The sequence below is a fragment of the Xyrauchen texanus genome, chromosome 7 (assembly GCF_025860055.1).
Source record: "Xyrauchen texanus isolate HMW12.3.18 chromosome 7, RBS_HiC_50CHRs, whole genome shotgun sequence".
Lineage (NCBI taxonomy): Eukaryota > Metazoa > Chordata > Actinopteri > Cypriniformes > Catostomidae > Xyrauchen > Xyrauchen texanus.
Genome location: NC_068282.1, coordinates 19,450,101 through 19,738,458, shown reverse-complemented (window position 1 = coordinate 19,738,458; position 288,358 = coordinate 19,450,101). Strand labels below are relative to the sequence as shown.

At 38.9% G+C, this 288,358-nt stretch overlaps 4 protein-coding genes across 5 annotated transcripts; 1 reads left to right on the top strand and 3 right to left on the bottom strand.

Annotated features, from left to right (window-relative positions):
• Window positions 1-9,946: 9,946 nt before the first annotated feature.
• On the top strand, window positions 9,947-13,291 carry rgs4 (regulator of G protein signaling 4). Its single transcript, XM_052130356.1, has 5 exons — window positions 9,947-10,060; window positions 10,437-10,538; window positions 10,733-10,794; window positions 11,881-12,044; window positions 12,131-13,291. The coding sequence occupies exons 1-5, from the start codon at window positions 10,017-10,019 to the stop codon at window positions 12,377-12,379; spliced, it is 621 nt and encodes a 206-aa protein (XP_051986316.1). The 5' UTR covers window positions 9,947-10,016; the 3' UTR covers window positions 12,380-13,291.
• Window positions 13,292-18,722: 5,431 nt separating this feature from the next.
• Window positions 18,723-45,556, bottom strand: LOC127647101 (regulator of G-protein signaling 5-like). Its single transcript, XM_052131199.1, has 5 exons — window positions 45,400-45,556; window positions 44,006-44,119; window positions 39,222-39,283; window positions 27,637-27,803; window positions 18,723-21,369 (listed from the first exon to the last, which is right to left on the bottom strand). The coding sequence occupies exons 1-5, from the start codon at window positions 45,441-45,443 to the stop codon at window positions 21,208-21,210; spliced, it is 549 nt and encodes a 182-aa protein (XP_051987159.1). The 5' UTR covers window positions 45,444-45,556; the 3' UTR covers window positions 18,723-21,207.
• Window positions 45,557-73,860: 28,304 nt separating this feature from the next.
• Window positions 73,861-76,002, bottom strand: LOC127646839 (regulator of G-protein signaling 5-like). Its single transcript, XM_052130747.1, has 5 exons — window positions 75,901-76,002; window positions 75,587-75,676; window positions 75,405-75,466; window positions 74,876-75,042; window positions 73,861-74,794 (listed from the first exon to the last, which is right to left on the bottom strand). Exons 1-5 carry the CDS (start codon window positions 75,972-75,974, stop codon window positions 74,552-74,554), a joined length of 636 nt encoding a protein of 211 aa, XP_051986707.1. The 5' UTR covers window positions 75,975-76,002; the 3' UTR covers window positions 73,861-74,551.
• Window positions 76,003-94,866: 18,864 nt separating this feature from the next.
• Window positions 94,867-224,952, bottom strand: rgs8 (regulator of G protein signaling 8). Of its 2 annotated transcripts, XM_052130806.1 has the most exons (7): window positions 224,935-224,952; window positions 132,540-132,642; window positions 121,755-121,821; window positions 121,138-121,242; window positions 119,448-119,509; window positions 109,463-109,629; window positions 94,867-96,605 (listed from the first exon to the last, which is right to left on the bottom strand). In XM_052130806.1, exons 4-7 carry the CDS (start codon window positions 121,236-121,238, stop codon window positions 96,411-96,413), a joined length of 525 nt encoding a protein of 174 aa, XP_051986766.1. In that variant the 5' UTR covers window positions 121,239-121,242; window positions 121,755-121,821; window positions 132,540-132,642; window positions 224,935-224,952; the 3' UTR covers window positions 94,867-96,410. The 2 variants fall into 2 exon arrangements, with proteins under 2 accessions (XP_051986766.1, XP_051986765.1); XM_052130805.1 differs by lacking the exon at window positions 224,935-224,952 and having other exon boundaries at window positions 132,540-132,687.
• Window positions 224,953-288,358: the final 63,406 nt, after the last annotated feature.

The following is a 288,358-nucleotide window of genomic DNA, read 5'->3' as shown; positions in this document are numbered from 1 at the left end:
AAAGCCAGAACATTCTTATCCACTTATGACAAACAATGCTGTACTGCAAAGCTTCACTGACCCTTCAGTCCAGTTTGTGGATTGACAATGGAAGACTGTTATTAAGTTGTCTGGCCATGGCAGCATTTTATTGAGCTCTTTCAGTCAGATGCTGATTGAGTGTTCAGCACAGTGTTTTTCTCTCTCAGGAGCAGAGAGTTTATCTAGGCACTGATAAGACTAAGCCCCCGAATAGCACCTGTTTCTCATTCAAGAAGAAATGTGTACACAAGGCTGTGTATAAAAGCAGTGCTGATGGGCTAACTCTTGAATAACAAAAAAGGATGTGATTTAAGTATGTTTCATTGAAGGCAAGGACACAGTGTGTTGTTTTTGACTTGAAAGGTGAACTTAGAACATTTTTTCAAAAACAAAATAAAATATTCCAAGGCACTCGAATTGTGTAGAAAAAAGTTAAAAAGCCTTTATTAAATCATGGCTTTTAGCAGTAAAATTGGTGACAGATACACCTACACGTTGCGGCTTAAGCCTTCGTCAGGGTGAGTGTAACAAACAAAGTCACAGGTACATTTTAAGTAGCAGTTAATTAATCAAATAGCAAACACCTGGTCACACTATGCAAGGCAACCTGAAGGGAGAAAAGTTCAAAAAATTGAATCATGTCTCACACAATATGAAGTTAAATTAATTAAAAAAAAATAAAAAAAATATTTAGAACATTTTTTGTTTATGTTTTACTGGCTGATATGACAGTTAGCTAGCAGCATGGTTGTGCATGGTTCATGCAAAAGCAATAGTTTCTGAAATGCATTATTCCCACTCAGCCAAGATTGAGTTCTTCCACCAGCTACATTTTCTAATAACAGGAGGGTTACCCAGATGAAATAAATAGCATTCAGCTGGCAGAGGTGGGTCATAATGTACTGCATTTACTCAGTTACATTTACTTGAGTAACTTTTGAGGAAAAAATACTTTTAGATTAGGTTTAAAAGTTGGTACTTTTTACTCTCACTCAAGTAAATTTCAAATGATTTCAATTGGTGGTGTTCCTGTCGTTACATTACTAAGTTTAATTTTAATTAATGTGTAATTTATTGAAAGATAATTGAATGGGACTTTTACGATATTGTAAGTTCACATAGCTGTGCATGTTTTCACAGACTGTCACTCAAGACGAGTATATCACTGCTGCAGCATTATGCTCTTCTAACTAACTGAAACACTTTCTTCGCACTGCACAGTAAAAAAGAATAGTTTAGTTATGCAATGCCTTCATTTAACACCAAGACAAGCAGATATTTCAAGATTAAAATTGTTGGTTTACATTTCAGCATTATATATACTGTCCCTGTGGGACATCAAAATAAAGATTGTGTTCAAAATAAAGATCATGTTTAACATTCACCAACTAACAGTCACAACTATTTATATTTATCCAACACATCCTACATTTTCTTCCATTACATTCCCGTTTTCACCCATAATAATTACTAGAAATGTTTCCAAACCTCTCTTTTTAATGATAAATTCATCCAGATCTGACAAGAGCACTTAAATGGAAAGTTCACCCAAAAATGACAATTCTCTTATCATGTACTCACCGTCATGCCATCACAGATGTATATTGCTTTCATTTACTGCTGAACAAAAATGAAGATTTTTTAAGAATTTCTCAGCAAGTGATGGGTGGCAACATTTTAAAGCTAAAACAAATCACATAAGTAGGCATACAAGTGATCCATAAGACACCAGTGGTTAAATCAATATATTCAGAAGCTATATGTTAGGTGTGGATGAGAAACAGATCACTTTCACATTCTTCTTCTTGTGTTTATGGTGATTCACATTTTTTCTCTGTATATCGCCCCCTGCTGGGCTGGAAGAAGAACTTCTAGCAAAAATGATTAAACATTGATCTATGACTCACCCACACCTATCATATAACTTCTGAAGGTATGAATTTAACTACTGGAGTCTTTTTGGAGCATAAAAATTTTGGCACCCATTCACTTGCATTTTACTAACCTACTTCTTAATTTGTGTTCACAGAATTTTCATTTTTGGGTGAACTACCCCTTTAAAGTGAGCTCAGCCATAATTTTATATTCCATCATTATTTCCTTACCTTCATGTTGTTCCAAACCTGTGTGGCCTTCTGTTTTCTGTGAAACCCAAAAGATGTTAGACAGAATGTTAGGGACTGACAGTCTCAGTCACCATTCACTTTCAATATATATATATATGTATGTATATATGGGTTTGGAACAACATGATTGTGAATGATGACAGAATTTACATTAAAAATAATAATAGTAATAATTTTGTAATATATGTTAAATGTCTATTATGTAATGATATGTAAGGAGTTAATGTCCATTATGTCATTTGTGAAAGTAACGAGTTACTCACTACTTAAATACTATTTTAATTGGATACTTTCTTACTCTTACTCAAGTAATTGTTTATATTAGCACTTTTAATTCTACTTGAGTAATTTTAAGTTTTTTTAAGTAATTGTACTTTTAATTGAGGACAGTTTTTGGGTACTCTACCCACCTCTGTCAGCTGGTCATGTGAACTCAACATGGCTCTCTCCATGTAGAATAAAACAGCTTTATAAGGTTACTGATTTGACTGGAGTCTTCACTTTAATGTTGAGTGCTCATGATTTCCTACATTTATTGCAAAATTACAATTCATGTCTTTAGGATTTAAACTTTTTTAATAAAGAAAAAATTACCCATAGCCATAAAGGAAGAGAAAAGGAGATAACAGGAAAATAGTGTATTTCTCCTTGGATTAGTGTCATTGTTTTGTCAGTATAGTGTTTATCACAAGGGAAATATAATATAAGAAAATCACTTTTAACATTTTAACTAAACCTGTACAAATGTACTGCTCTTTTATATTGAAAGTGCTGCAATCCCAGCGACCACACTGACAGTATGAAAATGCGGGCCCATGTTAATCTGTCCACAAGTTTTAGCAGTGCTAGTGGGGCTGTACTAAAACAACAATCAATCGCGTCGACTTTTGCGGCCATTGCCCCATATGAAAAGCGATCAAAAAAGAGCAAGGATATAACAAGCGCAGTTTCTTACTTTATTGTGAAAGTCATGATGACACTGAGCACAGTGGAGTATGACGGGTTCAGGAAATGTATTGAAGTGCTGGACTCCAGGTATTAACTCCCAGGCAGAACACACTTTTCCCAAACTGCACTGTCTCATCTTTATAAAGAGTGCTGTGGACAGCTGGAAATTCAGGGACGTGAGATACTTTGCCACTACCACCGACCAATGGTCCAGCAGTATATCTGAGCCATAAATGAGCCTCACCATTCATTACATAGATGAGAAGTGGGCTCTTCAATGTAGATGCTTGCAGATGGCATATTTTCCAGAGAACCATACTGCCGAAATAATCTGCCAGGTTCTGGAGGATGCACTCACATCTTGGGGCCTTAGCGAGGACCGACAAGTGTGTATCACAACGGACAATGGGGCAAACATTGTCAAGGCTGTTTCACTTAAAGATTAGATTCGCCTGCAGTGTTTCGGTCACCAGCTGCATCTAGCTATTGGTAAATTAATAAACACATCTGAGAAAAGAGCCATGCCAAACTTTTTCAGTTCTAAAAATGGCACACAATGAGGATTTACAATATATCCTAATTGATTTTACAAGGCACATATTTTATCAGTGTTTGAGACTGTCACTTTTTGTGCATTATTAAGATATACTGTATATTTAAACTGGAAAATGCGCAGGCCTCCACCAAGGAGGTGGTTCACTGAGGAGAGATGGTTAACTAAGTGATGATATGTTTCAGAACATTTTGAGATGTCTTGGTAACAGACCAACAGACAGACAGATAGACAAGACATTTTCATTATCTCCTTGAAAGAGGTAATAATGATTATAATTATTATAATTGTCAAACATTTGGCTCTGCAATGATGTTTTGGAATTCAGAAGTTCATCTTGCAATCTTACTGAACACAACTTGAATTGTGGAAAAAAGAGGGACATCCCTAGTGTGTGTAGTCTAAATGTAGATTATCACTGTACTACTGAAAATGTCACAAAATTGTAATTTATTATCACAAAAGCTTTTTAACTAAATTTAATACTCATATTTGCCTAGTACATTTTTACAACATGGAAAAAGAAAAGGTAACTAGCAGCCACTCAAGAGAGCTCAAACTACCCAAGCACAAGTTGATCACAGAATCACCCACCAGGTGGGGGTCCCGCCATGCAATGAAAGCACGAGTGCTGGGGCAGAAGGCCATTGCAAAGGTTTTATCAGCTGATAAAAAAACAAGGCACTTGGCTCCCTCATGGCAAATTATTGATGTCCTGGAGTCTGTTCACAAGGCTCTAAATCCACTTGTTGATTTCACTGATGCACTTTCTGGTGAAGTATATGTGAGTGCGTCTTACCTGAAACCTGTGCTGCAGCTCTTCAATGAGAAGGTCTTGAACCAAGAAGCTGATGACTCAGAGCTCACCAAGACCATCAAGGCTAATGTCATCTGCTATCTGAATGAGAAATGAGATGACGATGCTGCCATTGATGACCTCCTGAACATGGCATTCCTAAATGACCCTAAGTTCAAGACCCAGTTCATCAAAGATGACAAGGTTGAGGCTGTAAAATCCAGAGCCATGGCTCAGATGCTAGATGAATGTCAGAGCACATCACAAGCTAGTCTTGCATTCTGATATACTGCATTGGGGGGGAGGCAGAGGAGATGCTGCAGCTACCAAGCCAAAATGCAGAAGACACAGGGCAGCTTTTTTAAGAAGTCCTATGCTGTTGCTACTTCTGGTCTTACAGACCAGCAGGGTATTGAGGCTGAACTGAACAGCTACCAGCTAGCTCCTGATTCAGACAGCGAGATCAACTCCCTGGCATAGTGGAAGATTAACTCAACATAATACCCCAGAGCAAGCCTCTTGGCAAAACTCTGCCGGAGTATTCCTGCCACCAGCTCACCCTCAGAGCATGCTTTTAGCACTGGTGTCAATATTGTGTCCTGCCACAGGGCAGCTTTAAATCCAGAAATAGTGGACAGACTTGTTTTTCTGATAAAAAAAAAAAACCTATTATGTTGTTTTAAATGAATATAAATAAATGTAAAATTAATTAATTATATATAAATATTATTTAAAAAAAAAAAATCAATATTGATCAATAAGGAAAAATATATTGTGATTATATTTTGGCCATATCGGCCAGCCCAAAGCTAGACCATTCAAAGCTTTGTATATAGAAAGCTACAAACACTCAGGAACAGGAACAGGAAGTGACATCAAGAGCAGTGTTTACACTAATATCAAATAATATCAAATCAAAAGAAACAAGAGATGCTACTCTTTACAACCAAACTAAACAAAATTCTGTCTCTCACTTTTACAGAACAAAACATACAATATATCATTTTGCAAAAATGTTGCCACTGTTAGAACATTTTCTGAATTTTTCAGAAAAATATTGAGTGCACCTTGAAAGATGTAAAAGTAGATGTGTAGGTTGTTTTGTGAGTTATTGAACCATCCAAAAAAAAAAAAAAAACACTTGTCTGATCCTACTGCACCTCTTGAGCCATGGCCTGAATCCTCAGTTTATGAATGATGAGTTTCCTGGTGAGAAATGATGCGGATGCACTAAGGCCAACATGGCACCAGCTGGAACTGATTTGCTATGCCAGTCCTTTGAGGTGAACCAATCTATTTTTTCCCATGATTTGATAGACAGAGATATAGAGTGACATTAAACACTGCCAAGTCAAGAGCGATGATCTCACCTCACAGGATTGCTTTTCATCTGAAGTCTGGTTGCTTGATCAATTTGCCAACTCTGCATCAGTTGTAGTATGAACTCAGAAGGGTTTGTGAGGTCATCTACAACATATTGAGCTTGATGGAGTCAAACTCCTTCATGTGAAATGAGTCACGATTTGGATCCTTTCCCAGACATCCTGCTATGACCGGAAACTAATTGAGTGTAAACATTGCAAACGAATAGTGTTCGATAGTTCCTCGCTTAAGGTACAAATATTTAAACACGCAGCAAGAACTAGGCAGGCGTGCAAAACCACAGATCACAGGAGAGAAAATCAATAGAGGTCATTGCTAGAGTCCAAGACAAGTTGGCTGTTTTCCTTCAATTAGCCTGTGCTACTCTAAGGTGTGAACAGTACCATCAGACAACAATTTCCAGAAATTGCACTTTATTGTAGCCTTCCTCTTGTACATCCTGTTCTAGGCAGAGATCCAGCTTTTAAACATCTACATGCGTATGCTATTGAAACACCTGAAGGTATTTAACAGATGCTATTTACCAACACGCTAATCAAAGGCAGCGGAATTCAGTCTGATTTTCTGGCAGGCAGTTCAAAGATTTGTCAAAATGTCATTTATTCTAAAGTAATACGGTTTGGAACAGTATGAGAGTTTTTTTTATTTATTTTTATAAAATAACCCTGTAATGGTCATACACTATAATACTATAATGGTAGAGGACAAGATCTAATGAGATTATTGTTTTTGTTTTGAGTGTCCGTTAACAGATTAATTTAGCCTATTTGTTTAGTCAAACTGCTAATTATAAAGTTTTAGAAGAACAAACAAAACAACATAAAAAAATCTAGTAGCAATGAAAAACATCACTGTAGGGGAAGGAAACTGCATTAAGAATGACCAATCAATAAAAAACATCAGAAATAACAGATAAATGTCAATATTGGTGCTAAAGCATTTCCGATATCTAGTTAAAGGCCTGCATGCTTTGAGTCACATCCCCACATGTAAGATCAAATGATTAATGATAAGAAGACAAGCATGGGGGAATACAAGGGGGAGGGGACTTTTCCCTTGAATATGACCTCATTTGAATTCGGTTATTACATTCTCACTATGTCCTTGTCTAAACTATTGCTCATTCATGCGTGCCTTATGTGGACAAGTTGAATGATCTGGAATTGACTGTCTGACTTCTTTAGTTTTCTGGGTATTATGTCACAGTGGCAATGGTGGTCCGGCTTTAGATCTCTCCAGGCAGCTGACCTACTGAAGCTACTGATAGGGAAGGTTCAATACTTTGCATGGATGTTTCAACAGTTTGAACTGGATAGAGAGTAAAGCACAGGCCAAAATATATTCTTAAGTGAGAAGGAAGATGAAATATGACTGAATCTTTGTACTATACATTAAAACAAATTTTGTGAATCTCAACTGGCAGATTCAGTTATTGTTGTTGCTTTTTGTTTAATGAGGAAATATGGGTTACACTGTACAATAAGGATACTATTGTTAACATTATTTAATGCATTATGTATCATGAACTAACAATGAACACTATATTTTTTACAGCATTTATATGTTAATATTTTAGAACAATTTCTACGCTCTGTAGGTCCATACTGTGCAAGTAAATGGTGACGAGAAATCCAAAAGCTCCAAAAAGGAGATATAGTCAGCAAAAAATAATCCTTAAAATCCTTTAATCAATGTCTTCTGAAGAGATCTTTTTGGGTTTGGGTTAGAACAGATCAAAATAGAACTAATTTTTCACTGTACATCTTAACGGCAGTCTTTTGAGCGATCTTTATTTCCAGCTCGATTACACTATAGCGCCATCTAAAGCTCTGCACATGCGTCTAACGCTAGGAAGTGCAATCAAGATTGAAATCAAGATCATGCCTAGAGATGGAAATTACAAGATGTAAAGTGAAATAGGAGTTGCATTTTGATCTGTTCTCACCTGAAAACAACTGGAACATCTCAGAAGACATTGATTAAACCACTGGAGTCTTATGGACTACTTTAATGCTGACTTTATCTCCTTTTTGGAGCTTTTAGAGTTCTGTCACCATTCACTTGCATTGTATGGACCTACAGAGCCGAGATATTCTCCTAAATATCGTTGTTTGTGTTCAGCAGAAGAAAGGAAGTCATAAATATCTGGGATGGCATGAGGGTTTGTAAATGGTGACGGAATAAAATTTTTGGGTGAACTATTCCATTAACATTAACCAAGATTAATGAATGCTGTAAAAGTATTGTTCATTGTTAGTCCAACAACTAATATTGTTAACTAATGTAAACAAATGGAATCTTATCCTAATGTATGCATCTTTGTTCGGTGGAGATAAATTATATTTTTTACTTATATCAAACCAATTAATTTAGACGTCACCTCATAAAACACTTTGTAAGTTAAAGTTTTTTTAATGTACATTTTCTTTGTGAGGTAGGATCATTAATGAGATATTTTTGGCACTGGCTTTAACACAGAGCTTTTATGATCTGATATGTAGTTGTTACATCACAATAATTATTTTGTATTCAATTACACCCGGCTCTGATTAGGGGTCTCTTCCTGTCTCCAGATAATTAAAAACTGTGTACTTTGTCCTTTGATTGCAGTTGAATGTTTTTTTGTTGTGTTGTTGTTGTTGTTTTTTCCCATATAGGGGATTGTGACATGAGTGAGTGTACCAGTTCAAAATAATAAGGGGGCCTTCAAGTAAAGAGAAGTAAATTTATTTAAGGCCAAAGATTTATGACTTGTTGAGAACAACATTTATTTGCCTTAAGCACTGCTATAGCTTTTCATTTGTAGCAGTTCTAATAGATTGCTTTAGGGAATTGGGGGGGGTTGGGGGCTGCAATTAAATAGAGCATAGAGACAATGGATATTTGACAGTTCTGAGAATGTTCCTGCCTTGACCTAAGGGGCAACTGGTCTAAGAGGTCAGGCTAAAGTTGATGTTCTGGGATATTTATTCAGACCACTATGGTGAATAATGGTAGCAATATTATGACATTTGCGGATGGAAATATTTACAATAGTCAAGTTATTTTTATTTGTATAGTCACAACACACATAATTGCAAAGCAGCTTTGCAGAAAAATATGCTGTAAAAGAAAATTATGCAGTAGTGTCCATAATGTCTCAAAAGTCCTCCTTGAGCAGTTCAAATGAAAACGTGACTGAAAATCATGCTTGAAAAATTATTTGTCTTTAGACCCCAGTGAGCAAGCCAAAGGCAACTGTGACAAGGAACACAAAACTCCATAAAATGTTATTTTATGGAGCAGAATAACTTCTTGGGAGAAACCAAGCTCAGCTGGGGGAGCCAGTTCCACTGGCTGTATAGCATGAATATAATCCCAAAAAGAGTTATCTATGTGTAATACAAGTAGATGTTGGTGGGCAATGTTTAACACTAAAGGATATTGATTGAACTGTAAGATTAATGATTAAGTGTCTTCAAAGTCCATTTTGACTGTGGAAGTGCACGTAGATGCAGTGTCCTTTTTATACAATATACGTACAATAAGACAACTTGCAAAAAAAAGTAATTTAATCCTAATAAACAAATATCAAATTTAGGTCTTTAAACAAGTTAATTTGTTAGTTCACTCTAAAAAAATTGTTTTAATTATGTCATAATTTTTTCATTGCTCCAAACATGTATGATTTTATTTCTTCTATGCATTTTCTGTCTCAGCAACCATGCACTTTCATGGTGTGGAAGTGGAAAAATAGAAATGAAAAAACAAGGAAATTTACCCATGTTGTTCCAAACTCATATAATTTTTTTCTCTTCAGTGGAAAAAAGATGTTTTCCAGAATGTTCAGTCACTATGCATGCACTTTCATGGTATAGAAAAAACATGCAATGAAAGTGAATGGTGACTGATGCTACCATTCTACCATTCATCTTTATTATTACACATAAATTAAGTCACACAAAAATTCCATTACATTTTTACATAAAAAAAAAGATCATCGTACATCACACTTTTTGTTTAAAACTACCTGTTGTGCATCTCCTCTGTTTCTATCTGGGCTGTAATTGGCTGGCTCCTTTATTGTGAGGGTTGGGGAAGTATAAAAGCAGAGTTGGAGGAGGAGACTGCATTGAGATTGTGAAGATCTGCTTTGTGACACTCAGACTTGTTTTCTCTTACTGTTGGATTTTTATTACGCATTAGCACAATGTGTAAAGGGCTTGCCGCCCTCCCTGCGACATGCTTGAAAAGGTATGAACTGTTCCTCATCAGATATTATTGTAGATCTACATAGTTAATTATTATCATTGGATCATTGTTCAAGATTATAGATTGTTGTACTCTGTATACCTTTGCGTTGACCTTTAGCATAAGCTGTTATGTGGGTTTGAAAACCCAAATTGGCTTAGAAAATCCAAATGTGATTATTAATAGGAAAAATATGTTTTCTTATACTTGTAGTAACTTAAGCGCAGACATTTGAGAAACGTTTTTGAGACTTATTTTAAAGTTACAATTCAGTTGGATCATAAGCTGCACTGGCTTTTGCTTCCTCTATTTTATTTCTTCCATAATTTAGTTACCAAATTCAAAAGACTAATTGAATTACATTTGTTTAATCCAACAGCGCCAAGGACATAAAGCACAAGATTGGCTTCCTGCTTCAAAAGCCAGACCCTCAAGAACAGAAGGCTTTGAAAGAGAAGACAAAGGCCACAGTGGTGAACAGGTAAAAGTGAATATAATATAATATAATACAATATAATATAATATAATACAATATAATATAATATAATATAATATAATATAATATAATATAATATAATATGAAGATAATCTTATTTATGCCTATATTTTATATATATATATGTGTTGTATATTTACATTTATTCACCATCACTATTATTCTTTCTCTGATTTTAGAATCTCGCCTGTTGAAACTGAGAAATGGAAAACATCATTCAGCAACCTGATTAAAAATGATGGTAAGTGCCCATCTTTGTTTGGTTATTAAATAAAATCAAGAGTTCTGATCCAAAAATACAAGCATGTTATCGAGTTTATGTCCCATTGCAAATAAAAATCAAAATTAAATTAAGCAATGTGTTTTCAAGTAAAAAAAATATTTAAAAAAATAACCTGTGTGTAAAGTAATAATGGAATGCTACGAAATTAATTGACTACAGATCAAATGCGACGTTTAGAGGAGGTAAAAAGTGATGCTTCGTCATGAAATTGTGTTGGTTAATGAGTTAGTAATGAACAGGCTGGTAAACCTGTGGCATACTGATGACTTATATTAAAGCCCTGAAGAAATGACCCTGGTTTAGCCATCAAAGAGCCCTTGGCCCCAGTAAAGTCTCTGTTAAACTAGACTATGCGTTGTCACATTGATGGACCGTGACTATGTTTTCTCAAGCGCTAGTGTCCGCTGGCTGCACTATGTGGCCCCTGAAGAGCCTGAGTGGTCTGTTCTGGTGGGCTATAGGGGTTATCGACCACAAGGGCAGTCCTATGAGAATCCTCCCCAGACTTAGAATCCTGACCTCTTCATTTCTTAACTTCCTTAGCATCACCAGCATCCCCTTCCTCTCAGAATAATGAATGTAGCTGAAAGATGCCAAATTAAGAAATCTTCAGACAGTTAGTGTGAAAGGCTTATAGGATTTTCTGTCAAATTAAAGCGATAGTTCACACAAAAATGGAAATTCTGCCATAATTTAATAATTTAACACATGTAAGGAAATGCTTGGCAGAATGACAGCCTCAGTTACAATCCACTTTTATTGTATGAAAAAAAATCCAATGAAAGAGAATGGTAAATGATACTAGCCAAACTAAATATTCTTACAGGGATAGTTCACCCAAAAATGAAAATTGTGTCATCATTTCTGACCCTTGGTTTTTGATTGAAAGGGGTATTTACATCTTCTTTTGTGTTCCACAAAAGAAAAGAAACATATTGAAAGGGCTTGTATTGTACACAGCTAAAATAGCCTTTTAACATAGATTCACAGAGTTACTGTATTGAGTTTCACTCATATCTAACTGCAAAACTATTTTCCTTTCAGTTGGTCGAAAGGCTTTCGCTGCCTTTTTACAGTCTGAGTTTAGTCAAGAGAACATTGAATTCTGGGAGGCTTGTGAGGATTTTAAGCAGACATCTGTGTGCAAGATGGACACGAAAGCTAGAAAGATATTTGAGCAATACGTTGAAGCTGATTCCCCGAAAGAGGTGAGAATGCTGCTTGACTGCGATATGTGAATGAGAGAACAGACCCATGTAGAAAATGTACTAATAACGTTAAACAAATCTTTCAGGTGAATTTAGATTCTGCCACCAGAGAGAACACTAGAAAGAATTTGGAAAGCTGTGATGCCTCCTGCTTTGATGAGGCTCAGAGTAAGATCTTCACCCTAATGGAAAAGGACTCATACAGGCGCTTCCTGAAATCCCAACTGTTCCTGGAACTGTCTCAACCACCAATGGACAATAAACCTTGTGGCTTAGACAAAAGAGGAAAGCAAAATATTTCTGACCACAGTCAGTGCCTGCCAAGTTATGCCTAATCTATGCTATCTCCTCCTAGATGGACAAACCATATGCTGAACTTTGCGTTATTCGACTTTCACTCATTTGACTTAGGTTTGTTAAGCTTGTTAAGGTCTAAGAGTAAAAAGGTGGAGTTTTAAGCGAGGGACAAACTAGCTACTAGCTACCACAGCAAAGTTGCAAAACCATTGTGCAGTCATTGTGATTGATTGTAAAACATTTTCCTTGTAATCAAGACCCAATCGGGCAGTACTTGTTCCACAAAGGTTATTTCCTATTTTTAGCTTTGCAGCAGTGTTATTGATGTGTGCAATTAATCGCTGCTTAAGCATGACATCATCTCCTGAAAGCGTTGTGTGCAGGCAATGTTTTTATCAAAACAAAGGTAAACTCAACACCTACTCTAATTCAATCTTGACATTTCTTTGAATTGGCTTGGGAAAACAGTATACCTGTGACGTAGTTTACAACTAAATGACTGTTACAGATGGAAAAATGCTTCTGCTGAGGATTTCTTTGAGCTATGATGAGAATAACATGAATAACATCACTGATACTAATCTAGTATATTTTCTTTACTGTAAAACTGTGTAATATTTATATTTATATATGTTTCTGTATAAGCTCTCTCACCTTTACAGGTGATGCCATTTCATATTCCTTTTTTTGTCTTCTGTTGGCCGCCCATTATTTGACAATCTATGGAATACAAATGACAAGTGAATGTTATAAATTTGCATGTGCAATGTATAACATGTCACTGACAATGATTTACATTCTGTTATGTAGTGAAACAGTAACAGACTTAACGTATGAAAAAACATATGCTCCTATTAGAATAAATGGCCAAATGTCAGTTGTTTACATATTTGTTTACTGGTGCCATATTTATTTTGTCATATTTATGAATAAAATAACCTCAAATTGAATTCAGATGGTCTCTGAAATACTTAAAGATCACACAGACAACAATGTCAAAAACACACAAATTATATACTTCTATGTACATTTTCTTCTGTCTTTTCTAGCATTTTGTGTCTAGAAATACACAGAATCCACATAATCAAATGTGATAAAAGTGTTGATGATCTATGATAAAAATGGACATAAAAAGTGTACTGAGAGTCATGGAATAATGTATAGTATATAAAAAAATGGACTTAAAAAACTCACAGGTAAAGTCTTCAAACTTAACCAGCATTCTTAGAATTTGCTTCCTCAATCATTATACAAAAATGTCACAGTAACTCTTTTCATGTAGAATTTTTTATTTATATAACAATTTACAGATTTGTGTTGTGAGTTTTACAAGGACCTATTTCAAACCAGTATTAAAAAATGTCTTGGTTGTCATCATGTGAGGAGAAACATTTCCATTATTTACAGCAGTGTCTTGAAAGGGCACAAAATAGATTATTATGTTGTTAAAAACTGCCTCAAGTCAACAACCATTTTCTCTCTAAACACATAACAGTATAATGAGCACCAATGTGACTTGAGCATGACGTAATGGAGGATTGTCAAATGTTGTAAGTGGGTGTTTAGGACATTGAGTGAAGCACAGAAATCTAAAAAACTATAAGATGGGTGTTTTTAAGTAGAATTTGTGCAAATACAATGTTTACTTGAAAACTGTGTAGCAAGACTCTTTATTTCGACTATTAAATCTATTTATTTCAGTGATGAAAAGAGGACAGTATGTTTCACTTTTTCTATTGACTGGAATGGTAACAATTTACAATATGACTGTAAATGTTAACATTAATTTAAAACTTTAGTTAGAACATTATGAACTAACATGCTATCAAAATTAATTTTGAATAACATTTTGAATTAATTTTGAATAAAAAATTAACATTAAAGAAAAATAGTTAATTGTTAGTTCATGATATCTATGATGTAACTAAAGTTAATATATACAACCTTATAAGTGTTTCAACTGCTGTAGATTAACTTTGTTTATCAAACTCAGCAAGTATCCCCTCGGTTTCAGGGTTACAGAGTGTAAAATATTCCTCTCTCTTAATTATCTACAATTAAACTACATCTTAGCAATAGAGCAAAAGATTCTCTTTTGGCAAGTTGACGTGATCTAGTACACATCCAAGCACATGCTTGTAATTAGTTGAGAAATGTTCATAATTAATGAGAAATGTACTGATTTATTACATGGTGGAGGGGGGTTAGATGATAGAGGACAGTTAATACTCTATTAGAATATGTGATTTGGAATGTTTTTATCCATTCTGTCTCTCTTATGCTCTCTTGTCTTTTTATATGAATCCTAAGAGATTTACAGCCAATCAATGTGCACAAGAGGCTGAGCTGGAGTGGGTTATTTACATGAAAACTGCTGGATGGGAACATTTAGTTCCGATCTTTTTTGTGCTTCCTTTTTGAAGTAAGAAGCAGAGAAAATCTATGTGAACAATGATGCGAAACTTCAAAGATTTGTCACAGTCAGAAGAAAACAAACTCAAATGGAGTACTGAGTCAAAATAATGACTAATAGTGAGGATTGCTATACGTCTCATGCAGAGCTGATGCTTTCCATTTAGTTAAATTCAGATTAAAGGAGAAATGCAAGTTAAACAGATAAAATATTGCTGATGAATATGAATGAAAAGGAACTGACATTGTGACAATGCAAATTGCATTTTGAAAGTGATTTTATGGGTAAACATTTTATGTTATATTAAGTCCTAACATAGGGTTTAAATGTCTTTTTTCATTTTTTCGAATGGAAAATCATCACATCGCTATCATATCACTTCTGACGACATGGATTTAACCACTGAGTTGTATGGATTACATTTATGCTGCCATTATGTGCTTTTTGGAGCTTCAAAATGTTGGTACCTATTCTCTTGAATTGTATGGACCTACAGAGCTGATATATTCTTTAAAAAAAAACTTAGTTCGTGTTCAGTAGAAGAAAGAAAGTCATACATATCTGGGATGCCTGAGGGTATGTAAATGATAAGAGAATTTAATCTTTGGGTGAACAATCCTTTTAAATGTCACATACTTTCCAACTTATTATGTGTGTCACATCTTTTCTTTGTTTTCAAAATTTTCAAAATCCTACAGCTTTGTTTATTTCCAGGTTTAAATTGGATTTTTCAATGTGGACCCTTTTGAACTATACTGTAAAAAAAACAATGAATAGCTACCAACTGTACGCAGCTGCTTTAACATCCCAAATTAAATGTGTGACTTTGCAATGCTCTTGATCTACAGAGATTGCATGCTTTTCCTTTGCAGGCAGTCACAGTGATTAGTAAATGAGTGTCTGGTGGAAGAGGACAGGATGTTTTTCCTGAATGGTTTATCTCTCTCTCTCTCTGTTCACTGTTCTGTTTCGTGGTAGAACCTTGCCGCAGGACAGCAGGCTGCTCATTATGGCCCAGCACAGGGCTTGATGTAATTACACGCTGCTCTGGCGCTTCAGGTGCTGCAGTGCCTGTTTGATCATTGTTATTGGAGTGAGCAGCTTTTGAAATGCCAGGCTACAGCACACACACACACACACACACACACACACACACACACACACACACACACACACACACACACAAATACAAATACACGCAGAGCAGATATGAACTTCCTTAAACCAAACAAGAATCAAACATTTTTATGGTTTGTATAATATCTGAAATGAAAAGACCAGCATGGCTGATCACCAGCATATGCTGTGCACGGGATACTGTCTCCATTATGTTACTTTACTACTGCAACTTGACCAGCAGTGCTTTACCATGTGCACCAATATGCTGATAACTTTCAACACAACACATTCGCACATTAGATATAAGCTTTCAGAATGCCAGTAAAGGGGTTTGAATGCAGAGCAAAATATGGGTAATGGGCAAAATTCTACAGAATGTGCTAATCGGTTCTTGCCCCATTAAAAAGAAAAAAATAACATTTAAAGGGATAGTTCTCCCCAATATTAAAATTCTCTTATCATTTACTCACCCTCATGCCATCCCAGATGTGTATGACTTCTTTCTTCTGCTGAACACTAACAAAGATTTTCCATTTGTGTGCATGCACAAATAGCAGGGAAAGTATTAACGTGTCATTACGTCATGATTAGCATCATGGTCCGCGTACGCACGCACGCACGCACACACACACACACACACACACACACACTACATCGTTCACCAGTCTTGTTAAAGCTTCATCTGAGCTGTCCTAAGACCTACATTGACACCTGGATAAGGATAAGGCTTTTTTTTTTGTTCGGACCCAGTGTGGACAGTAATCTGGCAGTTGAAGTCTGTATATATGTCTAATAAATGCATTCTTAATGCATTTCACAGCATTTATGATGCTTTATCATACACCTTATAATCAAATGTATGTTCTTATGGGCAATTGTGACCACTTTTATATCAGAACACTGTAACTTTTTAGACTTCTGCCATACTAAAAAGTATAATAATGTGTATAAGGAATTTTGAGAACCTTGAAAGATTAAATTATGTGATAAATGCATTATATATAGGCCTCATGTTACCATACTCTCTATTTAACATTACGATGAATTGAACTTGTGAAACAGTACTTTTTAAAGGAGCAGATAATAAATAAGTCTTTCCATTTGGTGTGGTTGTTTTTAGTCGCTGTAATTGAATAAGTCTCTTAGGGTTGCACAGTATTCCGGTGCTATGGTAGTATCACGATACTAAAGCGTCAAAATACTGGAAGTGCCACAGTATTTTTTAAACGGTAGTACCGTTAATACGGTAGTAATGTAAGTTAGGTTCTATGTAGTCAATATAATTTTTTGCTAAAACCATAAATTCACTGTAATAATGCTTATACACAATACAGACAGGACAGAGCAGTGTGCATAGACTTTGAAGCGAACAGCTTGATTTATCATTAACTTAATTAAATCATAGTAGCCCTTAGCGATTTAATAATCGCACAATGTCATATTGTGATTTAAAATCCGATACACATGGGATTAGATCCACTATATCATCGCACTACAGTCTGCAGCGAGAAGTACATGGAGGAATCTGCCATCGCGATGTTTACCAGGAGAGAGGTGCTGAAGCATTTGTTATAATGAAAAACAGTTTTCAATGTTACAATATCTATATTTTTATGTTACCAACATTCATATAATCAAACAATAGAATAAAAGTTTAAAGCTGTTGCCATTTGAACTGGCTGTTTTGATGTGGCAAAGGTTTTTTTGTGTTTTTTTTTACATCAAACTAAAAATGTATTAGGTTAAAGTTGGTCCATTTGAGCCTTCTCCTAGTTCATCCACCAGTTATTTTCACCACTTCTGGAGCAACAAGTGGAATGGCTAGTTTCTAAGAACCACTATATGACAAACTGTGATAAGAATTAACACACAATTGTGTGGTATGGTGATACTTAACTGGTATAATATCGTACGATATGATTAGAGTATTGTGACAACCCCAAAGTTGTCAATATGAACTTTACATTTGACTTTAGATAATATGCTGATTTCCCTTCTTGTCAGCTTTTAGTGGTATGTGCAATTATGGCTGACCTTTTCATTTTACTTTAAGAAGATATTAATTGGATGTTTGCATTTGCTGTTCAAATCAAATGAGTTACTGCATGTTGTTATTGTGTCTTTAGAGCAGTTATGAAATGTTAAGTACAACCCAAAATTGAATGAGGAACAGCTTTGTTCAAATTGTAGGTCAGCATCACCAGTGTAAAATGGAGACACCCTTTTATTTGACATTTAGGAAAAGGGTGTCTTGTGATGCAACTCTGTAATAGAAGGCCAGTACACAAGGGTCTTAACCCCCAGTCACAAGTCATATGTCTATTTCTAGAAATGAGAGTGGTAATGAATGGGAACATGTTTCCCCAAGGATTTACGCATACATTTCCTAAAAAACGTATTTGATCTTCATCTAGTTACAATAATGAATAAACACAATCTGTTTGAACTAATAACACATAAATTATTGTAATGTTATTGTACAAATTGAATACATCATTCAATCATTCACAGTGTAGGTTGGAAAAAGGATGTGAACTAGGCTAATGATTTCAACAAAAGCTTATTAGTGTCAGGAGTTGGCAAATCTGTAATCATCCAATTAATGAAATGAGATTGGAGGTGTGTGTTAGAGCTATTTTGACATATAAAAAGCACTAAAACATTTTGAGTTTGCTGTTCACATGAAGCATCTGCTGCCGTGGACTATGCATCGCAAAAAAGAGATCTAACAAGACCTACGATCAAGAATTGTTGCTTTGGATGAAGCTGGAAAGGGTTAAAAAGTTATCTCTAAGAGCTTAGATATTCATCTGTCCACAATTAGACAAATCGTCTATAAATTGAGATGATTTAGATTAAGATTCAACTTTATTGTCATTGTGCAGAGTACAGGTACAGAACCATAGAGGGAAAGCTAGAGACTCTAAGGAATAATTAGATCTGGTTGAAATCTCTGTTCATGAGTCTACTTTACAGATAACATTAAACAAGCATAGTGTCCATGGCAGGACACCACGAAGGAAGCCACTGCTTTCCATCAAAAACATTGCTGTGCAACTGAAGTTTGCCAAAGACCACCTTGACACTCCACAATGCTACTGGTTTTGTAGACTGATGAAGTTTGAATTGTTTGGGAAGAACAGGCAGCACTATATATGGCATAAAAAGGGCACAGCATACAAGCATGAAAGCATCATCCAAATGGTGTAGTATGGTGGAGGTAGCATCATGATTTGGGTTTGCTTTGCTGCTTCGGGACCCGGACTACTTGTCATTATCGAGGGAAAATGTTAATGTTTAATGAGATGTGTTCAGTAAAGACATTAAAGATGATAATTGTTTGTGTGTTTTTAGCTTAAGCACATTGTGTTTGTCTATACTTGTGACTTTGATACGGATGAGATCACATTTTATGACCAATTAATACAGAAAACCCAACGGGTTCAGATAATTTGCTTGCCAACGTATATCTTTTTCTTCATATATCTTTCTAGTCTCCACACTGATACTCAATCACCTCAAAACCATCTGATCAAGTGGCTAAATGAAAAGACAGAAGGAAACAGCTTGTGGCTCAGGAAATGTCAGGAAGCAGATGCATTATTATTTAAATTTGGCATTTTAAAGATTCAGACAACTGTTCACCTGTTCGCTTGTCAAAATGTAGTGTCATCAAGCAAATTTGACCACTTTCATGATGATTTATAACTTTTGTCATTTAGAAGAGAACAACAAAGTAAATACAAAGCTATTGAGTTAGACTTTAAAGTGTTGAAATTACCTTTGCTCAATTACTAGCCTTGCTGAACAAAGAAACAAGTTCAGGCCTTGATGTTTTTCATCAATAAGGACAATCTCTATATATTAACTTTGAACTATTCAACTTGAGGATTAAACACTCAAATAAGCTTTCTTGAATAAATGAAAATCAATTGTTGCAAACAGGCGATATGTATATATGAAAAAGAAATACATCTTCAGAACTTTAATGTGATTAGTGATTTTATATGATCTACAAATGAACTACAAACATACATGCATACAGTTTTAAGCAGATTTCTTGTAGAAGAATCTGAAAAAAAAAAACAGCAGTTACCTAATTTTTATGCAATTTTATGCTTTATGCTTAAAGCTTTACCAAATTAATAATCTAAAAACTATACAGTATGGTAATATGGTTTATAATTATTTTTATTAATAATAACAAAGTCGTTAATATGGTATACTCCTAATAAAATTGTAATAAGATCAAATTCATTCATATTCAATGAATTCAATTCTTCTTGGTCTGAATCACTTTATTGTTGGCTTGTTTTGTTGGTAAAGTTCAATCAATGATACCCATATTAGACTTATACTGACCTGCAGTGAACTAAAGTAAAAATTGCCTTTGTGGGGCATCAGTCAGGACTTTTGGAAGCACCTGCTTATCAGTGCTCATGTATAAATGAATATGAATGAACTTATTATATAGTTACACAGCAACACAATAGTATACTAAAGATAAAAACATGCAGGAGTCTTTGTGTCTGGTAAAACACATTAAATCATTAAAAATAAAATAGCAAAAGTATACTGAATATCACACTTGTGTTACATTTTGGTGTTTAATATACCTTTCACATTGTAATATCTTGCATACTTCTTAAAATATATGATTGCACTATAATAGTTGCACATGCTAAGGGCAAAGGAAGTTTTAATAATTATATAGGATGTAACAACAGTACATACTGTAGATGTAATAGTTGTATAACAATTTGCTGTAAGTTTGATCATTCTTATTTAAGACTAGTTTTAAGGACGTATTCTGCTAAAACCTTTGGTGGTTTTTGAATGTTTCTGGTTTCCAAGATCTGATTTTCAACTGGGATGGGAATGAACACTGACATTGGAATAAAAAGATACTGTGCCCAGTGCTTTATAGAGATTCCCTCCTACTTGATATTCCCATTTTAGCAACTTTTAATAGCAGTAATAATCCAACAAGTGCCTAGAGACTGCAGTGCATCTTAGCATGTCACTTGTTTTCTCTACATTGACTTAAAATGAAGCTTCCTATACTAAGTGTGTTGTTTCTCCATGTTTTCCTTTGTTTACCATTTAGGGAATTTAATATTAAAACAGAGATTTCCAAGAAACAAACGGCAATGTTTCTTTCCCATATCCCATTCCCATTAATGATTAATGACTTTAGTAAAAATAAAAGTAGTGTTTTGCATGACATGAATTTAAAAAGGTTATAATAAAGTTCATATGAGACAATTACGTGGCACTGATTTTTAACTATTTCTTGTGTTTACCACCCACCCCACTGCAGCTGGTTAAGACAGTTTACTTGATAAGTTCCTGATACTGTTCAGACCTCAGGAACCGACCAAAGGAGTCATTCTCCATCAGGGTGTAGATCCGGCTCTGAGCCAGCTCAAAAGTAGCAGGAGAAAGATCCACCAGGTTCCTCAGTGTTAAGTCTTTGGTGAAGTGGTCAATGTTTACCTGAAAACATGATATAAGAGAGAAAATAAATATGAATATGTAACTTTTCTTTCTTTCTTTCTTTCTTTCTTTCTTTCTTTCTTTCTTTCTTTCTTTCTTTCTTTCTTTCTTTCTTTCTTTCTTTCTTTCTTTCTTTCTAATTAAAAGTGTTGGATTCTGCAAACTGTTCAACAAATTTAATGAGTAAGAAACATATTATTACAGATTTGACAGTGTCTAAGAAGTCGAGGGGGGCTGTGTAGTAGTCAGTTTTCCACAATAGCTGGTGCAAGCAGCCCATATAAAGCAGAACGACAAGGCCAATTAGACAGATACAGGTACCTGTTGTCTCTGGGTAAAGGTTGCACTAGATAGTTCTAGGAAAAAAAAAAGAGCTGTGCTGTAGTCGATTCTCTTATTATAGCTTGCCAAGCAGGCTTTGACAAAGAGAGCACTAACTAAGAGAGACCAATGGGCAAAAGACAAATGTGCAAGGGCTGCATTTCCCGATAACAACCGATCTTAGCTCTTATGAGTGTTCTCTTTGTGCAAAGTAACAAACAAAACTGCACTTCACAACGACAAACTTTAAGTGCTTTTAAGTGTCCCTTTGTTAGTGCTGAAATATGACTGTATAGTGCCGCTCGTCACTGTAATCGAATTATAGCTTGATGCATAACTTTATACATTCAGTGGCAAGAAAAAGTATTTAAACCCTTTGGAATTAGCTGGTTTTCTGCATTAACTGGTCATAAAATGGGATCTTACCTTCATAAAAGACACAAGTATCGACAATGTGCAATGTGCTTAAGCTAACAACACACATACAATTATTATCTTTCATGTCTTTATTGAACACATCCCATTAAACATTCACAGTGCTGTGGAAAAGTAACTGAACCTTTGGATTTAATTCCTGATCGATCCTCGTTTGGCAGCAATAACCTCAACCAAGTCTTTCTAGTAGCTGCGGATTAGACCTGCACAATGTTCAGAAGGAATTTTTGACCATTGTTCCTTACAGAACTGCTTCAGCTCAGCCATATTCTTAGGTTGTCTGGTGTGAATGGCTCTCTTGAGGTCATTCCACAGCATCTGTATTGGGTTAAGGTCTGGGCTCAGACTGGGCCACTCAAAAAGGTGGATTTTCTTATTTTGAAGCCACTAATTTACTTTGATGTTTAGGGTCATTGTCCTGCTGTATCACCCAACTTCTGCTTAGCTTCAGCTGGCGCAAAGCCACCCTGACATTATCATGTAGGATATCTTGATAAACTTCTGAATTTTTCCCTCGATGATGGCAAGCAGTCCAGGCCCAGAAGAATCAACGCAGACCCAAAACATGATGCTCCCTCCACTGTCCTTTTCTGTTGGGATGATGTTTTCATAGCGGTATTACAGATATTACAGTTATTTTATTTGTTTTTATAAACGCATGATTTCCTGTAAAGCTGCTTTGAAACAATGTGTGTTGTGAAAAGCACTATACAAATAAAAATGACTTGACTTATTTTCATCAGTCAAAAAACATTTTGTTGTTGTTGTGGAGTATTAAGGCGGGCTTTGGCAAATGTTTGCCTCACAGCAATGTTTTTGTTGGGAAGAATATTCTGTTTAATGTTTTCAGAATAATAGACTCATGAACAGAGATGTTAACCTGTTCTAATGATTCCTTAAAGTCTTTAGCTATCACTCTAGGTTTCTTTTTTACTTCATTGAGCATTCTGCGGTTTGCCCTTTGAGTCATCTTGGCTGGATGGCCACTTATAGAGAGAGTAGCCACTGTACAAAATAATTTCCATTCATAGACAATTTGTCTTACTGTGGACAGATGAATACCTAAGCGCTTCAAGATAATTTTGTAAACCTTTCCAGCTTCCAGCAAAGCCACAATTCTTGATCTTAGGTCTAAATAATTATTTTGCAAGGCGTGACTCACATCAGCAGATGCTTCTTGTGAAGAGCAAACTCAAAACACTTTAATGCTTTTTATAAGTCTGAGTAGCTCTAACCCACACCTCTGTTTCATGAATTGGATGCCAGGTCTGCCAACTCCTGACTCTAATAAACTTTTGTTGAAATCATTAGCCTAGGGGTTCACATACCTTTTCCAACATACACTTTGAATGTTTGAATGATGCATTCAGTAAATGAAAGAACAATACAATAATTTGTGTGTTATTAGTTATTTATAACAGACTGTGTTTGTTTGCTTAATTGTAATTTACAGTAGATGAAGATCAAACCAGATTTTAAGACAAATTAATTCATAAATGCAGGTCATTCCAAAGGGTTCACATACTATAAATTAATGTAATTTACCTTGCTGGAAAATGTTTTAAATTATTGTCTTTAATAATAAAACTAATTAACTACATGGTTAAATATATAGAGGTAATTATTTTGTTATTTCCTGTGTCATTTCCGATCATTGCTGATATGATAAATTTCCTTTCATACCATGGTTTATAAATATTGGTTTATTTGCCTTATATTTGTATTTAGAAATATACAACCATGGCCAAAAGTATTGTCAGTGACATCAATTTTGTGTTTCACAAAGTTTTCTGCTGCAGTTGTTGTGGTGTTGAATCACATTGTTTCTTTGCAAAATTGCATAATTGCAAAAAGCTTCATTGGCCAAAAAAATTAACTTTATCACAAAACCAAAATTTCACAGTTTTTTGGTCCTGGCACAAAAAGACCAGCTAACATAATTTCACTAATCATATCACAGCACCTGGGAAAGTGTGAACAGTACTAGTCAGGTGAAATCACTATCATTCTGATTGGATTATAAGAGCAGACTGATTGCTATAAAAGGAGGGAAGAAGTGCTTCCAATCATTGTGTTCTTGTTCACAAAGGTTACCTCTAAAGAAAGACATGCAGCCATCATCACTTTACATCAAAATGGCCTCACATGCAAGGAAATTGCTGCAAAGAAATATTGCACCTGAAAGAATAATTTACCAGATCATCAAAAACTTCAAGTGTGTGGTTCAACTGCAGTGAAGAAGGCTTCAGGACATCCCAGAGTGTCCAGCAAGTGCCAGGACCGTCTCCTCCTGAGGAGTCAGCTACGGAATCGTGTCACCACCAGTGCAGAGCTTGCTCAATATTGGCAGCAGGTTGGTGTGAATGCATCTGCACGCACAGTGAGGCGAAGACTTTTGGACAATGGCCTGGTGTCAAGAAGGGCAGAAAAGAAGCCACTTCTCTCCAAGAAAAAGATGGAAATTCTGCAGGAAGTACAAGGATTGGACAGCAGAAGACTGGTGCAAAGATATTTTCTCTGATGTAGCCCCCTTCTGACTGTTTGGTACATCTGGAAAATCGATAGTCAGGAAAAGAAAAGGTGAACGGTACCATGAGTCCTGTGTCGTGCCAACAGTGAAGCATCCTGAGACCATCAATGTGTGGGGTTGCTTTTCATCTAAGTGAGTGGGCCCTCTCACAATTCTTTGGTGATGATCCGTGCATTTTCCAGCATGATGGAGCACCATGTCACAAGGCAAGAGTGATAATGAATTGGCTCAAAGATCATTACATTGACATTTTGGATCTGTGGCCAGGCAACTTCCCGGATCGTAATCCCATTGAGAACCTGTGGTGAATCCTCAAAAAGCGAGTGGACAAACAGAAGCCCACAAATTGTGATCAAATACGAGCACTAATAAATCAAGAATGGATCGCCATCAGTCAGGATTTGGCCCAGAAGCTGATATCCAGCATGCCAGAGTGAATCACAGAGGTTATGAAGAAAAGGGTCAACACTGTAAATATTGACTCTTTTCATATATTGAATGTTTATGCTTATCATTGTTTTCCAGTATACTATAGAAACATGTGAAAAAATTATCTACCAATACTGAAGCAGTTAAATTTGCCGAACACACAATTTATGTTACTGCCAATACTTTTGGCCACGGCTGTAGGTTTTATTGGAATACATAGACTCAAAGTATTGATCATCACTGAATGCACACAGAAAGAACTAAAAATTATGCAACAGAACACACATGCTGAGGAGATATAATTAGACTTATTAAAGTCAGTTTAAAATAGTATGGTGAGAATCAATGATCAATCCAGTGATTTAAAATATTTATGGCTACCTAGAAGGTAGATATTGTTAAATTATCAGGGTTAGATTGTGTATATTATGTAACAACTATTACATTACACATTTGATTTTCACCTCAGCACACAGCAGTATCCAAATACAAAAAGCATGCATCTTTGATGTTTTAATTCAAATTCATTTCAATAACACTTCAAGTTTATCTGTAATATCATGATCATTATTACACTATTTGCCAGTTTTTAAAACAACAAGGACAGCCCATGTGACCTTTCTATTCATACAGTAGATGATTAGAACCTGCAACATTTCAGTTAATAGAAAAAGTTTGGACATTTTGGACATTTGATATTTAAAAATTAGGGCTGTCAATCGCTTAAAATTTGCAGATTAATCGAATGAATCACATTTATAAATATTTGCAGAGAAAGCCCCCCAAATAACAAGAAATAAATATATAATGATTAAACAAATATATTTCAATAATTATAAATGTATTACCTTTGTATTATAAATATAATTCAAATAACTAAATTACATTATAGTGACAGAGAAGTACAACATTGAGAAACAATACAAAAAGTGGCTTTAGAATGCAATATATTGTTTATTTCCATATTACTGAACACAAGCCAGTCATTTGCCCATAGTCTACAGCAGGGGTGACCAACCCTGCTCCTGGAAAGCTACCTTCCTGCAGAGTTTAGATCCAACCCTAATCAAACACAGCTGAACCAGCTTATCAAGGCCTTTAGGATTACTTGAAAATGACAGGCAGGTGTGTTGGAGCTAAACTCTGCAGGAAGGTAGCTCTCCAGGAGCAGGGTTGGTCACCCCTGGTCTACAGCAATCAATTTTGCAATTGAATTCATCAATCTGTCCAAGATAGATTTATTATAAGGGCTTCTCTAAGGACGAGTCAATATACACATGCAACAGGATGGATACTTTTTGAGTGTCTCACTTTGGTTGCAACACGTCATACACACACCTTAGAAAATCATATTTCGAAATCCCTGCATTTGGAATTGCGCTCCATCCAGCTGTGTTTGAACGCAAGAACGCATCATCATCTTGTGCTGTTGCTGCTGTCAAGCAAGCCTGTGTTTGGTTTGTTGCCTATACAGCTGGAGTTTTGCTAACTGCACCCAGTTGAAACAGGTAGTATTTTAAGCTTGAACTGTTCCATGGCCATAATAAAAATATATATACAGTACATAGAGTCTGATTTATGTATCCGCCCACTGCTATTGCTCTGAATAAGTGACCTGAATAATATTGTTGTGGAAAAAGATGAGCAGTCACATTCATAAATCCTCATTTTCATTAGGTTGTTTCACTCTTTTCTCTTTAGTTACATCTCAAGTTGCTGGGGCACCAAGTGTAAATGTAACTTACACCCCTTTATGTAACCCTCTTTAAGTAATGTGGTAGACAAAATTTGGACACACAATGCAAACTTGTGCTGACTTTGAAATAGCTTTACTGAGCTGTTCCTAAAAAGTGCCTTTTGAAACTGAAATTGGTAACACTTTGAAATAATGTTGTATTAGTTCATATCAGTTAACTACATTAGTTGAACTAACAGTAAACAATACTTTTCATAGTTCTTGATAAATGGTCACTTCTATATATCTATATATCTATATATATATTTTTTCACATTAAAAGTAAGTTAACATTAGTTAATGCAATATGACCTAACACACAGTTAACACTGAATTGTAGTATTTTGATAAATTAACAGTAACCAAGATAAATAAATGCTGTGAAAAATCATTGTTAGTTCATGAATTAAATATGCATTAAATAATGATAACAAACAGAATATTATTGTAAAGTGTTAACAAAATACTTGATTTAACAAAAAATGTCTTATTTATGCAGTACAGAGGGTATTGTGGAGCGCTCTAATAACCTTTCTACATTTTATCAAGGTCAATTTATTTTAATCAAAGTTAATTTCCCTTTTATGTATATATATTAAAAAAAAACATTCTGGAATTAAATCCCTTTCAAGACTTTATATAGCATGGGCATTGGCGTATACTGTGACCTAAAGTGATATCAAACATGTTCACAGGACATGAGTAAGGGGCATGAGGAAGACTGCTTTCTCCTACCTCTGAAGCACTGTGCTTTAATCTTAAAGGGAAATCCGAGTGTGATTAGCACTATACAATAATCTTTGACAAAACAACAAACCTCTTTGGGCCCACCAGTCTGAATGAAGTCCTCATAAATCTTCTTGGCTTTAGTGGCCATTTTCAGCATGGACTTAGTCTTCTTAAAGTCCTCACAAGCCTCCCAGAACTCAATGTTTTCCTGACTGAACTCAGATCTCAGGAAGCTCTCGAAGGTGGCCAGGCCATCTATGGAACACAAAATGTGGAAAAGCCATTAGAGAGTACAGCATTGTGTGTCCTTTTTGAACTAATGTGTTGGCAAGACACTGCCAGCGGAGACTCATGTCCCACCTCTTAAAATCCTTATCCAAACATTATTGTCATGCACGCCTAGGGCACACATCCCTTAATGCAATCTCTCTCAAGCCAATGTATAACAGTATGTGGCATTCAAGTGGCACCTGATTTATCACTTTGCATTAGAAGGACAAATTATTGTAATTATTGATTATTCAATACAGATTTTTCAAAGAAATCAACTCGCAATAGTTTGTGTGAGAAGAAACTTTAACAACCAATGCAGAATGCACAATGCGGCCTCATTTAGGCTAAATTGAGTCCAAACAATGGACAAAATGGACTGGATAAATACTTCACTATAGCAATTATCTCCAGGGACAATTTTAGCATTAAAACAACTGAAATGCTCTTATATTTTAATCAAAGAACCTACTGCATTGTGTGTTTGAGTGTGTGTGTGTGTGTGTGTGTGTGTGTGTGTGTATGTACATACACAATGTAGATACATACCATACAGATTGATGAATAAGGTTAGTCTGCCAACAAATAAAATTAATAATTATACCAAAGCAAATTACTAAAATTAAACCTAACAGATTGCCTATGAAACAAATAATTGAATGGATAACAAAGGTTTGTTTTCCCAGTCATATGGAACACCATAATTAACTTTTACCAAAGCCCTCCTGTGCAAACAAACAAAGGATCTTTTAGCCATTTTGTATGTTTATGTTTGTTTATTTTCAGAATAATTTCAGTGGAGACCGAACAAGTCAGGAAATGAGTTAAAAAATTCTTATGAAAAGAGCACTTTGATACCAACAACAGCTTTATGTAAAATATGTTTTATAAATAATTTGAGACAGGGACGTTTACTCTAAAACATAATAAAACAGCTGCTAGAACTCCAATAAAACTGGCATACTGGCTTGTGGGGCGGCATAGTGGCCCTGTCGCCTCAAAGCAAGATGGTCCCTGATTCAAGTCCTTTAGCTCATCCAGGTGTGGAGTTTGCATGTTCTCCCCATGCTCCATTTTGGACAGTTCAAAGACATGCAGGTTAAGTGAATTGGACACTGTAAATTGGCCGTATGGTGTGTGTTAGCCCTGTGATGGACTGGCCATCTGGGATATGCTCCAGCCCTACCCCTAGGACTAGCAGCTATAGAAGATGTATGAATACTCATTTGTTCAGGAGATTTCAATATGATACCTTTGTATCTCATTCAAGGGTCCCTAGATATAAACTCTATAAATTAAATGAGGATAGTAAGAGAAATAGGATTAAGTGTGTGTAGAGTATTAAGGAGAAACATTCTACAAGTAACAACGGTAGTTACTTAACAAATTTTTTTCAGTAGTGTGACAGTAGATTAGCAGTTTTTTAAATAGATTTTCCAATAGTAAACCTCTTTTTATTACTAGTGGTCAAACTTGACAAAATGTATTGCATAGAGCATTCTGAACTCTGAATTCATTGTAGTAACTGGTTCAATTATTTACATTAACTGGCTCAAAAATATATTTTTCACAGATTCAAGTAGCATTTTTCATCATTTGTTATATTTTTTGTTATTTTGTATATTTCTTTGTACTTAGTGTAAATAATCTGTTTTATGCTGTCACCCTAATCGAGATTTATTAATAAAAAATATAATTGTGTATGAGCCTGAGGAAAACTTCTATCAACCCTAATAAGCACCTTATTCCACCCTCTACATCTCATCAGTTTTTTGGAGTAATGCCAACACCTCTTTAGTATTCCTCAATCAAGTTGATTTTCTGTCCAACAATGGTGAATTATCAGTATCCCATATGCGTGTACACATACATCCAAAATGATACATGCTATTTATAACTCAAGGTGCCACTGTTTTTTCTGTGATTGACTTGATTTACATTTGACATTGCTAATTGATGAAGAAATAACATGTAAGTAAACTATAGCAAGTACATCACATGAACATGATGATATGACTATTGTTATCTGGGTGCACTACTGACATGACAGTATGTAAATCTCTTTGATATTTTACAAATACATTTAAAAACACATTTTATTGTACTATTTTCTAAAATTGTACACTATCTGAGCATTTTGTAGATTCATTTGGGATAGATATACTGTTTATGCCAGGTCTCTAAAGAGAAAGACCTGAATATGTAAGTATGTGAGTGTTTGGTGAAATTTCCATGCATTTAAGGGTTCAAATTATAAAGTATTACTATTAATTTATAAAGTACATTATATGCAATGTGTACATATACATATAGTGCATTCAGAAAGTATTCAGACACCTTCATTTTTTCACATTTTGTTATGTTGAAACCTTATGCTAAAATGGTTTAAATTATAATTTGTTTCTCATATCACTCTTCACTCCATACCCCATAATGACAAAACAAAAAACATGCTTTTGATAACTTTGCAAATGTAATCAAAATTAAATATCACACTGACATAAGTATTCAGACCCTTAACTCAGTACTTAGTTGAAGCACCTTTGGCAGTGATTACACCTTTAAGTCTTTTTGGGTATGATGCGACAAGCTTTGCACACATGGATTTGAGTATTTTCAGCAAATCTTTTTTGCAGATCCTCTCAAACGCTGTCAGATAGTTGGTGGACAGCCATTTGACAGGTATTTATGCTGAAATCACTGGGGAAAGACGCACAGAGACGCAGATGAGCCGAAACTGCAAACATTCACTTTTGTTTTTAAGCAGGCACTCAGAGCTAATTCGGACAGGCATAAAACAATAATTAAAGCGATTGGAGTGTTCATTGCCAACAATATGTTTCCCTACTCCGCTGATGAAGATGTAAGATTTCCATGTATGATTAAAACACTCGAATTGCATCACAACATCCCTCGTTTCCATTTGAATATTAAAGTTCCTTCTAAAGTGATGTACAGCTTTGTAATATTGAATATATGTGCAGTAGAGTTTGAAATGCATTTTATGTTGATGCATGTAGCATACTAGTTCAAGTATTAAGTTAAAATGTTGATTTAGTAATTAGAGAAAAGTAATTTTTTTAGTTTAAGACTCTAAAAAAATTTAACCATGGTTTTACTATAGTAATATTGTAGTAACCATGACTGCTGTCACCATGGTTGTCTTTGCAGAAATCATGGCTTTGATACAATTAACCATGGTTTTACAACAGTAATACTGTAATATCCATATAGTTAATGTAAAGCGGGTTAAGGGAAAGGAGGAAGCGAGAACCGGCTTGGCAATATAAATAATATTTTAATGAAAAACTGAACCAAAAACACACAAACATAAACACAGAGCAGCTGCATGTCATTCTCTCTCTCTCTCTCTCTCTCTCGAACCGTTGTCTCTGGCCACCTTTATCCCTCACGTGCGGCCATCATGCTGATTGGGGACTGGGCGTGCAATGTTCCAGCCTGGCCCCGCCCTCCTCCGCTCTACAGTAAACATGATTATACTACATATTGTAAACATGACAGTAACCATGATTTTGTAGTTACTATGTTTTTACCATAAATACCTTAAATACCATAGTTAAACTATGGTTACTGTAAAACAATGATTTTTATTAAGGGAAAACCTGCTGAAGTGTTTGTTACCAAATAGAGTATTCTTACTTTGGATTTGGCAGTAATATTTTTTTTTCAAAACATGGCAAATACCTAACCATACCAAAACCGTGACCATAAAACCGTGATACAAACCAATCCGTGAGAAATACTGAATACTTTCTAAATGCACTGTGAGGATGAATTTGAAATAATTATTTAAAATACATTATGTAATTTTTTAAGCACAAATTTTCAAAATTGGGCCCCAGCTTGGTCGGTTGCTTGGGACCTCAGAAATCATTAACCCACCCCTGCATATTTGACATGAAATATGAGAAAAGTGATGTTTGAAGAAAACAAAGAAAAATCAAGACAAATATCACTAGTGAGTAAAACATTTGGTAACACTTTACAATAAGGTTCCATTTGTTAACATTAGTAAACAACATTAGTTAACATGAACTAACAATTAAATATACATTTACAGCATTTATTTATCTTGGTTAATGTTAATTTCAATATATAGTAATACATTTTTAAATCAAATATTGTATATGTAAATATTAGTTAATGACTATGAACTAACATCAACTAACAATTAACAATTGTATTTTTAATAATTAACAATAACAAAGATAAATAAATGCTGAAAAGAAAAATCTTGTTTATTGTTAAGTTCTGATAATGCATTAACTTCAAATGGAACCTTATTGTAAAGAGTTACCGAATATTTTTTACTGGCCTTCATTTCCAATCAAGCTGTAATTTTGCTAAATTTGATAAAAAGTGTGAATATTTTATGTGATTGTTTGTATTTAGAATACATAACATGTAACCTATGAATCCACCCTTAGTTAGACAAAGCAGTAAAAGACATTTTATTTCAAAAATGTTTCAAATCAACAAATTTGTATAGAAACACCGGACTTGAGCAATCCGACGGCAAGGTTGTCATGGGAGTGCTCGTAGGTGTGCATGGACTCTTTGAGTTTGGAGGGATGGACACCAGTTGGCGCTATCGTTTGTGGGGTTAATGCGTACATTTTTCTTTTTAGTTTTGTTTTGGGGGATGTTCGGGTTTTGATTGTTGCACTAATGTTGGAATGTGGTCTTTATAATCTAGTTTTTGACACATTATCTATTTTTTTCTTAAATTGTCTCTCTCCACGTGGAATGTGAATGGGTTGGGGCATCCCATAAAAAGAAGGAAGATTACTCTTCTTAAGTGTAAGATATATGATATAGAGTTTCTTCAAGAAACGCATCTTTTCCACAGGAAAAGTGAAAAATTTGTGAGGATATGGGTTGGGCAAATTTTCTAGTGCTGGCTTGAGTAAGAGCAGGGGAGTCATTACGCTGACAAGTAAACATCTACAATTCAAACAGATTAAACATAAATTAGAGTTATTATTGTTTTAGCTGAAATTCAGGGGCAAAGTCTTATTTTGGCTAATATTTATGGACCTGATGTTGATGATCAGGGCTTTTTTATAGATCTTGAAGGGATTAGCAAGCCACTTGCACCCCTCATGATATAATATTGGGAGGAGACTGTAATCTTTTGATGGACTCAGTCCTTGATTATAATGAAGCAAAAGTGTGCAAGTCCCCTAGAGTAACATTGATGCTTCACATTATGTGTAAAAATCTTGGTCTTACAGATATTTGGAGAATTTTGAACCCATCTGGAAGGGACAATACATTTTTTTCATCAGTCAATAAGATTTACTCTAGAAAATGTCTATATGGAGACCAACTGCTTCTCAGTATCCTCGGTGGGTGTGGCTTGGGAGTCACTTAAAGCGGTTCTTAGGGGCTGGATCATATAGTATGCCTCATTCACCAAAAAATCCAAAGCACAAGAACTCGTGGTATTGGAAGGGAATATTAAAAGTGCAGAGGCAGAGCTGAAGCGCCGAATGTCGTCTGATGGCCTCAGAGAATTGACCCAATTGAAATACAGATATAATACTATTTTGTCACGGAAGGTAGCGTTTTGGCTATTCAGGGCAAGTCCGTGGGTCCAGGTCTCTGTCGGTGCACCATTTTGAGAACACAGACCATTTTGACGCATAGAGTCTTCTCGTGGAAGGGGCTCTAGCGTGTATGATGGTGTTTATTACTCCTTCTGGCAGAGCGACGGGTAGTCGTTGATCACCCACGCATGCAGCGCCCAGCGCTCTGGGTGGGGATGCCAGATTGTGCCGCGAGCTTGAGAGAGGAGATCTGCTCTCACTGGGATGGGCCACGGCGCTGTCAGTGACAGCTGCGTAAGCTCCGGGAACCATGTCTGATTCTCCCAACGCGGGGCTATGAGGAGCATCGAGTGACGCGTTTCCCTGATCCTCTGCATTACCTGTGGCAATAGCGAGACGGGAGGGAAGGCATAAAGCGGGCGTCTGGGCCAGTCCTGGGCCAGCGCGTCCTCGCTTCGAGAAAAATATTGGGCAGTGAGAGTTCTCTTTGGACGCTAAAGAGGTCTATCTCTGCTCTGCCAAATAGGTGCCATAGCGTCTGGACTGTTTGAGCGTGCAGGGACCATTCCCCTGGGGAAATATTGTCTCTGGACAGTCTGTCCGGGCCGTCGTTCAGGTGGCCTGGCACGTCGCGTCGCCCTCAGTGAGCGCAGGTGGCACTGGGACCAACTCAGTATGCGTTTTGTCAGATGGAAGAGGTTCCTGGATCTGACACCGCCCTGACGGTTTAGGTAGGATACCACAGATCTGTTGTCCGAGCGGACCAGGGCGTGGTGACCCTGAATGACCGGGAGAAAGCGCACTGGCGAGTACTCGACCGCTATCATTTCCAGACAATTTATGTGAAGGAGCTTTTCCTGAACTGACCATAGGCGAAAACCGGAGAGCCCTCGCGGACCGCGCTCCAACCCGTGTTGGGCGCGTCTGTCGAGATGACTTTTCGGCAGATACAGCTCCCATTGTCACTCCCGCTGATACCATTCGGCCACTGTCCAGGGCTGCAGAGCTGATATGCAGGTCTGAGTCACCTTGATGGGCTGGCGGCCTGTGGCCCAAGCCCGGCGAGGCGCTGGTGTTTAGCCAATGCTGAAGCGGGCGCATGTGCAGTAAACCCAGCTGAAGTACTGCTGCGGCTGAGGCCATGTAACCTAGCACTCTCTGGAATTTCTTCAGAGGCGTGAGGCTGTTCATCTGAAAAGATACGGCTAGTCGCTGAACACGGCGTCGCGGCTGTGCAGATAAGCGAGCCGTCATTGCCACGGAGTCTAGTTCTATTCCCAGGAAGGAAATGGTCTGACTGGGCTGTAGTGAGCTCTTGGTCCAATTGACTGCAAGACCCAAACTGTTCAGATGGCTGAGGAGAACTGCTCTGTGAGACAGAAGCTCCATATGTGACTGAGCCATAATCAGCCAGTCGTCCAAATAGTTCAGAATTCGCAAACCCTGACTCCGCAGGGAGTGCGAGCGCCGCATCCATGCGCCGTGAAAGTACGAGGTGCTAAGGACAGGCCGAGCGGAAGGACGGTGTATTGATAAACCTGGCCGTCGAGGCGAATCTCAAGAATGGCCTGTGACGGGGATTTATCTGAATCTGAAAGTATGCATCTTTCAGATCGAGAGAAATAAACCAGTCCCCTGGCGCACATCGTGCGAGGAGTTTCCTGATTGTAAGCATTTTGAGCGGTCTTTTTGCAAGCACCTTGTTCAAAACCCTGAGATCTAATATGGGTCTGAGGCCGCCGTCTTTCTTGGGAACAAGAAAATAACGGCTGTAAAGCCCGACTCAGCTCAGAGAGGGTGGCACTTTTCTATGGCCCTTTTGCACAGAAGGCTTGCTATTTCTGAGCGAAGCAAGCACGCTGCTTCCGTGTTCACAGTGGTTTCGAGCCGCGCTCTGAAGCGAGGGGCGGCGATCGAACTGTAGCAAATAGCCCTGTTGTATTGTGCTTAACACCCACTTGGATATCCCTGGAATAGCTTCCCACGCTTTGAAGCGTAACGCTAGAGGGTGAATGGCCAATTCGCTCTGATTGCCGCACACAGAGCTGAACAAAACGTGTGGCGCGTTTAGTGTGTTCATGCATGATTGCTCGCAGACAGCATGAACAGGCTGTTTTGTGAGTGACTTCCGATTGGAATGAATGGGGAAAGAGTCACATCTGTTACGTGATGCGCAAGCACGGGACTTACACACAGAGGAATGGTTGCTGGCCGTGTAACAGAGCGGGCAGAGAATGGGCAGCGCGCGCATTTGTGGGCGCATTTATTGACTCTAGCGCTCGGCGGTTCAGTAACCGCTTTATGTGAGCGTGCTCTGGTGGGGACACGAGACATGCAGTGCTTGTGTGCAGAAGTGAACACTGGATTGTGGGCACATTTTCTACACATAGGGCTGGTCGGTGTGACAGAGCGGGCAGAGAATGGTAGCGCCTGCGCATTTGTGGGCGCCTTCATTGACTCTGGCCTTCGGCGGTTCAGTAACAGCTTTATGAGAGCGTGCTCTGATAGGGAGCACGGGATGTGTTATGCTTGTGTGTAGGGGCGAACACTGGGTTGTGGGCACTTTTTCTACACATAAGACATGTTTGCTCTTTACAAGATTTATTTGGGTCGCCGTGAAAGCGGCGTTTGAGTCTGAGCAAGCGGGCAGTGTCACCGGCTTGTTGGCTGCTAAATTCACCACTGTAGTAGCCTGAGAGAAGGGGACTGACAGGGGCAAAGCTTTGACGGTGGTCCGGCGCGGCGGGACTGAGCCGTCGTTTGTTCAACACAGTTAGGAAGACTTCGGCTGCTCGGGTTTCAGCGTTACCTTAGATCGAGGCCAGCGGGGGTGGCGGTCTGCGGCGGCTGTCTGGCCTTGATCGAGGCGGCCGCCCTGTCGGCGCTGAGAAGTCTGAGATTGTTGAACTGGAGCTGTGAAGAGGCTCGTGCAGGAGGCTGATCATGTGGCGGCCTGCAGAGGAGCTAAGCGACGCGGCAGGAAGAGGTTCATGGCTTGGGTGGCTTTCTGGACTTCTGAGAAGCGGTCAACAATGCCACTCACCGCGGAGCCGAAGAGACCCGGTTGGAGAGGCGGTGCGTTGAGGAACATGGAGCGCTCTGCTTCTCCCATGTCGGCTAGTGTTAGCCATAAGTGTCTCTCGGTCACAGTCAGCGAGGCCATGCACTTCCCTAGAGCTTGGGCTGCAGCTTTGGTAGCCGAAGGGCGAGGTCTGTCGCGCCGTAGATCAGTAACAGCCTCTGGGTGCCTGCCTTTCTCATCCCACTCGAAGAAGGTCTGCTTGTAGTATCTGTAAAGCGGCCATTGAGTGCAGAGCAGATGCGGCTTGGCGGCGGCGGAATAGGCGCGGCCAACATAGGCGGAAGTCGCTCTGCAGGCCTTAGGCGGGAGCACAGGCTTGGAACGCCATCTCGCGGAGGGCGGACAAAGGTGTGCTGCTACCGAGTCCTCGACCGGGGGATGGAGGAGTAGCCTCTCTCAGTGGCGCCGTCCACCCGGCCAGAGAGGTGGAGGCGTGTGAAGCGGGTCCTGGCTGAAAAAGGGCGTTCCACGACTTTGCAAGCTCCGTATGTAATTCCAGCAGGAAGGGAGCGGCCGGGCAGCGGGTGTAGAGCGGCGATGGCTTTGAAGAAAGCAGCCGTCGAGTCTGTTGGGTGCCTGCTCAGGGGCGGTGACCACTCGAGCCCGAGGCGGTCGGCGGCCTGTGTGAGGAGGCATGTTAACTCCCCGCCGACTCCAGCGCGGGTCCTGCTGGATTCCTGGGCTGAGGAGGAGGCTTGGGAGCCTGTCCACTCCTCGCTGTCGAAGCCATGATGGAACAGCGGCCCTTATCCTCCGCCTGTCATCCGAGATGGCAGCAGTCGCGGCCGCTCGGCGGCAACTCGCGGCGTCCGGGGTGGGGAGGGTGAGCGATGCTTTCGAGGGAGAGGCTCCGGCGAGGCAGTCGCTTCAACCACAGTTTCCGGCAGCCTTTGTGGCGGCGCTTCTTCCTCGCGTGGCTGAGGGTAAGGCGTGGCGGTTTCTGCTTTGACCGCTCGAGTCGAGCCCGCAGGGTCGACATCGGTAGCTCCTCGCAGAAATCGCATCCGCCCTCAGTGAGGGCGAGCTCTCGTGCCCCAGTCCCAGGCAGAGAGCGCCAGATGATGTGGCGGTCTCCTGTGCTGAGAAGGCGCGACATGAGGCGCAAGTGGAGCGAGGCATCTTGAAAAGACGCTTCGTACTCTTTTGTGAATAGTTACGTGAGAACTAGCTTGCTGAATAAAAGGATACGTCGTCGGATGGCGTAGCTTCGCAGGATGGCTGAAGGTGGCTGAGGCGGCCGGCTTCTTCTAGCGCTGTCCACGCTTGCCAGATGCCCCTCGAGCGGCGACGCGGCTTCCAGGTCAGCGATGCGGAGAGCTTCGCTGAAGAGATGAAAATCAGGGTTCCAGCCTACGAACTACGCTTATATGCACTCTAGTCACGCCCATTTTGGCGGGCTTTGATGCAGTGAGCGCGGGCGCCTCTCATTGGATCGCGGTTAGCCCAAGCTCGTCTATAGGCTGCAGCAGTTGCCACAGAGCAACCTATGAGCTCGCTAGCTAGCTCGCTCAAGGTCTGCAGCTGCCGCACTGCGTTGACAATGGATACAAAAATTAAGGATAATTTTTTGGCTTCAATATCTCAGAAAAGATGAATCTTTCCCGTAGCGTAAGCTAGCTTACGCAATACGAGAGAACCTCTCGTAAGAGAACAGACTCTCTGTGGGGGCAAGTTCCCCTCTGGCTAACATCATGAATATAATGTAAATATTACTTATGTATAGTTAAAGTCATGGTTTAAAATTATTAACTAAGTATGTGTTAAGGGTCAGTGTTTAAACATCGATTTTGTTTGAACTGTAAGATTAATGACCAATGTCTTTGAAGTCCATCTTGGATTAATTGCAGAAGTTCACATAGATGAAATTGTTCTTGTTAATTGGCTGATGAAGGCTTTTGTTGGCAATTGTTAGTCTATGCATTCCATTTCAAGATCGTAGTCCATCAATAGACCGAGGTGATGCAGGCAGAGATCAGGGATGTGAGACGCAGTTCAACCTGGCCGGTAATTTCGGTGCGGTTCGGTGTGGTCCATCTTAAATCCAAGGTTCAGACAATGGCATATGAAGTATCCCATGTCTTATGGTTGGAGTTGGCATCAGTTCATCCTCTGAAGTCCATCATAATAGACTGAAGTGATGTTTGGAAGTGATAAGGATAGGTTCATGGGCAATGGAGGAGTCAGGAGACAGCGAACAGTTAAGTGTTTATTCTAAAATTCAGCTTCACCCATGCACACAAACATAAAGAAAAATGGCTCTTGGTGGCCAACTCAAAATGGCTTTCTCTCAGAAAGGTCTGTTGCTTTGGGTCACTCTCTCTCTCTCTATCTCTCCCAAACTGCCACATTCCGAGGCACTTATTCCTCTACTTGGCTGATTAGCCTGATTCGGGGCTGGGCGTGCGTAATCAAGGCCCGGCCCCACCCTCCTCCTCGTCACAGTGTTCAAGGGTATATCGGACAGAGACATTAATTTCTTTTAACTAAACTACTCTTAGGAACATTCTCTCAAGTGTGCAGCATCTAAAGATTAATCTGACTGCTAAAACACAGGAAGTTTACATATACCAAATCAAGTGCATAAGTGTAACTTTGTAGATTTTTGTTAGGTTCCCAGCTAGCAGATATTAACAAAGTACTAAATGTGTTTTACAGATCCAACTGATAAACTAAACCTTTCAATCAGAGGTCGTTCCTGAAAGAACATTTCAGACGCAACCCATTGACCGTTAATATAAACATCATACTTACAGCTGTTGGAGAGGACCTTATCAAGGGACTCACGCCATTGAGCTGCCTCTTCAGGTGTAGGTCTAGAAAAAACAAGCAAAGTTCTTAATTTTGTTTTCTACCATATTAAGAAACCATGGCCAACAGACTGTTTCCATAAACAATCTTTGTGGTTTAATTATGCTCTATTCTGAGATTAGTGATGTCAGTGATATGGGGTAAGTTCTGGTGATGTTTTCAAGAAAAAGCAAACACTTTGGCTCAGTTTTACATTGTACATCATCCAGTAATGTAAGGAGGAACACAATACCCTAACCACTAGTTTTAACTATATTGTTTTTTATTTATTTTTTTTTTTTTTGTTGGTAAAAATGACATATTAGTTCCAGAAATATGGGCCCAGTTTCAATAAATCACTTAAGAAAACCATGAATTATAATGGTAAATGGTGGTCACACTAGGCATTGAGCATGCAAATTTTTTTCGTACAACTTAATGTGGGAGGACTTATCGTGTAAGTAAATAATAGATCACAAAAAATAATATAATATTATATAAAAAAAAAATTTGTCTACTCACTTTCCTGCAACAATACATTTTGCAGCTTTGAAATAAGTATCATTTGAATTGAGCCAAGAGGTCAGTGTGTGACGTTTCAGTCTCCTACTGGTCACCAAGCTTGAACTATGGTACACTGAGTAGAACAACATTTCTTGCGTTTCGGCTCTGCTGCATTCGGATGCGTTTGAATGGGAGTGAATGGAGCACGAAGTGTAGTGTGACTGCCCCTTAAGGCTGTATTCAAAAAGGGCTTTTTAACTTCAGGGTTTCAAGCAACTGGCTTATGCCAGCAAAACAGGGTGTTAAAGTGATCACCCAACAATTATTATTTTGTCACAATTGATCACCCTCATTTAGTTCCAAACCCATTAGACAATTCATTTTTCCATGGAACATGAAAGGCATGTTAGGTAACCTAAGTCACCATTCATTGCATATTTTTTCTAATAAAATGAAAGTAAATGGTGACTGAGGCTGTCAGTCCTAAAACATTTTGCCTAACATTCTACTGAAGAAAGTCATATGGATTTAAATAACCATGAGGTTAAGGTTAAGTTAATGTGCAAAAACGTACCAAGAAGTACCTTGGTACTACCATGGTCCTTTGGATATTTACCATGGTAAAACTACATTTCAGGACCATGGTATATACCAAAGTATCATGGCATTACCACCAATGTATCATAGTTTGGGTCCCACTTTATAATAGATGTCTGTAACTAACATTAAAATATATACGTACAATACAATGTATTTATTGTGTTACAACATGTTTTGCAAATTTCTCACTAGATTCACATTTGCTAGTACTGAGGTTGAGGTATGGGCAGGTTTAGGAGTAGGGTTAGGTTTAGGGTTAGAGTTAAGGCCAAAGTATACTTCGGGTGTGCGTGTTGCGGATCGTTTTGCACACAGTATGTGTGATGCAAATTGTGTCATCAGCACAGCCGTGCGACTTGACCGTGTGCACGTGTCATGAAAAACTAGGTTGCGTCTGCGCATGTGCTGGTCAGTGACTGTATTAAAAGAGTGTCACAAAGCAGTTGTAGTGTGAATGTGTCAAACGCGTTCCTATTCGTGATCAGAAAAGTATGCTCAGAAAGGCAACATGGTTGGTCGGGCGCGATCCAATATGGAACATGCAAAAATTAAGTATTCCTGGGCATTTAGAGGTTGTGGGTTTAGGGTAAGGTTTAGAGATAGGGATAATGGGTTTAGAGAAAGGGTTGGGGTAGGGTTTAACTATAGATGTAATTCAATTAAGGTACTTTAATTGTAAGTACAATACAACAACATGTATGTACAAAAGAATTACATTGTACCAAATGCTTAGGTAAATAATAGTTAAAGACACCTAATATAAAGTGGGTCCTATGTTTGTTTTCAATTCTTGTCTCTTCTTGTCTAATAAGACCTTTTTCAGCTTACACAAGTACTTATACATGTCTCTCAGTGTAACCCGCACAAGAAGAGACAGTCACAATGTCGAATAAAACTGCTTTTATTGGCAGAGATAGCAAAAGTACAAAAGGGCAAATCCAGAGAAGAGTAGTCAAGGGGAGCGTAAGGTCGAAGCCGGGGAATCAGAGTATGACAAGGGGCAAATCCACGGAAGAGTAGTCAAGGGGAGCGTAAGGTCGAAGCCGGGGAATCAGAATATAGTTAGATGAAACAAGCGAGTTGAAAAGACAGGGGAAGCTAGGGGAACACTAGAGCTAGCAAAGCGAAGGGGTAAACTAAACAATAACCAACAAGTGTGGAGAGAAAGGGCAGCATATATATAGGGGAAAACGAACAGTGCAGGTGAAACTAATAATCTAGTGATGGGAGCGAGTGCGGGTGAAACTAATACTCTGGTGATTGGGAGCGAGCGTGAGAGCTAGAGGGGGCGGGGTGAACTTGAGGATCAGAGTTCGTTACACTCAGCCTAACTTGATTACTGAGGTAAAGTCACAACTCTTGTGGTTACAGTCTGCAAAGTCTTGCCTTATGAACAGGCCCTTACATTTAATTTGTGTGTTCTGAATCAGCCCAAATAAAACACTAACCCATAAATGACACTTGCATAAGTTATTATGTAAGTGAAAGGGAGCTGAAGTGTTGTGTAAATGTTTTTTTTTATGGGCAATTTGGACACAATTTATGTCATAAACAATCTCTTTGCATTTTTCCATTACAGAATGTACTAACATAGCCTTCCCAATTTCTCTCTATCACCCTCACATGCTGTTCACTGTCAAACCTTTTCTTTCTCTCATATTTTGCAGAATTCATGTGTAGATGCTGGCTTCATTTTTCATCTCATGTTAATTGTGAGCTTACAGGGGTTCAGGTCTTTTGTTTTGGAGGTAATCTAAAAATGTGCTTCATGTGGTAAAATCTAAATTAAATGGTTTTATTCAATTCAAAAAATGTAGTTTGATTTGACTAAATCAACCTGAAAAATTAGGTTAAACCAATAAAAGCTAATTTTATTGGTTAGATCACATGGGAATATATCATAGAGGTAACAAATGCAGGTTACCACTTTTTTTTGTGTTGTTTGATTGAAGAAAATGTGGCGCAAATAAGTATTTGGAAACTTAAAGGGATAGTTCACCAATAAATAAATAGAGAAATACATTTATGCAAACGCAAATTACTTTCTTTATTTGTGGAACACAAAAGAAGCTGTAGGCAGAATGACAGATTCAGCCACTATCATTACATTGAAAAAGCATGAGGCAATGAAGGTGAATAGTTTTTGGGGCCAGTATAAATATTATTTCAATATATCAAGTAAATGATGACAGAACTCCCTTTTTTGGGTGAACTTCCACTTTAAGCCAGACTTAATACATTTCAAAAAGAGGTTTGTTACTGTATGTTTTACATTTTAAAGCGATAATTCAAGTGTTCCAAATCAAGAAAAAAACAGACACTTTTTGGTATCAAACTTTGTGTAAAATGTCTATAGTGAATGTGATGAACTACACCTGTGCAACATGTGTTTAAAGGTAAAGTTTACCCAAACATTTTCATTCTCTCACCATTTACTCACCCTCATGCCATCCCAGATGTGTATGACTATTTCTTTTGCAGAACACAAACGAAGATTTTTAGAAAAATATCAGCTCTGTTGGTACATACAATGTAAGTGAATAGTGATCAGCACTTTAAAGCTCCAAAAAGCACATACAGTCATTGTAAAAGTAATTAATATGACTCCAGTGGTTAAATGAATGTCTTCTATGATCTACGATTGATTTTGGTGAGAAACAGATCTATATTTAAGTCCTTTTCACTATGATACTTTACATCTGGTAGCTCTTCAATGCGTGTTCATGAGAGGACAAAGTTCACTCAGCCTCTCGCGTGACACTAGCATGTTCAAATGAAATCAAAACCAATGACCCATGAACAGCATTCTCTTGTAAATAAACTGAGCTGCACTTCCGGTTGTATTGCATCAGTTCTCGCCTAAACATACCAACATGTTTACGTCACGCAAGAACAAAGTAATTTCATAAACGCACATTGGAGAGCAACCAGAAGCAAACAATTTTTTGGAAAAGGACGTAAAAATGTATCGGTTTCTCACACAAAGCGATCATATTGCTTTAGAAAATATTAATTTAACCATTGGAGTCTTATGGGTTACTTTTACAATGACTGTCTGTGCATGGAGCTTTAAAATATTGATCACCATTCACTTGCATTGTATGGACCTACAGAGACATTCTTCTAAAAATCTTTGTTTGTGTTCAGTAGAAGAAATAAAGCCATACACATCTGGGATGGCAAGAGAGAATTTTCATTTTTGGGTGAAATTTCCCTTCAGTGTCAGGGCAGAAAGACGATGGGTGTTACTCGATGCTAAGAACACATTCTTGTTCTTGTGTCCTTTTGAAAATCAGTCTTGCCTAACTACCCTGAAAGAGCAATCTCGGAAGATATGAGGACGTAAAAAGCATCTTTGCGAGTTTTGAGATATGCTGTAATATGTCGATTCAAGGACCTCTTAACTTTTTTATTTATTTGGAGGTGGGTGATGACATCAAACAAGCAACGAGAACATAAGACCACAAAAAGAACGGACATTGCGAAACAGCCAATGTGATTTAAGTTTCAAGTTGCTCTTTGTATTTATTGACTTTTAGGCCTATGAGTATGTGAGACATGTGAGAAGACATGTGTGGATCTGAAGTAACCCTCTGCAAGGGTGAGACAGATAGGGAAAGTGAAGTGAGCCAAGAGGAACTCACTTCTGAAGCTTCTCTGGTTTCTTCTCAGGCTTTTCTTGGTAGGGGATGACAAGGTCGATGGAGTTCTCTGGCTTCTGAAGCAAAGTTCCCAATTTAGTCTTGATCTCCTTAGCCCTGAGGACAACACAAACACAAACCAATCCAGTTGTTAATACATGTTTTAAGGCACATTATTATATGAATATTATGATCATCTATAAATTAATCTCAATAAAAATGTTGTTGAGGTGAACAATTCGGACATATTTCCTACATTTACAACATACCTGCAAAGAGACTGCAGACTGTCAGCCTAGCCACATATATTATCTTCTAAGCATACATTTGTAGCTATGGAAACATTATCTTCAGCATTTATTATTCACTGACCCATCTAGTTTCCATCACTACATTAATTTCTACAGTTTGAAAGATGAGACACTAAAACAACATATTCTACTTTCCCCATAAAAATCAATGAAAGTAAAAGTGTTCAGTTGACCATTTAACTATCCTTAACTGTCTCTGTAGAGTTAAGAAATCATCTCATATCCCATTGAGCCAAAGTCAGACAAATTTGGCAATTTATTTTTGTTTGCTAAATCTTTCTGTGACACTGATAGATCAATTGACCAAAGCTTACTCAAAACAACTGAGTCAATGCACACATTTCTCAGCTAAAAAACAAAAACAAATCCTAAAATGAGAATATTTCATCACAAGCCATCTCATTCTGCAATTTTAACACTGAAGGACAAACAATCCTTTCAGAAGTTCTCTTGGCACAAAGCAAGTCAATCAACATCCAAAATTTAAAAATGGGGCCAAGAACAATAATGCACATTATGTACAATAGTGAAGCAGCCAGCAGCACAAATCTTTTGATCAGAATATGGCTCATAATGCATCAATAATTACAATACCCTACTGTAATTGCTATGCTTAAGTGATTTTGTTATGAACTGAGAGATAAACAAATCTCAGGGTCCTTCTATTTGATGGATGGTTTCAGAGACAACACTAGGCAAACTAGAGACAAAATTAGGCAACTCTGAACAGCGACTGTTAGTCTGCCAAGACTACAACAAAATGTTTATTGCAATACAATAAGTATTGTAAAAACTACAATCATGAAACAAACTCCCAAACCCAAAATGAATAAAGTTCAATTTACCCACATGCAATGATCAATACATTTTATAGATAAAGAAAAGAATAATAAAGAAATTAATATTATGATTAAACCTGTACAAAAACAAGGTAACAGTCACCTTCCCACAAATATTCAACTAACATATTTGAGTTTACAGCTGTGTCTGATTACTCACACTCGTTATCCAAAAGTTTCAAAGTTTAAAGTAATTGGCTGACAATCATGTGTAAATCATGATTCAAAGATGTTTCACAGAGTTTACCTTTCCAGACATGTCTGGGGCAGGGCAGCTAATCCCTTACACATTTTCTGAGCTGTTTAGTTTAGGTTTTCAAAGTTAGTCCACCACCACAAGTTGTTGTCTCTTCTCTCTTTTAGAATTTTTCTGCCTGCACTCGTAAGTTATATGGAGAGAGCCTGCTGGCCCAAAGCCAACAACTCTAGAGCCAATCAAGTGGAAATGGGAGAGCTCTGGAGATAATCAACAAAAGAGAGGACATTTTAAACTTGCCAAACCATAGAAACATCAGCACACAATATTTTAGATCTAGACATAGATCTAGATCTGTGTATAATAAAACACAGCAAACTGAATTATAATTTTTATAGAAATGCTGTTTTGTAAAACGAATATATACATATTTAATGCACATGTTAAATCATAGTTAACCTTCTTTAAAATTAACTTTCTTACTAAGAAAGGTTGATATCTGTATAGTATATCTATACAGACAAACATTGTTTTTTATGCACCCTAGTATCTTGAGTGTATAGAGAATGGTGGAAAAAACAATCAGTAAGCGGCAGTTCTGTTGATGAATACGCCTTGTTGATTAGAGAGGTCAACAGAGAATGGCCAGGCTGGTTTGAGCAGATAGAAAGGGTATGGTAACTCAGATAACCACTCTTGTACAGTTGTAGTAAGCAGAATAGTATCTCAGAATGCACTAAATGGTGGATGGGTTACAACAGCAGAAGACCAAGTTGGGTTCCACTTCTGTCAGCCAAGAACAGAAAACTGAGGCTACAGTGAGCCTAACATTTGTGCTCCTCAGCAGAAATCCAGATTTGTCAGACCTAACCCGTGGCTGGTGAGTGTATATTAGGGCTGTCAGTTGATTACATTTTTTAATCACATTTCTGTTTTTAATTTGTCATGCTTTATCACAAATTTGACACCATAGATACTTATTTTCCTGTCAAAATGCATATATTTCCATTTTAGGAAAGAAAACAAACAATATAACATTTTCCAAACACAGCCTTCAACACTGTAAAGACAGAATTCATCACCAATTCAAGTAACATTAAACGTTTTCCAAAGTCTAATTGGGAGGTTGACTTATTGAAAGAATTAGTCTCCATAGGTTGAGTATTCATTCATAATTTCATTCTTTTAACATTTCTATATTCATAATTTTACATTTAAAATATTAGTCTCATAACATTATTTATGCATTTGCAACTGCTGTGTAAATGCATTTATTCCTGCTCTGTGAAAATGCACTTAACTGCCACATCAGATGCATCTTCTGTGCTACCTTTGTTGTGTAAAGATGGCTTTAGTCCCCATAGTTTTAGTATTCATTGCAATGGCCATTAAATCTCTTAAACTCTCATCGTCCACAATATCAATCTGCCAGTACACTTTGAGTATAAGCGTTCCTACAGCAATCGTGATGCTGTGTTCATGATTCGCGTATAGTGTCTAAGCCAGCATCCAGCGTCGCCTTGAACTCCATGGGAAAAGCGAAGTGATAGACAAGACCTAGCATGATTCAATGGTAATTAAAATGCGCATTCCACAGGCTGAAAATCAGGGACTAAAAAGAAAATATGTTTTTCAAAAATTGACTGTGATAAACCATATGGCCTTTGCTTTCATGAAAAAATTATTGGAACTAAACCACTGGTTATCATTATTTAAAAATAAAGTTTTCACTCTGGAACAATTGTAAATCACTTTGTTCCGGATTCAATCTGCTAAAAATGTTGTTTGTTTTCAGTTTTATTTTTTGTTCCTTTAACCGTTATTAGTCCCTGCTGAAAATACTTGATTTCTATCACAAGTTTCATTTGGGCTTGTTTTGTACATCAAATAGAGAGATAAGAGCTCCTTTCTCTATAATGTTTTAACTGACAGGGAAGCGCTGTTGTGGGGTGTCCATGACTGAATTGACTCCGGGGGACACATTATAAAGGTTTCACACTCTCAACATTATTATTATTATTATTAGTTCTTTATTTGAAATGGGACCATGTGCAATTTTTAACATAATTGTATGTTAATAATTAAAATAACATAAACCGTGCCTACATACAATAAAACAATAGATTTACACCCTTTTACAGGTGAAACTCGAAAAATTAGAATATCGTGCAAAAGTTCATTAATTTCAGTAATTCAACTTAAAAGGTGAAACTAATATATTATATAGATTCATTACAAGCAAAGTAAGATATTTCAAGCCTTTATTTGATATAATTTTGATGATTATGGCTTACAGCTTATGAAAACCCCAAATTCAGAATCTCAGAAAATTAGAATATTACATGAAATCAATAAAAAAAAGGATTTTAAATACAGAAATGTCGGCCCTCTGAAAAGTATAATCATGCATATGTACTCAGTACTTGGTTTGGGCCCCTTTTGCATTAAGTACTGCCTCAATGCGGCGTGGCATGGATGCTATCAGCCTGTGGCACTGCTGAGGTGTTATGGAAGACCAAGATGCTTCAATAGCGGCCTTCAGCTCTTCTGCATTGTTTGGTCTCATGTCTCTCATCTTTCTCTTGGCAATGCCCCATAGATTCTCTATGGGGTTCAGGTCAGGCGAGTTTGCTGGCCAATCAAGCACAGTAATACCATGGTCATTGAACCAGGTTTTGGTACTTTTGGCAGTGTGGGCAGGTGCCAAGTCCTGCTGGAAAATGAAGTCAGCATCTCCATAAAGCTTGTCTGCTGAAGGAAGCATGAAGTGCTCTAAAATGTCCCGGTAGACGGCTGCGTTGACTCTGGACTTAATAAAGCACAGTGGACCAACACCAGCCGATGACATGGCTCAACACTGACAAACCAACACAGACTGTGGAAACTTCACACTGGACTTCAAGCATCTTGGATTGTGTGCCTCTCCATTCTTCGTCCAGACTCTGGGACCTTGGTTTCCAAATGAGATGCAAAATTTGCTCTCATCAGAAAAGAGGACTTTGGACCACTGAGCAACAGACCAGTTCTTTTTTTCTTTAGCCCAGGTAAGACGTTTGACATTTGAAGCCCATGTCCAGGACCCGTCTGTGTGTGGTGGCTCTTGATGCAGTAACTCCAACCTCAGTCCACTCCATGTGACGCTCCCCCACACATTTGAATGGCCTTTTCCTGACAATCCTCTCCAGGCTAAGGTCATCCCTGCTGCTTGTGCACCTTTTTCTTCCACACTTTTCCCTTCCACTTAACTTTCTATTAATGTGCTTTGATACAGCACTTTGAGAACATCCAACTTCTTGGACCTGAGTGACTTTGACAGGGCCAAATTGTTTTGTCCAGACAACTGGGTCTAAGAATCTCTGAAATGGCAATGCTTGTGGGGTGCTCCTAGTCAGCAGTGGCGAGAACCTACTGACAATGGTCTGAGGAGGAACAAACCACAAACCGGCAACAGGGAGTTGGGCATCCAAGGCTATCTCATCTGATGCACACTGACAGAAGGTCTACTGTGGCACAAGTCACCGATCATTTTAATGATGGTTATAGGAGGAATGTGTCACAACACGCAGTGGATCGCTGCATATGGGTCTGTGTAGCTGCGGACTGGTCAGAATGCCCATGATGACCCCTGTCCATGTTGAAAGTGCCTACAATGGACAAGTGAGTGTTGGAACTGGAGCAGTGGAAGAAGATCGCCTGGTCTGGTGAATCCCATTTTCTTTTACATAACGTGGATGGCTGTGTATTTGTGTGCCATTTACCTGGGGATGTGATGGCACCAGGATGCACTGTGGGAAGACGACAAGCCGGTGGAGGGAGTGTGATGCTGTTGGAAATGTTCTGCTGGGAAACCCTGGGTAAGTCCATTCATGTGGATGTCAATTTTTACACGAGCCACCTACCTAAAGATCTTTGCATCTTTGCCTAATATGCAGAAAAGGACAGCCGATTTTTCTTCCCAGTCCAGCCCTGTCTGCAACTAATGTCGTGGTGCCAGATATCACAAGACACCTTCAGGAGTCCATGCCTCAGCTGGTCGGCGCTGTTTTGGTGGCACATGGAGGACCAACAGCATATTAGGTGGATGGTCATGTTGTTTTGGCTCATCAGTCTATATGCTGCACATATACACTCACTGAATACTTTATCAGGAACACTATAGTCCTAATAAAGTTCCAGACATGGTCCTCTGCATTTGCAGCACATCTGCCTCAAGGATTGACATGTAGTGCATTTTGAGATGCTATTCTGCTCACTACAATTTTACAGAGTGGTTATCTGAGTAACCATAACCTTTCTGTGAGGTCAAACCTGTCTGGCAATGCTCTGTTGAGCTCTCTCTTATGAAAAAGGCATCTCAGTCCACAGAACTGCCGCTCACTGGATGTTTTTTGTTTTTGGTACCATTCTGATTAAACTCTAGAGTCTGTTGTGCAAGAAAATTCCAGGATATCAGCAGTTACAGAAATACTCAAACCAGCCCGTCTGGTACCAACAATCATGCAACGGTCGAAATCATGCAACGGTCGAAATCCCCATTCTGATGGTTGATGTGAGCATAAACTGAAGCTCCTAACCTGCATCATGATTGGCTGATTACACTAGTTGTTCCTAATGCTGTTTAACATCAGATCAACAGCATGCCACTGCAATCTTGTATGAAGACCCTTACTTGAAGGAACATTGCATTTAACATATATATATATATATATATATATATATATATATATATATATATATATACAGTATATAAATGTATATATATATATATATATATATATATATATATATATATATAAACAGCATTAAGAATGATTTTATGGCATAAGTTTCTTGTGTATTGATAAATTCCCAATTTCTTTAAAGTATAAAAAATGTATTCTGTGTGGAATGTTCTTGCTGAGTGCCTGATAGAAAATAATGATAACAGGCATGGCAAATTTGCATGCAGTTTTCCTTTCTGAAGACAGCTAAACAAACTTCCAATTACATGGATTTGCTAGAACATTCATTGATCAGTTAAAATAAATAAAAAAGATGCATTGAAAATAAGATTGAAAAAAGAGAAGAGAAAATCAATCCAAGTCAAACCATGTTTGATTTTTTTTTTGAGTGGAAATACAATATGAGCTGTTATCAATGTTGTTGTTTTGTAGGATCAGAGGAGCAGAACAATTGTTTAAATTCATTCTTTTTTCTCTTCAAAAGTTTTACATTTTGCATTTAAAAAAGCAACCAGACATAACATACCACCTAAATAACGATGTCTTTTTTGTTAAAATGAGAGCATGTATCACACTGTTACACTACAAATAATGGGCAATTAATACAAATTTGCTGTGAGGGGGTTTGTGCAGTAGCTTACAGCACACGTGTTCATTACAGAACTTGTGGCCTGATCATTACAGGTGTTGTCAACTCTTACTGCTGGCATTGAAATCTGAAAAATGAGAGTGTCTATTGCCAAGTTGGATATACAGCATAAGTATAGAAGGTAAATAATTTTGAACAGAGGAGCTGTCATTGGGAGCATTATTTAGATATTAAAAGGAAAACGATAATAAGATGGGATTGAAGGCATTCAAATAATAAAAAATACAAAAATGACACAATTCACTTTTAAATTACAGTAGAAGAGAGTAGTACTACCGGTCTAAATTCAGCTACAAACATTGGTAACACTTTACAATAAGGTTCCATTCATTAACATAAGTTAATGCACTAGGTATCATAAACAAACAATGAACAATATATTTTTACAGCAAATATTAATCTTTGCTAATGTTAGTTAATTAAAACACAATTGTTCATTGTTAGTTCATGTTTACAACAACCACTTTTGCCTTAAGAAAAAAAAAACAGAAATGCGTTCCGAACAGGAAGGCAAGCACTGCTCTTAAACGTGCCAGCATGAATTTCTGCTAAGCCCCATTTTCACCTTTATGGCAGGTTTTTATCTCAGTCCAAATGTTTTGTTTAGACTTTTAGCAAATGCTTTGACAAGTAATTTCCTTCAAAATCTGCCAGAAGAAGGGACATTTGATTCATTTGTATCATTGTTCAATGGACTATAATGCCCAATGTTTATATGACTACAGAAACATGGTTAAAATCAGTTTGATTACAATTTTAATACAGCCACAACCCCAATCATATATATTCACTGTACAATTGTCTAAGGAGTATACCTTAAACACCCACAAAGATATGTAAGCCATGGTACTCCAATTCTGACTGAATAAATTGTTTTAATAAAACCATTTATTGAAACTACAAAAACAACACGTTCGTTACTTCTGCAATTTTCTGACGTCAGATAGATTAATACATTTGACCAAATGAACACATCGTCCACATTTACATGTCAACAATACCTATTGGATGTTCAGAATCTTGCCACGCCCCATCAAAATGAAGTAATAAGGAGAAAGTTTGATAGATTATTATTTCAGAACACCAGAATAAGACTGAAATGTAGGAAAATATGCCAAACTGTGCCTTGTTCCTGACTGCCACTATATATATCATTTCAAAGGATCACATTATTAGAACAAAGTGACTTTTGAACCCAGTCTTAGCGCAAAAAAGCAATGTTGCTCATTTCACATATCAAGAGGGTATTACATCAAAATATTTGCACTGACCACGTTTACATGCACTTAAGAAAACAGTTAATTCCAGGGTTTTTGCAGAAAAAAACCTTCTGAAATGTCATCTAAACGAGAATGCTGATACACTTACGGCATTTATGGCATTTAACGGATTAAGGGAAAGTGGTTTATAACACCTAGGTTTCTCCTCCAGGATGCAGCTTCATGTGGCCAGGTAAAAACATAATGATGTTTTTGAAGAGTGTGCATGTGCTTGAACAGACGTGAAATGATGAAGCCCAACAACAACGCAACACAACAGAAAGAAGTCAACACATACACAACAAACTCTACCGATTCAACACATAAACTACAAACTACAAACTATACCGATATATACACACCATTGTAAAATATTGATAGTCCCTCACGTTCGCATATTCCGATCGTACATTTGGGAAATCCCAGAGTTTAACATGAGAGGGAAACCACTATTGCAGCACAGTTCCACTACAGGTTGCGAGCCGCATGTATACGGGAGTAATGAGTACACTGCTTATACAGTGCATGTAAACCGGAACGTTACTTTCTTGCAATAAACAGTTTTCTCACAATATGCTGCTTTCTGGTCTCCATGAGAACAATGTAACTGTGAATTTGGTGACAGAAAGTCGAAAGTTCTGCTGTTCAGTCAGTGTTTCAAAATTTAAACGACTGTCTTCAATGACCAGAGCTGAAAGGGATGCTTAATGTATGGGCATATGTGAGCTCCAGTTTACAGGTGAAATGTTCACTGAGTGGCACCAAAAGCGAGGCGTATTTTTAGCTGTAAATTGGATATTTTATTAACCCGACCATCTAACCCATATCCCAACCTTAAACTTCAGTGGAGTGCACACACAACCACAGAATCATGCTCACCATTGTATATGTGAATATGATTATTTCCTGCTGTACATGGGACCAGAACCTGTGAGTCTGAGGTTATTGCATCAGTAATGCCAAATGATTGCAATTGATGAAAAAATGTATGATGGGGAATGGCACTTGTTAATAATTCGTCAGAATTGGGTACATTTTCAGACCATAAACATTCAGAAGCAACATGTCAATTTCTCCGAGATCATTTTGGTTAGAAGTCATAAAGGCAAAGCATCAAAAACAGCCTGTTTAATTTTAACCAGGGATTAAAAACGAAATTATTTGCAGAACGTAACCTATAACTGTAAAAAGTGAATTTAAAATGTTCCAGAGTAAAACTGTTAATCATAAATGCTGCAAACCAATTCTATCTATTATATATTTTTTTCATGAAACTAAAGGCCTAACAGTTTATCACAATATAATTTTGGAACTACGCCACTTCATGCTGCCCGAAAAAATTAAACGTGTGCTTTGAACCTGAAGGAAACGGCTGCATCACACATTTCTTTGCCAAATTGTTCATTCTGTGAATGAAGACCTTTTTAACAACTATGTATAATTACTACATATACATGCATGGCTAATTCAGATATAAGGAAAACATAATTTCATCTTTTCCATTTGTCTCTTTCCATAATTCAGAAAGTCTTCACTGAATTATTGTTAGATATGACACATTAATACAGATTTGATAATGCTGAACTTTTCAACCGGAACGAAAAAATACATTGCTTGCTCTGAACGAATGAACCAAAATGAAAAACATTTTGCTTTTAGTCCCTGAATTTAAGGGTTAGAGAGAGGGTGGAAAAAAATGTATCACACAAAAACATTTATACCATAATAAGTGGACCTCAGGGAGAAAAATCAAATATATTAATAACATTTACAAAATGTAAAATGTGTCCCCTAAAAACAAGACTCTAACCCTAAGCTCTCCATTACAGCATTATCATGACCACATTAACAAATAGGGGGCCTAAAGTAGGTTAGTAGATATTTTACAGTCCGCATCCATTATCTTCTGTTTTATAAATCTGCCTGCTCATACTCCATGATACTATTACAAATGTACTCAGACAGGATGCTTTGAAACAAGGCCAAGTAATGAAGCCACATTTGTCACGCCGTGCAACTCTACTGAGTGTATTTGGCCAGCAGAGATCATAGGTGTTGAGTGTACTTTGAAAGCATTAGTGTTGAAAACCTTACAGTGGCAGGTGTTAGATTTTGAATGGCTCACATGAAAAGGACCAGCTCTTTCAGGCTATGTTCTAAAAAGCTGTGGGTGAGCCGCATCACTCACATAACCTCTGAAGATAAACGGAATATCAAGGTAAAATCCAGAGAAATGGAATGCAACGAGGCCTTTTGTAAAACAAAGACTGGTTTATATTCAGGATGTAAAATGGAACATGCTTAGACAGACAGCTAAAAGGATGTCACATGCAAACCATCTGCATAGTATTGCTATGCTCTTTATGGCAAGCTTCATCATCATAAAATTGACATGTTGCAGGGTACAGGCTGTGGCTGGATGCCTATGAGTTGTCTTCATGCAGTGCACCAGCAGAAGCCCATTGAAAGGAAATTAAAATAATATTCCCACAGCACCATAAATTGATTACATAAAATTGTTTATTTGCAAAAGCTTTTTCCAGGGGACCCGGGCTTAACAATGGAAGAATCCTATGCATAAATTATTTGCTTTGAATTAATCTGAGCCATTGCATAACAGTATACTGTGTGAAAAAAAAGGACAAATAATGTGGGCTTAAACCCAGTCCCCTCTTTGGAGAAACAAATGTATTACAACTGAGACAAGTTGTGTAAATTATAGAGGTCAACCTTGAAGAAATTTATTATTATAAAATGTATGTAACTATTTATAAGGTTCAATATTAGAAAATGTATTGAGACACTAGAAGTACAACACACAATTTAATTGAGTTGTGGCTGTCTGAGGAGGGTAAAAAGTGCATGGTCTATACATTTTCCTATCATATCTGATTTAAGATTTAAATGAGTAACTTCTTCAGCACCTTTGACAATATAAATGATTCAGACAGAGAATGCCTTTCTGATAATGTCCACTATGTGCAACGATGCAAGCGAAAGCCTTATTTTCATGATACATATCATTTCATGATAAAGAGATGGAAGACTAAATTGATGTTGAAGCTAATACATCATGGAAAATCCATGCTGTTTGATTTAGCACTCCTAGATCATCAAGAGATAAGGCTTATGTTTGCGCAACAATGTAACTGTGGGAAATATAAATATCTCCCCACCTATAGACCTTCCTAATCTACAATCTTTGACTAGGATTGGAAGGAAATGGGGAACAGACTGTGTACTCTGGGTACACTACATATACCATTAGGGCCACCGATAAGGGGGTACAACTGGACCTTTTGTCCCAGTCCCAGGCTTGAGGGGAGCCCGGAGTAGGGGGTGGGTGGGGGCTATTCCATATTATATAGCGCAGTGGTTCTTAACCCTGTACCTGGTTGCCCTCCAACACTACAAATTTTAGATAACTCCCTAATCAGTCACACCTGATTCAACTCATCAGCTCATTAGTGGAGACTGAAGACCTGATCTGGCTGTGTCAGAGTAGGGAGATATACTAAATATGCAATGTTGGGGGGCCTCCAGGAACAGGGTTGAGATCCACTTGTATAGCTCATCTAAAAAACGTTCAGAGGGAGATGCGGATATAAACATGGAGATGTGAAATATGCCCGGGTAGCGCACATTGATGTGACTGTCCACAAAGACCACTGAATGCATTTTGTACCGGGCCCAAGAATTCCTACCTGAAGCCCTTTATACAGTATTTCTATTTGTATAATGGGATTTGGTGATTTACTTATGACTTGTGATTATGTCAAGAGAAAAATATGTCCTATAATAATCCTACATTAGTTACAAGGCTGTCAGTTTAATTTATTGAATTAATTAAACTGAAGTTAGTAACTTTTTTATTGTTAAAATACTTTCTTCTATCCCAGCTTAATTTGCTTAGAATTTAATGTGCTTAGAGGAAGTGGATTTACTAGAGTTTTGCATTAGTTAAAATACACATTAAGGCGATGGAAACAGTTTATTCGCAAAACAATTACATGTTTTGGCCATTCATGCAAGTTGATGCATATAAATGTGTGATGCTTGATGTGACTGGCCCAATGCAAGGTCCGACCTTGGCAAAAAAAATTGTGCATACCCTTTGCATTTGGAAGTGTTTAAAACACAGCTGGTCTTTTAAATGGGTTCTCACAATCCGCCTGAACAGTCCTGCGAAGGCTGGTGGCGTTCGGCATCTAATCCATTTCAGCCTTTATTATATCACAGAACACTTATTCTGTGGGGTATCCTGGCAGCATTTAATAAAACAAGGTACAATTGATCAAATCCTGTAAATAAAACTCTCCCCGAAGCAAGGAGGTCATTCAGCTGTTCAATCAAGACAAGGCAGGCTGTCAAGATCCCGACTCTCTAGTTGAGTTTTGGTTGTGTCGGGATTCTGCCACTTCGGTTGGTCTTGTTTATAGTTTTTGTGTCTGTATCCTGACACTAGTATTGTGTGAGTGCACTTGAATTTGTGTTTTCTCATTGCCATGTGCACTCATGTCTGTACAGTCTTAACTGTAACTCCGCCCCCTCGTTTCCCTCATTAGCAGTTCATGTCCATCACCTGCCCCCCTCGGTTGCCTCTTGATTTTCCTCTTTGGCTGTGTCTCGTTTCGAAATCTGTGTCCTCCGGAGGTCACATTTGACGGCCGCATACGTCATAGAGGCTGTTTCGTTTCAGAAAAGCAACTAGGACACTCCGAATGCGACCTTCAAATGTGACCTTCTTTCACAGGAATTTGGAGGATGCATGAGGTATATATTCATGGGCACTCACAACCCAGAATTCTTTGCTCAACGGAAATGGACATCATTTGTCTAAATAAAATTACGCCAATTTGCTCGAAATATGACGTTCAAATGCAAGTAATGTTAATTCCCAAGTTGAAGTACCTCAGTAGACAGGTGCAGAGTATATAATATGTATAATTATAGTAATATATAATTAAAATAAAGTATTATAGACTAAAAGTACACCTGTATAATAATCATTAAACATTCCTTTCCAAAGGGACTTTGTTCCCCTCTCACTCGAAGAGCTCGTGCTTGTTACAGAGTGGCGTGCTGTCATAGCAACCATGTTACGTTCTGTTTCCATTTGTCCTATGCAGGCCGTCTCGTTTAAACGATACTTGTTTAAAGGAGGACATTGTATACTGCAGCATTCAAAAGATGCATCCTACCTAACACACAGCCTTTAAAACGAGACACAGCGTTTATATTGCCCTTGTGTGCTTTGTTCTGTGCGGTTTCATTCCTCTCGTCTAGTTGCTCTTCTAATCATTCTGAGTCTTGTCTGCTGGTCCTGTTTTTTGTTTCTTTACTTAGTTTTGCCCTCTTACAGGTTTTTGATTTTTCTGAGAGATTTGGCTTCACTGGGCTTTTTATGTTTTTTTTCACCCAGTGTGTTACTTTTTTCCCTAAATAAAGGATTTTTGTAATTTCCTACTGTCTGCATCTGGGTTCATTCTACAATTCGTGAATTCGAATTCGATTTTTCGACTTTTAAAATGTGCTTTAATGCTAAACATTTCAATGGAAACCCAGCTTCTGTGGCACTAAAACAATTCCTGATTGTTTTGAGTGACCTGCTTAGACCCCACCCAACAACATTACTCAACCAATGGTTTGAATTGGGGGTGGGACTATCGGACTGTTTGAACAACAGCAGACAAGGATCGTATTTGGAAAGCTGTTGAAAACTTTGTTTATTTTTGTAATTCCATTTGGTGTCACTACTGTCACAGAAAATACAAACTTCTGGGTTAGTTCACCCAAAAATTTTAATTATCTCATAATTTACTCACCCTCATAATCAGAGTTATAATAAAATATATCCTGGCTCTTCCAAGCTTTATAATCGGAATGAATGGTACCTTAGATTTTGAAGCCCAAAAAAAGCATATTTTTTTAATATAAATCTGATTATTATTATTATTATTATTAAAACTTTATTTAACCACGAAAATCCCGTTGAGATTACTAATCTCTTTTTCAAGGGAGTCCTGGCCAAGACAGCGGCACAGATCACAACAATCTAGTACATTACAAACAATTTCATAACAATTTCATAAGACTATTTAAAAACATTTACAAACCATAGATTTCATTTCCAAACTTTTGAGCAAAAGTTTAAACTGGCCTATTGAAACCAGTTCCTTTAATTTCCAGAATTTTTGTAAGTTGTTCCATGTTGTGGGGGCAGAATAGTGAAATGCCACCTTACCCGCTTCAGTGCGGACACTTGGTACAGACATTAGCAGTGAGTCTTGTGAACGTAAAGAATACAGTCCAGCTCCTTTTGGTTGAATATATTCACACAGATATGAGGGGAGCAGACGCAGAATACCCTTATAAATAAACATATATGACTGAGTCTACGATTCTCCAGTGCTGTCCAGCCCACACGTGTGTAAAGTTCACAGTGGTGTGTGCGAGGCTTACAGTTTGTGATAAACCTCAATGCGGCATGGTAAACAGAGTCCAGTGGTTTCAATACTTGGGTCGGGGCATTCATATAAATGAGGTCACCATAATCCAGAATGGGTGTAAATGTTGCAGCTACAAGTTTCTTTTTTGCATTGAAAGAAAAACATAGCCTATTTCTAAAATAAAAACCAATTTTCAGTCTCAGTTTCCTAACCAATTGTTCAACATGTCCTTTAAAACTAAGACTGTCATCAACTAAAATACCTAAATATTTAAAAGATTTAACTCTTTCAATTTCTGCCCCTTGAAGAGTGACAATTGGAGGACTTATGTGCAGATTGCTCTTTGCATTTGTGAATAACATAAACTTGCTCTTATTTGCATTTAAAGCCAGATCCAGTTGTAGAAACATATTCTGAACTTTGTTAAAAGCGTTTGGCTGAAAGAAGAAAGTCATATAATACTAGGATGGCTTGAGGGTGAGTAAATTATGGGATAATGTCAATTTTTGGGTGAACTTTTAATTTTTATTTCTGCAATTCTATTTGGTTCTATTCTAAAGGCACAGAAATGACACAATACACCTTTTCTGGTAAAAAAAAAAAAAACAACAAAAAAAACAGCCTTTACAGCTGAATTTGTTTTTTTTTTTGTCTTTTTATTTTCAATTATAATCAAGCACATTGTTGTCTGGAGCATAAACTAGATGTAATTTCTATTGCATACCTGAGATTGTACCCTCTACTTGTAAAGCTCCACTTGAAAACAATCAAGCATAACACACTATTTTTATGATGATGAAGAATGTCTTTAAAACAGTTGATTTTCAAACAGCATGTGTTTTGAATTATTCTGCATATGTCCAAATCATGTTGAATATTCCCTTTCATCAAAAAAAGTTCCCGTATCAGGTCTGATGAGCAGATCAACATGCTCCATCTCAAATATGGTTTGATGATGGCTATGTGGTCAAGTGAATGTGTTTTGAGGTAAGAACAATGGTCAGGGAATAAACACTATGAAACACTATCTGCTGTCACTATGGAAAAACCCTATGGAGGGAATGCCTTACTGTACTAAGCCATTTGTTGAAAAATACAAAAAAATGTCACTCCCTAAATAAAATATATAAAATGGTTTGTAAGTGCACAAAATGTATTAAAGATTTTAATGGTAACAATTCACAATAAGGTTTAATTCACTGACATTATTTATTGGATAAGGTATCACAAACTAACAACAAACAATATATTTCTACAGAATGTATTGATCTTTGTTAAAAAAGTTATTGTTAGTTCATTTTAGTTCAAAGTGCATTAAATATAAAACATTTTATTTAAAAATAATATTACTGTATGCTACAATTAACATTATCCATGGATAATAAATGCTGTAAAAGTATTGTTCATTTTTATTTCACGTTAACTAATGTTGTTAACTAATGTTAACAAATGGAACCTTATTTGAAAGTGTTACCATTTTACTTATACATTTAATTTGAAACTAAAGATTCCATACCTCCAATGATGACATAATAGAAATGAGAAGTGGACGTTGATGTGGAGGGTCGACTGTGAAAGCTCTAATTCACAGGAGACGGAGGCTCCAAAGCCCTAAGGAACAAGGTCAGTGGACAGAACAGCTTTTCCTTTCCACAGGGGATCAGCAGCAAGCCGTTTCCCACGCTTGGAGTGCAAAGCACTGAGGACTGCCCTTAGATATTAGTTTGATTATAACATTTGTAATAAATGAATTTTTGAAGTGTCCTGTGCTAGCATGAAGGTTTCCAGTTTAACATGACACCATAAAAAAATCAATTTACTCAGCCAGGGCTGTGTTTCCCAAAAGCATAGCAAGCTTAAAGTTGATCATAGAGACCATTGGCACCAATGTTTTCAATGATCTACTTAAGCTTACGATGCTTTTGGGAAATGCAGCCCAGAGCATTGGTGATACAGTATGTAGTCAGAATAGCGAATACTGTAGATGACTCTGAAACAGTGGCTGGATGTCATGGAGAAATATGTCATAAACAGAAGTGACATGGGATGGACAGTGCCTGGTTTGTAATGTCTTCCTGGAATAGGCTACTCATTTTATCAGCACCAAGGGAATGCACTTCTCAGAGTGTGCTCACAATGTCCTTCTGTATATTGTGCTCACAAAGGGTCATCTGAGGCTGTATCAAAAGAGTGACTCAATTCTTTTAACAAATCTAAGTGATTGCCAAGTACTTCAAGTTAATGTGTCAAAATTAAGAAACAGAAACAAGTGAAGGAAATTTTGGGGTTATCAAAAAGACATGCAAATTAGTTACTCATTAAATATGTGTGGTTTCTGATCTACAGTCGGCCTAGTTGTTGAATGTGCTAACTAACTAGCCCAGTTTCTTGACTCCATGCTTGATCGATCGTCCCAAATGCAGTAGCCAACAGACTCGTTTGATACTCCATTGTTTGAGGTATGCTGTCCTCTGCTGACACAGACATGAAAAAAACAGTTTGTCGCTCCATTCAACCTCATCAATATATTTTTGACACCATTGAAACAAGCTGCCTTAGGTCGTGTCTTCAAAAAACTACGAGCAGATATTCTATCAGGTTCATGTAGCTCAGACTTGTGTTCACTAATCAAATACACACCAATTAGAGTAATTCCTAGCCGTATCAACTCTTTTACTAGATTGCACCAACTTCAGAGAAATGTGTGCATCTAAATTATTTCCTTATAAAATACCATCGGTTTAAGATCGCCAGTTGTTGTTAAATCTGCTTACAAAATATCTTAGTTCGTTGACTGCGTGTTCGATAATGTTGCCAACGGTGTCAAACTGTTTTTCAAATTGAAATATGCCGCCCTCTGCTGACGAAGACATGGAAATGCATGGAAGTGAATGTTGTCGTCCAGTGCTATGTTATAATGTTATGGGGTGGGATTACGGTTTAGAGACACCTAGCAATTGTCTAACATGGGGCCACCTATTGCTAAAAAAATTCAAAGATAAATAAATATATATAAAATAATCTCAATATTGTTCAGGCTGTTGATGATATTCAAAACATATCTTGATATTTAATTGTTGGTTTGCTTAGAAATTATGTTAAACTAAGTGTTTTTAAATGATATGTTTTTATTAATCCTACAGCCACTGTAGCCAAATAGTTTCAAAATGTTTACTGAAATAAAACTAAAAAATTTTACTAAAAGTACAAAAGGAAGAATAGTGTTTAATTTATAATATAATAAATATCATTTGAACGCACAACTTAAAATTACAGTAATGAAAAGCAGTGTTGTAGTACTCAAGGCCGGAATATTTTCATGAAATCCTGAGCAATTTGACTCGATCTTGTCTCGGACTCGAACAAGTTTGCAGAGCTTTGCGTGCCCGGTAACATACAAATGACATATGGGTTTGTTTCATTCAGAAGTGATGATATCTGTGCCCTGTTCCCTAAACCTTGCCTTCCACTGCGAGAGTGCTGAAATGTGTAATATAACAAAACTGAACTCACTTTTCAAGTATTTTTTATGGAAAATTCTGTTTTAATGATCCTACTGCATGGTCATCGTTATTGTACTAAATTCAAAGTGCCCTGTAAAAGCATTAATTATGCCGTTTTGAGTTTTCTGACTGAGATGCATAAAAAAAAAATCTGATTTAAATTGGATTCCAAACCACATACGAATGAGGTTTGGAAGAAGCTTGTAAAAATGTAATGTGTTTTTGTCCTGTTCAGACTACAAAAACCTAAACAAAATCTGATTCTTTCTGCCTGTGTGACTGGAGCCAAAGACATTCAGCAAATGTCTTTGCAACATTTATGATTGTAAATCTGATCTTTTAAAGATGTTAAGCAGATCTTAGATGCTTTCCAGATGAAAAGATCTAATACAGACATTTCGGAGATGTATGTGTGCTAGATGGGTTTGTTGAACTCGATCTCATGATAATTCATACATAATTTACAAGTTGGCTATCTTGCACGATGTTGTTCGCATAAACTGGTACGACTTCATCACGTGCAAAATCCCGGATGTCCAAAGCAGAAGTAAGCGTGAGTTCTTAGAAGAACATACTTATTAATATTTTGCCCTTACCCAAACCCCTTATCTAAACTTAACCAATCAGTAGAGTGTTTCAACATGAAAGGAGCTGTTGTATGTGACAGAAGAAAGTAATTGTTGCGTATTAGATGGATATGGAATATATTTATGTCGTATTTACTTCACCTTCACCTGGGGCTTTTATTTTGATGGAACCATGATAGTGCACTGCAGTGTCAGTATGTATTTCACAGTTTACAATGTTCCTCATTATAAATCTGGTGATCTCCTCTATTTCTATGAGCCTGTGTTGCATTTTTAGAGATGTATAATAACTTAAAGCAGGTTCAAATGTTTGGACTTGCGCGAATGGGTGAACCTGCAGCACTTTGCCTTCACAATGCACTCAAACCGCTCTGCAGTCTCTGAAAACTGCGTATCCACGTGTGAATATAGCTCATCGGCCCTTGAGTGTTTGGCCGTCTGACTGGGGCTCCCATGACATCCGGAGTGCCATGTAATTGTGTGGTTTGTGTTGTGGTTAACACTGCTACTGCTTGATGTGGGCACTCTGAAGGCAGAATGGCATTACTGTATGAATGTACCCTTTGCAAACAGTCTTTCCCTATGTGAAAATAATTTAATAAATAATCTTAGTTTGTTTGGAACGACCCTTCCCACAGTGCCTTTCAAAGGTGCGAAAATGCCATTTTGGAAAACGCCCCTAATTCAGATATTGCCATTTTTTGTTTTGCGATGCGGTTGACAGTGTGGCTGCGGCTGACGGTGCGTTTTAGGCGGCAGCGCCGAGTGGAAGCTCGCCATTTACAGTCACAGTTATTCCCAGTGAGACTGTGTCTGGGTCTTTGGTGTCGCTCCAGTACCCGTGTTCGGCACACACCAAAACTTTTCTATTCTTGCAAGAGGATGAGGTTCTGGATACAGAGAGTGATGGTGAGACTCTAGTGACTCCAGTGTCACACTCTCACAGAGTGAGTTTGTTGATCGGATTTATTAGCTTGATGATATCAAGTTGTTTCTTAGAACGACAAAAAATAAAAGAGGTGTGCGTGTGCAGGATTATTTTCTTGACCAAAAACTATTTGTGGCTAAAACTAGAATTGCTGCTTTTTGTTTAAGGTTCCTACAAAGGTTTTTGGATGGTTCAACAGATTGCAGCTGGCATGCTGTTAGCTGCACAATTCTGCAGGTCTAATGGCAGAGGGCTCCTTTACTAATAAAGAAGTCTATCTAAATTGCCCTGAGGAGTTTTTGTTCTTAGGTGGTGATTTCAATTGCACAGAGTCTAATCTAGATAGAAATCACATTGAGCCTCACTTAGCTTCACGTTTCCGGCTCACTCATATCATTAAAAAAATATGAATTGTGTGACATTTGGAGATCTTTAAATGGTTATGATAGACAGTACACATAGGTTCACACACACGTGGTAATGTTATATCTTTAGCAAGACTGGATAGATTTGATAACTTTAACTATCATCTTAACATCTTTAAAAAGTGTTTAAGTGTACATAAAAGTAGTGCCTTGGTCGGTGAGGATTTCTTTCGGAACCCCCACCCGGGAGATTATCTTGAAGAGTGCCCCGGCAACACTACGTGCTAAGATGTTGCTCAAAGGCACTGCTTCCGGATATCGCTTCGCGTAATCCACCAGGACTGACACAAAGCGATGTCCGCGTGCCGTCCGTTCTAATGGCCCGACGAGGTCCATTCCAATTCTCTCGAAGGGAACCTCGATCAATGGAAGGGGGCGCAAAGGTGCTTTTGGGGTGGCCGGTGGGTTTACCAGCTGACATTCGCGGCACGCCACACACCACCTATATTACGCCAGTTAGCTTTTCAGACCACAGTATGGTGCACAGTCATTTAATTTAAGTTTGGTAAATCCCAAGAGTGCATACTGGCACTATAATACTAACTTGTTAAATGACCATTTTTTTTTTAAAGATTCTTTTTCTTTTTTTTGGGAAGCTCACAAAGCATTGAAGGTTACTTTTCACTCATTAAAACAGTGGTGGGATTATGGTCAAGTTCAAATAAGGCAGTTTATTCAACAGTACACTCACAATGTCACTAAAGAGTCGACTCGGCCTTTAGAGCTTTTGGAAAAAGAGATAATTGAATCTCAACAATTGGCTCAATATACTGGTGAATCTCGTCATTTGGAAGCCCGCTCTAAGAAGAAGGCTCAGTTAGCAGATCAACTGGGTTACAAGACGCAGGGGGCCCTGATCAGTTCATGCTTTCAAAATAATGATCAGATGGATGCACAGTCCAAATACATTTTCAGTATGGAAAGATAGAATGGGCAGAAAAGTTTTATTCACGCACTGCCCTCCAAAGATGGAGTGTTGCTGACAGATCCTGTTGATGTTCGAAGGAGAGCAGTTCTTTTTTACCAAGAGCTTTTTAGAAGTGAGTTTAAGGTGTTGTGTGGAAAGCGTCTTCTTTAACAATTTAACATAAGTTTCTGAGGAGGTTAATAAGGTTCTTGCAGGAGCGTTGACCCTGGGAGAGCTTTATAAGGCCCTACAGAGCATGGAGTCTGGGATGGCACCAGGAGTGGATGGCCTACCAGTTGACTTCTTTAATGCTTTTTGGTTGGAGATGGAAGCGGATGTGCTGGAGGTACTCAATGACAGCTAGTCGGAGGGCAGGTTGCCGTTGAGATGCCGAAGAGCGGTCACCACTCTTATTCCAAAAAAGGTGGACCTTACTGACAGAACTGGCATCCTGTCTCACTTATTTGTAGCGACTACAAAATGCTCTCTATGGCCATGGCTAATAGACTGGTTGGAGTGTAGGATCAGGTCATCCATTCGGACCAGACATATTGTGTCCCTGGTAGAGCTATTATTGACAATGCCTCTGTAATTTGTGATCTTTATTGTGTCTCCAAATTGCTAAATTTAGATTGTGGCATGTTATCTTTGGATCAGGAGAAGGCTTTCGACAGTGTTGAGCACCCTTATTTATGGAACACTTTAACAACTTTTGGTTTCTGTAATAAGTTTGTAGACATGATCAGAGTACTCTACAGAGATGTTGAGAGCATACTGAAATGTCTGAAATGTTGTACTCCTTGGCTATTGAGCCTTTACTTCAACAGATAAGGAAAAATGTATGTGGTTTGGGTTTACCAAGTTTTAATAACAATTTTTGTTTGTCAGCTTATGCTGATTATATTATAGCAATGATCAGTAAACATAGCGATGTGAAGACTTTGTTTAACATTGTTGAAGAATTCAGAGTACTGTCTTCTGCCAAGGTGAGTTGTAAAAAATTTATGCTTTACTCTTAGGACAATGGTCTGATGGAAAACCGTGCATTCCTGATGGGTTGTGTTGGGCTAGTGGAGGTATAAAATATTTATGAGTTTTTTTGGGAGATGAGAGTGTGCTACAGAAAAATTGTTAGGGGTGCTGGAAAAAGTCAAAGGGAGATTGGACAAATGGAGATGGTTATTACCAAATATGTCGTTCAGAGGACAAACTCACATTGTCAACAATTTAGTGGCATCCTCTTTTTGGCATAGATTGGCTTGTGTAGACCCCTCACCACTTTTCTTATCTTAAGTTCAAGCTGTTCTTGTGTTCTTCTTTTTGGACAAGTTATATTGGGTCCCACAGAGTGTTTTATACCTTCCCAAAGAAGAAGGTGGGCAAGGTTTAATTCACTTACAAAGTTTTCGTTTTAGGTTCCTAAAAAGGTTTTTGGATGGTTCAACAGATTGCAGCTGGTTTTGGCCTGGACAAATCTCTCTTTTTAATGGATTCGACTAAATTTTATTTTTAGTTTAATCGCAATCTCTTCAAAGCGTGGAGCCTTTTCCGTGGTCTTAAGACTGAGAACTCATATTCTCTCCACTGGCTTTTACAGGAGCCGTTGATTCTTGGGGCCCGTTTTGACATTACCACACACTGTAATCTACCAGGGTTCAGTACCTTACTTCGGCAATCCAATGTTTTTATTTTAGGACATTTATTGACTCTGACTGGTGGACATCAGCCAAGCATTTGGGTTTCAGATCTGTTTGCTTGTTTTTTCAGTTTCTGATCAAGCTAAAATCATGTTTCACAGCTGAAGAGGATCAACTTTTGAAAGACTTTTTACAGGGGGTTGTACTCCTGCTATTGAGGACCCCTTTCCCTGTTTAGACATTCAACCCATCCTTGATGAGTGTTCAAGTTCTTTTTTTAAATCCTGTGAATTCAATGACTTTATTTCAGTGTTTAATCCAGAAGTCAGACCTTATTGTCCTCTTTGTCTTCAAATAGAAACAGTTTTTCATGCTTTTATGTCTTGTTTCAGACTCAAGTCTTTATTTTTGGTTTTAAATATTTACGGAAAAAACGTTTTGTTTGTCAATTGTTGAATTTCTGTTTAGGGCAAGCTAAATTGGCTATGTATATTAGTTTTTTATTTATAATCCTGAGTGCAATTTATTGAGTCTTTTCTTTAAGGGTTATTGAGTATGGGTTTCCTTTATTTTTTTGTTTTCTTTTTGTACATTTAAAATACCTTCATTGTGAAAACCATACTGAGTCTTGTGTTTATAAGTGATGAGCTATGTCACTTTAAAAGATGCAGAACTTTCTGTAAAGATGTGTTTATGTTACCAGTTTTCAATAAAGTGATGATTAAAAATCAAAATCTCTCTTTCTTTCTCTCTCTCTCTCTCTCTCTCTCTCTCTCTCTCTCTCTCGTTCTCTCTCACACTCTCTCTCACTCTCTCCAGACAAATGCTCAACCATGCCCCCACCTCCACAATTCTAGTTGAACTTTTTAAAATGTATTTGTCACCTCACATTTTTAAAAGGCCTAAATGTGAATAAAATTGTTGTAAACTGAATATAAAATAAAACATACACTTTCACATGTCTATGTGTGTGTTTATAGTGTGTACTGTAAATATAGTGGCACCCTTCCCCTGTTCCGGGCTTAACCTTCAAAAAATCTGCTCACCTTAACTCTAACAAGATGGCTAATGTTCAAGATGTCTGCATGCCAGATTCTCTGTCACATAAGGTGAAAATAAAGCTACTAGATAAAAGAAATTTTTCACAACTCTAGTTTTTTTTTTTTTTTTTGAAAGAAGCCTTTTTACAGTATTTTATTCACGGAACAATCAGTTATATCCCTCAGAACATTGTTTATATTCCCATCAAAATTTTAGATGGTGCTAACTGAATAAGGTCTATAGACCAGTTGTTTTCAACTGGTTGGTCATGACGTGAATAGGACGCAGGTCTGTTTTGATAGGGTCCCAGACAACATAGGTAAACAATGGTAATTGCAAATAACAAACTGCAACTAACCATATAATTATTCATAGACTTTAAAATAAATAACTTTGGAGGACAACAAATTGTAGAAAATACGATATTTTCCTGATGCCAAAGGCTCTGTGCAAGGGTGTAGATTTGGCTTGAACATTAGGAGGGTTGCAGCGTCAAGCATTTACCAATGTTTCCTTTGATCATATATAATGTTTGTGTGTGTGTGGGGCGGGGGGGGGTACTTACTTGATTTGATTATATATTCTACATGCTCGAAAACCATCAACAAAACTGCACACGGTAAAATAAAAACTGAGGCATAAAATGTGGTTAAAATGGGTTAAAAATGGTTCTGTGTGGTGAATTATTGGCTGCTGAGAGCATGAAAACTTTGAGACATTTAGAAAACAAGAGTAAAACAATTAATAAATTTCAGTGTTTGATGTTTAAGGAAATTTTTGTTCATTTCAGAATTTATTTTCAAGTGTAATAAACAATTTTTCTACTGTGTTGGTCTCCACTTGATGTCATATCTAAAATCTGGGAATATGAAGCAAAACAAGTTAAAAACCACTTCAATAGACTACACTACCTGCTTAGAGATGTGTGCATTAGAGTAGTGTTTACTAGTTTATAACCCTAAATATTTTTTTTTCGAAGTTTTTGAACATTTAATAATACCAGCAATATTCTAATTGACCCCTGCCTTTGTCATCAAAGAGATTTTATGTCAAATGTTAAATTTATGCTGTGGAAAGCTGTCCTGTTACATAATAATCCTGTTATGTTGTGTTGTTGCTGATTGACCACTAGGAGGCAATGTTGCATAAATACTTACAGGTAATCAGTTTCAAATGCAGCATTCCCTGTATAGATACCGCCACAATCTCAATCAATGCAAGTAAAAATTTATAAATTAATGTAAAAATTAAAAACAAATCTGACTCAGTACTGTGCCAAATGTTTGTTTGTGTGAATATATGTAGTGTGTTCATGTGTAGGCTATACATAATATGATCATGAAAACATGTTGCAAAAGCTTTGTCAAGGTGGTATTTATTGTCACTTCTTGCATTTTGTGCACCAAAGTACTATTTATATGAGGCACCAGCAATGAGACCTTACTGTGTCTTGCAATAGTGTGATTGGTGCAGCACTGACATTGATGCTACTGTCTGACTCATCAAGCACACTAAAAACATGGGCCATCAAACATGACAACATTTGATTTGAGGTCTGATGCACTGTAAGTCTGTAAATAGGTCTTTAACGCTGACTCTAACTTATGACGAATAAGGTGGGAAGGTTATCAGTCTAATTAAAGAAAAAAGTGGATACTGTACAGTCATTCAGTGGCAAAGCTTACATTTGTAACTTACTGTATATTTAGCTATGTTTCCAAAAGACGAAAATGATGAAGTACAGGAAATTGGCATATGTAAATGTGTTAACCTCTTTATCAAAGTAAACAATTTCAGACAAGATTTCCTAAATATAGCAGTGGTTGGGTGAATATAAATAACCATTGCAAACCTCTAACAATGCAGTTCACACTGAGCACTTTATTAGGATCGAGGCGATAATCTGACATGCTGCGAGTGTAATCTGATGTGGCAAAAGCCACTTTGAAATAGATCAAAGAAACCCAGACAATGGACAACAGATAATTGGAAAAGAGTGTTATGGATCTTATCCCTATTGCGCTTTTGTGGGATCAGCTAGAGTGTAAGGTGCGTGAGAAGTGCAAGACAAGACAGCCACATCTCTGGCAAGTGCTACAGGAAGTGTGGGGTGAAATGTCACCTGAGTATCTGGACAAACTGACAGCTAGAATGCCAAGGATCTGCAAAGCTGTCATTGCTGCATGTGGAGGATTATTTGATGACAACTCTTTGAAGTAGTTTAAGAAGTAATAGTACATTTTCACGTTATGAGAATGACATTTGTGGGCCAGGTGACCCAGAGAAAGAGGAAATTGCTCTTTTATTGAGAATGTGGGTACCGCAGCCTAAAGGAGGTGCGGCAAAGAAAACAAACTAAACCGAGGACTGGTCTGCTTACCAGCTCCAAAGCAAACGTATCGATCTCTGGGTCGTCCGTCTCAGGAGCGTTTAGGAGCCTTCCGGGTCCTGGAGGATGTTCGAGAGACGGTGGGGGGCGTGACCTTCCTGTGGGGTGTTCAACGCTGGGGCTGAAAGCGAGCAGACGGTGTCGCCGAAGAGGCCGAATTGGGAGACAGTGCCGTTGAGGAAGCATGCCTTATCCACGTCCCGCACCTCGACCAGGTTCAGCCACAGGTGTCGTTCCTGAACCACGAGTATGGCCATCGCATGCCTGAGTGTCCGCTCTGTGACCTTCGTGGCCCCGAGGGCAAGGTTGGTCGCTGAGCGCAGTTCCTGCAACTCGTCAGGGTCAGGACTACCCAAGTGCGGATCTTTGAGTGCCTTGGCCTGGTGAACTTGCAGGAGGGCCATGGCATGCAAGGCAGAGGCGGCCTGTCCAGCGGCGCTGTAGGCTTTGGAGGTCAGTGATGTCGTCATCCTACAGGCCTGGGAGGGGAGCACCGGGGGATCCTGCCAGGTGGCGGTGTTCTCGGGACACAGGTGGATCGCAACCGCCCTATCCAACTGGGAGACCGCCGAGTACCTGTGGGCCGCTCCGCCGTTGAGGGTAGTGAGAGCGGATGAGCGAGGAGGTTGGTTGCGGGCAGTAAAAGGTGCCCTCCATGACCTCGTCAGCTCATCGTGCACCACTGGGAAGAAAGGAACCGGGGGGTGGGGGGCATGTTTGTGAGCGGCGCCCAGACCCGAGGAACCAATCATCCAGCCGTGAAGGCTGTGGGGAGGACAGAGGGTTCCAGTCCAGCCCCACACTGACGGCAGCCCGGGCGAGCATGTCGGCCATCTGGGCATCAGCCTCAGACTGGGCGTGCCGACCCGAGGGTGGTAGCCCAATCGAGTCTTCCACGTCAGACGCCGGAACACTCTTCAATGCAGTGTTGAGCTTATCATCCAGCTCGGGGAGCTCAAGGGGATACATAGACTGGCCATGAGGTGAGCCACTGTCACACTGATCCCGGGTGGATGCGTCCTGAAAAGGACATTCAACGCCGTTGTGTATTGCTCTTTTAGAGAATTTTTATTAAAATATTCTCTTTCAACGAAGCGCCCAGGGGCAAAGCTGCACTTGCTGTACAGAGAAGGAGAAAGCCGCTGATATGCGCCGTAGATCCAACAGCATACGCTCTTGCAGAGATGAAGTGAACTGTCTCGTGAATGCAGCTTGCTGATCAAACAACTGCTCGGTTCCGAAGGAAAAATCTGAATAGACAGACTAATTTCTCTTCCACACAACGTCGATGTGAGCGACAGATGGGGAAACACACTTTATTGTATTTTTAAGAACAGACAAAAGAAAAGCCGTCAATGCTCGTGTCTGATTCACTGTTCAGAGGCATGCAACGGGACCCTGTCTCGTGAAACAAGCGCATGTAAAGAGTTAGCAAGAATAAGGTAGTCTATGAGAATGCAGCAAATGATCTCCGATCATCTCGTGAGGTACTGCGAGTTTAATTCGCTGTCACACATTGTGAATGTAACTCTGCAGGCTCAGTAATATATGCAGGTATCTTTGTATTAAATAAATAAAGACGAAAGTGATTAAATCATAAGGTAATACAAGGAACGTTCACCTTGAACCTAAAATTGAGTTCTATTTTTTTTCTTTAGGCAACATACATATGACCAAAACGGAATACAAACACATTCGATACGAACACACATTTTTGGGGAACACAATAATGTTTTAGGCTTATTTATTATAATAATTATTATGATTATCTTTACATTTAAAGTTGTCTTTAGTTCTTAAGTTATATATAACTTATATAAAATATATAAGTTATATATAAGATTTTTTTAATCACGTTTTTTGTGTTTCAATAAATTAATTCAATTTTTAAATCAAAATGAATAAAGCAAAATTATTCACCAACCTTGAGGATTGACCATATAATCAGATATTGAAATTTTAAATGCGATTATCATTCAAATGTTTTATACATATCGCCTGGCCTAAAAAGGAAGTAAAATTTTTCATGAAGTAAAATTAAGTGATTTTACGGAGACCCTCACAAACACGTGTACTCAATTCCATATTGCAACATGTTACCTATTAATATTTGCATATTTGTTTGTTTTTGAGTAGACTATGGGCAATATAAACATTGTATTTTATTGAAAAACTTACTAGTAAAATAGTAAATTATTAGTTTGAGGTATGGCTCTTTCAAAACAAAAAAGCATTAACCAAAGGTGAAAAAAGGTTCCCGACCCCTGGTATATAATCTTAATAATTAAAAATGGTCAATTATGTGGTTTATTTCTGTACTGTTACCAAGATGCAAATTGATTTCCATATTTGTGTTACATGCTTGTTCATTGTAAACCCCAATAGCCTACTGATGAAACTCTCTTGCATAACATTTAGCCCTTGCCATTAATATTTTGATAATCAAAGTCATCCTATTTTAGATCAGATTTCCACTGGAGCGCTACAATAAATAACATGTATCGCCTCAACAGAAGCATCTTAACCCATAAAGGCCATAGGCTTAATGTTCCTATGGTGAGCTGTGTTGAATATATTGTATATATCTGTTAGACCATCTTCTAGCCCCCACTTAGCTAATGAAAAATTCACCCACTGTGAATGCTCTAATCTAGAATCATATTTTGTCCACAAATTGTGATTGCTTTTGTGGATTAGTACTAATATTCATGCAATTACTGTCAAAGAGATGTAACACAGTCCAGCATGTATGTGCCTAATGACATGATTTACAAATCCAAACTGTGATGTCTTGCTTATAAAATCTCATAACAGCAGCCCTCGGACAACTTGCACTGAATGACACCTATATTTCATTACATGGATAAGAAAACACAAAGAATAACTAACCTTAAGACTGCTCAAACAAAGACTTAAATGCTTGATCAAATGTATTAAATCTTTTCTAAAATCTGCATTTGATTTTCTAACCGATGTGATGAAATTTCTCATTATTGTCAGCAGAAAACATGGCTTAAAGGAATATTCCAGATTCAATACAAATTAAGCTCAATCGGTAGCATTTGTGGTATATTGTTGATTACCACAAAAAAATATTTTGACTCAAATAAAGCGTACAGTGAGGCACTTACAATGTAAGTAAATGAGGACAAATTTTGAAGGTTTAAAGGCCAAAATATGAAGCTTATAATTTTATAAAAGCACTTACATTAAGTCTTCTGTTAAAACTTATGTTATTGAGTGGTGAAGTTGTGAAATGGTTGTTTTTATGGTCGCATTATATCATCATGGCAATAAAGTTGCATAATTGGATTTGACTACACAGAAGTATAGTAAGCATTTTTATCACACTAAAATCATGTTAACACACGTATTGTTTACGTATTGTTCCTATACTTTTGAATTTTTTTTTGTATTTTAACATTCACCAATTGCCCTGTTCACTTCCATTGTAAGTGTCTCACTGTAACCCAGATTTCTTATTTTTTTTAAGAAAAGGAGGGATGAGTCGAAATTAATTTTTGTGATAATCAACATTATGCCACAAATACTTTCAATTGAGCTTAACTTGTATTGAATCTTGAATATTCCTTTAAGCTTGAGCTGACAGTATCATGTGGACAGCTTGGCAACCGGGCCCAAACTGTTGCCTTAGTGACTGTGTAAACCTACACTTCAGGCTGTTCTTTGCCTGTGGGAATTGATGGTTAAATATGAAAAACACAAGCTCAGTAAAGTCTGGTCAGTCATGTGCATAACAACCCTGTTTACCCACCTAAGTTGCCTGTGATTCTGGGATCAATGCCATACATGTTGGTTCTGTTTTCTTTATAAATCTCCATTTAGTTTGAAAAAATACAGTATGCCATTTAAATTTGTGTCTAATATGACTTATAGCTGTTTCAGCTTGGTTTCTCGCTTGACCTAGTGCAAGTCAAAAAAGACAAAAACACATTCAAAGCACATTCCTGTACAACTTTAATGTCAAGGTTTTATTCACTTCCATTTAACATTAATTTAACAACAACTTAAAAGAAATAACTGCACACCAAGTTGTAAAATTTAATAAAGTGTGGCTCATAGCATTAATGGCAGATTGTCACTAAACAAAATAAAAGTCCCATGTTACGATTTCAATACCATGTTTTTTTTTTCCATGATGGTATTATTTTAAGTACTCTGGAGTATTAAGTAAAAAAAAAAACAACCGATATTTGAATATGGTAATTATACAGTATCATGGTTTTACCATCAGATACAGTCACTGTATCATGGTACAACCACAATAGTCTATTAAAAAAGGACAAATAAATGAAATACATTAATGTATTAAATAGCCAAACACTTTTCTCCATTTCAAAACTTTACAACACAAATTGATTGTTGTCTGAAAGTATGCTTTGTACATTTGGCCCCATGCATTCTTCAGTAGAGTCCCATCTGCATCTCCTGTGTGTGTAAATGCATGTATAGATGCAATTTTCTCCATAAGCAGCTCTTCTGTTTCCTATTTGACTATTTTAAGGGGGTCTGGGGATGCAGTGATAAACTGATTCCATTATGAACTTCATAAATGACATCCATCCCTCTTTATGTCATGGGACTCGGACTGCCTCAAGCAGCGATTTTTAGGATCCAGACTGGCCCCTTACACTTCTAGCTTGATTTCCATCTTTTGTTAAACTTCTTTTTGTGGATCTGCCGTTTTTCATTTTGGTTCTTCCTTATCATGTGGTGATCTATTTGCAAAGGCCTTTTTGGTTTTCGCCTTGGTGCTCTTCACGGTGAGCTGGTTGACAAGGTTTCGGTAGACGGCCGATCGGAGGAATCGTGGGTAACAGTCTTTTTCCATTAGAATGTAGATGCGGTCCTGCGCCATATCAAAGCAGGCTGTTGTGGGGCTTGTCAAGTTGGCTTGAGTGATATCTCGAGTCTCATAGTCTATGTTGACCTGAAAGTGAACAGGATGTAAATTAAAACATAAAGAATATGTGAAATATGCAGGATGCAGTGAACTATTTCAAACTTTTACCTCTCTGGAAGCTTCACTTCCGATAAACTCATTGTATATCCTCCTTGCTTTGGATGGCAGTTTGGCTGCAGACTTTGTGCTTTTGTAATCCTCACAGGCCAGGTAGAAGGCAATGTTTTCTTCACTAAACTCAGATACCAGAAAAGCTCTGAAGGCATATAGTCCATCTGATAGAGGGAGAAAAATGGGTTTAGAGAGAAAGAATTAGTTGTGTAATGTGTCCAATCAGATTAGCACCCTACACAGATCAGACAGCAGGGTAGGCACATCTGTGCACTGTAGTCACCTTGCAATCATCTAAATTTAAACCATTGTCTCATGGATGCCCATTTATTCTGTTATTGGCTCCTTTTGCTCACAGATCATTAGTGAGGATGCTTTTTACTTGATTACATCAATCTACCACATTAATGCTCTTCAGTATCCCAGTCATTTAATATGCACACCATAGCATTCTAATCTTACTACTGTGTCATCTTTAACTACAGACAATGTGAAATATTGTGACTACTATGAACATTATACTTACGTTTGTTTGATAAGAGCTTCTCAAGCGATTGTTTCCACATCAGACATTCCTCCAATGTTAGCCTGAAAAGATGTCAGCCAGTTAGTGCAGTAAAGCATGCATGGTCTTTATCAAGCAAAGAGAAATGTTATGTTATGAAACAATGTGGTAGCCCACCCATTCAGCAATAGCTTTGGATGTACCTTGGTTTTCTGTATTTGTAGGAATAGCATAGGATGCTCCAGTCTTGCCTCTGCAGAAATCCACCAACGCATGCCTTTAATCTTTTGGCCCTGATGGTAGGAAAACATATAGTTAATACACACTACCCTTTTATTCTTATTATTGTTTGAAATGGTGACAACAGGATTTAAAATCCCACCCACTTTATGATATACAACTGTATTGGTAAACGTTCAAGCATTCAAATAATTTGAGATGCATCCATTTAAAATGACAAAATTCATGAAGAAATAAAAACATAAAACCCTGACAAATGGGAATATGAGCAACATACCTTTCCAGGCAAGTGTTTGGCAGCCCTGATATTCCTTTGCACATTGAAAAGCCAGCAGGGAGATAAATATCCATTACGCAGCGTGGTCTCTAGGAAAAAAATATCAGCAGTCTGTCTGAAGAAAGGGAACAGGGAGTTCATATAGAGCAGGAAGAAGAGCATCATCTCTCCTCTTAGCCAATCATCATCCAGTTCTCCCTCCACCACTGTGAACTGTGATGTGCGTTTATGTGAATGTGAAAAGGCAGGAGAGTTTGTTGCTGAAACAAAATTATACATTGTTGTTTAGGTGCCCCAATTCAAAGTCATTTCAGTGTTCTTTTTCCATTGCTCACACCGTGTTCTAGAAAGATTATTATTTCTAAAATGAAAAACATAAATCAAAGGATGTACATGACTTTTACGACACTGCAAAAAGTGGTAACCTACATTTGTTACAACAAGGAGCTATTTTTATCTGATCTAACCTTTTAAAATGAGTTTTGTTGGTGTAACCTAATGTATTCAGGTTGATTTAGTGATTTTAAATTATATTTTTGACTTTAATAAAACCTGTCTATTCACATTAAGTATTTTTCTGTGTATGATTTTGGTGGTCCCTGATCATGTTTCTTAAATAGATAAAACAAGAAGAGACACTGCAATGATAGTTAGCGTTAGTTAGTAAGTGTTTGTTAAATTAAAGTACTATTAGTGTGTGCTATTCAGGATATTTGTCCCTTGATTTAAGATTACAACTGGAGATTGGAGCAACTGTCCTGAATTGTGTATAACCTTCTGAGAACTGAGCGTGACTGCTATGTGCATTTTACATTTCCCTTTTGATTTGAAACTAGTAGCACCTAATAAACAAGCAAGAAAAAAAATCTAGAGCAAATAATTTTCCTAATCATTGATGTCCGCATATGTGGACAGCATGACTATGTTGTGAAATTTCAAATAATACCAAGCTATAGAAAGTCCGATTTTTTTCAAACGTTTTTTATTATGTTTCCAGGGGTGTTGGTTATTATTGTTGGTTATGGAGACGTTACAGACATTAGAGCTGATTTTCTGTAAAGCTGCATAAATAATTCTGATTCAAAGTAATGGCCAGCATCATCCAATCAATGGAAAACATTTTAAAATAAAATGGAGCATTATGAATTCTGAATCTGTATACTGATTATCATTGGCCCATGTCTGGCAGAAATAGAAAAGAGGTCCAAACATCATCTGCAGCTTGAAACTGAACATTTGGTCGGATTTTAGGAATGAATGCACTTAGCTGCATAGGAAAGCTATAGGATGTTCCCCTTCTGTCGCTCTCTCCACGTGGTGTCGGAGAAGCGACACAAGGGGTCTCTCTTGAGCGCCGATATCCACCTCTGATCTATGAAAAAAGGCCAATGAGAATTGGCAGCCAGTATTTGCATGTCCCGCCCCCGGACATACGGGTATTTCAGAAAATTTCTTCGGAGCCGATGGTCTGTCTGCAGTTTGCTGCCAGTTACACACCACTATTACGTTCCTGTTTCCTCTGACGATCTGCATGCTGTTGGATTTGACGGCGCACAACAGCGGCTTTCTCCTACTTTGCACGGCGTGCATTGTTGCCCCTGAGCGCTTCGACAGCGCAGACACACACACATACTGTGTATTAAAAGAGTTATTTCCCTTAAAAGAGTGAATTTCTCTAAAAGAGCAAAACACAGCGGCGTTGAACGTCCTTTTCAGGACGCGTCTTTTTCAAGATGCCTTTCCGCCCCTGTGTGGTTCCTGGATGCGGTAGAGTCTAACGCTCGCGGCGATAGCGGCTCGCCTCACAGCCCGGCTGTCTATCCTCCCGAGCCCGAAGCAGATGAGCTCGCCGCTGCATCGGAGAATGTGATGTCTGATGCCGAGGACTCCCCTGGACTGCCGCCTTCGGGCCAGCAGGCCCAGGCTGAGGCCGACGCTCAGATGTCTGACATGCTTTCCCGGGCCGCCGTGAGCGTGGGGTTGGATTGGAACCCTCCATCCTCCCCACAGCCTTCACGGTTGGATGACTGGTTCCTGGGGGCAGCGCGCCGTTCGCGGCCACGCATCCCCACGGTCCCGTTTTTCCCGGAGGTGCATGACGAGCTGACGTCTACGTGGAGAGCCCCGCTCTCCGCTCGTCTAGGTGCCACCCGCTCCACTCTCACCACCCTCGACGGCGGAGAGCGCCACGGATACGGGGCGATTCCCCAGGTCGATAGGGCAGTTGCGTACCATCTATGCCCCGGTAGCCCTACCTCCTGGCGTGGCCGCCCCGTACTCCCATCCAAGCCCTGTAGGACAACATCCTCGTTCAACGCGAAGGCCTACAGTGCGGCTGGATGCGCTGCCTCCGCCCTGCATGCGATGGCCCTCCCGCAAGTCCACCAGGCCAAAGCACTCAGAAACATGCACGGGGGTGGACCTGGTCCTGATGTGCTGCAGGAACTGCGCTCAGCAACCGACCTCGCCCTGAGAGCAACGAAGGCCACAGCGCAGGCACTCGGACAGGCGATGGCCACCCTAGTGGTCCAGGAACGCCATCTCTGGCTCAAACTGGTCGAGATGTGTGAGGCCGACAAGAACCGCTTCCTAGACGCACCTGTCTCCCAGATTGGCCTTTTCGGCGACACCGTCGAGGACTTCGCCCAACAGTTCTCCGTGGTGAAGAAGCAGACGGAGGCCATCTCTCACATCATGCCCCGCCGCACACCTGCCGCTACGGGCCCTGCCCCATCTGCTCGCCCCCCTGTGGCGAAGAAACCAGCTCCTGCTCCGCCCCAACCCGGGCCCAGCTCTCAGCCCCAGCGTTGAGCACCCCGCAGGCGGCGTACGCCCCCTGTCTCACGACCCCCCTCTAGGACCTGGAAGGCTCCCAAGCGTTCCTGAGACAGTCGACACAGAGCTGACTGTCCGGAGGTGGTAAGACCGCTCCGTCCCCCGGTGGAGGGCCGGGTGGAGAATCCTTTGTTTTTTCATTTGCCACACCCCCTGGCGGGGGCTGTGGTACCCACATTCTCAATAAAAGAGCTATTTCCTTTGCCTCTGGGTCACCTGGCCCGCAAATGCCATTCTCACGGCAATCTGCTTTCAGATTACGACAGTCCCGGTACACCGGACGCGGCGATCCCGCCTTCCGCCTGCCCATGACCGGTTCAGACGAGTCCAGAGGACGCCAACATCAGACCTCCTCCTCAGTCACGAACCCGCCCCCTACTGGGCGCGCAGAGCAAGGTAAGTGCTTTGAGTCTATTCTCAGCACCTCAGCCTCAGGTCGCAACGAAGCCGCCCGACGCTGCATTACCTGTTCCGCCCCGCTGCGAGGCCTCGCCGGGTACATCCAAAATACTCGTCCCTTTGGTGCCCCTAGCGCAGAGCTGGGAAGCGTGGTTTTCGCTTCCCAACGCGTCACCTTGGCTGCACCGGACCATTCGACTCGGTTACGCAATTCAGTTTGCCCGGCTCCTGCCCCCCTTCAGGGGCGTCCGCTTTTCCGCAGTACACGGCGAGTATGCCAGTTCCCTGCGCACGGAAATCGCGACCCTCTTAGCCAAGGGCGCTGTAGAGCCCGTCCCTCCAACCGAAATGAGGAAGGGTTTCTACAGCCCTTACTTCATTGTACCCAAGAAAGGCGGCGGCTTACGACCAATCCTGGACCTGCGAGTTTTCAATCGGGCCTTGTTAAAACTCCCGTTCAAAATGCTCACGCAGAGAAATATTCTGGCTGGTGTTCAGCATCTAGATTGGTTCGCAGCGGCAGACCTGAAGGACGCGTACTTCCACGTCTCAATTCTGCCGCGACACCGAGCCTTCTTACGGTTCGCATTCGACGGCCAGGCGTTTCAGTACAAAGTCCTCCCCTTCGGCCTGTCTCTGTCCCCTCGCGTCTTCACGAAGGTCGCAGAGGCGGCCCTTGCCCCGCTACGAGTAGCCGGCATCCGCATTCTCAACTACCTCGACGACTGGCTCATCCTAGCACACTCTTGAGAGTTACTATGCACACACAGAGACCAGGTGCTCCGGCACCTCAGCCGCTTGGGGCTTCAGGTCAACTGGGAAAAGAGCAAGCTCACTCCGGTTCAGAGCATCTCTTTTCTCGGGTTGGAGTTAGACTCAGTCTCAATGACAGCACGTCTCACGAGCGAGCATGCTCAGTCGGTGATGGACTGCCTCGCTTCCTTCAAGCCAGGCACAGTGGTCCCTCTAAAACTTTTCCAGAGGCTCCTGGAGCATATGGCGTCCTCCGCGGCGGTCGCGCCGCTGGGGTTGATGCATATGAGACCACTCCAGCACTGGCTCCAGACTCGAGTCCCGAGACAAGCATGGCACCACGGCACGCATCGGGTAAGGATCACCCCCGCCTGCCTCAAAACACTCCGACCCTGGACAGACCTCTGCTTTTTACGGGCAGGAGTGCCCCTGCAGCAGGTGTCCCGACGCGTTTTGGTCACAACCGACGCCTCCCAGTCCAGGTGGGGTGCCGTGTGCAGTGGGCACGCAGCAGCAGGCCATTGGAAAGGGGCCCCGCTGCGTTGGCACATCAACTGCCTGGAGTTGCTGACCGTCCTTCTTGCTCTCAGGAAGTTCCTCCCGTTAGTTCGGGACAAACACGTCCTTGTGAGATCGGACAGCACCACGGTGGTGGCGTACATAAATCGCCAAGGCGGCATACGCTCTCGCCACATGTCACAACTCGCCCGCCGTCTCCTCCTATGGAGCCAGCAGCAACTCAAGTCACTGCGTGCCACTCACATCCCCGGCAAGCTCAACGTCGTAGCGGACGCGCTATCATGACAACGCCTGCCCGGCGGGGAGTGGAGGCTTCACCCCCAGTCGGTCCAGCTGATTTTGGAACGGTTTGGCAAGGCCCAGGTAGACCTGTTTGCCTCCCAGGAAACCTCCCACTGCCCGCTCTGGTATGCCCTAACAGAGTCTCCCCTCGGGACAGACGCGCTGGCACACAGCTGGCCCTCGGGGCTGCGCAAGTACGCATTTCCCCCAGTGAGCCTTCTTGCACCGGTGCTGTGCAAGGTCAGGGAGGACGAGGAGCAAGTCACGTTAGTGGCCCCCTACTGGCCCACTCAGACTTGGTTCTCGGAACTCAGACTTCTCGCGACAGCTCCTCCCTGGCAAATTCCCCCGAGAAAGGACCTCCTCTCTCAGGGACGGGGCACACTCTGGCACCCGTGCCCAGACCTCTGGAACCTCCACGTCTGGTCCCTGGACGGGATGCGGAAGAGCTAGCTGGCTTACCGGCGACCGTTGTGAATACAATCAACCAAGCCAGAGCCCCCTCTACCAGGCACCTTTACACCCTAAAGTGGCGCTCGTTCGCAGATTGTTGTTCTTCCCGAACCGAAGACCCGCAGAGATGCGCGATCAAGTCAGTGCTCCTGTTCCTAGAGGAGGGGCTGGACAGGAGGCTGTCCCCGTCCACCCTCAAGGTGTATGTTGCCGCCATTGAGTTGCCCACCACGATCCTGTAGACGGCAAGTCTTTGGGTAAGCACGACCTGATCTTCAGGTTCCTGAGAGGCGCCCGGAGGTTGAATCCCTCCCGGCCAGGCCTAGTTCCCTCCTGGGATCTCTCGGTAGTCTTGGCAGGACTCCAGAGACCCCCCTTCGAGCCGCTTGAACCAATTGGACTCAGGGCCCTCTCTCTTAAGACGGCCCTGCTGATCGCGCTCGCCTCTATCAAGAGGGTCGGGGACCTGCAAGCGTTCTCTGTCACCTGGTTACCTGGACCACACACAGAGCACCAGACGTTCTGAGCAGCTCTTTGTCTGCTTTGGGGGACGGCAGAAAGGGAATGCCGTCTCCAAACAGAGGCTCGCCCACTGGGTTGTTGACGCCATCACACTGGCTTATCACACCCAGGCCGTGCCCCTACCCTTGCGGGTTCGAGCTCACTCAACAAGGGGTGTTGCGTCCTCGTGGGCACTGGCCAAGGGCACCTCCTTAGCAGACATCTGTAGAGCCGCGGGTTGGGCAACACCCAACACCTTCGCGAGGTTTTACAACCTCCGCGTTGAGTCGGTTGCGTCTCGTGTTTTCTCAGGTCCGAGCCCGTGAGAACTTCGGTAACACGTAGACTGACCGGCCGGGTGGATCGCTATGCCCTGCGCCCTTTTCCTGACGTCAAGGTTAAGTAGTGCGCCTTTTTTCCCAGGGCGCCCCACTCCGAGTCGGGACCCTGGTAGATTCCTCCCCAGCCCTCCGGGTCCGCGGTTCAGCGGAGGAACTCGCTGACCCAAGCCACTGCGGGTACTCTGATGGCTACCCTGTACTGGTATAGGTGCTCCACAGGTAAGGCCTCCTGCTCGGACTCCCCCTGTGTGTAATTCCACGGTTCTGTCCCCTTACGAGCGGACCCCGTGTCTCCCTTAGGCAGTTACAGCTGCCCTGGTCGCCGTGCTGTAGCAACTCCCCCCTTTCGAGGCTGGATCTACCACCGCACCATACTTTCCACACGAGTCCTAAGACGGGTGTGTGACGTGTCTACCACTTTTCCTCCCCAAGAAAAAGGGCAGGTGTGGTCTCCGCAGGGTCTGGGTAAGACCCCCTTCCCTATATGCGTGTAAGGGCCCCGGCCGTGATTGCTCTATGCGAGAAACATAGAGAGAAAAGAGGCCCAGCCAGGCTGGCCTGTTCCCATGTTGGCAAACATCGCCTTGTTCCCCTCTCAGGGTAACTAGAAGGATCCCGATGTTCGTATGGGGCATTGGGGAAGGGTACGTGCAGCCAAGTACAGATGATGCGCGGCACTGGATGAATCCCTGCCCGCCTCTGTATCGGCAGTCCACGTACACGGTTCAGCACATGGCAAGATTGGAATGGGTCCCCTAGTGTCGCTTCTCCGACACAACGTGGAGAGAGTGACAGAAGGGGAACGTTTGGTTACGTATGTAACCTCCGTTCCCCGAGGGAGGGAACGACGCGTTGTGTCTTTCCTCCGCCATGTCGCTGAACCATTTCCGGCTCCTCAGAAAAATCCTGAATGAACTCCCGTATTTGCGCCGCTTAAATACCCGTATGTCCGGGGGCAGGACATGCAAATACTGGCTGCCAACTCTCATTGGCCTTATTTCATAGATCAGAGGTGGATATCGGCGCTCAAGAGTGACCCCTAGTGTCGCTCCCTCCCTCGGGGAACGGAGGTTACATACGTAACCAAACGTTCTCTTGCTCCCTTTTTAGTGAATGACCTCCAGAGTGCTGTCTGTCTGCTCTGGTCTCAGAATAGATTGAAACCCACCTTATTTTCATCCTAACTCCATATAGAGCCTCTGAAAGCAAACATTTTCAGCTTTTGGGTGAACCCATTAATCCTCAATTTGAAAATCCACAGTGAATATAGGAATGCATTTACTAATGTTAATGAATAGAACCGTATTGTACAGTGATAACAAAATAAAATATAACAAAATGTATATTAAAATTAAGCGAAATAATCCTTGATTTGTTACGTTGGAAAGTTATTCAAAAAAACAAACATGGTTTTTCATCTTTTTCAGTGTAATAATAAACATGATGTACACATACGTGTATTGTGGGACAGTATTCCACGTATGTGTACATCATGTTTATTGTTACGCTGATGCAGAAAAACTAAATGCATTTTTTAAAGTGGCATATCAAATGAAATTAGAGACACTAATCTTTACACCAAACAGGTTTTAATGAAAAAAAAACCTTAAGAGGTTTCTTACCAGAGTCATGTTTGTTGGGTCTGTGCCTGTAGAAGGACTTCAGGGAAATCGACGGCATGCTATTGTGTAGCGTGACTCAAGTGTGTCAGAAGTTTAACTATTAAATGACAGTCTAAAATGTTGTGACCAGTATTCAATAAGTTTAAATTAATTTAAATCATGTGTTGTGTATAGCGACGCCAAAATACAATGTTCACGCATTTGAACGCTGGGTTGCACAAGGATAAACCAGATAATGTTAAAACTCAGTTTCCTTGACGAGACCTAGCTAGAACACACTGACACTTATGCATAACAAACACAATACACTGGAAATGCATTTGTTTGATAAAAAATAATTTAAATAAATAAAGCATTTGTCAAATAATAATAATGTAAATAGAATGATCACAAATGAGGTCAAATAATTGTCCAAATTTGACAGGTAACCTAGGTTTAGGTTTAGGGTTTATGTTTAGGGAGTTAGATTTTATTGATTTAAAACCTGATAGAGCGTCAGCAAAACCACAGCAAAAAAGCTCATCTGAGATGAGAAAGTGCAATTGCTGAAGCAACCAAATCATTTAGGTGTGCTTCTATGAAACTTTTGGCTTACTGTACATGTTGAATTGCAAGCTCTTCTGGACTCGTACCCCAGACCTTTGCATTGCAGGTGCAACACTCTATCAGTTGAGCTACCGTGCAACTTGATTGCACTTGAATATGCTTTTAAATGTAGTTGGTTATGTAATGAAAAATGTTAAATATACTGTATCACCTAACAAGTCATGCACTATAGTAAAATGATATTGATGTCATAAGATTGCATTGTGTGAGGAACAGGTTGAAATTTACATGTTTTGAACTGTTAATCTGCCATTTTACTCATGATTTGTTTGAAGGTGAATAAAAGTAATTGTTGAAAACAAGGTTGTTAAGGATAGTGGTGGTACCCTAAGGTGAGACTGAGCATCAGTGTCATCTAAGGTGCTTCCAACAAACCACTGATCCTTTCAATTGAACCATCTTCATTTCCTGCTCTCAGGAGGCAGCAGTGGGGCACCCACTACCATCTCTATGAAGAGACCTAGCAAAAGGATTTCAGCCTGTGGCACCCATGGTGACTTCTCTGTGGTGGTGTAATTGCCCTTATATGATTTCCTTCTGTAAGAAGGAAAAATAAGCTGTAGATGAAGACAACAACAAGGTTATTTTCCCATCCACAAGTCTTCCTCATCACTCAATAAAGGCTTTCAGGCAGTGGGGTGACATTGAATGCCTTACATCAGAGCGCAGACACACAGATCACAAGGCCAACTGCTGTGGACTTTCCCTTGTCCTTATACAACTAGTTTTTTCAGGTTTGATATCCTGAATAAATACACTGCCATGGTGGGTGACGATTCCCTCAGGGACTATGTCATTCTAGTGCATTAAACCTAATCAAATGTTCCTTATTGTGAGAACAACTGATCCTATTTTGCTGTTCAATGCAGCGAGCCATTTAACTCCGCCAGACTGACATTGTTGTATGATATATTATATTTAATTGACCCCCTTAATTATATTGTAAACTACTGTAATATATGTACAGTGGGGATGTGCCCAAAGCCGAATACCGTATTCAGAAAGGCAGAATAATGACTTTAAAGCGAATGATGGATTCATCCAAATAATATAAAAAATATGCATTTGACTGATTATCGAAGAAGCACAAGGATAAACGACATTTAAAAAAAACATATCCAGAATTACAACTAATTTATGAATCTGTACAGCCAATATTTGTACAGCGTAAACCTTATGAATGAAAACGCGTACGTTGTGACTTCAAATCAGATGGGTGCGGTCTTGTCTCCTTAACTAAGATACAACATCATATACACTTTTCACTTCTTGAAATGTCTATGTGATTTACATGTGATTCCCATGTATTCATTTATACCCTATTTGAGGGTGATATTAATATCATTTAATATTAATATCATTAGAGGGTGATATTAATATCATCAGGAATTTAAATTTCTGACCTGAAGTGACAATTTCACATCAGAGCTTGTCCATCTTAAATTGACCACATCTATATCCACATCAATGATTAAGGTAATCATCTGGTTAAGACTTTGTTCTGAAAGAAAATTCAAATGCTCCATAAAGGATTAAATGCTCAAAATATTATTCATCTATTTGGAATATTCCTGCTTATGTAAAACAAATAAACTGAAACATGCTCCGTTTCTTCTTCTTCATCATCTTTTTCTCCTAAAGATGGTGCTAAATTTGAGAATGTTAAGTGTTCTTGAGCTCTTGTAAGGCACTATATAAATGTAACATTATTATTATTGTTTAACTAAGGTGTCCTATCGTAAAAATTCCTGATATACGGGACTTTCACCTGTTTGTGGTCTATATTGATTTATTTTCATTTCTTTTAATGTTTGAATTTGTATTTAGTATTCACTGCAAAATGTGTGCTTGGCATTTCACATTTTACTTGAACCCTCATTCCTCCAGAATAATGTTGTTTCATAGACAAATAAAAATTCAGCAGATATTAAAATCAGAAATACCAGGAGAAACCACAGTTAACAACGTATTCCAATGTTAATGGCCTACAAATTCAGCTTCATCTGGTAAGAAAAAAAAAAGCATTAAAATAACAATTTAATTGAATAATCATTGTATAATAATAATTATCATCATCATCATCATCATCATCATAATAATATAATAATAATAATTATTAGACTATTATTATTAAAAGGCATAATTTATTAATAGAAACTCTAAATATAAGAGTAACACTTAAAAATGGGTGTTTCCTTTAGTTTTTGACACACTCTCGTTTTCAGCCCTGCACACACCCGGTTCTATCTGAACATATATGGCACTTTTCCACAGCACGTTACGGTTCAACTCGCCTCAGCTCTTCTTGGTTTACTTTTCTGAGCTTGCATTTCCACTGCAGTTTAGTGCCCCTCAACGTGGGTGAGATTATAGGATGATCATTATAGTTGCGCTGCCTCTACTGCCGTGATATCATCTTAAACACGAAACAAACTGACCAAAACAATAACACAACCGCTAGCTGTTAGCTACTAGCTCATTGTGCTGCATAAAGCAGTTGTTGCAAGGTGATTTACACAAGTGTAACAGTTAAATTGGCCTGGTAGTTTTAGAAGCAAGCTTCCAGTAGCTGGTCAACTAAATAAAGTGAAGCTTTCAAGCAGAGAATAGAGTTAACATAACAAAATGTACCATCCTCCATATTGGCTGAGTCCAGGGCACTCTCCCTCACATTGCTTGACGGTTTAGATAAATTGTATAATTTTGACAAATTATACTGTTATCGCTCTTGCTAACTTTAAAACTAGCGGGTTGATGTCACGTGTCGGAAATCCAGTGACACTGGTAGTGACGATTCTCCCTGACCAATCAGTGATCTGCAAGATTTTTACGTCACATTTACTCGCACCACCTGGGCTCGCTTGGAACCTCGACCGAGGTGGTACCAGGTACCAGGTACCATCCACAGTGGAAAACCCCCAAAAAGTGAGCAGAGTCGAGTTGAGTCGAGATGTACCATGCAGTGGAAAAGCCCCTACAGACAGATGCAGATAATTTTGTCATGTGAACAAATACAGATACAGATAATGGCTTCACTGCACACCACTAATATACAGTATATATAACGTTTAGGGTAGGGAGGTAGGTTTTGTTGATTTAAAACTCGCTAGAAAATTAACCTTAAAAACCTCATCTGTTTGGGAGAAAATGTATCTCTAAGCGCCACATTGGACAATTTACCTCGGAACTGCCGTGAATGAACCATATAATGTCATTTTGCAAAAATGTTGCCACAGTCATGCTATTTTCATGAGATCAGGCTTTCTAAGGGCAATTTCAGACATGTAGACTGTATGCTTTGTTCCAAAACGGGGACTAAATTGTTACAAGTTTGCCTTTTCTTCTTTGGTCGGTTTGCTTTCACAAAGCAACATTTCAAAATGGACCAAAACTATGTCAACAAAAGTCACATGTGAGCAAGCTGTCCCCTTATTGGTCACTATGTTTGCTCGCTGTACCAGGAATAAGGTCATCCATTAGACAAGTTAAAATAATATATACTTTTTTAAATTAGATTCCTGTAAAAAATGTCAACCAATAAACATTTTATGGAATTTTCAAGTGTCGCCAGTTAGAGGTTGTGCTCCAAATACAAATGATCCATCACTCGGATGGATGTGAGTTGTAAAGTTTCCGTCATGGATATTTTTATCCATCATTAGTTGCTTTTGCATTATTTCTCCATTGAAATGTGCCTGTTATCACAGATCTCTCTCTCCCTCATACACGCACAAACACACAAACAGCAGACTAAAGCCATGTAAAAAAAATAATTATTTGTCAAAAAGTTGCTAACACCATCCTACCCGTGTTCTGCTGCTAAACAATCGTTCTAAAATTACCAGATCCTATTTTAAACATGCAATTACATCTAATATAGTTGTCAAATGTTTATATCCACATTTTGATGATGAATTACAGAGAAGTGCTGATCTTCAGAAGTCTTCTCCAAAGATCCCTCAGTAATGTTCATGGTTTTTACAGGGATATTGTTTGGTTCGTTGGTCCGTTGGGTCAGTTTGCATTCTCTGCTCCAGAGTTCGTTTGCAATCAGTCCGAGACCACCTCGTTCAGACGGTCTCGGACCATTTGTTTTGGTGTGGATCCGAGTGCGATTGCCATGTTCATATATGCCTAAACAAATGGAACCAAGGAAAACCAAACGAGTTTTGAGTCATGATTGGATGTGCTGTGTTCAAAGCCATTGTAAAATAACTATAAACGCACAGATGTGACAACACATGCTTTATGCAGTATTCATGCAGCAAATTGCAATAATTATCTTTTATCAAAGTGCTATTGATGGTTTTTTAAAAAAAGTCATAAGCTACTAAAGTCTGTGAGTTTAAGGGGGCTTTCAAACTGGGCACGTTTGCTGCAGTCCGATTCCGAGTGGATTGTTCCGTCTGGTTTCACACTCACTTGATTCTATCAAACCCCTATTTGCGTTAATCTTACATAATCACAAACACGCGTGGAGAACACAACGCAACTCATCATCATTTGTTTGTTTTGGTGCCATTATGCACAGCAGAGTGAACGACAACTGTGTATATGTGCACTTCATTGCATAACTCATCAGATGTCCAGGGGAAGGCAGTTTGATGCTGCTCGCAAACATAAATATATAAATTATTAAATATTTATAACCTATAATAGTATTTACATATAGTATTTATAAGGTGTATAGATAGATAGATAGATAGATAGATAGATAGATAGATAGATAGATAGATAGATAGATAGATAGATAGATAGATAGATAGATAGATAGATAGATAGACAGTATTTATAGTGTTGATTGTACTTGTATGTCATTGTGGTGTCATTACTTTTTTGGGACTTTCAGAAATGTGTGTATCCTTGTGTGTTGTCGAAACGAATGATGTTGGCTAAAGCACAGGTTTCTTTACTTCCTGAACAAGTGTGCACCTGAGTCTGAGTTGCTTTCACATTTACGCAAATCATGCTACAGTTCCATTGCATCCGAACTCAGACCACCTCAGTGATTTCACCAGAGGTTAGGTTAAAATGGTAAAATCACTGCAAAGCATGGCCTCACATGGCTTAATTTTTAACACAATAAGAGAAAACAGGAACATGTAGAGAACTGTGTCCTAATGATAGATGGAACTGATAGCTGGTGTAAGTTTTTGTGATTGTAAGCTAATTTATAATGTGGATTAATTAAAAAGGTGAGAGAGTATTTTAGATGTTAGTTTGAGGCACAAAAAACACAAACTGTCCAACTTTCTGTTTAATTATTATATTACTTGAGATGACAAGATAAGATCATTTTTATACTGTCTTCATATACAATTATAAAGTAACTGATACATTTAAATATTACAATTTAAAAAAATATTATATGTTACACTATAGGTACATATTCAGAAAAGTGTGCACCCATTACATTTACCGGATTGGACAGCAGAAGACTGGTGCAAAGATATTTTCTCTGATGAAGCCCCCTACCGACTGTTTGGTACATCTGGGAAATCGATAGCCTGGAGAAGAAAAGGTGAACACTACCATGAGTCCTGTGTTGTGACAACAGTGAAGCATCCTGAGACCATCCATGTGTGGGGTTGCTTTTCATCTAAGCGAGTGGGCCCTCTCACAATTCTTCCCAAAAACACTGCCATGAATTAAGAATGGTATCAAAACGTCCTGAAGAGCAACTTCTCCCAATGACCCAGGATGATCCGTGGATTTAGTGATGATCCGTGGATTTTCCAGCATGATGGAGCATCATGTCACAAGGCAAGAGTGATAATGAAGTGACTCGGAGATCATGACATTGAAATTTTTTATCCGTGGCCAGGCAAATCCCGGACGTTTAATCCCATAGAGAACCTGTGGTCAATTCTCAAAAGTCGAGTGGACAAACAGAAGCCCACAAATTGTGATCAAATCCGAGCACTAATAAGTCAAGAATGGATCGCCATCAGTCAGGATTTGGCCCAGAAGCTGATATCCAGCATGCCAGAGTGAATTACAGAATTATGAAGAACAAGGGTCAACACTGTAAATATTGACTTTTTGCATATATTGAGTGTTTTTGCCAAAAAAAAGCCTTTAAAACTTATGAAACGCTTATCATTGTTTTCCAGAATACCATAAAAACATGTGAAAAAAGAATCTGCAAAATACAACATTTATGTCACTGCCAGTACTTTTGGCCATGGCTGTAAATACCACCTTTAAGAACCTTTAACAGAAGATGACTCATTTTAAGCTTGATGAACCATTTTCATAGTTTCCTGGCAATACAGAGGGAAAAAACATGAAAGGCAATGCACACACTCACAGCACAGTGCAAATCTCCTGCTCGAGGTTGCTGTCAACTCTAATGCTCATGAAGCGCAATGAATTAACCTTGAGACTGAGTGAGTGTGGACTTGTCCGGGAATACACCTACATCACCTTGTTATTGGTAAAGGCCAGATCTGTGATGATTACTGGCATTATAGTGTTGTGAAAACCCTATCATTTAGGAAACACTTAATGCACCTATTAGTACATTGTAATACTGAATCTTAAGATTATAAAGGTTATATTTGGTCATTTCATGTAATGTAGGTACATAAGAGAGATTCATGTTATTACCAGAAAATGCTAACTGTTGGTAACCCACACCTTTACAAGTTACATGCATCAAATAAGAGAACAATTTCTGGTCAAATCTTCCACAACATTTATAATGAGTTTGAGAGAAAAAAGATTTCAGATTTTACACCTAATTTAAAGACCCACTGCAACACTTATTGAAGAGCTTGTACACCTTTTTTAAAATAGCAAGCATTTAGTTTATGTCACAGTCATAAACATGATTTTCCATTTGCTATTGAAGAAGTAGGTGGATGTAGGGGGACTGTTATGTATGACCTTGTCTTGTTTTACCTTTGCCCCTTTGTTTACCATTTTGTCCCTTGTTTTACTCCTTAGTTTTCACTTTTGTCCCTTATTTAACTCCATAGTCTCCTTGTTAGCGTTCGTGTTCTCTGTCATTGTTTTCACCTGCCCTTGTTAATTTGCCTTTGGTTTCTGTTAATCACCTTGTCATCTAGTTTGTGTTCTGTTTGTTCATTGGCCCCTTTGTCCCATGTTTTTGTATTTATATCCTGGTTTTTGGTTCAATCCTTGTCTGTCGTTGAATGTTTGTGAATGTAGTTAGCCTGGTCTGTGGTCCCTGCACGAGTTCTCTGTTATTGTTTATTTCCCCATTGAGGGTTTTTCTTTGTATTTTGTTAGTAATAAAGTAAGCTGCATTTGGATCCTCAACCTTCGTCTGCCTTCATTGCCTTACATTCGTGACAGGGACCCTCTCTTGCTAGAGAGGATTTGATTGGACAAAATGAGTGAGTGCAGATTGAGTCATCAATATTTTTGGTCTTTTTTTCACAGAAGAAAAAGTCTACAAATTTTACATGTGTTTTAGATCGGCTTAACATAAATTTGGTCTCCATTTAGGACTATACTAACATAGATGACCGCAAAGCTAACAGACAGGACTAAAAAGCAAAACTTCAAATTTAAAGGAATAGTTCACCCAAATTTTTAATTTGCTTAATCACGCTCATGCCATCCCAGATGTATATGATTTTCTTTCTTCATGCGAAACACAAACAAATCTTTTTAGAAGAATTTCTTTACTCTATAGGTCCACACAATGCAAGTGAAATTTTGAAGCTCCAAAAAGCACAAAGGCAGCATAAAAGTAATCCAAATGACTCCAGTGTTTTAATCCATTCCTTCTGAAGCTATCCAATTGATGTTGGATAAGTACATACCAAAATGTAACACTTGTCTCTATAAATCTTGATATGCTTGTAAGAACTCTAAGCTCGGAGATGGAAGGGAGGAGACGGAGAGCAATGATGCAGCCAAGTAAGGCTCTTAATTTCTCTGCCTTCAGCACTCTACGTGCACTCTTCTCAGTTCAATCAGATCAGTGTAACACAAACTTCTCTGAGACTTCAGCTTTACAGTACGTGTTAACTTCAAAATAAACTTTACAGCTTCACAATAAACATTTAATAAGACACGCCAGTCACTGGTCATTCGTGTCTTTCTCTCTCTCTTTGTGGAGGTGGCGTGGCTGTTTATATGCCGCTCTCCCCTTGCTTACTAGAATTAGAGATAAGTGTTAGACATAATTTAGCTCAGGTGTAAGTGCCCTTACCTCTCTCTCTCTCTCTCCGGGCAGACACTTGACCACACCCCCGCTGCCACAGTGCTCCTTGGCGATCATGATTTCATGCTCCATTACACTTCCTAGCGCTCTGTGCATGTGTCAAGCACTAGGATGTGTAATCGAGAAATCATGATCATGCCTAGAGACTGCAATGACAATAAGTACAGTGAAGTAAAGTAAATCTGAAGTAAATCTCTTCAGAAGACAAGGATTAAATCACTGGAGTCTAATGGTTTACTTTTTTTGGAGCTTTAATGTTTTGGTTACCATTCACTTGCATTGCATGTACCCACAGAGAGGAGATATTCTTCTATAAACCTGCATTTGTGTTTTACACATCTGGGATGGCATAAGGGTGAGGAAATGAGATTAAGGAGCACCTCATTAATCTCTGCCTGCATCACCTTTGTCTATTGATGGTATATATTCTTGAAATGGAATACACAGACTATCATTTAATTGCCAACAAAAACCTTCAGCAGCCAACTAACAGAGAACAGTGCATCAATGTGAACTTCTGCAGTTAATCCAGGATGAACTTTAAAGACATTACTCATTAATCTTACAGTTCATAAATTTGTATAAACACCAGACCACAACACTTACTTTACTAATCTTAAACCAACTGCACACAAATAACTAATATTGGCATTATATTCATGTTGTTTAGCCAGAGGGGAACTGGTTCCCACAGTGAGGTTTCTCCCAATCTCCCAGGTTATTTTTCTCCATTAATCAACATCTTATGGAGTTGTGTTGCTTTCAGCTTGCTCACAGGAGTTCTAAATACAATTATTATTTAATTACTTAATTTCTATACACAAATTACAATAATATTTTATCAAACTACACAATGATCACTGTAAGACATTATCGATTTTACAGTTTTTTTTTTTTTTTTTTTTAAATGCATGATTTTCTGTAAAGCTGCTTTGAAGCGATGTGTTGTGAAAAGCACTATACAAATAAAAATGACTTGAATTTTAATTTTGGGTGCACTATTTCCTTTAAGCTTAATTTGTTCAATCCAAAATTAGAGAATAAAGGGATAGTTCACCCATTATCATTTACATACCCTCATATTGTTCCAAACCAGTATTACTGCCTTTCTTCTGTGGAATACAAAAGTGTGCATTCACTTTCATTGTATGGAAAAAAAGATACAATGAAAGTAAATGGTGACTTAGGATAACATTCTGCCAAACAAATTTGTGTTCCACAGAAGAGAGAAAATTCAAGTTTGAACAAGGTGAGAGTGAGTAAATGATGACTGAATTATCCTTTAAAGTCTTAATCAAAAAGTTATATTTAAACGGGATGATAATTCCCTCTTGCGGCAAGATCATTTTTAGCTATGTGAACAATTAAGTTCTTAGGGAAGGGGCTGTAATTAACTTGAACTTCCAGTCAAACTCCTCATATTTGCTTGGTAACAGTGTCTCCACATAGGGAGGCATGTGCCTATGTTTCGTGCTTGTGATGCCTCCAGGGAGGACTTTGCCCCAGGCCAGCAGATGTGCGCTCTCTCTTACACAGTGCTCAGGGATCACTGATCTGAAGGGGTGAAAGATCTAATCATTCCATCTGGGCTTTGGTCCCTAGAAGAAACCGATTGAGCCAAGGGATTCACATCTGTGTATAGAAGAGATTTTGCAATATTTGCAATCTGTCTTGGGACATGTGTTAACCTTTTTATTCTAGTTTATTCTATTATGCCACTTTACATTGCTATTCACCATAATCAGAAGTTATTATAATCACATGTTATCAAACAACAAAATAGGCAATATTATTTGAACTACTATGTAGCTGAATTACATATGTTCAAATTAACATTTATGCTTTGTTTAAACCCATTTAAACATATGCCAGCCCATGGAGGAAGATTCGTAAGCTGATTCTGGTTACAGCCAAGGTTTCTTCCTCATCTATTTAAACATATAGGTCATTGTTGCATTTGGCTTGCTATTTAGGTCACTTGTTATATAAGGTACTATTCTTTATAGAAAGCTGCTTTGGAACAATATTTACAGCATTCAGAAAAGCACAATACAAATAAATTGAACTGAATTTTGTCTTTGGTTCGTTTTTGCCAAGGATATATTATTTCTTCAGTTCCTACTGCTGCTTCTCTTAATCATAACGATATTTAATGTTAGGAGATTGTGAATGGAACCATCTTAATTGAACTTTTGAGCATCTTACAAATAATACAGTTTACCTCAACATTTAAATACTAATTTTGTTAACATTGCACATTTTTAAAAGTATAATAAATACACCTCTTATATTTCTCACTCTCAGTGTGTGTGTGTGTGTGTGTGTGTGTGTGTGTGTGTGTGTGTTATACCTTCAGTTTCTAAAAGGTAAACATTAAATAAATGGATGGTTGGTTAGATTAAATGGTTACTCAATATTAACTTTAATATTGAAATATTTTATGAAAGCAATGTTACACTAACAATCGCATACACGCACAAAATCATATACATAACAGCACGACTGTGAATGAAATATTGCTTAAATATCTCTCGTTACGGCAAAACAGGAGAAAAAACATTTGTATTACAGTACTGGTTAAAAAAATCACTGTGTCTGCTGGAAAGATTAGTGGCACAAATTGAGCTGGAATAATTTTTTTCCCAGCCTACTTACTGTATAAAGCTCAGCCAACATTCAAACAAGCAGCGTCTGCAACATGTACCTATTGTACATTCTATAAACATGAACCAAACAAACCAACGCAGCGTGATAGAAGTGACATGCTTTCCTTGATCTAGTATCCATGACTGTAGAACATGTTGTCGTACTACATGTCATCACACTATTTATTTCTCAGCCTACTTACTGTATGAAGTTCAGCCAACATTCAAACAAGCAGAGTCTGCAACATATACCTATTGTACATTCTGTAAATAAGAACCAAACAAACACGCTGTGATAGAAGTGACATGCTTTACTTTATCTAGTATCCATGACTGCAGAACATGTCGTCGTACACCAACAGAATATAAATGTAACTATACATTTAAATAAATTAATAAACAACAACATAAACAAATATAAATATTACATGATAACAAATTGCAACAAATTAATATATTTTCATATTTTTACCCCTTTTGGCGTTTGTGTATATAGGACTCACTTTATATTAGGTGTCCTTATCTACTATGTACTTAAGCATTTGATACAATGTACTTATGCACATACAAAGTTGTTGTATTGTACTTACATTTAAAGTACATGCAATTAATTAAATCTGTAGTTAAACTGTTTACCTTATCCCTAATCCTAAACCTAACCCTACACAAACACCAACCCATACATTAAAACTAACCCTAACCTCACCTACCCTAACCTAACCCTAAACTCACCCGTACCTCAACCTCTCTTGAGAATTTTGCACAACAACATAGCTACACAATAATGACATTGTACTGTGTGTATTTTAATATTATTACATAGTAGTTAAAGACACCTATTAAATTGGACCAAGTTTTTTTAGATGTATATTTTTAAGAGGAAATAATTAATGAGACATGCCAGCAGGTCAAGACTGCATGCAGTTACACAATAGACATGTCTTGTGTTGTGAAAAAAATCAGTGTTAATGTGTATCCAAGTTAATTTGAAGATAAGAAAAATAAATGATCATACTCTACTATTACATAAGTCCCATGTAGAGACTGCATTTACATTTACATGCTTGTCAGCATTCAGAAGAAACATTGATCATTCTATCACGATTGAAAGGGAGATAGTCTAGCCACATCTTATAAATAGAACTGGGCAAAGAGGCACAATACAGGGTAATGTTATACTTTAGAAATTAGCAAGAAACTAGTTTGTGTTTTGACAATTCTCATCAGATTACTCTGATCTAATTATTTCCTGAACACACAGCCTATATGCTATTCTGTATATTACAATTAATGTCTGTTTTATCTCAATGTCATTTCACCAGGCAAGCAAATATTTGTCTTTTATAGATGTTCACCTTTAAACAGATTTCCTCTGACATTGTATCTGTGCTCTGTTCAGCAAGTCCTGATATATCTTTGATCGTATAAACCGAGGATAGGAATCTTTCTCCATGAGGCTGTGCACTTTTGCTTGGACTTCATTGAGACTGTTGGAAGTTGGCTCCTGAAGCCTCTGTTTGGTTTCCTCTCGGGTCCTGTGGTCTATGTTAACCTGATGAACATAGGAGTTATGGGGTTATAGTTTATACAATCTTTAGAACTATATTAAAACAAGTGAATAATTCTAGTTTTGCTGTATATGCCCTTCCCTGTACAGCCACAATGAAAAAAAATTGACAATGAATAAATACTGTGGCCATCAACTCTATTCTAGATAACACAAATACATCTAGATCTCTAGTGATAATTTTTCACTCTTTGTTATCACCCCAAATACTTGGTATTTGAACCAGGAAATCAGGAATTGTTTATATGCTATATAAACAAGATATGCTATGCTTTATATGCTATGCTTATATGTGTAGCGTAGTGGAGTGTTGGTGGCGTAGTGGGCTAAAGCACATAACTGTTAATCAGAAGGTCACTGGTTCGATCCCCACAGCCACCACCGTTGTGTCCTTGAGCAATGTGTGTCCTTGTGTCCTTGACTTGTTTGTATGCTATATAAACAAGCTATGCTATATATGCTATGCTTATGTGTGTGGCGTGGTGGTGGCCTGGTGGGCTAAAGCACATAACTGTTAATCAGAAGGTCGCTGGTTCGAGCCCCACAGCCACCACCATTGTGTCCTTGAGCAAGGCACTCAACTCAAGGTTGCTCTGGGGGGATTGTCCCTGTAATGCACTGTAAGTCACTGGATAAAAGTGTCTGCAAAATGCATAAATGTAAATATGCTGATGTTAATGTACAGTAAAGGGTGCTTTGCTACTGCTCGGCAGATACAGCAATAACATAGTACACTTAACAATAATATTTATGATTGGAAAAACCTGATAATTTTACGTTACCCCATGAAGCATTTTTTTTTTTAAATTACCTGGCAAAACATTTGTAACACTGTACATCTATTCCCTCGTACAAGTGACAGGAAAAAGACAAAAGGGACAGACGAGGCTTTGCAGGCCATCAACAGCAGTGGCCCCTGCATCCGTATGGCCATACGCACTGTGCATACCATGAGCGCTCAGACTGACCTGAGAAACATTTATTCTCAGAATATTTGACTAATCATGAAATGTGTCCCTGTTCTGTTGGCTGTTTAAAAGAACTAACAATGCCCAGTTTGCAAATTATTATTCTTTTGAGTCAGTTCTTTTCAGTGAATTGGCCAAACTTGGCTTGCAAAATGGTCTGAATCGATTCGTGATTCAGTACAATAGGTTCAGAGCGCTCTCACACGGAGTCATTTGGAGTGGTTTCTCGCACAGTAAAACAGTATCGGAATCTTTACGAATACAGAGAACAAACAGCACTGCATACAGTGGAAACTTATCTACAATCAACTGAAACAAATGCTTTCTTTTTTGAGAGCTAACTTTGAGAAACTTCAGCTAGTGCTGTGTCATGTGAACAAGAGGCTGTTCAAACTGAATGTGTTTTTTGCGTCCGCTCGTGCTGATTTTAATAATTTTCCTTGTAAACATTCGCTACATGGACGTTTTGACAACTCCGTCACGTTTCACTGTTTTTAGCATGTCTCACAGGAGCGCTGCATTTTTAGACACCGTGTCAAGTTAAAAATACTTTTTTCAACTGATAAAAACATGTCTCGAGACACCTGCATTCTGCTCTATTCATTGTGGTGTGTTATGCTTTCTTAGCACGAAAACGCATCTTTCTGAATGGTTACTGGAAGAAATGCTTTAGCCAATGGTTATATGAATGCTACTTATACTGGAGAAAATAAATAAATGCTTATCTCAAAGTCACCAGAATTGAACGCTCAAGTGTGTTTTTTTTTTTTTTTAATATATATATATATATATATATATATTAGAATAAATCTCATGGGGGAGAATGATACAAGGTTTCTTAGGCAGATTTAGAGGTCTGCAACCCGACGGGTTTCAGAATAAAAAAAATAAACAGTCTTACCAAAATTGTTTCATGCTCTCACCCACAGACACGTGCGATTGGGCGTGTTAGGGGCCGTTCACACCGAACGTGTTTTTGCGTGCGTCTGTTCTTTTTCCCCATTTTTTTAAACACATGCTCAGCGAATGTCTTCGACATTTGCACTGCGACTCGCTTTTTCTTCAGCGTCTCAAGCAGGCCGGCACATTTTAAACACCATGTCAAATTAAAAAGAATAAGACAGCTGCGCTCTGTTTCTTTGCACTGCGTCTTGATAGTTTTTAGCGCAGTTGTCACAGAGTCAACATTTTAAACAAGTCAATGCTTTTCCCCCATTCTGCTCTAGTGTACTAATGGGCTGCTGTGCCTTGTTAAAACTGTGTATGTTTACTGTTTCAGTACTGTTAAGAATGTTGCCTATAAAAAAATGTTGGGCTATTTATTTTACCCAATAGCTCGGTTAAACATATTGGGTTCTGTTTGGTTATTCCTAACGTTTATTGGGTTGTGTCTATAATAACGCACCCAGTTGGGCTAAAATTGGTCTCGCGAGGACATTTAAAATTTCAACGGTCGACCAGTGCCACCGCCAACAGAAGATACAGAGGTAAGTTAATATTATCACGTTATATGAACGCTTTTCATTTTCTTTATCAACATACAATAATAGCTGATTAATTAAATAATTTCCCCTTAATTTTGGGTATGCTTACTTGGCTACCGACATAACACTTGCTAAAGCCAGCCTGTTTTAAACTGTGGCGTAGAAACTATTAATCCCCCTCTATGGAGCCAGAAATATGCCAAAACAATTTGAATTTAAATTGTGTAAATTTGAATGATAGACTTTTGATTTTGAATTATAAGTGTGATTTTTGCCAAATGTAATATTACGTTGTATTTTAAATAGGTTTGAGTTTGATTTTCTTTTTATGGCACAATTTTATAAATGTGTATTTTCAAACAGCACATTTTTGGTTCTGAATTCTTACACTGTAAATATTCAGTTGAAAAAAAAATACAGCTTCAAGTTTTCAAGATGAAGAACAAATTCAGAACACCAAATTCAATATTCTAAATTCAAACCGCAGAAATTCAGATCTACAGAAAGTGGGTCAGAGGTCAAGCTTCTGTGTTCCACAGGGAAGAGTAGGGGGTCTCGGAAAAGTCGAACAGAGCATTTTGGCCAATTACAGGTCGAGGTGCAATAATTCTCTGGCACGAGCGTGATTCAAAAGGTCACCATTCTGACCATGAAGTGGTTCTTAAATATTTGATTTATATTTTTATGGTTAGCACATTAGCACATTCTCAGCACATGAGACATTTGTCTAAGCGGTCTCTGGTATTTGTTTTAGTATAAAGTATATTTAGTATGAAAGTGATTAGTATGCGTAAGAGTAAGCATAACATGTAACTCAATAATGTAATTCTGCTTCATTCTGTGATCGGAATCCACATCAGATCCAAGTCGGATGTTATTTCAAACACTTCTTGGTGTTTGTATGTGCGTTTTGAGCTAAAGACATGAACATCACGAATGATCATTCAGATGTGTGTGATTTAGCAGGCATGATTACATTATACGATTAATTTCATGCAAATTGTAGGCTTATTGTAAGGCATTTAATAGATAATTTACACACCAAACTCCAACAAACGTTACAAACACAGGATGACTGTCATTGTCACACGGAGAGTGCACATCCCTATTGATGTTTAGTCATTATGCCATTTATTTTTAGTTTGACTGTCAGAATAATTTTAAATGGAACATTTCACGTGTTCTTGTCATAAATCTTCAAAGCTGCAAAATAAGTTTAAACAAGCAGCATAAAAATTTTCGATTTTGCGTAATGTTGATTATTGTTAATAATAACAATGTTAAAGCCTTTTTACTGTTTCATAATATTATTCATAATTTCAACGCCATTAATCCACGCGATAGAGCTAAAGCCGCGCAAGGAACCCCTCACCTTCTGTGTTTGTCTCGACACTTTAAAAAAAAAATCATATATAATATTTCATATATTTGGCCGAGGAGTGAAGAAATTAAGACGCCTCAACTTTAAGATTCATTATCCGGTGTTGCAGACATGGCAGTTTTTCATCAACTGAAAGAAAAGTATATTGTCATACATGACATGTTGTTCTGAAAGCAAAAAGAAACGAATGAAACACAATGTAGGCTGTCATCCGAGCAATCTGACCGAAGCAAAGCAGGCGCATTTACTCCCTCGATTAATCGAAAGAGAAGTGCTGCTGGCTCTTGATGCGCGAAGGGCTTGCACGCGCAGTGCGAGTCTCATCACACTTTAATAGTGTTTAGCTTCCCATTCAGCTGATGAAAACACGCTGTGTAATCATGGATTTACATCAAGATGTTGATTGGAATGCAGGTGAGGAATTTATATAAATATAGTCTTCGTTGGTGGTCTTGTTAACTTGTTACCCGTGTCAATGTATTTTAGCCCTCATGTTTGCCATTGTCCTTTCTGGAGTATTGTTAATGTAACTTTGTTGTTTTGCTAAGCCAAGCCAAGATTTACTCAAGTCATGTTTTGTTTGTGTCAAGTCTAGTTTAGTCATGTTCATGTTTATGTTTCATGTTTCTAGTTAGGGCTTTTGGATCTCACTTTTGTTTAATAAACTGCACTAGTGTTCGTCTCTCCATCGTCATAGTCTTCATCCTTGCCCGCAACCTTACACCATTGCCTACTTATTTATTACTTATTTATTTGGGATAAATAAGGAAGTAAATTGATAACACAATTGATAACACAATTGAAACAATTTACTTAATTAACAAAAATGTGTTATTTTATAACTTACTACCCAATGCATTGGGTTAAAATATCCCAACAATAGGTCGGTGCTATATCAACCCACCGTTGGGCTATGTGTTGGGTCATTTTTAACCAAAATGATTTTAGTTAGTATGCTTACATGAAATACAGCCTATTGCAACTGGACTTGCAAGGAGAAGAAATGAGATAGTAAGCGATTTTGGAGTCAGGTCAGGTTCAGGCTTAAAATCGTTTGGACCACACAGTCTCGGGTAAGGGTTGGGATTCATTTTAAGTCCCATGCAGAACTCTACGGCAGACTTCTGTGCATACCCTCAGATTAAATCCAGCAGGTGCCCATGAGTGACAATGTTGTACTTCTAGAACAAAAAGCAGTGAATAATAAAGTATCTGAAGGTCAAGCCGAACAAGAAGACAGTCTTCAGGTTTGAGGCTGGGGAAGAACTGAAGTGAGTGTAGGCGGTACTAAAGGTTGAACTCAGTGGGAGCAAAGACCTTCATAGCAGGGGTCTCAAAGTGCAGGATCTAAGAGATCCTCTCCTATTGGAGCCATAGAAAGAAAAGTTAAAACTGTCCAATCTGTTTAGTTCTCACTGTCTGCCATTTACCTTCTAGTACAATGTGTGTGTGTGTGTAGGGGAACTGGATACTTATAAAGGACTTTGTCTTACAGTGAAGCAGACCCATCTGCAGCTTATCACTAAGACAAAGGATTTGGTGGTGAATTTATGGTGCAGCAGGGAGAACCCTTGAGAGCAGTAATAATCTAGGGAGAGAATGTGATGGAGATGTGGTCTAATAAGTCTGTTTACACTGATTCTTTTTTCTTTCAGTGTGGGTTCTGGTCTGCTGAGGGAGCATAGACTATGTTTACATTTCCGAGTTTGGAAGGCAGAAGTAAACTATATCTGGCTGAACTTCTATAGCCTTGTGTGACCCCACGTACATATGCGTGGATATTGTATTTTAGCTTCGCTACATGCAACGCTTGATTTATATTCATTTAAACTGACCTAACTCAGTTCAGAAGACTCTGGGCTGTCAGAAAGTCAGTAATGTAACAAAACAACATGGGGCTGACAACAGTGGCATATGTATTTGGGGGAAACCCTGACAAAACTACATCTGGTAAGAAACCTAATTAAGTTTTTACATTATAACCTGTTTGAGCCAAAAGATTAGAGTCTTTAGTTTCATCCGATAAGCCACTTAAGAAATTTGAGCAATTTATCGTGAAACTCCACTTTGCGAATTGTTTCGATAGAAATCCTATATTTACAGTGCATTATCACATTGAGAAACAATGGGTTCATCCAAAAGCTGGAAAATGTTACTTTCAGAGGCTTTATATGGAGTTAGGATGAAAATTCTATGCATTTCAAACTGTTCTGAGACCTGTGCTGACAGACAGCACACTGGAGGTTGGGTAATTCACTAAATAGGGAGCAAGGGATCATCCTATAACTTTCCTATACAGCTAAGTGCATTCCCTCCTAAAATCCGAACAAAGTTTCAGTTTCAGGCTGCAGATGATGTTTGGACCACCAGTGATGAGGCCCTCAAGTGTCACATTGACAATATTAAGTCTTGTGGTTTGGTTTCTGACCATCAACTGAACATTTATTTTACCTCTGACAATGGGATAGCCATAACTACTTCTAAGGTTATCAATAACATTAAATGATAATATAAATAATTCAAATTCTATATTCTGTGAATTAGATTGAAGTTGTTTGAAAAAAATGGTTAAGTTTACTTAAAGATATTGAGCTATTTTAACAAGCTAAATTGATTTAAGTCAACATTGTTTTCTGTTTAACCTCTTCAACTTTGGAGCATTTTTGGGCTGCCGCTATGGGCTGAAATATGTGCCACCAGAAACTGAATTTGAACCATTATATTTGAATTTGAATGGCTAAACTTGAATAATTGCATTGAAAAACTGAATTTGAATCACATCATTTGAAATTGTATTGTTTAATTAAAATTGAATTTATTCAAAAACTGAATCTGAATTGTATCATTTGAAATTGAATTTATTCGTTTGGAACTGAAGTCCAATAAAATTTGATCCTCACTGAAAATTAAACTCTCTATATATCTTCACATTCACTTCTCACAATTCAGATTCAGTTCTCAAATTCAATTTCAAGTTACTGAGACAGACATCCGGGTAGTTGGAGGATGAAGGAAGAGCAATCGAGCGCAGATCGATAGATAGCGTTCATTGGCGCACAGGACTCCTCTTGGGCCAATCAGCACCAATGTTTTGGAGCACAGTACGTTACCGCCATGAAACTATGGAATTACGATTGTGTCAATAATAATGAATGTAACTTTATAAAACTGAATGTAACTTTTTCAGAAACTATCAAAAATATCCCATTACAAAAGAAGAAAAACACAATTCAAATGAAAAAAAAAAATGAACTCAGTCGCACAAATTTATCAGGCTCTTCAAATATGCTTCATTTTTTGTTAATGTTTTTCAAAGATTCGTTTTCGCAAATCGTGGATTCTGAATACATTGCCACAGATTTCGCTTACGCTTCGCAGTTTTTCGTTTGCTGTTTTGAGACAAACCTCTCGTGGGGGTGGGCTTAACAGTGATCTACTCTGATTGGATGGTGAGCTTTTGATGGACAGGTGCTCTCTGACCCGGATGTACAGACGTCACTCAGTGGCGCGCATATTGGAAAGCTCTCGCGGTGATTTGTAGTTATGCAATACGTCGTGCTTTGTTGTATTACTTACTAACAATATGTAAATAATATTTGACCTATAATTATATAATTTAATATTATATGAGACCTTCGATAGTCTAATAATCGTCTTCGATCAGTCTGTAAAGATGAGCTTTCAGGAGAGACATGGAGCGGCATCATCTTCCTCTTATTTATTTAAAAAAAAAATATATATATATATATATGTTTTTTAATGCAAAGAACAGGAACATACAAAAGAGAAAGCATACGTACATCACATAATATCAACCAAAACAATAAAGAAGACAAAAATAAATAGAAAAAATTATAATAATTAAAAAAAAAAAAGATAATAATAATAATAATGTATATAACAATAAAAGAAGAGGTAGGGCATTACATCACACAAAAATGTTCACATGAAGAGATCAAATGCAGTGCAGATTCTAACAGTCCTTATGACTTTCTTATTAGTAGATACTGAAATCAAATTTAGATAATTTTCTATTTCTTTTAAGAAGACAGAGAAGATAGGTTTACAGTTTAAAAATTTGCATTTGTGAATATAGAATTTGCTTAAGAAAATAATTAAATTAATAACAAAACAGACATTTTCGTTTGTGGGGTCTGAATCAAAATACCCAAATATAATGTTTCTCATATGTATTGAGAAGCCTGGCAAAATCTTACACTTGATAAAAACATCAATTTCATTCCAGAGCTTCTGAGTGTAATGACACGACCAAAATAAATGAACCACTGTTTCATCAGAATTCACACAAAAAGAGCATGTTAGCTCAATGTCAGATTTAAATCTTTGTATAAATTTCTTAACAGGATAGAACCTGTGTATCAACTTAAAGGAAATTTCTTTCACTTTATTTGTGAGAATGAATTTCTGCTGTAAAGACCAGATTTTTTCCAATTAAGGTTACCAAACAAATTATTCCAAAAGGAAATAACAGGTGGAACAGAAATCAAATCCTTAAGAAATAAAGATCTTATAGTTTTTAGCTTTCGACTCTGAAAAACAGATTTGACCAACAGAAGTATCACAAGGTTTAGGAAAGGATGCAGTAGATACTGGTGTGAAGTAATTACGGTTTTTAAAATGCATACATAAACCAGAGGGAATAGCACCCATTACTGTAGCAAATTCTTTTGGGGTTACTGGTATTTGGTATTCAGAAAGAAATTCTGAATATCTGAATAAAAGACCTTGCTTATTAAACAAATGCTCCACTCCTCCTCCTCTTGTCCTTCAAGGCAGCTTGAAGTAAGTTCGTGTTACTGAAGTAACCAATAACATCGATACAATTTTCTAATTTTACAGAAAACACTCTAAATTTCAACACAGTGGTGGAATATTGCATATATTTTATTATATTTATTCACAATGTTTTGATAAACACATATAAAATATCATAATTTTATATATTTTTTAATAATTTTTTTATTGTCATTCACAAGTTTGCAATGCACTGATGTCATGTCATGATGTTATGTAGTTTGATTGTTTGCTCTTTTGCACAGTTATTATATTCAAGGACGTGTCAATGTAGACAGTGCAGATATCAAACTGGTCTTCATTCTACAGCAAGGCAGAAATCTTGGTGCAGATGCTGCATCTGTACATAACAACCTTGAAATTCTTAACCAGTCGCTCGGGAATACCAGCACAAGGCAGGGTCAGCAGCAGTCCGTTCAGCAGTCGGGGCAGAGTCAAACAGTGGACCAAGATATGGCCAGGTTTCAGTTTTGCAGTCATGACAATGACAAAACAGCAACATTTTATTTAGCATGCATTTACAATACAACAATAAATTTGAAAAATAAAGCCAGAACTGTTGCACACTGTAACGTTACATGAATAAAAGTTTTATCGATGTTATTGGTTACTTCAGTAACACGAACTTACTTCAAGCTGCCTTGAAGGACAAGAGGCGGAAGATGATGCCGCTCCGTGTCTCTCCTGAGAGCTCATCTTTATAGACTGATCGAAGACGATTATTAGACGATCGAAGGTCTCATATAATATTAAATTATATAATTATAGGTCAAATATTATTTACATATTGTTAGTAAGTAATACAACAAAGCACGACGTATTGCATAACTACAAATCACCGCGAGAGCTTTCTAATATGCGCGCCACTGAGTGACGTCTGTACATCCGGGTCAGAGAGCACCTGTCCATCAAAAGCTCACTATCCAATCAGAGTAGATCACTGTTAAGCCCACCCCCACGAGAGGTTTGTCTCAAAACAGCAAACGAAAAACTGCGAAGCGTAAGCGAAATCTGTGGCAATGTATTCAGAATCCACGATTTGCGAAAACGAATCTTTGAAAAACATTAACAAAAAATGAAGCATATTTGAAGAGCCTGTTAAATTCGTGCGACTGAGTTCATTTTCTACTCCCAAGAGGAGTCCTGTGCGCCAATGAACGCTATCTATCGATCTGCGCTCGATTGCTCTTCCTTCATCCTCCAACTACCCGGATGTCTGTCTCAGTAACTTGAAATTGAATTTGAGAACTGAATCTGAATTGTGAGAAGTGAATGTGAAGATATATAGAGAGTTTAATTTTCAGTGAGGATCAAATTTTATTGGACTTCAGTTCCAAACGAATAAATTCAATTTCAAATGATACAATTCAGATTCAGTTTTTGAATAAATTCAATTTTAATTAAACAATACAATTTCAAATGATGTGATTCAAATTCAGTTTTTCAATGCAATTATTCAAGTTTAGCCATTCAAATTCAAATATAATGGTTCAAATTCAGTTTCTGGTGGCACATATTTCAGCCCATATGCCGCCTGCAATTTTTCATACTTTGATTTAAATGCTCAACATTTACACATACTGAGGACTAATTGCCAGAAATTGGTCTAATTTGTTCAGAGTGCATTTTAGCCCTCGCAAATGTGCTCGTCCATAGACAGTCAGTAAAATTTTTAGTACATGTACCACCCCCATTATTTCATTGAATAGCTCGGCCTCTAAGTGGACTATAAGCTCAATCTATGTGTCAGTAGAAAGCTAAGATCCTCCTCTTTGTGATAATGTATAACATTTTACCATCAATAGTTGATTTTTTGTGCTTTTCCTGCGAGACTACATATTTTGTTCTGGGCATCTAAGGTATAATATTTGATTATTCACAAGCAAGCTCACAGACAAGTAAACAATGGCTAATTGTTTACAGAACTGCCTAAGGTAGAAGCAGATGTAAAGATTTACATTACACTTACATCAGCAGTGACTGGTGCATAAAAGAGACAATTGCATTTGATGTCTTAAAAATATCACATTTCACTTATCGATTCTTTAGAAAATCTTTTAAACTGTTATTAGGGCAACAAAATAAACTGTACAGAGCTTTCATTTATATTTTGATTTGTCTATTTAAGTGCTATTTTAAATACTTTTATATTCAGATGTATATTTCTACAACGTTATTTACAACACTAATATTTTAAGTCTTTATTTTGTTATTTTAAGTAACATAAATGCAGAAATCATGGTTATTTATGAAAATGTCAGATTCTAAGCTTTCAAATGATACCACATATATGGGGGGACTTAAACATTGTTTCTCGCGATATAGTATCCCATTTTCCTCTTAAGTTGACAACTTTAAGGCAGCATGAAAACGTACTTTTGTAAAGTTAAAAAAAAAAAAAACCTGTTTGAAACTTGATCACATCTGTGCTGACTAGTTTTTATTAATTTTTATTTGTTTTAACTAATGTCAGGGTAATTTAATAAAAATGTAATTGTATACATTTACATTTATAATAACAAAATTGAAGAAAAAAAAATTATGGTGGAAATGTGTCATCAGATTCTACAAAGTCATTACAAACTCAGGAAATTATCTCATCTTGGAGCTAATGGCAGAGAAGAAGATGATGGTAAACTGGAGTCCAATAAAACATCCTCACTTTTGATGGTTTCAGAGAAAGTTCAGTGGACAATTTACTTTTACACTGTAATCTAAAAAACACAAATGTGGATATCATATCAAAACCTAGGAATAAACATTTTAGGATTTAGTTTAGTTTTAGGATTTGAAAAAGTAAAAAAACATTCAATATGAACATTTGTGACATTGACAATTTAACTCATGTTGAACAAATCTTTGGAGTCCAAGCTAGCTCAAGTGAATGCATTCTTTAAAGGGGTCATGACATGAGAAACCAAATTTGCCTTGATCTTTTGGTATATAAGAGGTCTTTGTATCATTAAAACGTCCTGCAAGTTTAATATTTTAAGACGTCCTCCCCATTCTAAACGAATCATTTATTTAATCAAGCTCAAAATACAGCTCGTTCTGGATTCATGGTTAGAAGTGACGTGACGGTTAGAAGTGACGTACCAGCGTTTGCATATGACCGCCTTCAGCACAAGATAACTACGCTTTAAGCGCAAGACAACTACGCTCATTTCAGTATCGCCGTGCGCCTCACAAGTGTTCAGTCGATGGACAGCGAGCTCTGACAGAGACTACTTGTGCACAGGAAAATTACGATGCCACACAGATGTGCTGTTCCTGGCTGTGGTCAAACAAAACCTCTGAATAAGCTGCCGAAAGATCCAGACGTCAGGGAAAAGTGGATGCAGTTTATTTTTTGCGGACGTCCCAGTCACGGCAGTGTTAACTTAAGCGTTTGTTCTGTACATTTTAAGGATGACTGTTTTGAGAACAAATCTCAATATGATGCTGGCTTTGCCAGAAAACTGTTGCTCAAAGATAAGTCCGTGCCGACTATTCTGGGAACAACGACGACGCAAACTGTAAGTAATCTATTTTAAACTTTAAACTACTTTTTAAAGCGCAATTTCATTCATTATGAATAATCACAGTGTTTTTACTTAGTTTACTTGCATATTGTTCTGGCTGGGGGCGTCAATAATTGATACATAGGCACTAGTTAGCCAATCATAACAGTGGGCGTTAACACTGAAGTCTTAAATGGAAAACGCCCCCAAAACAGACTGTTTGAATCAGAGGATGAGAAACAGGGTGGGAAAAGGTCATAAATCACTAGATTTTAAAAGTTTTTCTTAAAAAAATATATATTAATACTATAATTGCACCTAAGGGAACATAATAATACAATAAAAAAACCCATGTCATGACCCCTTTAAGCCAAAAACTTTTGAAATTCATATTTTACATATAAGCCTAGAAATTCCTTTTCATTTAATCTTTTCAATCAAATTGCAGATAATATAATTTTTTATGATTAACAATGGAGCATACGAATGCATTAGATTAGATAAATGTAAAATACAAGCATTTTCACATGTAGTTTTACCCGTTTGGACCCCACTGTTTGTATAAATGTAAATGTACCTCAAGTACACTTCTACACATTGGTTTGGTGAACCAAACAACAATCCTCCTAAGCAATGACAGAAGTACTGAAGGTTCAGGTGTACTTGGAATGTTTTATAAATGGAGTCAACATACCTCTTTGGGTGCATGAATGTCAATAAATTCCTTGCAGATCTTGCTGGCTTTTGACATCATCTTAGCTGGGGATTTAATCTTTTTATAGTCCTCACAAGCCAGCCAGAACTCTATGTTTTCATCACTAAACTCTGTTTTGAGGAAGGTTCTGAAGGCTGCCAACCCATCTATGAATTAAAGATAAATAAGATTATCTATAAACACCTGACCATATTAAACCTAATACAATTTTGTCTAATATGACACAAGCCACGCTGGCCACAGGAAATGCTTCCCTAGGACACCAAACTAGCTGCTTTTATTAATCAATGACATACAAAACATTAGGGGGGTAAGTATTGCAGTGAAATGTCAAAAGGGTTGTTATTTCTCTCACCCCACTTTCCTTTTCTTAGGAGTGTTTGTTCAGTAATGGCAGCATGTGGATCGTTAATTTTTTGCCATCATCTGGATAAGAGAAACATCACTTTTCTGACATGAAAACACTTTACACTGACACTTTTCTGAATTCAAATGTTGTAATCAAAAGCAGATTTGCTATATTTGTCTTGAGCCTATCTGTGACACTGTGAAATCCCCTTTTGACACATTCATGATTTTAAAAGGATAGTTCACGCAAAAACAAATAACAGTTCTGTCATCATTTAATCACCTTTGTTTTGTTCCAAACTTGTATGAATTAGTTTCTTCTGTGGATTGCAAAAGGAGATGTTATTCACAATGTTAGCCTGTTAACATCAGTCTGCATCTTTTCTTTTCTACACAATGACAGTGAGTGGAGGCTGTCAGTCCCTAACATTCTGCTTATTCTTCCAGATATCTCCTTTTGTGTTCCACAGAAGAAAGAAAAATGGGTTTGGAACAACATTGGTTTGGAGGGTGAGTAAATGACTTTGAGTGAATTATTCCTATAAGATCATCTTATGGTCTTTTGTGCCAATAAGCTGTAAGGCACATATACTACATCCTTTCTGTGTGAGTGTGGCGCTCACTTGGATACAATTAAAGTCCATACAAATAGCAGGGAGGGTCAATGAGACAATAGTGGTTCTCTGGAAATACAATGAAAGGACAATCAAGAGGCACAATGTCCTTGTCCATTCTCCTTTAGTGTGGCCAGTATTGCAAAAGTTAATTTCAGCCATATGTATCCTGCAGCTTAATGGACACAGGAAGTGATTTATATCTTCTTTAATGACTTTAGCAGGGTTTGGTGTATGAACACAAGGTTTTACACAACATACAATGGCAATGTTCAGCAGTGCATGATTTGATGCACAGCATTTACCAATGTTACTGTATAGTTGGTGAAATATAGACATAATATCCATCTATATTTCTCATTATATTATGATTTCATTTCAATTTTGTGATTCACATATTAAAAAATGAAGGGTCGAAACATAATGAAACATAATTTCTGATTGGATTACCAAATCATAGCCAACATCAGCCTCGCAACACTAGCAGTTTCAGGGTGGAGCATTGGTATGCTATTTTCACATTAGAATTGTATTAGATTGCAACATAAAACATATTTTAAACACATAGTCCAAGCTTTTTTTATCATCAACCCCTTTGGATATTTTTTAACATGATTATTCAAGTGTTTTATTTTTAGATTACATTAGATTAAACTTTATTCATTGTGCAAAATACCAGTACAGAGCCAATGAAATATAGTACACACATTATTAGTCACATTATCAGTCATTTATCAGTCACACATTAATGTTAACCCTTTAAGCTTGATCGGCTGCCAAGAAAAAAATAATTATCAAAATCTTACATGTAATAACTACATTCTTGACCAACACAAAATTGTTATAATTTTATTACTTAGAGGTGGAGTTAATATCATTTTTAAGTTAGTTTTTTATTTCTGTTTTACTGTATCAATTTGTTATTCCAAATTAGTTTTAGTTTTCATTCGTTTTCAGTTTTTCTGTTAGTTTTAGTTTAGTTTTGGTTTTCTCAGTCTCAGTTTTGTTAGTTTTTATTTTAGTTTTAGTATTTTTTATGGCTGCCAAAGCTGAACATTTACTGGCATCATTTAAAAAGTCTAACATAATTACATTTCTCAGGGCAGTCTTGTGTTACCACTTTCTAGTTGTATTGTCATGTTTAATTTTGGTTGTAAATGTTGCAATTTTTATAATACAGAGTGAATATGGGTAAAGTGAAAAAGGACATTTAAACTTGATCTCCATGGGCAGGATAATGTTTTGTCACCATGATAAAGTTTTCCCAAACAACAACAACAGTAGCTACTCTCTGCAGCAAAGAGTACTTCTTCATTCTATAACAATTGGCCAAATCATAAACAAATTGAAAAATTATTTATACAGGTAATAAAGGGACCATAAGAAGGACATAAGCAAAAGCAACAGTGGACGTAACAACAATGTTTTGGACTCGGACACAAACCAGCCTGCTAACTAACCGGGGCGTTGAATTCAGCAGTTATGCTCGTGATAAACAATTAATCGCTGATGTCTTCTGCAGCTGATCTCATTAAGTTGTTATATTGGCCAAATTTTTTAGCTTTTCTTTGACTATTGTCAGCTTATTTTGTGGATTTTTTTGTTCTATAAGGGGATTTTTTGACCAGCTACTTGCTAAATTTGGAAGATCACGACTATCTGTTAAGTAAAATAGTGGGATTCTCAATCAATAATATTATATGCTGGCAAAAATCCAAATACAACCATCTGCTACACCAATGTTAATAATAATTCCACTGTAATAGTTTACAGAACTTAGCAAGTAAAGCCAAGTTAAACCTGTCGTCTTTAGTCTAAATCTTGTCTCTGAAAATCTTGTTGAGCAATGTAATAATGATGGATTGTATTAATCTGTATGTTTAAATATGTCCTCAGAATAAGAGCAAAAGCTGTATACAAACATGGCACTGTGACACACCATGTTTGTTTATGTTTGATGTAGTCACGTGAAACTACTAAGTAGACAGTAACCCGTTATGTCACTGTTCTACTCTAATGTCAGTGGAAAAGCATGGCCGGTTTACGAAAGGCTCCAGATTACCCTGGCCGTGAACCAGCGGAGCACAGGCCTGGCACGAGAACCATCGCAATTTCGGTGGAAAGAAGATATGAATTAAACCACATATGGACTACTTGTATGCTGCCTTTATGTTCTTTTTGGAGCTTCAAAGATTTTGATCCTATTGAATTGTATTGTATGGACCTACAGAGCAGAGATATTCTTCTATTATCTTTGTTTGTGACTAGCAGAAGAAAGAAGGTCATACTCATTTGGGATGGCACAAGAGTGAGTAAATGATGTAGTTTGTTTTTCGGGGGGGGGGGGGGTCTTTAAAAAGCTAAACCTTTTTAACTTTTTTAGGTTTTGAATTGATGATTTTACATTGTGATATATAGTAGAGCTAATTTCATGACCACCAATGGGAAAAGCAATGGTAAAGAAAATGACAAGAAAATTTGAGGTGTATTGATTATAAATATTATGATTTATGATTTACAAGTGTTTTAGGCTATAAAAAATTAATTACAAATACTTTGTAGATATTTTTTAAAGATTTATTTTTCCTCTTTCCCACTTTATTGCTTAAAAAGTCTGGGATTTGGTAAAAAGAGGGTCTTCAGAGGGTCCACTTCCCAATATTAAGCATTTCTACATTTTTACTTTTGACTAAAGTAGAAGACGTTCTAAGCTTTCTTCAAAGATATAATGTTAGGTTAAGTGTGTTTGATCACAATTAAAGTGTCAGAAAATTTTTCAAAAGTGTCGATCCCTGGTTGTCTGCCCCGTGTTTTCCGTGTCACCATCACCATGTTTCCCGGTCTTCATCACTATGTCATTGTTCGCACCTGTTTGTCATTTGTATCATCTTGTGTCTGTGCATTTAAACCCTGCTGTTCCTCCATTACCCTGTCGTTCGTTGTCTCAACTGTTGTGATGTCGCTGATGTTCCCACTGTTTTGATGTTAGCTCCCATGCCTGTCTTCCCGTGTTCATTCCAGCCGTGTATTCCCAGTTCCAGTGTTCCTCCAGTGTTTTCGTGTTCTAGTTTCGTTTTACCCATCGTGGTTATTTCCTTTGTTCCTGTCTGTTTATTCTCACCCTTGTTTAATAAAACCGCACTTAGATCCAAACTCCTTGTCTGCCTCCTCCTGCTCTCCATAACAGAACGAACGACCCACACATGGATCTAGTGGTTCTACAAGCGAACTGAACACCGGCGACGCACGGCTGGACGCTCCGCGAATTCGTGGAGGAGACTCTGCTGGTCTGCGGTTCGCCGTTCACGGTGGCCGTCGTCGAGGAGGACCCCGTTGCTACTCCCACAGTGGTAACTCTCCATTCGCCCATGGTTCGTCCCTTCACGCCTGCCTTGGTCAAAGAGCCAGTGCTGCCAGCTTCATCCGCCCGGAGGAGGAGGAGAACAAAGGCTTCCGCTCCCCAGTTCACGCCTGCCATGGTCAGCGAGACAGCCCCTACTGACAGCACCTGCAGCCCCTACAGCCCCTACCGCCAGAGCCAGCGCCTGTAGCCTCGACCGTCCCAGAGCCAGCGCCTGTAGCCTCGACCGTCCCAGAGCCAGCGCCTGTAGCCTCGACCGTCCCAGAGCCAGCGCCTGTAGCCTCGACCGTCCCAGAGCCAGCGCCTGTAGCCTCGACCGTCCCAGAGCCAGCGCCTGTAGCCTCGACCGTCCCAGAGCCAGCGCCTGTAGCCTCGACCGTCCCAGAGCCAGCGCCTGTAGCCTCGACCGTCCCAGAGCCAGCGCCTGTAGCCTCGACCGTCCCAGAACCAGCGCCTGTAGCCTCGACCGTCCCAGAGCCACCGCATCTAGAGCCTCCCAGGGCTCCGCCTCCCGAGCCTCCTACGGCTCCGCCTCCCGAGCCTCCTAGGGCTCCGCCTCCAGAGCCTTCCAGGCCTCCGCCTCCTGAGCCAACTGTTGTGATGTCGCTGATGTTCCCACTGTTTTGATGTTAGCTCCCATGCCTCTCTTCCCGTGTTCATTCCAGCCGTGGATTCCCAGTTCCAGTGTTCCTCCAGTGTTTTCGTGTTCTAGTTTCGTTTTACCCATCGTGGTTATTTCCTTTGTTCCTGTCTGTTTATTCTCACCCTTGTTTAATAAAACCGCACGTAGATCCAAACTCCTTGTCTGCCTCCTCCTGGTCTCCATAACACCCACTTTGACATTATTCACCAACAGTTTTGGGGAGTTACGGAATGCATGTAACTGGATTACGTATTTAAAATACAAAATATATAGTAACTGTATTCCACTACAGTTACAATTGTAATCATTGGTAATTAGAATACAGTTACATTAAAAAAGCATTTTGATTACTGAAGAGATTACTTAGCATTACTTAGCATTTTATTGACATTTGTTTAATTTAATATTTAGTCCTTTCAGATGGAAAATATCGATCCAAAGAGCATTTGAACAGCGGTGAAACACTTTCTTATGATGTGTTACATTCATACAAGCAGACAGAGAAATACATTTGAAGTAAGTTTGGAGCACAAGAAATAAAAATAAATCTGTGTAAATTGTCAGCTTTACGCTAAGCCAAAATGCTGTTTCTAGCCATTTTACATGCACATGTTACCAGGCACGATCATAATTGTTTTATCAAGAAAATTCATGTTGGATCATAATTTCTTTTTTTCTAATAAGACCTTTGATATTAAGGCAAAAACCGTCTTGATAATAATTTTTTTTTTTTTATGTTCATTTAAAAATATCTAAATCCATTAAACAAGATCAATTTGATAAATATTGTTTTAGAAACAACACTGCATAAGATATTTAGGTTTTTCAGAGAATGTATTTTTAACATGTGTATTTTGTCTCATTGTACTGGCAGAATTTTTAGTCAAAACAAATAAAAAAAAACTAAAATCTACCAGTACTGAAGAAGTAATCCAAAGTATTTAGAATACGTTACTGACATTGAGTAATCAATCAAAATTAAATTACAAATGACATTTTACAGCATGTATTCTGTAATCTGTAGTGGAATATATTTCAAAAGTAACCATCCCAACCATGCACCCTTATACATCAAAAACTAATACTAAAATTGATTTCAGTTAGTTTTGGAGTTATGAAAATTTATTTTGTTTTAGTTTCAGTTTTCCTTAACTATAAAAACATTGCTTAAAGCTATACTTTACAATGCATGGAGGCATTATGACCAAAACTTAACAAGTTCTTTGAAATTTGCAGATAAATCAGAATTGTTCAATTTTTATAATAATTTTTCATGGTAAAAATATAAAAAAAAATATCAAATAGTCAAGTGCCATGTCGTTGGAAATCTCTCAAAGATTAGAATACAATCAGCCTGTTTGTTCTACTCACAGACAAAAATATATTGAGTTATAGCTAAGTACATGTCTATGACATACAGTACGTTACATGTAAAAATGTGTTACTTTAAATTAAATGTGACGTGAAAATGCAATTGCTGAAGGAACCATGTCATTTTGTGGTGCTTCTATGATATTTTGTCTCACGTGTCGTCTTGCATGTTATTCAAGACTCACTGCTTTACATCGCAAGCACAACGCTCTTTCAGTTGGACAATCAGTAATTTTTTTTATCACAATAGTCATGCAATATAATAAGTGTTTAGATGTCATATGAAAGCATTGTGTGAGGATTAGGGTGAAAAGAAAGTGTTTATGAACTGGTAATCTGCTGTTTTACTCATGATTTATGTGAAAGGGAATCAGGTGATCCGATCATATATGGACAGGTCTAATCAGGGTCTAAACCACTTTGTGATGGATTCACAAAAAACATATGAATGTGGTCAAAATCACAAGAGACCAGATCACATTTGAGGTGTAAACGCTAATCTGTCCTGTATGCATCTCGGCAGCAGTGACTCACCGCCCCTCACCTGTCAATCAACTGCTGTGCTAAAACATGAGTTTAAACTGATCAGAATATATACAAAATCGGATACATACACAATCAGAAGAGTTTGATGGATCTTTAGTGTGTCTGATATCAACACAGATGACAAGCATGAACACCTGAGGCTCCTTTATTTCAAGTAATCTACTAAAATAACAGATAATTCTGCTTGGCATATTGCATTTGTGCTTTGATTAAATTTCAACCGTATCTGAGAGAAACAGCGTGCCATTTTGTTTCGATTTCTATGTCTTTTCAGATTTAGTAACATACTGATATAGTGATTGATGTCGTCATGAAAGAGACCCTCCCCTAAAAATCAGAAAACAAGTGGTCACAGGAGAGTGACATTTAAGTGACCAGGTGTAAACAGAGACGTGTCTCACCTGACCACATGTGATTGGATCACCCTCATAATACCATCATAATACCAGGTGGAAATGTGGCTTAAAAGTCATTGTTGATGTAGAATTATTTTATTTTACCAGGAAACATATAAAAGGTCACTTATACGTATATAATTTTGCAAAAAATGTAGGTCACTAATTATTTTTTTTTTCTTCCCAATTTGAAATGCCCAATTGTGTGCTCTAAATCCTCATGGTGACGTAGTGACTCGCCTCAATCCGGGTAGCGGAGGTCGAATCTCAGTTGCCTCTGCGACAGTCAATCCGCGCATCTTATCACGTGGCTTGTTGAGCGCGTTATCGTGGAGACATAGCACGTGTGGAGGCTTTATGCTATTCTCCGCGGTTTGTTCCAATCCCCAAATTACTGTACGAATTAGTAATAGTAATGCAATCACCAATAAACCATATATGTATGAGTTTCATTTCCGAGCACTACTTTGACAGATTTCTTCAGTGTGAACTTCATCTTCTGCTCACAGCACAGACAGACGCTATTTGTGGTGCGTCTGGGGTGTCAGTGCTGTGAGATTCAGGAAAAGACACACACACTCTTCTAATTGATGCTTGAATTAAGCCTGAAGAAATAAAGCATGTCATTTTGTGAGCAATCGACAGGAGTAGTCGCAGCCAAATGCGTGACTCACGGGGGAAATGGCATCCTTCACATTACTGTAATACAGAGAGCCTCTTACATAAGTTGCTGGTGAACCATATCATGGCTAAAGCAAATCTCTGTTGAAATGTTCTTGACAGACTACCCGAGAACAAAAGTTGTGCGTGATTTTATCAGCTTGGGGACAATATGTCCCATGATGTTGTACTAATCAATACAAAGATTTGAGTAGCCTGGGCGGTGTACAATACCGGTCAAAAGTTATAAAACCCTTATTCATTCTTAATTATAATAATTTTATTGTATTTTTTTTTCACTTTTTAGAATTATATTAGCAATAGTAAGTCATTAAAAACTATGGAATAACATAAATGGAACTATGGGAATAATGTTGTGACTAAACAAAATCTGTTATATTTTAGCATCTTCAAAGTGGTCACCCTTTGCCTAGAATTTGCAGACATGTACTCTTGACATTTTCTCAACCAATTTCTTGAGGTATCACCCGGGGATGCTTTTTAAACAGTATTGAAGGAGTTCCCATCTATGTTGGGCATTTATTGGTTCCTTTTCTTTATTATTTGGTCCAAGTCATCAATTTCAAAAACTTTAATATTTACATATCATTTGTTTAAATGTTTTTTTTAGCTTTATAATGAAATAAATTCATATGGTGGCACAATTATATTTCTGTCTTCAAAACTAATTTCAGACAGTTAAGCATACACCTTCAGATGAAAAGAATTTGAAGATCATGAGAAACATTTCAGTCAAGTGTTTTAAAACTTTTGACTGAAGTGTACATTATTAGATGTTCAGCTATATGGTAAAATGTCAATGTGTCCAACATAATATGAGAGTGTCTGACCACCGAATGCCCTTCAAATCGGCTTAATATACTGAAAAATGGACATGAATGATAATTCTCACTAAAGAAATGTGGAATTAACAAATGAGAATCCATCAATATTTCTCTAAATGTTCACACTGTTGGGTTAAATTTCCCATTGGATTGTAGATTTAAGATATAGACTATAATACACTGTAAAAATTTCCGTAATTTTAACGGTAAAATACTGTAAAAATGCTACAGTAAAAAAACTTTAAATGGTTATTTACCTTAAAATATATCGTAAAAAATATATTTTTAATAATACATTTCACAAGAAAATATATGTAATGTTATGGTAAAATGTAAAAATTGTTTTTTATAATTAACAGTAGAAATATATATGTTTAAACAGAGTACATGTACTTTTCATGTTAAATTATTGTTCTTCTTATTTTGAATATCAGTTATATACTTTGGGGTGTTCTGTGTTATATTTGATGTGGTTTAGTTAATGTTTATGTGTTACCCTGGTGGAGTTTGTGTTTGTGTGAATGACACTATGTACACTGTCTCTACATGTTCATTGGTCATTGCTCCTGGAAAGGCCACTATTGCTGAATTTGAGTGGAATTTTCTGCAGTTACTACAGTGAATATCAAGACATTATAAAGTAGCCTACATATAAAAGCAGATTTTTATACTTCCAGAATGCTAGTGTATCAAGTTAATAATATAAATGGCAACGAACTGTAAAATAGACAAGGATCAAAATTACATCCCGTAAGGCCTGAATAATTGTCACCTTTTTATTATTATTTTTTTTTTTTATAGTGTAAAATTGCTATTGTAAAAAAGAAGACACATAATGAAGACTGAACTATTAAAGTTTTAGACCTTTCTATACTCTCAGATCGAACTAAACTTTACCTTAACCAATATCTCGTATTATAGATTATAGCTCTTTAAAAAAAAAAATAATAACTTATTTTGTGTATCCTAAGGACCTGTTGTGTACCTTGTGAACTTTTCCTCTGGGAACAAAAATTTACCTGCACAGAACAATTTAACTATACAGTGTAATTTATATATAGTTTGTCAAAATTAAATAAAGATTTGATGGTTATATCATATTGTAAATTTGCAAAACAAGCAAACAAACCCCCTAATTTAAATGCAGATCCAAAGACTTTATAATATCTAATGTGACTTACATTTATTGGACAGTAGAGCATCAAAGGAATCTGCCCATCTGGTCACTTCATCAGTGGATAGCCTGGGACAATCAAAAGTACTGATCAGGTACAGTTATAAGACAGCTAATCAGTTGTTCCCTATCGTCACTCACTCGATGTTCTGTCGATGTTGTAACTCTAGGGGTCGCCCTTGGGGGCCCCAAACACCTCTGATCTTTGAGAAAAGGCCAATGGGAATTGGCAAGTGGAATGTACATGCCGCTCCCCCAGATATACAGGTATAAAAGGTGCTGGCTCGCAACCACTCATTCTGATTTTTTCTTCGGAGACCAGCGGTTGTGTTTCAGCGAGCTGAATTCCTCCACCGATCCATTCACCTCTGCAAAGCTGTTGGATTTACAGCGCATTTCAGTGGCTTCTCCCCGTCTTGCACCGGTGGAGTGCAGAAAATGCCCCTGGGTGCTTCAGCAGTCTAAAAGAGTGTATTGTTCCTCTAAAAGAGTATATATTCTCCCTCTAAAAGAGTATACTTCCTTCTGAAAGAGTGGCACTCATGGAGAGTGTCTTTTTAAAGATGCCTTTCCGTTTATGTATAATTCCCGGGTGCGGTCGTTACCTCTCTGCTTCCGATGCACATGATCGCTGCCTCACATACTTGGGCACTGCCCATGTGGGGACAGTGGTCATGGACGGGTCATGTTCTCACTGCGAGAGCATGACTATGGCAATGTTGCGGTCGTGGAGGGAAAGCCTTCCCAGCGTTTCCCCACTGTGGCCCTTATACCTACGGGGGTATATCGGTTAGCACTGGGGCCGATTTGGGGATTCCAATGGGAGCCGCTCTGCCAGGTAACCTCCCACAGACCTCCCATTCCCCAGCATGCTCATTTGCCCCGTTTGAGTTCTGCATCATCGATGGGAGCTCACGGTTTAAATCGGGGCTCGCGAAGCGGATGCGCTCTCGATTGCTGCATCGGAGAGTGGACTGGTTCAGTCTGATGCCAAGGACTCAATGGGTCTCCCACCTTCGTGTGCAATCACCCAGTCTCAGGCCAACACAGAGATGATGGCCATGCTTGCCCGGGCGGCTGTGTGCGTCTGACTGGAGTGGAACCCTCTTCAACGCCCTGAACCCTCGTGGGATGATGTTTGGTTCCTGAGCCCGGAGGCCCCTCTGCCCCTGGTCGCCGTGTTGTAGAGCACCTCCCCCCCTGAGAAGGACCTACCACGGGGACTTCTCCACATGAGACACTGCCGAAAAGACTCGGTAAGACCATGTGACGTATTTCCACACAATTTAATTTTTTTTTGTATAGGGGCCCCTAGTGTCACTACATCGACACAACTTCGAGTGAGAACAGATAGTACAGGAACGTCCTGGTCACTTTCGTAACCTCCATGTCCCTCCTGCCACAACACTGAACTACCCGCTGAAATGGCCAGAACCTTGTCTCGGCTCCTGAATGAGTGGTTGTGAGCCAGCTCCTTTATACCTGTATGTCCATGGGCATGGCATGCAAATTCCACTCTGCAATTCCCACTGGCCTTTTCTCAAAGATCAGAGGTGTTTGGGGCTCCCAAGGGCGACTCCTAGTGTCACTACAATGACACAACGTCTCGTTCCCTCCAACAGGGAATGGAGGTTCCCAAAGTAACTAGGACATTTTCCTTTCTGTTAGTGGAACCAAAATATTGATAATTTACATACTTTAAGTATCTTGTGGACCTCTCTTGAGCAGGAGGCTGGAATTCTGAAAAATCGCTGCATGAGTCAGATTTGTTAGACAGGCACCCAAGTCTAGTTTTCATGGCCCTGAATGCATGGGAAAAACAAAGAAAAATAAGACAAAAGCAAGCTTAAATAACAACTATGTATTCAGTGTATTCATAATAAATGCAATGGTTTGTTTTTATAACATTGCAAAATATGACAATAATAACAGCTCAAGTGTGCATAATATCCTGTCTGATTACATTATAGTAATGCTCACAGACATTATCATGAACCTGCATTATACAGCACACTATTGCAATGCTCAATAATTATCTGGAAATGTGGATTCACAATATTGTAAAAATGAATATTACTCCCAAATGTGAATCATTAAAATGCAACAGTGCACCTGGCCCTCACATAATTAATTATCATGAATTCTGCCTGTTCATTTACATCATAGAAGAATTAATAAGGACTGAGTGGCTATGCCCATAGAGTGAGCGAGAGAGAGTAAAAGATAGATTGAGAGAGAGAAAGAGAGAAAGGGGGAGAGACAGAGAGAGATGCACAAATATTAACTATTACATAAACTATTAGTGAATACTTACTGATTAAAATACAATTTCTTCTAGTCTATTGATGAGTGGGGATGAGTGAGCTCCGGGGTGGATTTGCCTGTGAAAATGATCGAGATTTATACATTTACACAACACCTAAGTGGGCATATTTGGTTAATAACTATTCCCATGGCTCTCAAATATACTAGCATGCCAGATGCCACCTTTTCCCTAGATGTGATACAAACATTTGGATCAACATGAGACCCAAATTAATTTGCATTTGTTATTGCACCTGCAGTTCAAGCTACGTTTAATCCCACAGTTCCATTATTTCAAATGTCTGTCTTTTCATTTATTTTATGATAAATGAGATCTGATCCAGCAAACTAGATTCAACCTATTACTTTTTTACATTTAGTTACTTTATTTGGGAACACTGCATGAAACTGTCCCTTTCTTCCTTTTATGATGGATCATAAATTGCTCTATAGAAACTAATAGGCGTGAGTAATTAATCTCAACGTATATAAAAACATATGAATAGGACCTTGTGATATTTCATGCTTTGCTGGGAAATATCAGAAAACCAGTGCCATGGCCACCAGGGATACTAGAGGAAGTATATTCCAATATAATCCTTCAAGGAATAAAGATCTTGCTCAATAAATATCAGCTTTGCATTTCATGGTCATATTACTCTTCATTGGTGTGTTGTGGTATTTCTCTAGATACGGAACATTTACTTATTAGAGTTTGAAATCTGATACTAGATCTGCGAGCTAAAAGATCTCAATCACTAATTATGGTGACATTTTTTATTTTAATTTAATTTTACGTTATTAACTATTTGCATTTGATACCTTCTTTCATGTATGTTTACTATTAATGGAGGTCATCATAGGACGATTTATAAAGAATGGTGCCTAAATTAGTATGACTAAACTGCGTGTCAAATTAAATCTGACAAATTATTGAAATTACAGTAACAGTACCACCTTTTTCTTTATCAGCCCTGTTCCCTTTACAAAAAGCTTCACTAAGATGCTGCGCTGCTAAGCGCTACGGGGAACAACTCTAGCTGTGAACCGAGCTGAAATAGTGTGTGTAACACGTCAATGAACATTGACTGGAATTTATAGCCTCGGCTGATGTAATCATTAGATGCACCTGCGGCCAGGCTATAAATGGATACGTCACCAGGTGTCGTCAGAAACTCTTTTTTTCAGAGCGATTCTGTTTCTGTGTGTTTCACAATCTCTGTCAAAACTTTCTTTCCTCTGTTAGGAGTTAGAATCAGTTAGGCAGTGTGCAGTGAACATTGTTCTCTTTTCTCTTCTGTTTAGAAAATATTTTATATATATATATATATATATATATATATATATATATATATATATATTTCTAAAAAAAGAAAGAAAATGACTGAAAGCCGCAAACGGTGCGTGTTCCCCTCTTCTTGCTCTATAGCTGAAGAGGACACACATCAGTTTTTGCTCTGTTTGTTTTGGGGTAAGAGCACGCTGCTCTCGCGTTGCAGCAGGGCGGGTGCGAGCACTGCGATTTGCTTTAACAGGCAGAGTGCTTCGTGCTCGCCTCGCTTGCTTCCGGGAGTCAGCACTCCTGAAAAAGAAAAAAATAAAGATCGTTCGTGGGGCTCTTGCATGGATTTGTCTGAGGAGCAAGAGACGGGTTGATCCCTTTCTCTCGCTCTCTCCCCAAACCCAGCTGGTCCTTCACATGATCTCGAAGCGCGTTCCGACGCTTCTTCGGATCATGAGGAGGATCGCGATTTTCTTCCCGCCTCCGAGCTTTCCGTCCGCGATAAAAAAAAATCTACGGAGGAATTGCTCTGTTGTTACTCAAGCGGTTGCCAGATTGGACTGGCCACGTGAAAAAGAGACACCAAACCCTCCAAATTAGGGGATAGATTTTATCTTCCAGTCTAAGAAAGGGAACGCCTCATGAGTCCCTTCCCTTCTTTGATAACCTCCATGAAGAGCTTTTTCGCTCATGGAGGAACCCCTAAAAAAATTAAAAAAATAAAATAAAAATAATAAATAAATATATATATTTTCTTCCAGTGTTCACATACCATCGACGTCATTATATTCGACCATCGTGGGTGCTGAGGCACGGGGGTATTCAGTGATGCCGCTCGGCATCCTCACTTAAGAAGCCCTCTCTCCCCTCAAAGCCTTGTAGGACAACCTCCACTTTAGTGGGAAGGGCTTATCAAGCAGCAGGTCAGGCTGGTGCTGCTCTGCGCACTATGCTGTTTTACAGGCGTACCAGAATGACCTCCCGGACGACCTGAGTGTTGGTTCTGCGCTTGACGAGCAAGCCTCAGACCCGCCTCACTCCTGTCTGAACGGAGGCTCAAAAGCAAAGCGTGGCGAGTCGTGCTCCTCCCAGGGATTGGGGACAGTCTTGCCGACCTCGCCAGCCCCCGAAGCAAGACCTCAGGACTATAAATTCTAGTAAGAGAAAACCCTGACGGTCTTGCGCCTAGATTAGGGGGTAGCTCCCCTCGGGACGGGGCGCGTGCTTCACTTCACCCCTCCCGGTACCCCCTCGAAGCCCCTCCATTCCCGCCACCTCTTGGTGTTTCGGGTTGCAGAGGCTTCCGTCAAAATTGGGTGTTTTCGCTGTTCCTGAATTTTATTCAGGACGCGAAACACTCGACAACCCCTCAACAGGAAGTGTTAAAATATAATACCCATCTCAGAGATCCTGGCAGCGTGGAAACTTCTGCCGGATATATTCTTTTCTGTGGGTCTTATATAAGGGCGTCAGGATTTAATTCACTCGCCGCTTTTCCGTGTTTCAACGGCGTGTTCTCACTACCGTGAACCGGATTTCTTTTTATGTAAAAACAAAAAAAAAACTCAATCTCCTGGTTAAAGGGGCCATGGTATGTGTACCCCTTCCAGAGAGAGAGTTAGGTTATTACACTGAATACTTCCCGTTTCCCATGGAGGGTGAGGGGTGGCGTCTGGCTTAGATCTTAAAGCTTGAACTACCCGTGGGTGTTCAAGTCCAAGATGATGCCTGTCAAGACGGTCGTGTCTCAAGCCCTACAACTCGTTTGGCTGGTCACCATCGATCTTATGACGCACTTCTATACTTCATTTAGAAGTTCTGCCACAACATGGAAAGTTCCTGAGGTTCACTTCCGGGGCGAAGTCTTCCAGGGTCAGGTTCTTTCACTCAGCCTAGCCCTTTTTACCCACACATTCACAATGTATGATGTAGCGCTGGCTCCTTGCGACTCCGGGGCATCTGCATTCTGAATTATGTAGACGACTGGCTGATCCTAGCGCAGTTCCAGGAACTGGCATTTCATCGTCTTAGCTCATCTGTTTCTCTGGGGTTGAGGCTCAACGCCAAGAAAAGTGTCCTCTCTCCCACTCAGAACACTGTCTATCGGGGCATCTTATGGAGTTCAATCACAATGCGGGCACAACTGTCTCCCGCTAGGATTGAGTCCATTCAGATCACCCTGAGCAAAGTCAGGCTAGGTCAAGGTTGCACTGTTATCAGTATCAACGATTTCCAGGTCTCAGGGCGAACGCGTCCACGGTGATCCCTCTGGACCTTCTGCTCATGAGACTGTTTTTGTTGTGGCCAAAAGCCAGGGGATTTCTTCCAAGGGCCAAAACCCCTAGGCTAAAAAGGGTTACGCGCCTCAGGCTTCGTTCCCTTTCTATGTGGTTCAGACCCCGGTTTTCTGCCTTGGGTCCCACTCTAGGTGCGTCTTGTTGTCGCAGACTGCTAACGACAGACGCCTCCCTGACGGGTGGGGTAGCGGCCTTAAGTGGTCGTCCAGCTTAAGGGGATAGGAGGGTCGTCAGCTCGGTTGTCACAGTCACTGTCTCGGGTTGATGGCTGTATTTCTGGCCCTGAAATACCTCCTCCTGAGGCTGCCATGTCTTGGTGCGGGTGGACAATACAGTGGTAGCCTCTTACATAAATCATCAAGGAGACCCACGTTCTTGTCAGCTGTATTTCTGACACGTCGGATTCTCCTTAGGGCCCAGGGTAAGCTCCTGTCACTCAGGTCAGTTATATCCCTGGATGCCCGTATACGGGAGCAGATTTACAGTCCAGACAGAAAATACCAATGGGGGAGTTAAGAACTCCACCCTAAGGTAGTAGCTGCCCAGAGTTCACCAGCAAGGTTTTTTGCCTCTTACTGATAGCACTGCGCTGGCCGAACAGGGCTTGGTTCTCGGAGCTAATCTCTTCCCTCGACGGCTCGCCTTGGGCGATTCCGAACAGGAAGGATCTTCTATCTCAGGCACAGGGCAATATTTCATCCCTGCCCCTAATTGTGGAATCTTTCATGTTTGGCCCCTAAGGGTACCAACTGAGGGACACAGGGCTTTCTCCTGAGGTTATCGAGACCTTTTTAAATGCCGGGCTTTTTCCACTTGGAACAAGTTTGGGTGAGATCTTGGGGCAGAAGAGGACCTCTTCGCCTCTATGAATAGCGCAATGTCTCCTCTACTTCTCCCTGAAATCACCCAGCCCCCTTGGGTCTGGACGTTAAGACACATACATGACCCAGAATGCGTCTGTATGTATTTCTTTCCCCGGTTTCTCTGCTCCCGGGAGTCTTGGCGATGTTCACCAGCAAGGGTCTTGCCTCCTATTAATGGCGCTGCGCTGGCCGAACAGGATATGTTTCTCGGAGCTAATTCCTCTCCTCGACGGCTCACCTTGGGCGATTCCGAACAGGGAGGACCTTCTCATCCTTGGCCCGAATTGTGAAACCTTTCATGTCTGGCCCCTAAGGGTACCAAATGAGGTTCACAGGGTTTTCTCTTGAGATTATCGAGACCATTTCAAGTGCTAGGGCTCCCTCCACTTGGAACTGATCTGGGTAGATTTTACAGGGCAGAAGAGGACCTCTTCGCCTCTGTTGATAGCGCAATGTCTCCTCTACTTCTCGGGAGGGGCTGATCGTAGTAACGCATACATAGCACAAATGCGCCTGCATGCATTTCCTTCTACTAAAGTTCTTATTACAGAACCAGCTTACTGCCAGTTTGCTTCAGTTCTGGATTTTCTGTAGAAAGAACTGTCAGCGGGCACTTGCCTCGTCACTGCCAGGTTCTATGTGGCCACTGCGGTTTGCCACGGCTTGGTGGGCGGGGTGCCCTCAAAGAGGCTCTTATGCCCTTGAGTCGACATCTCAAGCTCATGTCTGGACAAGTTTGTGATGCGGCAGGCTGGTCCTCTCCGCTCACATTCATCAGTTTTTATGACAAGTTTGTTGCGATAGGGTTCTCTTCGCACTCATTCATCGAACTTTATGGGTTAGATGCTTTGCTACTCCGGACTCTTATGGCCTTGAGTCGACATCTCAGCCCATGCCTAAACAAGTTTGTGTTGCGGCAGGTTGTCCTGTCCGCACACATTCATTGGACTTTTTTAGTTTGGATGTTCTGCACTCCGGGCTCTTATGCCCTTGAGTCGACATCTCAGCTCATGCCTGAACAAGTTTGTGATGCGGGCGGCTGGTCCTCTCCGCTCACATTCATCAGTTTTTATGACAAGTTTGTGTTGCGATAGGGTTCTCTTTGCACACATTCATCAAACTTTATGGGTTAGACACCACCACTACTCCATTGTCTCTTTAGGAGAGAGAAAGAGAGATCTTGTGACACACTTCACACGAGAAGCTTCACTGCTGCATTGAAAACCAAACTGGTTTTCGCTTGAATGCCCCATCTCGCGTACTGTGTGCTGCGTAACTACTGTTGATCTCATGCAAAGAGCTCTAAAGCTGGTGTGCAGACTTATAAACGCACACAGAGAATAACTGTCAGTGAACATTTTTAGTAAACAATACATTCGATTTTGGTTTGTTTCGCACTAATCCTTACGTATGCTTTCATAACAATCATGAGTCTCATGGAATAATTTATTAGACTTCTGAATTATATTTTTGCATTCTTTTGAAGCTTGAAGAGGTGGTCACCATAAACTGCCAATGTATGACATCACTGAGAACAACATTGTTTCACAATATCTCCCTTTGTGTTAAGAAAAAGAAAAAGTCATATAGGTTATGACAGCACAGGGTTGAGTAAACAATGGCTGCATTTTTATTTTTGGGTGAACTATCCCTTTAAGATTAGCTTTTCACTGTTTACCTTTTAAACGGGTCAAAATGACCCAAAAATAACAGGAGTGTAAAGAGACAACCAAAACAATTTATATCCTCACAAGATGGGAATATTTTTGTGGTGCACTGGATGCTTGAGGCTGATACTTCATTCCCTTGCACTGGGTTGAGAACACGTGCCATGCTATTTATAAAATCCCCTGCAAATCTAGTCAGGGAGAAGCCAGTTCATTTTAAATGCAGCCATGCAGCACAAATGGAGCTACAGGGAGTCTACTAAATAAAAGATACTTTGATGTCTCATCCTTATAAAATCCTCATGAGATTCCACCCAAAATAAAAAAACATGGCAACATGCTCTTTCCCTTTTTCCTGAGAGTTTAGCAATCACATTTTTTGGGATGTGTTTTTGATGCAGGGTTTCGGTTTTCTTAGCCTTTCTTAGTTTTCTTAGAGTAATTTCGCAGTCAAATAGAAACATATTATAGATATATCGGGTGTCCCAATACTGAATTTCAGTATGTTTAGCATGGCTATAATCTGGTAGAAATGCAGTGTATGGCAGTAATGCCAACTACAGCTTAATTTATGTGAAATAATCTTTCACATGTGTGATTTGATAGTAAATTCTGAAAAATATAGAAAAGTAATTTCAACTGGGTTTTTGTAGGTTTAAACATGACTAATTACCACTGAAGGTCCCAAGGTTCTCAAAACAGTAAGCAAAATATCAAGTTCACATTAAGAACTTCAGTATAGTTTAAAATGGGAGATTAGGAGGCTGCTAGAAATTCAGTGGCAGGGTAGCATTGCATACAGTGAATACAATGAATATAATGTACATTGAAATAACTAAAAAAATTGTTTTAAAAGGTTTTACAAATGTAAAAAAAATAAAACTCATAATGATTCAAAACGTTTTGTGGTAATCAATGACAAATCAGTGGTGTGAAAACCACCACATTAATTTTGAGGGTTCCCTCACAGATAAGTGATCTCATGAAAGTTACCCCGCACCATCCTGCTTAGTGGAACATGTGAAGGTCCCTGAAGAATCACTGTGTGATGGAGCTCAGTGAGATGGTAGATTTCCTTCACTACCCACTATCAGTGTGCTATGACATCTGATCTTCTACCTGCTCTCTGGCTATTTCTGAATTCAAGACTATTTTTTCTTTGCTTGTCCATGTTGAAAAGTGATGCTTTTACCAATCTTGAATTAGATTTGCTTTCTGTGTTCAGGAATGGGCGAGGTAAATGGGTGTTTCTTTAAATATGGGCACTACAATGTTCCAGAGGTGTATTTTTATTATTTAAAAAAAAAAAACAATTCTAATTATAATAAAAAAACTTTAATTTAAACGTTCTTTCTTTTGTATTTGATGTATACATTAAACATATTCAAATAAATCATAAAATATGAATTATTACATTTTCTTTATGCAATTGTATTATACTGTCCCAGATGTTGCATCATTTCCAACACTTTGGCCACTAATAAAGTTTCATCAAGTTAGTATATTTGGTTACCAAGAAAGCTAAATTGTCAGTGAAGAACATGCTAAAGATTAAATATTAGACATGTGATGTGTGTGATGATATTATCAAACAAAATACATAATTTGACATGTGGTGGAAATTACATTTGTTGGTTCAGAACAAGGGGTGTTTAGGAAAAATTGCAGAAATCTCTTGTGATGCATGTACTGTTTATTCACTGTTGGGCATTGTTAGTAGACAAATAGAAAATAACAGAATGACTATGTCCACTAAGTTGACTGCCACACAGTGTGGCTATTGGCACTCCAGTATTCTGGTGGAAACACAGAAATTGAAGACAAATAGCATATCTTATATCACTGCAGTGGCATGGAGTGTAACAGTAGTGTGGATGTGCTTTCGTGCGTACTATTCAGGTTTGATTTCACATTTTGTAGAACTTTTTCCCATCCCGTTTCCACTCTTAATATTTCTCTACTACTAAATGTAATAATAAATACAAATAAATATAATGGTTGAATTCCTCACATTGATTTGGTCATGGTTCGGGAGTTGAAAGAAAAGGTTTTATATAGGTCAAATTAACCTTGGTTTTACTATAGTAATAAGGTAGTAACCAGGCAGAAGCCATAGATGTAATTCAACTAGCCATGGTGTTACTACAGTAATATGTTTTTAATAAAGTAACCATGTTTAATTTCATGGATACTATGATTTTATAAAAAAAAATAAAAATTAATTGTTACAATTTTTTATTTTTTTTAATGGAAGGTTAGGGATAGGGGTTGGGGTTGGTGTAAGGTGTCGGTAGGACTCTTAATAAACAAAATAAACACACTACAGTGATGCCCCAAAAATATATGTTAGTATTTAATAAGTGATGCAAATAGTATTTGCCACTGTTTGCACCAGGTTGCAAATAGAATCTATCACTATTTGCTATTAGTGCAAAAAAAAATGCTTTTTGTTGCTATTCACATTTTGTGTGAATAGCCATATGCCACTAAATAATGTAACGAGAGTGGAAAAGTATGTTTTAGTACACACATGGCCAAAAGTGCAAATAGTTATTAAAGAAACTGATAGAGCTTTAGATTGTAAATATTTTACCAGCAAAGCTCTCAATGAATGTTTAAAGACAAAATATTGCTCTCTATGTTCTAGAAAGAGAGTCTCCAAGGGGTTTGTGAGTGTATGTGAGTGCTGTTTCAGCCCCTGGTTTAGCAAGGTGCCCCAGAGACACTGCCTTCATTTACAGTACACCCTATTTCACACTCTGCCATAACAGTTGCAGGGTAACGGCAGGCTGCAGCCCATCTGCGTTACTTTTTCCATCTATTCTTGTCAGCATCCTTTCTCTAAGTTCCTTACATATTTAACATGATGGCTGTCTCCTCAAATCACATTCTGCCCAACAAAACAGTAAAGTTCAGGTCAGTGTTACTTTATTTAGAGATCCTCTTGCAGCAAGTCCTGTTTCACATTGCAATGGTCCTACTGCAATTGTGGTAGTAACAGTTAGCATTAGCAATGGTTGCAAGACCCTGGCCTGGCATGCTTATTCTCAAATGCTCTGTCAAATTTGATTAAGCTCACACTTTCTTTGCTAACAGGCCCAGTACAAGAATGCAGTAGTTCAAGGGAAAAACAGTTTAATTGCACAAGGGAAACAATTTATAATCATTTCTGTCATTAACAAACATTATGTAATGCTTAAATCAGTAGTAAAATCAAACCAAGATGCATTTAATTTAAAGACAAAATAACACAATTTGCATGCATAATATTTAAACAAAAGAAGATTTTTATGCTGTAGATGATAAAACGATATACTGATTAGTGTTAAGATAAAGCAGTGTATTTGGGCACTTTCTGGATTTGGTTGTCCACCTTTGTGAAAAATGTCCATAGAGCAAAAATTGTTAATACAAGAGAAATTTTGTTCTGAGAAATGGATTGGCATCATTTCTACATCTTTGATGTTCATTAACTAATCAAGCAATAAGGAATGAGATGCCATGCTATATTGTTAATATAGTCACGGTTGAAGGGTGATGTTAGGAATGACCCAAAGTATCTCATGCCTTATTGCTTAATTAAAATGGTCACCACATAATAATATATTAAGGACATACATTTTCTTAAAAACAAGAATAATTGTCAGCTATGGGTGCTGCAGAGTGATACAAATAAAAGCTGTCAGAGTTGTGCTTTGTCATGAATAAAGCATGGCTGTTGACCAATCAGCATCCAGGACCAGAACTGTCCCTTTAAAATAATATTTTAAGCTTTATACAATTAAATAGTATTTGTTAATGCTATTGATTAATATTATTATAAATATGAAATATTTTTTTTATAAGAATGCTCCCATTGGAATGATTACATTGCACCAAACATAACATTTTGGGTCTCTTATGTTTTTTTCATATTAATTGTATTTGTTTTTAAATTAATTTTAACCATTTTCCCCATGCTGTACCATTATCCACCAATTTCTTGATTATAATGTATGTGATGGACTGCAGTAAAAGGGAGAATGCTTTTGTTGAGTATGTACAGCAAAATAAAAAATATCTCCAGTGTGTCTCAAAAAGAGCTGTGGGTGGTGAGTGTGGGTGTTTCAAAGTCTCTCCTCATCTCTGTCACTTCCCCTCGCTGACATTTACAAACCTACAAAGCCCTCACAGCTACTGCTAAAGAGATGGATTAACTGTCCAATCCTTTGTATGAACACAAACAGTTTTCATTGTACATGAGAGAAAATAAAAATATCCATTTTGGTTACAAATCCATTGAGCTTGGATCTGTATACAGATATTTTGCATAGAGGATAATATTTGTATACGGTATATTACTCAGTGTTCTGCATTTTTGTTTTCCCTTTTTAGAATCAAGAGCCAGTTTCAATCCATTATGGAAAAACAGATTAACAATAAGGACAAAATGCACAAAGAACAACAATGGCAACATCATAAAACAACAAATCATCAAAAACATATTCCTTGATGATTTTTCCTAAATCAAAATCACATAAATGATCTGTTTTCTCAGTTATACCCACTTCACTACATACGATAAGACATGACAGGAGGACAGATGGTAAGAGCCACACACAATCACAAATATGCTAGAGACACAAAGCCAGTGTGGGCAGAAACTTATGCAACAATTGATGAGGCATATGCATATAGAGTCTTTACCTTTTCACTGCACTGCTGTTGAAGATGACAGCTCTTTGATTTGGACTGGAGAAGCTGCTTTATCCAACAGGGTTAGCTTAGCTGTGTTCTTGTGTAGAGATATCTACTGTTGCCCACATGTAGCAATCATCACACAGCGTGTTCATCGGTGTGAAAGGGTGAGGGAGCAAGGAACAGAGAGAGAGAGAGAGAGAGAGGAGGAAGAGATGAGAGGGAGAAAAATAGGCAGGCTTTGTCAACACACTGGTCTCTCTGGAGATGCAAAAGGGCATTAGTATGCCATTTTACTTTGTTCTGTTTGGGGTTTTCAGTGCCATGTTTTGATCAACAGTCTCACACTGTTGATGTATAATTCTGAATGCTTGTGATGGACTAGTGTGTCATTTGAGGACTAGTTTGCTGGTTTTGACCGAGGTAATGGGTTCCTTTGAGGAGAGAGACAGAGAGACTAAATCAAGCCAGCGTAGGCATCAAAGTCTTCCATTCATCCGGCATGCTCTCCCTCGCATTCTCCCTCGCAGTGGTAAATCCTTGCTGGGTTTCAGAAAAGGAACATGCTGGCCTCATTTGAAATCTCTTATCTAAGAATGGGCTGCAGACTGGCAGCTTGAGAATGCACCCTTCTCGACTCTCCACTGGAGGCATATTATATCCTCAAAATAGTAGCGTATTCTCTTAGACACAAATATGAACAACCGCATGTGAATCATCAAGGCACAGCAGCCATGCCACAAGAATTTGAGGCTGCAGTCAAACTGTTGTATTTACAGCCATCATTAAGGCTTTTTCATGAAACAAATTGTGATTGGCTTATGTTTATAGATACAAATCCCTAAATTCTGCCACTAGTCATTGTTTTAAAGGAATAGTTCATCCAAAGTTAACCCCTTTCTTCTGTGGAACACAAAAATAACTGTTTATAGTATAATGTCCAGGCTGCTCTTTTCCATTCAATGAAAGTGAATGGTGACTGTTTCAAGGAAAGATTTTCAGTACATTCAAATTCACATTTCAGTTTGTTCCTAAAACAAAGCTGTCACATGGTCTCAAAAGAGAAGGCATTTTCACACCTGCCACTTTTTTTTTTTTTTTTTTTTTGTGGAACCTGGTGCATTTCTCCCTTAAGACACAGTCACACACACCTTTGCACAGCGAAATTCCATGGGCGAAGATGACATGGGCGGAAATTGAGTGTGTGTGAACCAGAAAAAATATAATTGTCAAGAAGCCTCTTTTTAATGCTGCACTATATACTCCGTGAGACTTAATCTCACCGTTAAAATTATATACTTGTTCATTGCACTTATTTAGTGTAGCTGCGTACGAAGTACAGCCCACACAGAGGCCACCGCCAAACCAAGCAACTTTCCATTGGTCAACGTGGCTAAATTCAGCTGTCAAAGTGTACCAATCTTGAACTCCACGTGAACTCCGCAAGGGGAAATTCTCCGCCACCGGAAGTCCATCGTGCGAAATCCATGATCTCGCGGATTCCCTTTGCCTTGCAAAGGTATGTGTGACTACGCCTTTTGTTTGGTTTGTTTAGACAATTAGAATAGGCATATATGAGTGTGATAGGAAATCGATGATTTAGTCTTGGTCCGATATCAGACGAACTCTGGAGCTGTTCGCTTGTGTTGAGAATGCAATCCGACCCAACAGACCAACAAACCAACCAAAGTGGCAGCACGGTTGTGGATTGTGATGTACATCTAAAGGCATCAACTTATAAGACCTTGTGAAAACCTGAAATAAATTAATGAAATAGTAGCATATCAAGAGTCTAGTGAGGTATTAGATCCTTTGTACCGTGTGGTCGATTCTGCTTGCTAGAAAAGTATTAATTTTCAGGTTTTACAGACTTTAGGATTTTGCGCAACATTGTGCATTGTTACGGAACTGACTTATTCACAAAGCGAGTTACGCATAGCGCGCAACTTGGTCAAGTTTAGCTGTGCATTCGATTTATTGTGTGTGCAGATGTAAGTAGTAATATAATATTTATTTTGTTGATATAGCTGATTAATTTCATATATAGTATATCATTATAGTTTGTAATAAATGTGATTAACCCACTAAGCAGTACTTCAGTTTATCAGTGTTCAGCTCTTTCATCTCCTGCAGCTCAGACAGGACAATCCTTAAAGACAAAATATTATGACTGGATCATTTGTTTCATTCAAATAATAATTAACTAAAATATTGTTAGTGCATTGGTAATATCTTGCAGTGTTAGTTATATCTCTGTATATTTTCATCAACAATATGTTTTAAGTAGAATTGTCTAATTATCCTCATGATATTTTTTTTTCCATTTCATCTTTGTTAACCAAATCAAAAACACCTAATTCATTTTTGTCAGTAATTTAATTTACGAACAGTACATGTGTACTAAACTTGTATTCAGTGCAGCTGTAAACATCATAATTCCAATGAGATCCTCTAAAAAATTTGACACTGTTTTTTTTCCTGTCGAAAAAAATTCTAAACATTTGACAACTGAAAAGCTTTCAGCCAAAGTAGGACTGAACCACCAATTATTGTCCATTTGTTTACGGATATTTTTTTCAAATTCTGAGTCCTCCAGTTTAGCTATGTTAATAGATTTTGAAATTTGTTAAATATTTTCAGCCACATAAGTCATATAAGATCAACAATCTGGTTCCGAAAGTAAAAATCCCATTAATTTATCCCATAGACAAATAGATTTTCAACAATAACATAAACCTTTAAAGACAGACCTACCGCGAGCAACAAAGTTTTTCACTGATGGTATATGCTTCCATTGAAGCCACCCGTCTTCATTATTTAAACTTTATTTACTCTACATTACCCATGATACAGCAGAGAAAGATCCACCAATCAGAAAATTGCGGCCTATAAAACCTGTGAAAAGTGCCTCGGAGGGACTGCCCACTCTCATGACACACTATGAATGACGTAACCATGTTGGTCTCCCTTCACCCTTTACCCTTTCATATGTGACGATTAATAACTGGGCCCCGCAGAGTAGCGTCACACATACGTGTTTCTGCAACAGCCAGTTACGTTAGAATCTAAACTGGCTTTCATGCTGACACGTCAAGCGTCTGCTATTTATATTCGCTCAAACAGTTGCTGATATAGTCTTTTAAACCACAGAATAAGTTTACTTTATATACATATATCCAACTCGTCACCAAAGAACCACAATAAAAAGTTTACAGATCTTATATGCATAGTATCTTGACTGCGCTGCCATTTGTTTACTTAAATAGCAGTTGTCATTCATCAAACAAACCAACACATTCTCACCCCAACTCGTCACATATGGATGCTTGGGCAGTTTCGTCGCTTATTGACGCGCTGGGTATACCTTTGGCGTCATTTTTCGACGTGCAGGGTAGTCCGATAGACTTCTATATATCTCTGAACCGGAGCGTGTAGCGTTGAAATGTCACGTCTTGGGTAAGCTTGGGTAAGCTAATGGGTCGAGAGTCGAAACTGCAATAAATAAAAATAAAAAGGAATAGGCTACAATGGCCCTCCAACTGTTTTTTGATGTTTAAAAACCCGGACACGTTGTAAAATGACGCCATTCTATATATCTCTGAACCGGAGCGTGTAGCGTTGAAATTTCACGTCTTGGGTAAGCTCACGCCGCGAATGGGTCGAGAGTCGAGACCGCAATAAATAAAAATAAAAAGGAATAGGCTACAGTGGCCCTCCAACTGTTTTTTTATGTTTAAAAACCTGGACGTGTCGTAAAATGACGCCAAAGGTACACCCAGCGCGTCAATAAGTGACGCCAAGGGGTCCTGCCCAAGCGTCCATATGTGATGAGTTGGGGTGTGAGAATGTGTTGAACAAACAGCTACTCAAAGTCTTTTGAAGCACATGATATGTTTATTTTATATAACAAACATCCAAAGTGTCACCAAATTACCACGGTAACAGTTCACAGCTTGTATATGCACAGCCATCACATCTAAACTCCATATTCCCATGCACGCAGCCACGTCTGCTTATTATTAGGTGCAGCTGCAGCTCCATTAACACAAACAGCAACTCAAAGTCTTTTCAGGCATATAATATGTTTGTTTTCTTAAAGAGACAGCCAAACTATCACAAAAGCACCACGATAATAGTTTAAAATTCTTATACTCAGTGAAAACATGTTGATCGAGCGTGATTATCCATGAACACAGCTTGTCACACATACACACACTCACACACACACACACACACACACACACACACACACACACACACACACACACACATCTTCTGCATTTTTACATAAAAAAACCCCCAAATTGTTTGGAATGTTTTTTAAGCGATTTGAATTATGGGGACACTAGAAATGTCCTTGTAAACCACATTTATAGCATAATACCCTTGTAATTACCAGTTTGTAACCTAAAAAATGTCCTTGTAAACCACACACACACACACACACACACACACACACACACACACATATACTAACACAAAAAAAAAACAACCGCCATTCGCTTTTTCCACATCTTTCAAAGACTTGTGAGCTCCTCACACAATCCAGCCTGGTTAAACCCAGGATGGATCTTAGGCAGGCCAGCCTAAATGTTTCTAGCCGGCAATGATGTTCCATTAGGGGGGTCCACGTTTCGCAAGCATAGAGAAGGGAGGGAATGACCGTGGCCAAGAATACTTGAAGCTTCCCAAACCGGGTAGCTTCCACACAGCATTACGCATCCGATGAAAAGATAATGCCGCTCGACTGATTCGGAGCTGGTCATAAGCACACTTCCCAGGTATGGAAAACACTCCACTCTCTCCACAACTGCCCCATCACCAATTGGGAGCTGTGGGGGTGTAGTGTCCGATGGTACATAATACCCAGGAAGGTGCTTAGTTTTGGTTGGGCTGATGGTAAGGCCCCATCTCTTAGTGGCAAGCTCCAGGTTCATCAGCAGCACCTCCAACTCCTCCTCTGAGTGAGCAGCAATCACCAGATCATCAGCATACATAATGTGGTTGACCAATAGGGAGCCATCCCTTGACCGCACCCGGGCATCGATCAACCTCCCATTATATCTGTACCAGATGGAAATTCCTCCAGTACAGCCATCGAAGGCTTCACGAACCACATGGTCGAAATAGATATTAAATAATGTGGGAGCCAGAGGACATCCCTGTCGCACTCCAAGGTGAACAGGGAATGGCTCCGACTCCCGACCACGTAGATTTACCCGGGCCCGCTCGCCATCATGAAGGTCCTTAATGATCGCGAGCAGTGGGTCTGGGACTCCGAAAGCACGAAGAACAACCCAGAGACCAGGCTTACTGATGGTATTATAGGCCTTGACCATGTCAATAAAGCAGAGATGTAGGTCTTGCTGGAATTCCCTACACCTCTGCTGTAGCAGACGGACAGAGAATATGGCATCTGTGCAAGACCGCCCCTTCCTGAAACCACAGTCTGTTTGTGTACAGACTGCCCTACATGACATCATAACAACAGTCTGGACCACTGGGCAGGTTCCGCAGGATTGGAAGGATGCCCTGGTGGTCCCTCTCTTTAAAAAGGGGGACCGCTCAGATTGTAATAACTATGGGGGCATCTCACTCCGCAAGTCTCTCCTCAGCGTGCCTGGCAAGGCGATGTTGAATAATCCTTGCCAGGACCTTTCCCGGCACACTGAGGAGTGAGATGCCCCTATAGTTATTACAATCTGAGCAGTCCCCCTTTTTAAAGAGAGGAACCACCAGGGCATCCTTCCAATCCTGCGGAACCTCCCAGTGGTCCAGACTTTGTTATGATGTCATGTAGGGCAGTCTGTGCACAAACACCACCCTCCCTCAGCATTTCACTGGGGAGATCATCTCTGCCCGGTGCCTTTCCTGGCCTCAGGCTCTGGATCGCCTTCAGTACTTCCTCCAAAGATGGCACCTCAGCCAGCCACCCACAGGGAGCGACTTCTTCCTTCAATATTTGTGGCACCGCAGCCCCAGCAGGGTCATCCCCACTTTGTCCCACAATGTTTTCCAGGCTCAGGGACTTCCCCTCCCCCAGGACCTCACAGAAATGCTCAGCAAATGTGTAAACCTGTTTCTGGGGGTTGGAGATTGGATCACCATTCTTTCCCCTAATGATGGTGATAGGTGTGGCGCTGCAAGTAACTTTTTTGATAGAATTAAAGAGCGATTTGTGATCGTGGGCCACTGAGGCAGACTCCATCTCCTCAGCAACCCGCGACCACCAACCATCCTTGCAGCGCCTCACGGCTCTCCGAACCTGGCTAAACAACCCCCTATCTCCGTGTGGTGCCGGACGGGCAACGTTGTAGGCAGCGCCATGAGGGGAGGGCCAATAAAGACTGTTCCCTCCCCTTTCTGTCATGGTGCTTTACAGCGGCCAAATGGGGGCTCTGGACGGGTGCGAGGGGCTGGTAACCCCTCTACCCTCAATCTCATTACCACTAAACCACGAAAATATATAATTAAGCTAGTGCCGGAGGCCCTGGGGGGACAGGCGTCTATGACGTCTCCTGGCCAAACTCCATTAGGCAGAGCCAGGAGACTGAATCCTCACTCTCGGGGCTCCTCCAGAAACAACAAAAAGCCACTACGGATGGCCACGTGGAATGTTCGAATACTCACAGCGGAGGAGAGGCTGCCACTCCTCTGTCGGGAGCTGGACCGGTACCGTCTGGATCTCTGTGGTGTTCAGGAGGTCCGGTGGACCGGCTCTGGCTCTTGCCACTATGAGGGGTGGACTGTCCTCTACTCGGGGCAGGCAACAGCTAAACAACAGGGAGTGGCTCTTCTTCTGAACAAGAGAATGAAGGCAGCGTGGGAGCATGGCGGTGAGGTGTGGGAAGCTGTGAGTCCCAGGTTACTTTGGGTTCGCCTTCCCATCAACCAGAGGCGAGGAGTGGTGGTCGTGGTTATTTATGCCCCACACCGAAGACGAACATCCGTGGAGGGATGCGGGACAGGCCGATGAGTCAGATGCCTTCTATGACCTCCTGTCACAGGTGTTGGCTAAAGTGGCCCCTCGGGATAGAATCATCATGTTGGGTGATTTCAATGCCCGAGTAGGTCATGATGCTAGCACCTGGTCAGGAGTGATTGGAAGACATGGGCCTGATCAGCTCAATAACAACGGCAGGAGGCTGCTAGATTTTTGTGCAGCCCATGGGCTTGCAATTACCAACACACTGTTCCGTCATCGGCGCATACATACAACATCATGGATGCATTCCGGGTCCAAGCAAGAACATCTGCTGGACTACATAGTGACGGAACAGCGGATGCGGGCCCATGTCCTTGACACCAGGACCTACCGTGGAGCTGATCTGCCCACTGACCATCGACTTGTCATCTGTAAGATCCGCCTGCCATTCTTCCACTCCGGTGGTGGGTGTAAACCCAGGGCCCCTTTCAAAACCATAGTGGCCTGGTCTAGGCTAGCTGAAGAAAGTTGCAAGTGAGAATTTCAGCATCGCTTGCAGCTGGGGTTGGCATCGTCCCCCACTCCTCTGGATGACGAGGGGAAATGGGGGAAGTTTAGGGCTGTGGCTCATGTAACTGCAATGGCAGTTTTGGGCACACGGTCCAGACCTCCTCAGAAACCCTGGCTGACAGAGGAGGTGTTCAGGCTGGCTGAGAAAAAGCAACAGGCCCACTCTCATCGTCTACAGCATCCCACGTCAAAGAATGAGGAGGATTACCGCAGCCTTCGCTCGGAGGTTCGGAGAGCCGTGATATACTAACACACACACACACACGCACACGCACGCACAATGCCTGAGATGTCAAACAGTGCATGTAGGCAAACCGGACTGCAGATATTATTTGTTAATTTATTTTTTACAGATATAAAAACAAAGTTAATAAAACAAAAACAGTACAGCAGACATAACCCAGTGTCCTTTGTCTTCTGTGGGTTTATAGATATGCTTACTGATCTTACTGGGTTCTGATCTTTTTTATTTTGAGAATAATATATAAGGTTTGAGTTACTGAATGTCAGTTCTGAATGTTCCCATGTCTTAGAAACATATCCAGTTATGGTATGTATTTAAATATCTCTATTAAGTTATACATTTGCAAAATACATTGCAAGGTTGCCACTGTAGACAGATGTAGACAATGAATGCTTTAGTGTTTTTAGTCTAATTTTGTGAGTAGCACTCAGCCACATAAATGCCGTTATCTGATCAGAGGGAACATCCTCCCAGTTTAATCAGCTTCAAAGTTGGATTTACAAAGCTTTAAAATCCCTGGGAAAAAGCCTTCATGTGATGAATGTTGAAAAATGCTATTTTGAGTGAATATTAATTTTAAAATGTGAAGATATAAGATCACATAGCACACAAACATACAATGTGATTGACCACAAAAATATTGTCTGGAAATTAAATAAATAAAAATCTTCTTCTTTTGCTGCAAATGATCAGTGCTAATCCATCAGAGGTTGATCATAAACCTCAAACTAGGTCAAACTAAAGATTATATGAGCTGTTAATATAATTTAGCATTTATTTTAAAGACATAGTTCACCCAAAAATGATAATTCTCTCATCATTTACTCACCCTCATGCCATCCCTATAGCTTCTGAAGATAGGGATTTATCCACCGAAGTCATTTGGATTACTTTTATGTTGTCTTTATATGCTTTTTGGACCTTCAAATTTCTGGCCACCAGTCACTTGCATTGTATGGACCTACAGAGCTGAGATTTTCTTCTAAAAATCTTGGTTTGTGTTTAGCAGAAGAATAAAAGTCATACACATCGATAAAAAATAATGAGAGAATTTTCATTTTTGAGAGAACTATCCTTTTAAATGTGGTTTGCAATTTTTTTCAAATCCGTAATCTAAATATATCAACATAGTACATCGATTTTTGGAGGCCAAATTTCATTAGAAATCAATTACCGTTATGTATCAATGTACTGTTAATACAGCATAAATCAGCATAAATACTTGTTGGGAGGGCCTTTATATTGTGTCAACCCGGATAGAGTCATTACAGTGACATACACACTATAACAGCACTTCCCTGTCAGTGATGAAATGATGGAGAAAACACATCTAAGCACTAATATTTGATGTACAAAACAAGCCCAGATGGGACTTGTGATAGAAATTAAGTACTTTCAGCCTATGTAAGGCACATTTTAATTACCACAGAAGCATGTAAAATCTTCAATATCACTCTGCTTTTCCTGTGGAGTTCAAAGCGACGCTTGACGCTTGCGTTGATGCTCTGACGTGAATCATGAGTGCAGTTTCACGATTGGATAGTGGATAGCCACAGTCTACCGGTAGATTAATATTGTGGAGGATGAGAGTTTAATGCTCATTGTGATGAATACTAAGCCTATGTGGAATAAAGCCATCTTTACACAACAAAGATAGCACAGAAGATGTATCTGAAGTGGCAATTAGGTGTATTTTCACAAAGCAGAAATGCATAATGTTTTGAGATTAATATTTTTAATGTAAAAGTATGATAAATACAGAGAATTCATACATATGAAATGAATGAATATATGAATGAATACTCAACCTATGGAGAGACTAATTATAAAAAGTAAGTCAACCTCCCAATTAGACTTTAGGACATTTTTCAATTTAGATGAATTGGTGCCATTTTAATGCATGTCTTTATACTGTGGAAGGCTTTATTTGGAAAATGTTAATAATGCATGATATTGTTACATGTTGATTTGTTTTCTTTACTAAGATTGAAATAAATGCATTTTTTTATATAAAAATATTATATCCCATAATATAATATATATATATACAGTGTTGGGGAGAAAACGGAATACAAATAACGGGATTATGTATTTAAAATACAAAATAAAAGCAACTGTATTCCACTACATTTACAATTTAAATCATTGGTATTTAGAATACAGTTACATTCAAAAAGCATTTTGATTACTGAAGAGATTACTAGAATTTTACTGTCATTTGTTTCATTTAATATTTAGTCCTTTCAGACGGAAAACATTTATACATATAAATGATACGATCCAAAGTGCATTTGAACAGCGGTGAAACACTTTCTTATGATGTTACATTCATACGAGCAGACAGAAAAGTACATTTGAAGTAAGTTTGGAGCACAAGAAATAGAAATAAACCTTGTGTAAATTGTCAGCTTTATGCTAAGCTAAAATGTTATTTCTAGCCAATTTACATGCACATGTTTCCAGGCACGATCATATTTTTTTTAACAAAGAAAATTCATGCTTGATCAAAAAAGACCTTTGATATTAGCGTAAAACTCCTATTCTTGATAATAATTTTTGAATTGTTTTCCTGTAAAAATATTTGCATCTCTGATCTATGAGAAAAGGCCAATGAGAAATTGGCAGACAGAATTTGCATGTCCCTCCCCTGGACATATGGGTATAAAGGGAGGGAAATGCGTCTGTTTCATTCAGGATTTTTCTGAGGAGCCGACAATGAGGTTCGGACGCAACAGTGGCTTGGTTCTGTGATGTGGCCGGGAGGACACAACGTCTCGTTCCCTCCATCAGGGAATGGAGTTTACATCCATAACCTAGACATTCCCCGTCTGTCACTCACTTCGATGTTGTGTCGAAGAAGCGACACTAGGGGTCCACTTAATATCACGCCATGCGTACTGCTGACACAGGAGCAGGCAGGTATTTTACGTGCCAAAGCGACCAGCTGTACCAGGCTGCACGTATTCTTCCCCAACGCCCCATAAAATCATCGGCTTGGGTGTGATAGGCCAACGTAATGGCGTCCAATACCCAGTGGGAAAGCCTCTGTTTAGAGACAGTGTTCGCTTTCCGCTGTCCACCAAAGCAGGCAAAGAGCTGATCAGAAGGTCTAAAGCTCTGCGTGCGGTCTAAGTAGATATGCAAAGCACGTACCGGACACAGCAACGAAGGGGCTGGGCCTGCCTCCTCCTGAGGCAACGCTTGCAGGTTCACTACCTGGTCCCTGAAGGGAGTGGTAGGAACCTTGGGCACGTAGCCCAGTCGCGGTCTTAGGATCTCGTGAGTGTCTGCAGGACCGAACTTCATGCAGGTATCGCTGACAGAGAACGCTTTCAGGTCTCCGACCCTTTTGATGGAGACAAGCGCGATCAGGAGGGCCATCTTCAAGGAGAGGGCCCTGAGTCCGACTGATTCTAATGGCTCGATGGGGGTCTCTGAAGGACCGAGAGGACCACTGAGAGATCCCAGGAGGGATTTAACCTCCGGGCGCCTCTTAGGAACCTGATAATTAAGTCGTGCTTACCCAAAGACTTGCCGTCTACTGTGTCGTGGAGGGCCGCGATAGCAGCTACATACATTTTCAAGGTGGAGGGGGACAACCTCCCCTCCAACTTCTCCTTCAGGAATGAAAGCACTGACCTAACTGCGCACCTCTGTGGGTCTTCAGCCTGGGAAGAACACCAATTTGCGAACAAGCGCCACTTCAGGGCATAAAGTTGCCTGGAAGAGGGTTGGTTGATCGTGTCTACGACAGCAGGTGGTAAATCAGCTAGATCTTCCTCATCCTGTCCAGGGGCCAAACGGGGATGTTCCAGAGGTCTGGGTGCGGATGCCAGAGCGTGGCTGAGGTGAGGTGCCTGAGCACCTGGTCCCTGTGGGCGCATAGTAACCCTCGGGAGTGGGCCAGAATGAGCCAGTCGTTGAGGTAGTTGAAAATGCGGATGCCTGCTTCCCGAAGCGGGGCAAGGGCTTCCTCTGCGACGTTCGTGAAGACGTGAGGGGACAGGGGCATGCTGAAGGGGAGGACCTTGTACTGATACGCCTGGCCGTCGAACGCGAACCATAGAAAGGGTCGATGTCGAGGCAATATTGAGAAGTGGAAGTACGCTTAAGGGTCTACTGCTGCGAACCAATCTAGTCTAATTTAGAATGTGTCTTTGTGTGAGCATTTTGAACGGGAGTTTGAGCAAAGCCCGGTTGAAAACTCGCAAGTCCAAGATCGGTCGTAAGCTGGTACATCTTAATGGTACGATGAAGTAAGGGCTGTAGAAACCCTTCTTCATCTCGGTTGGAGGGACAGGCTCTATCGCGTTTTTGAGTTAGAGAGTCGCGATGTCCGCGTGCAGGGATATGGCATCTTCGCTGTGTACTGCGGTAAAGCGGGGCTGGAGTCTGGCAAACTGAATTGCAGCGTGACGGATTGGGAAGCGAGAGCCACACATCCAAGCTCTGTGCTAGGGGCACAAAAGGAACGATTATTTTTTAAGTACCCGGCGGGGCTTCGCAGCGGGGTGGAGTAGGTAATGTGCCATCGGGAGGCAAAAACGCGTCCTGAGGCTCTGGTGCTGAGAGAAGACTCGAAGCACTTACCTTGCTCCGCACACCCAGCGGGGGGGCAGGTTAGTGACTGAGGAGGACCCGCGAAGGCGTCCTTTAGACTCGTCAGAACCAGTCGGCCGGGGGACAACAGTCGTGGGGCTGGAGGTGAGAGGTCTGCGCCCAATGTGCCGGGACTGTTGAGGTATGGTGGCAGAGTGCCATGAGAATGGCATTTGTGGGCCAGGTGACCCAAAGGGAATTTTTCTTTTATTGAGATTGTGGGTACCGCAGCCCGAAGGGGGGACGGCAAAGTAAACTTAACTGAAAATTCTCCTCCCGGCCCTACACCGGGGGACGGAGTGGTCTGCTTACCAGCAACGAAGCAAACATCTTGGTCCCTAGGTCATCTGTCTCAGGAATGCTTGGGAGCCTTCCGGGTCCTCAAAGGGGTTCGTGCCGACGCTGGGGCTGAGAGCTGGGCCCGGGTTGAGGCGGAGCTGTGTGTTTCTTAGGTGCCGCTGGAGGACACCCTCGGAGGGCAGATGGGGCATGGCCCGCGCTGGAGGTGTAGCAAGGCTTGATGTGAGATATGGCCTCCGTCTGCTTTTTCACCGCTGAGAATGAACGGTGACGTCGAAAATGCCGAACTGGGAGACAGGTGCGTCGAGGAAGTGTGTTTTGTCCACTTCGCGCGTCTGGACCATGTTCAGCCACAGATGACGTTCCTGAACCACAAGAGTGGCCATCGCCTGCCATAGTGACCGTGTTGTGACCTTCGTGGCCCTGAGGGTAAAGTTGGTCGCTGAGCGCAGTTCCTGCAGCACGTCGGGATCAGGACTACTCAAGTGCAGATCTTTAAGAGCCTTGGCCTGGTGGACTTGCAGGAGGGCCATGGCATGCAGGGCAGAAGCGGCCTTTTCGGTGGCGCTGTAGGCTTTGGAGGTCAGTGAAGACATAATCCTACAGGCCTTGGAGGGGAGCATCGGGCGTTCTCGGGGCACAGGTGGATTGCAACCGCTTTGTCCACCTGGGGGACCACCGTGAACCAATGGGTGACGGGTGGAGAAGGGTGTTCTCATCAGCTCATCATGCACTTCCGGGAAGAAAGGAACTGGGGGGGGATGTTCGAAGGAAGCGAAGGCTGTGGGGAGGACGGAGGGTTCCAGTCCAGCCCCATGCTGATGGCGGCCCGGGCAAGCATTTCGGACAACTGGGCGTCAGCCTCAGACTGGGCGTGCTGGCCCTAAGGCGGCAGCCCAGTCAAGTCATCCGCGTCAGATGCCGGATCACTCTCCGATGCAGGCCGTGAGGCGAGCCGCTTTTGCCTCGAGCCCTGTTGGAAGTTAACGAGCGTGTCGGGGGCGGGTGGTTCGCAGGGACGTACCCGGCGAAACCGCGCTTGCTGCCATCCACAAACGCTGCCTCGGTGTGATCACTGCCCAGACACACGAGACAGTGCCTGTGGCCGTCAGGAATGGAGAGAACTCTACCGAATGCAGGATCTACACAGGGGCGGAAGGGCATCTTTATAAAGACTCGTCCGGAAAAGGACGTTCAACGCCACCTGTGTATAAGCTCTTTTAGAGAAAATAACTTCTTAGAGAAATAAACTCTTTTACTGTGTGGTCAAAGCACCCAGGGGCAAAGCTGCACTGCTGTGCAGAGAAGGAGAAAGCTGCTGATATGCGCCGTAGATCCAACAGCAATCGCTCAGAGATCACTCGCAGCTCCCTGCATACACAACCTGTAGGCTCAGAAGAAAATTTCTGAATGAAACAGACGCATATCCCTCCCTTTATACCTGTATGTCCAGGGGCGGGACATGCAAATTCTGTCTGCCAATTTCTCATTGGCCTTTTCTCATAGATCAGAGATGCAAAAGGCTCTCAAGAGAGACCCCTAGTGTCGCATCTTTGACACAACGTCGAAGTGAGCGACAGACGGGGAACAACACTGCAAAGATATTTAGGTTTTTCAGAGAATGTATTTTTAACGTGTATTTTGTCTTACTGTAATAGCAATATTTTATAGACAAAACAAGTGAAAAATTGCTGAAGTAATTGCTAAATCCAAAGTATTTAGAATCCGTTATTGACCTTGAGTAATCTAGCGGAGTATGTTACAAATGTCATTTTACAGCATGTATTCTGTAATCTGTAGTGGAATACATTTCAATGGTAACCCTCCCAACCTTGTGTGTATATATATATATATATATATATATATATATATATATATATATATATATATATATATATATATATATGTGTATGTGTGTGTTCTTAATCGTAATTAACATTTTTAAATGACTGACAGCCCTACTGAAAACATTTTGTACAGTGTAGAAATGGTCAAATACCTCTTAATACTAATTGTACACAGCAAATTCAACATATATTAACAAATATCTTCATTTTATTATAAAGATTGTACAGTATCTGGTGTTTTTTTATGCAAAGTTATTGAGTTGCCAATGTTAAGCACACTCAAGTTTCCAATAACAATTTGATACATCCAAAACAGATGTGCTCATTTTTATTATTATTTTATCAAGATCAAGTACAACAAAAGCACACATATTTTGCATAGTTTGCATTTGTTAACACAAAGTGAGATTCAAAAGGTACATTCAGATCAATGGGCCGCTTAACCCAGCTGCCATAGTAAATAAATGATCAGCAGTGGAAGTATACTATGCCCTCCACTGTCATTATTCTCTCCATTCCACTGATTAAATGCATGCTACTTTATCTTTTCTTTCTGGGTTGCCCTCCATGACAAGCAAGTACACCTCCTGTAATTAACCCAGTCTTCCAGCCATTAGATTCCCCCCTTTTGTCGCTTTCCATGCAGTCATTGATTACTTGAAGGCATAAATTCCAAAAGATAATCAATGAATGCACAGTATTTAGGGAAGTTCGTTCAGTGTAATGGCAGGAGGAAACGGCCAGTTCTACACCCATTCTACAACAACACACTGTAGGTGGAGAGAGTAAGACTTCAGATGCCTCTGCCAGGGTAACCCTTTCTATATCCTTTTCTATCTTCCTATACATTTATTTCAATGCCTGGGTGTTTATGTTCAATAATTTAATTATACACACAAATTCAAAAATAAAATAAATTCAAATATAGACAAGGCCTTTAATCTGTTTCAGATTTAATCTATCTATCTATCTATCTATCTATCTATCTATCTATCTATCTATCTATCTATCTATCTATCTATCTATCTATCTATCTATCTATCTATCTATCTATCTATCTATCTATCTATCTATCTATCTATCTATCTATCATTCAGATGTGGAAAATAACTATTAATGCTAAGTACAGTTTGTAATTAATATTTACTACGCTCAATAGTTGCTGCCTACAAAGAGAATGCCTATCAACCGTTCAACAATAAGTAAACATTAGACATAAACCTATATTATATTTAGATGGTGTAAGAGGAAGTGGAAGACAAATGACAAAGTATGGTGTGAGGCAATGTCCCAGTTCCATTCGATTGAGGCTGATGATGTCTGTTCCAGGGAAACTTGTCAAAGAATTGCATTTGCAAGAAAATGGCACAGTGCACTTTCACTTTAATTTCTTTTACAAAATATTTCAAAAACATAACCTGGTACATAACCAAGTGCATTCATACAAAATTAATAATGAATGACTTGCTTGTTCAGTATGCTTTGTATTTGTATACAGATGCATTGGATTATTAATGAGTTAATAGTGAAGGTTGATCTACTCTCACGCACACATATATATTTAGAATGTGGATCAACAATGTTAAATAATAGAGCCTCCATCTGTAGCGTGTAACAACGCCTCTTACATCAGATCTGAAAGAAGCTAATTTACAAGGAGTGTGTTGACATAATGGACAGAATGAGGGCAAGCAGTGAATGAAGATGCAATGCTTTTCACCTGATCCAAATGTCTCTAAGGGCGTTCTGCTTTAATGAACCGGGCTGCTTGCACACCCACAGACAACTTATCAAGCATAGCTTTTAATAGAGAATTATATGAAAGACATGACTTTTCATAAATCTCCCACTACTTACCATTTCAAATCTACCATTCAGCTTCATAACATTTTCTGTTGAATGGAATTGTGGCAATATTGTCTTGGCAACTATTAAGCTTTATTACTGTAAGAGTCAGGATAACAACAACAGCATTATTGTAATGAATTATCATTTCTTGGCACAGGATTTTCATCTTATTGTAAACTTCATGATTATTAATATTTTTTATATATACACTGGCGGCCAGAAGTTTGGAATAATGTACAGATTTTGTTCTTATGGAAAGAAATTGGTACTTTTATTCACCAAAGTGGCATTCAACAGATCACAATGTATAGTCAGGACATTAACATATTAAATAAAATATTACGGGGCCTGGGTAGCTCAGTGGTAAAGATGCCCATCACGATTCATCCCCCACCACCCGGATTGAGGCGAGTCATTATGCCACCACTAGTACTTAAAATCACATTGGGAATTGGGCATTCCAAATCAGGTGAAAAAAAAGGACAATGCACCCTTGAGTCTTCTCTTTACTGCTGTACATGAAACTGGTGTTGAGCAGGTATAATTCAATGAAGCTGTCAGCTGAAGACATGTGAGGCGTCTATTTCTCAAACTGGAGACTGCATTATTCTCTTGTTTAGTTGTACATCTGGGCCTTCCACATCTCTTTCTGCCCTTGTTAGAGCCAGTTGTCCTTTGTCTTTGAATACTTTAGTGTACACCTTTGTATGAAATCTTCAGTTTTTTGGCAATTTCAAGCATTGTATTAGCCTTCATTCCTCAAAACAATGATTGGCTGATGAGTTTCTACAAAAAGCTGTTTCTTTTTTGCCATTTCTGACCTAAAATTGACCTTAAGACATGCCAGTCTATTGCTACTGTGGCAACTCAAAAACAAACACAAAGACAATGTTAAGCTTCATTTAACAAACCAAATAGCTTTCAGCTGTGTTTGATATAAAGGCAAGTGATTCTAGTAACAAATTAACAATTTAGTTTGATTACTCAAGGATAATGTGTTGGAGTGATGGCTGCTGGAAATGGGGCCTGTCTAGATTTTATAAAAAAAAATTTTTTTTCAAATAGTGTCTTTTTTACATCAGTAATGATATCTTGTTATTTTACACCAAAACATCATAGTGTGAAACAATAATTAGCAGTCTTGTGCTTACTGCTGGGAAAAAAGTAATCACTCTTAAAACTGTCTTGCAATGGCACACAAATATGGCCTTTGTTGTAGACATTTGAGATTTTTAAAGGCTTGTTACATAAACCTTAAACAACACAAACCTTATTTCATGATTTAATCATTTTTAATATAAAGCTTTGATTGGAAGGTACCCAGCAAAGCTCATTCTACTGATTAATTAGATTTTCCTATGTATATATATATATATATATATATATATATATATATATATATATATATATATATATATATATATCGTTAAAAAAACAAAAAAACATTCAGTTATGCAAGGCAGATTCCTCAGCACAATTCCAATTGTATTTGTGAAGTTGCTCTGCTCTCTTGTGGACAAAGTGGAACATTACAGTAACCTCCTCTCACGGCTCCAATCCTACATGATAGTAATGTTTTATTAAGAAAATAAATAAATACAAATAATAATAAATGTTTTAGCTGTGGCCTATTTAATGTACATAATTTTATACTTTGAAAACAGACATCAGATAACACTATAAAATCAATGACACTCCAAGTAAATAAATAAATAAAGTAAAAAGAGTTTGTAATTTGTATCTATTCTTTAAATATCATGCTATCTTAACACTTATTTACAATGTATTTGTAAAATAATATGTAATACATTAGCCTACTCAAATGCCCGTTTCGCAACAAGAATACGAATAAAAATGATGCGCTTCCAACTTTGACCGCTAGGGGTCTCTCTTGGCAATCTATTTTAACATAGCGTATTTCTGCAAAGCCAACAGGCGATAAATCACTAAACTCAGGATCATTTCTGTGTCTCCATCCAGTGTGAAATATAAATCTGTGAGCCATAATGATGGAGTGAAAAAGTCTCCTATTTGCAAAGAAAGTCAAGCGATATAGAATTTCCTCCATGCCCTGTGCAGTTAATGGAATACGGCTATTGGCCTAGAGCAAGGCTTATCTTTCATTGTCTCATACTACCCCACTGGATCAATACTAATTGCATGGGGTAAGAAGTACCGACCACACACTGTATAAGGTATGTGTTTAATCAATCTTTATGCCCTAGATGAATATAACGAGCTCTAATAGAGATGATCTCATTCAACACCAGAGATAAAGTAGGACATAGGTCAGGACAGAGTTGCTAATGGTCTTCTGTGGGTTTAATATCTTCATAAGAGTATGATAATGTAATAATGAGTCAGCATGGACACATTTGTGGTGATTAGTAATGACAGGCCATGTGGGGTGTGGCCAAGGAGTCAGGGTATGGTTGGATTGCAAAGGCAGTTAGCCCATTCTAGTAGATGAAACAAATACACAGTCTAGGCCTAAAAGCATCCACAGAGCTCAACAACTTTTTCAGCCATCCTTATTCCAGAAGTTTTTTTCGTGTTTTTTTTACATTCATTAATTTCACCAAATATTGATTTCTGAACTCTCCCTAAGTTAAAACATTAGTATTGTGTTGTTTAAAAATGAACATGAACTTGTTTTCTTTGCATTATTCGAGGTCTGAAAACACTTTTTTTGTTATTTTGGCCAGTTGTCTTTTTCTGCAAAAATTTGCTCTAAATTACAATATTTTTATTTGGAATTTGGGGGAAATGTTGTCAGTACTATTTAGAATAAAACAAAAATAAAAATTTTACTCAAAACATACCTATAAATAGTAAATCAAGAGAAACTGATGTGCAGTGGTTGTATATACTGTACATCATTTTTATTTATTTTTTTTATTATTATTACAAATAATAGCCTAATCTGTTATATTTCTCACAAAAAGCACCATGGTATATGATATGAACATGTGAACATAATCAATCGTTCAGTACCATGGCATTACCCTGGAAAGGTGGAGCACGGTGCGAAGACGCAATGAGAAAGTGCGAGCATGAGGCGATCAACTGTGTTCCGGGTATGCTACAGGGTCCTTGAATAATGTAAAACGTGAGTAAGGGTGGCTGGTGGAGTTTCTGGTGCCCCCCTAGGGAGTTGGTGTCCTACGCAGACTGAGTAATATACGTATAGGGAGTGGCGGTACTGTGGTAGCCTAATGGTATTTCTCTAAAAGTGATTAGTCTAATGGCTTATTAGTTTCAACAAAACCAACCTGGCTTTGGATGAACCTGACAGCTCCTTCAGTTTATATCAATATTCTATAAAAGACTTATTTAATTTATATCACTGAAAGTGACACGACCGTCCCCCATTATAATTATTAAATCTGCGTACTCTAGTGGTATGCAATGTCGGAAATACGGTAACAATATGGTATTATTCTATGGACTTTTTATCTGACCTGATACCTGTCTGAGGTACTAGCACTTCGATGCTCCGGGGCGAATTTAAAACTGCATTTTTGCCTTTTTGAAGGGAACTACTGCGGGAGGGGATGCCACTCAAAAGCTCATTCAAAAAGAAAGTGAGAAATGAATCTTTTCTCGGAGGGCCCTTCCACAAGGCTGTTAGCAAAGGATAGATTCATACAGTAATGCCATGTTTCCTTTAGAGTTCCCCCTTCAAGGGCTCTGCAGTTCGGATTGAGTATAGGGCATAGGGAGGATCACTTGCAATTGGTATCTGCCCCCGATCTGCTGTAGCGAGTGCTCTTAAATGTACCTCCGCTTAATTTTCTTTAATACGACCATGATTTACAAAGAAATCTCATAACACATTATTACTGTTATTGTGAGATAATTTTTTTTTATATTTTAATTTAATTATTAAAATTTCTCCCCTTTTTCTGGACAACAAAAAGGGCACTTTTAGATTTTTGTGTAATTTGCGGTGCATCATGGAAGTAATTGGTTGCTGATGAGCTCTTTTGGCGCAAATTGTTCTCTGATTGGTGGATCGTTCTTTGCTGGATCATGGGTATTGTAGTACTTCACTAGAAATTCTGACAAAAAACAAACATTTTCAAGCATGAATTTGGCTTCAGAAGAAGCATCTAACATCAACGAACATCCTTAGGTGTCCTCAGTTTTGGGTAAGTTACTTTAAAATAGTAATTCAACTTACAGATATTTTTCCTCTAAAATTTTAATCAGATTAATTTACTAATTACTTCATAGAAAAAGTAATCAAGTTATTAATTACTTTACTTTGAACTTACTTACTAAAACACTTTTCCTCTCAACAAATTCAAAATAATGTCTATATTTCATTCTTGTTTAAGTCATACATTCAGCACCTCAAATTTCTCCTCCACAATGACTCGTTTCGGGGCCAATAATTAATTTATTCTACATAAATAATATATTAGAACTAAGCATAGCCCAATAATGTACTTTGAAGTAATTAAAGCTGCACTATGTAACTTTGCGCTCTTTAGCGACATCTGTGGTTGAAATGTAAAATTGCAAGCAATTTGCAGAAGAATACAGTACATCACGTCATTCGTGTTCTGGCACTGCTCTTCTGGCAGATGAATCTCCTAATTTGAGTTTACCTTGACATCGCCTGTGCGTGATCATGACTGGAGCCGGAGTCATAATGTGCTATTTTCATGTTGATATTATTTTATATGATTACACATTTGAAACGGAAATATTTCTTGCTTTGATGAAGATAAACAACACTCTTATTTACATACACTCACCTAAAGGATTATTAGGAACACCTGTTCAATTTCTCATTAATGCAATTATCTAATCAACCAATCACATGGCAGCATTTAGGGGTGTGGTCCTGGTCAAGACAATCTCCTGAACTACAAACTGAATGTCAGAATGGGAAAGAAAGGTGATTTAAGCAATTTTGAGCGTGGCATGGTTGTTGGTGCCAGACGGACCGGTCTGAGTATTTCACAATCTGCTCAGTTACTGGGATTTTCACACACAACCATTTCTAAGGTTTACAAAGAATGGTGTGAAAAGGGAAAAACATCCAGTATGCGGCAGTCCTGTGGGCGAAAATGCCTTGTTGATGCTAGAGGTCAGAGGAGAATGGGCCGACTGATTCAAGCTGATAGAAGAGCAAATTTGCCTGAAATAACCACTCGTTACAACCGAGGTATGCAGCAAAGCATTTGTGAAGCCACAACACGCACAACCTTGAGGCGGATGGGCTACAACAGCAGAAGACCCCACCAGGTACCACTCATCTCCACTCCAAATAGGAAAAAGAGGCTACAATTTGCAAGAGCTCACCAAAATTGGACAGTTGAAGACTGGAAAAATGTTGCCTGGTCTGATGAGTCTCGATTGCTGTTGAGACATTCAGATGGTAGAGTCAGAATTTGACGTAAACAGAATGAGAACATGGATCCAACATGCCTTGTTACCACTGTGCAGGCTGGTGGTGGTGGTGTAATGGTGTGGGGGATGTTTTCTTGGCACACTTTAGGCCCCTCAGTGCCAATTGGGCATCGTTTAAATGCCATGGCCTACCTGAGCATTGTTTCTGACCATGTCCATCCCTTTATGGCCACCATGTACCCATCCTCTGATGGCTACTTCCAGCAGGATAATGCACCATGTCACAAAGCTCGAATAATTTCAAATTGGTTTCTTGAACATGACAATGAGTTCACTGTACTAAAATGGCCCCCACAGTCACCAGATCTCAACCCAATAGAGCATCTTTGGGATGTGGTGGAACGGGAGCTTCGTGCCCTGGATGTGCATCCCACAAATCTCCATCAACTGCAAGATGCTATCCTATCAATATGGGCCAACATTTCTAAAGAATGCTTTCAGCACCTTGTTGAATCAATGCCACATAGAATTAAGGCAGTTCTGAAGGCGAAAGGGGGTCAAACACAGTATTAGTATGGTGTTCCTAATAATCCTTTAGGTGAGTGTATATACTGCCATTATGATTCAAAATGAACATATCATCTTATAACATTCATATCCAACTGCACTCAATTGATAAACTCAATATTGAAGATCCCTTAGACACCACTGCATTGGCTGTGTCTGTGCCCCAATGCAGTTTTGTAAAGACTATTTTGACTCTTTAGGATTTTGTTTTCTCTTCGTTTTTTGGAAATTCAAACAAATTTGAAATGTGTAAATGAGATTCAATAACATGATAATAATCAATATCGAATTATATGAAAAATAATAATGTGATAATACGTTTTGCCATATCGCCCAGCCCTAATCAGAATCAGAAGAGAAAAGTGATATCGGTGCATTGCTAATTATTTTTGGATGTTTATTTTATTTTTATACAGAAAACTTTTACATTTAAAAAGGTAATGTAATGAAGTACTAGGAAGGCATGGAAAGGAGGAAGCTGGTTCTGTATATTACTCTTTTTACAAGTTTATATATCTTAATGTTGCATCGGTTTCCAATATGTCATCAAGGTGGGCATCTTGACTGTTCATTTAGATGCAATTGCGAGTAGCTAGGGCTCTTCTTGCATGAGTGCAAATATCCATGAGCGCTGGAAAGCAGCCACCAGTTGGCTTATGGAAAAGTAATGGACACGGTTTTAAGGATACTGTAAAAAGAACAGTATCAATATCAGGGATGCTCCTATCAGTATTTATATAGCCGATACTGATCCCGATCATTTCACCCTTTATCAGGATCTCTGTCATAATGGCTATATGTAATCTTTCTGCACATTTCTGCACATTATTAATTGAATTTTCCTCTTCCCAGTAATATCACTTTGCCAAGATTTTCCATGACAAAAAAGTTTATAAGGCTTTTTAAAAAAAGCTTTTTTTAATAAAACTTTAAAACAAGTATATGGTAACAAAATATTCTCTATATTAAGATAGATAGCCCTATAAAAAAAATAAAGCATTGTTTCAAACTGAAGACAAACTGATAACCCATAGGTGCAATTAAACTTAATGTGACCTTTTTGGTTACTGATTCATTTTTATTATTTCATATCATTATTATTATTATTCCTTATTTTATTTTTCATTATATTAAATAAATTATAGTATGGTATCTTAATATTGTATAAAGAATTATTATATTTATAAATTCCTTCCCTGCCTTTTCATTTAGTTGGATGATTGTATTAGTTAATTTTTCACTTGTTGCTGCTTGAAATTTAATGAAGGGTACCACGTGCTGTCTCATGAGGGCAAGAGATGAAAGGAAAGCATGTGTTTCTGGAGTCTACGGGTGCTACTAATTTTAATGCTGTTTAATCAGGAGATATTTAATAAAGATGCTTGAATTACACCACATCTTGTAACTTGCTTTATTATTGAGACGCCTATGCCCAGCGGAGACTGAGAAGCTGCTGCCATTAACAATAATAAGGACCTTTTCACAGCTCGCGCTGTTTTCCCTTTGCCTTGTCGCGTGTGAAATGCCACATTAACAGAACAGTACACAAACATTTCATTTTCGCCATACCTCTCACACAGCGTCGTTCTTAATGCTGAATAAATTTTGTTGTCTTAAAACACTATGCCAGTATTCCCCACACTCCGTGATGCCATGACAGAGCTGCTCAAATCTTAAAGGAGCCACACGTCTTTTGCGGTTTATGCGATCGGACAAATGAAATTACCGATCACGTCATAGGATGTGAATATCGGCCGATACCGATCAGTGGCTAATGGATTGGAGCACTTTGGGAATGTTGTCAGTTCGAACCAGTCTGTTCATTCTCTGTTGACCTCTCTCATGAACAAGGCAGTTCTTTTTTTGGCACCATTCAGAGTAAATTCTAGAGACTGTTGTGTGTGAAAATCCCAGGAGATTAGCAGTTACAGAAAAACTCAAACCAGCCCATCTGGCACAAACAATCATCCATGCGATTATCTAACCAGCCAATTGTGTTGCAGAAAGTGCAGTGCATAAATCATGTAGATACGGGTCAGGAGTTTCAGTTAATGTTCACATCAACCATCAGAATGGTGAAAAAATGCCATCTCAGTGATTAGGCTTGTTTGAGTACAGGTGCGTTGGGATGCAGATGAATGGTGTACACTGGGTCCAAAGTGTTTGCATGTACCTTCTTGTGTGTGGGCAGTATTTCAGGAGTGCAGAAGAAGTGTCAAACATGTGGCAATGCGATTAGGTCCGAAGGTCCAAGGGTTTTCCTGGCACTTCAGCTATAGACCTTTCGTTCTAACCCCACCTAGTCTATGTGTGACTGGGTCTATGTGTAAGAAATCACTCTGAGAGCAGGTGGATGGTCACTCAAGGCTTCCTCTTTTATTGGACCTGGGACAAACAACCAAAGGCTGGTAATTACAGTGGTTCAATGTTGTTCAGTCATCAACAGCGAGAGATATGAGGCTCTGCTATCTCACAGCTTCACATTTTGTTAGAGATAAATACACAAATAATATAAGTATTTAAAAATAAAATACAAAAATGTGCGTCTTTTATTCCCTCATTACTGTCATAGCAATATAGAAACATATTCTAATACAAGACATCAAAACACAGTGAATGACCATCATTTTATATGTTAGTATTTCTATAAAAGGGAAAATAGAAAAGAAGAAAGATACAACGCTGTGACTGTAATGACGCAGTCATGAGCACAGCACGTGCAAGCAATCCACATGTGCTCATTAGCTCCATTTCGATTACATTTGGAATTTCTTAACACAGAACATGTATGCACTTAAAAACACATACCTGGGACAAACAACCAAAGGCTGGTAAATACAGTGGTTCAATGTTGTTCAGTCATCTTTAAAATGAAATAAACACACTTTCAGTTCACAAATAAGTTAATTACACACATCTTGGATTTATCTCTGCAAATATTACATATTTGACCCGACTGAGAGGATCAGAATGATCACAGATTAATCAGATACATTCTTGTGTGACTTGAACGTCGAACTTGTGTCTGCAGATGAACATAATTCATTTTAATAACGGAGCAATCACAAGAGCAACTTAACCAACAGCGAGAGATATGAGGCTCTGCTGTGGATCACGTAGCGCCACCCCACTATGCAACATATGCAAATACATGCAAATATGCTGCCGCATCAACCAATGGCGAGATGTCCCAATCTTAGCATGAATTTAACAGTCATTTGAACACCGTTATGCTCCTTGGTGGCTGCTTGCAGTGTTGCATAGCATACGCCACTACACATTAACTTAGTTGGCGCATTCGACGGTTATATAATCTAGGCCACACTTCGAAGTGAATGAGCACGATTTAAATCAATCCCTCTGTCTTTCTGCTCTTGCCTCAGATCACGTTCTTTTCCACAGCAGTTGTACAAAACGCAAACGGTCTTCATTTCACCAGCTTTGCACACAATTCAGCTTCACCATACCCGTTTTAACTAACAATTTTTGTGGCAATGCAGGTGGATCCTTAAAGGAACAGTGTACAGTTTCGCTCCACAACAAAATATTTGAGGTTGCTTTTGAATGGTTGCAATAGAGTTGCAATAAGTGTGGGTGAGAAACATTCACATTCATGGGTGAAATCAATATTTAAATCCCTTTTTACTCTAAATCTTGAGATGTGAAACTGAAACTAAACAGTAATCACATGTGACTTTCAGATTTAGAGTAAAAAAAAAAAAAGGACTTAAATGTTGAACTGTTTCTCACCCACACCTATCATGTCACTTGTGAGGACATGGATTTAACCACTGGAGTCTTATGGAATACTTTTATACTGCCTTTTGGAGCTTCAAAGTCTGGCCAACATTCACTTGCATTGAATGAACCTACAAAGCTGATCATCAAAAATAACACATTCATACACATCTGGGGTGTCATGAGGGTGAGTAAATGATGAGAGAATTTACATTACATGTTTTATTCATCTGTCCCTTTTATTTATTTTGTGTGTTAAAGCATAGTTCCGTAATACAAATTTTATAAAATAAAGTAATACAAAATGTTGTTGAGTTTTTTGTTTTTTTTTGTTAAGGGGAACACCACGGCGGATCTCACCTAGGGCATCAAGTAAGCCAGAACTGCCACTGTCTTTAACTACTATGTACTAATATTAAAATACATACAAGACAGTAAATGTTGTTCTGCAAAATTATCACAAGATTCACATTTGCTGCTATTGAGGTTGAGGTTTGGGATAGGTTTAGGATTAGGGGTAAGGATAACATTGTAACTACAGATGTGATTAAATGCTGATAAATCTACATTAACTGTAAGTACAATGCAACAGCACATTATGCATTGTATCAAATGCTTAAGTACATAGCAGTTAAAGACACCCAGCCTTGGGTGTAATACAACTACAAAGTAATTAGTTACTATAATCTCATTACTATTGAATCCCCCCAAAATTAGTGTAATTAATTACATTTAAACAAAATTGAATCAGATTACAGTAACTGACATTCAATTTAAAGATGCAATATGATAAGTCTTTTGGTTTAAAATGAACTGATTGGCATTATTGATTGCGTACATCAACAATCAGTGTTCAAAACAATGTCCTTACCATACCATGATTCACTTCTGTAAGCCTATAAAAATTATCTGTATTTTGAGCTGGTGGGATCGATTTGGTGCAAAATCATTGGTTTGTGACATTCATCCTTGCGTCATTTCGTCATGTCCACACACAAAGGAAAGAAGTGCCCGCTGTCTCATGTTCCGGCTGGAGAAAGTAACTATGCTGTTTAACCCAGTTCAGTAACACTCACACAGTTCAGGACAGAATCATTGCAATCTAGATGGATGTTTATCTGTTATCCATTTGGCAAAGTTGTTTACCTGCTATAATAATTGGATATGTTTTCTGGTAGTGTTGTTGAGGCTTATATTGCTTGTCATGCTTTTATGAATCAAATATTACTCGTGTTTTGATGTGAATGCGATGTACTTGTCCGGATAAGTTACTGTGGCATGTTTAAAATGTCTGACTTCTGAAATTGACTTCTTGTAATTGATATATTGCATATTTAACCATTTAATAAAGTATATTTTATCCCCATCGATATTGAATCCTCGTTTTATGTTTTTTGTTTACATGTTATTGTGTACATTGCATAGATATGCGATTGTAGTAAGTGAGGCTGGACAATATAGCATAAAAATAATAAAGTCTTCTTTTGAATTCGTATAAACCATATCATGAGTTTAACTTCTTAAACTGAAAATTGTAGTACAATTCATTAAATATTAATGGTATATAAAACACTTTAGTCATATTAAGATCTACTGGGGGTGGCTCATTTTAAAAGTTATTTTAGTGTAGTGTCAGAAAAATGGTTTAAGTGTAAAATTCAATCAAATACAGTATAGTAATATATCTCAATCATGCATCTTTAACTTTTAAACCCTCATGCTTTTATTTTGACATTCTGAACTCTCCAGGAAGTCCTGTATGTGTCTGTTTGTAGGCAAGTTGACAGTAGTTTAATTTGCTTCTTATTCAAATTCTGGTAAAAAATTCACCTCCGGTGCCATTCTAAATGCATATTATAAGTGAACAGAACTATTGAGCATTTACATCTGAGATGTTGTTTGTGAGTAGCGCTCAAATATTGCGCACCGTGTGAAGGCTAAACATAGCCGCGCATGTGTGTGTAAACACCATTCAACGCCATTCAATGACACGCTAGCGCTGCTTGTGCATTTTATATATTTACTAATAAAACACAGCCTTTTGTGATTCACAGAGCTATTGCACATCTTCAAGTGGCTTTGAATAAAATGCATGAGTCATATGAACTACTTTAACTGTGTTTTATGGTTCTTTTATGTAATTTGTTGAGCTTACAGTAACGAACATGACTAACACACAGTATCGGATTTGGATGGGGCTTGTCGGACCGATACCCGATCCATTTAAAAACAGGATCAGGATTGGTGCATCCCTACTAATAATAACAGTAAAATATTAAAACAATAAACAAGATTAGATTATGTGATAAGGTAGAGGGCCGGGCCGGGTCATGATGCTACACACCCGGACCCTAATCAGGCTAATCAAGCCTCAGAGAGGGATAAAGGCCGACTGGAGACTGCAGTGGGAAAGAGAGAGAGATTTCCGGGCAGATGTCTGACACCTTTGTGTGTTTGTCTTTTTGTTTAAGTTCCTCATTAAAATATTATTTATATTGTCAAGCTGGTTCTCACCTCCTCCTTTCCATTAATCCCTTTACAGATTAATAAAAAATAGCTGGCAAAATGTTCCTTACTATGAACAGGCATAAGAAATCTGTGACTTGATTTGATATTTGCTAAAGCTGTTCCCACTGATGTGGCAGACTGAGGAAGGTTCAAGTTCAAGTGAAAAATACCCTGGAGGGGTGTTTTTTTTTGTTCAAATAAATGAAGTAAGGGTATTCGCTGCTGGGAAGGGAATGTATTTGGCTATGTGCAGCTGTTTGATGCAAATGAGCACCCCAGATTTCTCACTCCTAGAGAGAAGAAAACGGGAATGTACGGGAGTCAGAGCTCACTTCACTGAGACGCTGCCTCAATTTTTCTCAACATCGATTGCAACTGATGGGGAACACATGTTTATTGTTCATCCACTGATCTTGCTCAAATGACCAAGCATTTACCGTTGCCCAGGCCGAGATGCCTCGCAATCACACTGTTTAACTCGGACAGAATATGCACTGTGTAATAAGAAATAACGGAGGTATTCGTCTGTAGCAAGAACATTAAAATGACAATTGTAGGACAAATTTAACTGGCCAGTCAACTGTGAGGTGCTGTGCTGAACAGGCTTAGCTGGACATCTCGATATATGAGAATTGTTTATGAGAATAATAAAAATGATAAATATAAGTGATAGTTTTCCCAAAAATTAAAATTCTGTAATTATTTACTCGTATGACTTTCTTCTGTTAAACTCTAACGAAGATATCTTGAATGTGTTGAGGTGTTTTTGTCTATACAATATAGTTCAATAGGTTCTAAAAAGTACATAAAGTCAGCATAAAAGTAATCCATATGATTTGTGTAACGAGTGTGGGTGAAGGCAGACGAGGGGCGAGGATCTACTTGCAGTGGTTCTTTATTAAATAAAGTGAAAATTGACAGACAGGAACAAACGAAACATCCACGATGGGAAAACAGAAACAAAAGCATGAAAACATCAGGGACCACAAACAGGGTGAACAGGGTTAACAGGGCGTAGTATCAACATCCATACACATCAACGATCGGCAGGGGAATGGAGAAACAGCAGGGTTTAAATACACAGGAGACATGATGATGACAAACGACAATCAGGTGAGCACAATGACACAGGGCTGACAGTGATGAGGGCCGGGAATCATGGGAAGTGTAGTGCATGACAATTGACAAGTGAGACACGGGGCAGACAACAGGGGATCGTGACAATTTGAGTGGATAAATCCATGTCCTCTGAAGTGGTGCCATTGCTTTGGGTGAGAAACAGATACATTTATGTCCTTACTCACTATAAATCTTGACATCCGATTGGAACACAGTGAAGGCTTCAAAACGTTGATGCTTTGATGCTGCACGAATGACATCGTGTTGGATTACTACACATGCAAGAACCAATGTCGTTATGCCGTTGCCGTGTCATGTTTTAATCTGGAGCTACAGTAGATGCAAGCTCTGGTGGAGGGAAATATTTTCAGTCTGTTCCTCACACAAACACATCATTTGACTTTAAATGACTTCAAATACATTGCTAAAATGAAAACATACAGGTTTGAAACACCATAAGGATCATTAAATATGAGTAAGCATTTTTGAGTGAAATATTCCTTTAAATTCACATATAAGAACAGGAGCCTTTCCAGTTCTGCTCAACATATCAAACATACCACCACCACCTTTCAATAATTTATTAGCTGCTCTTCCACAATAGAAAAACCACTGACAACATGACCATTCAGATACTGGAGGCAAACCTCACAAATGAATTTTCAATTCTCAAACACTTTTAATCATTGCCCTCCTGCATCTCCTCATGACGAGGCGGCACCTTTGCCCTCTTTTGACTGAGTAATCAATAGTGTAGCGGTTTTGTGACAACAAACATCTCGTCTCACACTCTCAGCAGCAGAGCATGCCCAAGAGAAAAACTCTGGCATTCTACACACCTCGCTCTGTATGACCCCTGACTCCACCATCAGACTAGCTTTTCAGAAGCTCTGGCATATGCCAGTCCTCTGGTACATTTTGGAGCCTGAGGTACAAACTGTGACAGGGAGGTGGGAAGGTGAGCAACGCTTCTCGACCCTGCCAATGATAAAAAAAAGCCCTCCAACTGTGAGTGCTAGCTTTTATTTTTCACAATAGTGCATTGTCCATCTCCAGCTTGCTTTTGTCAGCTACTGTTGTCATTGATAGTCTGCTTTGCCCTTCTTGAATTGATGATATGTCATGACAAAAGCCTGTTAGCACAGCCCTGTTGTAGACAGGTGGCTTTGCACAGGTGTTAGATTGTGAAGACAGCCTGCCTGCAACTTCGAGAGTCTCTCACATGAGCACACAAGAAACGCACAAAAACACATTTGTCAGCTGGTTAGAGACACATTTGAGAAACAAATGAACAACTATCTGAGATGTGCAGTTTATCACGATTAAAATCTGAAATTTAGAAAGTGCTGAAATCTATACTTCTTAACTGGTCAAAATGCATTTATTTTCTTCTTATGAAATAAAATAAAACAATATGCAAAATAATGCTTTATTAATATTTTACAAACAAAGCCTTGCACAGTATAAAGATAGAAATTCATGAAATATCACCAATTCAATTAACATTAAATGTTGGAGTATGACTAATTGAAAGAACTAGCATCCCCACAGGTCGCATATTTATTGCAATGGACATTCAATCTCTTAAACTCTCATCTTCTATGATATTAATCAGTGGCAGATCTGCTTTGCTCCAGCAGTCGTGCAGCAACATTCACAATTCATCATTCACAATCAGGGTGTCAAGTGCTGCTTTGAACTCCACATAAAAAACACTTGCAAACAACCTCCCTTTCGTGGTAGTTAAGACTTGATGTGCTTCTATGGTAATTAATAGAGTTCGGACTCTGAGTCACGATTCCAATTTGAATGGACTTGTCACGGACTCGGATGCAGTTTTACTCAGACTTGACTCAGACTCGAGCCTTTGGGCAGGGGCGTAGCACCAAATTTTGGGCCCTGGGTACAAACCATCTTGCTGGGCCCCCGTACCAAATATGTATGTATAGAAAACTGACTTCTAAAGGGCCCCCCCTGCCTCGGCCCCTGTGTACTCGGTACCCTTTACCCCCCCAGTCCGACGCCCCTGCCTTTGGGATTCAGGATTTTTTTCAGAGTCAAGCCAAATCCATGACATTTTATTTGTGATGCAATGAACAAAATAAATAAATACAAATAACCAAACAGAAATAAATGGGCACTCTTTCTGCAAGCAGTTGTAGCACCCTCTGATGTTGTAGACGTAGCCAGAGTCTGTTTCGCCGTGTTGAGCAAACACACCTGCATAGCAGAACACTCGGTCAATCAATACACTTGAGTGTTACTATGGAAACTGGTGTATAGCATCGATTACCGAGGTGGATGGCACGACAGACTTAAAGATGGGTATCTATCCAATGTAATAGAAACTAAACAAGGCAGTTTCGCATGGCACAAGACCTGACAACTGGTAAAATCACACGCAGCGTTTATGCAACCAAGATGGTGCTCGCATTGCGGTTTCAACGTGTTTAAGAACTTTATTAAGTCAAGTCACCCACAACAAAAAAACAACATATAAAAATTAAGAAAAATATTATTAATCTTGGGCTATTAAGTCTTTTTTAGGCGTAATGTATCCACACATGAGATCTGTTGCCTCTTGTGGTCCATGCAGTGTTATCAATTTGAACTGGTCCTTGAGGAATTAACTGTAACTTTTTAAATAAACTGGACTTTTTTTTTTTGTTATTGTTAAAGCAGACTGCAACTCTGAAAAACAGATAAACAGCACCTATTTATTGTTTTTCTATTTTAAAAGCATTGACAAGCTTCTTAAAATATGTTCTTCTACAGTTTTTTCCACATTAAAATGCACAATGAAATGTTTTGTTTAATTTAATTATAGATTGGGTGACCAGATGTCCCGGTTTATTACACAGGACATAATTTTTGGTAGGTTCACTGATTTATTTCTTCTTAAATTATATCTTCTCAATGTTGATATTGTCTCTGGTATCGTTGATTTGACGATACATTCATTCTAGTCTTCAGCAAATCAGCTGAAATTTATCTGGGTACCATCGCAATGACGTCATGCGCTTATCGCTAGCACTCTATGTTGTCCTGTCAGTCAACGCAAATGCCCAAAATAATGTAAGAATGCTTTTTCAACAACAAGCTGAAAGAAACCGATCCATGTCTTCGCAGAACACGTGAAAATGTAAGCGGGGGGGTTTTCTGAATGTTAATTTTCCCTGCGAGCACAGAGGAAATTCAGATATATCAGGGCCAATTTTTGAATGTTAAAATACTTACTTTTTCAAAGGTAAAGCCACAAGACATAAAGGATATGCATGTAAAAATGATATCCTTTATGTCTTGTGACATATTTTTTATAACCTTTTCTGTGTAAAGTTATAGCCAGTTGTACAACTTCTTTGCCATGATGATGTAATGTCAACAAACCCTAAAACGACTGAAAAAATGACTATTTAAACAACTTTACAGCACAAATAATACATGGGTTTTAACAGAAGAATTAATGCAAGTGCTTGGTTAAAATGATAAGCTTCACATTTCTTTGTTTAAACCCTCCAAAAATTGGCCACATTCACTTTCATTTTCCCACTGACTTCCAATGTTAGTGCCTCACTTTATCATCGATATTTTCTTTTTTAAGGTAAAGGAGAGAATCAATATTATGCCACAAATGCTGTTGACTGAGCTTAACTTGCATTGATCCCGGAAAATTCCTTTAAATGTTGAGATGTGGGGATTGTATTTAGAATTTTAGGTTCCAATGTTGTGAATTTTGTTAAAATGTGTACCTGACATGATAAGTCTACTCATAATTACACATGCAACATGACATCATATGGATAGAATACGCTACGTGGAATTTGTAAAATAGCTAAGATGTGGTTAAATAGTGAAAAACTAAATATAAAATTAAATTAAATTCTCACAAACGATATATTACAGAAGTTTTGCATACCCCTTTTTTATGCAAATATAAGAGATAAAAGATTATATATTTTGTGTAGTATTGCCTTTTAAAAGCTACATTACACAAATCATCCTGTTCAAAAGTTTGCATCCCCTTGGTTTTTTGTTCTAGTTTGCCTTCTTGAGCATCAATAAATGTTTTCACCTATTGTAATAGTTGTGTATGTGCCCATCAATTGTCCTAAGTGTCAAAAGCTGGATATCTATATAATTTAGCCACTGTTGGGGCGAATGTACAGAAAATGCTGGGAAACCAATGAATATTACACAGTTGTTAATCATAGAGAAAGCAACACACCATATTAAAGGGTTTGCTCTCGTGCCACAAGCTCTAAAGCTCATGTGCAGTCTGTCTCATGCGCGCAGGAGATCAACGGTCGGTGAAGGGTTTCACTTAATAATATATCAGATTTTGATCCAGAACATCCTAGCAACCGCTTAGCAACTTCCAATCAGCCTCTCAGAGTAGGCCTACTGGTGATACCGGTCACAAAACCCTAGCATCATGGCAGCAAATATTACACCGATAAGCATCACTCACATTTTATTTAGAAAATGCAAAAAATAAAATAAAATAGTCTATACATATGACCACTTCTAAACTTGTTTTTACAAAGACTGCATGTGCAGATATGCTTTGAGCTTTCACCGCATCTCTACACAGAAAATAAACTGATTTCTGTTACCACACTGAGTTTTTCCTGTGATAATGGTTATAAATTATGAAATGGTTATTGTGAATTGGTCATTGAGAACTATTTTAGAATTAACCGAGAAGGATCACATTTACGTCCTAATAATTATTTATTTACATGTAGTAAAACCCGAACCCCAAATTGCTAAATATAAACTGCTTAAGTCATCTGGATTCAGTCATGCTTGTGTGCATGTCGCTGCATATTTACCTTACATCAACCCCTACACATATGTCTGTCTTTTTTCAATCAATGGTTGAGCTTTTTACTCCAGTGTTTTATATTGCTTTATAAGAGGCTATATTGCAAAAGATTGTGCTAATAAATAGGTTTGAAGTGCATACTCGATATGTTTTCTGCTGAGCTCAGTGTGTGCCACATGGTTAAAAACACAGTAGACTTTGAGCCAAAACATTTCTGACACAGCTGTATCTAGGATGCAGCACCACAATGCAAATCAGCCAGTGTGAATGCTGTAACCTATTAATATGGGCACAAAATGAACATCCGCAGCTCATGCCCCACAGACTCTATGTGTGAAATAGGCTTAAAGTGGATCAGATTTTGCTGCAGGGTCTTTAAAACAGTCACATCCATTTTAACAGTTCTTTTACATTTAATCCGAGTTGTTTAAAGGCTCATAATGTAATACAGTAAATCAACCCTTATTTATATTTTATGTAAACAAGTAAGACTAAAGAATGCAGTACGTTCAATTCTGCATGCATACTTTGAACGAATAAATCTCATCAACCCTTTATGGTCATCTTAAATTAAAACCTTTTATTTGGTTGAATACTGTTATAAATATCATAAAAAAACATTTTCTATTTCATTGGAACAGTTTCCAACAATTCCAAGTCATTTACACAAGGGGGCACTGTTGACACATTATCACTGCTTGGTTGTGAAAGCTGAAATATATCTATCAACTATCAATATGCTTAGTAAAGAGCTTTACAAATGTTTCATTTGCAAACGTTTGGTTGGAATCCAGTGTGTATTCAAAGGCTGCTAGTTCCATCTGGTGACTAATTTCACTTCAGTGGCAGAAATGCTCTGTTAATCTGGTCTTAAATTGGAGGTTCGTTTATACATTACTCAGTTTGTGGTCCTGTGCCAGAGTGACAAGGTACTTATTATACTGACAAAATCTTTAAGGATGAATGAGGCTTAGAGTATTGTTCACCTAAAGCAAAGCGAGCGATGTGTGCAAATAACAAATATAAGCAACAGCGGCCAGGGATTCACACAAAGCTCCTTTGGCATTTTGTTTGATGTACCTCTGGGTCACTTAACATTTGCCATGAGTAGCACTTATTGACAAACACCTGGATTTCTAAAGCTTTGGTTTATACAGGGTATTTGTCGACTGAGAGGGAACTATACAGAGGACATGAAGGATATGACTCCCGCTGGAACCCTGACTTCATTGTAATCAATAACAGGAAGGTAGGGGTGGAAAAAACTGACTAATGATGTACTAACAACTAGTCATAAACCTTGTGAGGACTGTTGCTATTGACAAGCTACTCAATATTCAAGTTGCCATGGCCTTCACTTTTTGCTTTGCTTGCTTGAAAATGATGGCTAATAATGTAATAGGAAAAATATAGTGCCTTGGAGTAAACAAAATGACAAGAAAAATTATAAATAATAATAAAATATAAATCAAAGGTTTATTACATCTAATTGTGTGCAGGCGATTTTTATTGAGTTTTATTAAGGCTCTGTGCTGCTATATTATTTTTTATCACTCATGGATGCTTAAATTATTTAGCCTGGATGTTCAGAAATGTAATATTTTCTAAATGAGTAAGCTATTTTAAGATGCTTTACTTGAGGGACACTGCCTGGGAGGGTTTCTCTTCAAAATGTGCTTAGGAGAGAGTCACATAAACCAGCTTGAACGGAAATAACTTGGATTTGAAGTAGTTGATTGAATTCTCACAATTTTCACAAGCTGTCAGTCTTGGGCAGCATCAAAGCTCTATTTACCCAAAGCAAATGGACAATCATCATGATTGGTCACAGTTTCCAGACATTAGAAGTTTATTAATCACCAAATGAGTCGTAAAATAGATTTTGCACGGTTATATTTATGCTAATAAAAAAAAATCTATTAAAAGTCTTGCGTTAAACCTCATTACTGATCATTAATATGCAGCAATGACCAGGGGCCTTATCAATCAAGGTCACAGCAGTGATGATGACCTACTTGGAGTGATCCTTTGAGTGACATGGGAGTAAATGGCTGCATTTCACTAATCATTTAGGTACTCATAGCTTGCGGAGAAGTAAAATTGACTCTGAAATCTAAACGAGATATACAGTACAGTGGTTCTCAACTTGCAGATATTCATTACCAGAATTTGTTTATCATAAAAAGGATAAAATATCTGAACATTGAAATGTATTCATATTGAACTGTATCGGCCCAACAATACACATAATTGTCATCATAGAATTGGCTAAAAAGGAAGATTAACTTTTTAGTTTTACATTGTCTATATAGTTTAAAGGTTTTATTTCTAAATATCTCTTGAATTTCAATAGATTATTGCTCTTGCAAGCATTCACCTTATAAAGCACAGTGTTGGTGGCACAATCCTGTTTGTCCTAGTTGCATGTGAACCTGTGTTTAATGTTGTCTGAGTTGTATTTTGATTTACTATGTATTTTTCCATGTTTTTTTAAAAGGGTAGTTCACCCAAAATTGATAATTCTTTCATAATTTACACATGGTCATGGCATCTCAAACTCGTATTACTTTCGTTATCTGCAGAACACAATGTATGTTTCAAGCTGCAAATAGGACATAAAGGCAACATAAGTGTAATTCATATAACTCAAGTGTTTTAATCCATACCTTTTAAAGCAATATGATCACTTTTGGTTGGAAACAGACCAAAATGTAAGTCCTAATACACTATACATAATGATATCCAGCCAGATTGGAACACAATGCATGCTTCAAGATCATGATTCTTTAATGCTGCACACGGATGCCAAGTACTCTGGCATCAGTATACATCAATAAAAGCCAGTTTATACTTCTGCATTGAATCTACGCTGTAGGCTACTGCTTTTATAGTTCTGCGTGGGTGAGGCTGCGTCATTCTGTGAGCGCACAGCCAAGTGCTCAGATATTGAGAAAATACCTTTATTTCTTAATTATACACTTCATAACTCAACAAAAGCTACCCCCCCCCAATAATGTGTCATTTTGAAGCTTAAAAACTGGATTTTCTAATGCATATAGGCAATATGATCAACCCTAAACAGGTGCTATTTAATTTGCTTTAAATTTGCATAAAGTGTTCTGTTCTTGACTTATGCAATATTATTATTTACTGTACATCATAAGGTCAAAACATTACAGATCAGAAAGTTCTCGAGTGGAATACAACACATATTGTGTCGCTCACATACCAAATATATAGCCTACTGAGTAAAAGCCCTGAGGGGGAAAAAAAGGCACACAGTTTATATATTATAACCAGATGTGTCTTTTTGTCAGATGTGTTTTCACTTCTAAATTCATGAAACAAACAGAATATAAAAACAGCAGATGTTCCTGATTATGCTCCCAAGTCCAACTACAATATGCATAGATCTTAAAATAATCTTGGAGTAAATGTGATGCTCAAATATCTTTTTTGGTCATGCTGGGGGATGGTCTCTGCTTACAAAGCAGACAAATCACAGCTGTTGAGGTTTGTGTCGACACAATGTGTTGTTTAATTTTTGGAGAGAAGCACGTCAGGCTGTGAATTTGCCTATAAAACACTATTGGTTTGGTTTAGGTGTTGATTTAGGGTGAGGATGTCTGTTTTATTTACCTCTCATTACATTTTTAAATACTATTGGTTAGGTTTATGCTAATATTCACCGTAAAAACTTTTTCTGATGACAACATCATTTCACCCAATTTTGGTGCCCCCCGCTGGACATTTCATTAGGAAACTGCAGCCAAACGTGCAATGAAGCATGTCATTTTGGTTTGCAAAAATGTTGTCATTGCCACGTAAATTTGATGAGATCAGGCTGCTATATCACTCAACCTGTCCATGTTGGCATTGGCCTAATTTAGCTATCTTCTATCAAGTGACAGAGTTATGCAACAATACTGTAGAGTTTGATTGGACACCAACCAAAGAAGATATGGGAAGGATTTTCTTCGGCCTTTTAAATGTTTAAAAGCCTATTTATTTTGCTATCTGCACTATGCACAATTATATGGTTAGTTGCATTTTTTTATTTGCATTTAGCATTGTCTATACCCTATTGTCTTTGGGTCGTGACCCTCCAGTAGAGAACCACTTCTGTAGATCATCCTTAAATCAGTTTGTGTTTTCAGGTAAAGTTCTATGTGCCACTATATTGACCTGTGACATCACTGTATGACCATGCCATATTCATATTCAGACATGTCAGTTATCTATACACATGTCTACTGTGTTTATAGGAGACAATTATACTGGAAATGCACATAGAATGATGCTATTCATAACACCCAGATTGTATAAAAGGTATGTCATAATTGTAACACATTGTAATTAATAAAAAGTACTATAATGTGAATATATAGTACATATTTAATGTGTATATACTAATGTTGGTCAATAAAAAACACATCATAAGATTATGAAGCACAGATTTTATTCAAACCACCAGACTACAATGTAAATATATTATTCATATACACTAATACTGTATGCCTTGGTTGCTTTCTGTGTGTTCTCCATCAGTTAAAAGTAGCTCTTGCATTCATACAGATGGCATCATCACAGACGTTTTGTAATATTGTGACCAAATCAGAGCAGAAAACAACACATATATTTGTAACTTAAAAAACGAGATATGTTAACGGTGATGTACCGGTTGGCGTGTGCACTCGTCGGTCACACATCAGACACGCCCGGCATAGGAGATAAATCATGGATAAAATATATTTAACTGCCAGCGAAAGTTACATTTCACAATATTTTTGCTGACCTAATACTTGTATACACCTTAACTTGGATATTGCATGGATTAAAAGCACTTTTTGATGTTTTTCTTGAGATCAATATACGGGTGTTTTTCCATTCACCGCCATTGTTTTCTCCCACTGATGGTCACAAATGTGGTGGCTGCAGGGAAAAAAGTGACCACTGAAACAGGTTAATACCAGCACTCGCCCTCTGGTGCAGATCTGATTGCCACACTACAACATTAAAAGCATTAAGGCTTATTTTATTCCAAGACATTTGGAATCTTTACTCAAGAAGCACTTCTAAAATAGTCTACTGTATCTACAGGCACTGGTTCCCAGTGGACATCTGTGACTAACTGCTAAAACATTGAAAAAATTAAATGGATAGAAAGCTACATTTATTTGCAGCTCCAGGCAATACAGCTGCCTTACAGTAAATTATTATACTAAACATTAATTGAAATTGGAATCATGGGAGAAACAGTCAAAGAGACCATGTGAATCCCTAGACACATCCAATTGGCCTTGGAATGACTAACACTTTATTTTTTTAGCTTGCTGCTGTACTGAACTCTCTTGTCCTTGAGTTACATTTTCGGAGTGGTGTAGGACATTAGATTAGCTGACTAAACGACATAAATGAATTCCCGACTTAGCTCTGCCTCACTCTTCCACTGGTCCTCTGTAACAATTCACATTCTGGTGAGGGCAGAGTCCAGAATTCATGTATTTTACATCACAGCTTGTGGCGATGCAGCCCTTATAAATATCTGACAATTACTGATGTGCTTCTCTATTTCCCTCTGCCGAAAATGCATTCAATTCTGTTTCATGATGACCACACAGTTTTTTTTGCCACCTTCTGTTTTCCTTCTGTTAGGTGGCTAGAAAAGCTAGCAAAATTCTTAATGCCTCACCTCCACAGCGCACTGCAGATTGCCTGTATATTGATGAATTGCTCTGGCAGATGAGGGTAAAGCAGCGATAATTAGTGCTGGACTTCAGCCTCCTTATGTAGGTTCAGCCAGGTAGAGATGAGAGCCTCCCCTTGCTGTCTTATCTGTCCGACCAACCGAGGCCGGGAGGCAGAGGGGGGCTTGTAATAGTGCAACAACATTGGTAGGTGATTGCCTGCTTATTAAGGGGGTGCTGGAGTGGAATATAACATTTTCAGTTTCAATTAAATCTACGAGAGCATATATAATGCATTTTAAGACCCTACTGTGTGAGGAGCCTTTGAATTCACATGAGGCTGATGTTGATATGGCACTGAAATTAGCTTCCATGTGCGACCGTTCATCAGCGCCGTCGGTCCTAAGTCAGAACTTAATAGGTTGGTATGCACATCATTTGTGTTTTCTGAACTGAGAATGTGGGAGGGTGGAATTTTAACATGAACACTTGTTTCTTTATTTTCTGACCATCAGAGTGAAAGGTAGGTATACTGCACACAGCAGATTGCATGGATGTGACACAAATCTACAGTCATTTTTGTTATGAAATGCAAAACAACCTTTCCCGTAATAATACAGTTTGTTGCTAAACTGCTCTTTGGTACAGTTTCTGTACAATACAATGTATAGACAATATTATTAAAGGAAAAGTTATTTATTCACTCACACTTTTTCGAAAACCTTTATGCATTTGTTTTATCCATGTGGAAAACAAAAAGATAATTATATGTGTTACATCCTATTTGATGTTATCAACATTTGGTAATGAGGACTTTGTTAACCAATATTGTTTCTGTAATGTGTAGGTGCTGGACGGAATGACACAGGAGCAGAAGCAACAGTTCCAAAATGTTTATCCACAAATTCAGCAATGCGCCACCGTGAAGAGTAGAGTCTAGTGTGTTCATCAGTGGAGTGTGTGGTCATGGGAGTCTGGAGAAACTTGGCAGAATCCTCAGTAGAAGTCAGGCAATGAGAGAGATGTCCAGCGGACAATGCGAGCGACAATAGATGTGGCATGCAGGCATAGACCGGAATTCTTACGTGGATTACCAGGCTGAACTCAGCAAAGATTGGAAGGCAAACCACAACCCGAACAATGCGGGCAACCAATAGAGTGACAAGACAGGACAGCACTAACTGAACAAAGAGAGTGAGGTTAGTACTCAACTTAGTATAACAATCTGACAAAAGAAACAGAGAAACACGAGGGCATATGTAGGGAGTAAAATCAGGCTGGAACAGGTGTTAATCGACAAGCTAATCAGTGGCATGATCGGCACCGTCCTGTGAACAATGAACATTTTGTGTCATTGACATCCAACCTACACTATATTTGATAGCTATTGATATTATATTTTGATAACTGTGGCAGAGGGAATTAGAAGTTTGGATTTTCGGTCTGATAATCACTATTATAAGCTATTGTATGACTTCAGAATATTTGAAATATAGTGCATGAGTCATATAGGGTACTTAGATTATGTGCATTGTTTGTTTTGTCTGCATGAAGATTCTTCAAAGTATCTCCTTTTTTAGGAGATACTCAAAGTATGAGTGACATGAGGGTGAGTATATAATGACATAATTTTTATTTTTAGGTTAAAAATTCCTTTAAAACTGAAATATGTGTATCTGTATACTACCAATCCATTTAGTAAGAATTGGATGCATAATATCAGGTATGTTGGAAACCTGAATCTTTGAAACAGATTCATTTCTGTAAATTTTTCTCATAAGAGTCTTCTTGAGCATAAATTGTGTTTCATCACACATGTTCAGTGATTTGGGACATAACTGGGGGGGGGAGACTAGAAAGTGTTTTGCAATGAATTATTTGTCTTAGGCAGTCAAAAGTAACTGATAGAATGTTGTGTCTTCCTTATTTTGCATAATTTATATTATATGAACTATGGTTCTGAAAAATACGATTATGTTAATTCTAACACTGGATGAAAACAACCTCAAGAACTAACTCTGCATGGAATAATAGCCTGGTAATACTTCATTACCGAGGTGGAAAGCATTATTTGTGCAACAATAGATTTGACCTCAGGCTTTAAATTGTTTTGCTGCTGTTTTTCAAGAGAGAAGACTACAGCATTCCATTATTTGCATGTGTAGCAATAAAGGAGAACATTTTAGAGCCGTAGATGTTCCACGTCTTATGTTATTCACGAAAACAACAATGCTTACAGTTTGCATTCATCTTACATGTATAATCATAGTGTTTTTTTTTTCATACCTTGTTGGCATTCTCATTGATTTGTGACTTGTGAATGGGTTGGGGCACCCCATAAAAAGAAGAAAGGTTATTTTTTTTCTTAAACGTAATAAATATGATATAGTGTTTCTTCAAGAAATGCTTCTTTTCCCACAGGAAGATGAAAAATTTGGGTCTATATGGGGTGGATATATTTTCTTTAGTGCTGGCTCAAGTAAGAGCAGGGGAGACATTACATTGATAAATAAACATCTGCAGTACAATTCAAATGGCTCAAACAGATTAAAGATAAATTAGGAAGAGTCATTATTGTTTTAGCAGAAATTCAAGGGCAAAGGTTGATTTTGGCTAATATGTACGCACCAATCGCTGATGATTAGGGCTTTTTTATAGATCTTGAAGGGATGATGCGAGCCGCTGGCCCCCTCATGATATAATATTGTGAGAATACTTAAATCTGTTGATTTAATTTTTTTTATATATCCAAGTCCCTCATTTCATCTGTCATTGATTGCTCAATTGGATCAATCTCAGATCACACCCTGGTGAGTTTAGAGGTGTTGCCACATACGGATAAATATAAATGATATAGTTGGCACTTTAATGTATCCCTTTGGCAAAATCTTGAATTCCAACAAATGTTAAAGGCTGAAATCAATGTTTATATGGAGATCAACTGGTCCTCACTATCCTCTGTGGGCATGGCTTGGGAGGCACTTGAGATGGTTCTTAGAGGCCGGATCATACAGGAAGCCTCATTCATCAAAAAATCCAAAGCACGAGAACTCGTAGAGTTGGAAGGGAATAGTAAAAGTGCCAAGGCAGAGCTGATGCACCGAATGTCGTCTGATGGCCTCAGAGAATTGCATGATTGAAAAACAGATATAATACTTTTTTGTAGCGGAAGGTGGAGTTTTGGCTATTCAGGGCAAGACAGGGACAAAACAGGGAAGCTTTTGGCTAGATATATATACAGTAAAGCAGAGAGAGAGTCTATTTCTACCACTCCCTTTTGCTGGTAGTAAAATATTTAACTCTGCTGCTGATATTAATAATGCTTTTAAAGAATTCAATCTTGATCACTATAGTTCCATGTCTTTGTCTACTGATGAAGATATTCGAAACATTGTGGAACCATTAGAACTCCCTAAGACTTGATTCTGATATAACCTTGGAGGCACTTGATGAGGTAATTAAGGCCTTGCCTACAGGCAAGGCTCTGGGGCCAGATGGCTTTTCCGCTGAATGTTTTAGATCTTATGCTACAGAACTGTCTCCACTTTTGTTAGAAGTTTTTACTGAATCATTAAAGAATGGAAAGATCCTGCCAACCATGTCACAAGCCCTGATCAGGACAAAGATCCAAGCGAGAGTAAGAGTTACCATCCAATTTCCCTGATCCAGCTCTTCTGATAACATTAGACATTTCATCAATATCATGTGGTCAGTGGCAAATGATCAGACTCCGGTCGTGCCATCTCAATTGATGCAAAAAATGTGTTTGATGAGGTAGAATGGGATTCAGTTTTTAAGATTTTGGAAATATACGGGTTTGGGCACACTTTATTGGATGGATTAAGTTACTTTGTACCGACTACCGGGGGTCTATAATCAAGTGGATAAATTTCAGATTATTTTACTCTGGACAAAGGCAGGGTTGCCCTCTTTCCCCATTATTGTTCTGTCTTGCCCTGGAACCATTAGCAGCCACGTTGACAAGAAAAGAAGAAGATTTTCCAGGCGTGGTGGCAGGAGGTATGGCGCATTATCTTTTGCTTTACGCAAAAAGCCACCACAGGATTATTAGTTACTTTTCTAAATTCTCAGGACACAAGAGTCATTTGGTCTAAATCCAAAGCTTTGGCTATGACAGCGTACTGCCCAGTAATTGCTTTTACAGCTGGGTGCCTTCCAGTAGCCTAAACCGGTATTAAGTATTTGGCCATTTTATTCCCAGCAAAATTTTAGTTAATTTTGACCCCTTAATAAAATGTTTTTTGAGTGATGTGGGCAGGTGGGCTTCATTACATTTATCTATGATTGGAAGGTTAATGTTATTAAAATGAATTGTATTCCAAAATTACCTGCTACAACCTCTTCCTGTAGACGTCTCCCTCTCTTATTTCAAGCAATTTAATAGCATAGTGAAGTCCTTCATTTGGAATGGTAAGCTTCCCAGATGACATTTCAATAAGTAACAAAGGCCGTCTGACAAATGTGGGCTAGGCCTACCCAAGAATTTGTTTTATTATGCATTCGGTCATTTGACATTTGGGTCATTGGTCGCTTCCACCTGAGAGAGCCCCTTCCCCTCCCTCCTTGGAAAGAAAGTTCTTCGCCATTGCAAAGCCTTCTATCAAATTAGCGGAGAAGTTAAGTTAAACCCTGTAATCTTGTATCTGTTGGATGGACATGTATGTATGGACAGAAATGTCCTGAGTGTTTAATTTGTACATTTATTAAAATGTTGCCTCGAGTATATGGCAGAATCCAAAATTATGTATTAATAAGTTCCCTTTCTGTTGGTCAGAGTGGATTGTTAGGGGTGTTACTACACTCTCTGACCTATATGAGAATGGAGTATTGAGGATTCCCAGATCTCAGTTCTTTAGGTATTTACAGCTGTGCCACTTTCTCTGTACTATTTTTGGGGGTAGCATACAACCCCCTAAAGCAGCAGATACTCTGGAAGTGTTGATTACTGCATTTGGAAAAGGCCAATCAGTGTATTACTCCCTACTATTTCATAGTTTGTGAGACAGAGCTTCAACTTCCCTCAAGAGGTTGTGGGAGAAAGATCTAAACTTGATATTTGAGGAGGGAGTGTGCTAGGATTCTAAAAACCATCAAGTCTACATCAAGAGATGCAAGAATGCGCCTTATGCAATTTAAGATTTTACATAGATTCTTTTGGACCCCCTCTAGATTGTATAGGCTGGGTCTTAAAGACACACCCACCTGCAGGCAATGCCAATCAGAAGGACACAACCCATGTTTTTTAGTGGATTGTAAATATACAAGAATTCTGGTTGAGGGTCCAGAGTTTTATGGGTGACGTATTAGGCACTCAAATCTCATTTTTCCCCAGACTCTGTATTTTAGATTAAAATGAATCACACTGAATTAACACGTTAAATCAACAGCCCTAATAAATATAATGTTTTTTTTTTTTTTTTTTTATATATTAATGTTAATGTTCAGGTGGAAGGGTTGTATATTATATAAAGTGATTCCAAATGTTCTGTTATTTTATTTTTTATATGTTATATGGAATCAATAAAATTGTTAATAACAAGAAGAAGAAGAAAGAAGTTATTGCATCAGTAAGATTGTGTCAAGTGCTCATGAAAGAAATGCATCTTTATTTTTTTCCTTAAGGTGGCTAGATAATCAGCCGCTTGGGTGGAGTTTAGCAGGTTATTCCACCAGAGATGAACATTTGAAGTGAAAGTCCAGGAAAGTGATTTTGTGTCTCTGTGAGATAGCACCATGTGGCACCCCCACTCGCTGATCGGAAGCTTCTGGAGGGCACATAGACTTGAAGTAGTGAGTGTTTATTGGGGGGAGGGGGGGGGGGTTGGGGGAGCTGGAGCATTGGTTGTTCTGTAAGCTAGCATCAATGAGTGAGCAACCATTGGCAACTAGTGCAGTTCGATGAAGAGAGGCATGATGTGCCCTCACTTACGCTTATTGAAGGCCAATTGTACCACCGCGTACTGTATCAATTACAGTTGTTTTACTGTACATTTAGGAAATCCTGCCAGAAGTTCATTGCGGTAGTCCAGTTTATATATATCAAGAGCAAGGACAAGGAGTTGTGTAGCATGCTAAGATAAGAAGGGTCTGATCTTCCCAATGGTATACAGATCAAATCTGCATGATCGTGCTGTTCTTGTAATGTGGTCCATGAAGTTCAACAGGTCGTCAAATACAACCCCAAGATTTCTGGCTGACCTGGAGGGGTGTAATTGTTCTAGTTGAAGGGTAACCAGTGGATTGTTACCAGTGGTAAATTGAGTTAGATTGAAAACTTCAACCTCAGAATCGTGCTTGTCACCGATTATGAGAATACGATTGCTTCCTGGTTTTAAAGCAGGATACTGGGTCAATGCAATGCAATGTAATGCACTTCCAGTAAATATGTTGGAGCCGATGCAAAAATACCTGATAGGAGATGGAGCTTGCCAGTGAATAGGCATAATGTGGCTGATCCTAGGGTACTGGATCTCTCAGAAACATGCCTACCATGTATGACTATGTTGGTTGAGTATTGCTTTTACAAAACAGCACCAACAGGCAGATACAAGACATCAATGTTCAATGAAAGGTTTAATTTATTATGGATAATTGTTGGAATTAACAATTCTTACACCAAGTAATTCAGAATTCTAACATCACAATATTGATGGTTGCCATGCAAGGTGTATTTATAGAATGCTTGGTCACAGGTATGCATTTTTGTAATTTTACAATTACTTTAAATGCTGATGAATCAATCAGTATTAAGAATCTGGTTTTATATCTGATTTTCAAAAAATTTAATATTTTCCCCATAGTAAATAACCAATTCTGATTTTGACACTGGGATGAATGATGTCCAAAACTTCAAGAAATTTTGTGCAAGACCATAAAACTTGGGTGCCTGCATAAAATGTTATGGACTTATGTATGTCTATAATGTACTGATTAAAACCAGGGCTCTAACTGCTGTCCTCAGCTGAGTCTTGAGGGGAACAGAGGACTCCGCATTGGCAAGCATCATTTGAAAGCTGCCAGCATCCATATTTTTACCATGTCGGTCTACAATCTAACTAACTTTCAGGGCCACTTGACTCCTTGGCTGCTTCTCTCCCTTTTGATGTCTGATCTCTTCAGCCAAAACCATTTGCTCTTTTCCTTCTGAGCTTCCGGCAGTGCCCTTTGCATCCCTCCATTTAGTATCTCCTTTTTGCCTTTACTTGTTCCCTTTCGCTCATTCATTTACCCCCTTTCCTTTGCCCTTCATCTATTCTTCCATTTTTCTATTGCTGCCTCTCTATAACTTTGCTATATCTGGCCTTTATTCTATTACTCTCGTTCGACCCCCTTTTCTCTCCTTTTATTGCATTGCAGTCTCACCTTCCTTCGGCCCCTCCTTATCTGTCACTCTCTGCCTCCACACTAAAGTATTTCCCCTCCTCTTGCTACATTTGAGACTTTTCAAAGCTAGCCCACTGATAACATGCCTATCGATAACTGTTGTATCTCAGCTCACCTAGGTCAAGAGGCCAAGTGTATCTTTCTTTTGCTAATGCTACCTCAAGGACAAACAGCTAATCTCTGCATCCAACCCATTCTGTTCTCAATCTTTCCCTCTAAATAGACAATTTCATTAAACACGTAGCTGCATTCGCATTAATTAAAGCCTAACACCATATTGGGCATCAGACTGGTTTGGCTGAACCCAGATGGATGAAGTCTGACAATGTTTAGTGTCTTCTATAATTACATGCTTTGGCAAGTGCTAGTGATATATTTTTCCTTTCACACATAGAGTGTGATTGTATTGGTCTTCAAGAAAAATGTGGGGATTTTTATCATTCTGTACCCCTTGTTTGTAAGCAGTATTAACAAGTAATTAACTAACAGTAGAAACAGCACTAATATAACTATTTTTCCATATTGTGACTGTAGTTTATTTGCTTTTAAAGCAGTGTAGTTTTTCCAGTAATAACTTTTCCAAAAAGTAGCGGTGTAGCATGCCAGACGTTACCTTCTGTAGTTGTAATCAATGTTGGGAGTAATCCAATTACAAAGTAATTTGTTGATGTAATTGAATTCCTTTTTAGTAGAAAAAAGTAGTGTAATGCATTACATTTAAAATGCTTGTAATTAGATTACAGTTACTGACCTTCAATTAATTTAATTACTTAAGTACATTGTAGGGTTATGCTTTTTTCAGATATATTTTTTATGTAGAATACATGAATTATGGCCCATTGTGAAGGAGAAATGCGAGGTTCTGAGTGTATGACTTGTATGTAACAATGAACAAGAAAGAAATATAGATATTATTTTGAATTTGTTGAGCAGAAAGGTGTTTTATAAAGTAACTTAAATGTTAAGTAATTAGTAATGTGATTACCTTTTCAATTAAGTTTTTAGTAAAGTAATCTGATTACAATTTCTCCAAAGTGGCCTTGTTATCCCTGCTGTTTATTGTGTCCTGTATTAATCTTATGTCAATAACTCCTCACTAAGTTTGTAATAGTGAAACGAATCAAATGGCAAACACCACTAAGAGGTGACTCATTGTCGATTTAAATGTACTGCTGTATCACTTTGGCCGGAATTTCCGTTTAATGGGGGAATTTGCACGTAAGGGTGGCAGTGACTTGGGAGGGTGAGTTCAGGCTGATGTAAGAAAAGGAAAGAGGTGCGCTTCATTTCACCTTTACCAGAGCAGACAGGACAACATTAATCTTTGAGACATGTCACAGAATCCCCATGCAAAGCATATTGTCGAAATGGAGTTGTGGGCAAGAGAACATAATCATAAATTTAAAACATTAGACTATGATGTAATTTATTGAAATTTTACAAATCCATCATGTTACCATCTCTCCTATTTTCCCAATAGATGCTTTTATTGTCTTTGTATTTTTGATTTCATTGTCAGAAATGATGATACGTACTGGTACATCTCTTCTCTCTTGATACTTACTGAGAGCATGTGTAGTCGTTTATCTTTTGTAATGATGACTGAGGGACATCACACACCATCAGTAGATATGCCAGTCCTAATACTGTAAAGCTGTGTCTGAGACGAGATGATGCGTCAGTGTCTGTCTCCTTCATTGTATACTGATCAAGTCTCTTTCATCTGTAACACACTATGTGAGTGGAGAGACCGGAGATTCTGAGCTTATGTAAACATGTTTTAGAATTATTGCATATTATGTTTATAGTATTGTATTATGATTTACATTTTAATATATTTATTCAAACTTATTTCAGCTCTTTGGAATCCTTGTCTCTGATTGGTCAATCCAATCATGTCATTCTGTGGTCAAATATGTTTGTATATTAACCGAAGTTAAAATGTACTGCTGCAACAAAATTACTGCTGAAAGTGTTCATTGTAGAAATTGTTCATTGTTGTTTTTTTCAACATGTCTAGGAACGTCTTGTCAAAATGGGTAACCTGCATTATGAATATGCCATTTCCTGAAAATCTCACTACACAGTGCACAACATCCTAAACTGTCTAAACTTGAGGAATTCACGGAATAATCATTATATACTTTATTTTTCAAGAGTTCAGATTTTGCAGTTTAGTTTTCTCATGTTGTTTAATCATAAGCATGTATATATATATAACTGTGTGGAAATATACACTGAATGACAACTAAACTGTATATTTGACAGTTGTCCCATGGCAACAGATTTTCTATATAGCTGTACTAGTTTCACGTCGCTCATTTTGCTCTGTGGTCTCTGTTACCTCAAATCAATATTTCTTGTCCAATTAATTATTTGGTAATGAGCTGTATGATAATGTACAGTTGGCCTCCATTTCAAGTCAGGGCACTTATCACCCTGAAAGGGATAATTTTGCAATAATGATTGGCTGACTGTAGATTATCCCTTTTTTATATTGGAAACTAGTTTAAATTTGGATCCTCAAACATATTAATGAACTTTTCCTGACCTTCTCCCTAACAGTCAATTTCATCCAGATAGTCTTCTGTTACAATGTCTTTTGTCTACTTTGAGATTGAGGCTTAAATCATGTGATATTGGCATAAAGCCTAAATAAGTTGTCTGGAATAGTCTCCTTTTAATTTCTGATGGGCTCAGATTTGCTGACAAGAGGTATTGAATCCAACATTAACCCCCCACTGATTTTATCATTAGAGCAATTATTCCATTAATTACTGAGAAAGGTGGGGAGTTCCTCTTCATAACGCTGTAATCACATTGTGAAATCAAAGTTCATCGCCATACTTCAGCTTTAGAATGTGCGACTTGTGGCCAATTCAAATAATGTGTTGGTGAGGTAGGGGAGACCAGGGGCAATTGTAACCTTTGTTTCATTTTCCTTTATACCTCAAAGATTACTAAAATATACCTGCCATCTTTTTATTTAATAAACATATATATGTTCCAAAAGTAACTGTACCTTTAATAAACGTATCATCGTAAAGACTAGATCATTATATTGACTAGATCAGAATTTTACAATCACCCCCATTATTATTACAATTCTTTAGCTGTCAATAATTACATCAATATATAGTTTATACTATATATATATATACCTTCCTTTCTCAAATCGATTGCACTCCTTTTTTATCAGTAAGAGAGAGAGCGAGAGAGAGAGCGCACTGTACATAAGTGTCATCATTCTAGTTTATTTGGGATTGAACACATTTGTTACAATTTGTGTTACAATTGCCTCCTGTGTCCCCTATGAATACATAAAAAATAGCAAAGTATAAGATGAAAGTATTTAAATAAAAGTGTAAATTAACAGTGAATGCATATTGAACTATCTTATGGCTATAAGAATCTGAGGTGTAGTTTTAATGCATGTTTTTATTTACAGTATTACTACACTAGAAACAAATGTTCTTTGTTTAAAACTTAATTGTCAACTCTGTGTTATGTCTACATTTGGAGATTGGAGCTCTAACCACCAGTTTACAGGCCTTCATCCAAGACATTTCTGATTGTATCATGTAAACCACCATTTAGAATATGTCCTGTTTTTTTGTCAAAATATTTTTTCAAAGGGTTAGTTTTTAGAGAAACAAAACAAGACTAAACAGGACCAACGACCTTACAAAAGGTCTACTTACAGGCCCTTACAAAGGAGAAAAAAATAAAGAGAAAAAAGAGAGAAAGAAAGGAAAACAATTGAAACCAATGCAAGCACATTTTCCTTGGTGCAGATTCCTTAAAATTCTTGGAAGTAGGTGGCTAAGGATTTCCATTGTTCCATTCCATCAGGTCTTTTATTGTTGCTAAGTTGATTATATTTATGTTTTCTTAGAAACTCAAATTATTTAGTATGAAATTCTTTCGGAGATGGATGAAGTACATCCTTAGATACTATAAAGACTCTTGGATTGTGCTCTCTTGAGCCTTTTGCCTATGAAACATTTATGATGTCTATTTGTTTACTCAATGTATTCACTTTATAATTTAACCATTTAACTGTTAATTTAGCCATTGGTATTCCTTTGATATATTTCAAAATCTGATTGGACTTAAAAAATGTGTCATTGAACAACTTGTGCTGTGTGTCAAAGAAAATGTCTCATGTAGAACTACTTTGAAATGGGACACAATGACAGAAGAATTGCTATTTTAAGTTTTGCACTTCTAAAATTTCACAAGGGTGAACTATGTTATTGTGTTTTATGGACAGGCCGCTCAAAACAAACAGAGGAATTTTTATAGTGCCACAGAGACACAGTTTTTACAGCTTTCTAAGAAAAGAAAAACAACCTACACATGGCTTACTTACAGTTGTCTCTTTATATTAAGCTGGGATAAGAGAAAGTATTTTAACAGAAAATATTACACACTTTTTAGATTTAAAACATATCTTTTTGTATTTGCTTTACAATGTAGCCTTTTAATTATTGATTTAGCCATTGATATTAATTTAGATTGAACTAATGATTTAAGCTTAGCTATTAATTTTTCTAAAAACTTAAATGCTTTATTGTTTATTCATTGTCTGCTGATTCTTCATGCATTACTGAGTATACACAGTGAGTATACTCACTGCACCCAGCTTGTTTTTTTTTGTTTTGTTTGAAAGAGAGTTTAGAATAAAAGTTTGTGATTATCTGTTTTTGACATCTTTCCACTTGTACAAAAGCAAAAGTGCCTTGCCAATATTTGTATATTGATTTCACAACCTGTCAGTGGCCGACAATTATTGGTATTTATTACAACAGGTTTGTCAATCCCTCCACAGAGATTCCATTCAATACACTTTGAAAACATCTTTGTTGTACTCAAGATGGGACATTGAAAAGCACCACAGGGTAGGTGAAGGTTTGTAGGGCTAATTAGAGTTCCGATATGATTTAATACCAGCCATATGGCATTTACATTCACTTAGCAATGACCAAACTTTTATTTGAGTTCAGCTCAAGACTCTAATGGACAAAAGGAAGGGTACGATGAGGCCTGGTGTTGAAGTATAAAAACGCGCTAATAGGAAGGCTTGTGTCCCCAGGGACCATCTTCACCTTATTGGCCATCCATTCACAAGACAGCAGCCTATTCTCGCCATGGACAATCAGGCAATTAAAGTTCCATAACCAGTAGCCATTCAGTGAAAGCGTTCTTTTACAAGAGCCTTACAGCAGCACGCAGAGATCTCTTGCTGACATGCCATCATAACAATGATGAATAGGGCCACACATTGATAGTACTACAGCTGTAAATGCTAATGAAGGGGTGTGTTACAATGACTCTGATGTATAACTTATCATGGCCACATAAAATTTTGCAAAATTATCATAAGCATCCAAGAGGAGATTGAATTAAAAGGTTATAATTTAATGAGGAGAAAGAAGAATGAAAACCGAAAGAGTTTGGGTACTGTGCAAGGAGGGCATTCCTCACATAAGAAATGTGCACAATAAAACAAGAAGGACATAACTATTGTGGCATTAACAAGTAATCATAATTTTTGTATAGTTTTTTGTGGGTTATTTTTTCTCCAGGTTTATAGAATACAAACAACGCTTTATTGCATTGCATCTCTCAGTGTAGGAATCTTGTATACCGTCCAGGTAATTTTTTACTCATACATATTCCTTTCCAGTGATACTTAAATGAGCTACTGCATGTTGCTATGCATATGATGCAATGTTTTATACTGTCAATGACATCAGAGTTGCTATTTGTAAGCTTTGCGCTGCTAGCATTGCATGATGTGGAACTACCGTCAAGACTTTTAACACAACTAATTTAATTACTCAGCTTAAAACTGCAAGGAATATGATGAGTGTGTTAAAGCAGAGGCTGCTTCAGCTAAAAAAAGTACAAGCTTCAGAATTCAGTCAATGTTAAAATAAAAGAAAGAAATGAAATGTCATAGCTCAATGACCTATTCCTCAGGAAAATATTAAATTGCACCTTCATTACCATACACCCTCAGATAGCGTGCATACCACCCAGATAGTGTAAACACTCCCACCCATGCTCACTTGTGCTTTGCACTGGCACGAAAACTGCACTTGGACTAGCGTCCTCACGGAAATTGGATAAGACATAGCGCACGTTCTTTGCACACTTACAAAAATAGAGCTCAATTACTTATTACTGACTATATTATTAAGAGTGATCGAGCCAAACCCAGTTATCAAACCATCCTTTTAGACAACATTCATCCTCCCCATTCCATTGAATTGTAATATTATAAATGACCAGAGCTTGTGTTGGCTGTTACTAGATGAAATAATTCTATAAGAGTACTTGTTACACCAGCATCATGAAAATAAAATTTCATGACAATCAAGTTTTTTTTGTTTTTTTTTAACACTCCTTATAACCATTTTATTACTTTATTTGCAGAACAGAGTGCAGCAGTTGTCTGCAGCAAAAACACTGCTGGTATAAAAGCACTAGCATTGTTTGCTGCTAAAGTTGTCCCAATGTACTGTTTTTGGTGCTGCTCACGCACGTTTTGGCATGCTGTGTGCAACAGGCATACGGTATAAAAGCTCAGATGTGTTTGACGCACAGTTTGAGAAGTTGTTTTACAAAAAAACCTTACCTTATATCATCTTTCAGATCTAAATCATTCTCCTCATGTTTTCATCAGATGCTAGAACACTGAATCAGTGTAGGAAATGAAGCAGCATTTAAATTATTTTTGGTAAGAACAATCTGACCCAACATGCAAAGATGTGCTTTCCTACATTTTTTAGCCAACATGCTCTGCTCTATTATTATTCTGTTCTTGTTATTTTTAATGGAGGTTATGCTCTGGTAAGCACAGTTCAATCGTGGAGAGATGGGGCTTGTGATTTCTTCCATATCTACTGCAGATGCTGCTGTCCACTGTGAATAAAAGACATATCCGATAGAACAGGCGTATGTGAGGCCTTATCACAGCTAACCAAAGGTGTACCAGACAGCCATGCATAAAAGCCTCAGACCAATCTTTACTGGAAAGATAATTCTTGAGGTGTTTCTCAAAGTCATAATAAAAATAGTAACTGTAAAGAAGTTACAAAGTCATTCTACATTTTAAAGTGAAAATGTTTGTGAACATACTGGATTATCCTTGAAAGTTTTGCCAAATAATTCTTCAAATGTGGAATGAAGTTCATTTTCACCAAGGTATGAATTTCATCTAGATCATATTAATAATTAAATAATTTTTTGTGTTTATCAAATTGGGTAATCTTTATGAATTCTGATTAGTATACAAACTGTACAAACTGTGAATTTGGCAACAAAAGGTTGAAAGTTCTTCTGCTGAATCGCATACCAAAATTCGAACCACTGCCCCTGTAGAGGCTGAAGCTTGAAGTGTTGATGATGTGAAATGTCCACAGGGTAGCACCTAAAGCAAGTTCTATTTTTAATTGTAAATGATGTAATGCATTCAACAAGAATGCATATTTTGTTAACCCTAAACATCAGTGGAGTAAAATACTGTGTCATTGAGATATTCATGCAAATCAGTAGCACCACAGGGAAAGTTGAATATTTTTCAACTGATGCAAAAATGTCTAATATCTGATGTCATATGCAGAATGGGGCCAATTTCAGGGTTCATGAACATTCGGAAGCAATAATTTCCTATGTGATAGTGTTAAAGTGTCAAGTAGTAGTACAGTTTCACAGATCTTGCCAGATTTTCAATGGGACTGAGGTCAAGGTATTGACTTGATTATCATCAAGCTGTATGACCGAACCCCTGAATTTTTAACAGAATCAGGCACTCTGATATTTTGCTATAGAACACACTAGTAGAACTTTGTATTTGTTGGTCAATCACTGTCAGTTATCCTTACACCTGCAAGTGGCATGTCACTCAGATGTAGAGAGACACAATTACTTTTAAAAAGATGGGCTTTTTTTTGTCCTTTCCTTCCATGCACCTGATCACACCAAGATCTATTTTGGTCAAGCTCCAAAATAGGCCAAAAAGTAATATAAAAGAACTATAAAAGTAGTCCATATGGGTCTTGCACTGTATTCTGAATCTTCTGAAGTCATACAGGCCCAAACAGAATCTGGACTTTTTTGCATTTTCTGTGCTGATTTTTAGGGAAAATCTGTGGAATTCTGCGTAAGGGATTTAAACATAGAAACATTTATTAGGTGGACCTGAGAGTACTACACTGTTATTGGTACCTATGAGCATCATGAAATTAGCATAAATATTTCATAAATAAACATACAAGGTAGGGGGAATGTGTAAAAAATTTATATTGACAGATGTCACAATTCTGCAGAAATCTGAGGAGTTCTGCATGTACAGATTCCGTCTAGGCCTCATATCTTGAGACAGAAATATGTCCTTTTTGGAGCTTGTTAGAGCAAATATTTGGCTGTGACTCAGGGGTTCTTTGTAACTTCACTATTCTACAAAATAACCTTGCACTGATCCTTGTAGGATGCCTACAAAGGAGGCTCATGGGGACAACAGCAAGTGAGTTTCTTTCGAAAATTTATTTCATTTATAAACTATATCCATTGTACTGTGGAAAGATGTAGCCCAAGTATCAATATATCCTTTTGTTACTCTGTCCATTCTTCAACAACTGTAATTGTACAAAATGTATATTGATCAAGTTATACTGTGCTTCATAATTGTGTTATATGTGGATTGATTCCAGTCACTCCCTTCTCATGAGGTTCACATACTTTTTCCATCATGTATTTGAATGGCAAAAAGGTCCACACTGTATCTTTGTATCTTTTGAATTTGCTCTGAGATTGATGGTATTGAGATATAATTTAATATTGAACAATCAAGTGAGCTACGAATTGCGTGACTAATATGGCGCCGTGGATGGCCGCGCCTCGGTGTGGAGCTCTCTTTTGCTCACAGCCATTCCAGACAATGCATAACATATGCTGGTTTACAGCTGTTCAGAGCGGATTGCACCATGGAGTTAATGGGGAAAACGAGAGGCGGTGGAACATGTTTTTACGTCAACAAATGTTGGTGTACAGATGTAACAACACTGAAGAAGATATGCTGTCCTAATTTAGAGACACTCTTCATAAACTGTAAGCCTTTCAACTTGCTGTGGAAGTTTTCCTAATGTACTCGGTGGTGCGATCCACTCTGAACTGGAAACCCAGCAGATGTAATGCGTTGTCCGGAATGGCTTCACTCAGCCAGGTTTCCGTGAAGCACAATGCAGCAGAATTTATTATTGTGAGTGTCTATATTCCTCCACACGCATTCATGAACACAGCGCTGGAACGGCTAGCTGATCAGATCACAGACACGGAGCAACAACTCACTTATTATTATTCTTGGATATTTTAACAAGGAAAATCTCACACGCGAACTGCCCAAATACAGACAGCACATTACATGCCCCACCAGAGACAGAAATACACTGGATCATTGCTACACAACAATAAACGATGCATATCGCTCTGTGCCACGTGCAGCTTTAGGACTCTCTGTTCACTGTCTGGCTCATCTTCTTCCGACCTACAGGCAGAAACTTGAATCAGCTAAACCTGTAGTAAAGACTGTAAAAAGATGGATCAGTGAAGCAGAGCTGGAACTACAAGCCTGCTTTGACTGCACTGATTGGAGTATTTTTGATGCTGCAGCCACAGACCTGGATGAGCTCACATATACTGTGACATCATTTATCAGTTTCTGTGAGGATATGTGCATTCCTACTAGGACTTATTTTACATACAATAATGACAAACCATGGTTTACAGCAAATGTCAGGCAGCTTCTTCAGGCCAAAGGGGATGCTTACAGAATTAGGGATAAAATCTTGTACAATCAGGCCAAATACAGGCTGACAAAGGAGACTTTTGTGGCTAAAAGAAGCTATTTTGAAAAGCTGAAAAGACAGTTTTCAGTTAACGACCCTGCATCAGTGTGGAGAGGCCTGAAAAACTTTATCAACTACAAGACACCATCCCCCAACACTGTACGGAATAAACAACTGGCTAACAACCTTAATATGTTTTACTGTAGATTTGAAAAGCCCAGTCACACAATCCACAAATGATCTAACCTTCACAGCACACAAATATGTACACCTCCTGCCACCACCCACCTCCCCTCTCCTGCTGCTCAACATGCACTTAAGATCAGTGAAGAATATGTGTTCTGGGTCTTTCGGAAACAGAAGACAAGAAAAGCACAGGGCCCAGATGGTGTTTCACACACTTGTCTAAAATCCTGTGCTGACAAGCTGGCCCTCATCTTCACACAGATCTTCAACAGATCACTGGTCCAGTGTAAAGTTCCCTGCTGCTTCAAATACTCTGCAATCATCCCTGTCCCAAGAAACCCAAGATCAAAGGACTTAATGACTACAGACTCATCACTCTGACATCTGTGGCCATGAGGTAATTTGAGAGACTGGTGTTGGCCCACCTGAAGGACATTGCTGAACCCTTTCTGGATCCCCTTCAATTTGCTTATAGAGCAAACAGGTCTGTGGTTGATGCAGTCAGTCAATATGGAACTTTCCAGAGAGACCAGGGACTTATGCAAGGATACTATTTGTTGACTTCATTTCAGCTTTTAACACCACAACCCCGCTCTCCTATGGACTAAGTTAACCCAGCTCTCTGATCCTGGCTCTATCTGTCAGTGGATCACCAGCTTTCTGACAGAGAGGCAGCAGCTAGTAATAATGGGGAAATTGACCTCCAGCACACATACAATCAGCACTGGTGCCCCTCAGGGATGTGTGCTCTCCCCACTACTCTTCTCCCTCTCCACAAATGACTGCACCACCATGGACCCCTATGTCAAGCTCCTGAAGTTTGCAGATGACACTACAGTCATCGGCCTCATCCAAGATGATGATGATGAGTCTGCATACCGAATGGAGGTTGTACAGCTGGCCGTCTGGTGCAGTCAAAACAACCTGGAGCTTAAAACAGTGGAGATGATAGTGGACTCTAGGCGGAACACCCCGACATTAACCCCTCTCACCATTCTGAACAGTATTGTGGCAGCAGTGGAGTCATTCAGGTTCCTGGGCACTACCATCTCACAGGACCTGAAGTTGGAGACCCACATAGACTCAATTTTGAAAAAGGTCCAGCAGAGGTTGTACTTCCTTCGGCAGTTGAGGAAGTTCAACCTGCCACAGGCACTGCTGATAAAGTTCTAGTCAGCAGTCATTGAGTTTGTCCTCTGCACTTCTATACCTGTCTGGTTTGGTTCAGCTACTAAGTCAGACATCAGAAGACTTCAAAGGATAGTTTGGACTGCTGAGAGGATTATTGGTGCTCCCCTACCCACCCTGCTAGAACTGTACACATCCAGAGTGACAAAAGGGCTGGTAAAATCACTCTTGACCCCATTCACCCAGCACACTTTCTCTTCAAACTGTTGCCCTCTGGATGTTACAGTTCACTGAGCACCAGAACAGTCAGGCACAGGAACAGTTTTTCCCTCAGGCCATCCACATCACCCACAAATACTTTCCTTTGGTCAATATTCAATTCATCCATTCCTACTTATATCCACATTCCATTTATATTATTTAACATATCCTACCTCTTCTTCAATACATTCATCACCTGCACATAACTGTTTGTCTGTATATAAAATATTCTAACAACATTATTGCTCTTAATGGATATTTCTCTTTTTATCTGTTATATCTTATTTATTTATTTTTGCCACTATATGTATATATGTTTAAATGTATATGTTTGTATATAGTATATACATTGCATTCTCGTGCACTGGAAGCTTCTGTCACCATGACAGAGTTCTTGTGTGTAAGCATGCTTCGCAATAAAGCTCATTCTGATTCTGATTTTGCAGAGACAAAGAAAGCTTTGCTAAGATTTGCAGCTAGTTCCCATATTCCTCATATCATTTGTGTAGATAGGTGCCAGTCAGCCATTCATGCTACATACACATTCATTCACTGTCTTTACAAGAGATGCATATGTGCACTGTATCCCCTGCTACCTCAACCCCTTTAATGTGCCACTTTTCCTTCAATTGCATCTGCTCCTAGCAGTACAGCCTCAATTTTCTGATAAGCGAAACCTGAATTTGTCAAGAGATACGTTTTATAGATCAGAAGTAGATACTGAAGGTAGTAACTCCTAAAGAAGATCCTAATGCCGTCATCCTCTTTGTATGAAGAAAAAGGTGCAGTCTGCATCCACTGATAAAGTGATGGGAAACGACAGATTTAAAAATGCTTTTATTTGACATTGAATCAAAGGCCAAATGAAAGGGCTGTGGTGAGGCCATTTAACTAAGCTTCTGCAATTCTTCACAAAGCCTTTGAATCACATCGAATGCAAGGTCAGCCATTCACAAAAAATTTACTCAGAAGTGTTGATAAACTATTGGCTCTAGACTGCATATTGTAAACATGAGAGCATGCCATTCATAACTTATTTTAAGCTAAATGATGAAGACCTTTAATAGACATTTGAAAAGTTTTCATCTTTAGCCTCTTAATTAATATAATGGAGTTTATATCTATATATTATTCTCTTTTCAAACATTGTATAGTGGGAAACCCTTTTCTGAAGCACAGTCGTTTTGGATACTGCTATTTAATACCATCACAAACTACTATCCCCGGGGGGGATAGTGCACCCAATGTGCTAAACAAATATAAAAAAAATTAGGTAACTGTGCAGTCACGGCCAACAATTTAGTACTGAATGCAATTAGCACAGAACAATTTCCCATTGTGCAGGTTTGTTCCGAGAGTTTGGTTGTGGAGAATGCAACACTACCATGATCGGTAGGGATGTAAATATTTGCACCAAAAAGGATTTGATTTGATTACAATTCTTTACCTAAGAACCTGACTGACATAAACCATGCAATAAGAGTTGTACATTAGATTTGCATATCGTTTTAACATTTCTGGCAACAATAATTACATATGAAATATTTAATGTGCAAACAGATAAGGCCCATGTTTAAATCAAGCAAGGACATAGAATTAAAACTATTAGTAGCATATAAAGGTGGTTTTAAATGCTATGTTGTACCTGCAAGTTCGCTATTCATTTTCAATGGCAGAGGCGAATGGAGGCAGCTCCACCACCAAAGAATTGTGACACAAGAACGTTTTATCATTCATTGACCAATCAAGGTAACTTTAGGACACAACATTTAGCTTTTAACTGGTTAGTTCCCTTCAGAACAGTCTGAAATAATTTTCCCTATATAGTGCACTATGTTGCATTCACTATAAAGACAGTGGGTGAATGAGTGAGTGTTCTTTTCATGGTTAAAATACTTTGTGGCGAAAGCAACGTAAACATAGTTTATAGTAATTGGAGAAGAAACCATTGGCAATTAACTTTGGTCAAATGGATGCATACAGATATAAATAATAACACATAAACCCATCCATTTACACTTTTATCCTGTTTAGGGTCACAGGGAGTCAACTTGGAAGCATAAACATTTTTTATTCAAATTGCACTTTTTTCCCCTTCAATCTCATATGCTTCATATCTGTTGCAAGATGGCTTTTGTAATCTGAGACGGTATCTGTATCACTTTGGGCATTCAAATAGTAATGATCATTAATTCTTAAATTATGTAATCGATGCATCGAAATATTTGCACCCCAAGTGATCCAGCATTCTTTACAGTGACTATACACCATCGTCCCACCACTGTGATCCATTCATCTGAATTGGCTCTATAAAATTTATATCCCTGGTTATACCTCTCTTCTCTATTTTTTGATCATCATTTGATTAATTACTACTGATATGATCACTAGAAAATGTACACAAGCATCCCTTTTAATTAAATGTCCACATGCTGTAATAAAGCACCATTAATTGTGACATGGAAATAGCACTAACTTTTGTGAATAAGGCACAACCTATATTTATGTATAAAGAAGGTGTGTTTGCACTGAAAATAATGACAATTTAAAGGAATATTCCTGGTTCAATACAAGTTAAGCGTAATCAACAGCCTTTGTGGCAAAATGTTGACTACAACAAACAAACTTGTTTCATTTATTTACATTTACATTTATGCATTTGGCTGACGCTTTTATCCAAAGCGACTTACAGTGCACTTACTACAGGGACAATCCCCCCGGGATTGTCCTTAAAAAAAAAAGAAAAAAAAGAAAATTAATGTAGCAGTGAGGCAAGGGAAGTGAATTGAACACATTTTTGGAGGGTGAAAAGGCAGATATGTGAAGCTTATTATTTTATAAAACCACTAACAATAATTCTTCTGTTAAAACTTGTGTATTTTAAAGTGTAAAGTTGTTTAAATTGACATTTACCAGGATTAGAGCGTTACGTCGTTATGGCAACAATGTTGTAACATTTAATTAACTTTACTCCGAAAAGGTAAGTGATTTTATCACACTAAAATCATGTTAACACACATTTTGTTTATGTCTTGTGGCTGTACTTTTGAAACAGTGAGTATTTTAATGTTTATGGATTGGCCCCATTCACTTCCATTGTAAGTGCCTCACTGTGACCCAGATTTGTGCTTTTTTTGGTAACACTTTCTAATAAGTGCATGGTTATAAAGTATTTGTAAAACATTAGTTTATAGTTACTACATTATTAATACATGAATTCGCTCTATATAAATAGTATGAAATTAGTTTATATTCACTTTAGCAAATGATTTATTATTGTTTAATAAGTTCATATACAGGCAGTTTGATAATGTTTTTTTTATCCTTAGTAAACAACTTGTTAATCTTACCAAATTTATGTATTTTAGTTGATGCAATCCAGTGGTAAAGAAGTGTTGATGAGAACATTAAGAAAGCATCAATTCATAGTTAATAAAGATATCAACTATGTAATGAATTAGAAACATATTTCTGCTTAATGTGTTTATGTATGTTTTAGGAACACTTACTATTAAATCAAGTAACGCTTAATAAAGGTCATAATAAAGCACTGACTAATTGTTAGCTAAGCATTTGGCGTGACCTAATATGAAGTACGAGGTATATGTGCCAAATTAAACATGTATTAACATGGTTCAACAGTAAGTATGTGAGTTTGACCATTCAGGCCTGTATTACATTGTAACCATTTGTTGTACATGTATCCTAGTGTGATTATTCAATCACAACAGCCTTTGATTTCATTAAAGAAATATCCAGTTCTCTTGTGCTTCTCATTTCAAAGTGAGTGTGAAACCTTTGACCCGATAAACCACCACATTATGATTAGGCACACTGTGTATTAGATTACAGAAAGCAAAACGCTCATTTAATGTGAAGCGCACAGCACATTCCAGACTGTTTATTTCATTGAATTACTGCCTGTTACGATGTAATAATCATGCGTCCACGAAGTGAACTGCTTATCTGTAAGTGATAAACAGTCATCCATCATAATAAAAGCTTGGTTTAAATGGCGTGTTAAATTTAAGAATTTTCAACTGAAATATATTACTACTGCATAGTAAAAATGTAATATTCATTTTAATCATTATTATAATAATAAAAATAAATAATAATATTTAATAAGCAATACAATGGAAAACAGTATTTGGGAAAACAAAACAGAATTAGGAAATAATCTTTCATAGGGTCCTATTTTTTCCCTTGCAAACTTAAACATTTAACATTAAGCATTTTCTTTGAAATACTAAAAGATTTGATGTATTGAATATCAAATTTAGTTAATTGAAACTTGTCCCCAAAGTGGTGATTTATTATTGGGCAATTTTCAAACTGCATTTTTGCTCCCTTGAAGGGCAATCAAGAAGAGGACGTCACTCGAAGGGTCATTCCAAACAAAAGTAAATTTTTTCACAAAGGGCCCTGTCACAAGACTTTTAGTGAGGGCTGCATTCAAACTGTAATGTCATCCTCCCTTCAGAGTGCCCACATCAAAAGCTCTGTCCTTCCTAGTGAATAGGGTATAGGGATGATCACTTTCAATTGGAATTCACCCATTTTCTTCTTGAAGTGGGCGCTTCCTGGTCTGAATCCTGAAAGCTGAATTCTTTGTTAACCAGTATAGGAAGTTTTTGTCACACTGCAGATATTTGTACATTAAATACTTCTTATTTGTTCATTCAGCTTCAGTCTGCATGACAATACTAAGGGAATTAACAGTAATGAAGTTTAATAGGCACTTTATTAGCAAAATATTGTTTAAATTCAAGCATGTAATGTTTCTTATTTCTGTTCTTATGTTATTTGTATTACTTTTTATTTTTTATTTGCCGTTTCATCACTGTCATGTGACCGTCATGTGATTTTGGTGACATGCTGGCTGTATCAAGAGGGCGTGCACAGTCTGTACTGGTGGGATTTTGACTTTCCTTCTGGAATCTGATTAAATTTAATGAAATATTTATTGTAGTTCCACTTATGAAGCTGAATTATACAGTAATTTTAATTGTTAATTAATCCAAGAAATAATAAGAACAAGTCTGCTCATAAAGCTTAATATGATGGAAAATGCAAAGATGTGTTTGAGCAATTTGAGGATCTCTGAATGTTTCCTCTGTCAATATTATTCCTGTACCTTTGTGTTGTGTCTGTTTTGAGCCTTTGTTATTGGCCAAGCTTTCAGTGTAATGGATCATTAATAAATGTTTAATTAGGCATAGGTAGTTCTCACTTTAGATTAGGTCACGTAAATGCTTAGCTAGCAATTAGTCAATGTTTTATTATGACATTTATAAAGTAACAATGGCTTTAATAGTAAGTGTTACTAAAACAGTAACAAATACATTAAGTTTAAATGTATATCCAATTAATTACATATATTATTTTTTATTAACTGTGAATTCGTGCCGTTTTTATGTTCTCATAAACACTTCTTTACCACAGGTTTGCATCAACTAAAATACATCAGTTAGGTAAGAATAATAAGTTAGATAAAAAAACATTGTCAAACTGCCCATGAATTAACTTATTAAACAATAATAAATCATTTTCTACAATTAATATAAATGAATAACAAACTATTTGTACATAGCCTATTATTGTAGTAATAATGTAAGAATAATAATTTATAAATTATCAATTTACTAATTAATACTGCTTTACAAATACTTTATAACCATGTACTTATAATAAAGAGTAACCACTTTTCTTTTCTTTTTTTAAAGAAAAAGGGGAACAAGTCTATTTTTGTGGTAATCAACATTATGCCACAAATGCTGTCGATTGAACTTAACTTGTATTAAACCTGGAATATTCCTTTAAATATGCCATAACCCTATTTCAGTGAGTTTAGTGGCTTGTTAAACTGGTTTGCGGGAATTGAATAAGATACGATTGTTACGGTGAAATACCGTGTGCAGAAGTGGCACCCAATTTTTGCGAATTTGCGGAAGATCGTCTTAATAAGAGATTTTTTTGCTTTGAAGCATTTCCAAACCTTGGTGCTGATTTATTTTTTATTTTTTATTATTTCATTTTGTTTTGTTTTTTCCTCAGTCCACAACCCCCTGGACAGCTATGGGCTGGTCATGCTACCTCAGTTGATTTGACTGGAAGCCCTCATCAATCCTCAGAGCACCAGAATAATGTGCCCCCAGAGGTCAGGCCTGGCTTTCAGCCCCGAGTAGGCTTTCCTGTGAATCCTGGGATATGGCCAAATTTAGAGAATGAAATCCACTTACACCATTTGAAGGCACCACAGAATGTCACAGAGGCATTTTTGTTGTACTTTATCTATGCTTGTATATCCACATGTGCACACTCCAAGCAAATAACTATGTGCCAGGAGTCATACTGCACCCTTTTGAGGGGGAAAAAGAAAAAAGAGAAAAAGCTTTGGCAATAGGCTTTGACCCAGAAATGTCAAATGACTTCTCAATACCGTATGCTCAGAATGGGGGAAATTATGCAAGGACAAAATCATGTGACACGAATGATCAACCTCAAATGAATCCATTCGGATTCACAGCATAGCCACTAATTTAGGGAACTGACACCAATTTTCAGTGGGCCATGCGTTCCTTTCTGACACAGCCTCCTCCCTCCTCTTATTTACTCTTAAATGCCAGATAACCATTGCCTTGCTCTGCTCAGTGTGATAGGAACCTTTTTAATGAGGTCTTTTCTCCTGTCTCATTTTTTCAAGGCATTGTGTAGAATTAAAGCATTCGTGTTCTGAAAGAAACAGGTAGAGGTTTCCTGCTTTGAATTTACCTAATAAGACTAAAGTGATTGGCATTTGTGGTTTATATTCTCTTGACACCCTCCACATCCAGGCAAAGTGACAGCATTTGTGAGGGCAGCGTTGTAAATATCACTAGGGATGAGTCCCTCCACGAATGAATGAGCAACAGTCACTTTTCCACCTGTTCATGTTGTAAACAGGAAACTCAGATGCTTTAAGTTGAAGGGCCATATTCATGAACTATGAGCAAAACCAATGTGCATGTAAATAGCTTATAAATCCATAAGTACATTCTTACGCACATTTTCACAGTGAATTCAATGGGAGTGTTTACGGAAGAAGGGTCACCAGCTGTCCCGTTTTAGCTGAGATGTCCCGTGTTTTGGGTCTGAAAGGGCTACTTATTGTCACATATTTTAGAGAAGTTATGCTTGAGGGGGAACAGGAAAACCCCTAATTGACAGAAGGTGAAACATTCGGAGGGTGAGACGTCCCATATTGAAAGCTATTTGTCTTGTATTGAGGCAGCAAATTGTTCAAGGGGAACTTCAGCTCCCCCAATATTGGATGCTTCAAGGGAACCTCTATCTGGAATCAAAGTACTCAAAATGCCTAAACATCTCATATTTGCTTGTTTTAAAGTTGGCAACCCTAGTTTACACACACAATTGTTCTGCTAATTTTTCATGAATAAAGCCTGAAATGTGTAATTCTTGTACCACTGTGATAGTGTAACAGAGTCATAATCAAAAGTGTTTACACTTTTCAGGTGAATCAATCTACAAATTGCTTAATTAGTTATCTTCGTATCGTAAGGTAAAGAGAATGTATTTTAACACCCTTAATGACCCATGTGTCTATATGGTAAACTTGTTACCATACCAAAGTTCTATCTCACCCGTTCATTAAAATACAAGTGTGAATGTCTGTATAGCTGTGTACTTTTGCACTTTTTGGAAGTTTTGGTGAACCCTTAAGGGTATTAGAGAAAGTACAAAATTCTGACTTCTCTAGTTGGTACAATCTGCCCTGATTCCACTTGATTAGGGATTTGCATGGTAGACCGGCTTAGGAGGTTACCGTGCAAGTTGGAAACACTCCAGACTTAAACCTCTTTCATGATCCTTCCATCCTTCAGCCAACACAGCTTCTGCAAACTTGTGATTGGATTGTAGAATGTTATTAAGGCTTCCTGCTCATAATAGTAGTAATTTATCCTCTAATATTATTTAAATGAGGCTGGAATGACCCAATCTCTCATTGGCTGAATGAATGGATCCCACAGACATTAGTGCATTGAAGTGTCCCATGTGATGTGGCATGGTGAAATTAGAGAAGTTTAAAGTTTCATCCTCACTTGAGACATTAGGATATAATCATGTCTTACTGTAACATGAAGGAACCAAACCACTTTTAACTTCCTACCAGGGGAATACTTCATCAGCATCCAGCCTGATTATTTCCTAGGAATGGAAGGCTCAGTAGGAAGTCACACTTGAAGTTAGTAGAAGGTCAAAATTATCCATACAGACTTTATTTATTCGAGAGAACAAGGCTGTTTTTGGAACGAAGTAACATACACTGAAACTCATCCTTTGTTGTGAAATTATAGTACTTCGGGTTCCTGCTGTTTGAAAACATACAGCCAAGTGGTGGCACTCCAAACTTTCTGAGGGTCTGATGGAACTAAAGGGCTGGAATTAACTGTGTCCTTTGCATAGTGATTCTGCTCTATAATGGTGAAACAGCAAGCTGTTCACAAGTTTCCCATTTGTGCATCAGGGTCCATTTCTTAAATGCACCACTGAGCACCTGTCAGACCCGCTGTCCTTATGGTACACCAAACCCTCAAGCTTTTGACACAAGTGAACATGCAGGTGGGGACCCCACACTTAGCTTTACGCTGTCACGCAGTAGATAATCTATTTAGAGTAAAGGTTAAAGGCAAGGACACGACAGACGTTGGCTGGTGGTTGACCCCTCATTAGTAACACAGAATCAATGCTTTGTTCACACACAAACTCTCTCTTTCTCTCTTTTGCAGTCCGAGGCTCTCAAGGGGCCCGTAATGTTGATTGCTTATTTTACCTAGGTTCCAGTCGGGGCATGCACCATGCTGGCATGCGGTACGTTAGACTCAATCAGTCTCTGCCTCGTGGAAACTCTGCCAATCACTCAGCTGCCTTTGATCCTATCTGGCGCCCATGCCATTCCTCTGCACACTACTGCGCACATGAAAAGATGTTGGCTTTCACATGCCTGCAGGTGCCTATCGCCTACATGCAGTTTCTGTGGCTTCGTTTTATAAGGACGTAGTGAGAGGGAAAAAAACAAGGTCAAAGGAAGTAATTGCCTTTACAGCGGTACAGTGTTCTGAAAGTTTGCAGTTGTTTACATCAAGGTTGTCCTACAAATCTGGAGCACTACAGCAATTGCTTTGTTAAGAAACTGAAATTGTGTGAATAATTTTAAATACTCACTTGAAAATTAATTGGGCTCGTGCCTGACAAATCCTTGTATCTGAAAAGAAACTGCTCTAGATAAATTAAATAGGCTGCTTACAGTGCTCCCTAAAAGTATTTGGCCACAATTAAAAATGTATGAACGTTTTTTTTTTTTTTTAATACATGAGACCTATAGGCATTTGTATTTGTAAGAAAGATAGCACAAGCACAATTTTCAAACAACATATATTAAATTAAGGCTTTAAATTATAAAACCAATATAATTCATTTTATTGATATTTTATATTTTAACCATGACTTAAGCATCCAAAAGTGTTTAAATAATTTTGAGGTCAATAAGAGAATAGCAAATGGAATAAAGCACACATATATTCAGCTAGAATCTTGCTGAAGTTGGAGCATTCCTCTGCAAAACCCAGTAATAAATGCAATGAGTGCTACTGTAATATTGATGGATACGGGTTGTACAGGAGCCTGTTGGAAATTGATAGGTAAAACACCAAACTGTGGATGATTCAGTGGTTTGTGCTGAAAGCCACCGATATTACAAACCTAAAACACATACTGCCAATTCATATATCTTTTATTAACTTCCAAGTGAAGCAAAATAGCGTGATGTCAGCAGGGACTTAGTTCTTTTTACTTTGTACTATGTAAAGTACATCTTTCTGATGGCTATTATGTTTGTTAACATATCAAAGTTACTCTTTGATCAGATCTGCGACATATAAGAATACATCATCTCTTGATCACAGTGATGTTCTAATGTGCATTTTACAAATTAACATAATCTATTGTAATGTATTTCCAAACACGTCCATTTGATCTTTTAAGGATATCTACACTCGCACAATGTGAAATGAAACAGTAAACACATATTATGAGTTACATTTGCATTCCATTTTGGTCCAATAATGAGATGTGATGAACTTTGGTAGATATTTATGGTTAAGCAGATTGTTCTAAGGGTTGCAAGGGTCAGTGGTGTTATATGCGCTGTAGTGGTATGTGAGAGTTTGTGTTCACTGTAAATTTCAAAGGGTCTTTGTTACACCCTGTTCAAAACTTATAGTAAAGCCTTCATAAAGATGAATGTGGCACCATTCGAATGTTGGTCTAAAAACCAAATCTCTAGCCTTCATACAATTATGGCCCCAAAATGATTGGAGAAACTTAAGCCACACTTAAAAATGTATGAATGTAATTGCCTTAGCCAAATTTCAAACCAATTACATTTTTCAAACAAAATATGACATTATATTATATTATAAGAAGGTGGTAAATGGTCTGCACTTATATAGCGCTTTTTTCTAACCTCAGAGGTTACCAAAGCGCTTTACACTGTGTCCCAATCACCCATTCACACACACATTCATACACCAATGGCGGCAGAGCTGCCATGCAAGGTGCTAACCTACCATTGGGAGCAACATGGGGTTCAGTGTCTTGCCCAAGGACACTTCGGCATGTGGAGCCGGGATTCGAACCACCAGCCCTGCGATTAGCAGCCGACCCGCTCTACCACCTGAGTTAATTCAAAATGTCCATAGTTATTGTGATGAACTACATCTGTTTGAACTTGAGGGAAACTGACTTCATACATCCACTAAACAATTCATTGGTGTCTGTTTGTTTAAAATAATTGCTCTAAATCTCAAGTTAGTTCTGAGAAAAGGTTTAGCATAATTTGTTCGCAGATGAGACATGGTTTGATGTTTTGTAAATTAATGCAATGAATTTCATACTCTTAAAATGTGTCTTAAGTGTCAGATGTGTTTCATAATGTTTTTTTTTTAAATTGCTTATGCAAAGCAATATATAGACATAAGAGTGTAATACAATTAAGATGAGTATTATATTTTGAATGTGTTGTTGACTAAAGAGAATTTGGTCTCTGTAGTTAACCAAACTGGTATCAAAGATGCAGTAAACTGTACACTGATGAGTTGGAGCACCAATTTGATATTGAGATTGGATGTCTGATTGATTGACTGATTGAGTTAATTAATGGCCCTTATTAAAACCATTAAAAACAATTACTAGGGGAATCCCTTGTCAGCTGTATTTAATTCCAGGGCCCAAACTGATTGGCTGTTATAGTGTGCTCTCTTATTAGTAATTGATCAAAGTTGTATTAAATGTTCATGTTTTGTACTTTTATTTTAAAGGGATAGTTCACCCAAAAATGAAAATTCTCTCATCATTTAATCACCAGCATACCATTCCAGATGTATCTGACTTCCTTTCTTCTACAGAATACATTTGGAAGAAAAATAGAAATATATATCAGCTCAGTAGGTCCGAGGGATAAGCGTCCCCACGACAGAGTGTGCACCAGCCAGGTGCAGTTTAGATCCCTCCCCCTTAGATCTGGACATTCGCGCAACTCATAGAAGAATCGCTGACCGCACAGAGAAATGCTAGTTTCAGAGTTATTTACATGATCTGCTTCCATTTTATTTTAACTTTAAAAAGCTATAATGCATTAAATATAATTGCATTTCAGATGTAATGCCAGGTTGTTTCCTTTATAGATGCTCGACACACAAGTTTTCCTTTAGAGGAGCGACAGCTTCAGCTCCACTTATTCCACAACGAGAGTGCTACTGTATTTACTTATTTTGTATTTTTGCATTATAATTGCATACTTTGCGATCAACATCACCTGAAGCTGTTTGGAAAGTTTAGAGTGCATCTTGACTGTGAGCTGTTTAGTGTGGTCTCATGTTATGTTAAATGAGATCAAACAACTATTCGACATGGAAAAATAGTTTTATTGTCGATGTTGTAGATACTGTCATCTAATCATTTCAGCCCTAATACTCATGTGAAATGGCATGAGGGTTAGTAAATGATGAGAGAATTTTGTATTTTTTTTGGTGAAATATTCCTTTAATTATTTGTTCAGGTCAGGTAAAACAGGACACTTGATTGTTCTTTTTTTATGTAAGCTCTTTACTGAGACAGCACGGTGAAACACTTAATGACGAATCTTCACTAAAGAGTAAACTACGCATATTTTCGATACTAATGCCTTCCATCTCAGAAATGCTAGATATACAGTATTTCAAAGTTCAAATGATTGTTTGATGATGAATACATCTGCAAACTGATGACATTTACTGAAGATGTGCGCATATTGCTCCTAGGCAAATAAGTTTAGTATTGAATACCACTGGTGACTGAGGGAGCAAGATTTTGTATTAAAACTTGTGCTGACGACAGAGAACTTTAAAATCTTCCCTGAGGCATGCATAGAGGATGTTACCAATATTTGTGATTTTATTACAAACATAAACAATTTACACTTGCTATTTGAACTGCATTGGGATTATTTATTTATTTATTGCACCCTGAGGGAAAGCTTGCTTGACATTCCAGATAACCAGTTGACCACATTTAGATACCGAACACAGTGGTATGATTATATTCTAGATAGTTCTGACGGGTGGGAGGCTGTTCAAAATATGAATGCTAATGTGTGAGTAATTGCTGGTTCCTGAAATTGGCTGACATGGGCACCCATCTGCTGCAAGTGTGTTCTCAGCACAGTGTTTGCTAATTAGTGTTTGAAAGTATATGAAAGTCATTTTATAGTGATTTTTTACTTGGAATTGTTGAGTGATAATTAATAGAACTTCATCAGTTTAGTCAAATATGATTAAAATGTGGTGTGCTTTGTTATTCATATTGGTGGAAGGTTGCACATAATATTTATATTTAACATTTAGGTTAATGATACATTATACTTTGTTCTTTGGTGCCATTATATTTAATTTAGAGTATAGTTTAGAAATATGCTATATGGTGTCAAGGACTATAAATATGCTTCATATGAATTACTAATGTGATTATGATATTGATAATAAAGTCATAAAAATAAGAGTCACTCTTTTAATAAATCTGTCACAATGTCAACAGATGCCATTTATATCTCTGAAGCAGACATAAATGTTCCTATTGAATGAATCATAGTAACATCATTTTGTTCAGCCGGTCATGTAGTTTATCTCTGCTATAATTCATCCAGGCCTATAATCTGAGATTAGAGTAGACAGATTGGAGTTTGAGACCAAATACATAATAAATACATACACAATAATTGGTAGTAGGAATACAAAAATTGTAGTTGGAGAAACAAAGCAAGCAGGATAATTTTAGTTGGCCAATAAATTATTACAAAATACACTGAAGTTTTTGTTCTGCTGATGTGTTCATTTGATGATTATTCTCATGTTTGTGCAGACCTCTGAAATTAGTGATCTTGGAGAACACGCCTAGTCGAAGATCATTGATGATTGGTTAAAACTAATCATGGGTGGGGCATGGATTTGATGTTCTATTTATTTTTTTACAAAATTTTAAAGGGGTCATGTCATGAGGGATAAAATTGTCCTTGATATTTTGACATTTAAGACTTCTTTCTACTATAAAAGCACTCCCCAATGCGATGAAAGCATTTATTGAAACCAAGCTTCCGCAACTACCTTACAAAACTAGGGGAACATTAATTCATGACCGCCTCTACAGTGAACTATGCACTAGACAGATATATTTGACTACTTGATACATATCTTGGGCTGCTTTTAAAAGACAAGTGTCAAGTTACAACTCTGAAAAGGAGAAGCAATTTAGATTCATGTCAAGCTGCTGTTCCTCTTGTTGTTTTGCACCCATTTGCGCTATTTTTAATTGTTGGTGTATGAAAACATGTTCTAGATAGACATCTTTGACCGTTTGGATACGTTTCAGACAATGTGATACTTTATGTGTGCGTCTAGTTCACACCGTGCTTTGGACTATGTGTGCCTGGCTCATATAAGCGTGGATTGCTTGTGAACCAGTCATAATATGAATCAAGCTTTGCAAAGCAACTATTATTGAAGGACAGGGCAGTTAAAAACACTTAGACCCGATCCAAAACAGTAAGTAAACAGTTTCATTCATGAATATTTCAAATGTCATGAATGTTTATGGTGCTGAGTGTTAACTGCTGTGCTTGAGATGAACAGGTTAATATATTTAGATGTGATGTGTTGGATGTGTGTTGTGTGTAAACCTGAAATTTCATTTTATAATGCAGTTTTTATATGTTAGTTTTATAACTAAACTGCCATTGAGAAAGCACCCTAAATGGCTTTGATTCTAAAGAGCATGTCACCCTCCATGTTCAAATGGGGAGCCTCTCCGCTCTCCAACAGTACCATTTGGTAAATACATCACACAGCTGAGTTTGTACTCTTCTCAGCCTCCCTTAATTCGATCACTGGTTGTTGTGTCTTTGAATTTTCTAAATGACCTAATTTTCTTTGGTCGCGTGATTAATGTATGCAATATTTTAGCACATCTTATGAATTATGCATGTTTATCATAAGGACAGGACATGTCCAGGACATCTAAAAAGGATAAGCTCTCCACATGTATCTAAAGAATACTATACTATACTATACTATACTATACTATACTATACAATAATATCTCCCCCAAAATAAAAGACTTCACATATAACATTAAGCCTACATAAAAAAGAAAAAAGAAAACAAAAGAGGAAAAAATATATTAATCAAAATAAGGGACGACTGTTAGTTGTCCCTTAGTGAAGTAATGTATCGGTGTGTTTTTATTTACATTGCTATAAAAATACTATATAAACACACACATACAATCATACATGTTGTATAAAGATATCATAACATCAAATGTAGCTACTTTTCTTTTGACCCTATGCCATCTATTCTTCATCACACCCCTAGATCCTTTCTGTCGCCCACAACCTCATTGTTTTGTATCAAAAAGCTCTCTGCACCAGCACATCCCAACAGAAAGATAATGCTTTTGTAGTGGTGTTGAGACATTGTATCAGATTTATCATTCTAATGGCTCGTTATACATCTGCCACATTTGTAATGACAACGAGATAAAAACTGCCGCTTGATTTACCTCACTGACATAGTCCATTGGATTTTAGTTTGGGTAGAATTTGCATAAAGTGAATAGCAGGAGGACTGCAAAGGAGGAGAATCTAAGTCATTAAAAAGTGCAGAATCGTAAAACTTGCCCTAGGAGACAACATATTAACAATCACCCCCAGAGGAGTTTACGAGCGTAGCGGAGGCTTTCTCTTATGGACAAGGCATGGAGGACTCTGCAAGGTTCAAAAGAGTAATGTGGAGAAAGAGGCAGTTGACAGTTGCACAGGGTAAAACATATCACTGACCTTTGAAATAATATGAAACTCTATTTTCCAAATGTTTAGCTTGGGCATTATTGATAAGAGAAAAGCATTATATAGGACGTATATTCTTTTTTTAAAACTGGAATGCTTGCACTCCAACTTAAGCTAGTTACTGTGCATACTGTTTACATTTGCTAATTCTTTACAGTCCTTCTTATCACAGAGAGTATTGTGTCATATTAGCCGTACACTGGACCCTGAAATCAATATGGCCTAGTCAATATACAGCATGCACCCACCAATTTTAGCACCTTTTTATCCTGACCAACTTCTCAATCTAATAATGACTTCAGGGCTTTTTCAGAGGTCATGAAAAGAGGAAAATATTGAGTTCTCTCCAGCTGTGGATCAATGCAGTTCTTTACGATCCTGGTTAAAACATGTTTCAGGACAACCAAATTTAATAACTCACCACTTCCAGATATCCCTGATGCTGACTGTCAATGGCATAAACAAGGTCCATTAGTAAAATGTGCAAATGTGTTGTAGCTCAAAATACATTTAACAACTCTGGGGAGAATTTACTAAAGGATTATGGCATTTTTTGGCATGGTAGACAGGAACAGAAAAACTATGAAAATATGCTAACTAGTTTTCTGGTTAATTTACCATATATATTGAAAACGTATGTTTAATTTAATAAGACAATACATGTAATTTTATGGTAAAATATTGTCTATATTTTTTTAGAAGTATAAAAGTATAATTTATAGTTATAGTCAAAAATGTATTTAGCAAGACAACGCATGTAGTTTTATGGTAAATTATTGTTAAAATGAGTGAAAAATCAATGATTGGGTTTTCCCAGATATGTCTATGTGACCCATCAAATTTTATTGATTTAAATATTTATGTTTCTACTTACTTTTGATATCAGCAATGTGCATTTGTGGTGGTATGTTACATGTTGTGTTGTTTAGTTATTATTTATGGCATTATTTTAGTGCCGCTGTATTTGTACGGTGAATTTCTGGTAACCATAAAAGGATTTTTTTACAGTGTATTTTTGCACAGAACCCTGAATCTTATTTCTTAACCAAATGCAATTTATTTCAACCAGATGCTAAAGGTACTGAAATAGCGATGAACTGTATTTAAATGAAGTCATAGTCATTCTTTTCAGTGCATTCACTTGCTTGCTTATCTTAGATTGCACATTATTCCCAAAAAGAGATGTTGGTGGACATTTTCTAATGATCATTGCAGCAGTAATTCAAAGATGATCAGAGGATGGAGAAGAGCATTATAATGAGGCATATATACAGCACATCAAAGTTGATCAGAGGATGGTGAAGAGCGTTATAACGAAGCATATATACTGCACACTTTTGGCATTTTAAAGAGCCAATTGTGTCTAGATCACAGTGGTGGAGCAATGCTTTACAGTTTCAGTAAAGAATGCATGATCACAGTAGTCCGCTCCATCCTTCCCAACCCAGTACTCAGAACTGACCCCTCAAGATCAGTAATTTCAGCATACAAATTGCGTGCAGTACTAAATTTTAGTTGTGTTTGCTTTGTCTGATTTGCATTATTCCTTTAGCAAAACGGGCACTAAAACAATGCAGACAGAGTGTGATAAATAAACCACACGATCGATTTATCCTTAGTGAATTCTCCTCTCGGTTTGTTTGTGTAAGCACCTTTTCTCTTTACAGTCTGTGCTTTTTTGATTGCTGATGGAGATGTCTTGTACAGACCATTTAATGAACACATCCTTAGCTAAGTCATGTGCTTAATGAGTCTTCTTGCTGGGATGAAATCCCATAGGCTTACTGTAAACATTATTTTTCATGACACAGCGGTGCCAAGGCTATGGCGATCCAATGAGCAACATAAAGTATCATTACAAACAGGACAGTTCTGGTGCTGGTTGTCAAAACAGTGGATGACACAATCTCTCTTGGCTTGGTGTACATTTGAGTGGTTGAGGGAGGTAATGGCTTATGTCAGCTTAAACACTTATTGTGTTGGGCGGAAGACTGCAGTCAGCCTGATTTGACAGTCTCGGATAGATCCTGTTTCATCCCTAGAAAAAGGCTGGCCAAGAATAAATTTTCTGCCCAAAGCCGAGTGGAGAGGGAAAGTGGAGGCCATGCTAGGGGAGCAGTCATGCTTGAGATTTAGCATGGTAAACCATTGACTCGCCTCTTGAAAACCTCACATCATGCAGTTTGAATGCACTAGATGCCCACAAACTCCTAAACTCAGTTTTTTTTAATCCAATTTCCATGCTCTTCTATAGTCTGTTTAGGAGTGCTGACTAAGACAAACTGAAACTCAATAATTGAGGTTAGATAAATGATAGTAGGCCATACTTAATTAACATGTTCTGTTGAGATTGACTTGATTGTGTTTATGATTTTGGACCCAGATACTACAACGATGTATGTCTTAGTAGTAATTTAGCAATTAAGATCATATTTTCCCTTCATATTTGTTTAATACATTGATCTGAACTAATCAAAAACTAGTTATGTATTAGCCACTTTTCCACCATTGGGCTGAAAGGTTCTAAGCTTGGTGAGAAATGGTTCCAGTAGCATTTCCATGTGAGCACGGTTCGGCATGGCACGATAAGCTAACCATGCTTAACCATGTTCAACTGTTCTGGTGGAATGGCTTTAGTGTGTGGTGAATGCCAATGCTAAAGTAACTAATTTGTTTCTTGGTAGCTGACAAAGTTCAGCATGTTGAGGTTAATAAAATGTAATCAAAATTAAATAATTGTGTATGTTTAGTGTATCTTTATGATTTTATAATGACGATGAACTATAGAACATTATTTTTCTACTCGCCTTTTTTTGTCAGGGAGGTAGATTAGACTAGCTAGCTCATTAAAACTCATATCATATACTGCAGCATTATATTACTTGTTTACATTTTTGTCAATAAATTTCCTTTTTAGCCAGTCCAGGAACTTTTACATTTCTGTGTGTTTTTGTCCGGTGGCATACACAACCCCTTAGCAAATTATGGTTAACCTCTTGACTTTATCTCTTTAATTTCATTTTTGTGACATGGGACATGTCTTCCCTGTGCTTTAGCAGACTAATAACCAGTGGGAAAAGCAGTTCTAAAACCTGCAATATGCGAACATCCACTTTAGCACACTCGCTTTAATGTTTACCGTTCAAGCCGTCACCCCTCCAATGTATTTGTTATGTAATTTCAAACACCACTGTGAAAAAAGAAATGGTAACCATGCCAATTGGACCAAATCGGCATGAAAAGACACAGTTTTATTGGCCAGATGGTGGAAAAGAAGCTATTATTGAAGCTGCATTTCTCTGTTTTACCGTAAGTAGGCATGCAGAATTGTGACAGTATCCATTCTAGTAACATTAACCCTGTTTCCACCTGGTATTATGGTGTGTCTCGGGTGATCCGATCACATGTGGTCAGGTGAGACACATCGCTGTTTACACATGTTCACTTAAATGTCCTTAGGGTTAAATCTCCTGTGACCACTTGTGTTTGGATTTTGTGGAAAGGGGTCTCTGTTTCTTACATAAATCACATTGTCAGAGATTTACTGCACAGTTACTGATAATAAAGCACAACAAAGTCAGAAAAGATAAAAAATTCGCAAAACAGTTACACTGATTCTCTCAGATGCGGTTGAAAGTTAATCTAAGCACAAATGAAATATGTCAAGAAGAATGATCTGTTATTTTAGTGTATTACCTGTTTTAATGGAGCTTCTGGTGGTAGTGCTTGATATCTGTGTTGATATCAGACACACATAAAGAGATCTGTGAAGCTCTCATGATTTTGTATGTATCCACTTTTCTTTATTATCAGATTTCCTTTTAAAGCTGCTCTTAATATAATAATAATAATAATAATAATAATAAACTTTATTTTATATAGTACCTTTAAAGAGGCCTCTCAAGACGCTTTAAATAGATATAACAATAAAAATTAAATATAAAAATACAGAGATTAGTACAAATGGATAAAACATGCATCTCAAACAACTAATGATATGACACAGTAAATAAAGTGATAGTATTAGAATAATTGAATACAACAGTAGACATTAAAACCCTCCTAGAAAAAATAAGTTTAAGATATGATTTAAATTCACTAAAAGATTGAACTTCTCTAAGTTCTGAGGGTAGAGAGTTCTATAGATTTGGAGCATAAGAAGAGAATGCCCTGTTACCTATAGAGCATAAATGAGTCTGAGGAACATTTTAAAAAACGATTTAGAGGAGCGGAGATCGCGCTTTGGGGTGTACGGGTTAATAGCTCAGACAAATATTGGGGAAGCAAGCCATGCAAAGCCTTGTAGGTAAGCATAAGAATTTTTAAATCAACACGAAACCTGACAGGGAGACAGTGCAAGGATTCCAAGATAGGTGTGATGTGATCACTTGCCCTGGCAATAGTCAGGATTCTGGCAGCCGAGTTTTGCACATATTGCTATTTATTTAATGTAGATATTGAGACTCCGGCAAAGAGAGCATTGCAATAATCAATACGTGAGAAAACTAAAGTATTCTTCAAATTTTCAGCAACAGAGAATGATAACATAGGGCACAGCCTTGCAATGTTTCTGAGATAATACAATTATGTTTTAACAGTATTTTTTCATGCGGATCAAATGACAAATTTGCATCAAATATAACACCCAGATTTTTCATTTTAGTTTGAAGCTCCAAAACTGAGCCCTCAATGGACAGAGTTATGGATCCACCCTTCCGAAGCTGGTGAGGAGATCCAATAATCATTATTACTGTTAAGACAAAGAACATTTTGAGCCATCCAAGTTTTTATCTCAGAAATGCAGTTTGAAAAAAAAAGGCATCTCCCAGATTTTCACCAGGTTTAGAATGAATGCATATCTGTGTTTCATCTGCATATAAAAGATAATTAAGACTCTGTGATCTTAAAAGCTGACCAAGAGGAAAAATATATAAATACTATAAAGGAAAGGGCCCAAAATTGAACCCTGTGGGACACAAGAGTTGACTGAACCATTCTCAGACCTGTAACCACCTAGAGAGACAAACTGCTATGAACAGAGAGATAGGACCTGAACCAGTTTAATGCAGTACCAGAGACACCAAATTCAAGAGACACCAGAGATTCAAGATGGTTGAGTAAAACAGTGTGATCAACAGTGTTGAAAGCAGCACTGAGATCAAGAAGGATGAGAATAGAAAAAGAGCCTGAGTCTGAAGCCATTAACAAGTCATTAGTGACCTTGACTAGTCGTTTCTGTACTATAAAATTTCTGAAAACCAGACTGAAATGTCTCAAAGAGATCATTGACAATGAGGTGATTGTGTAATTGAGAGGCAACAGTTCACTCTAAGATTTTTGCAAGGAAAGGAAGATTTGAAAAGGAATTGTCCAAATCCATATTAGGATTTTTTTTAACTGGAGTTACAGCAGCAATTTTAAATGCTGCAGGCACAACACCAGTACACAAGGAGTCATTTATTATGTCCAAAACAATGGGACTCCGAGAGGCAAAACCGGATTCTAATAGACTAAAAGTCGGTAGAGAATAAAATATGCTAGTGGTAGCTTTCATATGTGATACCTCATTACTTAGAGTAACATGGTGGAGTTGAGAGAAATTTGAGAGAGTTGTACAAGAGAAACAAGACACGAGAAATGAAACCGAAAAAACAGATGTGGTAGCAAGAATATATTTCCAAACAGTGTCTATCTTAATGCTAAAAAAGTCTAAAAACATGTAACACAGTGGAGGTGATGCAGGCAAGGTGGTAGAACAATTGCATTTGAGCAATCTATTAATAGTATTGAATAGATGTTTCAGATAAGTTTGATTATTTAAAATTATTTCAGAAAAATAACAGGTTCTGGCTGATCTGATTTCTTCTTTATAATAATTTAAGTTGGTTATGTACATTCCCACAAGCTTACATTCAGCTCAGAAAGACGCCACTTTTGCTCCATTTTATGATAAGCAGCCTTCATTGAGTGCAAATTGTCATTATACCAGGTAGCAGAATGCAAGGAAGAGATTTCAGTGGAGCAAAATCATCTAAACCAGATGAGAGAACAGTGTTTAACAGAGAAATCTTGTCTTCAAGAAGATCAGAAGAAGAAAAACCACATAAAGAAGAAACAATAGAGTTTGTAAAAGCTGACAAATCAATAGATTTCCATTTACGATATTTTACAGTGTGAGAAGAAGAATTCATGTTTGGTAGTTCCATATTAAAAAAGATGGCTAAATGTCAGAAAGACCTAAATTAACAGAGGAAAAAACTCAGACACAAAAGAACCATTTGCAATAACAAGGTCTAAGGTGTGACCTTTGTTGTGTGTAGAGCAGTCAACAAACTGGGTCAAATCAAAACACTCCAATAAAGACAGAAAGTCCTTTGCCAATACTGAGTATTTTGAGTCAATGTGGATGTTAAAGTCCCCTAAAATAAGAATTATCTTGAACCTGAGGCACAGCAGAGACAACAAATCAGCAAACTCAGTCAAAAATGCTGCATTAGTCTTTGGAGGCCTTTGTAGCGACGATGGTGTGATGGGCAGAGACACTCAGAATGAGGCACTCAAATGAAGTGAACTGTGGTACAGACACAGGACTTATGTTGTATTTTAGGTTGTAAAGCACCATAATACCTCCACATCTGCCAGAGAGTCGTGGGAGATCAAACAACCCATAGCCCTTTGATTAAAGAAGAAACCATCACACTGATTTTGGCATGTTTCTGTTAAGCATAAAAAGTCTGATAACAACAGAGCCTTGTTATTCACAGAGTGTGCATTACATAAGACCGTTTTAACCAGACTCTGAAACAGAGAAGAAGACGTGGAAACCTACAGACATGGAAGCGATGACAAATTGTTAAAATCAACGCCAATATGAATCAGTCTTTTGTCTTTCTGCCGAAACAGTGGAATAGAGATGGCAATCAAAGATGATGAGACAAAACTGCATCTTGAACTGTGATGCATGTAGCATTTTGGACGCAAAATTCAATTGTTTTGACAAAGTTCATGAGTGTCTTTTGGCAAATAATAGTTCCATTTAAAATTCAGTAGCTGCCGTGCAGTGTACCTTAAAGCCATGAAGGGACCCACATCCACAGTAGCCTCAAAGTGATGTAAATCCTGGGCAAGGCAACAACAGGTTTGACTCCACCACAGGAAGCTCACAGATAATAATAGCAGTCCAAAGTTTAAAAGGTAATCCCACATTGCAATGAAGAATAATTAAAGTAGTACTCAGACTATAAAAACGTAAAACTTCGAGGCTCCAAAAATCCACACTACCAGTAAAATAAATAAATAAACATTTAAACAGTGAGAGGCGGGGCAGCCAAATGCACCAGCATTCCATATCAACCGGAAGTTCAGTAAACAGCAAAGTTTGAACTCTTGTTTTAGCACAGTGGTTGACTGACAGGTGAGGGGTGGCACTTCACTGCTACCAGAAACTTATCTTATTACCAGGTGGAAATGGGGTCACTGTTTCTGTTTGCGGTCAATTTGACCTAAGTAAAAACACACTGTAGAAATAAACAACAATAGAAATGTACTGCTGTAGTGAGTACACTATGTGTCATAGGTAAGACCTCAAACATAAGTAATGTATCATTTTTATTTTTCCAAGTATATTTTCAGTTATTAAAATGGCCTTGGGGTAAAACAAAACTTGAGGATTTGTAAATATAAAATGCTAAATCTAAATCCATCTATTTAGTTCCATATTGGTGGGTTGGGTCTTGCAATTTGGCAATTTATTAAGGAATAAGTAGTCCAAATTAAATGCACAATTGTGATCTCAAGCTTGAAAAGGCCAAGCATTTCTTTGCATATATTTTAGGAGCTTGTAAACATGCAGTCCATCAAAGTCAAACTGATTTTTCCTTTCTTTTTTCCACCCTTGAAGGGGCATCGACCAGAACCTGGAGCATTTGATCAACACCCTTACTTCTCCTTGTCATTCTCCACTTTGTCAAAACCAACAGTTGTAACGGCGAGGCTCTGGGCTTTTCAGGCTGACTAGGCAACTGGTGAACCCAGTCTGAAGAGTCTATCTGCCGTCATATAGCTTTGGTTCATCTGCAGGCATTTATTTTAAGAGAGACAGTGACAGTTATGTAGGCATACCCCCTCCCCCCTCCCCTGGAATCATGTTCAACCTTCGTTTGACTGGATGAGCAGGAAGGGCACCACATCACAGGTCACATTAACAAGTGGACTGCCCTGCTGAACTTCATGTCAGTTGTCAGATTGAGAACCTCTGACACCACTTCGTCACTCTAAAACACTGTTGACATTGCTGTGACAAATTAACTTCTTCCAAGCATTCCAAAACAATAGCAGACATTGATATAAATAGAAAACCAATGTGTTCACTCACATAGTGGAACGAATGAGGTACCAAAAAGCCAAAATCCATTATTCCTTGATGAAAGATGTTTCTATGCATATGCCTGTGAGGTCCATTCATCATAGTTCACAATTCCATTCTTCATACTACCCAATTTCCCTTCCAGGTACAGCAAAGCAAAAAGGGATATTTAAGGGATAGTGACCCAAAAATAAATATTCTGTTCTCATTCTCACCCTCATGTTATTCCAAACCCTTATGACTTTTGTTCTTCTTTGGGACATCAAAGGAGATGTTTAGCAGAATGTTCAAGCTGCAGTCTTCAATACAATGATAGTGGATGGGGAGGCAAAAAAACCAACAAAATAAAAGTCTTATGTCTTATGCACTATATATAAATACACTCAATAAGCACTTTATTAGGAAGACCTGTACAGTTAAATATGTATGTGATTATCTAATCAGCCACTTGTGTGGCAGCAGTGCAATGTATAAAATCATGAGATACAGGTCAGGAGCTTCATCTCAGTGATTTCGACTGTGGCATGATTGTTTGTGCCAGACGGGCTGGTTTGAGTATTTCTGATATCCTTGGATTTTCACACACAACAGTCTCTACAGTTCACTCAGAATGGTGCCAAAAACAAACAAACAAACAAACAAAATCCAGTGAGCTGCAGTTGTGTGGACGGAAACACCTTGTTAATGAGAGAGGACTGCAGAGAATGGCCAGACTGGTTCAAGCTGACAGAAAGGCTACTGTAACTAAGAAAACCACTCTGTACAACTGTAGTTAAATGGAGTGGAGGTGGCGTAGTGGGCTAAAGCACATAACTGGTAATCAGAAGGTCGCTGGTTTTTATCCCCACAGCCACCACCATTTTGTTCTTGAGCAAGGCACTCAACTCCAGGTTGCTCTGGGGGGATTGTCCCTGTAATAAGTGCACTGTAATTCGCTTTGGATAAAAGCGTCTGCCAAATGCATAAATGTAAATGTAAATGTAGTTAGCCGAAAACCATTTTAGAATGCACAACATGTCAAACCTTGAGGTGGATGGGCTGACCACATCTGGCACTTTAAAGTGCTTAGTGAGTGTAACTCCCTTTGTTTTTCACTGAAGAAAAAAGTAATCTGGGTTTAAAATGACGTGAGGATGAGTAAATTATTACAAAAATTCAATTTTCAATGAACTTTTTCCTTTAAAATACACAAATGTATAAATATGTAGGTTATTGAAGGAGAGAATGAAAACAAGAACACAGAATGAAAATAGGGGTGTTTATTGCACACACATTGTAAAACATGTTGAGTATGCAATGAATAGTGAACTAAGTTGAGTGGCTCATGGTGTCATTGAGTGATCCAGAAATTAGGTGAACTGTGTGTAGGACTCTCAGCTATTTGGTAAAAAGAGTGCAAACACTCATTAGCCAAGCAGAGGTATTTGTTGTGTTCATCTTGTTTTTTGATTTTATTATTTTTGTACGGTATGCCTGCCCTGATCCATTCCTTGTCTATTCATCTCCTGGATGTTTCTTTTTTTGTTGTGCTTTCATGTCCAATGTCCTCGGCGGGAGAGGCTCATGGTTGTGTAAACATGAAGTTAGGCTTCTCTATTAAAGATTGAGAGAAATTCTCTCATACAAAGTTACACTCATAGATTAATCACGCACACCAACATCAATTTGTTATTTCTGTTTCATTTCCCCCCAAGAACAGCAAGGGTTGTTTACTTGCAATAATCCAGCTACAGTCCAAAAATTAAGTGTTGCCTGAAATAAAATTGAGGTACCTTTCACAATTCATTACTGTCAGCTTATTATGCAGGAATTGTTGAAAATTGTTACAATAATAGTAATGCCTTATTTGATTATTGTTCCTTGATTTAGGAAACATTAATTGATTGTGAAATTTGTAAAATAATCCAAACATGGATTCCATGTTATTTAAAAAAATATATATTTTTAATTAATCAGTGGTTTACAGTGCTTAATGTATCTATTAAAATCAAAATCATAGACATACTTACATGACATATGCCATGTGAATATGACATAATTGTTCACACATTATAACTGGAAAAAAATCACTTCTGTATTATGTGAAAATAACAGCTTTGAAAACTTTGATTTTGTACTCTTAGGAAAGTGAGTCTCTAGATGATGATGTGCATCCCCCTAAATAGGATGTAATTGAAACAATGGGCAATATCTAGCATCTTACAAATGTGTTTCTTTAATCGCTTTTTAGACAAACAAAATCTTCCATGTATATGCCACATTATATTACTTATTGACTATCACACACCCACATAAATACTCCCTGGTTAGACCCATGGTTACCATAGTAACAAAGAACATATACACTTGTGGAAATGTATTTAATTTTCAGGTTAATAATTAAAAAGCACTGTCAATGACCCTTTAATAGAATTTCCATTATGTGAAAATGAATCAGCTAATAAAATCATCTTAAGAGTAAATAGCTCTAAGCATCTGACCCCAGCACCATTGTCTCATTAAAAAGGCATTCGTTTGTGGCACTTATAATGAAGAGCAATAAGAAACTCAACTCTAGTGTTTATACAGAGTCTCTATGGAGCTCATGAGGTGTGCATGAGTGCATGAGAGGGAAAAGTGCTCTATTTTACTCGATACTGGAAACTGGATGTGTGCATCTAGTTCACACCATGCTTTGCACTATGTATGTGTGTCATGTGGATATGTCTTCATCATATTTCAGTGTGGACTGTATGAGATTCATATCAGTGTGGATTGCTTGTGAACCAGTTATATTATGATTCAAGCAAAATAAATGTTATTGGAAAGATGGGGCAGTTAAAAACTCTTGGACCCGATCACAAAACCATACGTAAACCTGATAGGAAGGATGAGACATAAGATCCAAGTGTGGAGACAATGATATGATATTTATTTACCAACACAGCAATGCTGGTAAAGCTTCAAATGGGGGGACCCCGACACAGACTGTAGTGTGGAGAAGGATAATGTATTCGTTGGCTTGTGTACATTGTGGTCGTGTAATATAGACCCTCAAATAATATAACGAGAGCAGTTTGTTTGTAGGCTTGTGTGCATAGTGGTCGTGTAATATAGACCCTCAAATAATATAAAGAGAGCAGTTTGTTTGTAGGCTTGTGTGCATAGTGGTCGTATGCAGAGCAGTTCCGGTGCAGAGAGGTATCGCTGAGGAGAAACTCAGGAGAAGTGTCAAAGAAGGCGAGGCAACAGATAGGATGGTAACCACAATCCCGGCGCACACAGCACAGACTAGTAACCAACACACAGAACATGATACAGAGTATACTATTGCAAAGGGAAAGAGGGGTAAGCAATGGGACTCAAACAACAATCAAGCGACGGACACAAAACAGAGTGAGGTAATTATAGTCAGGGAACTAATGGCAATCAGGTGCTGCTCGCAGAAAGCTGGAATGATCAGCATTACCGTGGAAACAATCAAGGCTTCCATGGCAATGCTGATTACGTGAGCCAGCAACACCTGAACCAAACAGAGAGAACAAGTAATGACAAACTGGAACAAACCAGCAGAACCGAGACCATGACAAACCACTCATTCATGAATGAACCGTTTCATTCATTAATTTTTCAAATGACATGACTGTTTGATAGTTTATGGTGCGGTCAGGCTTACAGTAAGTGAACAGTTTAATTTATGCAATGTGTTGGATGTGCGTTATATGTAAACCCTGAAATGTAGTTTTATTATGTTGTGGAGCTTGTTTATTCTCTTCCGATTGAGTTTAAAATATGGCAGAATTTGAGGGGCTGCACAATATTAATCAATCAGTACAGTGGGCATTTACGTTGAAGTTTTAAGGGGGCACTTAAGTCAGAATGTAGTGTTTCAGACAGAGGGCCAGAGACAGGGTGGAAAATGATCATATATTACAAAATTTAGACTGTTTATTGCACACACATTGCATTTTTTTGGTGAAAAAACTTTACTAACATTATCTGTGGACCTCAGGTAAGATAATAATAATAAAAAAAAAAGGTGCAGTGAACTTACACGGTTGGAAACGCTATGATTTTACAAAAAAAAATCTAAGGCAGCAATTAAAGGTAAGTTTTAAGAGAAGTTTTATGAATAAAATGGCGATACATGACAATGGTTCATTGTTTTTTTGGTACATGTGGTACATTTCACTTGGTTCCTAACAGGATTTACAGAAGTTGTTACATGATTTTTACACAGTTGTAACATTGTAATTATTTTTAAATTTTAAGGTAATTTGTTTTAAAGGGACAGTTCTGGTTTTAAGAGAGATAGACAGTTATGTTGGCATACTTTATGTCAGTTACCACCGCCATATTAGGACTATAAGGTCTATGCCCCGTTCACTTGTATTTTATTGAAGAAAGCACGGTGCCAACATTCTTCAATTTCGAAGTAATTTAGAATTGGAGGGTTTGTAAACGATGACAGAATTACCATTTTTGGGTGAACTAACTCTTTCATACAATTTGTACAACCCTCTGCTGCAATGTAAACATTACAAAATGAAACAACTACATTAGCGGTCATTTCTGTCATTGTTCATTGGTGGTAGATTGTCCCAAATTACACCAGCCTCTACTGCCTGCCATCTGCTTATCACAATTCCCACATTCCAGCTACTTCATTACACTTGTCCTGAGATTAACAAGTGACACTAGACCGTTCTGATATGAATAAAACATCAATAACATTCTTGTCCAATAGATTTGCTATGTTCATCGGTGGGGAAATGGAGATTGCCTCATTTTGGCACTAGAGAGTACAGCATGTCCTCAAGTACCACAGATAGAAGTGGTTCAATATTGTAACTTCTTTTGAAAAATAGTGGTCCTTTGAGATGGGTTTGGTTGCCCTCAGTGTGCTGGAGCTCTGAATAATTCAGTCATGCCAGGTGGACACCTGTTGTCCCATCGGCACAGCTGGGGCCCTGACTGCTCTCCACAGCTGCCCAGACACATGTCTGCACTAATTGCAGTTTGGGGCAAGAAAGTGGTTTATTCTCCACATAGCAAAGAGATAAAAGACAAGAAAACAATAGGCAGACATTGAGAAAGATGAAGTGAGGGAGCAAGAGGTGTTCTACATCTTGAAATAATCTCTGAGGGCTGATTCCCCTCGCATTGCTGAAGAGCAGGACTTGGTTTGCATTGATCTGAGAGGAGGAATCAATTAATCAGGTCCTCCTCATCTTTCCAAACTGACACAGCTGAGAAAGCAGGAGAAACCAGAGGCCATATATAATTTATTTGTTTATGAAAAAGAATGAAAATGAAATGCAGTTGACCTTGACTTGATCTTCTCTCTCACTCATGTAGAAGCAGACAGAAATGGAAATTTGTATTGTGCAAAGTCAGAGGAAGCAAGCTCTCAGGAGAACCTATGTAAGCATTTACATTCCAAATATAATTGCCATAAGCAAACTTTGCTTAATACACAGCTCTCAGAAATTCTTGGTTCTGATTGGTCAGTCGCACAGTCTGCAGTCAAATGTTTTGATATAATGACCACTAAACTGTGTATTTCACAGTTGTACCTGGCAACTAATCGTATACACTGTTGCAGTTTAATGTCTCTTGTAGCACTGTGCTGTCTATTTCTTCTCACCTAATACAACAATTTGTCAACACATTACAATAAGATTATGTATATTAAGATTAGTTTGTGAAGTAGGTAGTGATGTGCCCGAAGCCAATTAACTTATTCAGATAGGCAAGAATAGTGACTTCACCTCACTAACAAGGTGTTTCCGTCCACAGAACTGCCACTCACTGGATGTTTTTTGTTTCTAGCACCATTCTGAGTAAATTCTAGACACTGTTGTGCATATAAATCCCAGAAGATCAGCAGTTACAAAAATACTCAAACCAGCCCATCTGGCACCAACAATCGTGCCATGGTCCAAATCACTGAATCACATTTTTCCCCATTCTGATGGTAGATGTGAACAATAACTGAAGCTCCTGACCTGTATCTGCATGATTTTATGCACTGAACTGCTGCCACATGATTGGCTGATTAGATAATTGCATGAATAAGTGTACTGCTGTTCAAAATAAAGTGCTCAGTGAGTGTATGTCATATATATTTTCCACTTTTTTAAATGTCTATGTTAATGTTTAAAACCTTCCGAGCAAGATATATGAGAATATGCTTCTGTGTCTCACTCGCTCCTCAAGCAGGCAGCACGCAGTGAGTGTGAGGGAGGAGTGAACTTTTTGATTGATAAGAGGCATTTCCTTCTAAAACCAAATTAACACAAGTAAACTGAAAAGAACAAGCGGGGACTGTTGTGTAGGGCTAAATAGGGCTGGGATATAATCACAATTATTTATCTGGTTATATAAAATTAAGCAATATCGTGAATATCACAATCATTTTAATGCACTTTTTATTTGGCACTTTTACTAAAGAGCGCATCATTAGACTTATTATGATCCTTTAGGGCTGCACCATTAATTAAAATAACAGCAAAATTATGAATTATGTGATTATTAAACCACAGAAAGCTGTGATTAAATCAAATTAATAGCCTACATGGTTTTGTGTGTGCTTCCGAGTGAACAGGTGACACACTCTTCTGTGTTCACGCGCGGGCCTCATTGATACGTACAGAGTGGTTTACGTGCTATTAATTACTATTGCATAGTATATATATATATATATATATATATATATATATATATATATATATAAATAAATATACTCAAAATAGTACTACCAATAATAATTCAGTATTAAAATAATATTCAACTGGGTTATATATATATATATATATATATATATATATATATAAAAAGTTGTTCAGTATTTGCACACCTTGTTCTTTCACAGAAAACATGTTTTTGTAAAAATATATGCATGTAAATAATACATTTTATAAGGTATTACTTGTGCATTTAAATGGAAATGATTAAATATGGGTCTTCCATGTGTTCAAGGTGGACGGGGACAGCCTCCCCTCCAACCTCTCCTGCAGGAATAGGAGCACTGACCTAACTGCGCACCTCTGTGGGTCTTCTGCCCGGGAAGAACACCAATTTGCGAACAAGCGCCACTTTAGGGCGTAGAGCTGCCTGGTGGAAGGGGCTCTGTCTTGGTTGATTGTGTCTACGACAGTAGGTGGTAGGCCAGCTAGATCTTCCGTGTCCCGTCCAGGGTTCAGACGTGGAGTTTCCAGATGTCTGGATGCGGATGCCAGAGCGTGCCCTGCCCCTGAGAAAGAAGGTCCTTCCTCAGGGGAATTCGCCAGGGAGGGGCTGTAGCGAGGAGTACGAGGTCCGAGAACCAGGCCCGGGTGGGCCAGTATGGAGCCACTAGTGTGACTTGCTCCTCGTCCTCCCTGACCTTGCACAGCACCTGTGCAAGAAGGCTCGCTGGGGGAAATGCGTACTTGCACAGCCCCGCGGGCCAGCTGTGTGACAGCGCGTCTGCCCCGAGGGGAGCCTCTTTTCGGCCATACCAGAGCGGGCAGTGGGAGGTCTCTCGGGAGGCAAGCAGGTCTACCTGGGCCTTGCCGAATCGTTCCCAAATCAGCTGGACCGACTGGGGGTGAAGCCTCCACTCTCCACTGGGCAAGCGTTGTCGTGACAGCGGGTCCGCTACCACATTGAGTTTTCCAGGGATGTGAGTGGCACGCAGCGACCTGAGTCGATTTATGTACGCTAACGCAGTGGTGCTGTCTGACCTGATTAGGACATGTTTGTCTCGAATTAACGGGAGGAACTGTTGCAGGGCAAAGAAAACAGTCAACAACTCTAGGCAATTGATATGCCAGCGCAGAGAGGCCCCTCTCCAAAGGCCCGCAGCTGCGTGCCTGTTGCAAACGGCGCCCCGACCTGATTTGGAGGCGTCGGTAGTGACCAGGACGTTTCGGGACACCTGCTGCAGAGGCACTCCTGCCCGTAGAAAGCAGAGGTCTGTCCAGGGTTTGAGTGTTTGGAGGCATGCGGGGGTGAGTATCACACGGTGCGTGCCGTGGCGCCATGCTCGTCTCGGGACTCGAGTCTGAAGCCAGTGCTGAAGCGGTCTCATATGCATCAACCCCAGCGGCGTGACTGTGGCGGAGTATGCTATATGCCCCAGGAGCCTCTGGAAGAGTTTTAGAGGGACCGTTGTGCCTGGCTTGAACTTTGCGAGGCATTTCAGCACTGACTGTGCATGCTCGTTGGTGAGACGTGCGGACATTGAGACTGAGTCTAACTCCATGCCGAGAAAGGAGATGCTCTGAACTGGAGTGAGCTTGCTCTTTTCTCGGTTGACCTGAAGACCCAAGCGGCTGAGGTGTTTAAGCACCTGGTCTCTGTGAGCGCATAGTAACTCTCGGGAGTGGGCCAGTATGAGGCAGTCGTCGAGGTAGTTGAGTATGCGGATGCCGGCTTCTCGGAGTGGGGCAAGGGCTGCCTCTGCGACTTCCGTGAAGACGCAAGGGGACAGAGACATGCTGAAGGGGAGGACTTTGTACTGAAACGTCTGGCCGTCGAACGCGAACTGTGGGAAGGGTTGGTGTCGCGGCAGAATTGAGACGTGGAAGTACGCATCCTTCAGGTCTACTGCTGCGAACCAATCTAGGTGCCGGACGCATGTTAAGATACACTTTTGCGTGAGCATTTTGAACGGGAGTTTGAGCAGTGCTCGGTTGAAAAACTTGCAAGTCCAAGATTGGTCGTAAGCCGCCGCCTTTCTTGGGTACAATGAAGTAAAGGCTGTAGAGACCCTTCTCCATTTCGGTTGGGGGGACAGGCCCTATCACGTCTTTGCGCAGGGATTTGGCATGTTTGCCGGCTACTGCGGAAAAAGACGCCCGCGAAGGGGGGGGGCCTGGCAAACTGAATTGTGTAACCGAGTCGAATGGTCCAGTACAGCCAGCGTGACGGGTTGGGCAGTGAAAGCCACTCCTCCAAACTCCGTGCTGGGGGTACCAAGGGGACGAGTTTTTGGACGTACCCGGCGGGGGCTTCGCAGCGGGTCAAAGCAGGTAGTGTGGCGTCGGGAGGCAAGGGTGCGTCCCGAGGCTTTGGTGCTGAGAATAAACTCAAAGCACTTACCTTGCTCCGCACCCGGCAGGGGGCAGGTTTGTGACTGGAGGAGGAGGTCCGGTTGCAGGCGTCCTCTAGACTCGTCAGATCCGGCCGGCCCGTGGGACAGTCGTGTGGCTGAAGGTGGGCTGTGGCCGCGTCCAGCATGCCGGGACTGTTGAGGGACATACCAGAGTATGCTTAGATGTAACTTCTGTCTGACTGTGCAAATTTAAATGTTCAAGGATACTGTCTGCCAGTTGCAGGCCTACTTGCTGCACTATGATACCCATCTGACTCATCATGTCACTGGTAAGGATTGGAGTTGATGTGCTAATTGGCTGTGTAGTTTCAGAACTGCTACAATTTACACAATTAGGGTTCTCAATAATATCTGGATTAGATTTAGCTTCTAACCCAGTTCCAATGCTAATGTCTGGGAAGGGAATTGGTGTTGCTAACAGACCTCTCCCTCGACCAACACTAAATGGAGTGCCCATATACCGAGATCCAGTTAACCTGCTCCATAATCAGGTAATAAGAGCATAAAAGTAAGAAAAAAATTTGCAAAATATATTCCATAAATGCAGTGATACCTGAATTCAGTAATAAAATCAAACCACTTCAGAGTGTCTATTCAATAGTCTCTTTCCAGTTTTTTTTTCTTTTTTGGATTCCTGGTATAACTTAAAAGCTTAGCTGAATGTCCTGTTTAATGAAGAATGAAGACAGGCCCGCCGGTCCGATGTTGAGATGATCTTCGACCACCTTGACTGAAGTCCTGAGTCACGGCACCAATGTGACCTTTGTTTTTTTCCCTCTCTGACCCGGTTTGTCCCACCCTGCACAGAGCAGTGAAAGAGAAAGATAGTGAGTCGCACTGTTGTTAAAGCTCCACCCACAGCAGTTCTCTTTAGCTCTGCTGCTCTCAGTGTCACAGTAAACATTACTCATTCACAGTAGATTGTACTTAACAAAACAGTAAACAAATAAAACAAATCTGAAATGTAATAATCTCTCCAGGAAAATTACAGACTTTGTAAACAACTCAATGTCTTTCCCTTATTAAACTTCTTGGTTTGTGATCATATAAAACTGAATACACAGAAAATACAACAACATGAACAAGTAAATTCTTAAACACTATATGATTTAAAACATTTACCTGCACACAGAGCAGTGAAAGAGAAAGATAGTGAGTCGCACTGTTGTTTAAGCTCCACCTATTCAAAATACATTTCACCATGTTAGAAAGCACATGGAAAATGACGCAGATGGAACGATAGTAGAGTGCATCCAAACGGACATAAAACGATCAAAATGCCCATAAATATAAACAGGAAACACTCTCCACAAATCAATCAGTGTCTACTGTGAGCAATCCTTTTATAAATTGTCAAATATTTGATATGAAATTACATATTTTTTACTTTTAGTGTGGAGCAACCACAGAAACGACTCACCCACAGCAGTTCTATTTAGCTCTGCTGCAGATTGTTCGAACACAGTGGCCTATAGCGCCACCTGCACAGCCAATAAGAAGCGCAATCCCATTATTGCAGGATTTACTTAAAGAACCCTCAACCTATAATATTTATCTCGTTACACAGGCATGGTGTCTGTGGCAGGCCACCATGAAGGAAGCTGCTGCTTTCCAAAAAACAAACAAAAAAACATTGCTGCATGCCTGAATTTGCCAAAGACTACCTTGACCCTCCACAACGCTAATGGGAAAAATGTTGTGGATTTATGAAGCGAATGTTGAATTGTTTGGATAGAACACGCATCACTACGTACAGTATGGCGTTAAAAGGGCACCGCAAACCAACATGAAAACATCATCCCATCTGTGAAGTATGGTGGAGGGAACATCATGATTTGGGGCTGCTTTGCAGCTTCAAGACCTGGACTGCTTGCCAGGAAAGGACTACTTAGGAAAAACAAATTTCCCAAGTTTTTCAAAATGCTCTACAGGATAATGTCAGGGTGGGTGGGTGCCAGCTGAAACTCAGTAGAAATTGGGTTATGGAGCAGGACAATGGCCCTAATCATTGAAGTAAATCCACGGCTTAAAAAAAAAGAAGAATATCCACCTTTTGGTGTGGTCCAGTCAGAGCCCAGATCTTAACCCAATAGAGATGCTGTGGAATGACCTCAAGAGAGCCGTTCACACCAGACATCATTCTGTTGTGCAGGTTTAATCTGCAGCTATTAGGAACAGGAAGAAATTCTCTCTTAGTTTACCTAACCCTGATACATGACATCCTGTGACATGCACACACAAGCAACTAAACCAAAATACACATTTACCAACATATTTTTGAACAAAATATACTTTCTATCTATCTATCTATCTATCTATCTATCTATCTATCTATCTATCTATCTATCTATCTATCTATCTATCTATCTATCTATCTATCTATCTATCTATCTATCTATTATCTAGCACTTCATGATAAAACCACACCCTCATCCAGTTATATTCGATGAAATGGTCTGACAAAAAAATTGTAAATAACGGAGAATGTAGCAACTAGTGAAACTTCAGTGAAGACAGCATTGCTTTACCATCAGCACACTGTGTGAATATGTTCTGTACATTGTTTGAGATACAAGAGTTGAACTGAGGTTGGCTAATGTGCAAAAGCTTGCGGAAACATATTGCATGCATTTCAAATGTCACTTCCGTCAGCTGAGAAATGACGAATGGGATGATACTACACTTTTAAAAATTCATTGAGTACATAGTGTGTATAGTATATAGTTTGTCATTTGGGACACAGCTACAGATAATTTTGCCATTGCAATAGATACAGACACAGATACAGTACGGCTTCACTGCACTTCCCTATGTCACAGTCACCATTGTTCCAAGGACTCTTATTTTGAAATATATTTTTGTCTTGTCCTCAAACTACATCTCCCAGGATTCACTGCCCTCATCACAGCCACCTGTTCTCCATTCCCTCATCAGCACCTTGTGTATAAATACCCTCTAGTTCAGTTACATCATGGTCAGTTCTTGTTCGTTGTATGTATGCATTGTTTATTTTAACTCAAATGACTGTCTTGTTTAGTTATTTTAGTCATTGTCTTCTCCTGTGTATCCTCTCCTTCTTGTCACTGTGAATAAAAGGATTGCTGCACTAGGATCCTGTCTCTCACCTCATCTATACTATATGTGACACCCTAGCAGTAGGTCTCATAAATTAACAATAAACAGTGTTGTTTTTAATTACATTTTTATAACATTAATAATCTTGGTCAATGTTAATTTATAATTATACTATTTTTCATTGTTACTCCATTTTAGTTCATATTGATCTCCCTTATGTTAAAGTAAACTTCTATTTATAGAAACAAATTGTCCATTTATTTATTTTTTTGATAAGTATTCATGTAATACATTAGATTAATGCATAGTCAGTCGGTCATTATGGCAACATAAACCCCTTAAAGAGGATACAAGACATGTCCTGATCACCGTGGGGTTATTATTTATTACATGGCCATCTGTAATAGCATTGACATTGCAAGCTTAAAAGCTGTAAAAAAAAAAAAAAAAAAACTTTTCTTAAATGAGTCACTCTTTCTCAAATCGACAAGATGTTTTTTTCCTTAAAGGAATTTGTCACATACACAAGTTTTCGCTTTCAGCATTTACATAAAGACTGAAAACGTTAGACTTGACTGAAACTCTACATGTTAAACTATCCTCCAGCAGCTTCATGAGAGAGTGGGATAGATACATATTTTTTTTATGTCATACTGCAAAGTAATTTGGAGTTGTCATGGGAGGAAAGTGAAGTTCTCTACTGGAAATGTGATTATTTTGTTCCTTGTGTGCAGGACTATGTGGAACACTCTACATTTCTGATGTGTTGTATGCATACTGCTGATTTTCATCATTGCAATGTGACAGCTGCTTACTCAGTGTAACACCTATCAGCCTGAGAAATGTGCCCATCAAGAATTACAGAGGGAATGATGAGAAGACAGAAGTTCTACTTTTAAACTGACTCAAACTGACTTTTACACTGTCGTCCAGACAGTATGGCATACATAGCTACTGTTGAGCTTACATGCAATACTTACTGTAACTAATAAATATGTATGCCAATTTATATTTGAGCAACAAGTTCTGAGAGGCAATGCTATATTCTTAATACATTCATGGCTAATGGGCATTTTTAGACTAGACTGATCACACTGTGAATTTGGCTAGTGTTATTATCGTTAACGAACTCTAAAACGAAACCTAAATGAAATAATAAAACTGACATTGGAAAAAAATAAACTAAATTAAAAAACATTTTCATAACTCCCAAACTAACTAAAATAAAATAAACCTATATTAAATTTATGTTTTAGTTTTTGATACAAAGTACTGTATATTATACATATACAAACTAAACTGGAATGATTTTTTTTTTTATATAAAATATAAATAAAAACTAAAAACTTTAAAAACCCTGAAATCATCAACAGGAGGTTGTGCAGGAGGTTTGCTGAAATCAATCTGTGGTTACTGAAACTCAAAACACTGCCCCTAGTGTCGTTGAGGTCAAATGTCCACAGGGTGGTGTCAAAAGTGAGTTGTGTTTTTAGTTGTAATTATGTTATTAGTATGTATTATTTTTGTTTGTTTTTTAAGGAAAGAAAACAAAAATTTGTGTAATGTCTTTTTTTTAAGTGTCTTAAACATAACACTTAAAAAACAGCTGTCAATCGATACTAATCTTGTTAATTACACTATGTGATGATTAATTAATTGAATTAGTCAAGTCAACTTTATTTATAAAGCACATATAAAAACAACAATAATAGAACTGAACATAAGCGTATTATTGGCATACTCTAGATAACAATCTATTTTGAAATTGAGTTGTTCAATCGCTCACATGACGTTGCGTTTTAGGATGTTGTATTAAGTTAAAAGAAACATACAAAAAAACATGTCTCCGGATCACTGCATTCTGCTGTGCTCTGTCTAACTGTATTTAATCACAAAGTGTCATCTGTGATATCGAATTGCTAGTACTTCCACAAGCTGAGGCAATGCTCACTACCCCTGACTGCCCCAGATTTACCAAAACATCAAGGTGGTGCTTCAAGCTTGGATCACTTCAATAATAGGATCATTTATGTATGTTTATGTCTATATTTATGTATTTACTGTACGTTAATTGTTTTTTACAATTAATTGCGTTTTTTTTCATATAATTAATCGCACTAAATGAACGTGTTAAATCGACAGCCCTAATTATTGCTAGTACAAAATGATTTCCAGCTAAATTTGAATAAAAAAATAACACATTTCTAGTTTGGTGTCATTGTTGAGGTACTTCAGCTTTATTGGTGGGGCTGCGGAGGCACATAAGACAAAAGAGATTGGGAAACACTGCCCTATGAGTATTGCAGAGCGAAACTCACAGTAGGTGGATGCACATTATATTGTGCAATTTATCATGGCTGTAATATTGTATTGACCAATCAAGCATTCAGAACCAGAACTATATTTTTAATATCCAAAACATCTGTCTCTCATATTTTGCAATCAGACAAAAAATGACACCATAGGTAATCTCAACATCTGGTGATTGAGAGGGAGCACCTGGAAGGCTTATGGCTGAAGTTTAGGTTGCAGGCCTTATGTTTTCTCTTTTCCTCTTTGGCTAAGCTCATTCGTCCTATGAGGACAGCAGGTGTGTCTTGTGGTATCCAAAGAACAGATGTGATTAAAATGTCTGCGGCATGTCTGCACTGCAGTGCTCCATGCAAGAAAGCACCTGACCCTCCCAATCTCTCCAGTTCATATGACCTATTTATAACCTCAATTATGTTGGGCTCCTCTCTGTTTCCACTGTACCAGTGCAATTGGGACAGCTATTAGCCTGCATTCATTAAATAGTTACTCAGGTGTTATTGCTCTGCTAAGCTGTAAATACATTTATTTATATTATTTATATTTATTTAAAGCTGTTGGTGGGGGGATGAATTTTGATTTTGTGTCTGGAATATCAAATAACGAACTCCGTCAAAAGCTCAAAATGAGAAATTAAAGCAAATCCCAGCAGACCTTTTCATTTCTGCAGAAAATTGACTAGTTGACGTTTATCTAAATGGCAGCCAACCCTAACACCGAAACATGAAATAAATAGATTAGGCAGTGCAAGGAGGATACACCACCTCATGAGAACAAAAGGAGGATTAAGGCCACTCCAAGCGGATAGTGACATATCGAGAGTTTGAGGCCCAGGTCTAGCCTAGACTAATGAGGAGTGATTTGGGGGCTAGCCTGAGATATAATTACTGCATCCACCTTTGCTGCTCAATGAGCCTTGGTTCTCTCGGGAGCGGCCCATTTCCACCTGGTAATGGGGAGTAAGGATGGGGTTGGCTGATCAAATTGTCTGCACAATGGCAGGTTTTTGCTTTCTTGATTGCCCCAAAAGACACAAAGAGCTGACCCATGAATCTGTGTTTTTTATCTCCCTCTCTCTTTCTCTCTGTCAGAGGAAGAACAACATATTTAAAAGCCAAAGTTTTCCCCAGGTGTACTGTTTGTTCTCCAGCCCCCTTCAACATTTGATTTATGTGAAGCCATTCAAGGAAGAGTATGTAATGAAGTTCTTGCAGCAACGAAAATTTGGGACTCTGAAGAGCGGATGTGCTTGGAATAAAGTGCATACATAACTGGTCCATCATTGCCTCAGCATGTAGTAACATGACTAATGTGTTGTGGAAAGAACAAGGGATAACCCAGTTTACCGTGAAACCCACCATCTGGAAGTGTGTCCCTGGTGTTTGCTTCTAACACAGGGGATGAGCATTTGAATATGTAGGTGCTGTAAGCATTCTGCTCTTGATCTGATCCATGCATGCAAGATGTTGTGCCTTTGCTAAAATGCACTTGTTTCAGAGAAAACAAGACAAGGGAAAAAATATGCCTGTCAAAATTTTATGAGGGAGAAAAAAACTGAACAGTGTTTTTGTGAAAACTCTGCGATGTGTTGTTTTCCTTTCACATGCTTCAGTAGCCCCAAAAAGCACTTTAAAATGTATTAATGTAATTGCATTTGATAATAGACAAAATATCAAACTAAGAGGCATTGATTTATAAGACACATTATTTTAAAGAATATATCATAAACAGGGGTTAAATTGGGATTTCAGAGGTGGGGAAACCTTAAAATCTAAGTAGGTATACTTGAACAAAACAAATAAAACACAAATGGAGTACATAAAAAAAATAATACAAATAACAGTGAACCCTTTTACAGTGTGTTGGACGAGTGGTCTTTTGATCTCAAGTTATATTATATACTGATAAATGTTATTGTTGTTGAGTGGTTTTAGATTAAAGACCACTTGGTGAATACATTTCTTAACAAAATCGATTCTACATCTCAGTGCATCTAAGAGACGGTTAGCAGTTGATGATATTCTTTGAAACAGAGATTGTGTCTTTATTTTCGGGCATGTGGTCTAGTGCTGCTCTCGTATATGCTGCCTCTACAAGCCCGCCCTGCAACTAACTAGAGTGAGGCATAATGAACTTTAAATATGTTTTAACAAGTACACTCGCTAAATAGAGATGGAATCTGTCAAATGAATCAAACAAAAAATGCATCAGAGAATATAATAAATGGGATGGATTGACAAACAAGCATATTTCTTTTCTTTTTGGAATCGAAGGTGTCAGACAACATGATCACCCGTGAAGTCGGCATGATGTATCAACTGCATGGAAGACTAGGGTTCAAAGCCAGACAGTAACCACATTTGAATGTGACAAGCATGGAGGTTTCACTTTTCCCTCTAACATTCATTTTTAACTCCACTAATGGTTTGGGGATAGAATATATCAAAATATGCCTTTCTTTTATGTATAATGTCCTGTAAAGCTGAAAACAACTTGCTTCATTACTAGCTTTTGGTGATCTCTCCTAGACATAAATGTAGCTCACACATGCCCATATGCCTTACAATACTTTCACTTTGGCCACTGGGGGCAGTGTTTCGAAATTATGGTTCCCCTTCTGTCGCTCTCTCCACGTTGTGTCAGAGAAGCGACACTAGGTGTCTCTCTTGAGCGCCGATATTCACCTCTGGACTATGAAAAAAGGCCAATGAGAGCTGGCAACCAGTATTTGCATGTCCCGCCCCCGGACATACGGGTATTTAAGCGGCGCAAATACGGGAGTTCATTCAGAAAATTTCTTCGGAGCCGATGGTCGTGCATGAACTCGAGTTCCACACCAAGTTCCTGGTTAATCCTCTGACGCTCTGCAAGCTGTTGGATCTGATGGCGCATAACAGCGGCTTTCTCCTTCGTGCACGGCTGTGCATTCTTGCCCCTGGGCGCTTCGACAGCGCAGACAACTCGAAAGAGTTATTCTAAAAGAGTAATTTCGCTCTAAAGAGCAAAACACAGCGGCGTTGAACGTCCTTCTCAGGACGCATCTTTTTAAAGACGATATTTCCGCCCCTGTGTAGTTTCTGGAAGTGGTTGATGTCTCCCCACCTCTGACGGTCATAAAAACTGCCTTGCATTCCTGGGTTGCGATCGCACGCAGGCAGCGTTTTTAATGAATGGTCTATGTTTTCAGTGCGAGAACATAGCCATGACAGCATTGCGGTCGTAGGCTTTCTCTTGTAGTGAGAGAAAGCCGCTTCAGCCGCCCCCCGCGCCTCGCCTCCTTCCCACGGGATTGAGGCAGGCGCCGCGGGCGATGAAAACGATCTGGGGACAATGACGGGCTCCGTTTCGCCGGGTGAACCCCTCGAAACCCCCCGCCTCCCCGGCACGCTTGCTTGTTTCTGTCCGAGCTCGGGATGAGCATTCTCTCCAATGGGTTATGTTTTCAGTGTGAGAACATAGCCGCGGCAGCGTTGCGATCTCTGCTTTCTCTTGTAGTGAGAGAGAGCCATCTCAGCTGCCCCCCGCGCCTCGCCTCCTTCCTACGGGATCGAGGCAGGCGCCGCGGGCGATGGAGAACGATCTGGGGAGAATAACGGGACGCTTTCACAGGGTAAATCCCCCCGAAAACCTCCCGCCTCCCCGGCATGCTTGCCTGCTTCCCTCGAGCTCAGGATTAGTGCGGTCCGCTTAACGGCCTACCGTCTGGTCCAGCATTGGATGATGACATCACCGCTGCATTGGAGAGCGTAACAGCGGCGTCGGATGCGGATAACTCGCCTGGGCCGCCACCTTCGTGTCTCCGCCCAGTCTGAGCCTACCGCAAGAAGGTCCGCTATGCTTTCCGGGCTTAATTGGTTCCGCGGGCATGTGCGCCGCTCACAGCCGCGCCCCCCTCTGGATTCCTTCCCGGACGTGCATGACGAGCTGAGCAAGCCCAGCTTCCTTGCTACCCTCGGTGGTAGAACGGTCCCAGACCGCTCCCCCCTGAACGCCATGGCCCCCTCCTGCAAGTCCACCGGGCCAGGGCACTTCAAAATCTGCACTTGGGTAGTCCTGTCCTTGACGTGCTGCAGGAACTGCACTCGAACAGTCGATGGCCACTCCGTGGTCCAGAAACGCAACGATGGACAGGCAGTACGGGAGGCAGACAAAGCACCTCTCCCAGCTCCGTCCATTCGGCGACACCACTTGACGACTTCGCCCAGCAGTCCTCAATGGTGAAGAAACAGACGAAGGCTATTTTCAAGCAAAAAAAGCATCCTGCCCTGCCGCAAACCTGCCGCCAGGGGCCATGCCCTGTCTGCTCGCCGAGGGCGTCCTCCTGTGGCTTTCAAGAAAGAAAGAAAGTGGTGCTCCGCCTCAACTAACAAGTGAGTGGGCCCAGCTCTCAGCCCCAGCGTTCAGCTCCCCGCAGTAGTTGGACGCCCATCGTCTCACGGACCCCCTTGAGGTCCCAGAAGGCTCCCAGGCGCTCCTGAGATGACAGACCAAGAGACCGAGACGTTAGCTCTGGAGCTGGTAAGACCACTCCGTTCCCCGGTGGAGGGCCGGGAGGAGAATTTTTTGTTAAATTTGTTACACTCTATAGAGCTATTTCCTTGTTGTCTCTGGGGTCACCTGGCCCGCAAATGCCGTTCTCACGGCACTCTGCTTTCAGGACTCAACAGTCCCGGCTCCATGGACGCGGTGTCCCCGCCTTCAGCCTAATGACTGTTCCCCGGCCGGCCGGTTCAGACTAGTCCAGAGGACGCCAGCATCAGACCTCCTCCTCAGTCACGAACCCGCCCCCTGCCGGGTGCGTGGAGCAAGGTAAGTGCTTTGAGTTTATTCTCAGCACCGGAGCCTTGGGACACCACGTTGCCTCCCGACGCCGCGTTACCTGTTCCGCACCGCTGTCTTCACGAAAGTCGCAGAGACAGTTCTTGCCCAGCTCCGAGTAGCCGGCATACGCATACTCAATTACCTCGACGACTGGCTCATACTGGCTCACTCTCGAGAGTTACTATGCACACACAGAGACCAGGTGCTCAGGCACCTCAGCCGTTTGGGGCTTCAGGTCAACCGGGAAAAGAGCAAGCTCTCCCCGGTCCAGAGCATCTCTTTTCTCGGTCTGGAGTTAGACTCAGTCTCAATGACAGCACGTCTCTCCAATGAGCGTGCTCAGTCAGTGCTGAAATGCCTCGCTTCCTTCAAGCCAGGCGCCGTGGTCCCGCTAAAACGTTTCCAACAGCTCCTGGGGCATATGGCATCCTCCGCGGCGGCCGCGGCGCTGGGGTTGATGCATATGAGACCACTTCAGCACTGGCTCCGGACTTGAGTCCCGAGACGAGCATGGCACCGTGGCACGCACAACGTAAAAGTTACTTCTGCCTGCCGCTAAACCTTCAAACCCTGGACAGACCTCTGCTTTCTAAGGGCAGGTGTACCCTTGCAGCAGGTGTCCCGACGCGTTCTGGTCAAAACTGACGCTTCCAAATTGGGTTGGGGTGCCATATGCAACGGGCGCGCAGCCGCAGGCCAGTGGAAGCGAGGCCCGCTGCGCTGGCACATCAACTGCCTAGAGCTGCTGGCTGTTTTTCTGGCCCTGCAGAAGTTTCTCCCGTTAACTCGGAACAAACACGTCCTAGTCAGGACAGACCAACACATTCTCACACCCCAACTCGTCACATACGGACGCTCGGGCAGGACCCCTTGGCATCGCTTATTGACACGCCGGGTGTACCTTTGGCGTCATTTTACGACGCGTCCGGTTTCGAAACATAAAAAACCAGTTGGAGGGCCATTGTAGCGTATTCCTTTTGATTTTTATTGATCGCGGTCTCGACTCTCGACCCATTCGCGGCGTGAGCTTACCCGAGACGTGGCTCCCCTCGGGGCAGATGCGCTGGCACACAGCTGGCCCGCGGGGCTGCGCAAGTACGCATTTCCCCCAGTGAGCCTTCTTGCACAGGTCAGGGAGGACGAGGAGCAAGTCATTCTGGTAGCCCCCTATTGGCCTACCCGGATTTGGTTTTCGGACCTCACGCTCCTCACGACAGCCCTTCCCTGGTGAATTCCCCTCAGGGATGGGGCACGCTCTGGCACCCGCACCCAGACCTCTGGAACCTCCACGTCTGGCCCCTGGACGGGATGCGGAAGATCTAGCCGGTCTACCATCTACCGTCCTAGATACAATCAGCCTAGCCAGAGCCCCCTCTACCAGGCATCTTTACGCCCTAAAGTGGCGTCTGTTCGCGGACTGGTGTTCTTCCCGAGCCGAAGACCCGCAGAAGTGCGCAGTTAGGTCAGTGCTCGTGTTTCTTCAGGAGAGGCTGGAGAGGAGGCTGTCCCCTCCACCCTCAAGGTGTATGTCGCCGCTATCGCGGCCCACCATGACACGGTAGATGGAAAGTCTCTTGGTAAGCACGACTTAATCGTCAGGTTCCTAAAAGGTGCCCGGAGGATAGCTCCCTCCCGGCCTAACCTGTTCCCCTCCTGGGATCTCTCGGTCATCCTTACGGGACTCCAGAGACCCCCCTTCGAGCCGCTTGACTCAGTTGGACCCAGGGCCCTCTCTCTCAAGACCGCCCTGCTGATCGCGCTCGCTTCCATCAAGAGGGTCGGGGACCTGCATGCATTCTCTGTTAGCGACGCTTGCCTGGAGTTCGGTCCGGCAGACACTTTCATGATCATAAGACCGCGACCGGGCTATGTGCCCAAGGTTCCTACCACACCCTTCAGGGACTTTCGCGAGATTCTACAATCTCCGAGTTGGGTCAGTATCGTCCCGTGTTCTCTCAGGTACCAAGCCCGTAGAACTCGGTGGCACGCTCACGATCTGACCGGGTGAATCGCTTGCACCTAGCTCTTCCCCTAACCAGGGGAAACAGTGCGCCTTCATTCCCAGGAGATCTCAGGTTTGGGACACTGGTTGATTCCTCCCTAGCCCTCGTGGGTCGCAGTTCAGCGGAGGAACTCGCCGACCCAAGCCACTGCGGGTACCGCAAGCTACCCCTGCACTGGTGTAGGTGCTCCACAGGTAAGGCCTCCTTCGGACTCCCCTGTGTGTAACGCCACGGTTCTGTCCCCTCTGGCAAGCGGACTCCCGTGCTTCCCTTAGGCAGTCACGGCTGCCTCAGTTGCCGTGCTGTATGTTCCCCCCTCTATAGGCTGGATCCACCACCGCACCGACTTTTCCACATAGGCCCTACGTCAGGCCTCTGATGGTTTTGCCACTTAAACTTGCCTCCCCTCTCGGGTAGGCGTGGCCTCCGCAGGGTCTTCTCCGCCCTGAATAAGGGCTAAGACCCCCTTCCCTCAATGCGTGTAAGAGCCCCGGCCTAAGTTGCTCTATGCGAGAAACATAGAGAGAAAAGAGGCCCGGCCAGGCTTGGCCCGTTCCCAGGTTGGCAGCCAGCACCTTGTTCCCCCTTCCGGGGTAACAATAAGGAATCCTGATGGCTTAAATGGGGCATTGGAGAAGGGTACGTGCAGCCTGATACAGTTGGTCGTCCTGCACGTAAGAATACCTGCTCGCTCCTGTATCAGCAGTTCACGTACACGGCTCAGCGTGTGGCGCTTTTATAAGTGGACCCCTAGTGTCGCTTCTCTGACACAACGTGGAGAGAGCGACAGAAGGGAAACGTCTAGGTTACGTATGTAACCTCCATTCCCCGATGGAGGGAACAAGACGTTGTGTCTCCCCTGCCACATCGCTGAGCCGAGCCACTGTTGTGGCCGGACCATTTCCGGCTCCTCAGAAAAATCCTGAATGAACTCCCGTATTTGCGCCGCTTAAATACCCGTATGTCCGGGGGCGGGACATGCAAATACTGGTTGCCAACTCTCATTGGCCTTGTTTCATAGTCCAGAGGTGAATATCGGCACTCAAGAGAGACCCCTAGTGTCGCTTCTCTGACACAACGTCTCGTTCCCTCCATCGGGGAACGGAGGTTACATACATAACCTAGACGTTAACATATACCGATTTTGACAAAAGAAAAGTCGGTCTACTCTTTACGGTTTACACTGAAATCAGGCTGGTTTCGGACCGTACAGGCCCAGTTTAACCCCTGATCACAAGCACTTTTCAAGCAAAACATTTCACAAAAAGAAATTTGGTAGTTTTTAAGTGATACAACAATAGATATAACTAAAAATTAAGACAAAAATAATTTGCACACTTTCTATTTTCAAATGAAAGTGGAACAAATCCATAGTTAATGTGATTAACTACATATGTGTTTACTCTGCTAGGACACCTTTGTGAACTTGAGGAGAAAACATGCAAAAATGACCTTTTTCAAAAGGACTCCAAAAGTGAAGTTAATTCTGAGCACAGCTCTAGCATCATTTGTTGCCAATTTGCAGTTGCCAATTGGTTTGCTATTCTCTTATCTAATGCAATGGCATTAAACATTTATTTTTTTTTTATCCCCTTTTTCTTCCAATTTGGAATGCCCAATTCCAATTTACTATTTCCTTGTGGTGGCGTAGTTACTCACCTCAATCTGGGTGGTGGAGGACAAGTCTCAGTTGCCTCCGCTTCGGAGGCCGTTAATCCACGCATCTATCACTTGGCTTTTTGTGCATGACACCACAGAGACTCACAGAATGTGGAGGCTCATGCTACTCTCCGCGATCCATGCACAACTTACCACGTGCCCCATTGACAGTGAGAACCACTAATTCAACCACAAATTCAGGTTGTTAACTCATGTGACTCTACCCTCCCTAGCAACCGGCCAATTTGGTTTGCATAGCACACAAATACTTTTTGCGGCCACTTTACTGTACTGTATTTTTTCACTGTAGTAAAACATAATTTTTTATTTTATTTTAGGTTTACAAATGTACAGTTTTTTTTTTTTTTTTTACCTCAACAGGGATCTTTATCTTCATTAAAGGTTATAGAAAAAGATAGTGCTTTATATTATTGAATGGGACCAAAATGTTCACTGTCTGTCAAGTAATTTAAGTTTATCTGTGCAGAAACCCAGTGAATGAGCTTTCAGTGAAAGCTTGTTGCAGGACAAACTATCAGGCAGATAGTTTACATTGTTAGAGGAAGTTTATCAGTTCAAGGGATCTTAAATCTATTTTCCTTTCCTTTCACAAGTACAGTACAACAAGCCATTCTTCATCGACCTTTGTGAGTTGTCATGGCAACATGAGCAGGGGACCTCTGCTTCCGTGTCATTGGCTACAGATGCCTTTGTAATATTGCTCACAACCAAGATCTACTGAGTTATGTTATTACAATTCAATTTATTTAACAGCATATTAAACATGGATACTATGGGAGATATTATATATAGCATAATGTTTACTTTTTTCTTATTGCCACATTGTCTGTGTAATTGTCAGTTACACAAAAAAAATGCATTTTGGCTGAACATGATTCAATCATGGACAGTGGTGCCACATGATTGAAACAAGTTCTCTTAACAAAATGGAATAAATTTAAACCCAATAAAATGGATCATGTAAAACTAACTTGAATGAATGTTATTTGTTTAACTTCAATGAACGTTGCTAGTTTAACATGAATGGTGTTTATTTAACTTGAATGAATGGTGTTCGTTTAACATGAATGGTGTTTGTTTAACTTGAATGAACGTTGTTCGCTTAACATGAATGGTGTTAGTTTAACTTGAATGAACGTTGTTAGTTTAACATGAATGGTGTTTGTTTAAATTGAATGAATGTTGTTCATTTAACATGAATGGTGTTCGTTTAACTTGAATGTTGTTCATTTAATATGAATGGTGTTCGTTTAACTTGAATGAATGTTGTTTGTTTAACATGAATGGTATTTATTTAACTTGAATGAATGGTGTTCGTTTAACATGAATGGTGTTCATTTAACTTGAATGAATGTTGTTCGCTTAACATGAATGTGTTAGTTTAACTTGAATGAACGTTGTTCATTTAACATGAATGGTGTTAGTTTAACTTGAATGAACGTTGTTCGTTTAACATGTATGGTGTTCGTTTAACTTGAATGAATGTTGTTTGTTTAACATGAATGTCGTTCGTTTAACTTGAATAAATGGTGTTCGTTATACTTGAATGGTGTTCTTTTAACTTGAATAAATGGTGTTCATTATACTTGAATGGTGTTCGTTTAACTTGAATAAATGGTGTTCGTTATACTTGAATGTGTTCGTTTAACTTGAATGAATGGTGTTCATTATACTTGAATGGTGTTCGTTTAACTTGAATAAATGGTGTTCGTTATACTTGAATGCTGTTCTTTTAACTTGAATGAATGGTGTTCGTTATACTTGAATGGTGTTCTTTTAACTTGAATGAATGGAGTTTATTATACTTGAATGGCTTAAAAGCAATGGAAACGCGTACAATTTCTACTAATGTAAACAATCTGAGGCAACTGATTTCCTTTTACAAGTATCAAAACTTAAGTCTCAAGTATGCATAACTCAGAAACTATAAATTAAAATAAATGATTTTGGTCCAATCAAAATATGTAATTACTAATGTTTATTTTAATTAAACACAACTCAATTTTAAAATATATTTATACGTTTTAAAAATATATATGTTTTTGAAATCATGCATGCTTTCTATTAACTTATTTTTTTAAGACAGGTCTCAACTTAATAAACCTATATAATTTTAGGTGACTTGAAATGTGCTAGTAGCATTACTTAAAATGTTTTTGCAACTGCCTTTCATTTTTTAAGTTTCCTTAACTTAAATATGAAAATTTTGCAACTTAAACATAAAAATTAAAAAGCAAACTGCATGTAGTAAACATATTTAATATAAAAAGACAAGGTACAATTATTGGTAAAACATGAGGCACAGCACTGGAAAAACAAAAACACATTTGACAGCGACAGGATAAATTGTCTACAGCTGCATTTGTGTTGCACATCCTTCAACGTTAAAACCTTATAAAGCCACCTGTCTTTAAAACCCTTTTGGGTAACTCGGAACCAATGCATAAATCATCCCAAATGTAAAAAGAAATCTGATAAGCCTGGGCAGGTGGGTGATGACTTCACTTTCAAGAACAATTAAATTTCTGACCAGATTGTAGTGAATTGCAGCATCTGTGAGTACTCTGACTGCTGTTAACCAGGCAACTGGTGAATATCCAACATTTCGCTCTTCTCAATCTTCAGTCCTGAAAAGAAGAAATAGAAAAAAAAAAAAAATGGAAAATCAGTTTCAAAATACACAGCTACATAAAAGAATAGTTCACACAAAAATTATGTCATTGTTTACTCACTTGTTCCAGACCTGTATGACTTTATTTCTTCCATGGAAGTTTATTTTTTTATATTTGTTTTGTAAATCATATTTTTTAAAAGGATAGTTCCCCCAAAATTAAAATTCTCTCATTGTTTACTCACCCTTATGCCATCAAAGATGTTTATGATGTACTTTCTTCTGTAGAACATAACTTAAGATTTTAGAAAAATATCTCAGCTCTGTGGGTTCATACAATGCAAGTGAATGGTGACCAGAAATTTGAAGCTCCAAAAAGCACATAAAAGGCTCTAAAGTAATCCATAAGACTCTAGTGGTTAAATCCAAATCTTCAGATACATTAAACAGATTAACAAATCTGTTTATTAAATTAAGCCCTTTTTTATTACAAATCTCCACATTTACTTTCAGATGTGAAAGTGAAACTAAACAGGCTTTCAGATTTAAACATGAAAGTGGAGATTTATAGTAATATATGACTTAAATATTGATCGGTTTCTCAACAACACTAATTGTATCACTTCGGAAGACATGAATTTAACAACTGGAGTCGTATGGATTAATTTTGTGATGTTTTTGACAGCTTTTTGGAGCTTAAAATTTCTGACACCCATTCACTTGGGTTGTATGGCCTTACATAGCTGAAATACTCTTATAAATATTTGTTTGAGATCTGCAGATGAAAGTCATACACATCTGAGATGGCATGAGGGTAAGTAAATAATTAAAGAATATAATTTTTTGGGTGAGGCATTCCTTTAAGTTTCAAAAATGGTTAAATGATTTAGAAATGTGTGAATAAAGTAATTTACCCCGCATGTTTTGTAGAATCTTGAGGCGTCTTCTCTAAGCAGCATAGGAAGTGCACGAAGCACAGTGGTTCAACTTGTGTGGACACTAAGATGATCCTGAAAGTACATTTTTAATCTAGTGTTAAATGTTGAACATGTTGAATGTGTTATTCAGCCTAAACATTGTGAATTATTTAAAACACATCAGTTCTCAATCCAAATTCATATCTTTGTAACCTTCACAATAGTAAGAAGACAGGAACTCTTAGGCCAACACAGAATCTGAAGACATTTTTGACTCTTTCAAGCAGATTTTTTGGGAAAATCTGCAGACTTTTGTGGATGGGATTTAAACATGGTTAAATATGTTAAATGAGTCTGAGAGTACTATACTCTTAATGGTTGCTAAAAGCATCACACAATTAGTCAAACTATTTTATAATCCAAAAGCAAGTGATGGGGAATTTGTAGAACATTTAGAAATTAGAAATGTTACTCTGATAAATGAAATGAAATGAGTTTTCTGCATGCACAGATTCTGTCTGAGCTCATAACAAATATTCTAACATAACATGTGAATACAACTTTTCATTACACTCACCATTAAAGGAATAGTTCACACAAAAATGAAATTTTGTGGGCATGCCATCCCTTATGTGTATGACTTACTTCTGCTGAACACAAACAAAGAATATTAGAAGAATATCTCATCTATGTAGGCTAATTCAATGCAAGTGAATGGGGACCAAAACCTAAACTCCAAAAAGCACATAAAGGCAACATAAAAGGTAATTTTAATGTAATGTCTAAACACCATCTAGCAGTACAAATGCATTAAGCGCCAGGAAGTGTAATCGAGCTTGAAATCATGACTGTGTTTAGAAATTGCAATAGCAAGATTTACAGTGAACAAGGGGTTTTATTTTGGTCTGTTGTCATCCAAAACCAAATGGATCACCTTGAGTCGTATGGATTAATGTTATCAACTATCATTCACTTGAATTGAACCAACAGAGCTGTAATATTATTTTAAAAATTATTTGTGTTCAGTAGAAGAAAGAAAGTCATACACATCTAGGATGTCATGAGGGTGAGTAAATGATGAGAGAATTTTCATTTTTGGGTGAACTAATATATACAACTCCAGTGGTTAAATATATATCTTCTGAAGTGATAGTTAAAAATCTGTTTCACATCCACACCCATCATATTGCGTCTGAAGACATGGATTTAGCCACTGGAGTCTTATGGATTACTTTATGCTGCCTTTATGGCATTCCAACATTGCTAATTTAGGTCAAATAAAGAAATATGGCTATTTTACAGTAAACACACACACACACACACTTGTTACTTACCTCGGAAACTTGTACCATGCTGAACAACAAAATACATCCGCCTTGTACTATTTGTGTCATAAACTGGTGAGATTTTATACACCCTGAATCTTAATTGTTCTAGAAAAACAATATGTAAAAACAAATCTAATCCTTGGGCTCTGGAGACATTAAAAGACACTTCCGTGCTCAAGCTGATACCACGCAGCAGCAGGCCGGAAGCCCCGGACTCAATTCGGACGGTGAACTGAAAGAAATCGTGGAGTTGGTTACAAGATTGTTGGACGTCGAAAAAAGGAACGATTATCTGGAGCCATGGGAATTACCTGCTTACCCCCTAGCGACAAGACGCTACGCGTTTGTGAAAAATTTGAGGATTTGTAGAATCGTAATCGACCAAACAATGTCCAAATTGTTGGAATTCCTGAGCATGAGGAAGTCTGAGATGAAATTCCTACATGAGCTCTTCCTGAGTCTGCTCGACATAACAGGCTATAAGCTGTAAATCGAGTGAGCCCACAGGGTTTCGGCTCGCAGATCTGCAGAGGGAGACAGGCCCCAATCAATTCTAGCCAAATTTCTGAGATTCTGAGATTTCTGTTCATTTCGTTTTGTGCTGTTCCGCATAGAGGCTGGAGTTTGTTTTCTGTATAATAATTTCCTCGGCCACTCCTCCACCCTCTAACGGACGACAGCCGTGCCTCCCCGTTTGGATCGGAGACAGTCCTCCAGCCCCTGGCAGACGGAATGCCCTGCCGCTTTCTCGGGGAACAGGAGGGGTCCCCACTGCCCATGGCAGCAGTTCTCCCACTCCAGGCGGTCGGCAGCGAGCCCCCCCCCCACTCGGACCTGGACTCAGACCCGCCGCATTTCAGTGGCTGGTAGGGGACTCCTCCACCCCTGGCAGTGGCCCTGACCACTCCAGGCGGTCGGTTAGGAGCCCCTTCTCCCCTCGCGTTTGGCGGCCGTTCCTCCACTTCCAGGCGGCCGGGCTCCTCCATCCCCCGGCAGACGGCCACGGCTGCTCCGTTGGGGTGGACAGTAGTGGCGAGAACTCTAATACGGCATACCCCTCCTCCTTCCCGGGTTTCGGCACCAGGGTAAAGGGAATATAAGGAAAAGAGGAGGAGAGAACCGGCTTAGCAATATAAATAATACTTTAATGAGAAACTTAAACAAAAGACACAAACACACACATGACGGTCAGCTGACTGTAAACGATCTTTCTCTTGTCGCACCATCTTCCGCAGTCAGCCTTTATCCCTCTCAGAGGCTTAATTAGCCTGATAAGGGACCTGGTGTGTATAATCATGACCCGGACCCCCCTACGCCCTGTCACTTTCCTCCCTCTTTCTCTCAGGCTGCGGAGCACACGGCATGACGTACACCCCCCCCCTCCTTCCCTGGGGAGGGGCGTGCCTTCCACCCCGTCTGCCGGCAGGTCATCCCCATCTACCTGGATGAGGGAGGGGACAAGGGGAGGGAAACAGAAATAATTTAAATGGGGGGGGGGGGGTACTTCCTGTAACAGTGTAGTACCCCCCCAAAAAAACAGTGTAAAATTTAAAAGAGAGGGAAAAGGCCAACGCAGAGCGGCAGTGAGAGAGAGAGGAGAGACAAATGAAAAAAAAAAAACGTACTCGCCAGTTCTCCGATATGCCGTAGCTTGGTCCTCGGCCACTCCTCCTAACGAATGACAGCCGCGCATCCCCAGGCGGATCAGAGGCAGTCCTCCAGCCCCTGGTGGATGGAACGCCCCGCCGCTTTCTCAGGGAACAGAGACACAAACACACACGTGACGGTCAGCTGACCATAAACGATCTCTCACTCATCGCACCACCTTCCGCAGTCGGCCTTTATCCCTTTCAGGGGCTTAATTAGCCTGATTAGGGACCGGGTGTGTATAATCACGACCCGGAACCACCTTCCGCCCTGTCACAGACAGCTTGTGGATGAATCTGCTCGTTTTGGGTGCTTATGCCTCCTGATGGCTGGAGTTGGTTTTGCTGAATATTTGTTGAAGGACATTGGAGTGAGTTTGACTGCACGAAGAACTGAATGGCCCGTTTTTTTGTGCTGGTTCCACAAGCAGCTGGAGCTTATTTTGTGGAGAAACACTCCTTCGAGACAATTAAGTGGATGAATGTCCACATTTTTTTTTGTGTGTGTTTATTCCACTTATTGACTGGAGTTTGTTTTATAGATTATCTTCTGTTGTGTAATTCTGCTTGACATAAATTTGTATAGAAACACTGGACTTGAGCAATCTGACGGCAAAGTTGTTGCGGGGGCTCTCGTAGGCGTATATGGACGGTTTGAGTTTGGAGGGATGGACAACAGTTGCCGCTGTGATGCATGGGGTTAATGCCCACGTTTTTCTTTTTTCTGTTTGTTTGGTTCGGGGGGAAGTTCGGGGTTTGATTGTTGCACTAATGTTGGAATGTTGTCTTTATAATTTTATTTTTGACACACAATCTATTTTTTCTTTTATGTCAAAATATAAAATGTTAAGAAGGAAAACCATGGGGTTTAAGGGGGATAATGGTTGACTCTGTGTATTAATGTTTTGCTATGTTTTGTGTCATGTTTGATGAGCAACCAATAAAATTGTTAATCTGAAAATGCTTGTAAAATGCAGAAATTGTTCCTCTGTCGATACACAAAGGAGTTAAACACGTGCTGCATCATTTAAAATAATAGCCAGTAGTCAAACAAAATGATATTTTAGATAACTGTTGCTGTTTGTTTTGTATTCTACATATCCTAAAAAATTACAATTAATCCTAAGTTAAACTAAGAGGTTACTTTAGTTACCTAAACCAGCAACTTGCTGTATGTGTCCTTCTGATTGTTTTATAGATTCAATCTAAATTGAATATTTGTGTAGTTTCTGAATTACAAAAATAGTTATATCGGGAAGACACGCAGGCTTGAGTGAAGTTTGAGATGCCATTTATTTGATAGATGTAAAACGGGAAGTGATGGCTCTCTCTTTGGCGTAGGCCCCGTCCGGCAGTCCGAGGGAGTTGTACCCGGAACCATCATGTCCTGCCGGAGATAGGAGGCAGGGGCGAGGAGCCTACCCCCCTGCGGGACAGGGCTTAACTGGTGGTGGTGGGGAGGTGGAGGTTGTAGTGTTAGCACACCGAAACAGCAATGTGATAGATTGTGAGCAGACTTATAAAGCATTGGCTTACGTGCCATTGACTATGAGTTACCCAGCTGATGATGTGATGATGTACACCTGCTGGTCTTCCCGCTAGAACTACTCTTCAATTCCATTTATGATTGAACTTGAAATTACTTACTTTATAATCCACTCGGACAGCAGCGAAGGAGGAAAAGTGCACACTCAGAGACAGCATCCAATCATAAGCATGTGTTTGAACAGAAGTATATTCTTTCTCCAAAAAAAAGTCCTCTAATTATACATGCAAACTTTTTTTTTTTTTTTGGGTATGGTTAAAAAAATAAGTAGATATTATGTCCAAATTAATATGAATGACAATAAAGGCGTCTATTCCAGCTCAATATTTTAACGTTTTTAATGTACTTGCTTTGCACATCTCATAAACATTTTAATGGATTCTTTCAATACACAGTAAGTTTATTTTGTACATTCAGGCCAAATCCTTTTTAATTGCCGTTATGAAAATATATTATGTATATTAATTGCCGTTATGAAAATATAGAGCAATGCAAGACAATGATTAGAATAAAAAAAAAACAATAATAACCATTGTTTGTACTTATTAAAGAAGGCAATTTGGTCAAGTTATAATGAGTCATGGAAATTCAATTAAATAAAGTATCCTGCAGTGCTCCAGTCAAAACATTAAAATTGTTAACAAACTCAATATAATAAATGCCAATTTATTTACTCAACATCAAATGTATCTTTTCAAATGGAAACATTTGATGACTGCCGCCGACTGTCTCAAATGTTTTCTTCCTGCTGCCAGTTGCCCTTTATGAACAAGCTTGATTGAAACGAGCTCTTTTAAAAAGGAACACATCGAGTTAAGTCAAAGAGTCCCTTATTCAAGTCAGTTTAACATGATGCAACCATGTTTGAACAAGAAACCTGATACAATGGTGTTAAATAAAAATGTATTGTTTAAATAAAGCGAACAGCCTCCAAAAATATATATTTTTTAAGGTATCTGAAATTTTATTAATTCAACAAACTAGTGTCATGGGCAGTTCAAGACCATTTTGACTGAGGGGGCGGGGTGGGAGGTGTGCTTGTAGGGTGGCAACTGTATTATTTCTTAAATCTCCCCTGTATCCAAATAAAAAATAATTAGCTGTTTTAATATTTGTGGACATTAAAGACAACAAAAGATTGATCAAAATTGAGTAAAAATATACAATATATATAAACAAACACGCTTATGATAAATGTTTTAATTAGTCGATACACCCTAACATTCTGGTTTTACACACAATCTTTAAGCCATGTTGCCATGAAGTTCTTTAGAATGACTAATGCAGTAAAATTCTTGGGTAAAATTAATGATACAAAATCAATATTGTAGATTAAAATTTGAGGGGTAGGCAACAATCAGCATGTACAGATCTTGTAAATGGAAACTATTTACTTTAAAAGTTCATTTTAAATAGTCCAATGTAACAAGTTATTTTTTAAATGCATGTATCTCAATTACTATGAGTTTAAAATAGTTGCATGCATCATAATTATAAGTAACCAATAAGATGTCTTTAATGTGTGTGTGTGTGTGTGTGTGTGTGTGTGTGTGTGTGTGTGTGTGTGTGTGTGTGTGTGTGTGTGTGTGTGTGTGTTGTTTTAATCATTATGTCTTTCTGTGCCTGCACATTACTTATTGAGCACTCTTGGTGCGCGCCTCTTGAGAATGCTGCTGCTCCATTATTGAGCACGTGTGCCATGCCCTTGTGATTGGTGTGCCGTGTGTTAAGTATTTGATTGTTAAATGGTGTTCATGAAGAGGACGTTGTGTTTGTTATCTTCCCTGTAAACTATTTAGTACTTCGTTTGCAAGAGAAGCAGCATAATTGCAGGCTGCTTCTCTCTCTCTCTCTCTATCTATCTCTCTCTCTCTCTCTCCTGGTTAGTTGCGCATTTGCTTTTTATTCTTGCACCTGTACCTATATTAATCTGTATTATTAGGTTGAAGTGCGTAGTGTTGAGCCTTTCTCACTGTAGGTAATGCTTTATTTGAGCTTTATTGGGATGGTTAATAAGGGTTCCTATTTAATGTTTTTAAGTGTATTCATAATAAATGTACCATTGCAGGTAATGTACCATTGCAGGTGCGGTCTGGCCCTGTAAAACGCTAGCTGCTGTTTCTTCATACCTGTTTCTTTACATCTGTTACTGTGTGCTGTTTATCAGAGTTGCTTTATTGCTCATTTTGCCAAACTTGTTGCTCTACATTTGTCTTTGTTCTGCATTGTACAGAACAGAAATGAAAGCCTGACTGATACACAAAGGCCTACAATATATATAGGCTAATAAATGCCAAATAACAGCATCTCTAACGAGTTGGGCTCAGGTGCATTCAATAAGGCAGAAAATCACATCCAGATCGGGTTTCCTGATAATGGCGTGGGAATTTGCGTAACTTATAAATTAAGTAACTTCATTTACACTCACAAAACACCTGCACGTATAATCCATAGTAAGCAGAACTGAAAATGGAGCTGGCAGGTAGAAAGATTCGAAACTAGCGCTGGAATTCTAACTTATATCCAGTTGCTGGCTTGTTATTCGTTGTTGTCCGACAGTTTTATAACGATATCAATAGCACAATTAGGTTAGAGGATATATGACTATATCATACAGGGATAAAACGTTGAACTCAAACGGTCAATGCTTGTTGCAGCTGGTGAATTGTGCCTAAAAGTGCCCTGACGGGCTTTCATTAAATTCATGGAGTACTAAAACGTTGGAAATGTCCAAGTATTCATTCATTAAATAATCCAATTAAAGTAATTTATTCATACAATTTACAATCTTTAGAATGTTGAGATGTGTTTATATATATATATATATATATAAGTGTTAAAGACAGATCATACAAGACAGTTACATTGGACACTTAGACACCAGTGATGTTTTTACTGTGTGTTGTTTTTTTCAGACAATCTTATTAACCACAAGTGAGTATTTAATACATATTTAACTTAAATTAAACTTTACCCCACTAAAGGAAATAGTTTACCCCACTGATGCTTTGTTTAAATATAATTACTTTGGTCTATTTATTATGATGTGGGGTCACTGATCTCCCCCTACCCCCAGAACCGCCCCTGATGAGTATGCAAAAGTCCTTTGCAGTCTTTAATATTAAAATGCAAATTGACATTATTATGATAATAGCATTTACAAATCAAACAAAATAAGTGCTTTAATTCCCAAAAATGCATTGTTTGGAGTATACAGCAATCTTTTCAGATAAGAAAGATTTGTTGTTTCCTCCTATTGTAAAGTCCCTTAGAACTGCATAAAACTGCTAAAGTAAGCAATTTTCAAACGACTGAAAACACATCTACATAAATGTCAATGCATCTTTTTCGACATGTTTTTCTTGCTCTGCACCACAATTATCTGTAGAACCATGTAATCAATTCTGCAAGTTAATTTTAAATGTGAGAATCCAGTGTGCGTAATGGCATGATGTAAATGTGTGCTGTCAGTTTTCATTACATAATTTGCTGTTGATCCAATCACAAACCCAGAGAAAGGTCACCCAAATAGTACGGGAAGTAGCTGATAAAGCTCTGTTTGCACAACATGGCCTTAGGTGCTGGTTGCAGGGCTGTGCCTTTGTCTTTGGATTACACTGAGCCCAGAGGTGACACGTAAAGGTGAGAATCTTCATCCTGTGTGGATGGCCATAACACCCCATTGGCTGAGATGAGTATCAGATAAAATCTTCATGGTCGAGAAAGAGAGGGCTCAGAAGATTCATTCATCATCCACCGCATTCAGCCTGGAAGAAATATGCCTTTGGAAGTGCCATCTGTCATGGGAGTCAATGTGAAGCCCCAATTTGTATTGTGGACATAAAGTTCCTTTAATTCTGCAGAAAGAGTCAGAGCTGGGAGGCCTTTGGAAAAGTACTTCAACCAGCAGGGCAATTCACCACTGGCATATGTCATAAACCGTAAAGATTTCAATGGAAATATGCTTTGGAAATTAATCTAAGGTTCATCATGTATTCAGGGATTCATGCTTAAATTAAAACAAACATTGATCTTGCAAGAAGGGGTAACATATTAATAAAAACAAATAGCTTTGAGACCAGATATGTGCAGTGGAGATTCTTCATTTAGTTGCAAATATATTTCAACAACCTATAAGGGTGTCCATTTATAGGCAGGCAATTCAAAAGACAGCCAATTTAAACCATTTGATACATTTCTTTAAATATAACAAGTAACTGGCTCCATAACATATTGCTAAAAATACCAGCTAACTTTATGTTAAAAGATGTTTGTCATTTAGTCTTGAAAGTCTTTTTCAAATATTTGGAGCAAAAGTTCTGCCATTGTATGAGGGGACCATGGGCATGTGAGGACGCTATAGTGAGACTGACAATGAATAGACTTGGTTGCTTCTACGTGGTCTGCTTAAATATTGACAACTCTGAGATAGATTGCTAGGCCAGTAACATGATTGATTGGCCTTGTGGCGAAAAAATATGTGTGTGCGTGTAAGAATGATAGATGGAGAGCAAAGCAAAGAAAACAAGATTTTAAATCTAAATTGGAGTTTCGTGTACTTTTGTACAATAAATTTGTGTGCAATAAAATCAACCTGATCTCATGAAAATGATGCGACTGTGGGAACATTTGAGCAAAAAAATTACATTTCATGGTTCATTGCACGTATTGCAGCAGTTCTGAGGCAAAATGTTCAATGTGTGGCACTAAATGCAGGTCAAATGTTCTCCCAGACATGTTTTTAAGGTTGATGATCTATTGAGTTTTAAATCATTATAATTTTGCTACCCTAAATTTTAAACCTAACTGATTGTGTCCTTAAAGCAAATTGCTGAAGTAATCACGTCATTTTGTGGTGCTTCTATGGCACTTTCGGCACACATGTCAACTTGCGTACTCTGCGGGACTAGTACCTCGGTCCTTTGCGTACTTGCAAGTTGCAACGCGATGCCAGAATGGGCTACCATGCAACGTTATTGGGCTCAACATTTTTTGTAAATGTAGTTATGTATTGCAAATGTTAAAATGCAGTAAAAAATAAGTGTTAAAGGGATAGTTCACCCAAAAATGAAATTTCTCTCATCATTTACATTCTTTCTTCTGCTGAACTCAAACGAAGATTTTTAGAAATATATTTTAGCTCTGTAGGTCCTGTAGGCAAGTGAATGGGAAGTTAACACAGTTATTTGTTTAACATAGCTTTGAAAAATTAGGATGTATTTTTCTTTCTATTTCTCTTCAAAATGTTTCTATTTACTCTTATTCATTTATGTTGAAATTAATATTCTCTGTTTAAGGATACAGTACACTGTAAATGTGTTATTGAGGCAATAAACACAAAGTTGTGCTCCCAAAGTAAGTCTTGTTATTATTATTTTCTGTTATTAATGTCTGTATCAAGAATTAATGTCTGTAACAAGTCCAACAAAATTTAACAAACCACCCTTTTCACAAACTTTGTTACTATAGCTCAAAGTCCAATGCCCATAAATAATCAATGGTAAACCTTTATAAAGATTTACTATGTATAAAACATTTTAACTTTAGATTGGGTACTGCACAAATATAAACAAATAATTAATAAATGATTTGTAAAGATGTGAAAGTACTGTAGTTAAATCATGCTTACATACATATACAAACAAACAGTAAATGTGTGGCATTTAATCATTTCTAAAAAAAACATTTGTAAATATAAAAAAAAAGCATGAGCTCATTTATAAATCATTTATGAAAAAGTTTAATGACATTTTTAAGCATTCAAATGTACATTAACAAATAACCTGTGATTCATTATGTAACATTTGTTAGTCATTTGTTAACATTTATAGATGTTAAAAAGTGCAAAGCCATATATGAATGAAAGCTTAATAACATCTGTAAGTACTTGAATTTACAGTAACTAATGATTATTGAGCATTATGTAATGTTAGTGAAATGCATTAATTAACATTAACAAGTGCATTATCTCATATTTCTATTTGAATATACATTAACAAATGATCTTTTAAGCATTATATAATGTTTGATAATTATTTATTAATGAAAGTCATTATAAAGTGTTACCAAAATGATAATTATTATTAATTAGGTTGCTACTCTTGCTAGCCTTTTAGACTCCTCAACGTCCATGCATTAATAAGCATTCTGTTCACTAACCCCCACCCCCATGCTAATGGTACAGCCCAAAGTGAAATTTCAAGACACAAAAAATTCAAAAATAGAAAATTGGTATATAAGTCAATTATTACAAAAATCTTTCCTAATGTCGCAATTTAGAAAAAGTTAAATGTTAAAAAAATTAGAATAAATGGCAATTATCCATTCTTTAAGTAATCGAAAAATGAAAGTTTCAAACCATATTTCTATTTTTGCATATGGATTGGTATGGTCTGGAATATTTATTGTAAAGCATTACATGAAACCATTGAACACCAATAGTTAATGCAGAGCTCAATTTAGGCTCAAAATCAAGATTAACAGAGCATCTGAAATAATTTCTGAAGTTCTGAAATAATATAATCTTATATGGGCTTTGTATTTTTTAACAGTGGTGAAAACACTCCAAACACATAATTTGAAGCATCTCAATGTAAAGTTTGATGACTGCAATCAATGAATATCAAACATGATCACTCATCTGGGATGAAACTGATTGCATGCAAATGGAAGTGTTTTTAGGTTAGTGATCCATATTGTTTGACATGATTGCCAGGGAAGCAACAATGCATAATTTGCAGATCCCTGATGAGAGAAAGGTCTAGATTAAGATGAAGGCATAGTCTTTGAATTTTTGTTGAGTTATTAATTTATGGCCACTGTTGAAGCATCCAATCAAATTTAAATAATAAACTAGTACAACTGTTAATGGCATCTTCACATGCGATGGGAATTTTAATCAAACAAACATACTTATTCCTCATAAAATCTACATGGTCTGTATACCATTCTGCACAGGCAAGTGCTTTCAAGTAGTTTAAATGCCATGTACACACACGCACACACACACACACACACACACACACACACACACACACACACACACACGTAGTGTTTCCATGTTTTATGGGGACTTTCCATAGACATAATGGTTTTTATACTGTACAAACTTTATATTCTATCCCCTAAACCTAACCCTACCCCTAAACCTAACCCTCACAGAAAACTTTCTGCATTTTTACATTTTCAAAAAACATAATTTAGTATGATTTATAAGCTGTTTTCCTCATGGGGACCGACAAAATGTCCCCACAAGGTCAAACATTTTGGGTTTTACTATCCTTATGGGGACATTTGGTCCCCACAAAGTGATAAATACACGCTCACACACACACACACACACACACACACACACACACACACACACACACACACACACACACACACACACACTCAGTTTTCTAACTGGGGACATACTGTACCATACATTGTTTGTTTTTTTTCATATAAAGTTAATTATAACTACTAGACTAACACAGTAGTGGTTCTAGCTTGTATGGTGCCCCATGTCGTCCATGCCTAAATCCGTCCCAGGACTAACCAATTCTGTCGCCAAACTTTAGCTATGTACAAACACACACACTTAAATTGAACATGGTATTTTTAATGAGAACCTGCAATAATATATTGCCTTAAGTCTGTAATTATAAACTGTGATGCATTTATTGTCTTGCTGCCTTGTGCTGCACAAAAACAAATATTATTGCCTACACAGTTAAGGAAAAAAATGTGTGTGTGTGTGTAAATGGCATTTAAACTACTTGAAAGCACTTGCCCGTGCAGAATGGTATACAGAACATGTAGCTTTTATGAGGTATAATATGTTTGTTTGATTAACATTCCCATCGCATATGTGTTATTATTTGGGTTTTTACAGTAAACAGTACCTAGAAGAACCACAAATGATTCCCATGACTCATAACACGGTAACATAAGATAATTTAATTAAATGAATCATCAGTATGACAGTACTGTGACCTAAGCTACTTCCTTTTCTGATTGGGTATTTGATTGCCTTAGACTGGATTATTTGATCTGTTACCATCTGGGCCAAAAGATACTACTCAAGCTAGATGCCAGCCATCCCCAGCATTAGCATTCAATAATGGTATTCACATCCCTGACAAAATATAGGTGACAAGGTATTTCAGTCTCTATGGCTTTCAAATGACCTGTAAAGGTCATGATCGTCTGTGACACCATTAAATAGATTAATAACTTACTATAATGTTTGTAAAAATCACACTAGGTAAAAGGGTATCAGAAAAATTCTGCTAAGAAGCTTTATAAAAGTATTTTAATTCTCTACCTTTGATGCAGATCATGAATTTCTGAAGTGCCAGGCAGGCTAAAAAGTTAACCGTAAATCTATAGCAAGTGTACCAAGCCATTTGATACAAAGAGATATAAATACATTCAGAGAACCAAAAGGAAACGTTTGTTGGAACTGAAGGATGTTTTCAAAAGCAGACATATATTTATATCTTTTATATCTCAGTTTATATCTTACATCTCCTGGGAGCTTATTCTCTTGCAGGGAATGTTTTACAGGTATTACAACCTAGTATGGATCTCCTGGGATTCCTGCAAAGGCAAAATATTGCTTTGCCTCAGCCACATTTTTATTGCATAAAGAGATGGAAATATGCATGATGTCCTGAATTCCAAATGCACTAGTGAGTGGCCGTAAGTCACAAACGGAGTATAGAAGAGATGAAATCAGGAGTCCTCATGCAAAGCATGACAATAAAAACAATATTAATTATAGTAATTTTTTTATTTTTTATTTCAGACACAGCTTATCAAGAAGTAAAATAGGAATGTCTAATTTGGATGAATTTTTTTTTTTCTTTTCTGATTTGTTATATTGAGCATGATACTGAAAAAAATATATATACGTCAGAGTCAGACAATCATTAATCATTATGGTAATGGTTGGACTTGATTCAAAAGCTCCTTGAATCTGAAAGTTTAAATACTCTTGGATTAGTGTGTAATCTAGTATGTAATCTTTGGGGAAAAAAAAGAAAGAAAGAAAAAATATCAGTGTTTTCCAAATGTCTTTTTAACATTTCCACTTTTTTGTTGGAGAACAAAAAATGCAGAACTACTATGCTAACCTCTAAGGAAATGATTCATGCATGAAGTGTGACTGTGTCAGAACAGTTCAAATACAACATGTTTTTGAAACATCTCTATGAAATATTTAATATTCAGCAACAAAACCAAAAGTGTGGTGCTCATTTACTGTCATTGAACATCTTCCGGAATGAGGCTCCTTACTGCAGTATTAATGAAACATAAATAAATGTTTTTGTATTAACTTAAACAGTATATAATGTAATTATATAACAACGAACTAATATGATACAATATTATACTTATGTAATATACAGTATATACCAGTACTCAGTTAAAGTTCCAAGAGTTCCGTTCTCTACATTTATGTACATATATATATATATATATGTATTGGCCGGAATGGGCTGAATGGTCCGCGATAAGCTAAAATGAGCCACGCATTATGCAAAACTGACCACAGAATGGCGCCGCGATATATATCGACATAACCTGAAAGGGTGCTCAGCAAGCAAGAAGCCACTGCTCCAAAACTGCCATAAAAAAGCCAGACTACAGTATGCAAGTGCACATGGGGACAAAGATTTTACTTTTTGGAGAAATGTCCTCTGGTCTGCTGAAACAAAATGGCCATAATGACCATTGTTATGTTTGGAGGAAAAAGGGTGAGGCATGCAAGCTGAAGAACACCATCCCAACAAACTTGAGTCAGTTACAACAGTTCTGTCTGGAGGAATGGGCCAAAATTCCAGAAACTTATTGTGAGAAGCTTGTGGAAGGCTACCCAAAACATTTGAACCAAGTTAAACAATTGAACCCGTTGTTACGCAATTTCCCCACACTCGGGAGTGACGTCACTCTGCTTACATTTACAATATACAGTAATTTACTGTCTATAAATGTAATTCATTAACAAAGGTCTAAGGGTTCATCCAACCTGACAGAGCTTGATAGAATCTGCAGAGAATATTGGCAGAAAATCTCCAAATCCATGTTTGCAAAGCTTGTCACATCATAACCAAAAAGACTTGAGGCTGTAATTGCTGCCAAAGGTGCTTCAACTAGGTACTGAGTTAAGGGTCTGAATACTGAAGTCAGTGTGATATTTCATTTTTTTCTTCTTAACAAATTTGCTAAGTTATCAAAAATCTGGTTTTTGCTTTGTCATTATGGGGTATGGAGTGTAGATTGATGAGAAAAAATAAAATAATTTAAAGCATTTTAGCATAAGACTGCAACATAACAAAATGTGAAAAAATGAAGGGGTCTGAATACTTTCAGAATGCACTGTAAGTGTATTGTAGCCTCTCAGCAGGGGCATGGTTTCCAGGGGGGATGGGGCTGTGAGGTAACCCCACAAAAATCAAAACAAGCAAGTACAACCCCTCAATATTTATACCATGATCAATGGGAACATGTAGATGACCCCCCAATATTCAAACCAAATCTAATCCCTTGCGTCTCAGTGAAGACAGGAGGGGCAGATTCGTGAACACACAGCTATTTATTACGAAACACTACTGAATTACTTGTTCATGCACACTCAATAATGCACTATTTACAGGGGGCACTCGGCCAAAAGCGCTAAACTCCTGCAAGGCCGTGACACCAAATGACATTTTCCACAGTGCTTTGCAATATGAACATTAAGAACAGTTAACACACAATTGTGCTCGGACACCACAGTATATACTTAATGTATTTGTTATTTTTTTTACATCATTATTTTACACATATGTTTAGACATCAACGTTATTTACACAGTGAATATTGTAGCTTAAACAGGTGCATTTACCTGTTTACAGTTGCACAGAGGCCACATGAATAAATGTACACTGAAATTAAAATTGCAGAACTATTGATGAACTTTTTTTTTAATTTTGAAACTTGTTGAATTCAATTATGACATTGGAAACAAAAATATTAAATGATAAGCTATAGAGTACATCTGAAGCAGTATAATATACTGTAGAACCTGACATACTGTAAAAAAACAAAAACAAATTCACCATAGAGCTCATGAATGTGCAACAAAAATCTGGATTTTCATTGAAAAAATACTTACATTTCAGGTTCTCACCAAAGCCTAACATATGTCTTCATAAGACTTGGAATATAACGCAAAAGTCCCATGGATTAATTTGATACTTTTGCATCCTGTTTGAAACTTGAAAGTGAATCACTTTCCAATACCATTGTATTGGAAAGAGGGACAGGGAAATTAATTGAAATATCTCCTTTTATGTTCCGCAGAAGAAAGAGTTATAATGGCTTGGAATGACATGAGAGTAAGTAAATTATAACAATGTTCTTGTTATTTTTTTACTTGAATTTAAAGGACTTTTTTTTTCAAGGTGATTGCCTTTTTAGACTAGCAGAGTTAGTGGAGAAAATATTTAGCCAAGTAGTGGTATCATTCACCAGTGGCATGCAATTTATTCAATCTAGCCTGATTTTTGAGATGTTCATTATACCAAATAAGGAAAATTAAATGAGACAAGCTGTCACATATTTTATTTGACTCTCAACTCTTCCCTGTGGTCCAATCTCATACTGCACTGTATATTTTACTCCACATGGGAAAAAAACTTTGAAATTGATGGTGGTATCTTGGACTTTTGAGGTCTAGGATTGACTGCACTGTTTAACATTTCATTTTTGCTGCCTATATTCATCAGCGTGTTTATTCATCAGAGTTTATCAGTTTCCTGTTCTTACACGTCATAACATATTCAGCTGTAGGTGTATTGACCATAAGCGCCATTTTAGGTATGTAAACACAAATGTGGTTTGTGTAGATGAATCAAGCCACTGTAAGAAGAACAATCTCTTTGTGCTGAGGAAAGAAATATTCAATAATCTCTCTCTCTCTCTCTCTCTGTCTCTCTCTCTCTATATATATATACATACAAGCTCGGACACACCTAGTCCAGACATCTCATCCATCTATGAAACAATAGAGTACTCTCAAAGACTGGTGCTTGTCCCAGAAGGAAAATTGACAGATTGGCTGCCTATACTAGGTATAAAAAGTCAACATCCTTAAGCTGACAGAACGGAGGAGAGTAAATCTATATATAATTTGGTCATGTGATTTTTAGTATTGATCTGTCTTAAATAGATAGGATTCATTAATCAAATACTAAATATGGATGACATGGGGATTTCATATTATGAGATGATAGTACAGTGTTAAACTTCACAAATGTCTAATTTGAGCCCCAACTGACCCAAAAGAAGGATGAAATGAAATGAGATGCACAGTGCAGTTTGCTTCTGTATTTTGACTGTTTACACTACGACATTTTTAGAGAAATGTAAGGAGAGTAATTAGTTTGTTATTGTTTCTATACCTATATCTCCCCATGAGAATTGGGCTGAATAATTACTTATTCTATCATTCATAGCGCTATACCATGTAGAGTAAGGCCAACTTTCCAACTGGGACTGTTTAGCAATTAGCCCATTGTATCCCTTCACTACAAAGATATGGCTTAAATATCATCTTGTTTTTACATCTGTATTGCTTTGCTCCTTGGAGGCATTCTTTGCTGAAATAAAGATTTAGTCAATGCACATTTGGGAATTCACACAAACATTTATCTGGTAAGACGATATTACAAAACATATTCTTATAAAACAATGAAGCCTAGAGGGACCATGATATAAATTAGGGCTAGGATAAGAACTCTTGCATTAAGAATTTATTGTGTCATTAAATCTCATACATTTTATGTACATTTTTGTTTTTAATTTTTCCCTCTGTTGAGTACTGTATCCTGGCTGCCAGAAACATGTTGCTATAAATTTTGGATTTGATATGAGACCTACTTTAATTGATATAGATGAAAACTATATATATATATATATATATATAGTTTTATACACTATTTATAGTGTATAATGGATAGTACTTGCCAATGAAAGAAAAAAAAGAAATATGGATTAGAGCCATTGCTTCCAAACCATTAAAGGAGGCAGGCTGCAATCTCCCGCAATCATCCGTGCTATTTCTCTTGCTATTCTGGGTTTGCTGGTAACGGGTCGCATGAGAGTAGGTGTGCGATACAGTCTGTAGCTAACTCTCATGAGACTCTTCCTCTGATAGTGCAGCCAGGGTCTGTGCCAATATGATGTGCAATTGGTGTGGTATCAGAGTGAGTTGTAATTCATTCACATCTTTTTCAGAAATAGTAACATTTAGATTTTAGCAAATGTTACATTATTTTAGGTTCTGGATTTTTTACAAATTTGAGACATGAATTTCCAGTCTGGGAAGTGATAAGGCTGTGTTGCTTCCAATACATTGCTTTAGCCATTTCCTTACAGGGGGAGAGCAAGATCCCTCTTGCATATACAAAGCAACTTGAAAGTGAATACAGATAATATAAGCATGAGCCCAATTCTTTGTTATTGAACTTTATAGGTTCACAGAATAAATTTTTCATGTTCACTGTCCTGACATGAGGATCCTCATGAATCTCCCCGCGATTCTAAATAATTTTTGAGTCAAAGATTTTTGTCATCTGTCTCTTCTTTAGTTATTCACACTTAGATGCTATTACGATCTTGAGATATAGTGTAAGCTAACAACTAATTCAATGTTTAAATGTCTGATGGGACACATTCAATATTAAAACCTTCAAGGAAAAAAATCATGCACACATAGTAAAAAATAAAAAAATGCTAGTAAGGTAAATAATACAGTAATGCCATTTTTAAAATATTTTTTAATTTAAAGGTTGTACAACAAATTCTATCATGATGCATATAGTAAATTAAAGTTCCAGTAATGACAATTATATTTTTTTGCACTATGGGAATAAGATTGGATGGGGCTGTCACAATGCAAAACAAATCTTAATGGTCCTAAAAATAGGCTTTATTTTCTTAAAGAAAATATAATTTCTTATTTCTATCTTTTATTTTAGGGGTGAAGTATGACCCGGATTATGTTCTTTCATGAGATTCACCTGGATAAGCACTTGAGTTTCAGTGTTTTCCTACAAAATCATAAATATTCAATGACTTCCTTTAAAAATTCCGGATATTGTCATGATTAAGACTCGTCACTCGTCAACACCTCAGCAGGGCATAAATCCACACTCCCCAAAGTGCTCATTTAAGAGCCCATCAATTTTATATTTTGTCTGACTAAACGCGTTACCACTTGAGTCATGCTGTGTGAAGCAAAACACAAAAGCATTATTATCATGTATTTTTACACTCTAATTATTCTGTCTGTACCATGCTGGAAATGCTCACTCAAGCTTAAAGTCACATTTATGACAAGCGTGCAAAATAAACATATTATCATTGATGTACTGTAGAAAATACAATGCTGTTTAAACTGTTGTTTCGACCTACCCTACTCCAAAATGGCAAACACTCAACTTATTCAGGCTTCAAATATTGTTTCATCAAAATGTATTTGCATTTTATAGCTAGAGGTTTAATAGAAGATAAATTGCAAAACACCTTTTTGTAAAGACATAACTGCCACAACATGCTCCTTAAGTAAAAACAACTGAACGTGTGATGTTGGCTTCATCAAAAGCCAACAGGGCAACAAAGAGAGATGAGAAGAGAAAGAGTGCCTTCAGATCAGCCTAGTCCACCAGAGGTTTCACTGATATCTTTCAAATTGAGCAAATCACCAAATAAAGATAGCTTGTTAAAAGGGATGGGATATTTTGGACAGTCAAAAACAAATAAACCAATAATAATAATAAAACACTCTCACACATCCTCTTCAGCCAAGCAAAAAGTGATCTTTTCACGTCTTTTGGAGTTGCGAATGATGAAAGGTTGATGGGTGCAAAGGCAATAATTGGAGGAATCATCAACATTTTTCTTTTGGAATGTAATCCACATAAGGGCCTTCTGGAAAAATTATGCAAACAGTCCCAGCTTACTGTCAGTGTCTTTTGTCATTCCATGGATTTCAAGCGATATTTGAACTTATTTTCTAGAATATTTCACAGCTGATACAGAAAGGTTTTGTTGGAACTATGAGGCAAGGGATGGTGGGAAATGTCCCTCCAAGTGAATTTAACTCTACAGTCCCTATACTATCAAAGGACACAGTAAATCAAATCAAAAAGTGGGTGTGGAATATTTCTTGCCGCTAGAACAGTCATCTGAAGTTGGGAATACAACTGCTAATTTAGGTCCTTCTGACAGGAAAAAGTAAGCTCTCTTCAAAGCCAGCCTGGGAGACTTTGTCTGCTTTAGCGTCAACATTGCAACATGTTTCTCTGAGGGAGAAGAAATAATTGGCTACATTGTGTGAGGTATACGTGTCAGGTCTGATAAGCGATACAGGATTGATTTACATGAAGACATGAAAGAGACAAGGAAGACGATTCTCTTTTGAACTGCAATGTGTTGATAAAGAATGCATCCATATTTAATGACTTGATATTCACCTATATGAGATATTGCGGAAATGTGGGTGAAAAATCTAGTTTTTCTACGCCTACACCTGCAATTTTTCCCCCTGCAGGCTGTCCCTTTTTTGCTTGCTGTGATTTGTGTGCTTTCCTCTGTTAACGTTTCTATTATGCTAATTAACTGTGGTTTATCACTTCTGAGGAGACTTCAAAGCTAAAGCTACTGAATGTTCTGAGAAAAGAAAGTGGCAGGCTGCAATATTTTAATCCCTACTGGCCATTTTATGGAGTACAATCAGATTTAGAATATTTTTGAGTATCTTTCTAAAGTTTATTTCTTGTATTTATTTATTTTTGTATTTAAAGTGATGGACATTAGGATTTCAGTGTAATAAGAAACGCAGTGATATCCTAAAACATGAATATCTGGAGAGTTATCCTTAAAAAATTCCATTCAACTTCCCAAACAATGCTGATTGTTTGATGGCACCACAAAAACATACTGGCAAGCATACAGTATACTATAATCATATTTAACAATTGTGATTTAAATATTACTTAAAGTTTTTTAAATATATAAATAGTGTAGTTTTGGCATCTACTGGCAGTGTAGGGCCATACAACAATACTGACCCACCAAACATTGGCTCCTTGAGAAAAACTGCAGGTGAGGTTAAGAAATTAAAGATAAAAGAATTTGGCTTTAACTGTCACATTAATATCCTATAATAATATTCCTCTTAATTAAATCCTCATTAATATCATAAACTACTTTTTAAATATCAGCACATCAGAATCACTTACTGTACTTGCTATGTAATAGAATAGTATATTCACAAGTTCGCCTGCCCATATAATGTGTTTAGTCCCCAAGGGGCTACTTAATACATGGAGGAACCTATAGGGTAAGAACGCTTAGAAGATTGAGGATGGAGATGGTGAGATGGAGGGATGCCAGAAAGACTATCGCTAGAGTGAGGTAAGCGACGGCTTATATACTCTGCAGCCTGCAGGTTGATTGGCAGATTAGATGAGCAAGCTCCTCCTGAACTTCATTTGTTCCAAATGTTTTGATAAACTTTGTACAACATGGATTTTTATGTCATAAGTTAAAGCTTTCGTTGGAGAATTGGTTTAATTTCGCCCACTCATCTTAAACTATTGTGTTAGAAATAGAACTCTGAATTTACTCTTCAAGAATTTGCACTGATCCCTGAAACTGAACTTAGAAATCACAGAAAAATCACTTCATCCAGCAAAAAACACCTGTCCGGTGCTGCACTCATTCACAATGGAGTGTCAGAAACTGTATGCATCATAGATTATTAATTCAGAATTTAGCAACAGATAATGAGGATCTTGGGCAAGTCTTAAGAGCCTGCAGTCCTCTTATTCCTGCAGTATTCTGACATAGCGTCATACCTACAAACAATATTCCCAGCAAGCTCTTGGGCATGTCACAAAGAAATGGAGAAATGGGCTTTCTGCTGTGACAGCTCAAACTAGTTTAATAGGCTGATAATTTGCTGACTGGAGCATACAAAGAGACACCAGTGGTTTTCACAGTGCAAAGTTGACTGATTGATACTGGTCTCTGGCACTGGTTTTATCATTTGATGCATTTCCTTTTTTTTTCTTTTGCCTTTTCTCCCCAATTTGGAATGCCCAATTCCCAATGTGCTCTAAGTTCTCGTGGTGGCGTAGTGACTCGCCTCAATCCGGGTGGCGGAGGAAGAATCTCAGTTGCCTCTGCATCTGAGACCATCAATCTGCACACCTGGCTTTTTGAGCACGTTGATGCAGAGACCTAGCGCATGTTTAGGCTCACGCTATTCTCCGTGGCATCCACGCACAACTCACTACACCCCACCGAGAACGAGAACCACATTATAGCGGCCATGAGGAGGTTAACCCAACGTGATTCTACCCACCCTAGCAATCGGGCCAATTGGTTGCTTAGGAAGCCAGACTGGAGTCACTCAGCATGCCCTGGATTCGAACTTGCAACTCTAGTTGTGGTAGTCAGCGTTTTTACTTGATGAGCTACCCAGGCCCCTCATATTTTTACATTCATGAGTCATAATGAGGAACAGACTGAACCAACCTTGGCCTTATTCCCACTTACTTGAAACCAATTCAAATTAGGTTTTGTTGTTGAAAATATGACACTAATCCAAGTAAACACTGGGTACCTCTTACACTTGCAGGTTGTAATTGTATTTATTTAGGCACTATATTTAGTGTGCTAATTGAAATTTTACTTAAAGTCTCACTCACTCTCTCTCAAGACCATGATGTTTTAAAACCTGTGTATGGAAGTCAACACCAGGGAGCTTTCATCTGTAATGATAAATGGAACTAGCTGCTAATTAAGCTGTTTTCAAACAATTTGATATTCTCAGGAGAGACTGTCAACTACATATCACATTCAGCCATTTGCAATACCTCCAGGACATCAGCTGTCAGTTTACTTCCACCATAATAACTATAATCACGTCATTGCTGAGACACAATCAAATGGTCTCCTTCGCCCATCTTCAAAAAGACAGGAGATGTACCCTGCCGAAAAGACCAGCATTGCTTATCACCAGCATATATTGCATTCCCTATCTGTCACTCATTCTACATTGTGTCGCGGAAAGCCACTCCAGCCACTCCCCACCCCGCTCCATTTACCTACGGGTGCAAGGCCGCGATGTTAGCACTGGGGCTGATTTGGGGACCCCAATGGGAGTGGTTCCACCGGGTAATCCCACACGGACCTCCCATTCCCCAGTATGCTTGTTTACCTCGGTCGAGTTCTGGGATGAGACAGGCGGTTCACCCCAGGGCGAGTTTGATATCTCATTCAGTGCTCGAGAGCAGAATGTGCTTTTGATCGCAGCATCGGAGAGCGGGCTGATCCAGTCGGACATGGAGGACGATGGCGTCCATGCTTTCCTGGGCTGCCATGAGAACTGTGCTTGAGTGGAACCCTCCACCCTGCCCTAAGCCCTCGCGGCTTGATGATTAGTTCCTGGGCTCAGAACACAGTTCACGGCCACGCCCTGCCCCGGTTCTATTCTTCCCGTAGGTGCACGAGGATCTCAAAAAGTTGTGGCAGGCAGCTTTTACTGCCCGGACCCAACCTCTGAGCTTCTCTGCTCTCACTACCCTTGACGGTGGGATGACCAGGGTGTACATGGAGATTCCCCAGGTGGACAAGGCGGTTGTGGTGCACCTGTGCCCGCAAAATGGTGCCACTGGCGAACTCGCCCAAGACTCCCGTCCAAGGCCTGTAAGTCTACGGTGACCAAGGCTTACAGTGCTGCTGGACAGGATGCCTCCACCCTACACACCATGGTAAGTGCATCAGGTCAAGGCATTGAAAGAGCTGCACAAGGGTAATCCTGACCTGGGAGTGATGCAGGAGCGGCGCTCGGTGACCAACCTTGCCCTCCGGGCGACGAAGGTCATGGCACGGGCTCTCAGGCAAGCGATGACCACCTTGGTGGTTAAGGAGTGCAACCTGTGGCTTAACCTGGTCGAGATGAAGGATGCCGACCAGGTTCGCTTCCTTGACACACAGATCTCCCAGGCTGGCCTATTTGGCGACACCGTCGAGGACTTTGCCCAGCAGTTCTCGACAGTCAAGAAGCAGATAGAGGCTATCCAACACATCCCGCCCTGGCGTGGCTGAAAGTCACACAACCCATCTGCTTATTGCCAAGGGCTCCCCCCTTGCGGTGATGCCTGGCCCCAACGTAGAGCCCCCCGCAGGAAGCTGACACCCCCGTCCCACAATCTGGTGCCAAGAACCCTAGGTATGCTTCAAAGTGCCCCTGAATTGGGCGCCCCAGTGACGAGGAGACCCGCTGTAAGTTTGGAGGAGATGGACAGAACACTCCATCCCCCGGTTGAAGGCCGGGAGGAGAATCTTTTGTTCCCTTTGAATTTGATTTAATTGCACACCCAAGGGGCTGCGGCACCCACATTTTGAAAGGAAGTGCAGTTTCCTAATTTCCTGGGTCACACACCAGGTGTCGTTATCACGACCGCCGGACACTGAACGTTCACAGCAGGTAGGGCACTATGGAAGTGGGCTCCCCGCCATACACACAACCACACTCAGGCGGTTGCTCCCCCGTTGCTGACCGGTCCTTTGGTGGGCACGCGGAGATAGGTAAGTGCTTTGACGTTTCTCTCAGCACGGTCACAAGCTTGGGACGCAAGGCTCCTCGACATGGCAGCTCCTGCTCCACCCACGAGGCCCCACCAGCAGGTACGTGTTGATGCTGTTGTCCCTTTGATGCCCCTTGCTTGGAGCTTTTAGGTGAGGCTAGCGCTCTCCAATCCAATTGGCCAGGACCTGCCCTGCATGCAGAGATCACGATCCTTCTGCGGAAGGACGCAATATAACCTGTCCTTCCATCCGAGATAAAGAAGGGGTTCTAAAGCCCCTATTTCATCGTGCCAGAGAAAGGTGGTGGATTGCGGCCAATCTTGGACCCACGAGTGCTGAACCGGACCCTGCATAGACTCCCGTTCAAGATACTGACACAGAAGCGCATTTTGTCATGCATTCATGCAATCAAGATTGGTTTGCGGTGGTAGACCTGAAGGATGCATACTTCCACGTCTCAGTTTTACCTCGGCACAGACCCTTACTGCGGTTTACTTTCGAGGGCGGGCATATCAGTCTGTTGCCTCACATCTTCACGAAATTCACAGAGGTAGCCCTTGCCCCGCTAAGTGGGCATATGCATCCTCAATTATCTTGATGACTGGCTGATTCTAGCTCACTCTTGAGACCTGTTGTGTGCACACAGGGGCCTGGTGTTCAGGCACCTCAGTCGGTTGAGGCTTCGGGTCAACTGGGAAAAGAGCAAGCTCTCCACGGTTCAGAGCATCTCTTTTCTCGGGATGGAGTTAGACTCTATCTTTATGACGCCATGGCATGCACCGTGTGGCCATCACGCCTATCTGCTGCTGCATGTTCAGCAGTTGGACGTACCTTGTATTTCTGCGGGCGTGGGTCCCCTTAGAGCAAGTGTCCAGACAGACACCTCCAAGTTAGGCTGGGGCACCGTGTGCAATGGGCATGCAGCCGCGGGCTCCGGGACAGGGCCGTGACTGCATTGGCATATCAACTGCCTCGAGTTGCTGGAACTGCGGAGGCTGTTGATCTAGGGCAAGCATGTGTTGGTCCAAGTGAACAACACGGCGACGGTAGCGTATATAAACTGCCAGGGTGGCTTACGCTCGCGTTGCATCTTGTAACTTGCCCGCCGTCTCCTCTTCTGGAGTCAGCAGCGATTGAAGTCATTGCGGGCTACTTACAACCCGGGAAACCTTAACCTGTCGCAGCAGGTCACGCTAAAGGGTAGAGTGGAGACTCCACCCCCAGGTGGTCCAGCTGATTTAGAGTCAATTTGGTGAAGCACAGGTAGACCTTCACCGTTTGCTTCTTGGGAATCCTTCCAGTGCCTGCTCTGGTACTCCCTGACCAAGGCTCCCCTCAGCACAGACCAGTCTATGCGTTTCCCCCAGCGCAAGTATGCATTTCCCCCAGACTTGGTTCTCGGAGCTCACGCTCTTTGCGACAGCCCTTCCCTGGTGAGTTCCCCTGAGGTAGGACCTCCTCTCCGCACCATCTGGTACCCATGCCCAGACCTCTGGAATCTCCATGTCTCGCCCCTGGATGGGACGCGGAATACCTAAGTGGCCTACCACCGGCAATGGTAGACATTATCACTCAGGCCAGGGCTCCCACTACGAGGCTGATGTATGACTTGAAGTTGAATTTGTTTGCAAATTGGTGTTCTTCCCGAGGTGATGACCCCCAGAGATGCACAGTCAGGTCAGTGCTTTCCATCCTGCTGAAGAGGACGGAGGGGCGGCTGTCCCCCTCCACCTTGAAGGTGTATGTGGCCGCTATATTGGCGTACCATGATGTGGTGGACTGTAATTCCCTGGGGAAACACGACCTGGTCATCAAGTTCCTTAGAGGTGCTAGTAGGTTTAATCCTCCTAGGCTGTGCCTCATTCCCTTGTGGTATCTCACTGTGGTCATGCTGAGCTTACGTCCATCAAGAGGGTTGGGGACCTGCAGGCGTTCTCTGTCAGCAACACCTGCATGGAGTTCAGTCCAGCGTACTTTCACGTCATCTTGAGACCCCAACATGGCTATGTGCCCAAGGTTTGCACGACCCCTTTGAAGGATCAGGTGGTGAGTCTGCAAGCGCTACCCCACACTAGGAGTGTGGCGGCCTCCTGGGCATTTACCAACAGCACCTCTCTAGCAGACATCTGTAGAGCAGCGGGCTGGAAGACACCCAATACCTTTGCGAGATTTTATAGTCTCTGGGTTGAGCCGTTTCGTCCTGTATGTTGTCAGATATGAACCTGAAAAAACCTGAATGAGTGATTGCGAGCCAGCTCCTTTTATACCCGTATGTCCAGGGGAGTGGCATGCAAATTCCACTCGTCTATTCCCATTGACCTTATCTCAAAGATGAGAGGTGTTTAGAGCGAACCCTAGTGTCACTACATCAACACAACGTCTCGTTCCCTCCATCAGAGAACGGAGGTTATGATAGTAACCAATACGTTTTGTATGCTGGTGTCCCAACCTAACTTAATCACATGGGAACTCGACATGTTACTACCAAATGTTCTGGTAACCATACATTGACGCAATTGTGACAAGTTAGTGACAGTGCCATCTCACATCAGACATCTTTGCATCAATTCATGTGTTTACCTTTCCAGTGGCTTTACTGAGAGCATGTTTCGTGACCAACCTCAGAGACAATCAGAGTAATTTCGTTTACATTATCAAGGATAAGCATGATTCAAAGGTTGCATTTTCAACTGTTATGGTTTAGGATTGGGGTTTAGGTTAGGGTGTATACTTAATAAATGTGTTCCTACAGACTAAAAACAACTCACTTTTGGTGACACTCTGTGTACATCTGTGGGGACAGTGGTTAAAATTTTGGTTAGCATAGACTGATTTCAGCTGAAGAACATTCAACCTACTGTCAACAAATTCACAGTTTTATCAATCTGCCCCACAAGACATCTTAACCTTAACCAAACAGCTTCATCAGAAAATGTTGCTGGTTAACATGTTTGCTATGCAAGTTCACCAGCTATGCCAGCACTACACCATACACGTTTATATGTTTTTTTTACTTTGCACCAGCCTATAGTTCAGTGCCCTGATTTCCCTTTCCCAGCAAGACAACTTTCTGTATATCAGAATATACTTCATAATCATAATCACTTTAGTTTGTTTCATTTATTTAAAACTCTCGAAATGTCACTAAACAAAACTGGTTTTGGGTGAGCTTCTATCAACATGGCTTATCAATTTATCTAATTATAAATCTTTAGAAAAAAATTATGATTTGTAATAAGCCCTCTAAACAATGTGAAATAAAACAGAAACGGAAAAGTGTTGGCATGTTCTGCTGCTTGCTGTTAAAAGACATTTCAAACCTTTAGTGTGTTACCTCAACATGTGCTCCAGCTTTCCGGCAGCAGACAGGGCCTGCTCATTAGGGGTTTGCCTGCCGACTGTCAGCCCTGGAGTCTTTCCTGTGATGTCAACCCGTCATCACACCATCATCCAGCAACACCCTCCTCCCCCTCCTCCCTACTTGCTATCACTCCTATCTGCACCAGGCTTGTTAAACAGAGCCCCACATTAGTCCAGTTTCTGCCTCCGTAGAGGCTTGCAGGCCTGTCAGCCCCAAGGTTTGGTTAATCACTCAGTGAGATCAAGCCTGCGCTCGGGCCCTGGATGCTAATAGAGCGACGAGTGAGACTCAAACACAACATGAGGGCCTCGTTAGCACAGCAGGTATTTAAGGAAACACTCCGATTCAAATGAAAGGATAATTTGTCTTCGCGCTGAACCATGGGGCACTTTTTGAAGGATGGCTGTGCGTCGTCAGCACCAGTGGCATTGGGAGACTGTAGGCTGGTGCCATTGACACCATCAGTTTGACATTTAATAAATATTTCTGTGGAACTAGCTGTATATTTTATCCCCAAATTCACAAGTCATTTTGTAACGTCAAGTTTTTTGCTGACTCCTTTTTTCTTTCTCTTTTTTTTTCTTTTTATATGGCAACCGAATGAAGTTAGACTCAATAGTGATAAAATATACTGTAACTTCTCCCTGCCATGCAATGTTGCTTATAATAATAGTGCTAGGAGACTCTAAAAATCAATGGAATTCAAATAGGTCCTCATAACCAACTCAAGTGTTTGCATTGCAAAATCAATACACATGCATTAGAAATATAAGCTAGAAGGCAAACAAGTGTCATAGGCATACCACAAAAAATATTTTTAACACTCAGCTATGGAGCTATAAATCTAATATTGTACAACATAAGAATATGCCACAAACATACTATTTTATCAATCAATAAAGAGCCATGGGGTGGGGGAACACTGTATTAAATGCACATTCCTCTGAAAAAGAAAGTCTGGTCCCCACTGGCAGAAATGGGTGTGGTCTCCATGGTTTAGAGTGTTTGTTATTATGGCATATATTAAGAGCGAGGATCACAGTGTTAAATGTCATAAATCTGCCATAATGAACTATTCCCTAACTTCTCTTGCTGCTACATAGGCATTAATCCACCTACCCTGTCACAGCAGCACTAGTCCCTTTTCTCATTAGTGCTGGCAGGTATCACAATGCAAATAAAGAGGAACTGCCCGCCAGTCAAACTACATATATATGAGAGGGAAAGAAGGGGATTGGGAGTCCAGGAAGTGCCAAGAGGGAAAAGCAATCATAAATGAGAAAATGCCCAGGAGAGCACTCCTACGTGCACTAACTGCAGTGGAGCACGGTGACAAGCCACATGCCTTCATTTTCAGTGGAAACAGTGGTGGTTTTCCTCCCAGCACAATGTGCCAATCACTATATAATGTCACTCTTGCCATTGATCGGAATAAGACTGGCGAACAGTTTATGTCAATAACATTTCTCATTCATGTCCAAGTTTCAACAGAATTCTTTCAGATGCTTACTGTATGGAGCGATGATGACATGCAATACAAACAATTATTTTTCCACCCGGTTGATTTCATCTGCCATATTCTCTTGGGAGGGAAACAAGCAATTTTCTGTGTATTTCAAGGATTTCTCTACATTGCACTGGGAAGTCTCTGTTGGATGGTTGTGCGTAAAATCACGGCAATTATCACAGAGGACACAAACAGCTTAACCATTGTGAAACTATACAGTATGTGCATAATGCATTTAGGAACACATAAGGGTTGTCATACCCAATGCAATTGTGCTTTCATGCAAGCTTTAAAGCAAATTACATCTACATCTAACACATTTCTTTTTTCAAATTACTTAAACACAAATTAAAATGGTAAATTTTTAATTTTGCATCTGAAAATGATGAAAATCATTTTCATATTATTACCTTCAGCATTTATTAAGAATATGAAATATAATATATAAGCATTATTATTACAGTATAAACAAACCCTAAAACTGCAAAAGTTAAATACCTCTAAGGGAACTGATTACAAATGAGGACAGACTTTAAGGTCTGTGCATAATTCCTTGTGCTCTTATAAAGTTAATGGGGATTGTCCTGTTTAATTGCCTTCTGTGCAGGCTGGTGCATGTTTTACAGAATGGGAGCAATCTGGCAAGAACGGGAGAGCCTGGCTAATTACTTCTGTACCACTCTTAGACCCATGGTCTTAGAGGTATGCTAAAATTAGCACTTTAATAAAAAATAAAAATAAAAAAATCAGGCAGCCAACCTTGAGATTGTTTTTGGAAGATAAAATTAAATGAGCATATGGGATAGCAACACCCCAAAAAATTGCCAAGTTTATGGCCATTATGTGAAGATGACTTACCACAGGTTTTGCTTTTGCTTGCTTTTGTATATAAACTTGTTATGGATATTAATCTGCCGCCGTTTCTCAAAATCAGTTGCAACAAACGACATTATACACCAGTTAGTGGAGAAAAAAAAAATAACTGACCATATTATTTCTAAAGTATGCCCCCAAATTCATATTACTTGGATCCTTACACGCATCTCAGTCGTTATGAGGTGAAATGTCAACTGTGTGGCACTAAAATAAATTACAATTTTCTCATTGTAATTACAATTGCAATTGGTCCTTTAGTGGTTGAAATATAAAACTACAAGTTACTTGTGGAGGAACATTTTGCATCAGTTGTGATTAGGCACTGCTCCTTTGGTGGATGAATCTCATGGTATAAGGAATCTCATGGTATCTCAAACTATTTCTATTGAGCCATGACAAGCGTCTCAGGTTACTTAACTGTAACCCTTGTTCCCTGAAAAAGCAGAACGATGATGCTGTGCTTGATTTAGCGCTTTGGGAACGAGAATACCCAAGCCAAGAGTGGTGCAAGAGGTCTCAGACATGAGCTTGTGATGTTGACTCAAAGACTTAAGAGCCCGGAGTGGCATGAACATCTAAACTATAAAATCTTTTGAATGTATGCAGAGAGGACCAGCCTGCTGCATTACAAACATGCTGTAGAGGGAAACCTCCAGCCAAAGCTTTAGAGGAAGCGACCCCCCTGGTAGAATGAGCCCTGATACCTACTGGCGAAGCTTGACCACGCACCTCATAGGCCAGGGCAATAGCATCCCTTACCCAATGTGACATTGTCAGTGTCCACTCCCCGTTGGTATTTTCTGTCTGGACAGTAAATCTGCTCCCACATTGAGGCATCCAGGGATATAAACTGCTCTGATTAACAGGAGCTTTCCCTGGGCCCAAAAGAGAATCTGCCATGGCAGTCTGTTTAGCTGGCTTGACCATAGACCTCCTTGATGGTTTATGTAAGAGACTGCCACTGTGTTGTCCACCCGCACCAGGACATGGCAACCTCTCAGATACTGGAGGAAGTACTTCAGGGACAGAAATACAGCCATCAACTCGAGACAGTCAATTCCCCTTGAGCTGAACGACCACTTAAGACTGCTCCCCAGCCCGACATGGAGGTGTCTGTTGTTAGCAACTTGCGATGGCAAGACACACCTAGAGTGGGACCCAAGGTGAGGAACCGGGGACTGAACCACATAAAGAGGATATGCAACCCGTGGCACGTAAACCTTATCTGTCTTAGGGAACTGGCCTTTGGATGAAATCCCCTGGTTTGAGCCACAACTGAAACGGTCTCATGTGCAGAAGGCCCAAAGGGATCACTGAGGATGCAGATGCCATGAGACCTAGTATTCATTGACACTAAAGAACAGTGCAATGTTGGCCTAGCCTGACTTTGCACAGGGTGTTCTGAATGGTCTTGATTCGAGCGGGAGACAATTGTGCCCACACCGTGATTGAATTCCATACGATCCCCAGATACATAGTTCTCTGAGTAGGAGAGATAGCGCTTTTCTTGTCGTTGAGTCTCAAACCCAGAGAAACCAGATGAGCTAAGATGATATTCCTGTGCTGTAATGCTAGTTCTCGTGACTGTGCTAGTATCAGCCAGTCATCTATATAATTCAGAATGCGGATGCCCTGGAGTTGCAGAGGAGCCAGTGCTGCATCCATGCACTTCGTGAATGTGTGGGGTGATAAGGCTATGCCAAATTTAAGAACCCGATACTGGAAAGCTTCGCCCCTGAAAGCGAACCTCAGGAACTTCCTGTGTTGTGTCAGAATTTCTATATGAAAATATGCGCGAGATTGATTGTGACCAACCAATCATGATTGGATTTGAGACATGGCCGTCTTGACGGTTAGCATCTTGAACTTGAGTGCCTTGACGTGCCTCGAAGATCTAAAAAGGGACGCAATCCCCCATCCTTCTTGGGAACCATGAAGTATCTGCTGTAGTAACCTGACTCTCTCTCTAGAAGGGGAACATGTTCTATGGCCTCTATGACCAAGAGATTTTGCAGTTCTTTCAACAGTAGATATGCGTTTAATGGTTTCACGTAGTGGGAACCACGCCGCTGAAACGCGGAGGATGCCAAAAAATTGAATTCTGTAGCCTTTTTCTACTGTCCTTAGGACCCACATGGAAATACTCGGCAGTAGCTTCCACGCTGCCAGGTTTTCTGTGATGGGTATCAATTTTGACACTTCCTGTTGAGAGGATGTTGAGTGTTCTGTGTTCTGGACTATGTCATAAAGCAACGGAACACCCAACATTTAGCTGGAAACCACTAACTCCCAAAACACCAGAGGCGGCGGGAATGGAGAGGTTTCGTGGGGGTATCTGGAAGGTGCAGGTGGATGTTTCACACGCCCTGTCCCGAGGGGGGCTACCCCCACAAGGCTGGGAGCAAGAACATCAGGACATTCTCTTTCTAGAGATAATGGTCCTGAGGTCTTGCTTTGGAGGCTGCTGAGGGCGACGAGCCGGTCCTCAGTCCTTAGGAGGGGGAGCGCGATCCGCCACACTTTCTTTCTGAGCCTCTCTTCTAGAGGAACCGGTGCGGAGCTGGGTGGCCAGCGGCCCCTCCCCTGAGTGCGGCGAGGAAGGAATTGCCCAAAGGCTTCCTCGTGACTCTTCACCTCCTGAAACCTGGTGATGACTGTGTTCATCGAGTCACCGAACAGGCCAGAAGGTGAAACCGGGGCATCAAGAAGGAACGCTTCATCCTTATCCCTGATGCCTGAAAGGTTCAACCATGAATGTCTCTCTATGCTGACCAAAGCAGCCATCGACCGGCCAATGGCATGAGCCGTCTGTTTGGTCGCACGGAGAGACAGATCCATGGCTCGACAAAGCTCTGAAAAAGCCTCTTGGTCGATTGTACTGCCCGCACTAAGTTCCTTCAACAGATCAGCCTGGTATTCCTGTAACACTGCCATGGTGTGTAGGGCAGCACCAGCCTAACCTGCTGCCTGATAAGCTTTCCCCACAAGCATAGAGGTGGTCCTACACAGCTTTGTGGGGAGAGTAGGTATTTTTAATGATGATGCCAAGCCAGGCGAGAGATAACCCACGAGTGTCTCTTCTAAATGCGGCATCATCGAATACCCCCATGCCTCAGCACCCATGATGGTAGAATATGTCAACATCGAAGGCACAAATATACGGGAAGTATAAGGTTTCCCCCATGAACGAGAATGCTCATCATGTCCTCTAGTTTAGAGCGTTTGGGGGTCTCTTGTCTGTGTGGCCAGTCTAACTGTAATCTGGCCAAGGCACGAGTAACCACCTTGAGTAATCCTCAACCACTGTACTATAATGTGAGGAACGCTCAGAGGTTGGTAGCTCAAAGTCCGCAGACTCAAGAAACTCAACGTCCCCCTCATGAGAAGATCATGAGAAGGACTGGTTGGATCTGGAGAGAAAGCGAGTGATAGCCAGATCCATACGAAAGCCCCACGATGGAAAGGTGGGTGCTGGCTCTCGGAAGTAAGCGAGACAAGTGCGAAGCTTACTTGCAATACTCCCAACTCAAGAGCAGCATGCTCTTCCCTCAAACACACAAAATAAAACTTGTGTTTATGCGCTTCAGCCATATGGCATAAACACGGAAACACACACCATTTGCCTTGCTCATTGCTCATATTTAGGAAGAAAAAGGTTTTCTGCACACTGCCTAACAAATCTAACTCCTATCAGAGGAAAGTAGAAAGTTTGACAGGCTTGAGAAGCACAACACACACTGAATGTTCTGAAGACAAAAGACCTGACGATGCACCTGTGGCACATCTATTTATAGCCCCTTGTACCGGCGCATCCTGATGATGTCACCAGCAGATTCTATAAATTCCAGTCAATTTCATTGTTGTGTTACACACATATTCACAGCTGGTCACTCCTAAAAGACGTTCCCAAAGCACTAAATCAAGCGCAGCATGAAAGTGTAGCTTTTGATAGGGAAATATTTATGTTGCTATTATGTTATTCGCTTAAAAATTTATAAACAATATATACTTACTTTGAAGAAGATAATCAACACTCTTATTTATAATATTATCTTTATTATTTTATTATTATTATAGCATTTTATTCTCTACACAATACACGTTAATGTTTGTATTGTATTACATATATAATTTTAAGAGGTTGAACTCGTGAAATGACTTATATGAGTCCAATTGAAGACACTCTTTCCCTGTCTATCACTCACTCAACATTGTATTGATGTACTGATACTAGGGGTTCGATCTTGAGAGCCCCAATCACCTTTGCTTAAAATAGAAAAGGCCAATGAGAATTGGCGAGTGGAATTTGCATGCCACTCTCCGCCCTGGACATACGGGTATAAAAGCACACTGCACACTCTCACGTGATATTGAGACCCCAGCATGGTTACATGCCCAAAGTTCCCACCACACCTTTTCGGGACGAGGTGGTGAACCTGCAAGTGCTCCCTTCAGAGGAGGAAGATCCGGCCTTGTCGTTGCTGTGTCCAGTTTGCGCCCTGCACATCTATCTGGTCCGCACAAAGAGCTTTAGACACTCAAACAGCTCTTTGTCTGTTTTGGAGGACAGCAGAAGGAGAAAGATGACTACAAGCAGAGATGGGGATGACAAGAGGGGCCTCTCTAGCAGACATATTCAGAGCTGTGTGTTGGGCTACACCCATTGCCTTTGCAAGGTTTTACAACCTACGCATAGAGCCGGTCTCAACCTGAGTGTTACACGGTAACAGCAGGTAGGCCGGGCGGCCGGTTGGGTGTACCGCTTGCATTGTGCCTTTCCCCTTTTACAGAGGTGATAATGTGCACCTTTGGTCCACAACAGTTCCCTGTATCTGGTGAACCCCGGACGGCTCTTTAATTCTTATGCACTGTTCAGTGACGAACTTGAAGGAGGAGTAACAGCACCAGGCCCAGTCCTCACGCTTTTCCCCTTTTTCAGGTGAGCCCATGTGCTTGGGCTCAGTGCTCCATGCATGGTGATTCCCCCGTGGTAATCCCGTATGATGAGTTTCCACTGTTCGGTTTCCCCTTAGGTGAATCTTGTTTTTCCCCTTGTCAGATTTTTTTCTGCCTCTGCCACTGTGCTGCATACCCTCTCTGTAGATAGGGTCATCCTGTGGTACCATTCCATTTGTGTACTTCCCCGTTGGTAAGTCCATATGAGGTATATCCACATGTTAAGCACTATTCCCAGCTGGTAGCCTACTTGGGTAAGTGCCACCCCTTAACGGGACTAGGCAGACGTTTTTCATAACTCGCTGGAAGGTCACAATGGGGTTGAGCGCTCTCTGCGAGGCATGCAGCAGCTTGCCCATGTCCACTCTTCCATACCTCATGACACAGTTCAGCGCCTGTGGTGTTTCCTATAGGAACCCCTAGTGTCACTACATCGAACATCTTGGTTACTGATGTAACCTCTGATCCCTGATGGAAGGAACGAGACATTGTGTCCCTCCTGCCTTGACGCTGAACCGGCTGCTGACTCTCTATCGGCTCCTCAGCATAAATCTGAATGAGTGATGCACGCCATCTCCTAATTTACCCATATGTCCGGGGTGGAGAGTGGCATGCAAATTCCACTCACCATTCACTCAATTTTAAGCAAAGGTGATTGGGGCTCTCAAGATCAAACCTCTAGTGTCATGCCCTCCTTCAGGGAACAGAGGTTTCATCAGTAACCAAGATGATTTATATATTACAATCTACAGCCTAGGTGGACAATGCAAGTGAACTCTAATTCTAAAATATTATGTATATGCAATACACATAAAAAGACTGTAATATAAAAATTAAAAATGAAGATTTAATAATGATGAAATACTTGACTGAACATGAAAATAATATATGCAATATAACAATTACAATAATATATCTTTAATAATTTATTTGGAAGTTACAACAGAGAGATGGTTACATGCTAATCAAATTAATAAACATTACTGTGCTATGAAATTGGTACATTATAAACAAATTGAGATAAGAATACATTTATGGGGAAACACCTTGTACATATAGTGGCTTTTTAGATCTGTTTAAATTGGATATCTGCTTACTGTATTGTTACGTCAGAGTACGTATCCTTGTCAGTGTTGTGAGTGTTTGTCTTTTGTTTTGTTTCTGATCTCCCATAGGTTAAGTGGCGGCACCTGTGCGTAATCAGCGCTCCTGTGTAGCTCCAAATGCTGATTCGCTCATGCCGGCGTGTGCTCGGTATAAAGAGCTGACCAGTTTTGCAGTGTGAGAGAGATGGGAGGTTTTTCCCTCCGTCTCTCTTCTGAAGAGATCCTTTCTCCTGGTCCAGTTCTGTGTTTTAGATCTCCCTATGTTGTGTTTGTGTCCTAAGAAAAACTTACTACTGTGTAGGGAAAAGAACAGTGCAATGTTGTTTGGACTGTTATAGTTTTTATTTTTATTTTTGTTTACTCCCTGAGTGCAGGGTGAGTTATTTTCTTTAAGTTTTTGCTGTATTGTTTCGTTATCATTTTTTCAGTTCAGGAAGCTGTTGAGAGGTAGGCGCCATTTAATTTGACACTTTTTTTCTCCTGTTTATTCTTAGAGAGGAAATTAGGATTAGTATTGTCTTTTGTTTACATCGTTAATTTTGGTGTTTAGGTTATTTAGTCGTTAAAATAGTTAGACTTGTTTTGTTTGTTATTTTGGCATTAGCCTCCTCTTGAAGTATATTACTTCCTTTGTAAAGTCTTGAGTTTCTTGGTTACTTACATGTTCTCTTAATAAATTCTTTTTTTTTGGAAAATGGTGCTCGTGTTGGATCAGTACTGGGACGGGAGACAGGGGCTCTGAAGACGATTATTTATATTAAAATATTTCTGTTCGTTCTCCTCTACCCTAGACAGGAGAGGTCGTAACAGTATTGAATCGGTGTGAGACAAGGACATGGTTTTGAACATGGATATTTTTATGTACTCACAATAATGAACTTTTGTTATTTATAACCAAATAAATCTTCCATTGTGCAGCTTTAATGCTCTAGTGAGTTGTAAATCAACAAAACAGATCTCCCTACTCTAAACTTAATCCTAACCAATAGTGTCATAAAAAGCAAATGTGAAGTGAAAAATGCAATTGCTGCACTAACCACATCATTTTGTGGTGCTTTTATGACACTTTGTATTTTAGTGTTTCTAATGCAAACGTTACAATGTATTGCCTTAAAAGTCATGCACTATTGTTGAATTGTTTTGATGTCATAAGATACAGGGTTCCCACTGTTTTCAAGGCAAATGTTTCCAGGACATTTCCAGGATATTTTATGTGCCACACAGTTGTAATGTTTAAGCAAAATCACACGAGAGGCCATTTAAATTGTGGTTATCGGAGGGTTTTTTATTTTTTATTTTAATTATTATTCCTTATTCGATAGTTTAATTAAATGTAATTATCTAAATGGTGTCTAATGAAATTAATTTGTTAAAACTTTAATCAAACACAAATATAATTATTTTAATTAATTACATTTTTCTACAAATTCCTCACAGCACAATCTGAAAAGTGCTGCACAACAGAACATCACAGATGTGAGATTTTGCTTGAATACATTATTATTATTATTTAATTGCATTAAACATAATATTTTAATCATTTCACACATTCAAATCAAGCTTTTATTTTGCCATTTCTATGTGCTTTTGATGGTAGTTTCTCACTACTGGATAAGCAGTTTGCTACATGGCCTAGTGTGATTATTAAACCCGAAAAAGCTATAATTCCATTAGAATACATATTTGTCTGTATGTGCTGCTGGCTTCACAGCGCTCTGTTCACTGTCATCTACTACACGTACACACACCCAGAGCACACGTGATGCTCATGAGAGGTGTTTTCAGCACACAAGCAGCCAGCTTGACATATTGATATTTAAGCATGTAGCATATGCAGAATGTATATTTATTTAATAAAATCACAGCCTTTTGCAGTTTAATAATTACACCTGGACATATTGAGAATTCAACTTGATTAATTGTGCATTAAAACATTCATTTTTGTCCAAAACATGTCAAATTCATTGCTATTCCATATTGTATAGCCAATGTCATTTTTATGACTGGATTCAGTGAGTCTGTCCATGTTTTCTGGATCGTGGAAATCAAAGGGCCCTACATGTGGTAACGGCAGAATAAGCAGACTCTCTTGTCATTTAATTATTTAAAATGTATTTAACTACTGCAGTGTAAAGGCTTTATAACCACGCTCATGGTATGAATTAATTTTAAAAAACAAATTCTGTGGCCTGACCCTTGTCGTTGTCTAACGTCTACACTACAGCAGTGTTAGAATGAAAAACCAAAAACTAAATTGCATTATATCAATACATCTACATGTAACAAAACAAATTGACAGTGACACAATCCAACATGTTTTCCAACAAATATTTTCCAGGACAAATAATTATTTTCCAGGACATTTAGGTATTTCTTTCCCATTTTACATGACATTTCCAAACTGCATTGCAAAATTCCAGATTTTCCGGGATTTCCAGAACACGTGGGAACTCTGAGATACCATTGTGTGAGGAAAAGGGTGAAAATTAAGTATTTATGAACTGATAATCTGCTGTTTTACTTATATTTACTTACATAAATGTTTATTATAGCGGCACTAGTTTTCATTTCATTCACCAGGAAACTGCCACAATACATTCATCAAGCAAATTAAAAATTGTTTAGCAAAAATATAGGTATAGTAACTGGATTCTATAAGACAAGGTTGAAAAAATTACTTTCAATTAATTATTTTTTATTTTTTTGCTTTTGCTTGTGTGTAATTGCCTAAGAGTCCAGTGGAGCACTGACAAGGTTCTGGGCTCAATAATCAGATATAGCATATTACCTAATTGTAGGAAAGTGTTTATTGATATATGAGAGGGCTGCAGATCAATGTGAATTCTTTTGAATTTCAACATGCCTGAGCGATTTTCTCCAGAGCCTAAATCACCACCATTAGCCACATCTGAATGCCCGGCTTCCAGTTCATTAAAGATGCTGAAACAGTTTTAGCACTGGGCCAGATCCATGTCTTTCTTGATCCAAATGGAACTGATGAGCTTTGATTGAAGCTTGGATAATTCCTGCGAGACATGCATTTATTTTTGGCATGTAAAATCATTACTTTTTATGAGGCCCTTTCCACAATTGCATACTCTAGATGTTAATATAACTTTCAGGCAGAATTACTCCTTTATGTGCTCAGATGCTTGTAGTCCATTAATTTAGTTTTATTGCAACTAAATTAGTTTCACTTACCGCCTCAGGCAGCAAAATGTAATGTGCATAAATATAATTTATGCCCTAAACATTTGCACTACAAATATTCTGCTCACAAATGTCAATTACTGTACTTGCTATAGTGCACCCACTCTGGCTCATGCAATTTGTCCGTTTTGGGTCAAAGGGATATTATTCTTGTTAGAACAAATTCCACACCTCCAGGGCACCTTGTACTAGATAAGATACAGGTAACAATTTTCTTGGAGATTTTTTATAGTGTCACCTTCACCTAAAAAAAAATCTTTCCTACGCTATTGCACTTCCATGCATTAATATCATCGTTTTGTGAAACCATTACGTTTATATGAGACCACATATTCCTTTTGGATAGGCTGGGGTGCAGTAAGGTGATGGTGTCACTTTGGGAGTGTTTCTTGATTGTGCTTGTGTGATGAACTATGAAGAGCACTGAATGAGGTTGCAAAAATTGCTCTGCTGGGACACATTGCATTTTCAATGGAAGGGCTAAAAACAAACTGTGTGATAAACAGTTCATGGATTCAAGTGGATGTTTGTACCATCCTATGATAGAACTGAGAGCATGTAAACATTTTAAAACAATTATGTTATTGAAAACATTTAATAAGATGCTATATGAAAGAGCCTAATTTGATGTATTATGTTATTGGCAGCATTAGGGTGTACAAAGCTTGAAAATGGAGGCAAACACAGTTGTCACACTTATTACTCTTGTGAATATTTCACAGGGTAGGCTTATTTTTGATCAGTTTCTGCATAGCCACATAGCCTGAAGTCTTGGCTACAAAAAAAACAAACAAAAAAAAAAAACCTGTTAGTACTTTCACTGTTAATTCCCAGGAAGAAAAAGATACAATTCATTGAATAGATATTGAGCTATAAGTGGTCAATTATTAGGCACAAAATGATTCATAAATCAACAAAAATGGAAAGGGGAATGAAAGAAAATATATCGGATTTCTGGAAAAGGAATATGGAACACCTTTTAACTTACACTATTAACAAGCATATACTATAATGATTTGTCTGCTCATATTAAAAGAACAAGTCAAATAAAAAAAAATATGTTTATGCCTTCTATTTTGTTTTGAATTTTTTGTTACATTGCATCAAAATAATACTAATTCTACAACAACAATCATATTTAATATATCTATAACTATTAATTGTTTTTCAGCTATTATTTTGACTAGTCATCTTATTTTCTGATTATTTACTCCTCAGTAAGCACCAGTGTAATGATTCTGATTGATTCTGGTGTGACCAGAAGTGGTGTTGTCCGTGTTGGTTAGACGTTTATTCTGTAATTTGTCATCCTGCTACCACCAGTTCACTCCCTTCACAGAGATCTGCGGATCCGCTGCAAGCATGATAGGCGGGCTGGTATTAAATGTATTAAAAACGAATGACAGGGTGATGACCAATAAAAAGTGGAGACATTGCCTCCTATGACATGACTTTACACCTATATTCTGCGGTTACCACACTGGCAAACTCACATTCATGCCACACTTTAGGAGCTTGATGAGATCACAATGAGCTGAAGGAAGGCGACAGAGGCGATGCCTACGCTGTTGGACAGTGACATTTTAGAAATATGGCTTCTATACAAATTATTTGAGCTCACATTTTGTAATATATATATATTACAAAATGTGATATATATATATATATATATATATATATATATATATATATATATATATATATATATATATTACAAAATGTGAGCTCACATATATATATATATATATATATATATATATATATATATATATATATATATATATATATATATATATATATATATATAGTTATGTACATTCAGTATATTTATTACATTTTTCTAATAAAATTTTTTTGAGAAGTTACAGCCTTCCTTGCCTCCTCAGAGAAAATGCCACTGTTCTGCAGCTACTTGTATGAATGTAGGATGAAACAAATAAATTATTTGTTTTCGGAATGTACCAGTATTCAATACACCAATATCTGTAGCGACTTGCTATATTTAATTATTGTTGGAATTGAATTCTTCCATCAATTATATGTAGGGAATTAGCATAATGGTACGCTTATGACTTTGAGCTTGTACCTGTGTCATTCTCTGACCATCAATACAAGGAATTTAGCTCAATAGGTGAATAAAATATTAATTCGGGGAATTCATGTTTACGTCCGATCAAATCTTCGGCCAGACATTATTTAAATAAGATTAATACTACTTTCATGGCCATTGAAAATAATATTGCAAATAGATTGAAATAATGTGTTTGAGTTGATTTAGCATTTAGGATCAACAGATTTCAAGGGACCTATATGATTTAATCAAATACACAGTCAACTTCTATTTGAATAAAAACAACCCTTTTTAATTTATCTACAACATAAAACTAAACTAACACACATACAGTAGACAAACATAAAACAAGATTGGTGAGGGAGCTTTGTCATAAGATTAAATGGAAATAATCTTTAATGGAAAAATTAAATTTATGGACCTCTAGCGGTTAAAAAAATAAAACTGCATGTGTCGAAGCAGAAGGTAATGATAGAAGTTTTGCTTCGGCTCTGTTCCTCTGTGTAGATTAATGTGGTTCGAGGCACTGGTGTACACAGGACATCTAATCAGAGCAAATGGACAAATAAATAACGAAAGAAAGGAAAATACAGATATCCGAAAACATGTCATCTGAGCAGGTAAGTGCTATATCTAATGCTGTTGTTTTGATTATTTTGGAAACATTGATGCTTTGAAATAAATGACGTTACAAAAGTAAGGCAATGTTCATTAACATTAGACTTAAATATTGCTAGTCTGATAAGGTCAAATGTTGAAAAGTTTTTATAACTGCAATATATTCTGTCCTGTAACAAAGATTTTCATTGTTACAACGAGTAGTCAACATAATTTCAAGACTCACATGTCCTTTGCAAGCCTAGAACTAAAGGATTTATTTATAAAAATTATTTCCATAATAAAAAAAAATACATGTGTGCTAGCAAGTGAAAAGTTCTGTACCGATTACAGTATAATTATTGTATTTCACACAGACATGTGTGTGTGATTACACAACTATACATAAACCGTATCAATAAAATATTTTACCTGTTGAGTAAGAAAAAAGCCATCTCTGAGTCGCTTTTAAATCCTTTCAGATCTTGGAGTTGTCCCCACCTCTGAAAAGCCAAGCCGATGTTGATTTGGGTTTTATTACGAACTCTGTCGCGTTCCCTTTTTGCTTGTAGACTCTGCTTGTGATTCCCAGAGGTTTGCCTTTTTATTCCATGGTCAATCTTTCTTTTTCGTTGTGACAACAAACATTCAGCTTCACACTACTCCCACACCATATACAGTATACACTACAGTTGCCGGAGCTTATTTTCTCTGTCTACGGATATGACGTGAACACACATGGGGCGAATGATGAATGTATGCAATTTCCCACGAAACTCATTATTAAATCAATAAATCATTATTATATGTTTATCAGCTGTATTTGGGTAAAGTAAAGATATGGTTTGGTAGATGGCTTTATGTTGCACTCTCTCATTAATAACATTTCGACATTTTTTTTACCAAAAAAGTTACATAGTGTAGCTTTAATTTAGTACGCCTCGAATTAGATTGGGTTACCCAGTTATTTGATATAACACCAGCACTTTCAGCTAAAATTTGGAGGTTTGTACTTGTGCAAGATCTGTGTGATGCTTTGGTTCTTTTGCTGGGTCCTTAGGAAGTCTTTGTATGTTTTGTCAATGTCCTGGAATTCTGTTGAAGATCTTGGATGCCAGGTGGGTGATGAAATGACCACATTTGCATCTAAAATGTAAACAATAGAGAAATTTGTGCTTTTTTACCTCCACAATCAGTCTTGTATCATACATTGTTGAACACGAATGAGGTAAGTTCTGAATTTACCACCGTCACCGTCTGTCACGCGCATGTGTTTACAAGTGAAAGCAAACTCGACTGTGAATGGGTATTTTCTGAAGCCTATAGACTTGTTCTATTTTAATAGTACATAAAAGACTATAGTTTCATATTTTCAGGCTCATAAGTTGTAGTTTACTGTAGTTTTAAATGATAAACCTTCTGGTTAAGATCTATAATAAAAATATTTATATTGGTTTAAATTGTTAAACCTCCTGGAATTTAATTTTTCTTTTAATTTGTTTTTCAGATGTGCTCTAATTCATACAGAATAAAGAGACAATAGACTACTGATATATGTTTATTCTGTGCATTATGTACTTTTTGTGTCAAATCAAATTCATTTTATTCATCAACAGTGCACGGTCACTTTAATTGAGCGTGAGCTGCACTGCAAAAATAGACTCGAAGCTGAAACCCCTGCTGCACTGCAGCTCATGTGACTCTCACACTATGCTGTGACACAGTGCTGACGCTTCTGATGTGAATGCTCCAATCTGTTATTAAGGATGCTGAAACAAATTACGCTCTGCTCAAGTGCCGATCACGCTTGCATTGTGAAATGGGCATCAGTTCTCTACTGCCTCAATGTCCTATGTAAAACTTCCTCATGAAAATTATATATTAGAAGCTGAACAACAGAAATTATGTCGCTAGGAAACTGAATAAAACAAAGTTTTGAACCAATTATAAATATTAGACTAAAAAGTGAAACTATATAAACAAGAAAAGTTGTCATTTGTCATGAGGATCCACAGCAGGGACTGTTGGGTTGTAGACCACTAGGAGCTCACACCAATGCAGGCTCAGCAGTATTCGCTCGAGAGCAACTGTCTGAGCGTTAAAATGTCAAATGGGAAACCCTATGGTCTTGTGGACTTTGCAGGATGCACAAATGAATGTCATGAGACCACAAGTCCACATCAAGTGTGCTAATTTGGACAGGGCCACAATTGTGTGTGTTTGTAGTGTGTGCATCAGTGTAATGACCCTGGACAAATTGCAAAGTTTCCTTACTATTCCAGAAATTTTTTAGAACTCACATGGCACTGAATAAAATGTCAGAATCTAATGTGGAAATTGGTAAATTCGTTATTCTCATTAAATAAAACTAAACACGTTAAACATTTTCAGTTAATTGCACGCACATTTCTACAGCTCTAATAAATGTATGACATTTTAAACCATGTAACAACCTGCTCCAACAATAATGCCCCATAAACATGCCTGAAACGTGAGATTATGTTCACTTGTTTACCCAAGAGCTAAATAGGTTATATATGGAGGGTAGAATACACACAAAAAATATTCTAGTTTAAGAGGGTTTTGAACTACTGTAGGAAATTTTGGCCACAAGTGCTAAAAGGAGTCCATCACTCTTAAGAGTGGATGCTAGTTTTACAAGACAACTTGGCTCCATGGCAAGGCATTTCACGATTGTTAAACAACCTGACACCATACACATCACTAATCACGCCCTCAACATTTTTCACCAACACCTAATAAGTTGTCTTAACATTTACATTGCCATAAAATATGTGTATGTGTGTGTGTGCGAAGTTGTCAAATTAACACTAATACCACGAATGGAAATCAACACTGCAATCCAACATTTTCAACTCAGCAAGTGCACTCTCTAAATGCAGCATGACAAGTGTGAACACTGATATCAAAAGCCAACTCACCCTTAGTTGTTTTCACAGCAGGATTATGTATCTGATGTTATGGTTAACAGGGAAGTCATCAGTGATCTTTTCAACATTAAAAACCCATGTTGAGTTTTATGGCCAACACCAATAAATTGCTGTTCTGGGTATCCCTGCTGCTCCTCAAGTATGATTTAAGACGCTGGAGACAAGAGAAACTCCACTCACAGCTTGCTCTCGTAACTGGAAGAGTCAGCTTGCGCTTGTAACAGAAAGAGTGACCTATATGCATAACAGTTTGTACAGATCCATGAAGGCATCTTTGTATGGCTTCATGAGCATGATAAAATCAAGAGTGCTGTGAATTGTGTGTCCTTTTGTTTTCAAAAGCTGTTGAACCTTGTGCAACTTTGCATCCAGGTTCTTTTCTCGTATCCCACAATAGCAGGCCATGGTGTTACACACTGTTAATCCAGAAATGTCTTCTGTTTAGGACTGAGTGGTGAGACAACAGTCAGCACACCACTCGCCTCTGTTGAAAAACGTTTTTCATTTCGTTCAGCTTCCTGTCAATGATGGGATAATGTGTGTTTCAGTGTATTAGTCATCGGTCTCTTGCATCCTTTCTGTATTTTCTACTACAGCGAAGTCCTGAAAGTGACATGATACCTGAGGCCTTCTCTTCTCTTCTCTAATACTGTGGGCTTACTGCAGTGATACCCATCTTTATGTATTTATCTTGAGTATGGTCTTTTATTTCTTCCCATTAACTTTCTAAATGTTTCTCCAAAATAGTGGTGATAACCGACTGTGCTAAATATCCTGCTGATGAATGTTCAAGGTTGGGTGACTGTAGGTGATCGAACATGAACTTGGTGACTTTGAAAAGATCCTCAAACAATGCCAGGTGCAAGACAAACTGTGTATCAATGAGTACATTAAGAGACCATGCCTCAAGTTTCCTGCATGGGTTTTCCTAGCTTATCCCATCAAGTGGTGTAGCACTTCTTTATGGCCCACAGTTGAGAATACTGACATGCCCAGCGAGTGTCTGAGAATTTCTTGAGCTCGACAGGCTTCTCATGAATGACTGATCCAGAAAATAAGATATACAGCATTTGCACCGATTCAGCATGTGAATCAGTTGAGGAACATGTTGACGAAATTTTTCTTATACCCTGTTATGACAACCTAACATACCGACTGCAACGTCGTAGCACCAACACAAGTGCCTATGTCATTTAAATCTTTCTCAGTATTGAGTCTGCATCAAGACCTTCAGCTGGAGTGAAGTCAAGGAATTCTTCAATCACCACTTTGTTGCACAAAAAGCAGACTACCACGAACAACTGCCCTTTCTTATGTACAGAATGTTTTTAAATTTGTCCACCATTACTGCAAAACACCTAACTTCCTTTACCTGTATGTACCTTGTCCATAAAGTTTGCTATCTTTGAGCCTGTTTGTTTGGTCTGTTTGATTTCCTTTAATTATAAAATCGTTTTCTTGTGTCCTGCAGTTTCCCTGTGAGATTAAAGTGTCTTTGTAGCTTTTCACAAGTTTTGAAAGCCATTGGAGGTTAGTGCCGGTTCACAATGGCATCTATGTCCATGTTTCAAGAAACACTTTGTCTTCTGAAATGGAATACTCCAACCAAGAAAACTGTTCATACCAGCCTTTGCTGTGGCCCAATCGTCCTAGCAGGATACTTTTGAAACATTGGGCACCATGGGTCTTCTTCTGCTTGACTGATCTGGAGGCACATCGATGGAGCTAATGGAAGAGGTAGCAGGCTGATTCTCATCTTTGCACTTCAGGTCT

Bases quoted from the DNA above. Each gene is read 5' to 3' on its own strand.
- rgs4 (XM_052130356.1), top strand. From the start codon at position 10,017: ATGTGTAAAGGGCTTGCCGCCCTCCCTGCGACATGCTTGAAAAG. The intron at 10,795-11,880 runs GTAAGTGCCCAT...TTTTCCTTTCAG, and splicing joins CAACCTGATTAAAAATGATG to TTGGTCGAAAGGCTTTCGCT. The intron at 12,045-12,130 runs GTGAGAATGCTG...CAAATCTTTCAG, and splicing joins AAGCTGATTCCCCGAAAGAG to GTGAATTTAGATTCTGCCAC.
- LOC127647101 (XM_052131199.1), bottom strand. From the start codon at position 45,443: ATGTGTAAGGGATTAGCTGCCCTGCCCCAGACATGTCTGGAAAG. The intron at 39,284-44,005 runs GTGAGTTCCTCT...TGTTTTTTCTAG, and splicing joins AAACCAGAGAAGCTTCAGAA to ACCTACACCTGAAGAGGCAG. The intron at 21,370-27,636 runs GTTTGTTGTTTT...TCATGTTTTCAG, and splicing joins AGACTGGTGGGCCCAAAGAG to GTAAACATTGACCACTTCAC.
- LOC127646839 (XM_052130747.1), bottom strand. From the start codon at position 75,974: ATGGATATTTATCTCCCTGCTGGCTTTTCAATGTGCAAAGGAATATCA. The intron at 75,467-75,586 runs GTACATCCAAAG...ACATCTTTTCAG, and splicing joins TACAAATACAGAAAACCAAG to GCTAACATTGGAGGAATGTC. The intron at 74,795-74,875 runs GTAAAAGTTTGA...GTTCACTTTCAG, and splicing joins GAAGTGAAGCTTCCAGAGAG to GTCAACATAGACTATGAGAC.
- rgs8 (XM_052130806.1), bottom strand. From the start codon at position 121,238: ATGAAAACTAGACTTGGGTGCCTGTCTAACAAATCTGACTCATGCAGC. The intron at 119,510-121,137 runs GTATGTAAATTA...TGATTGTCCCAG, and splicing joins AGGTCCACAAGATACTTAAA to GCTATCCACTGATGAAGTGA. The intron at 96,606-109,462 runs GTATGTTGACTC...TATGTTCATCAG, and splicing joins ACATTCATGCACCCAAAGAG to GTTAACATAGACCACAGGAC.